Below are 282,499 nucleotides of genomic sequence, written 5' to 3'. Positions count from 1 at the left end.
ACTCAATTACCGATATACATCATGATATAATTTAAATAAACTAACAGATATAAAAAAATAATTGTTCAAATTCAATTAATATCATTAAAAGTTTATTAATAATACAACTGAAGAAAAACCTTTGTGTGAGACGATCTCACGAATCGTATTTTGTGAGACGGATCTCTTATTTGGGTCATGCACAAAAAAATATTATTTTTTATGCTAAAAATATTAATTTTTATTGTGAATATCGGTAGGGTTGACCCGTCTCACAGATAAAGATCCGTGAGACCGTCTCATAAGAGATCTACTCACAACTGAATTCATCAAATCAAGATCGGATGCTAATTAAATCTACAGAAAAAAAAAGATTTACGAAATTGCACCCGAATGATGGATTCGATATTATATTCTTTCACGTCGAAGGTTTTTGAAAAACTCCAAATAACTTTGAGAATATGTTGTCCAAACAAGAAACTTGTAGTACGTTGCAGAGACCGAACGAGGAATGCATAGTAATATGAGCAAAATTTTTAGTTAATTATTCATATTAGTTTCCACGGATGCAACATCAAGATATCAAATTAAAATTAAAAAGATTCTTGGAGCGAGGAGTTTGCTATAATTGAATGTTAAATCGGAGATCTCATCTCAAAATTCGGACCATAGTGTTAGACGAGCTATAAGTCGTCACAAAATTAAAATTTTTTTGAAAAAAATAAATAAATTAGGAAACATTTACTAAATCAGTGGGAAAGTTATTTATCCTAATTGGTATGCACAAAAATTCTTATGAGATTGTCTACCAATTTTATGAGACCTGATCCATTAAAAATATTATTTTTATGCGAAAAATAGTGTTTTTCATTATAAATATGGCTTGAGTCAATATATCTCATATTTATAGATCCACGAGACTTAATAGACGAGGCTTACTCATTGATATGTTGCGCCAGCACTTATATATGATGGTTTAAAGTTTAAACTAATTAAATATCTATAATATACAATAAATCTTAACTAAATCAAGTATTTGAAATTTTTTTCCCAATTTGCCTCAGCCTCATATTTGATATGCAGATTTCATTTCATAGACTTAGTAGCAATTTCAATATTTTTCACTATTTCTTTCTCACTTTTTTTTTAAATCAACTATCTCCATCATTTTAGATTCAATAAATCTTAAATAAATCAAGAATTTAAATTCTTTGTTTTTTTTTTTTAAAAATAAAAAACTAAATCAGTTATTCAACTAATAAAAATATATTATAAATAAACTTCAATCGGGGGCACGATTACATGACTGATCTTGCTACAAAGTACACCACTTACAGGTTAATTGGGATTCTCCCTAGCGAGGTTTACACTTCCGAGCCGGTTAATGTCGAGTATATACTCAAAACCAACTTCGAAAATTATGGCAAGGGATACATGCACTTGATACTGGCGATTTTTCCAACTTTTAGTTAATGTGAACGAATCGAGAAGGTTCGCGAACTTTTCGAGCCGTTTCGATAAATATTTGATTCGTATTTGAATTTATCGAACTAAAATATGTTTGAAGTTTTTTCGAACCGAACTCGAGCAAAAAAATAAAAAAATTCGAGCTTCGAATCGAACTCAAACTCGAATATACTTAATTCGAACATTAAATTTTTATTAATATTCGACCTGATTCGGTTCGTTTACACCTCTAGACCATATACACCAACTGTTTAAATTTTAAAATACTAATATATGTCCCATGATGTTTAAATCTAAACATATACCTGATTAAAACTCGCGTCGGAAATAAACGAGTCAGGATTGTTGTACCTGTTGGATCCATCAAAAAATTTAATTTATTAACATCTCTAATTTTTAACTAATAACTTTATACCAAAACCAAATAAAATAAGTTAAACAACATAGTTCAAGTATGGGTAGTGGAATAAAGTTTAGAAATTAGGGATGCACAAACTTTTCCCAGCACTTATCCATTAATTCAACCAAAAATTAAGAATCAATATAGAACTGATTATATATGGGTTGTGTTGGACAAATTCCACCGCTTCAGTTTCAAATCCCGATCATCCCAATAACAATTTATTCCAATTTTCTAGCCCTTAATTATTGTTGATTCTTATTTATGTACCATTTTGCCTTGTATCTCAGGGCAAAATAGATAATTGAGAGTCATTTAAGTTCAAAATCGAAAAAGGAAGTTATCTTAATTTTATTATTTTGTCCATAAAAATAAAAACTTAAACTAATCAAAATAAAAACTCGAACTCAAACTCAAATTCAATTCAGGCATAAAACTCCACCTCAAGCTCCAACCCCAAAACTCCATCCCAAACTCCACCCTAAATGTGTAAAACTCGATCCAAATATAAAATATTGACCCAAATTTGAAAACTTGATCCAAATATGAACGAATCGACCAGATATGAAAAACTCTATACAAGTGTGAAAAATTCGACCCAAATATGAAAATTTGACCCAAATATGAAAAGTAGACCCAAATATGAAAAATTCGACTCATGCTCGATCCTAATGTGAAAAACTCGACGTAAATGTGAAAACTTCGTCTTAAATAAGAAAAACTTGACCCAAGGTGGAAAACTTGACCTAATATAATATGTATATAATTATTTACGTAAATATTCAATTGAACATGACATGATGTAGTGGTAAAGTACTGTGTTGTGCAAAAACACATGATTTGAATCTGAATTGAATCAAAATGTGATATTTTTTTTATTTTATTTTAAAAAACATGTGTAAAGATCATCTTGCACTTTAAGTTACTCTCTTTGACCAAATTTATTGAGTCTAATTAAAATAAACTGGTGAAGAGTCATATATATTTTAATAGAGTAGGTCTTTTGTGAGACGATCTCACGAATCTTTATCTGTGAGACGGGTCAATCCTACGGATATTCACAATAAATAATAATATTTTTAGCATAAAAATTAATACTTTTTCATGGATGACCCAAATAAGAGATCCGTCTCACAAAATACGACCCGTGAGACCGTCTTACTTTTAGCTAGAATTGTGTGAGATATGGTGGCTTATCAACCTTATGCAATGGGAAGGATGAAATTTATATGGGGTGATGATGCTAACGAATTTAAACCCGAAAGATGGCTTGATGAGAACGGCTGCTTCAGACAGGAGAGTCCCTTCAAATTCACTGCCTTCCAGGTTACTTATTCATATTCTGGTTGTGCATTCCATATAGCTTCTCCCGGTGAACTGCATTTTTTTTCATGCCATCATCATGCTCCAAATGACTACCTATATCGTCGGTTCATAATCCTTCTTGTAAATCCAGAGTTTTTCTAATTTAACCTCTACCAGAAAATGAATCTTCACTCATGCACTTGGATTCATTTCCCTGATAGCAGCCACACTTTTCGTTTACGTTAGTTGTGCGTCGGTGGAGTATCAGTGTTTGGTTTGACATGAATTTCTTCTATCCAATGTTTTCTGTTTAAGTCAGTGGTGGAGTAATAAAATGAACAAAGGGGAGAGTCGATATTGCTTTGCAGTATTACCGGAAGAAAACGTACGCGCAGTACAGATATAAAAGAAATTGGGGTTTAATCTCCGTTTCTTGATCAGTATTTGAATTTATTGTTAGTATCAAAGTGCTTGCTTCCTCACCAGTTTCTGAAATAAGCGACATGGAACATGCCCAGACCATCATCTTAAATTGACTAGAAACTATTTTGAGAGTCATAATTATATATTCTTCATATAAAAGAATTGGATGCAAATTTGTGCTCAAACAGGGTGGACCAAGAGTCTGTTTTGGCAAGGAATTCGCCTACAGACAGATGAAAATCTTCGCAGCTGTTTCGTTAAGATATTTCGTCTTCGAATTAAGCGACGAGAGAAAGGAAGTAAAATACAGAACAATGATCGATCTTCACATCGATGGAGGACTTAATATTCGTGCCTTCCACAGAACATTATGTAATATGTAAACAAGAAACCATGCATCCTTCCTAACTTGTCATAATTCCTATAATTTGTCTATTTTCATGCTCAATGTAATGTGATGATGTGTACCTTTCTCATAATAAAATATATAAAACGAAATTGTAGCATTTGAAAAATTATATGTGATTTCCATTGTAGAACAAGTAGAATCAGAGCCATTGTCGAGATCGAGCCATGTGGGTGTAATCCTCGAATACTTAAACGAAGGAGGTGATAGCTCCCAGTAAATATGCGACGAGATCGAGGCGCAGGCGATGCTCGAAGTATTTCACATAAGCGTGTTCTCCAAACACAGTGGAGAAAAGTGACCTCGAGGAAGAACACATGTGATTTAGTGGATGCCTGGACCATGAGAAGAATGATGATATTTTGTTTGAAAGGAAGATTGTTGATGATTCAACCAAAGTCTCATATTGAAAATATATATAAAAAAAGATTTCAGCACAGTGCAGAGGAGTGACCTCAAGGACGGACAAATATGAAAAAGATTTCAACGCAGTAGAGAGGAGTGACCTCGAGGACGAACGAATGTGATTGAGTGGATGCTCGAACCATGAGAAGAATAATGGTCTTTCGTTTTAGATGAAGATTATTAAGAATTCACCAAAGTCTCACATTGAAAATATATGAAAAATAACGTGTTAATATGATAACAATATATATTCATTTATGAGGCATTTTGGGTAAATTTCAAAAACAAATCCATGAGAGTTTATGCTCATAGTGAAAAATATCATATCATTATAGATATATTTGACTTCAATTATTCACCACCTATCCCATTCGTGAAAAATTGGATGTTCCGTTTGCCAACTTTAGAACATTACAATTGTCGTAATTTTTAAATGAAAAAATAAATATAGCAGAAGAATACATTGAACTTGAAGATCAAATCCCAGATTTGGGTTGACTTTGTATTAAAGAAATGAGCTAGTATTCAGCTATTTTCTGATGAAATGCCTAACTTTAATGGAAGTCCGTATAACTTATGCTCATCAGACTTAATGAAACCATAATTTGAAGGCTTCGCTTAATGAGCCACCCTCCCTACCTTGGAGACCTTGTATTCAATCCATTTTAATGTATTTGTATTTTATTTTCATAAGATGAACGATTCAGTTTGTTAACCATTCATTTGTGGAAATGGGTTGTTTTGATTAATTTTACACAAATATGAGAGTTGGCCCAAAGCTATATTCTAAGTACAAGTCCCTTGCCACAACTCTTAATAGTAAAAAAAATTAAGATAGACATTCTAACTAGAGATGTAAATGAACCAAACAATTCGTCAGTTATTCAGAGCTCGACTCGATAAAAAATTCGTTTGTTAATCATATCAAACCAAGCTCGAGCTCGATATCGAGCTCGAAAATTTAATAAAACAAAGCTCAAGCCTAAGGATATTCGGCTCTTAAGCTCTCAAACATGTTTTTTAATAGGTTCGCGAGCTAGAGCTTGGTTTGTTTAAGTGGCTCGTAAGCTCGAACTTTTCTTATTTGTTGAGTTGACAAATAAAAATATTAGTAGTAATCCCAATGGAAGGAATTGAACATAGATATATTTAATTTTTAACAAACTCGAATCGAGCTCAATTCGAGCTCGAGCCTCTATTTATCTTAAACAAACCAAACTTAAACCTGATATTATTTGACTTGGTTTGGATCGTGTACATTTTAGATTCCAACATGCACGCCCTCTCTTTTATTTACGGGTAACAAGTCATCAATTAATGGTGGACTCGCTACAAGTGTGAGTGGTACGTACGTCATATCGATATTGAACAAATACTTTGGTATAATCGGAACAAATTGCATAATTAGAGTGAAATGGCCTATGAAGAGTCGCCATCGTAGCCAAACCATGTGGGGCTACTTTTTAAAGAAAGTGGGCTAAGTGAGCGGTTCACAAGCCATTTGGTGTGGGACCATGCACAACATTGATGCGTAGGGTAAAATCTAGGGAGCTGCCTGTAACACTCTCTTATTGGTCCTTATTTGGATAAAATATTCAGATAATCGAGATTTATCATTCTAAAACAAATCAAAAAATAATCTGCATCGAATGTTATTATAAGTAACAGTGTTCCATTGAAATACATTTTGAAAAATCCTATGGATAATCACATAATACCACATCACCTCTTTTCTTCTCTTCAAACCAAAATCATGGCTTCGACAAAGAATCAAGAATTGGGAGGAGAACAAGTGAATCCCAACATTGGATCCACCAATTCCACTCCCCAGCCGCCGCCCACGTTTCATTTCTCTCTTAAAGAAGAGGAACCTGAGGAGAAACCAGCTCCACCCCCGGGGATAAAATCTTCGAGAAAGGACCGACACACAAAAGTGGAAGGCCGTGGCAGGAGGATCCGAATGCCGGCCACGTGTGCCGCCAGGGTTTTCCAACTAACCCGGGAACTTGGCCATAAGTCCGACGGAGAAACCATACGTTGGCTCTTAGAACAAGCCGAGCCGGCCATCATCAATGCCACCGGCACTGGTACCGTCCCCGCCATAGCCATGTCAGTCAACGGCACCTTAAAAATCCCAACCACCGCTCCAGTAGCCTCCGCCTCCTCCACCGAAGACATGCCGAACCGCAAAAGAAAGCACATCGACGTAAACACGACCACAACTAGTAACCATTTTTCCTCTACGAATGCTAACAGTTCTGCAATCATTTCAAGCAATAACGCTTCGATTTCAGCTCCGTTAATGTCCATAGTACAATTCCCCACCATGTGGGCTATACCAACAGTCATCACAAACAACGCGAATTCATCTCCAACTTTCTTCGTACTTCCACCAAATCAAAGCCCACAAGTTGTAGCATTTCAGCCCTCTGCTGCACTCAATCTTGTGAATATTTCGGCCGCTGCCAGGCCTGTTTTCGCGTCCATCGCCGCCACACAACCAGTTGTCGTTACTGCCGAAGGTGTTAATTATCTTCAGGATCCCAGCGCTCCAATTAGCAGCAGCAGTAGAATGGGAGCCCCGGTGGAGAAACAGAGTTTTCCGAGTTCGAGTCATGGCTCTGGATCGATCAGGACACAGATGCTGAGGGATTTTTCTTGGGAAATTCGAGAGAAAAAGGAGTTCACTTTTGTTCCCACTCGTTCGGCAGAGCGCTGAGGATCGATTTCTTGGGCCGAAGTGAAAAGTTGGTAGCAAAAATCGCTTTCTTTGTCCTCTGATCTATGAAATCTATAATCTTACCCACTTCCTTTGATCTATAGCATATTTGATCTATGAAGTTTAGCAAATCTGATAAATTTCATATTTTCTTTTTTGAAATCCAATATTTTAGCAACCTTTCAAATTTTCTACACATATAGTTTGTCCATGAATTTGGCCATCTAGAAAAGTACTGATCTTATACAGATTCAATCACCTTCCCTCTAACATAAAAACTATAGCTCGAATCAAAATGTATGTAAATATTGAAATAATAACAGATGATTATTAGTCATAATTCAATCGTAAAATGATTGATATGTTAGGAGTGTCGTAGTAATTTTTAGGAATTGTGATCCGAAGAAAGATGGTTCCCTTCTTGGTAAAAGGAGCAATTCGCACGTGCTAATCGAATTAAGTTTCCGTGGGGCCCACAGACATTTGTTTACCTTTTAAACATTGAGCAGGACCCACATTTCATTAACGTATTAAAATTCATGTGAGACGATCTCATGGATCGTATTTTGTGAGACGGATATCTTATTTGTATCATCCATGAAAAATTATTAATTTTTATGCTAAGAGTATTATTTTTTATTATCAATATCGATATGGTTGACCCGTTTCACAGATAAAGATTTGTGATATCGTCTCACAAGAGACCTACTCAATTTTATTTATTTTTTTAAAATTGATGTTTGAATTTGTCGATATACTATTTCTTTAAATAACTTTTTTTATTAAAAAAAATACTTAAAAAATTCAATAAATAAGAAAAGAGAAAATTCAGGAAAATATAACAGACAACTAAAAGTTAAATACAAAAATATGATGTTTCCAACTTTCTCCTATATTCACAATCATTTTTTATATTTAAAAATTGTTTTTCCAAAATTCAAGTAAATGTTTTACCCATTTCCCAGAAACGACAACAACATCAATAATTATTTTTATTTTTTTTTATAAAATTTATATCACGAGTCCCTTTTCTAATAAAATAATAATTGTTGTATAAAATCTAAAAATAGAAAAGTTGCGATGAGGGAGGAGTGTGCAACGGTCGGTTTGGTTCAATTTTAATAAACTTCAGTTCGGTTTTTTGGTTTACGGTTTTTCGAATGCCTAATCCTAAACCAAACCATTTTAATTCGGTCCGGTTTGGTTTTTTTGTATTACGGTTTGGTTATTACGGTCTGTTATTACGGTTTGTTTAATAAATTTAGTTATAACTGAAATTGTACGTTATAAATTTTTAAAAAAATATAATAAAAAACCACAATCAAATTGGTTTTGACTATCTTACAAAAATCAAAATAAAGTAATCAAAAACAGGCACACCTATAATTTTTGTAACCAATTTGTTAAGTATCTCACAAACATCAAAATAAAATAATAAAAAATATAGCTATGACAATTGTAAGCAATTTGAAATTTGGATATGTTGATAGTGAAAAGTTTAGAAGAAATGCAAGGCGGTAAAATTTTAAACCTAATGAAATTACTTATATTAATTATTTATTAAATTATTTTATTATTTATTATATTTTAAATGGTCGGTTCGGTTTTTTCGGTTTTAAATTTTCAAAAACCGTTAACCGAACCGAAAAACCGAAAGTACAAAAAATCAAAATCATAACCGATCGAAAAACCGTTTAAACCGAACAAAAAAAACCGAAATCTATGATTCGGTCGGTTTTTTCGGTGTAAACCATTTTATGAACACCCCTAAGCGAGGGGAGATCTGCCATGGCACCGGCAAGGTGGTCCCGCATCCCGGGCCTATATGTTATCCACTGATAACTGGACCCCTACACACGAAGTTTGTGGGCTTAAATGGCATGGGCCGCTATTAACGATCTTCTCATAGTTCAGGGGTGTATTTGTCCTTTTCATGCTATTTTATTAAAATATTAATACTGGGCCATTTCTTATTATTGTTGCACAACTAAGGTTATGCTTGCAACATACTATGTGTAAACTGGGGCCACCAAATTGTTGTGATAGAGTTCATTTTATAAGATGAATCTTCAATCAGATCTCGATTCATGAAAAATATTACATGTTATGTTAAAAGTTTTAAGTATCATTTTAAATATGAATCATATTGACCCGTATAACGGAAATAGATCCGTGAGATCCTTTTTATGTATACTATCATATATAATAATTTTCCTCCTTGATATTTATTTATTTTTCTCTACTAACATATATTGTAGAATTCTCAAAAAATCGATGCTGAAAGTGACGTATATTTCAAACATACAACCTTAATTTTGTCTTCAACACAAGGAAACCACCTCTCGCATAAAAATTAATATGTGGGCCTTATTTATAGTGTAGAATTTGGCCCGCGATGGTATGGACTATTGGCCCATTACTGAGTGGAGATTGGTCCACATTTGAACAATATTAAAAGTGGGCTACACAGCAAACTACCAATGACAGGGGCACGAACTTAAATGCTCATTTACCTCACAGCCCAATCAGGCATCTTTCTTTAAAGTTCAAATTTGTAATATATACACACGCACACGCACAGAGTAGGCTATCTAAACCGGGTTTAACGAAGCCTTGAACTACAAATTTACTACTTCAAATGGTGTATGTGAAACAAGTACATATGCGTTTGTAGGGATATGCCGACCCGGAATAGGGCGATGTCCCGAGATAGAACTGCGCACGCACCACGCACCTGCGCCACATTCTGCGCGACGAGGCGTGCAGGAACCGAATTGCAAAATATGTCGCACTTATGAAAAGACCGAAACCCTAGGTAATGGAGAAGGGAAAAACGAAAGAAAAAAGACACATAAAAAAAGTGGAGAGAATAGGAGAGCTCAAAGCGTGAAGCAAGATACGTGTAGAAACTCAAAGACTAAGACTGTGTCATCCGAGAACGGAGTCGCATATTTGGATACAATACGAGTGTTCCTTTCTGTTATTTTCATAGTCTCTTAGTATTAACGATGTCGAAAAACATAAATTCGTTTGGCCGTTTTGCTGTCATGAACTAACCTATTTAATCTAGAGGACGACGTAGTTTGGTCGAATTTATATTTATGAATTGTTGATTTATATGTGCAAATTTTTTCTTGATTAATTTTTTTTTTCTGGATTTTATTGCATTCGATTACTTGATAAATAATTGGACTATCATATTTATTTGAGATCTATCACTCAGGAGATAGGATTCAAATAGGATCATAGGAAAATATATCGTTTGTGTTTATAGAGTTCGGAAGGCCTATAATTCTATTGAACCCAATTAAAAGAATAATTTTTCTATTGAACTTATTTACTATTTGATTTTTATAGGGATATTGAAATCGACATTAGATAATTAATTCCTACATTTCACTTGGTAAAGAGAGAGTGAATATTTGAGGATAAAAACTTGTGTAAGACGGTCTCACGGGTCGTATTTTGTGAGACGGGTCTCTTATTTGGGTCATCCATGAAAAAGTATTACTTTTTATTGTGAATATCGGTAGGGTTGACCCGTCTCACAGATAAAGATTCGTGAGACCTACTCATATTTGAAAAGTCTTGGGTAATAAACGAGTTTAATTTATGAATAAATGTCAATGTTAATTTAATATAATGAAGACCAAATGAAATCTCACATCTAGATGATTCCTATTCTCGTTAATTTTAATTTGTTTGTGTTCTACAATTAATTTCACTTCATAATTAATCATCAACATTCAATTTAACTTTCTAAATAAAGTTGGACTATTCTAATTATAGTAATTAATATATTGTTAAATTACACTCTATGTAGGAAAGTGCTTAATCGAGTGCTAAAACTTGATATCGTACACTTGCGGTTAACAAAATATTGCAACAATATTCTTTGAAAAACCCGATATACTATACCAAACCAGACCTATATGTGACGTTACTAATAATGAAGATGCCACGATACACATACACAAAGAATAACATATTAATTAAGCCTAGATTTCAAGCACCATAACTTATATTATCGGAATTCAACTTTAGTCTTTTATCTTCGTTTTTTTCCTCAATTTTTTTTTCTTATTATGTCCAATATCACGAAAAAACTTCTTAAAATAAAAAACAAAATTGTCAAAAAAAATTAATATACGTAACTAAACTATGTTCTACTCGCAAATACATGCAATTAGTATTTAGCAGTAGGGGTGTCAATTCGGGTGGGTCGGGTCGGGTCGGGTTGAACAATAATACTATTAAAAAATTGTTCAACCCAAACCCCAGCCAACCTGAAAACTCTCAATCCGAATCTGAACCCGAATCAACCTGTATAACCCGTATAACCCGATTTTGAATTTTTTTAAAATTTTTTAAAGAAAATTAAATAAAATTCAAAAAAAATAATATTTTAAACACATAATAACAAAATATCCCTCATATATATGATTTAAATTTGAAGTTTAATTGTAGAAAAATAAAGTATACTTACTAAATCAAATAAACAATTATTTAAAAAATAAAAATATTCAAAATAAATATTAAATTATGAAAATTTATTATATAAAATATATAATAAATATTTTTTCAGTAATAAAATATATAAAAATGTAGGTAATATTTATTAATTATATATTTTTTAAAAAAAAAACTAAAATTTTCGGGTCAACTCAGATTGACCTGAACCCAATTCAGCCCGATCGTTTTTTTGGATTAGCTATCAAGGTCCAACCTGATCTGATCCGAACCCAAAACCCTCAAACTTAAACTTGATTTTTTTTGGATTGAATCATATCGTATTGATGAATCATGTTTAATTTTGATATTTTGACATCTCTGTTTAGCAGGGCCACGGGTGAAGGTGAAATGAGCGCTGTCTAAGTCGCATCAACATTATCAAGGATGATGACGGCCGATGCGTTTTCGATCTCTCATTGGCTACTTTTTATACGGGATGCGGACCGTTATTTGTAACCTTGTACTCCTTTTAACTGAAAATAATGTAAAAGAATCGAAGATCTGCAATTGGGGGATTGGAGTGTTTGTTTTAGGTAAAATGATTTCATTATTTATTTATTTTTTAAAGATAAAAAACAATAATAAAAAAATCAATTTGACGGAAAAAATTTGATATTTTTATTTATATTTTTATCAGAAATGATATAAGCATTTTTTATAATAATTTTTAAATTTAAATATATTCATTACATAATATCAATAATTTCAAGTGATGTTTGACATTTTTATATTGAGTAGGTCTTTTGTGATACGGTCTCGAGAACCTTTATCTGTGAGACAGATCAATCCTACCGATATTCACAATAAAAAGTAATACTCTTAGCGTAAAAAATAATATTTTTCATGGATGACCCAAATAAGAGATTCGTCTCACAAATACGACCCGTGATACCGTATCACAGAAGTTTTTGTCTTTCATATTTTATTAGTTTTAATAATTAATTGTATAAAATAATTGAAAGGTGAGATACTACTACTAAATCTCTACTACTGATCAAAATTCGTGTGGGACCATTGTATTTTTCATTTGTCTTTCTCAATTTTGCCCCTTTTTACACTCAACGCTGTACTCCTCCAGACACACCTGATTTACTTCTTCCATATCTAGTCCTATATTCTCTTAGTTTTTTTCCAAATTTGTCGCCGACTCTTTTCACCAATCTCATCGATCTTACCTTCTTTTCATTCAAAACTTGCAAAAAAAAAAAGGTACGTACAAATCAAGAAACCCAACGAAAATTTCAGTGGACTTGCCAGAAACAACATAAAATCTTTAAGATTTTTCTTGGATTTTGAAGGTGTAGGTGAATTAAAATGGTGAGAGGCAAGACCCAACTCAAACGAATAGAGGACACGACGAGCCGGCAAGTCACCTTCTCCAAGAGAAGAAAGGGACTGCTCAAAAAGGCTTTTGAACTCTCGGTTCTGTGTGATGCTGAGGTTGCTCTCATCATCTTCTCTCCCAGAGGCAAGCTCAATCAATATGCAAGTTCAAGGTCTGCCATTTTATAAATTAATTTGCTTAAATAATTGTCTTATATCAAGGTGAATTGTGTGAAGCTTCTGATCAAATTTATATATATGTAAATCATTGAGATATAAGTACTTTTCATCCACTGTTCTTGAAATAGGGTAAATTACATATAGATCGTTGTGTTATGCCGAAGAAAGTAAATTAAAAAAAAACATACGAAACAGCTTCTCTGTATTTATTTTTTTGGTAGTTGCAATTACTCTGCGGCCTCTTTTTTCATGGTACGGCTGACTTTTTTCCCATTGTGAAAAGTAGATTTCTCAAAGTCAAAAATAACATGCAAAATTTGATAAGAAACATATATGGTCATTTTTCTTATGGTAATTTCATGTATTGGTTTATTAGAAGAATGTGCAGCAAAAATATTGTCGGAAAAAGAATAAGTTTTTGATAAGTGACTTCTCACAGAGATTTCAGGTCATTAATATAATTATAGTGTAAATTAATAAGTCAGAAATTGATTTGAGTTTATTTTCTTTTAGTTATTTAACAACGAAAATAAATTCTGAATCTGATATTTCAAATAACTCAATCTAAATGCAATCTTATGCAATGCTCTCGATTTGCCTCTTTATATGTTTCATTCTTAGAAATTCTCTTTATATGTATCATTCTTAGAAATTGATTGCCATGAATCCTTAAACAAGGATAGTTTTTTTTTAACACGTAATTATCCTACATTTGATTCACTAATTACTTATTCAATTTTATCTTTTATCATATAAAATCAAATGATTTGTCATCCAATAGATACTCATTCATCATCGTATCAATCGAATCAAACTGTGCTTAAAGATTTATTTATATATACGGCTAGCGGAATTCAACAAAAAAGAAACGATATTATAATTATCTTTCGGACATGCTTAAGAAGAAAAATAAAAAAAAATGGGTTTGTATGATAATGATGATCATGTCACGTAGAACCCGAATTTTTTTTATGTTCTATCTTTTTTTTATTGACATACGAATTTTTTAGCATGGAAGAGACCATAGAACGCTACAAAAGGCATGTTAAGAACACTCAGGATTCCACGAGCCCACTTGTGAACCAGAACGCACAGGTTGAAATCATTTCATTCAATTCTGTATATGCTGATTCTTGAATATTTCTTATCCATGTTTGGATAGATATATGTTGGAGTCTTTCCAACAACTGTTAAATGCCCTACGTCGGCTGGATTAAGTATTTGAGAGTTATATATATGAACTTGAATAATCATTCAATTGAGTAAGTATTTGGGGTTGAGTTAGATCAACGTCTAAATTTTAACATGCTATCAGATATCAAACCCGTGGTTATGTGTTAGACTACCTATGGGTCATCTGACAATGCCTTTTAAATTTCACACTCCAGTTGTTTATTATTGAGTGTGAGAGAGGTGTGTTAAATGTCTCACGTAGGCTGAATTAAGCCCTTAGGAGTTGTATATATTGACTTGGACAATCTCATCTCTTGAGCTAACTTTTAAGATTGATTAGGTAAAAGTCTCAATTTTAACAGCTACAGACATTGTAATTATTTAAATAAAAAGTTCCAGCCAATAAAACATGAGGCGCGAAGAATGTCGAAGAAGATAGAGCAACTTGAAACTTCAAAAAGGTTTGAACAAACACTGATACAAAACCTTTCCTTATCAATTTCTTACATCTTTCCATATATATATATTTTCTTATTTCTCATTAACATTTTTGAATTAAATTTTATTTGCACACACAAAAACACAATTCAGGAAACTCCTAGGGGAAGGTTTGGGGACATGCAGCATTCGAGAATTGCAAAAATTAGAGAGACAGTTGGATCGTAGCATCAGTTTCATCCGAGCTCGAAAGGTATATTATAACCAACTAATATACCAACTCAAAAGTTTCGATGACAACGTATATTGTATTTCACGAGGAGTTGAAACTTGTATTATTATTATTATTATTATTATTATTATTATTATTATTATTATTATTATTATTATGTTGCCCCTCTCTAGCTGGCTCCTGTGCCATTAATATATTTCATCGATGAAGATTCATTCATGCGATAATCGCTTGATTTAATGTTTCCATGTATATATTCAGATGAGCTTATACAGGAAACAGATTGAGCAACTGAAAGAAAAGGTAATTAAGCACTTAGTAGAAGTACGTAGCTAAATTCTGTTTTATGTTCCACTGTGATTAATGCCATCAAGCTTCTTATATTCTTCCATATTGGCACATTTAATTTCCAGGAGAGAACTCTGGTTGCTGAAAACGCCGTGCTGCGTGAGAAGGTAATTAAAACAATTCGATATATAATATCAGAATATGGTTTGGTTGAAATTACTATAAAAATATAAATTTATAGCACGGTCAAAGTAATATATATATGTAGTATAATTTTTTTTAATTAAAAAAAACATGTATATATGTATTGGGTTAAGCATGTATAGGTGAGAGTAGTACTTGGATGAGTGACATAAGCTCTCGTATATCAAGCTACTGATGTTACGCCGTTTGATCTTGTTAACTAAGTGGACCATAAAAGAGGGACACTATATCTTAAAGGGTAACAATGTCTTTGTTGAGGATAAAAGTGATGGTAGGGAAAGGATAATGTAGAACCAAATACTTGTTGCTTTACTGAAAGCTATAGCTGACCGTTACTGTACTAATCAAATCTTTTTAAACTGTACAACATTGCAGTCATTGCAATCATGTGAATCGAACACATGACCTTGACTCTGATACCAATTGTAGGATCGTACACTTACCGTTTTATTAAAGAGATATGAGACAATACTAACAATAAGGTACGCCCCTTCCTGAACTCATGACTTAACAACCCGACTCATCGACACCCAAGTAAGTGCAACCCTTCACGTTCACTCCTCGCTTAGTATGGGGCTATATAATGCCACTAGTAGAGGAAAATAAAATTGCGTCTTGGCTAATAGCTATAACTTTTTACTTAGTAGTAATCACTTGATATGTTGGTTCAATAAAAGAGATTTAATTTTTTAGGACAGGAAAAAATAAAAATGCATGGAAATGAATTACGTCACACAAATTAGTTAAACTCAGATACTAAGCTAAAAATATCATTCATTGCCACTCTGCAAGTTTCATGCAATTATTGCTAACAATTTTTTCCTTCGCCGTTGCTTGCCGGTCGTGGTAATAATACTAGGCAGTGAATCTATAATTGTTACAGCTTAGACTCTATCAGCATCAAATATCAAATGAGGATAACGCAGCGGTTTAATTCTATTGTGGAGACTGCGTTGTCTATCGGCTTGCCTGAGATTCGAAATTATACGCTCTTCCTCCAACAATGATTCGTGATCCTGCTAGTGATTAAAATATTTATGGCTGATATGCAGTTCTCTGTGTCCATTTCGCGACCGGACCTATTGGTTCTCGCTTCCATTAAGCCAATGTTTAATTATACTCGATTTAAGATACATTTTCTGCCAAATGTTTTTTGCGTTTTTTGGCCCCAACTTGATGTGGTGCGATATCAGGTTGAGTTATCGTTCATATGTTTTCTGCAAATTGTTGTTGTTATTTTACTGTTAATGTTGGAAATAACGAAAGTTGAGTCGACTATTATTTTACACCTGAAGTGAACTTATATCAATCTTACATATATGAAAAATTACCTTCTCTCCAAGTATACAGACTGACAAGCCAAGAAAAAATCAATACTAAATTATTCAAATGGTGAAAGTCAAGTCCCTGCAGAGAAACAAATTAAATGAATGCAAATCTTTCAAAAAAATAGGCTTTAATTAAAATTTTCTGGAAGAAAGTTGTTCTGGTTGATAATGGTGATTCTCAATATTAGTAATTAAAATATTAACTTTTTCTTTAAAAAAAATTATTTGTGACACATTCAATTTTGACGTGCTATTACATTTTCGCCCATAAAAATATAACACCCAATAATATAAGATGATAATATACAATCTAATATATTATAAAATCACTAATTAATATAACATCAAATAACACACGTTAGTTAGATAGGCCAGTCAATTAATAGCTATTAGATTAACATTAATATGATTTTGTTAATTGTAATTTTTTTTAAATCAAAATACGTTATTTAACTCATTTGACTACAAAAACCAAATGTACGTCTTCAAATCATAGTTACTCTTAGGATATAATGTTTATCATTAGACAAAAACTACAATAATTAGCAGATAAAGAACTTTTTTTTTTTTTTTTTTTTTATATTTGTGTCAGCGTAGAATCTCATACTAAGTGACAAAAGAACATGAGGGTTTACACCTACTTGGATGCCAATTGGTAGTGTTGTTGGTCTCATGAGCCCAAAGAAGTACGTGTCTCACGGCGGTGGCTCTACTAGAGATCGGTCTTACCTATTAAGGTTTGACATTCCTCTTTTATGTCTCACCCAACCAACCAAATCATACAGCAACATCAACAACTTGACACGTGAAAGCTTCCAAAAAGGTCGCTCATCCCTATACTTCTTTCACTTAAGAACACTTAACCAACAATTATCTCATAATTATATATCTACTAATATTTATTTAAGTTAAAGTTATAAATTCAAACTATGTATCATTTAAATCTGAACTATTATTATTTTTAAAATTTTGAGTTGTCAATGAATTTAAGTAAATTATTATTTTAATGCAATAAAGTATTTATATATTAAAGTAAATAAATCGTAAATAACAATTTTTAGTAAGAAAATTGAACTCCAATATCTTAAGAAAATAGCATGTTTTGTTTTCCTCTATTTTTATGCAGCCAACAATCTGATAGCACGTCGACCACATTGGCTAAGAACTTCAACAATGACTTCAACATTGTTTTGTTTGATAAACTCTCTTATACATACATAAATCTTAATCATTAAATCATTAGACTTTAATTAGGTAAATTTTAACCAACGTAACCCTTTTGGTAATTATTTTGACTCAAAAGAATTTTAAAAGAAAAGTATCAATCATGAAATCAAATTGAATTTCCTCATTGTTTTGATATTCCACTACAAAAAAAACGGATTAGCGACGGCTTTTAATAAATCGTCGCAAATTAGCGACGTTGTTAAACCGTTGCTAAATTAGCGACGGTTTTGTATTAACTGTCACCAATTTTCGACAGTTTAATAAAAGCCGTCGCTAATTTAGCGACCGATAATATATTCCGTCGCTCAATTAGCGACAGTTTACAGTAAACCGTCGCTAACTTGATCGGCGACGGTATCGTAAAGCGTCGCTCAATAGCGACAGTTTTGTACACCGTCGCAATATAGCGACAGTCTTTCGCCTTGTCGCTAAATAGCGACGGTTAATATAAAACCGTCGCTATTAACGACGGATCAGTCAACAACCGTCGCGCAATGCCTTTATATTCGACCCCACCAAGCTCATTTCTCACTACGATTTCTTGTCTCGAGTTTGTGTCTTATCCCACCGATAGAGGTTTGTCAAACGCGAAATTTCATATTTTGAATTTTATTATATATTCTTAAAATTACTATTTTTTTGAATCTTATTTAAATTGTTTTACAAATTTGATATATATTAGATAAATAGAGGAGGTTATTTATAAAATGTGTACAAATAATACTTTTTTTTATATAAATTAAATTTTTTTTAAAAAAATTAAAGAATTAGCGACGGTTTAAGTATTTATTAACCGTTGCTAAATCTCGATGATTCTTTTTTTAGTTTCGCTTGATATTTTATACAAACAATATTTTTATCATTTTACTTTCAAATTATTAATAATTTGGGTCATATAGTTATTCAACTACTATTGAAAACTTTATCTAACAACAATTTACTTATAAACAATATATTAGTTAAGCCACATTCATGCATCTTTTCCATGTTAAAAAAAAATTACATTCATGAGTGACTTTAATTAAATGCAAGGGATAAATTCGAATACTGGTGTGTACATGTAAATATGGTTAAACGATTCATGGATTGAACCACTCATCCTCTACCAATGCGCTTCCCTTGCTTTTGTTCCAAATATCTCCAATCTGCAGCTCTGAATCCATCCTGTTCCCCACCGCGGTTCAAGACTTTTGAGATATTTGATACACTCTAGATATGGTAAATTTATTTAAAATAGTTTATTTCCTAATGAAACTATTATTTTCATATCTTGTAAGATTCTACTCAAGGAATAAACTCTATGACAAAGAAAACTTATAAACAATCAAATACTGATGCTGAGATCAATCGATGAAGCATAGATTTTAAGATGCAACAGGAGATCAAGCACGCATATCGGTAGTTTAATAAAGAGTTACGTTAGAGCTAAGGGGTATTGAAGTGTTGTCGTGGAGTGTTGAAGACATTTATGCATAACACCTAATCACTATTGATTAGAGTAGTGTTAATCAAAGAGGATTTTAGCTTTACAAACGTTGCATCCGTAGTTTTGGTTATTTGGTTTGATAAGTATCTTGAATGCACTTTGCTCCCTGACTTTGTTAAGGAAGTTAGCTTTTCTTTATTAACTAATATTGGTTTTGTAAAATGACAAGTGTTTCTAGTGAATCTTTTATCCTGAGGCAACACACAAGTGTGCACACTTGAGCATGATTAATTATGTTTTATTTTATTCATGAAAGATTAATTGTGTGATAAATAATATTATTCCGCTGCATGTTGTATTAAGGTGTTAAAACACTAGACACAACATCTATATATGATTTACACAATTTTCATCTATTTAATACTTTTATGTCAAACAACTCTTTCAATTGGTATCAAGAGCGAGAATTGATGTTTACTAAGTGAGATTCTGGTTAATTTTGTTTGAACAGGAAAAAGTAATATGGACGTGTCAGTTGTTAACATAGCCGCACTTCGACCAACAATTTTAGATGGATCAAACTACTCTTTTTGGAAAGTCAAAATGAAGGTCTACATAAAATTTATTGAAGAAAGAGCATGACAATGTGTTTAGATGGTTGGACTCCACTAAAGACTGTTGATGAATATGGTGACAATTTGATTAAATTAGAAAGTGCATGGACGATTGGTGAAGTCCATATTTCGAACTAAACTCAAAGGCACTCAATGTCATATTCACGTCAGTTCACTAATTGTATCTCTGCCAAAGATGCATAAGAAATCCTTCAAAAACAATGTGAAAGATCTGAAGTGTGCGAAGAACCCAACTGAGAATTCTAACAACCAAATTTTAAAATTTGAAAATGGAAGAAACATAGTCTATTACTGCTCATGATCGTCGACTGCGTGATATTGTAAATGAAGCCTTCAGTCTTGGTAATCCGATTTTTAATGAAAGACTAGCCAGTAAGGTATTAAGATAACTTCCAAAACGATTTAACATCAAGATATGTGCAATCGACGAAGCCGAAGACGCTACCAAGCTTGGTGTAGATGATCTGAAAAGTTCTCTCAGAACCTTTCAGAACCTTTGAGTTAAATTTGGATTTACAGAAGAAAGGCAAAAGAAAACCATTGCATTCCAAGTCTCAAATGATTCTTACCATGATCTATTTCAACTATCTCGAGAAGTCAACAAGTCTGGTCTGTGTGAAGAGTCTATCTCACTGATTACAAAGAAATTTAGAGATTACATAAAGAAATATCAGAGACAAGAAAAAATCGGGCCAGCAGCTTAAAATTCCTAGCATAACTGCTCCTGAGAAAATTCAAAGGATTGCACCTACTCAAGGACAATTTCGGCAAGGAATGATGGAAAGATTCATTCAGAAATGTCAAAATACTAGACTCGGTTCAATTCAGAAAGTGTTCAGGCTTCAGACATTATGATAATGAATGTCCCAACATACTTCGCAAAAACAAATGATTAAATGTATCCCTAAGTGATGAAGATTCTGACGAAGAACAGGGATCCAGTGAAGGGGAGAATCACAATTCTCTATTTGCGTTGTTACAAGTAAAACGCTCAACGCAAGTTAATCCACTGGATATTGCCTCTGATGTTGCAACACCTTGTAGGAACACCTCTCCAAATTCATCAGGTTCTATCTGCCTCAGTGTGACAATCTCTACTGATTCAAGTGATATGGAAACTCATGATGTAGATGAAGAAGAAGTCACTTCTCAAAACGTATAGAAGCTTCCGAACTATATGCTGATTGGATCAAAAGGAACAAAGTGAACTCGACTATCTCGAAAAAGAATATAGAGTCGAAAGGTTGTGTGCCCTCACTTGAGGTTTGACTACAAAATTTCTGGACCATACTAAACGACTATCTGCTGCGAATCTGATTTTATTCTACTCCGTTCTACATAAGATTATGATCTGGAACATGACTCCCTCCACAAATACTACAGTGGTTATCAGATCACATGCCATTGTCCTTTTTCTCAATTGGTACTGGGAGTACTACATTTAATTTTGGTAGTTTGGTGTTCAAAATCGTGGTGCAGTATGCAGATGGTATGGTGAATTAAAATCAACAAAGTTGTCTTTTTTCTCATTGATCTATGGGATTCTAGAATCACAGAGCTTTGTATGTGACATGAGTGAAGAACTTTCGGATGTCAGTGACTTGCTGAAGGTTTAACATGCATACTTCAATGGGAATCGAAAACTTGATTTGTCATGATTTGGGCCTGGTGTTGCCCCGATGGTTGGCAACATGGCCTCTTCATCTTGTGCGAAACCTTATGAGTATGTCATGCTATCTACCTTTTTTCTCTTAGCCCATATCGATTTTGGACTTCAAAAATTCAGAATGCCAAAGAGTTTATTGCGCATTATTATACTCAGGTGGCGGATTATCGATTGCTTCTTGATGTGACAGTCCATTATAGCCAAAAAAATGGAGATGATGTTGGAGTAAAATTTGTTGAAGCCACTGCAAAAATGTCTGATTCTGCTGGTTCTGACCATGGTGAAGCATGAGATACCGATGAACTAATTGATGGAGATGCTCTTTAGTTTGTTGAAGATGTTTGCTTAGTTTGTTTAGTTGGTTTTTATTATCGTTTTGTTATCCCTGGTTAATTCGCCTATATTGTTTGTGTGTTGCTAAATATCATTTAATGAATTGCTCAGTATTATGGTTTCCTGTGATGCAACACTTCTAACAATACTGCTCTAACAACACGTGAAAAAGTATTCTGGGAGAAACGTGTCTCTAACTCAAAGTGAGATGCGTGCTAACTCAAGGAAGTTCCGCTGATTAATAATTTTGCGTGTTTTATCCAGATACGCAAACAGTGAGAGATTGAAATGAATATAATTTATTCCTTAATTTTATATATATATTTGAGAATATTTTGCATATTAAATTATAGAGTTTTGTCTTTCTATACTATTGAGATATTTGATAAACTATAGATATGATATATTTATTTAAAAGAGTTTATTTCCTAATGAAACTCTTGTTTCTATATCTTGTAGGATTATTTTCAAAGGAATAAACTCTAGGATAAATGAAGATTATAAAAAATCAAAGATAGATACTGAGATCGATCGATGAAGCAGAGATTTTAAGACACTACATGAGATCAAACACGTACATCGGTAATTTAATAAAGAGCTTAGAGCTATGGCCTATTGAAGTATTGTCATGGAGTGTTGAAGACATTCATGCACAACACTTAATCATTGTATTGATTAGAGTGATGCTTATCAAAGAAGAGTTTGGCTTCCCAAACGTTACATCCGTAGTTTTGGTTATTTGGTTTGATAAGTGTCTTAGATGCACTTTGTTCTCTTAATTTGTTAAAAGAGTTAGTTTTTCTTTATTTATCAGTTTTGGTTTTATAAACTGACAAGTTTTTCTAATAAATATTTTGCCATAAGACAACATATAAGTGTGTATTTGTGCATGATGGATTCTGTTTTATTTTATTAATAAATTAATTGTGTGATAAATTATATTATTCCGCTGCATGTTGTGTTAATGTGTTACAATATTGGACACAAAACCTATATCTAATTCACACCATCTTCATCTATTAGTACTCTTGTATCAAATAATTCATTCAGAGGTGACATGTCATTAGGATGGTCATACTTTTAACTTCAGATCATATGAAATTGCTTTTAGAAAATAATTATTTTATAACCAAAAAATGCAACTTCTGGTCACACTTTTAACTTAAGTTTTTCTTTATAAACTTTTTTTTTTCAAAAATGGTATCTTTTAGATCCCACATCATCTCAATCATGAAGTGGCAAAATCCTTCCCCATGGTTTTTCAAACCTGAGTGAATGCCTCCCTTTGAGATCGAGAAGATAATACGAGGTTCCCACTGAAAATATATTTTGATAGGTATACTCACGGCCTATGTAGGTTGGATAAATTAGGGATTCCCTATTTTCAGTCCTATGATGTCTTGTTTTCGCTGAGGACCAATTCGTTAACACACCGCGGAGCCATTTGTATTAACAACACTATAGCCTGGCCGGGTCTTTATTGAAGTCGATGCTTCTAAATAAGCTGCCTTAAAACCGCTTTTCTCGAAAATTTTATTATTCATATACGCTTTATTCACAATGTGATCTCAAAACAATTCATAAATACATCATCATATAACTCATGCATGCAATTATCCTTACATTTAAAAAGCACGTAGAGATTCAAATATCCCCAAAATACAAGTTTTAAATAGTCAAATTAATGGGGTCGATAGATATAAACAAACGAAGATTAGAGTGTCCACCCTTGGATAAAATTACTTTCGACACCCATGCTTCTTGGAACAGATGATCCTTCTCCAAGATTGTAGTGATGATACCTATGAAAATATTCCAGTTGTCTGATAGGTAACGATGACATATGTGGCATTTAAAAACTGATAGAACGAGGTTCCTCTTCAATTAATAGATTAGGAAAAAAACTAAGAAACTTGAGCTAATGTAGTAATATTGAAACATACCCTATTTCCAGCACGGGTTCTTGTTCCATGTCCATCGGTTGGGAAGCCTGTTGGACAAGATAGTTATTGGTTCCAGCCAATGTACCAGCATTCCAAGGGAAAGGAAGGGTTCTTAGGCTAGTTTGTCTTTCTGCTCCATACTGCAAATTGCAAAGGTAAGCATATTTGGATTGGCTAGTTGTGGGTATTTACACAAATCTGAGTCTTGTAGAAACAAAATACCGATGACATTTTTAATGAAACCTTGATCTTTAGTTGTTTGTTCATGTCTCCGAGCTGCCGTTCCTGGCAAAAATAGAACGATGTTTTTGCAGTTATCTTTACTTCACACTAGCTGTATTTTATATTTTCTGTTTTATGTAACACTTGAATAAGTGGAATACATATTTAAAAGCCTTTCGAAAAGCATACGATCATATATTCACTACTTATTTATATATGGATCTTGAAAGTCTTTTAAACAAGAAAAAAGATAATTTTTTCCACTAAATTTAGGTTATAATGTTATAGTATGAGGCATGAACCAACACGAGAGCCCGATTCATGATAGTCCATTTAATGTTTCATCCAATTTTGGCAACATTAACTAACCATGCACTAAGAAAGATCTTAGGGAAGAAAGAGGATATACCTTTCTGCGAAGCTCTTCCATTTGCTCCATCATAATCTGTGTCTGTAATGGTCACGAAAACAGGAGAAAGATATCCATCATAAATTTGACCCATTGTCTTATTGAGAACAACATAAGAAAGATGCATTTAGAAGTGATGTGAATGCAACCAAAGTTTCTCATTAGAATATCAAAGTAAGATCAAGTGTTAATATAAGTTGAAAGATATCTCCATTAATATGAGAAAACATGGGAAATGTAGTACCTTCCTTTGCCTGGCTTGAGAAAGAGCCCCTTCAAGTTGCTTTTCAAGATTCTGCAATTCTTTCATACTCAGAGGTCCAAGATCTTCTCCAAGCAAATGCCTATAATTATTTATCTCGAAATTTAAACATTCATGAATCACCAGTCCAAATTATTTCCATCTAGCTATTCAATAAATACTTATAAGCTAGGATTATTAACTTCAACTTTAGTTGGCTACACTCAAGTGTCAAATTTTTTTTATTGACTACACATAGAAAGAGCAAAGGTTATCGCTATCTTTGAATCTCTATCTTTTGAAACCATGGTGAAACTCATTATAATTTGGAGAATATTGGCAATGACCTTTGAGTCCGTTGAAGAGATTCATACTTGGCCTTTAATTTTTCGACTTCTTGATACCAGCTCTGAGTAGACACCAAAAATAAGTAGATAAGAAGTTTGAACTTTATGGATTAAGTTACAACATATATCAAAACGGACTTATAAAACTAAAATTATTTCACATCACAAAGTTGTTCTAAATCAAATTAACCTGTGCTTCATTTTGATCAGCACTGTTGTCATGAGGATTATAGCAGCAACGCTGGTAGCGCTCGAGGGTCGTAGTCATACTGCCCAAAAAAAAAAAATACAGATCAAGAAGTGAATAAGAAGGAGAAATTAGGTAAAATTGAAATGACAAAGTTGATGTAATAAGATTAAGGTCAATGAGTGCTGCACAAGAACATATCGAAATAAGACATATGAAGATTATATCAAGGTTGTGTAAGATGGTTTGCACATTTTTAACGAAGATAGTTAATTAGATCATATCTTAACTAGTGGTGATACATTATATTAGAATCAAATAATAATAATATAAAACGACCAACATAATTAAGAAATTAATTAACTATATATGATAATAGACCTAAGAATGATAAAGTCAATGAATTTATTTTCTTGATTTGTTTGGAACTTATAATGCTAATTTCAAATTAGACTTGTAGGAGAAAGAGAGTGAGTTTTAGTCGAAATGGATTTTTAGGGATGAGGTTAAGTCGCAAATACTTAATGACCCAAATTGTTAATTTTTTAGCGAATGTACCATGATTTGTACACTTGACGAAGGAGGTAAGTATCAATACAAAAATCTCTAACATAAAATTTTAATTTCCGTTGAAAAAATGTAATAAAAGCTAGGAAAAAGGGAGGTAAGTACATCATTTTCAGTAAGAAATCAGGTTTCAGAGACATAATGCCAGTAACATAAATCATTATTAATTTTCTTGGATCTAAAATCTGACAAATATTTTCTTGAACTCTGGATGACGTAAAAATGATTATATCTTGAACGAAGGAAAAGAACAAGTGAAATATTTCATTTAGCAAAAATAAAAAGAATTATTTTCTAAAATTTAAGTGTCCTTTTCTTTTAAAAGGCTTAATTAATTTTATATTTTATTACAAGATCAAGAAATATAATGACTTTATTATGTGGTTAAACAATATTTATCACCGTGAAACAAAAAATTTGGAAACTACAGATTTTTCTAGTCTAAATAATCTAACTTTAAAGATGATAAAAAATTTCACCAAAATTCGCAGAAAGAAATCTAGGAAAATAAAGAAAAGAAAAGGAGATAATCTTGGTGGACAGCAGTTAATGAAGAATTTCCCCACACAGTCCCCAAAAATTTCTTTTTACTAAAATGCATAGTCAACACAAATTCATGCTTCAAATCCTAAAATCATAGAACCCAAAAGAATAGTACCTTCTTTTCCACAATAAAGAATTTCACCAAAGTATGCATCATGGCCTTCCCCAAAACACATAAGCCTCACATATTTCAGTCTTTTCTTGAAATATGCGTCTCTTTTGTAAACACAGTATTTTTTCTTCATGAATCATAAAGATTCTCATGTTGCCAGAAAATCTTTGTGTGTGTGTGTGTATATATATAAATATCATGATTGAAGGGGTGAAACCAGTGAAGAAATTAACCACTGATATAAGGATGCAAAGAAGAAAAAGACAAAATCTGAAGCTTTTTCTCCAAAGGGTGTAAACTACAGTGCAAAAGACAAAATCTGAAGCTTTTTCTCCAAAGGGTGTAAACTACGGTGCTTCATATATTTCTTGGGTACTCTTTCCCACTAAAATTCTGAAGCATTCAATTTAAGAGAAGGCAAAAAAAAAAAGTGAAAAGAGAGAGAAAGAGAGCACGGAAAGGAGAGTGCAACCCTAGATCTTGCACAGAGGTCCGAGAAGAAGTATGTAATTGATCAACAGTAAAACTAAACGACCACCTTACAATTCACAACAAACCTCGTCACTATGATCTTTTGCTCTCAGTAAAGCAGCCAAACGTGTCGATCCCTCATTGGGAGATTTGCAGAAAAAACATCAATCTTGAGTCCATAAAAAATTATATATATACCGGAAGAAATAGTTTAATGCAAACACAGGATAAAAAAATAATTAAATCAATCCCGAAACTTAAAACCATAGGCTTAACAGAATTCCAGTGTCATGTGAATCTTGATGTTCTTGGGAGCCACAAAACCAAAGGGATCTATCGAAAAAAACTAATCACGAATTTTTATTCTACTTTCTTTATCCTTCTTCATCGTGTCCATATAAATTCGAAGAAGTTTCTGCGAAAAATTTGCTACCTTTTGGTTTTTAGGTAGGTTTCAGAAACACCATATGACAAAAAATCCCAAAAAACACATATACATCAGACATAAAAATATGAAATGGATATTTAAGTACACATGGAATCATGAGTACTTAAGTGAGATGTGTCTGTTTTCATAGATGTATGCTCATATATGTTTTGTACGTATGTGTGTATGTATACCTTGTGCTGCTAAATTCATAGAGCTTTCCCCTGCTAGAGAAGATGATAAGGGAAACCTCGGCATCACAAAGCACAGAGAGTTCATAAGCTTTCTTCAACAGTCCATTTCTTCTCTTAGAAAATGTAACCTGTCTGTTGATCTTGTTCTCTATTCTCTTCAGCTCCACTCTCCCTCTCCCCATTTTTTCCCAAACAGTGCTAGGTGTAGTGTGAGTGTAAACGTCTTTCTGTGCATATATATGTGTGTGTGGTGGAAGGAATTTGAGGGAAATTAATGGAGGTGGGGTGAGTATATAATAAAGTAAAGGTCACTGAAATTCCTTCTCTTTGTGTGAATGTAGAACGCTTAGTTCTTGGATTTTTCTCTTGCAAGAAAATGGTAATCTAATAATTCTTCTCTTTCTTCTCCCCCTTTTTTATATTTTCCTTTTAGCAATATGTGCTGATTATGTAAGCTGAAAACTTACCTCTGCACAACACTATCTTTTCCTTTCATCAGTAAAAAACTAAAACTAAATCCTTCCAAAAATATAAAATTAAAGACTCGCTCTTTCTAGTGTGACAGTAATTTTTTGGGCATGGGAAGATCAAAGCTTCGAGGAATCAGTCGTCTCTGTGCACCCGTATTGTCATTCTTTTATTCGAAATACTATGCTTTAAGATTAAAACCCTAATTCTAAATACAGAATTATACCCCAAATTACAAAAAGAATACACACCGCAAAGATTATACAAGCACTACTTAATGAAGGCCAATCTGTGTCAGGATAATAATTAAGCCTCACAAATAATTAAAAAAATCATGTTCATTGTGTTGAAAATTTGAACCATATACAACACTTGAACCAAGAGAAATGAATTAAGGTCTTAATTTTCATTAGTCTTCTGATTTCTGAGTATAGAATTTTGAGGCCAAAATTAATAGAAATCTAACTATATCGTAACAGTCACCACATATTTCGTTTAATCGCGTCTTGGTGACAATGTATAAAGAATTCTTTGAAAATTCAATTATTTGCTTGGAAAAGTTGTTGATACAAGGCACACATGTAATCTTTGAAGGAGTAGTACTAGATCTCCAATATTTTGTTTAATGATTAATCTATCATTCTCTTTTAAACTCTATACCTCCTTGGTGTGTATTCCGAAAGTGGCGATCTCTTATTCCTTGTATCCATATCTAATCAATTCCGTTCGGGTAATATTTATGTATCCCGTGGGTTGTTACTAAGTGGAGAGCAATTCTAGCTTTGTTATCTATCTTTCATCCTTTTAAACCAACAAGTATCATTATAGATTGTGGACTATAAGTTTAGTTTCAACATTATTGTGTGAGCTATATTATATTGCATATAGAAAAGTTTAAATTAAATTTCTTTACTTTTAAATATGTTCTTGGGTAATGACTGATGCACGTACGCATTCAATAAAATTTGGTGTCCAAAGGCAAATAAGATTTAAAATAAGACCAAGACTGTCGTTTCCTTACTCCGGCCTGAGTAGTAAATTAGCTGCAGTGATTGAAGAATAGAATTCGTAGTACATGTGACTGAGTCAAACTAGAAAAAGAAAGGGGCAGTTTAAGAATTATACGAGAACTGGCCTGCGCCCCATGTGAAAATGGGCTTAAATTGTGAATGCTTACATCCATTTGGATAAGAAACAAGAATGTTTGATGATTTCAGCTTCACAAATACTTGGCTGTTTTAGTATGTTTTGTTAATTGCATTAATCATTCATTAAACTTATGTATATATATGTGTTTTAGTATGTTTTGTTAATTGCATTAATCATTCATTAAACTTANGTGAAGTTCAATCAAGAAGGATTGTACATGATGTTTCTTTTCGAAATTTAGCTCGATTATGGGTAAAATTGTTATAATTAAAGTACCTCCACAAGTCCTCGTCTCTAATCGGTCCATGTTGTTACTGATTCACGAAAATATCCTTATTTAACTGGAGAAATTGCAATTTTGGTTTTACATGTTTATTTATTTGTGATTTTGGTAATCTATATAATTAAATTTCAGTTTTAGTCATATTTTTTTAAAATTTTGACAAATAGTCATTTTTCATCTGGAGTAGTGATGAATTTGAGTTACATCAACGTCACGTCGGAAAAAAACCAAAATTATAACGAAAAAACAAACAAACAAATTAGATACCGGGCTCAGGTCGAAATTAGACGATAGAAAGTATCAAAATCGCAAAGAGGCCAATATACATAACAAAAATTGCAATTTCTCTTATTTAACTTTTCTATACTTCAAATTAATATCTTCCCAATTTTGCAAGCAAATACAATGGAAAAATTACAAGATTCCTCCTACAAATTGGCTTACTTTTGTTTTTAGTCCTATAACTCTGTAAAAGTTTGGTCTTGTTATAATAATTTGGTTTTTTTTCCCACTTAATCATTTTTTACATGTGTGTTGACATTATGTCGGGTATTGGTGATGTGATTATATTTTTATGACATGGGTTGAATATTGCTGATCTGTCTGCAATCAGCACGTCAATACTCCGGTGAAAATGAAAAAAATCAACGTATTGAATTGATAGTTAACACTTAACATTGACAAATTTTAGAACTTAAAGTGAAAATATGACAAGGACAAAATTTGTAATATTCCTGAAATGAAATTTAATCCCTAAGATCATTCATGGAGGTTGTGTAATAAACATGCACAACAGTAAAAAAAAATACAAGCTAAAAACTGCAAGGTAACAAAAAATTAAATTAAACAGATATGTTTGTCAATTTGTCTTGTTTGGGAAAAAATAGTAAGATATATAACGTTTTTATTAACTTGAAAAGCTGTAAGCAAGTGTAAATTGTTTTGTTTTCAGACACGTATTTTTGGATCAACAACAAATGGAATTAAGTTTACTATAATACTTTTAAGTAATATAAAGTAAAATTAATTGTTTAAATAAATTAAATTAATTATTCAAATTCATTGAATTAAATATATAAACTTATTTAAACATATTTAATATGTAAAAAAATATTTATAAATTTATGAATAGATATTTAATTAATGGAATAAAAAGTAGTTTAGAGTACTAAAGTTTGACGCAGATTATTAGTTGGAGCTGACTAACTTGTGTTCAATACACACATATTGTACTATTTTGATTAAAATACTCCTCTAAACCATCGCATTTTTTCATTAAATCAAATCTAAACATCATAAATAAAGTCAGGATTAATGTCATAAAAAATATAAGGACTATCATAAAAATTGACCGTTCTAACCAGTATATGAGCAATCATATTCGTATGTCTTCCAGTAAAATGAACGTTGTATGTAGGCAGGGGAAAGTCAGGATTCATAAGTATTCGGGGTTGTCTCCATCATGTGTTAGACTGTAATAGGTTTGGTTAAAATCGAATTAACTAAACTTTTTTCGACAAACCGAACCGACCAAAATTTACTACGAAAACCTACCAAACCAAACCGAAAAAATCGGTTATTTCAGTCAATAACACAATTAACCGAAATTTTAGATTTTTTTGAAACAATCGAGTTGTAAATAAAAAATGCAATATAAAAATTGGATTGAATAAATTTAAATTTATTTATTAAAAAAATATTTTTTAAGTATAGTTCTATTGTCCAATAAATTTTTTAGAAATTTGTAATATTTATATCCCTATAAACTTTATTAGAAAATTTAATATTATTAATTTTATTTATAAAAGTTTAGTTTGTTAGGTTAACCGAAGTTTTTATATTAAAAACTGAAATCGAACCGAGCTAATGTATATTTTAAAAAATTTAAATCGAATTTCCTAATAAACCGAATGTAGGACCGAGCGCTTCCTGTTTTACCAAAAGCTATAATTAGTGGTAATGATGCAATTCAAATATTTTAAATCGCACAGCAGCCCAAGCGTCATGGTTCGTTCGCTCTACCCAGTAGGAACAGTTATTGCACCTCAACACCGAACCGATTTTTCAAATTAATTCAGTTTTTTTTTGTTATTTTGGTTGAAATCGATATTTTGTTCACTTATATACTGTAATTGATGTTTGCCCGTTATTTGTTAATATATGCTCTTTTGGTTTAAAAATAAATTGATAGTTTTTCTTTTCTTCATTCCCTGAGTTACCTAACTTGAAAAATTCAATAATCCCAAAAATTTACAACAAAGAATTATTTTTCAAATTTCATAATTATTCAATCTTCGGTTATTATAAATAGAAAAATCACAATACAAGCTCAATAATAATTGCACATCATGCATGTTTGTAAGTTCTTAAGAAAGAAGGGAGCAATATGCAGCAACAATCAATCTAAATTCTCTATGATCTATCGACTTCGAAGATACAACATCTACCACCGATTTAGAGTCAGTTTCAAAGATAATATGTTGCAGCCCCAAAGAGACAACCCTATGGATGGCGTCGAGCAGCGATATTGTTTCGGATTCACGGACCTTTATTAGCCCAGGATAATTTTAAAGATGGCTGCATCAATATTGTGTTACATAAATCCCAAAGGCATCTAATGGTTTTAGGAGACGCCACTGTCGATGTATGTGGGTGGAATCGGAGGCCAAAGAGATATTGACGCTTGTTGTTCTATTAACGTTATGTACTATTAATTAAAGTTAAACCTTCAAGTTACAAACTTTTGGTATGTTGGTAAAAAAATTTATAACTCCAAAAATACTCTTTACCCACATAACTTCACATTCCACATTTATATTTTTTCTCATACCATTTCAAAACTTGATAACTTTCGTTTTAAAATGATAATAAAAAAACACTTCCTTCTCTATTTTTTTCGGAACATACATATTGTGTGTGTCACCACCCGCTAATATTAATAAATAGGTAGGTATCTATCCTTGTGTGACGGGTCAACTCGGTCCGTACATGCAGTGAAAAGTAATATTTTTAACATAAAAATAATATTTTCAGGGGTTGAACTAAGTTGAAAATTCATCTCATAAAATTGAATTGTGAGAACATCTCGTAAGAGTTTTTTAGTTAATGAATTATCACTCATTTATAAAGTATCAATACCCATTTGTTAAGATAATGCACATTGTACTTATTCTAAAGTACAACGAATAATTTCCCATAACTTAGAGGGTACGTAAAACGTGTTGTGAACTGAAAATTAAGGTATTAATGGTCCTAGGTGGATAACAACCAAGAATTCGTACAACTTGTAACTAGGAATTTATTACACATTTAATTATAATAGATTTCATGATTAAAAAAAATATTTGGTTAATGTTTGATTGTATATCCAATATTTTGATAATACTCCCAAAATAGGCAAATACATTTTTAGTCTTATATCTTTATTTTTTTTTAATTTTGGTCATCTATGTTGTCAAATATCAATATTATTGATCATGTTTTCATGAAATATTGGTGATAATAAATATTAATATATCATATATAACAAAAAAATGCTTGCTTCGCATGAAGAAATTTTCATTAATTGAATACTACGTTAGGATCATTAATGTGTTTAGAGAGAGGTGAATAAACACTTTATAAAATTTTTACGATCGGTCTTGAAAGTGTTAGCTATGCAACACCTGCTTTTCTCAACTCTAAGGAAATGTCTGGACTAAAAATATCGGACAAAAACAGTCTGATGATTTCTTTGATTATTATATACTCAAATATATAATATCAACAAGATAAATAAATAAGTAGAGTAAATGACATAGAATACATGGAAGTTCAAAGGCAAAACCCTTATGTGCCTCTTATTATTCCACTTAGTAAGGAATTCACTAGAAGACTATTTTTACAAATTTTTTGTAACAATCCATTTCAATCTTAGGTGTTATCTATTAACTAAGTTGAAACTCTCGGTATCTTTTACAACGGTTGAGACCCTCACTCAAACAACCAAAGCACCACATATATATCAAATCATGAATCCTAATATTCAAAATGTTTACAACTCCTCGAACTTTCTTTGATAGAAAACGGTCGAGTAGTTGTTTTTCAAGATCTGAATGATCTTTGTAGATCTGATAATATTTTGAAAAAATGGATGTTGAGCAAAGTAGAATATATGATAAGTGTGCTCGGAAATCTTTGAGTATGCAAGTTTTTTTGAATTTTTTACTTCGAGTGAATCTCTTTCTCTTCTCTTGCTTGACTTAGAATTCTTGCTTGTATTATCTATATATAGTACTGGATTCTTTTTCCTCGTTCAACGATACTTTGTAATGTAGCCCGACAATATGGACATATCAATGTCAAATACTGCAGGTTTCATTAAATGCTCTTTAGTGTATTTCTTGCTTTTGCGCTTTTAAAAAGTTCACTTTTTACAAAAGCTGTCAGATAACGGACCGATAAATATACCTTATGTAAGATAAGAGTTAGTAAAATATGTGAAATCTTTATATTTTAAGCTATCGACTGATCTACTGACTTTCACAAATATCATTAACTATTTTCAGGCGAGCGCTGATTTAGTACATCACTGAGTGATCAGATCGGGTGACACATTAGTCTAGTGCTACTGTTGAATAATCAAAGAAGTGGTGAGTAACTTTACCAGTAGAGAGACTAAGTAACTTGTGACCGTTTACCGAGCTCTTGACACCAATAGCATGTTGATCTTTGTCTTTGGAAGAACGGTAAAGTACCTGTGAATATATGAAAAATGGCAGCTTGTTATAATACAATAAATTATTGTTTGTTATCATCGAAACTAAGGGATCTAACATACTATCACTCATCAATTTCAAATATGTTAATTAAATATTCATCATATTAAGAGAACGTACGTATCGAACATATATCTAACTAGAGGTGGGAAGAATACAAATTTTGGATATATCGAGGTTATTGTACAAAAAAAATAATGAATTTATCGAAATTTTTGGTAGGGGTGTCAAAATCAGACACGAACCACCAACCCGACACGTTTCAACCCGAAAAAAATCAGGTTTGTGTTTGAGATTTTCGAGTTCGGGTCAGATCGGGTTAGACTCGATAGCTGACCCTAAAAAAATGATCGGGTTGGGTTGGGTTGGGTTCCGGGTTGACCCGAATTGACCCGAAAATTTTAATTTTTTTAAAAATATATATAATTAATAAATATTGCCTATATTTTTATATATTGTATGTCTGAAAAAATATTTATTGTATATTTATATCATAAATTTTCATAATTTAATATTTATTTTGAACATTTTTTATTTTTTTAACAATTTTTTATTTGAATTAGTAAATATATTTTATTTTTCTACAATTAGACTTTCAAATTTAAATCATATATATGATAGAGATTTTGTTATTATGTGTTTAAATTAAAATATTATTATTATTATTCTGAAATTTGTTTAATTTTTTTTAAAAAAAAATTAAAAAAAATTCAAAATCGGGTTGATCGGGTTGATTCGGGTTCAGGTTTGGGTTGAGAGTTTTTAGGTTGTCTCGGGTTCAGGTCGAGCAATTTTTGAACAGTACTATTGCTCAACCTGACCCAACTCACTCGAATTGACACCCTTAATTTTTGGTAATTTCGGTACGGTATGGTATCGATACCGAAATTTTTGATACAGTAACGATATGAAATTTGAAAATTATTTATATACTCTGAAATACTAAAATAATATATAATATATTTAAATAATGAAGTTAAATTTTTTTAAAAAAATATAAAGTATTTTTTCGATATAAAACAATATATTTACCGATACCGTACCGAAATCTCGATATACCACAATATTTTGGTATAACATGTATCGTAATTATACATACGAAAAATTTCTTTATTGACTCGATATATCTGTATGATATTAATATAAATATTTTTAATGTCGTAATTTTCGGTATAATATAGATATACATTTTTCAGCATGGTACGATATGATACGGTGTATCACCCCTATATCTAACATTCAGAAACAATTCATCATATTAAACGATCGTACTACATACATATATATATATATATATACAACAAAATCGAAGATGACGTGAAAAAAATGTGTCTGAGAAAAATAGAAATTTAAACCTATATTAATATTTTAAAATAAAATAAAAACACATAAATATCTTTGAAAATTGGAGAAAGAAGCGATAGAATCGGCCACGCACATATGTCACCTCTCCCTCCACCTAGGCCAGCACAATAACGCTCCTATTCATCCTCCATTTTTCTTTTCTTTGAAACGACCACACCTTTCGTATAATCACGTAAATCAACTAATGTTTATATATATATATATATATATACACACAAATTAAATTATAAAACCCATAAAATATTATTGGACCCTGCGCCTGACACGATTGATATATTAAATTCTTAAGATGATTTTTAAAATTTATCCAGTTCATATTATATAAAATATAACCAAAAAAATTAAAAAATACATTAAATAATATTTACATTTTCAATATCCAACCCACCCTATTTTAAAATCTTAGCTACGCCCCTGTAAGCTCCCAAACGATAAGAGCTTGCTAGACCTCCACACTTTTTAATTTATCAAGCTCTCAACAACTGCTTACTGATTGTTGAGTTCTCGACTGATTAATATTTCGGGCTGCTAATTTTCTACTTCAGTTAAATTAATTATCAGACATCGATCACATTTTTATCGTTTGTTGATATCCTAGACGCTCTGTGAGATCGATAGAAATTTATGTTTTTTATAAGGGGAAGTTGGTGAAAAATCTTCAATCAAAACATTTCTTTGGGTTCACTCCCTACCCACAAAATTGTGGTTCTATGTCATACAAATTGTGGTACACTTCATGTGGAAATGTGGTATACTTCATGTGGAAATGTGGTACTAAAAAAGTATCGAGGGACTGAACAAAAAAAAAACGACGGCTGAGAACTGAAGGCCAATTTACCGTTTTTATAACTAACTTGAACCTTGCTCGAGTTTGATATATCAGGCTTATCTTGACGAGAATATTAAAGAACGAAACATCTAAATCAATGTGATGAAAACTGGAAAGAGAATACAAGAAATCAATGACGACCGAGGGAACCTTTTTTTACCAAACTTACCATGGTATATATCTCACATATGAATAGAACACTTTTCAATAAAGGTACAAAAAAGAAAAAAAATGACACCACATGCAACTTCACCTGCACACATTTATTCTGTCCAACGTCCCAAAAGCAATAACTATAGCCTTGCCAAATTTATTTGGGCTACATTTTAGAGTACAATCACATGCTCCATAGAATAATGGTGAATATATCACTAACTTAGTAATTTGTATGATACTTAAACCACCTCTCGTACCATGTTATGTAAGTATACATATGCATATGTGTAGTATTGTATAATTTGTATTTTTTAAATATAGGTGCCTAAGGATATACTGTCAATCGTATATTATATCGTCGTTAGAGTATTTTTTCGAAATTCTTAATACTGATATAATTAAGACGAATGAAATTCTTTATAGAAGTTTCATACAAAATTTACCACGAAGAGGTGCAAATAGGAAAATAGCAAAGAGTAGACCTGGCCACGGGATGGTCTAGGTCAGACACGCCGGGTTAGACGGTTATGGTCTGGGTTGTAAACCCGGCACTCCGGGTTCGGTTACGGGTCAACCCGTATTTTTTTAAAATAAAAAACATTGTTATTTGATAATAAATATTTAAACTTAAAAAATAAAAATATATTAATTTAAAAAAGACGTTCACTTATGTAGTTATAACAATATAGTATAATTATATAAGTTGCTTATGTATTATCTTTTGATGTGGGTGAATCTAAGTCTACGTTATTCGCTTACTTTTATATAGTTACCTTTAGGATTGACGTTGTTCAATCACTCACATTTCATTCCGTCGTTTGTTCGGATCCCTTAATTTCGTCTTGATCATCTTCATCACTTTTAATATCTTGTATATGAATAGCGACTTTTGACCAATAATTGAACAAGCAAAGAGCTTCCAAATTTTTTGGTCTCATGGTAGACCGTCTCTCAGCTAATGTATTTCCTCCTATACTAAAAGTTTGATCCACTGCTACACGTGATCGTGGATATACAATTTTTTCCTTAAAAAATTCAGAAAACAGTCAACCCATCGAGTTCGATCCTTCCGACCTAATACATTGACTGTTTTTAAATGCAAAAACCATAACCTTCGCCTTACGGTCATGGATCCAACCCGAACCATTGTCATGTCTAGTAAATAGTCAACAAAAATTATTTGGCATTAAAAAGTTGCACATTGTAATTATATATATATCAATCTTTTTTTATATATATGAATATTTTTTAAATAAATAAATGTACTATAATAGGGTCACAAACATTAAAGGGTGATAAGCCCTAGTAGTGACTGTAGTGTACTGAATATTGAATAATGTATTGTGGGGCATTGCTAGGCTGTGGTGATGGTCAAAACCTTCTATATAAAGGATGTTTTTGTGGCCAATTGGGAATTTTAATTGCCCTTTCTTCTATTTTTCACCAAACCTTCCTTATCGCCTGAGCTTTCACCATTTCTTCAACTATCGAGAAATCCCCTTATGGTACCACTCGTGAATTTTTTTCCCCCTTAAAAAAAATTCAATTTTGCTTCCTTCTTAATTTTTTATTAGAGGGGACCAAACCAAGAAAATTAGAATCAAGATTTATAACTTTTTCTATAGTGCTACCACTACAGAAAAACGGTGAGATTACGACGGTTGTAGGAAAAACCGTCGCAATTATAGCGACGGGTTTAGAAATACCGTCGCTACAGTAGCGACAGTTTTTAATAAAACCGTCGCTTACAAAAATAAGCGACGGTTTATCAGAACCCGTTGCTATTGTAGCGACAGTTTATCATTCCCGTCGCTATTTCAGCGACGGGTTATGTCAAACCGTTGCTAATATTGCGACGGCTTGAACCAACCCGTCGCCATATTAGGCGACGGGTTTTATGACCGTCGCCTTTGGCGACGTTTATATTTAAGCCCGTCGCCATATTAGGCGACGGTTTTTTTACCCGTCGCAATATACGGCGACGGGTCTTGTTCACCGTCGCTAGTAGCGACGGGTATAAAAACCCGTCGCTACTAGCGATGGCTTGCATAAACCGTCGCCGATCTAGATCGGCGACGGTGTATCAAAACTCGTCGCAATGAGCGACGGTTTAAATTAAAACTGTCGCTAATGGCGACGGTTTATGAAAAAAACCGTCGCTATGGTTCTTTATATACCGAGGTTCGCGAACATTTTCTTCATCGATTTTCGTCTTTCTTCTCTGGTATTAGCGAGACTATATAATTTCGTAGATTCGCTCGTCGGTGTGTGATCTTCCAACGTTACGTGGATCTGCAAATCTTCGCGCACATCAGGTTTTTAAAGCGTTTTCTTTACAAGATATGAAATTTTAATTTTCACGTAGTAGTTTATTTATGAATTTTAACGTAGTATTTGATTTATGAAATTTAGCGTAATAGATTATTTATTTTGTTAATAATGCATGATTTTTTTCATATTTAAAAACTTGTAGGCTTCAATGGATAACACAGATAGAAGTTGGATGTATCGTAGGTTGGAAAATGGGTTCTTGAGTAGTGAATTTTGTGTTGGTGTTGAGACATTTGTGTCATTTGCACTAAGTCATCCTGAGTGTTTATTGGATGGGAAATTACGATGTCCATGCAACCGTAAGAAGTGTCGAAACAAATGTTTTGAGGAAGCCGAGACTGTAAAGTTTCATTTAGGTAGATATGGTTTCGTACCGAACTATTATTGTTGGCAGTTTCATGGTGATCAGTACGTCCCTCCTATGTTTCCAAACTTCAATATGGAAGCTCCTTCTTCATCTACTTGTTTCGTAAACAGATCAACTCAACAAGAATTCATTGACCCGATTCAATCTGATCAATACTTTTGTAATACTGAACATGGAAACACATACTTCGATGACACAAATCAAAATGAAACGAATGAATTTGCCGAAGAAAATCCCCATACAGACTCTGGCAATGATGATCCTCAAAGTCCAAACAGTCCTGTAAAATCTCTGTACGAAATGATTAAATCTGCTGAGAAAGAAATTTGGGATGGAAATCCACACGGTCATTCTTTGTTGTCTGTGTTAGCTCGATTATTGAAGATGAAACAAGAGCATAACATGTCTGAGCGAAACTATAATGATATGTGTCAATTAATGTCTGAGCTATGTCCTTCCGATAACTCAGTGCCTGAGAGTTTTTATGCGACAAAGAAACTTATTAAAGATCTTGGACTTCCAGTCGAGAAAATAGATGTATGTCAAAATAACTGCATGATATATTGGGGGGAAGACGACTCATTGACAGAGTGTAAGATTTGTCAACATCCTCGGTACAGGCGTAGCAGACGTCGATCTACTAATCGTAAAACACAAACTCCGTACAAAAAGATGTATTACTTTCCAATCACTCAACGTTTGCAACGATTATATGCGTCAACAGCTACAGCCTCACATATGCGTTGGCACAAGGAACATCATTTCGATGGTGAAACAATGACACATCCTTCAGATTCTCCAGCGTGGCGTCATTTCGACGCGATGCATCCATCATTTGCATCTGAGATTCGAAATGTGAGGTTAGGAATGTCAACCGATGGATTTCAACCTTTTGGTCAAAGTGGTCAGCAATATTCATCATGGCCTGTTATTGTCACGCCATACAACTTACCCCCTTGGATGTGCATGAAAGAAGAATACATGTTCTTGACGGTGATTGTACCTGGGCCACATAACCCGAAAGACAAACTCGACGTATTTCTTCAGCCGTTAATTGCAGAACTCCAATCACTGTGGTGTTCTGGTGTGCAGACATACGACATGCATTCGAAACAAAACTTTAATCTAAGAGTTGCTTTGCTCTGGACCATAAGTGATTTTCCAGCCTACGCAATGTTATCCGGGTGGAGCACTGCAGGGAAGCAGGCTTGTCCTCATTGNAGATGAACTTTACGAGAGGATGCAGGCAACAGAGGCGGAGAACGCCATGCTGAGAGATCGCATGGTGTCACTAGAAGAGCAGGTCCGAGTCTTAGTTGCAGGCATGTCACAGGGAGCTACTGCGCATACATCAGGCCGCACGCTGCTTGGACCAGGCACTTCTCACAGGGGTCGATCACGTGGCGCATCAGTTGCTTCTTCATCTCGTACCCACAGATTATCACAAAGTTATGTTCCTCCGACGCAGGGGTACGAGGATGGAGATGACGACGATGACGAGACCCAGTCACCTGAGGATAGTTTTTTTTGATTTTTTTTACGACATTTGTACCAAACACTTTCATTAACCTTTGTGGATTAGTAATATGATTACATTTCTCAAATTTTGTTATTTTTTTTTCAATTGTACTGGACACAATATATTTTTATACATATTTAAGGGAAATTTTAAAAAAAAATAATAGAAAAAGGCGACGGTTTTTCTAAAACCGTCGCTTAATATAGCGACGGTTGTATATTACACCGTCGCTTAATATAGCGACGGCTACGTCAAATTCCGTCGCTAGAGCGACGGTTTTTATATAACCGTCGCTTAGTATAGCGACGGTATTGTGATAAACACCGTCGCTAATATAAGCGACGGTTAAACTAAACCGTCGTTATATTAGCGACTGTTTAACAAACCGTTGCTAACATAGCGACGGTGTTGTTCGACAAAACCGTCGCTACATTGTAACGGTTATTGAGAAACCGTCGCTGAGAGAAGGCGACGCGACCTCCGGTTACGGATCACTAAACCGTCGCTACAACCGTCGCCTAACCCTTTAAGCGACGGTTTTAGCGACGGTTAAAACCGTCGCTCGCCGGTTTTTTTTTTTGTAGTGTACGATAAAATGGATCCTTATCTCTCTTTATATTACAAAAAAGAAAGGCGTTAACTAGGGGTTTGTTTTATCAAAATATTTCAATTTTATTTTTATGTTAACAAAATATGGTTTTTTGAGTTGTTTATCAAATTATTGCAAATAAAAATTGAAAATTTAAAAAAAAAATTGATAGTTGTTACCTCGCCAGTGGAAGAGTTGGAAAAGAAAAACTTCCCATCCCCCGCCCTTGCATGAGGCCGGGGAGTGGGGGTTTAAGTACTATTCCACTCCCCCGCCCTTGCAAGAGAATGTAATCAAAATATTTACGTGAAAATAAGTTTTTCAAAGATATGTCAAAATATTACTTTTATCATAACTATGAATCCCGCAAATTTGGTTATCTGAATGATTTTTTTATATGTGGATAGAAGACGTAAATATTTTTTTAAAATACATACAACTTTATGCATTCAGTGTTGTTGGTTATTTATATGAAAATATCTCTTAATGTAGATGAAAAATCCATGAATTGTTTTTCTTCGTTAAATTTGAGGAAAAATTGGTCATCAGTAAAGAAACATCCATGAGTTCTCGAGATATATCTCATACTTTCTGAAATTTAATAGTATGGATTATTTTTAAAAAAGTACATGCAACTCATGAAAAATATTTTTCATATAATTTATGGATAATTTTTTTCGTCATGAATTGATTTTATGAGAAATTGAAGATTTGATCACACATGTATGGGTCTCCGTCGCCATCTTTCATGAATGAGAGCTGTGATCAAATAATTATCATATTTGGAAAAATCCACAATGAATAATTCCATAGAGTCCCATATGAAAAATGTATATACTAAAAAATGACATTGCATTATAAATTTAACAAGTTATATACTAAAAAAATACATTTGAAAAATGTATGTTCACGTAAATATAACACAATGACAAATAATGATAATATAATAAAAATTGAGAAAATAATTATTACCTAAAATTATGATTTGAAGATACTAAAAATAAATAAGAAATCATACGATTATAATTATAACAAAATTTTAAAATATTGGTTACCTTGAAATAGAAGTAGATATAATGAGATTATAACATAATTTAAAAATAATTGTTACCTTGATATAGAAGTAAACACAATGAGATCTCGAGATCCTGCAAGATTATAAAAAAAATTCTTAGAATGATCAAATATGATAAAAAAAAAAAAAAAAAAAAAAAAAAANGCGAGGAACAAAATGCATGAAGAGGGTAATATTGTGTAGGAGAAAAAATTACTTTTTTCGACGTGAACGAAAGAGTAAGCGAGATAGAAAATGGATGGAGATCGAGGACAATATCAAATAACAACTCAATTTAAAAATTTCACTCCCCCACCTTGATAAGGGCAAGGGAGTGGAAGTTTTAGCCGCCCCGCCTTTTGCATTGGCGAGGCAGCTGGAAGATTTTTTTTATTTTCGATTTTTTTTATTTAATTTGATAAAGTTTTACGAAACTCGATATTTGATAAAAGAAAAAAAAACATATTCTGATAAAAAAAAAAGCCGTTAACTTGTTAAAATTAGAAATTGGACCTAACTCAACTCCAAAAGTTATCTCAAGGGGGAGGATTATCCAAACTCATATATGCAACTCTCACGTATTTTATCCAACCGATGTGGGACAACTAACACACCCTCTTCACGCCCAAGAATGAACATATGGAGCGTGAAGTTTACAAATGACTCAACTATAGGCAGAACGAGTAGCCGAATTATAGACAGTTCAACACATAACGATGTAACCTGAGCTCTAATAATATGTTAAGATTGGAACTTGTACCTAACTAAATCCCAAAAGCTAGCTCAAGGGAGAATTATCCAAACTCATATATGCAATTCCCAGGTATTTTATCCAATCGACGTGGACCACTAACATAACTTTACATCTTCTCCAATTCGTTAAGAAGATCAAATACCAGTACTAATTAAGATACTGATATATATATATACACGCACACACACACATCCATTTATTAATGTAATACTGAGAGTTTTTAGCAAAGAAAGCAAAGCCGAAAGCATTTCTTGGTACTGACGGCCTTTTTAACTGCTCGCATGTATAATTTGGCGACTTCCGTACAAAAAGACTGATCGAATCTACCGTTCCAATGCATCAGATTTAAATTGTAATCGTGATCTGTGAAGTGCGACTTTCGACGATTCTTGTTAGTGCTAAAAGAGAAGGGTCCCCCGGTATTCTTGACATCTTTGAGTTACTTTAATTAGTGTTCCTTCAGTAAATGCAATTCCCATGCGCAAAACATTATTGTCTAATCACTTTTATTTATTTTCTTTTTTATAAAAACAACATTTTTTTTTTCTTTTTGTGATTTTTGTCATATATATTATCAATTCCAATATGATAATTTTAGTCTTTCTTTCTGACTTGGTAAAATTAAAAACATTTTTGTGTAAGCTTTCACTATCGGCCCATTCGACTAATTCGCGTATTCAATTATCTTCGATGATTAAAATTTAATATTCTAATTGCTTGTAACTTATATAGTGTAATCAGCGACATTTTACTGCTCAAGATGCAATTATATTGTTAAAAAGTGAATTTTTGTATATATGATTAAGAAATAAACTTTTTACTTGTTTAAAACACGAAATATACATTTATCTAAAAAAACAAAAACAAAAACAAAAACAAAAACAAAAACAAAACATGCACAACCAAGGACCCATGTTTGGGACGAAGTCTTGGATTCGATATCCAATTGTGACAAACTCGTGTTTTTTGGCTCCGATTTTTGGTTAATTGAATTGAATTTGGAGAGGTCATAAAATTAAAATCATTCTTTGAATTATATATTTATCAATCCCGTCCATCATTATAAACTAGATAATCTTAATGGGTCGGTCATCCAATTGTTATGAGTTCCTACTTCTTAATGTGGGCCTAAATTCCAAGGGAAAATGCCCAATTCTATCGGGCTAAGCCCGCCAAATAAATGGTCGTACAAGCAAAATAAAATATAGTACACACCTTTTTATGTATATAATTTGATATGTTGCTTATCTACCGACTACCACGCACACTTATGAGCATTGATGAAGTGACACTCATTTATTGGATGTGATGAAATATAAAAAAATTGTACATTCAATAAGCGAGTATCAGTATGTGATTGACGCCTCATTGATGTTTCACGTAAATGTGTACAATAGGTGTGGAACATATCAAAACTACGGCTAACACACACTTTGAGTTCTTTATGTGTTCTTCTCTCCCATGCACTAATTAACATATATGAGTGAATTATATCTTAACTGTGATCTCAAGTTCGACGAAGGATTCCCATTTATGGATGCAAAATATTATGTTAATCATATTTGGGAAAGTTTGAATCACCCGACACGCACTCTATGCATTATTATCCTCTTGTTGGTAGTTATATAATCCTTGAGTAGGTCTCTTGTGAGACGGTCTCACGAATCTTTATCTGTGAGACTGGTCAACCCTACCGATATTTACAATAAAAAGTAATACTCTTAGCATAAAAAATAATACTTTTTCATGGATGACCCAAATAAGAGACTCGTCGCACAAAATACGACCCGTAAGACCGTCTCACACAAGTTTTTGCCACAATCCTTTGGGGGAGAAATTATAGATTCAACAAATTTAATAATATTTAAATATAATTTTTAATTTGACTAATATTATAAATAATTTAATTATTATTGATCATATTTTTATTATTATTATATTATTTTTAACCGTAATATTATAATTGTTATTAACCATTATTTAATATTCAAATTTGTATTACTATTTTAATTATCACAATAAATGCATAATTATCCCTTGGTTAGGTCTAAACACAATTCTAGATTAATCATTTTCATTTTCTAAATATTTTTGTTATATAATGATAATAGAAAACTGATTATCCCACTAAAACTAAATAAATGGGGTTAAAAATGACAGATCAAAACTTCAACACAAATCACAACAAACATTTCCAGAGGTAAATTCAAACTGCAGAATTCAGTATTCAGAATGGAGTCAAAAAGATTGGATTCATAAGTTTTCAGTTTATAAATTTTAAAAAGTGCACTATTTTTAGAATTTTTAATTTTTTTTCTTAAAAAGCTGATTTTACGATCTTATCTTTAAATAATATTAGGTATATGATATGATCGTGTATGAACAAATGGGAAATTTTTTGTATAAAACAAATGGATATTTAATAAAACCAAAATTCACCCACTAATTACCATCTTCGTAAATTAATCATGAATAAATCATTTATTTAATATAATCAAATTGGCATGTTTCATTCCTCAGTTTCACCTCTTGCTTATTTTAATATTTATTAAACATAATGCACGTCTAATCAATCAACAAAACACAAAATTACGATATCCTAAGAATCGAGCTCCTAAAAGAGAATTTTTTTAAAAGAAAAACCTTTTTTTTTGGTGACTTTTGACTCCTTTGTTATTTTTCATTTGTCACTTCCTTTTCTTTTTATATTCAAGATCATAATATTTTCATCCCAGAACGTCATTGGAAGTATCCGTTTCCACCATGACTAAGTCACTCAAAAAGAGATGCGCCTTTAAGACCCCCATGAACTGCCAGCAACTCCGCCATGTGAACCATAAAAACACCATGTAATCTAGTGGCACGGGCCGTAAGCAGAACCCGTGATTATCTCGCACAACAATTCCACGCACCGATATAACGACATCCTTGATGAACCGCAACATCCACATTAATCTCACTGTTCCATATGTGGGAGTGAGTTTGGGAGGAAGAAAATCCAATCCGCAGCCTCATCTTTTGACCAAGCAAATACACAGGTTGCCAGTCCGAGAGACGATATCCTTGGCCGACAACACCTTTCCTTCAAAGATGAATTGATTTCTAGATACCCAAATACTCCAAGAGATCATAAGCAAAGGTTTCAAATTCATCTCTAGTACAATTGATAACAATCCATTTGCCAAAGGAACATAAATGAATGACACCTCCTTTTGACATTATGACATATAAATTATTTTATTTATATAGAAAAGAAGTTGAAATAAATGATGAAACACGGGGGTTGGGTGAATAACATTCTCATCAGAATTGAACAATTTGACGAACCTTTACATTGCTATGATTTAACAAACAACGACACACAATTTCATCCCTCCATCCAAGGTTTCACAATGCAGATGCATCTATAACACTGAGGGATCGTGAAATTTTTAGACCAGAGACCGTGAACAGATAAAAGGCCACCTAATCACACACACACTGATTTCACAAAAAAAATATTAATAATAAAAATAAAAAACACCTTTAACTCACAGAAGGTCTCTACAAAGGCTTAGCACCGCCATTTTCTTGGACAGAGTTCACGGGTGTGGAAGATCCACTCCTCCTAGATGCACCAGATTGCCCTGTAATTGTCCTGCCCATGAACTTTCCTGCTTTACTCAGACCGCTGCCCACAGCTCCGAGGCCACTCCCTACTATGCCCACACCAGCACCTAAACCAGTTCCCACTAAACCGACACCAGAACCGACTATTGAGGCAGCACCATCGAGGGCATCCATGGTGCTCCCGATTACTCCAGCTTCTTTAAGTTTCTTTCTTTCTTCTAAGATCCTCTTCTCTTCTTCAAGGGCAGCCAACTGCTCTTCCTTGTTAAATTCGTGATATAACACCTGAATAACCAGGTCAAAGCTCACTAAGAATATGGATAACAAAATGCTACAACTTCACACCACTAAGAATTATCACATAATCTAAGCAATTTCCAATTTTTCAGGGTGAAACAGAGATAAATCGTAATCATAAGCTGTGTACCTGAACTGTAATGGTTCCTCTGTCCTTCTTATCTATAATTTTAAGCATATCAAGTGCTGGTAGCAACCTCAATTCAATTTCTTTAGCTGCGTCGGCTACCAGCTCGATCAGAGGCAACTTGGCAACGCCCAGCCGCTTGTCTTGCCCAATGTCTTGATCAAACACCTTTCGTGGAAATAAGGATCCATAACTACGATAGTTTCACATGGGAAGAGCCCAAAGATGACTCCACATATACACAAAACAGACAGAATATTCTGGAATAACATAAACTCATTTGTTTGGTATGGGTTTTCGTAGATATGCAACAGCAGATAAATAAAATACTGTTGCGTTCAAGTAGGAGAAAAATATCACAGTTTATAGATGTGGTTCATATAACACCATTATCTGATTACCCCACATTTCGTTACAAATTCTTGCCTCCATGTATGGCACATAGATTGATTTGGGTTGCCGATGCAACATAAAGCCATGAGGATGAAAGCAACCAAAGACTACATGACACTTTGATAAGTTCCACTGCATCCATCATTCATTATGATTTAACTTTCTTAGAACAAGACCGAGGAGTTCTCCTTGCTAATCCTACACATATAACTGTTGAACATTATTCTTTTTTTTAGTACTTATGGGGCTACGGTGTGAGGAGCTACTTGAGCACGATCAGCAGGAAACATAAATGTTAAAATTATTAAGTGCTTAAAAAAGGGAAATGAAAAACATGACGTAACAAAAACCAGACAATAACACAAATTGATGGAGCAGGAATGCTCATTTTAAGGTAAGTGAGAGACGTCATTGAGGTATTCCGGAGGGAAGCAACAAAAAAAACCTCAAGAATGAGAGACTGGGTCTCCTTGTCTTCTATGATTAACTCAAATGTCTGATTCCACACAGGATTCAGGTTGTTGTCCACAACCTTCGTTTTGACTTTAACCAATGGACGGATGTACACAACAACGTACGGATCAGATTTTCCAATCAACTCCTTATTTTTCAGTTCATTTGCCCTTACGACAGTTACAGTAAGCTTTCCCACTGGCTTAAGCTCCAACTCACTGCAATGATATTGTTTAGATTTAGTCAATCCAAATACATAAAAGAATGTAAAATATTTTAGCTGTCAAGAGTTTTTCATTTTCATATTTATGAAAGGGGTAGTCAAAATCGATTCATTAATAAAATAGTTAATAAATTGGATTTCATGAAACAAAATTATTATAATGATTGGACATGTGAAACATAAGATTTCACCATCCATAACCTTTAAGATTTCACTGTTCAATGATAACTAACTTATACAGAGTCACCAAAAAAATGTATTTAACAATGATGACTTCCTAATATAGAGGGATTAACAACAAAATTCTAATAATCACACAAAACAATCTTAACTCAAATAATGGGAAATAAAGAAAAAATATAGCAGCACATTACAACAAGAATATATTTATACCGAAACAATATGATGCATTCTCCGCTATGCTAAAACAATATATTATTTAATTACAAGGAAACACTTGGATGAATAATTTGCCAGGATTTTACTTTCTGTAATAAGTTTTTAGTTTTTCTCATAAGGTTATAAATAACATTTGGAGGTAAGAGATGAAAATGAATTTATTCTTTTAATAAAAGGTTGATATGAATATTACAAAAAAATTAAACAAGTTTTTGGAATTTTGCCATAAGAGTGAGATTGACAAAATAGAAAACATAGCGATGAATTTGAGTTGGAATCATGTGACGCAGGTCAAAGAAAGCAACCTTAAATCTACAGGAATGCCACCAATAGGAACAACAATTCTGTGGGGCCACTGCAGCATATCTGTTACGATGGAATTAACAGTATCCTAACAGAAATAAACATTGAAATCGTTGGTCAGTCCAAATAAAAAGAATAACATCTGAGGAAAAATATGCAAGCTTACATCTATCATATCAGAAAGCCCAGGAATTGCTGTTAAACTTCCACCAATAGCTTTCAGAGTGTAATCGATCCGTGGTTTTGGCTGAGTAACATGGAGAAGCACAAATCACCACATTAATTCAATTACACAATTTTACCAAACAACCTTTATGTAATATTGCCCAAAACTTTTACCCTTGAACAATGATACCAAGAAATTATGTCGCACACAAACAACATACAAAGGCAAAGCACAGAAAAAATGATTAAGTAGTCATTCAACTGTAACTCCACTTAATATTTAAAAAATAAAATTTCACATCAAACTTAGAAAAGACGTAAAACAAACTATAAAAAGTATTGTCAAAGCTGTAATACATGTATTTTCTTTTTTTTTTTGTCTCATCCACACATAATTAAAGTCCACGAGAAATGAGTCCAAAAACAAAAACATTTACATCATAAACTTGAAAGCATAATCTTAACAGAGCATACACAGTCCACCTAGAATGACCTCTTATATCTCGTATTTAATTTATTCATGTTGAAAATTCACTTATTTATTTTGATGCATTGAAAACTGAATCACAGAGGACCAATAAACTAAAAGGCACACGAAGAGATTAAAAAATTAGCGCAGGTATATGAGGCTCAAAAATGGAAGAACGTAAAATTTCCCTTGATCTTTCAAATAAAATAGCCATCGGCATAGAGGCCAACCTATTCCTGTTCCTCCATATAGACCCAAAATATGGGGAGAGAATTTCCAAGATTCAGATATTTCAATCTGCAATACATATACCTTCCAGATACCATATTTTGACACAACCATTCATAACCTTTGAGGGTCTCTCGGATAAAGGGAGAATCATCCAGAAGGTGCGAGGATTTGATAATAAGCAATTGGCTTGAGCATTATATATTTACATCTAGTAATATTTTCCATACCCTAGCCCTTCCGCTCAAAAACCTTAAGTTTATTTGAAAGGCAGTTGTACATTAATGATAGGTATTCTGAAGGTGTACCTCTGCAAGCAGAGCAACGACAACTGCGGAGATGCAAGGAATTTCATCTGCAAGTTGGAATATAGCACGAACTATTGTAAAAACTTGAAGATCCTTCAACTGAAATTGACATAGAAGAGAAAATTTCAGGTACTAAGTTTTACCATAATACAACAGCATATGACAAGGAAAAAACGAATGCAAGTCATAGAAGAAAAAAGAATTGCAAAAACAGCATTTCATAGCAACTATGCCGGTTGGGCAGGATAGGCAGTTTGTGCACCAACCTGGATGGGAATGGAAGCAACAAGAGCAGCTTCAACAGCTAGAATAATGCTTGGATCACCACCCCACCGAAGGTCAATATCCATCGTGATTTGACCTTCCTTAAGGCTCTGAACACGAATCCCTGCAATAATCATGTAATCACGCAGGTAAAGAGGCAGAAGCACTTACACATGAAATAATCCATTGCAAAAACAAGTAAGAAACATAAATGCCAAACCCATTACATAAGGAAACAATACTGAAAACCCCAAACCTACATTAATTTTCTGTCCATAATAAGAATGCACTCATATTGTAAAAATCTCAATTCAAAAAGAAACTTATATAAGTAATCTCTAAGAATTATGCACTTTTCAAATTATTATTATTTGGGAACCCCTTCAGCAGAGTCTTCAGCACAAAATAAAAAACTGTCAGTCACGTTAACATAAAACTAGTCGAAAGCCTCAGCAGCAAAAAAAACATTCATTTAACTCAAAAGAAATCATGATGATCAATTCACAACATCAAGGGATTCAAGCAGGACTGGAACTTTGATACAAGACAATCATCAAAAAACACTTGAAACAATTTGTCTGATTTAAACCATTGGAGATATACAACAACATAGGGCATAAGCTAGAGAAATATCCTTGTTATTACCTTCTATTTTAGGAGCCACAGTTCCAAGAGACAGTTTATTGAATTTCAAAGAAGTGATCCCCGTTGGTCGATATTGTTCCAACAATGGCTCCACAGATTCTTTAATAACAGCTTCTGCAGCCTGAGGAAGTAGTCAATCGTGAAAATCAGTAATGCCAATTCATAATGATCTAACACAAGAAAAAACAAAACTAATCTGCCAAAGAAAAGAGAAGGCAAATGCCACATTATCATAAAAGATTCCATGTATGAAACTCGAAGAACTGTAGTATTTGTACTCATAAAGACATGAAATCTATTGCCCGAAATTGGAGTAAACAATATACCAACTGTGTGTCACATAAAAAGTCAACAAATAACACGTACTCTACCAGGAAATCAAAGTTAGCATGCACATCACTGTATCAGAAAGCTAATATCAGTAATCATTCATACAAAAGTAAGACTTATAATATGATAAACGAGAGAGCTTACATCAGCAACAAATGGCCACAGTTTGCCCAGTTGTTTGTTTAGCCATTTCACCTAACACAGTAAGCAGAGCAAGATAAAATATAACAGATTCCCCATATAAAAGTGGGGGAAACGTTGCATGTTTATGCACACTAATTATCAAGTGAAATTTAAAACTAGAGTGGCAAAAATATAGATGTTAAGCATCCTTCAAATATTTATAGCTGTTATTGACTCAAAGCATAGAAGAGTGTATGAACTTAATATCTAAAAAATTTCCTATTTCCCATTGTCATTTCTAAAAGACTCCCAATTTATCAAATGCATCATTAGCAACCATGTTTGGTACAAATTCATTTATTGATCATGCCTCCTCAATAAAGGATGTGTTCAACGACCGAAAAATACTGATGATATAAACTTTTGAACAGCATACATGGCATTCGGGGACAGTAAAGAACTATGGTAAATAATCAACAGTCCATCACCCCACTTTGAAAGCGCAGCAGATCACAGAAATTCAATTTATTTCTAGCTTCATCAAATAAATTCAATGTTATATTAACAATGCATTTCACTATACAAGTTCTCCAATGTCCAGTCCTATCCATTTTATCAATCTAACAGATGCTCCAGACAACAAAACCTCACTCACACCACCCCATGCTGAATCTGGAACACATTACTTCCATGTTTCATGACCCATATGTAAAAAGAAAAAAAGATTCTAACTTGCTCAAAAACAGGGAAAGATATCCATTCTGGAAAGTTGTCACCGCAAATTTTCTTCAGATCATCCCTGTCAAGCGAGCTAAGCAATTTAATATCAACTGCCTGTCAACACAAAAAGAAAATACACTAAAACACTAACAATCTAACCTTTAAATCGCAGGAATGGACAACAGCCTATAACAAATGCACTCAATGGAAAATTAACAAGTAAAATCCAAATAATCAGAAACTATTCATCTTCAACTCATAACTTCCGAAATAAAGGCATAAAAAGAATGCCACAGAAATCATAGATGAATAAAATCATCACCATTAAACACTAAAAAGCATGTAAATTTAGCAAAGAAATCACTTCAAAAAAAAATTTAAAACCAAGAAATGCAAAGAACCTTCGCAATACGCTTGTCGCTACGGTAGCGTATCATGTACTGCCAACCCGCCATCAACGCGATCCCGGACAGGATCCCCATAAACATTCCCGATATTAAACCCATCGAACTCTCACGTTTGCTTCTTCTTCCCCGAAAACCCAACCCCTAAAATCTTCAAAACTACCCTTAAATACACAAAAGAAACGGAAGTATCAAGCACTCTCTCGAAAGTTACATAAACCCGCAGTTGAAATATAATTACTTTCACGAAGGAACCTGCTATGACTGTCGAATCATCTCATGCGTTGTTATCAAACATGAAATTTATAAAGATTGCATCCACAAGTTTCGAATTTACCGTCAAATGAACATAGAGCGGTTGGGTGGAATTATAAAAATGAACGCTGTAACCAAACTCCGAAGTTCGGATATTTATTGTATTATTATTATTATATTATTATTATTATTATTATTTAATATCTATGAAATTAAATAACAATTACTTTTTTTTAAAAATAGTTATACAACAGAATATACTATTTTATTATCCATGTCAACAGGACACATGTCAACAGGACAAGGTACTTCGGTATTATAACTTTTAAATAAGTAAAAATAAATAAATAAAGTGCAGTCCATTATCATCATTATTATTATTATTGTATCATATGCCAAAATGTTTACTTCGATTTAGTTATGTATTAAGCAAAAATTTTTGTGAGATGGTTTAACGGATCGTATTTTGTGATACAGATTTATTATTTGGGTCATCAATGAAAAAATATTATTTTTTATGCTAAGAGTATTACTTTTTATTGTGAATATCGGTAGGATTGACCCGTCTCAAAGATAAAGACTTGTGAGACCGTCTCATAAGAGACCTATTTATTAATATGTTCGATAGACATAATAACTTGCAAATTATATAAATCATATTAAATAAACTTTGTGCAACAATTTGAGAAAATATTGATAGAACAAATCGAACTGATTATTAGTATTCAAACATCTATTCTATCAACTCGATGGTTTGTAATTTAGTTGAAGTTAGGGAGATATTTAGCATGCGAACTGACAAATGTCACATTGTCGACACCCAAATTATATCATATCATATTATATTATATTATATTATATTATATTACATTAAAATCATTAGTTTTGCCTCCTATATTTATGACTCAGCCTAGCTTACACATTTTAAACGGGCCACTCTTGGGCTCATTTAGAATTGGGCTTTACGGGCCGGTTTAAACAAGCTTTTAGCCGGATCAAGACCGGTCAGATTGATCAAGTCGTTAATAATAAAATTCTATATATTATATATGTGATCTTGTCACAATATGAAAGCTTCTAAACTACGACTAAATACTCTCCTATTCAAAAAATTTCGAGTTTCGTTAGTTTGTTTTTGGATGAAATGATTAGAATGGATTTGATTTAAATTCCACGTATCAAATACAACATTGTATCCATCTATCTATCTTAAAATTGGAATGCAGAATTTGAATTAAGTAAAATTATTGGAAAAAACTTGTGTGAGACAGTCTCATAGGTCGTATTTTGTGAGACCGGTCTCTTATTTGGGTCATCCATGAAAAAATATTAATTTTTATGTTAAGAATATTATTTTTTATTGTGAATATCGGTACGATTGATCCGTCTCACAGATAAAAATTCGTGAGACCGTCTCACCATATACCTACTCATAATTCTTTTGTTTTAATTTCAAGTTCATTCTTCAATCTAGTCATTATTCTCTCATAAATCCAAAACCTTCAATCCAAACATAACATATCGGTAAAGTTCCACTCGAGCAAAGATGTAATTATTCAAATTAAATTAATTTCGTATTTGGAAATATATATTTTTCTATGAAATCTTAATTTAATTTACGTTCTAAATAAACATAGTTAATTCTCTTCACCTTCCTCGAAACTTTTCGAATTTGCTTTCTTTCAAGGTTTGACACATTGTTCCCACTTACAAAACTTGAGAAGGGAATTATGTCCCTCTCTTTCCAAAAGTATTAGAGAATTAGATGCACCATCTCATTTCAACATCAAATCAAATACTTTCATTGCATGCATCGTCAATATGTTGCACATATTATTTATGATTGGATTCTAATATTGAATGACCATTTTTTATAATTATATGCTCATTTTATACATATGCTATTCCTATAATAATTAATTATTCAAATAAATATGGGCAACTAGAGTTGCTAGAATTATAGGTAATTAGATTAATACAACAAGGTTTAATTTTAATTATTATCTTGTTAATACCTTTTTTATTCAAAGAAAGATAATTATTTTGTTATAGTAAATGACTAGTAAGTCAATTTGTAGTTTGTGTTTTATTTACTCTTATATGTAAACAATATATATTTTAATAATATTTTATTGTTTTATCCAATTGTGACGTTTATTTTATCTATATACATATGCAAGCTGTATAGATAAAGCATTTGAATATATTATAAGTACCATGAGGTCCAGAGGTCACGTATTCATTCTTATTAGATTCAGTCACCTAAATGAAGGATAAAATCGCTCGAACTCGTGACTAGTATCAATGATTTTAACGTCACGTTTCATTGGTATGGACATGGAGATATCTAATCATACAGATGAGTGATCATGTGATGATTATACTGAACAACCTTCTTCTAGAATTTCTAAGTGATTATTTCTTATCGAGTTGATTAGTTTGTGATTTTGGTTGTACATTATTAGTCTTCTGATTCGAGACAACATGGAGATTCTACGTACTAGCATTGCACTTTGATTCGTTTACCGACTTCATGAGGGTTATCAAAAGGAAAGGTCGGGTATAGTTTTGACATATGTAGGAGCCAATGCATTGTAGTCAGGGATTCATTGCTCACCTACGTGTGTGGATATCCTTTGTAATATGATGAGTTAATAGTGCAAGGAATCTCCGGCTAGAATAATACATGTACATTATGGAAATGTGTTTCTTTAGTTACACATATGATGTCATTATGATTATTCAAAAATACATCACATTATTATCGAATTCATTGGCAACTTCTGATATACTAATGGTTGCAGATTCAAACGGTATGTATGTGTTCAAGGGACCGTAATATACACTAACCGTAACATATTGGTTCTTCATGAATATACAATCAGTGATACCTAGGAGATCATGGGGTGACACTATTATATGCTCTTATCTTAAACTGATGGGTGCAATCAGACTTGAGTTTTGATGTTCTTAATCAAGAATGCTGATGAAAATAATATGGTTAATTAGGATAAACCCGAATAAGGACAAATGATTGTAATGAATCACTCTTAATTGAATATTAATTAAGTATTTTTTACTAATAGGTGAAATTATCATAGAATAGTCTAGAATTAATTTATTAATTAATAGTTATTTAATTATATCATGTATTGTCAAAAGTTGAAAATACTACATGAGATCATGACTCTACGTGAGTTATTTGAATAATTGGATTGGATTGGAGAATAATAATACAACTTTAACTAGCAGGAGTCCAAGTAAGATTCAAATTTAAGAGTCTTATTAAGATTCTAATTTATAGTCCTAGCAGAATTCTAATTTAATCAATGGAAATTATAAAAATGACAATACAATTCATATTAAGATGGTAGATTTTCTCTCTCTCCTCGGAAACATAACACTCGATTAGCCCTTGTTCTTTGAGAACAACACATGGCCGAGCTTCTCCACAAGTATCGTCGAACGCTGCCTCTTCCCGCCGTGGTTCTGCCAACTTCCAACAACCAATTCTCAACACAAAACTTCGTCTAAATTTCTAGTGTGAATTAGACGAAGAATCTAATCTTCGACTGTGGACCTCATTAGAAGATCGAAGAACGATGGGACTTCCAATTGATCTGAAGAGATTTACAAAAAAGATTATTTCCACTTAAAATACATAATAATTTGGTGTCCAACGTCTTAGATAACAAAAATAAATAATAATAAACATCATATTCATGGATTTGATAATTCATACGATGCACAAGATTATTTTGATTGTCAAAAAGAAATTTCTTTGTAAATTTTAAACTTCTGTTGAGTTTTTGGTGTGAGAAAATGATACTGCAACATAATTAGTTGTTCAAACTTTGCAATATAAATCACCAATAAAGTTTTAGTTATCTTATCAATATTTCACTTGTGCAATGTACGAAATGTTATTTTATATTATTAACATTAAAAATTAGTTAGTATGAGCATTCGATAATTAAAATATAATAGCTACTTGGATTACAGATTGTACAATTAGAAAACAAACAAATTATCCTACAAATTTTTTGAAAAAATTCCTTAAACAATGTTTTTCGTTGTATTTTTCTAGTTGTTGTCACTATCACATATAAAAAATTTTGGACCCCTAGGATTAATAGCTCTAGATACATCGACATACAGCCAACCATGATCAAAAAAAAAAATCATACATGAGCTAATGATTGACCCTGACTTTTGTTGATTGTCATTGTATATGGTACAATCAAAAGATACTGTCTTTGTTGGAATTTAAAAAGAAATTTTGGATCAGAAGAGGTCAATGACATTCTTGAAATAAGCACTTTATATATGACCCGCATTACTTCCGGTCAGAATTCGAACTTCCAAAACACGGTTTCCGAGCCTCGTTACGATCAATCTATTGTCATTGCATAATCCAAAAGAATGATCGATGTTCCACATCAACATACCCAGAGTTCCAACCTTCAAATTTAACTCATGATTAGGTACTCCAGAACATCTTATTTCATTTAAGAATTTAGAAGTACGCACATCATGTGCAATGTCATTTTAGTCCCGTTTTTTTCAGAAAATCTTAATTTCATCTGATTAATTAACATGTCATTTGTGTCCGGTATCATGTCAAGATTTCAGTAAATATCGGACTTAATGTGCCATAATAGGTGTAGTATTCGCCTCGAATATAATATATGTCTTTCGTACTTGCCATAGTTACATCTGCTTATGAAGTCATTGAATAATGACCTTTGTGGAAGCATATATGCATTTTCCATACGTGAAATCTATATAATATTCCACGATATGCAATTCCAAGTTGCATTGATTAGTGTTAACTGCTCGTTAACAACAGTGAGAACATAAACTCCACTATAAATATTGTTAGTGGAACATTTATACGAACACAAAATAATACTGAAAAAAACAATTTTGGTAAAATGAATTGCATTGAAAGCTGGAAGCCTGTGGCTGCAATGGTAGCTGTTGAATTTGCTTTGGCAATTCTAAACATACTGTTCAAGAAGGCAATGGATGGAGGGATGAACCACGGGATCATAGTCGTTTACAGGCAATCCATATCTACTATTTTTTTGACCCCATTTGCCTATATCTGGGAAAGGTATTGCAGTACTTGGAATTAATTATAATTGGCTTTAACAATTTTTCACTAGTAAATTCGGGGAGTCGATTCGAGTGCCAATACTATAAACTCAAGTACTGCATTAATGCAGGAGTAGCTGGAGTAAGCTGAATATTTGGCTGTTGGGTCAGATTTTTTTGTGTGCATTGTTCGGGTGAGTGTAAATTGTGAAGTAAATATTCTTGAGTACGTTAAGTGTAGTGGCTCGATGTGATTTTCATACATAATATATAGATAGATATGAGATTCTTGTTTATTTCCTAAGTTTAAATTTTTGGAATGTTCATGTTGTAGGATGACGTTAACGCAGTACCTGTTCTTGGTTGGGCTTGATTATACCTCGGCAACATTCATGTGTGCTTTCATAAATATGGTGCCAGTGTTTACGTTTGTGCTTGCATTGCCCTTAGGGTAAGTCCATTTAAATCAAGTAGACCAGCAATATTAGATCGTTTGCTAGCTATTACTAATTATAAATATGATAGTGTGTATGTATATATATATTTAGCTGTTGATCAATGCCTGGCGCAGGATGGAGAGTGTGAAAATGAACAGCAAGAGTGGGAAAGCTAAGTTTTTTGGCACACTAACCTGCATCGTTGGAGTTTTGATACTCGCACTCTACAGAGGGATGCCATTAATATACTCCGCATCGAATGCGGCTAAAAAACTTGAAAAACCAAGAAACTGGGGCGTGGGTTCGGTGTTTCTATGTGCAGGAGGCCTGGCTTGGTCTTCGTGGTTTCTAATCCAGGCCAGGATTGGACAGAATTACTCTCATCGATATTCCAGCACCTCCATTATGTCCTTTTTCAGTGCTGTCCAGTCTGTTGTTTTGTGCTTCTTCACAATCGACAGAAAGAACATTATTTCTGTTTGGATTCTTAGAGGAGAATTACAGATTCTAAGTGTCGTGTACGCTGTGAGTATTCGTCATTCTTTCATGGAATTGGCTTCCAAGTTGAGCATTATACATATAGAGCCGCGCTTGTTTAGGGTTTTCGGCTTGGTTTCCAATCGCCCAAGTTTACGGTTTTCATTTTAGCCATATTAGTAGTGGTCTTAATATATTAAGCAGTACTTTTTTCTTACAATTTTACTTATGTTTTATTGGAGTCAATAATATATGTCAATCATGTTATCATTTTTTGGTATCATGTCACTACTTTAATAAAAAATGACTAAAATAAAAAATGGTTGTGTTGTATGTATAATGAAGTTTGCACACATCGTTGCATCTTACTTTTGAAATTACAAAACTACATGCCTTTAAATTAAAGTACATTTGGGTAGTTTTGTATTTTCAAAACTAACGTGTAACCTTCATCGTACATATAACATTTCTCAAATTAAAAAATGCAAACTAGTGTACTAAAATCGTAAATTGACTGATAACATTACAAAAAAAATAGAAAAACGCAAATTATAGGGCAAATAACGTCATTTTCCGTGTTTCCTAATTAATGTTAGTTCCCTCTCCTATTTTAGTTCACTAAATTTTTTATATGCCATGCACATTCAATTGTTCCTCGAATTTGGTCATCCTTAACTATACATTTGATAGCAGTAACAGTTTTCTCACATCATTCTTTGGATTTATATCCACACAGGGCGTAGTGGCTTCGGGCGTATGCTATGTGGTCATGTCATGTTGTGTTAAACAAAAGGGACCTGTTTTTACCTCAGCTTTTACTCCTTTGATTCAAATTTTTGCTGCCATTTTCGATGTTGCGGTATTGCATGAAGACATTTACCTCGGAAGGTAAGCCTTTACGCTTGTGTGCATGTGTATGTATATATTAAACCAAAATGTGTTATATATATATATCTACTTTGGTCAGCATTGTAGGATCCCTTGTAGTCGTTGTGGGCATGTATGGTCTTCTTTGGGGCAAAAGCAGAGATCAAGAGACTCCAAGTACAGATAAAAATGATTCCGGCCAAGAACCAAGAAATTAAAATATGAATGTAGCCTTCTATAAAAACATTTATTTGGATATTTGTGGTGTTACCTTTTATTAATTCTCTCTTTTAGACAATTCAAGCAATCGTGTATTTTCATAGTTAGCTTAATTAGGTTTTTATTCAAAAGTTGACGGTTTAGTTGTTTCATTTGAGTTCGATCCATCGAACTAAATTGATCGCTTTGGTAGTTAAAGTCAAACTAGTTCTAATTAATTTTTTCCCTAAGTAAATGAACCAACAAAATCATGTACAAAAACCGAACTACTATATACGGGGAAAGATAATCAAACTAGCTGAACAAAGATACAAAAAAGCAATAACAAAACTATGTACAAAACATGATGTAATCTCCATACGGCAGCACCTTAAATCCTGTTGCTCTAGATCGAAACAAGTGCAAATGTAGAAGAATATGTAAAACTAGTCGAGGAAATTGTGCTATTATCTCAATCTTGAATCGCCACCAATTCCTGACTCGAGCTGCGATGGAAATGGAATCTTCATGTCTTTGACTGTCTTCAATTACCCTCAGCACGTGAATTAAACGATTGAGTCGTGGACAAATGTAGCTGTTCCAAGATGTTTTGTTTCGAACGAGTCTTGTACTGAGAGACGACATATAGGACATGGAGTCTGTTTTCTGAGCCATGTATCGATGCAAGATAGATGAAAACTACGCCCACAGTTTGGCATGATTCTTAGTACTTCCTTTTCTTGATACTCTGCTAAACATATTGTACACCTGCAATTCAGTTTTTTAAAATATTTTGTTGAAAGAAACTTCTTGATTTATTATATCTTGGATCACCGCGCCAAAAGATTATTAAGTTTGATGAAGAATGAATCGTTAGTAAACTGAGGCTCTGAAAATATTAAGATGGCTAGCTAGCTAGACTCACTGTGCATCTTCAACCGAACTGAATGCTTCACTATTGAAGTTCATCGCGGGAATTGCAGCAATGACAACCGGTTCAAGGCCATTAATCCTGTGTTCTGGCTGCCAGAAAATAACCTCTCAAGTAACAGGTATCCACAAAAATGATGCACGCAGAATCGTTTTTAGTTCTTGAACAAGAGAGGTTATAAGGAGGAAAAAGTAGATTTCATGCACGTGAAAAATACATCTATAATTAAGTGTGTAAAACAGCATCAATAGTAGTACATGCATTCTTACTTCTATCTCATTTCTGCTCATGTTTTTTCCCGAAAACAGATGATGTCTCAATCGAGTAAGTCAATAGCTCGCCAAAAATTAAATAAATCAAAGCTATATGCATTGTTATCTTTTAGCAAAGACTCAATAATCCATAACCAGAACAAATGTTCACAGGGTAAGGTCAAAACGGGCCGACATGAAATCAAAATACTATGTCTTCGTGAATACACACAAAAGTCGGGGAGGATGTGGAATATGTCTTAAGTTTTCGCCCTACATGCAAAAACCTAGAGCAGAGAAAGCATCATTTTAAGAACACGGACAAAATAAAGAAGCTCTAGATGCTAAAATGAAGCAAGCTAATTTCAATAAACAAGCAGATTTCAATACTTGCATCACAGTACTCTACACTCAACTAATGAAAACCAGGCATCATTTGATGATTTAAAGATTATCAAGTGATCAAATAATCATTCATTTAACTTCCAAAAACATTATCCGGGCCATTCAGCTCTAAAAGCACATCAAATCGTCTCTGTCATTGAACAACATTCAAGAATGCAGCGGTATGAAATATATTAAATGAATCGAACCAGATCCAGATCGATCCCCGTGTCAATCTCGAGCATTTGCCGTTCCTCCATGCGGCGGAGCCTCCCATAAATCAGACTAGTGCAAACAAACACGATAAAAGTAGCACTCATGCCAAAACCAATAATTGTTGTGATTAAATTCATTCATGAACCGAATATGTCACCACAAACCTCCTACTGCTTCAACTCTCAATCCCAAAAGGGATAAAGAAAACGAAGTCAAAACGTAAATGAAGAAAATAAGCAAAAGGATCTACTAAACTGCCAGATCCAGATTCGTGAGGAAATTGACAAATCATCAGCTGGTAGAATGAAAGTCAACCATCATATATACAAGAAATTTAAATGCCAGTTCAAGAAAACATCAAACAACCACGGTATTCATCCCCAGAAATTAAAATCAAGCGGAAAAGAAAAAAGGAAATATCCAATATCAAGAATTTCCAAGGGAGGGGATAAATCGTGTAAATTTTGTGGAACCAATGACGGGACAATTCAAATCTCTAAATACAAACAAAAAGAAGAAGCCAGATAAGTAAAAGAACAACGACAATAATAATTACGATAATAATTAATTACATTATCCCACTAAAAAAATTACAAAAAAATAAAAAAGGAGGGAAAGAATATGTCTCAAATGAGGACAAGGATCGAGAGAGTTTTGGGATTTAGAAACTAATTAAGAACCGAAAATGATGAACAAACATCAAACTCAAGTAAAACTAATGTCTCCAAAAATACTTCATAATCCGTTTATGTGAACTCAAAGTCAAGAAAGAAAGAATTTTAAAGGAAAATGGGGTCTTTGGCATTTTCACTCGGGTCCACTTTAGCTTCAGAGTTGGATTCTGGTAAAGACATTCTTGTACTTTCAGATCAATCAAGCCTTAAAATTTGGGTCCGTATTATTTTCCCATACTTGACATGCATATTGAAGTACATGTTACCCGAACTGATTTATCTTTACCGGTATATCATTTAATTTTTATTTTTTTTTAGTTTGGGGAGATTATTGATATAATTGAGTTTCAGGCTCGATATCTCGTCTTAAACTTGAGATTTTGATTGACAATATCATTTAACCTTTAAAATAACCTCACCCAACATAACCAAGAGTTCCAAATTAGTAGGGATAAGCTTATAAGGACATATATGTATATAAATTTTAAAAACTTTAATAATTTATTACTACGTAGCAAAATAAAAATGTTATCCGAAGAAAGGTGACAACTGAATCCGAGCGAGCAACTATCACTCCGCGAACTCAAAGTGCTACTTTAGTTTATCATTGTGTACGTATAACGGACAAATGTCATATGCGTTGAGGATTAACTGATGAAAAAACTCCTTCACTCAAGTCAGTTATTACCCCAAAAATGATTTCATAAAAACTTCATATTTATTATTTAATTAAATATGATCGGGCCGATTTGGGTTCCCTATCAACAGAACTGAAAAACCGAATTTTATAAATTTTAAAACTGTAATCGACCGGAAAACCGACAATTTTTATATGTGGTCAGTTTTTTTTGTTTTAACCGAACTATGCTCATCCGTACTCAAGATAATAAAATCGATTCCTCGGTCGGCCCTGATATGTGACGGTCAATTTCTTTTAACCATGAAATTATCGAAGTTCAGAAGAATTTGCATGCAACCTAACATTAATTAAAGACAAAATTCTACGTTTCAATTAAGCACAACTTACCAAATAACTTAGAGTGGATTAATAGCCACATTACGGACAACCCTCTTTAAACGCGATTCTAATTGTACGATCATCTATCTAAAATTTTGGACAGAATATGATTTAATGTATTTTATGGCTAAGTCTATGTTACATCGGAAGGGTCCATATGTATTTTCATATGAGATGATCGCGTGATAATCTTCTACAATCTTGCACAAAAGTAGACACAGAATAACACTTTGGTATAACATAAAACAAACCATATTTTATTTTATAGATAAAAACTCATATTTTCACAAAATTTTATAACTAATTTAACTGATTTTTACGACTCAACAATATTATTTTCTGCTAAGCTAACTGATTGTTTTCCTTAAATTTTTAAATTTTCGCTAACAATCTTTTCACACGCATGTACTAAAAAAAATATCAAATGCAAAGCAAACAAATTAAATCTGCCTGCTCAATTATTATAGGAATCCAAGGCTACAATTTATATGAGCAGAGTCATGCATGATCAAATACTATTTAATTTAGTTGGAGAAACATGACAAAATTCTTTTTCAATCGCTATTTAAAATTTTAATAAATCCCATATTTTAAATATTAAACGTACGATTAATTACTAATTAGGAAACAAACACCACAAAGAACAAGTTACGCTGGTTTGGAGCCCACATATCATTCCATCTCCATTAGCAAAAAACCATGTATTTTGAGTTACCCCACAATCATTATATATATTAATCTTGAAAAATTCTTGAATTGAGATCTAATATCAAAAGCTTGAAAAATTCTTGAATTGAGATCTAATATCAAAAGTTTCGTTCTAAATTTGTTATCAGGTCAATATTATTTGCACTCCACTTTATGCGTATTTACGATATATATTAATTATGGATCGGAGTGTAAATAATATAACTCCTTTAAATATAAAAATCTACTGATAGATATTGCATGAACTAATTACATTGTTTACATATAAATGGATTGTCTTTGAGGCGAAATTAAAAAATAAATTAAGTTCATTTTGTTTCCTTACGGCAATCATCATAAGTAGACGCTTTTATACATATATACGTGTGTGTGCACGCTTGTTTGGTGAAATGAATAATTTGTTTATAATTTATTTGTTTCCGTCGTTGGTAGCAAATAAAGTATTTTATTGGGAGTTTTCGTTAGCCACGCATTTGAAGATCAAGCCAAAGTGATAAGAATTTGGGATTAAATTAATCAATCACAAAGTAAAGGGTTAATCAAGATATGAACAAAAATAAATAGTATAGAGGAGAACTGATTACAATAATTTAGCCCTTTTTTAATATTTTCTTTATTTAGGCTAAAAAATATACTTTACTTGGATCAAAATGCAATTTACACGACATTCTTGAAATGGTTTAGTATAAATACAGACACGGATTGGCACAATATCTCTTTCATGCATGTATATATATATATTCGCTAATTAAACTTCACAAACAAAGCCCTTATATATAACATAACAAATTTTGTGTGTCTCATGGCTGAATGTGAAGCTACAACATCCGTCGTAGCCACGAGCCACACGAACAAGCCGCAACGAACAAAATCGACGACACAGCAACGTAGATTTGTGGGTGTAAGGCAAAGGCCATCCGGCAGATGGGTAGCCGAGATCAAAGACTCCTCTCAAAAAGTACGCTTGTGGCTCGGAACCTACGATACACCTGAAGAGGCTGCTCATGCCTATGATGAGGCGGCTCGTGCCCTCCGTGGAGAAAACGCGCGTACGAACTTCGCTGCAACGAATCTCAAGACAGACAATCCAGAATCCAATAACTCGAAAACGGGCTCAAGCACTGATCACGTAGATACCAAACATGGGCTTAGTTTTTCATCTTTAAAAGCCAAGTTAAGCAAGAATCTGCAGTCCATCATGGCTAGAAAATCCGAGAACAAGCCGAGTAAGAGCAGGGTAAGCGACCACTTTGCTTTTGCAAATCTTTTTCACTTCAAGGGGTACAATCAATACAACCAAAACCCTTATCCTGATGATATTATGAAAATTGATCCAAAAATAGTGCAACCAAGTGTCATTGTGCCACCTCTTTGTAAGGAACAATCTTCTTGGGAGAGCTCGAGCATGTCGGATTGCAGCAATGAATGGGGCAGTTTCAGACACCAGGGTTTGGATAATTCGGATGGATCGGATACAGGAGAGCTTTACGGCATAAATGAACTAGGTTTCTGGGGGGATCAGATGATGTCCGGATGCAGGATTAGTAGCCCGGATCCAGTGATGATTTCTGGGATCGAGGATGAGTTTTCGAGGAGTAAAAGGTTCAAAGTTTTTTCTTCTGTTGTTGTTCCTCCAACATTCGTTGAATCTCCATCCTACGGATCAAACGATGTCCTCGGAGCTAGAAATCTTACGTAATTCGCCGAATCAACCACTAAAAATATGTAAGGGTTCGATGAAATCACGTTTCTTAACCTCAGGCTACACATATGATAACCTATAAAAAAAACCATATACAAATCTACTGAAAAATGTGATTTTTCTTCTTTATTTCTGGAAAAAGTTTTACTTCCAATAAGTTTTGGCTCTGCCAGTTGCTGCGCCGTACTCTATCTGTCTTCTCGTACTTACTCTTTCATGAATATTGTAATATGATGTAGATATAATAAATCAGAAGTCTCACACAAATGAAAATTATACGTACGTGTAATTGTATATATAATATCCCTTCAAGAAGCAATATTATTATAAGTTCTGCCATATGTCGGTTATCTAGGTTTTTTATTATATCCTAATTAGCCGTCCTATTGGAAGTTTACCACGCTGCGAACTTAGTCCTCAATGATATCAAATTTTAGTTTTAGTTATATATATATATATATTTTTTTTGTAAATTTTAGTTTTTTTTCCCATTGAGAGTACTAATCTAGCAATATACACATCAGCGTCACATTAACAGTGCATTAGTGTCACACTAGTGTCAAGTCAGAAAAAGACCAAAATTGTTAAAAAAAAATTTAAAATAACACATTAAAACATAAATTTTGACAACATAGATGACCAAAATTGCAAAGAGACAAAAATACAAGAAAAAAACAAATTTTCTTCTGTGTATTTATCTTTTTGTGATATTGATTGAAATGATAGCGAGACGAATCTGAAGCGGGTTTAATACTGGTTTGGGTTTAGACTCGGCCCATTTTTATCCCTAATTTTGATCATCTATATTGTCAAAATTTGGTGTTAGTCAATTATCTTTGTTTTTTTTTTTTTTACAATTTTTGTACTTAATTAGAGAGCTGGTGATAATATGACGTTGATATAGCACTTACGTGGTGCTGATATGTGTCACGCCAACACTTTCATTGTAAAATGACCAAAACTTCCAAAAAAATAAATAATACACAACTAAAACTGGAATATGATATCGTATATTAAAAAAATCGCAAAAAAAAACACACACACACACAAAATATAAAAATTAATTTAATGCTTTCCATATGGCGTTGAAAACAACTACAGTGATTAGTTAAACAAAGAACTCAAGCCAGACCAACAATTCTGTAGCCCAAATCATGTGCACTAACATTATAAGATATTTTCTTTCCACATATAAACTGAGTTAAATTATATTAGAAAAAATACATTTGTAAAATATATTGGTAGCCATATATATGTGGAAATTTTTAGGTTGCGCTTGGATTGTTGGATGATTTGGAGGGAGATATTTAATTTGATTAATGATCCAAAGGATGGATTTCAAAAATTAAAGAAAGAAAAACAGAAGAATCGATTCTTGATATAAATAACTCTATCGACGAAAATTGTTGGTTTATGCTCGTTCAAGGGAAGCTGGCAATATCTGTTCGGAGGGCTATTCATAACCCTAAAACATTTAGACCTATTACAATAGATTTTTTGGAGTTTCCTTGTATTAGATATTAACACAAAACAAATATCCAAGTTCAACTACTTTACTTGATTCCTATTCGTTTTCATCTTCATCAAAATCATCAAGAAATCTGGGCAAAAAAGCCTGCAGCCGAGGTGAGTTCATTGTTTCATCCTCTGGTTGATGTTCTGTTTGCACTTTATCGACAAAAGGGTTTCGCAGAAATGATTCGAGGGTGTTAGGACTGTACTTAAGCACGAGATTTCCAGATGTGTCCATCTTGAGCAAAAACACAGGAGGCAGTGGATCACCGAGAACTCTAATGTAACCCAAACTGAAACATGGCAAAGATTAATGAAAAGCTAGAGCAGAATGGTATGATTACTATTGCCAGTAAAAGAAAGGACTGTAAGATCCCTTGAGCCTAATTGCACTCAACTTTTAAGAATTTATGGGATTTTCTCAAAAGCCAGGGCTTCGGGAAGTGTCTCAAGTCTTAACGATAAGTTTATACTTTAATGCATCATTTACATGGGATGTTAGTAGAGTATTAGGTAACAAAGGTCACTAATTAACCATTCAATACCAACTCATTGAAATGTGATGCGGATTGCGTTGGCAAGAATCAAGCCAATTTTGTCAAAAGTTTTTAACTCAAATTTTATTTTTATATTTTAGCAGTTAATGTTTTATTAGGACAAAAAAAATACGGTTTATTTTACTAATTGTCATCTCTATGGCATACCAAAACGGCTAAGAAATAATGTATATTTAGAGGAGAAAGAAAAGGACAAGTCGACATGACTCACCGTATATAGAATAACCCATCAGTTTCTTGCCTCTTAGTCCGACCAAATAGTTCGATCAGCAGATAACCACCCACGCATACAGCAGGTTGTGGGAACTCAAATACTTGAATGCAAGATTCCTTCTCACAGATGAAAATCATAAGAAAAGGATGGTTGAAGAGAAAAACAAAGGGAAAGTAGCATACGCAGCCATATAATACCTGTGTCATAGCAAACTTGGGTGAAGTATATGTCCATATATAATCGTCCGCATTAAACTGAAATGGATGAAGACAATTGCCAAATTCCAATTGTGCTATGGACCTAGGATGGCCCATGCGGAATCGCACAGAGTCGGCTGAATACACGGGACTTCCAGGTTCCCATGACACTGAATGACAGCACGCAAGAAAGAAATGATTAGCATCATCTATGTTTCATTTGTCAAAACAAATTTGTTTCGTTCCAGCTCATTCAATACAGGAAACAGTGGCGGTAGCGGTGCTGGCAGGGGCATCACCCCACTCCTTATTTTCAATATACTAAATCGCTAATGTGTTTTTTGTATTATACATAAACAAAAATTTGATATAACAATAAACAAAAATATGATATAACCCCCTAAAGTTTTTTAGTTTTAGTTTCGTTCTATCCACGTTAAATGACTGTGACACTAAAAGGAAATGATGGGAAAAAAATAAGCAGCCTTACAGAACTTACCTTTAAATGGTCGTATGCCAATCTCACTAACAACACAAACATCGGCATTTAACTTGAATAAAATAGACTCAGGCATGTTAGGATCAGTCTGTCCTTTACTTGACCAGTAGGAATGACCCCAGTCATATCTGTCAGTGGGTGACAGAACATTAACAATATTTTGCACCGTTGTAGTATCTGTGCTAGAAGCACCAACTACATATGATACACATTCCTTTCGAGCAATCACAGGTTTCGCCAGAGCCTGAAGGAGAGTAGAATATATGTTGTGCTCCATCTCAAGAATCTCCCAGTTGATGGGATTCATCGGCATTACATACATGCATATATTCCGTCCTCTCTTTTCTTCAACCACATGGTCAACATAGTAAAATGAAGGAACCTTTTTGAGCCATAGATTTTTGCAAATGCTATTTGCAATCACTGCCATAGATAACAATAATCACATTGGTATCCCATTATGTACTGTTCAATTACCTTTTTTAGAGTATAAAAAGGAAAAGAACTGAATCTTACGTAGAATAAATAAAAGTACAAACCAAACAATTCAACGGCATAAAACCAACCAGGACGGTCCCGAAGATTACTGTACTGAAATATAACAGAGTGTGATGAAATGATTTGCTTGAGTAAATGCTATCACAAGTCATGTTACAACAACGGAATGTATCTCACATGATTTAACTTAGATGTAACCAACAATAGGATAAGCATGTGCCACACTACTCCAGATTAATATATATAACAGCCGATGTTGGATATCACACGCATGATAAATTCAAACAGGAAGCTTGTTGCACAGTTTTGATTGATGATTGATCAGTAACAATTTCAACGTAAATGGAGTGATAGTCTGAGTAATTGAAGCTGTTTTTAATCCAATGGTAAGGACATCTTACGATGTATATATACCTAGGATAGAGAGACAGAACGGTCAATGTTCTGGACTGATTATTGAGCAGGAGAAAACTAACGCATCGTAAATATATCGGATATTTAAGAGCGCTGCCATCAAGAAACTGGTTAATATCTTCGAGTTGAAAAATCTTAAAACTCGAGAACCGTATAAAGCTATTAAGTGCAACAAAAGAGATGAAGAAAATTCATAATTTTTTGGCCTTGATAGACAACAAAAAACATATGGAGAAAGAAAAAAGTCTGAAATACAAAAATAGGCATATTCTAACCAGGAAATGTCCACGTATTTTATATCCGTTGTATACAGAGTAACTAATTAAAGCATTCATGAAAAAATAATACAAAAGTAGTATGTACAATAGCAAAAAAACAAAACAAAAGCATAGAAAAACTTCAAATTTTGATGGCCCACAAGATTGTCGACAAATGAGAAGAGTAGATGAGATAACGAAAAACCAAATCTAGTGAAAACCAGCGTCATGAGATATGATTAATGATCACATTCCTGAAAAGGAAAGAATCGTTTTAGTACAATGAATATAGCTAACCAAAATGATGCCAAGAGCGTGAGACTGAAGTAGCACGAATGATGTCGGATGGATCATCCAAGAATTTCAGGATACTCAAAACCACATCAGTTTCCAAGCACTCCACAAAATTTATCCGGTTCTCCATCTAGAGTTATACACTCTGCCAGGCTAATAAAGTTCAGAATCATCATTCTATTCGAAAAATATAGATTTATATTACAACGCCACTATAGCAATCAAATAAAATTAGATGTTATTCAAAGATGGCTGATAAAAAAAATAGGAGGAATGGCATGAAATGGGCTCCGATCTTATAATTTACACAATGCATTAGCATAAACTTCTGCTAAAAATTCTGAAAGCGTGAAAGAAAAAAGAACATTCAATAATCCCCAGAAAAACTTCGAAACTTTCAAATCTTTACTCTTGTATTAAAAATCTTTATTCTTATGCCCATATCAAGAATCAATAACAATTAATCCAGTCAACATTCAGCAAACAAGGAACAAGAATTTCAATGCATCGGTTAAAAGTAACATTTTTTTCCGTAAAGTTTCAACCTTCTGCACAAAACTTTAGCACTTCAAAAATTAAACTCGCAGAATTTACGAAATAAAACAGGAGAAAAAGCTAGGAACATATTCTTGAATTATTTTCTTCTAACATGGGCTAAATTAGACAACAATTTTACAACTCCAGTTTAGAATACGTACGAAGCGAGCTCTAAAACTGGGAAACGTCGGGGGAAAAAATGAGAAAGAAAACTTACTGTCGTCTCAGGTTAGAAGGGCCCTGCAGTAGAAATGAGTGTGAATGTGAGAAAACGGTATGAAGTGGTGGCCGAGTTTGGTCCAGTTTTCTGTCGTTTGATTCTGTTCAATTCGTTTTCTTTTCTTTCCTTTTCTTTTCTTCTTTGTTTTCATTTTTTGCAACATACATTTAGTTTTTTTGCTTTTTGAAAACAATAAAAAAAAGACACATTTATTTGTGAAATAATATAAATATAAACAAGAAAAATACACCTCTACGAGAATCTCAACGGCCCGTATCATCGAAAATTTCATTAGATTTGCACTCGAAGTTATTATTAGGGGTGTTCATTAAACGGTTTACACGGAAAAAATCGACCGGACCATAAATTTCGATTTTTTTGGTTCGGTTTAAACGGTTTTTCGGTCGGTTATGGTTTTGAGTTTTTGTATTTTCGGTTTTTCGGTTCGGTTATCGGTTTTTGAAATTTTAAAATCGCAAAAAACCGAACAGACTATTTAAAATATAATAAATAATAAAATAATTAATATAAGTAATTTCATTATGTTTACTATTTTACTGTCTTATTGATATATAGTTGTGATTTGCAATCAGGTTTGTTAAGTTGATCTACTTTATATGAACTTATTATTTTCATAATAGGTTGACATTTTCATTTCCCTACATACGAGGATTTTTTTGTAGGAGTTGATGGATCCAATGCTGGAATTATTCAATATCAACATATCCAAATTCCAAATTGCTTACAATTGTCGTAGCTATATTTTTTATTATTTTATTTTGATGTTTGTGAGATACTCAACAAATTGTTTAGAAGAATTATAACTATGTCTGTTTTTTATTACTTTATTTTAATTTTTGTAAGATAATCAAAACCAATTTGATTGTGATTTTTTATTATATTTTTTTAAAATTTATAATGTACAACTTTATTTATAACTAAATTTATTAAACAAACCGTAATAACCTACCGTAATAACCAAACCGTAATACAAAAAAACCAAACCGGACCGAATTAAAATGGTTTGGTTTAGGATTAAGCAATCGAAAAACCGTAAACCGAAAAACCGAACCGAAGTTTATTAAAACCGAACCAAACCGACCTTTGCACACCCCTAGTTATTATTAATTATTAGAAGAAATCAATAATAAATTATTTTATCTTTAAAGTCTTGATGATTTGATTTGATTAAACTAATAGGATTGATTAACAAGCATAATCTTAAGATCACGAAAATTAATAAGATCAATTTTGTATGATACATCTTCAATCAAACTTGACCCATAAAAAATATAATTTTTATATTAAAACTTTTATTTTTCTCTACAAATATAAATTGGATCGACAAAACCTACTCATCTTCGATTAGCCATGTGATATAGAAAAACTAATTGTGAAAAATATGATATTAAAAAACTCAAAATTAAATCATGGGTTTCGATAATTAAAAAAACAGCACTCTTCGGGGTATTTGGATAGCGCATTATATTTTGAGTAGGCCTAGTATGAAACAATCTCACGAATCTTTATTTGTGAAACAGATCAACCCTATAGATATTCACAATAAAAAAATAATACTCTCAACATAAAAAATAATACTTTTTCATGGATGACCTAAATAAAAAATTCAATCACGAAATTGATCCGTGAGATCGTCTCACAAAAGTTTTTGTGTTATATTTTTTCTGAAATTGTGGTTAAACTTCACTTTTGTCACAAAATCGGTAATTAGTACAAATTTCTCAAATGATTTGAATCTCTATTAGTTAAATTTCCTCCGAAGTGAATATATCTAATCAACTATTTTCAAGACAGCCATAATAGAACCTCGTAAAACCGCGCTTGAACACCATATACAGGCTCTAATTCACAAGAAAAATAGCACCACAAAAAAATGTAAATCATAAAACTTAGGGTGAAGCTTGCCAAAGTCAGATCGATTCTTGATTCGAGGGATGTAAAACAAGAAAATACCCATTAACTGGATTACAAAATAAGACCGTTTATATCATCTTCATCTTCTTCCCAAAGGAAGGGATTATTCGGGCCTTGTTGAATACCACGTAGTAGATTCTCCAGTAGACCTATTCGCTCCCACAGCATCTCTTCTTCAAAGCGTCGCATATTAGGGATTTCGTCGCTTGGTGAGGCTTGCAGAACCGAGCTAAGATTTTCGGGGTAATGCTTCAATAAGAACTTCCTGTCTGGTTCAACAAGCTCTATGTCGAATGCAGGAAAAAGGGGGCGGCCCAGAACTCGTACATAACATATGCTGCAAACATGCAAATGATTTGAGAGTGAGCTGCAAAAATAAGGTGTAGGTTGGATACAAAAGTATTAACTTAGGAAAGGCATGAACACTATATTAAGAGCGACTTTTTTACAAAACAGAAACAAATTCATTTTTGGATATAATAATAGTGACAATATAGTGTTACTCATATTTTAAAACGAAAAAAGTTGAAATGCAAGGCCTAAAAGCGACAATTTCCAACTTCTCGATTTCCATTTTTCTAAGTAATAACTAATAACTCGACCGAGCATCGCTTTTTTCTTAAAAATAAATTTCTAAAATTAGATTATTTTAAACAACTAATCAATCTAAACAAATTCAAAACAGATGTGCTTGTCTCATACTATACTGATAAACTTACCATATATAGAATAATCCATCCATTTCTTGTGTTTGAACCCTACCCAATAGCTCGATCTGTAAATATCCACCGATACAAAGAACAGGTTCTGGTAGCTTAAATGGTTGCAAGCTATTTTCCTGTTCAGGTAGAAGTGAAACACGTCGTGAATCTTGATAGAACCACTTTTTACTGAAGTGAGAAGGAACGGGTCATAGATAAGACGAACAATTTGGAGGCTGGTCTTCGGATTAGCCACGAAAATCATGATTTTACTCATAAAGGACATTAAAGATGTAACCAAAGACTTAAAAAATCGAACATGTGAAAAACTTCAACCTGCATCATTGGAAACCGTGGAGAAGTGTAACTCCACAAAAACTTGTCATCAGCACATTTGTGGGAGGCATCCTTTTCAATCTCATTTGGGTTTTTAGAATAACCGATGCGAAATCTAACAAATTTCGCAGAGTATATAGGTTTTCCAGCCTGGAAAAAAGCTGAAGATCCAACAAAATATTGTACATGCAATTGAATTAGAAATATCAAACAAGTTAGAATTGAACAAAGAAACAAATACGAGAAAGTTAAGCTTAATTACCTTCAAAAGGTTGGATATCAATTTCAGTAATAACCCAAATACCGTCCCGCAGTTTATATATTAATGACTCCGGGGCAGCAGGATTACTTTGTCCTTTACTTGACCAGTATGACGCTCGCCGGATAAATCTGTCCCTCGGATTCAAAGTATTAACAACACTTTCATCGGGATAATTATCAGTGCTGGACGCGCTAATAGCATTTGATATGCAATCTTTAGGAGAAACATTTGATTTTGTGAGAGCCTGGTGTAGAGAAGCATAAGCCTGGTGATCACGTTCAAGAATCTTCCATTCCATGGCATCATTCATCTCTTCCTCAACCGAATCTATTGATTCTCCACTCTCTTTAATGATACCAACAATGTTGGCGAGTTGTGGGAAATATTTCAAGCATAATTTTTTCGCAAGTCCATTTGTAATTACTGGAAAAACAAAGTCATTGTGAAAAATGAGGACGCCACATGCTAAACAAGTTATTGAAATGGTATTAACTGAAAGGAAAAAATTAATTAACATTACTAAAAGATTTATACATAATTCCTCATTAAAAATGAGTGATTCTTTTATTTGTATTCTCACGAGATGAATCGAAGGCTGCAGAGTCCAAATATTTGTGTTAACTTCTTGTAAAACAATATGGGTTCTTCACGCTTTCAATTTCACCCAATTCATTTTATTACTTGGAGACCTTAAACCGTTACTGGTTCCTTGGATCCATGGCCACTAAAGCGGAAGAATGGTGTTTGTAGTCAGAGATACCACCTAGAGAAGTAGGTGGTGGTTTTATTCAAAACAAGAGACAATGATTTGGCTCTCAGACATTTTGTATACGGAAGTATGATTCATGATCGAACCATGTAAATCATGTCCAAAGATCATTTCTCTCTTCCCTATTCATACAATCCAGCATTTAACATTTGTCATGATATGAAACATTAATATCAGCTGCGAAAATGAGACAGAAAGATATCTTGTTTAAAGACATAATGCTCATTCGTAAACATGCATGTGTGTTTTGTAACCGTATGGGTGCATTCGGTACGCCATCAAAACAATCAGTGAGACATCGTGCATCATACTCATATTATAAGCAAGGACTGTAACCACAAGAAAAGAAACACATACAAAGCCAACCATTATAACAGAAATTCAGATTATTAACTTGTACTGCTCACCGAAATGGCGCCAAAAGTGTGAGGTAGCACTTGCACGAACTATATCCACAGGATCATCCAAGAAGCTCATGATATGTAAGGACATGTCGGTCTCAAGGCATTGCAAGAAATCAATTTTAATCTCCACCTTTTCACGATCCATCACTTTACTGAAATTTTGAAAAGCTGAATCATCAACTCCGCGTAACATTTTCATATGTTAGAAAATCGACAAAACCAGAGTAATAGAGAGAGTGAGAACAGTCCATCCAAAGTATCATAAATCTGTTTAATCCCATTTTTTCTTCAAATGTAAATCATACGTGAATAATCAGCGAAGCATTACAAATTGTAGACTAATTTTCCCGCCGCCTAAAAAGAAAAAAACCCCAAGTTATATGGTTACTCTGGCTCCAATAAAAACCAATCAAGCTAGAGTCATCACACCAGGGCTTCAATGATTGAACAAAATTTCCAAAGAAATCAAGAAATTTTCCATTTCGCCCGCAAAGCTTCAATCTTTTCGCATAAAAAGAAGCCAAATCCAATGATGAACTGATCCAGAGTCAAGAGTAACACAATTTTAATTTTTTTTTAAAAAAATCGATCGAATTCGTCGAATCGCCCAACAAGAACAAAGACCCACAAATCCAAAGAAGCCAAACACGAATTTAAAGATTCATACACATACAGCAACCCCGATACAATTATTCAAAATTCATTCCAATAATCACAACGCCGGTCGACACCCAAATAAACCCCGAAAAGCGCATAAAAGATAAGGGGAAAAACACCTTCTCTAGATAACTCGTGGGCTAAAGTACAAAATCATACGCTTATCGACGGAGAGAAAAGGGGGATTGAGTAAAGATGGAACTCGAGCGTTTTGGGTCCAATAAATTATTGCATTAGGTTTACAAGTTCAATCGGGACATTTGAAGGCAAATATGATGATTCTCTTTCGCTTGGTTGGAGGCCAGATTCCATGTTATCTAATTATTCATATCCATTTTCATAATATAATTTAAATTACTATATTTTTTTGGTCGCAGTCGCTGCTCATCGCCCCTCGGATGGATGTATATTGATCATACCCACGCGTTTAGCAAATCAGCCAATCGAATTAATCATATTATACAAACTTTATACGACATACTCAATCGAAAAAATGTTAGATTAAAAAATTAAACTGATATTTTTATAATATATTTATCTAATCGACCAACTAAGACGTCGATGAGATTAATTATTTGTAATTGCTTAATTACTTAATTTCCTATTATAGATATATTTAAATTTCTTTCATGTTACAAAATTATTGAATACACAGATATGTGTTTCAGTCCGGACTTTCCGCTTCTTGGCTTCCTATATGTTATTTATTTTCTCACGTCATCATGGAAGTTTAATCACATTTCGACCATTTAGAATAATAATGTAGAAAAATATTGTTGCATTGAATTAGGGATGTTATCGAACTGAATCGAGCTCGTTCCAGGGGAATAATAGAAACAAAACAATCATGTAAAATATTGGATTTGATATATCAGATCAGTGAACCCAATTATAACATATTGAGATCCATATTTTAATATTTTGCTCGACTCTACAACAAATCGTTTGCGGGATTAGCAATCTGAATATTGCAATGCTCAAAAGGGAGGCAAGAGATATCATTTTGTCTTTGAGATGAATTTTCTCTGCACTTGATACTTACGGGGATATATGACAATCGTCACCCAAGATATAATGACTTCTAATTTGTGAGAGTAAAATTACAAATCACGAGTTCCATAATAATGAAATAATATAAACTCTCTCTTTTCTAGACGAAAGAAGAATAAGACTCTCAGTATGAATATAAATGTTTTTACATAGTACTCTTCCAACAAATAGATTCAAATGATCTAAGTATCTCTCTTTAATGTTATTATTCGGAAGGGAGATGTTTTTTTCATTCATATGAGTGTCTCTTAGTCCATAAGACATTAATAGGATGAATAGATTTCTGAAAAATTCAAACTGAAAAATTCAAAACTGAACATTCGTATTCGTGAACCAATATGCCTAGTGCTGGGGCGGCTTTTTTTACCATCCCAACGTGCACCTTTTTGCTTGGAAAATTCCAAGCATACTTAGGGACGCTAGGAAGCTTAAATGGCCGCCCCAACGTGCCTCTTACTTCTTGGAATTTTCTAGGCAGCTCTTGGGGAGTTGGGGAACCCTTTTTGGTCCTCCAGCGTCTCTAATGCATGTTCGGAGCTCTATTTTTCCTCTGCTACTATCGCTTCGAGTTTTTCTTCATTTTCTTGCTTAATTTTCATTCATTAAGACAACTAAATTCCAACAATCTCCCACATAAATGAAATTAATGTATGATGAACGTGATGTAGAAAATAGAGTGTACAAGAAAAATTATCGCATCGGGAGATGTAGCTTTTGGCTTTGAAACTTCTTTAGTAAAATACTATCGGATTTACTAAACCACGAAGTGAACACGATGTCTTGAATTTATTTGCAATTTTCGTAAAATCGGGCAAGAGTACCTACACAATAACTTCTCTATCATTTTATTTTGGTATTCTGGTTGTGTCCGTTTTGGTCATCAAACACATCTTGGTTTCATAAGTATTTCATTGAAACGGGTCGTCCTCACACTTGCATAAATAACATCCTTTTAAGAATATCCTACAAATTCTGTCTTTTAGCAGCAAAAAACCATTAAAAGTACAACTTATCCTCACTACATTTGTAAGAAGCAACATTTTCCGTCCTAGGAATGAGAAGAGAGTAATTCCCAAGTACTAGCAAAAGTTCTCAAATTTAGTTGTCTCAATGAACCAAGATCTTGAGATTTCCAATTAACAAGGTTTGGTTGTTATTATGAAATTTATTATATAGATTTTAAGCTCATTCTTCTTGACAAGCTATATACTTTATCTCCATCTAAAGCTTTTTGCAATGGATCCGTTAAGTTATTTTATTATTTCACTTAATAAAAAAATAATAATAGGACTGAAGATCAAGTTTAACATGGTAGCATATATTCGACGTATATGTCCAGACTTATCATTATCTATTCAATTTCTTGTTGTATTTTATCTCTCGTCTAGAAGAAAGAAGAAGACAATCAATATCAAATATTTTTGTAGAATTCTCTTCTAAAAATTAGATACAAATTATCTAATTATCTCTATTTAATGTTATTATTCTGAAAGGGGTTGTTTTTTCATTCATATGAGTGTCTTTTGGTCCATAATAAAAACACAGAGGAAGCATCATAAGACACCATTAGGATGAATGGATGCATAAAAACTTGGAGCTGAACATCCAAGTTCGTGAACCAGTACGTTGTCGTTGGGGCGGCCAAGTAGACGGCCATTTTTGGTCGCTCCAGCGCGCACCTTTCTGCTTTGAATTTTTCAGGCAAACTTAGGGGCGCTAGGGTGGTCTTGAATGGCAGCCCCAGCGCCCAGCGCGCCCGCTGTTGCTGGAATTTTTCAGGCTGCTCTTGGGGCTCCCTTTTTTGGACTCTCCAGCTTCTCTTATGCACGTTTGGTACTTGATTTTTCTTCTAATACTATCGTTTCGAGTTTTCCTTAAATTTTTTTCCTTAGTTTTCATTCATTAAGCCAATTAAATTCCAACATCATATACATTAAGAAGTTATTTAAAAAATAAATTAATAAAAAAATATTTTTGAATCGTATTCAATTCAGCCGGAAGGAATTAAATTGGTCAATCCTCAAGTTTTTGTTCTTGATAATGGGCTAAGCTGCTTATAGCCCAAAGTTTCTAAATCTAATTTAATTTATCAATGAATTGTATTGTGGACGTAGTTTTATTTTGAAGCAACGACAAGGATTTGATAATCTCAAAGAATAGGGTGAGACGGTCTCACGAATCTTTATTTGTGAGACGGGTCAATGCTTATTCACAATAAAAAGTAATACTATTAGTATAAAAAATAATATTTTTTCATGGATGACCGAAATAATAGATCTGTATCACAAAATACGACCCCGTGAGACCGTCTCACACAAGTTTTTGCCAATCTTCAAATACTGTACTCAGATGTTTTATGTAATTCTTTTTTCTATAAAACTGACTCAAAATCAATGCAAAATATTACTGGATGATAATTGGAACTTTTCTTGATTTATTATTAAAGAAGCCATTTGGATTATATTGAGCTTTAGAGATGAAGTTAAGCTTCCTTTGTTTTATTTCATTTTTTGCTGGTTTATTTTAAACGGGAAATTAGCTTACTAAACGAGGTGAGATAATTAGCAATTTGCAAATATGTCAAAAATTAAATAAATCTCTCCTCATTCTCAGTGAAAAAGAAAATTAAACTTTTTTGAATACATTTATATTTATATTAAAAAAGAAGTGTTTACAGGGAAAAAGAAAAAGAAAAAAAAAGAAAGAAAGAAACTAAATTTACCCTATGAAGCTGTTTGTTTTGCTTCTTTATCAGTTGCAGGAGCTGTCCAGTATTGTTTAGTAGCAATCAAAAGCTTCTCCCTAACATGAGGACCACCTTCGTGATCAGTCATTCTGCTGTCCCATTGGAGTCCATCTACTACACTCTTAACATTCACTAGAACATCGACATCGTCCCGTATGATCACGCTACCTTGTGGCCGTAAAATCCTATCCATTTCCAATAGAATATCTTCCATTTCGCATCTAAAAAACAAAAGGGTCGATCTGCAATCACTTTGTGTTTACTCGTCATGTGCAACATTTTATGTACGAGGACTTGGATTTTAGTTTTACCTATCCTTGTATAGTGTGAATATTGAATCGGCATGGATGAAGTCGTATGTTCTTGGATAAGTTGACATAGCTTCACACCTGCAAATGTTATAGGTTAGCTTTGTTAGAGGCGTCTCAAACGCGATGGAGTAGTTGAGACTTGAGCCTGATAATGAGACAAATGATAACTATACTAATACAACTCTGTTGAAGGGTGGGTGGCATGTTTAAAATTTCACTCTTGGCTGTTATCCGACAACCAGTGGCGGATCGAGTGGAGAGGCTTCGGAGTCACCAGGGATTTTATTTCTTTTCCTACTTTTTAGCTCTTTGTGCCTTACAAAATGTTCGTGCATAGTGTGACAAAGGGGAGAGAAGCGCACGCACCAGTTCTGATAAGTTCCTATCAATCCACGTTCGTAGATAACTCCGAGGGTATTCACATCAACCTCGACAGGGACAACATTCATAACCCATGCGGGATCATCGACCAATGCTGCTGCAAAGCCTCCTAAATATGCATTCATATCAAGCAAGTTTCTGTACCTTCCTGGCTCTGCCAACTGAAGGTCTACAGCCTTGTAATGAGACACTCTCTTCTTCCAAAGTTCAGTGTCTTTGCCAAAAATTTCTCCCGTGACACCCTTTATGCTCCCGCTTAGGATTCTTGGTGGGACAGCGGTTAATCTTTCCGGCCAATTAGCTAGTTGTCCACCGGATGTTTCCGTGATGTCGGATACGTCGGCCAAGGGAGTCAAACAGGATTCCATCTTAGTGTACCTGCACTCGTACGAATCTAAATCCAGAAAATGAACTAAAGAATCTCGAACATGCCACTGAGTGTATTCTAGATAGGAAAACTAAGCCTAAAAATGAAACTAGTGACCGATGAATTATTGACCAATTTTCCAAGAGCCCAAGCTTTTGGGATCACAAGCATTTCAACAATTTCAAGATCTGGACCTGTATAAGATAAGTATATAATATGTTTTATTGTACTTACCAAGCTTTATCTGGATCTTGATCCTGGCAAAAGGGAGGCTTCCTAAAGACTTTCCTATTCAATTTACAATGCATATGATTAGTAGCCTTCTGCCAAATAGCAAGATCATTTTTCTGCACCAATTTCTTCCAACAAAGGCTTCTTGCCACATTCTCAATCCCATTTTGCTCTTCATTCAGGCTTTCTCTAGTTCTGTTCCACCCCTTCCAATGATTCTCCCAGTTAACCGGAGGGCCGGAGAGGATCCAATACCCACCCGGACGTAAAATCCGGTCTACTTCAATCAAGTATAGTCCATCTAATCCAATAGTTCGTTAATGTTAAGAACCAACAAACTTTCATAAAATGATGAATGTTAAGAGTTTTTCTTAGTCAAGAAAAGATTATATACCATATTGGCTCCACGGGATTAGGCATCGGGAGCAATGTGCTATGTCGAAAGCTCGAGAAGGATAGGGGAGCCTCTCGGTGGCCAAAATTCCAATGAGAGCTGGAACTCCACGTTCGAGGGCGAATTGAACTTGTGCTTCATGCGTATCTTTTGGTGCAAAAGAGATGGGTAGAATGTTTCTAGAGAGCAAATAAGCACCCCAACTAGCAACCTAGAAAAGTGTTAAAGGCAAAATTTACAAAAGGATATTTGTAGGTAAAATTATTATACATGGCATGAATAACCTTAATTATATTCTATTTGATGCGTCCATCTAACTAGTTTCGGACTGAGAATTGTAAGATAAAGATGATCTAAAGGACTACTCATATGGTTTCAAAACATTAATATATATATTCAGCCACGACCCAATAACCCTATAAAAGACTATGTTTCGAGTTCGAGGTCCCAGATTGTAATCTCCTCTCCAACATATATACGAAAAAAACATCAATAATCATCCAACAAGCCTGATTTTGTCGTCGATAATTTAGTGTCATTAGGGTATTACAACAATTGCGGTGATATTTGCCTCCCTAGTCCCTATAAGTAGCTGATAATTAATTAGGTAGAACATATATTTGTCTCCACAGACCTAATCAGAATTGGACCATGCAGACAAGTGCAATCACTCAATAGACTCAACCTGAATTCGGCACATAACAAAAAAGTTTCCAGACTACCAAAATTCAAGATCAAGTCATTCCCAACTGCCATTCAAATTGCTTCAATCGGAAAAATTCATGACAATACAAATAAAACTTTAGATAGAAATTAAATGAATGATAAAGAGAAGGAAAAGAAACACTTTGATTGAGTCGCTTATTCGTTTTCTCTCGCAGTTTTTTCTTTTTTTTTTTCCCCCCAATAAAATTACATTCTTGGAGTATAAATCAAGAAAATGTAAACCTTTACTCAATTGATTTAACTTCTCATCATGTGTTCAAAACTTTTAATTAATCAACCACTTAAAATATAGAGCAAAAACCACTTATATAATGGACAAAAAAAATAATAACTAAGGATAAATGAACTCAGATAATTTTTCACTCTCTCCGTCCTTCACACACCAATACTCATTTTCTAACAAAAGCATAGCTAATTTCATGGGCTAATTTTGCGTGACACAACAATATTGATCTTGATTGAAATCCATTCATATATGATCAAATGTTATAGTTAAAAAATAGACTCCATTGATTTATAAATGTGATATGAGAAAATCAGATTCAAGGATATATAATTGAAAAAACGTCTTAATCTCCATTTTCATACCATGTGAACTAAAAAACGCCTTCATTCCGAACTTCCAGCCTCATCGGTCCCGACCATAAAATTGTGCATATATGGATCGTAGTAGAGTCATATTTTATGTTTGGGTTCGATTTGAGTTTGTAACTCAAATATTTTAAAACATAGATCGAATTCATTGTTGATGAACAATGAATCAACCAAACTATATTCGACAACATTTGCTTATTTCTTATCAAGAAAGAAAATGTGGAAAAATTACATACGCAAAACATTATTATATAAATTGTAAGAAAATGAACAAGTTGGAGGATTATAAACGTAACGTACCCCACAGCCAGTATCAATCGCCGTCCTGATAGAGCCATCCTTTAGATTAATCAGCTTGGCGATGTCATCGATGTAAGCATCGGCGCCACGTGGAAACATAGTCCCGCCACCGGGGAATCTGAACCGATCTCCTTCGAATCGGACCCAATTCTGTCCCGCTTTCTCCACCGTCAGATGCTTATGCGGAACGTTGGCATACCACACCGTGTCCCTGCTCTCCGGCCACCGGGACGGCGTCGTGTACCCGTGCGGCGCCGGGATTCTACACTTGAGCAGCTCTTTCTTCTCGGGGCAATGCCTTTCTCTGTAAACAAGCATCTCCCTCTCGAACTTCAATGACCTCCCAGAATCCTGGCACGGCGTGTACTCGGACAATTCAGCTTTGCATGGAGGGATGTGGATGGCACGCGCCTCCGGAGAAAGCGGGACGAGGAGCTCCGCCGTGTGGTGGGCGGTGAAGTCGAGAGTGATTATATTGGTTTCAATCGGGTTCTTGTTGAATTGGTCATTTGTGCATGGAAGGCTAGGGAGGAGGGTGGTGTAGGTGATTCCCCCGCGGCTGTTTTTCCAGATTCCGACGAGATAGGAGACGGAGCAAAGAACGACGATTAAAGCCATACAATAGAGATTAGTTTTCTTCGTTTTGGTAGAAAGGTAGTGGGTTAAGTTGCCACAAATCGCCATTTTTCTCACCAACAGGTTCCGACCCACCCGTGTCTTGGAATATGAAATTTGAAGAGAAGATCTAGCAGAAGGTGAAGTCAAAGTGTATATATAGGTGTGTGTATATATAATATGTAAGGTAGAGGGAAGGTTTGGGGTGCGGAACACGCGCCTCGTGAAAGAACAGGCTCCTATGTACAAGGTAAGAATATTGAGGAATGCCGGATTAACAGCGTTATGCCTTAAATGTTTCCTTTGTCGGGTATTATTCCGGGTTGAAAATTTTGAATTCTTTATTGAGCATGTTTTTTGAGACGGTCTTACGAATTTTTATCTGTGAGACGGATCAATCCTACCGATATTCAGTTATTCACAATAAAAAATAATACTCTTAGCATAAAAAGTGATAGTTTTTTATGAATGACCCAAATAAAAGATCCGTCAATACGACCGTGAGACCGTATCACACAAGTTTTTATCTTTCTTTGTTACTATCTTTGCATTAGATTTTAAGGTAGGGGATGTAAAAGTAAAATGGGTTTTATATTTTATGTATTGTATTATGTTGACCAAAATTTTTTTGAGGTAAAAATGCTCCGACGAAAAATCTAATTTCCAGTGTCTCGAATTTAGTACCTGAGTTTGTGAAAGAGAAATTTTACATTTTGTCCAGTAATTTACACGTTTTTCCCAAAATTAGAAAATATGCAAATTATTATATTAAAACTGTAAATTGATTAAAATTGGAAAAAAAATGTAAGTTAAGACACTAGCTTGCAGGATTGTTTTATACATATGGTCAGATCTGATTGGCTGAAGGGTAACATCGTTTCTTTTATACCTCTTGTTCGTTCTTAGCAATCAAATACATGGAGGGACCCAAGACTGAGTTCGTTTAAACAATGTTTGTTTTATCAAAGTATAACACGATTATGAGCATCAAGCATAGCATATGATTTCGTTCTCAAGCATAATGCATGAGAGTTCACAGTGAATGAGATACACATATTTCGTGAATTGATGACAGATGTGAATCAAATTTTTCACTAATGAAAAATAACTATAAAATTACGTATAACTAATCATATTATTGTTTAGTCTCATTTAGTCATTTTTGTTGATATATAGACTGTGACATTTACCGATCTGATACACATCTGACATAAATTAACTCTAAGACCTCCGTTTGTGAAGTAGATTACTTCGTTACTAGTCAGTTATATGTTCGGTTTGGAGAAAGTGAAGACAGAGTAAATTGGAGTTAACATAGATAAAATATGCTATAATAGATGTCTGAGTTGATGGAGTAGGTAAGTGTTTGATCAATGATCGAGCGTTCGATTTTCCATACAAATACTTTCTCGGGTGAGCCGAGCCAGTTGCACAGGGTTTGCACATAGCGGTTTACCCACTTAACATAGTTTGTAAGTTAATGTGTTAGCTCAAGAGACTTTCTCAATGTACATAGACAGATAACGACTGTATTTAAGGTTGATGTAAACATGATCTCGACCCACCGACAGGTTGGTGTGTTCGTTGTAAGCTGGAACATGCAGGAGTAGAGGTGGTCAGTACGATATACCGTACCAAAATTTTGGATACCATATACCGTACCGAAAATATCGATATGAGAAAAATGATACAGTTACCATACCGACTTTTCGGTACCGAAAGTAGGTATACCGAAAAGTTGGTACGGTATCGGTAAAATATCGTCATACCGAAAATATATATAAAAAAATTCATTTTCTTGTAATTCCAAGCCCAATGATTATAAATACAAAACAAATATCTCAAAACAGTCAAAGAGACCAGGAAATATATATACAAAACAAAAACATAAATACATTAAACACCAACCGCAACATGTGTTTGGAGATCCAAGACATCAATGAACACCAATAAACTTCAACCGCAACATGTGCGACTTCTTCATCCACTATCTTTGCAACAATGTCTGAGGTTCTGTGATTTCTGAACCCTGTCAGCTTTTCAGCAAGTCGAGACTCAGCATCCGGTCCTCTAGCTAGCTGTAAGGTTAAGCTACAGAGATAAGACTTCTCAACAGTTTAAATTCTCTACTATGAGTCGAGTTGCTTCACTGAACTTTGATTTGTACTATTCCAATATGATGAGTCCAAACAGAAGTTAAATTCTTTATTTTAATACGGTATCGATATATATCGTTTTATACCCAAAAAAAATATTTTTTAATTTATATATATTATTTCGGTATATACCGAAAATTTCAAATTTCATATCGAAAATTTCGGTATCGGTACAATACCGTACCGAAAATTTCGATATACCAAAAATTTCGATAAATTCGGTATTTTTTTCCACCCCTATGCAGGAGCATCTAGTTAAATTTAATTTGTGCACAAAAAGTTTTTTTCTAATTTATACTAAAATTATTGATTTGTGAAATAATTTTGAAGTGGATCCTAAAAATAAACATTATCACACATTAAAATCACATTCACCTAAAACTTGCCCATCAGAGTCGGCAACATCAAACAAAACGTTGCTATCCCAAAACTAGCTAACCACTTAGCCTCTACATAGTCGCCACTTAGCTAGCTTAAAGTCGTTAATTGTTGTAATCGTAGACTGAAAGCGTTAGTGTGGGCCTATAAAACAGCGATGCGCGATTGAGTATATGCCATGACATCGTCGTTACAATTGTTAATGGCTAAGAATGTAATTTACATTTAAATTTAACTCGATCCAACCTAATCAATCTTAAAACTCTTAATCAAATATTTAATGATTATATGTTTTTGATTTGAGACGAGACGATGAGACGATGTATAATATATGGATGATAAATCAATATATATAGATAATATAACGTTGTATGACTTTAATCATATGTAGCATTTGACCTAAATGTATCATCGTTTGTGGTACATTTGGATTAAGTCATTTGAAATTCATGATTTTAAATCATTATTTAGATTACTTAAACAAAAGTAAATAAGTAGTTGATGTATTTGAATTTTTTTTTGTTTAAGTTATATAAACAACAATGTTCTAAAAAACGGTAGGTGGGCGGTGCTTAAGCGGTTTTTTAGGGAAACCTAACAAATCATATTTTTTGTTAGGCTTTTATCATGGATCTATAAAAGAATTATATATATTTTTTATTGGATTTTTAATTTAAATTAAAATATCAAAAAACTTTTTTAAAATCACAAAAAATAAAATAAAAGCCCTAACCACTTAGGACCGCCTAAAACCGCCAAGGAGTCTCTTCGCCTAGGCTGGCCGTCTAGATCTTTTTCTAGGCGGTCATCCGCACCTAGCGCCTAAGACGATTTTTAGAACAGTGATAACTGATGAACAATAAAATGAATTCGAAATCACAAATTTCATTTGACTCAATACATATACACCTGATGCTCCGGATAAATATGATTCAATATTCCGGATAACGACAAATGAACTGGATTTGATTTGATGAACCAAATACCCAAACTAACAGGTTTGGATAACATGTTCTCCTAAAACCAAAGATTTAACATTAGAAAGGAGTCGAAGGTGTGATCTGGCGTCTCTTCTCCAATGCCCAAGTCAAATGCTAAAATATATATATTGAAAGATGAATACAAAACACATTAGTTCAAACCATAAACCTGATATTTATACGAGAGACAATATAATATTTTTGGTAAAATCTTGAGATCAACACCTTAGATATGGGGTTGCCCCCTACAAATTTGAATAAATCCAATATCCTAAAGATACTCCCACCAAAACAATGATGTTTGTTTTGTCCTCTGTTGGGAGATTGCTCTTTCGGGAACTCCGCCTCGTGGCCAACCTCAATACCTTAAGATATGTCACTTCCAAGGACCATTAGCTACTTGTGGCAAAGATTAATAGATAATTGAAGGGTTTATTCACATGTTAAAAACAAACTACATTATCACAGATACATAAGTCTTACTTATCTTAGAATTGTAGCTCGCTTAGCTCCTTAATCTTCCCTTCTACCTTCGACTCTATGGGTTTCCATATCTTGGCTCCTTAGGCCCAAACCTATCGGGAATTTTGGCTTTACCGACCTCTCCAGAATCAACACTCTTGTTATCTTATCCTTCACATCAATTAACGGTACTACGCAGGGAAACTTAGGCAATGGATAAAACATATCACGATTCAATGTCCTCCATGTGAGGACCTATGCATATAAAGCTTTTTAAACCTATCACATGCAATCGATCCACAAGCCCATCCAAGTTTGCTCCCATTTTTTAAAAAAATTCATTAAAAAAATTAATATATATATATATATATATGTATATATATATATATGCATGCAACATTGGAATCCTATATTAATTTTTTGCAATTTTATTTATTTTTCCGACATTGCGCCGACATACCCAAACCCAACCTTTCTTTTGCTCTTCTTTGGGTTTGCTTTGACACATCAATACACTGGATAAAATGAACTAAGTTGCCAAAAAATGAAAAATGTAGTAATATCGAAATTTGACAACACTGGTTTAGAATCAAAATCTAACTATTAATTTAAATCATTTTCACTACCCCTAAAACCATTTTTCTTAATGTTAAGAACCTATGAACGTTAATTACACTAGTATATGCATCGTTCTCGATCCAATTCATGAGTTTTTCATTCTCAGAATTTTCATTTTCATCCCAAATAAAAAAAAATAAAATAAAAATTTGACCCAATTTATCAATTCTTCGTGTGCCCATCGGAACGAGCAATCAGCTCTATATATACATATGGGATCCAGACAATAACTTAATTAAATAATTGTATACAAATTTAATTGCGATCGTCGAAAGCCATATTCTCACTTAAACATTCTTATGATATAAATCAAAAAAAAAAAAAAAAATAGAGCAAGCAAATTAATTAAGGACCCCAACTTACTAAGTAAGAGAATTAAATTCTTAACAATTTTTTTTTATAATTTTTGCATCACATTATATATATATATATATATAATGGAAAGTGAAGTGTGCAAAGAAGTGGCCCCTCTTAATTTCTTGTCAAGGGTTGATTAATTGCAATATTGTTTTAATTAAAGTATCCAAGATAAAATAATTAAAATTGACGTGGTGTATATACCCAACCATGATAGTATATTTTCTCAAAGTCAAAAGTCAATGATATATATCTAAAAAAGTTGAACCAAAAATTTTAAACTATTAACATGGAAAATCATTGCTTTATTTACGTTAAACATTTATATATATATATATATATATATATATATATATACAACTACACACACTAGGTAAATTATTGGATTAACACGATAACGTGTAAACTATATTAGTCACATAAACCACACTTGACAAATTATGTGTAACAAACTCGCCCAAAAAAATATCAATATGAAAAATCGAACTTCTAATAATTTATCAAATTTTTACATATTTTATCTACTTAACTTTGACTGCGTTGCAATTGGTTGATGAAATCCAAGTAGAATTTGGCCTGAAAGTGGAAAGATGATTCTTAGGTCCATGACGCCTACCTGCTCGTACCCAACACCATGTGCTTCCATTTTAATTTAATAAAACTAAAAATTATTTCATAATTTCTTCAAAATGTAGGATTCATTTAATTTTTTACATGAAATAAATATGTGATAAATATTTCTCAATAACGACGTTTTTTCTTTTGACGAGTGTTCTCCATACTCGAATGTTTTATCAAATACGACAATTTATTTTTAAAATCGACCATATTTTATTTTTGGAGATATGGATGTATTTATGCTGTTAAAACATATCAAGATTTTTTTATATTTTGAGTATAAAATCGAAACTTAGAATAATTTTCACACAAGGAGGATTTATTTGTAACATTTGTTGACAATAAAATTAGAGAAAGAGGGAAAACATTTTTATTTTGTAGGGTATTAAAAATTTTGGGGCAAAAATGATTTATTTATTCTCTGGAAAAACAGTTTTTATGACAAAAAAAATGTTCTTAGATGAGTTTGTTTTGAAGAATAAAAATATTTTAAAGTTAGAAGCCAAAAAATACATTTTTGGGTTTTCGTTGCTCTTTTGAAATTAGGGGGAAAAACCTTTTCCACTATAATCTCCCAATTTTATTTGAAGGATGCATGTTATTTACAACATGCATGACATATATATATTTTAAAAAAAAAAATCATACAGACATTTATAAGTAAGAGCTAGGAGTGGGAAAAAATACCGACCATTTTGGTAAATCGTATCTACCGTACCACAAAAATCACACATAAAGAATTTAACGGTATGCCGTACATCTCGGTATGGTATGATACCGTACCGAACTTATCGGTAGCGATTTTGAAAATTTCATATATTTTATTAAAGAATAATTGATGCACCAAAAAGAAACGAGACGAGCGAGATACGGGAGAAAAAAGAAAATTTTCTGCCGAATTTCGGCCGTTTTGGTTATTTTTATTATTGATATTTAAGATGCAATTTACTTTACTGACTTGTTAAGAAAGATAGTTTTTCGTTTTTCACTAGTATTGGTTTTGTAAATTCAATTTCTTTTCTAGTGATTATTTTGTCACGAGACATCGCACAAGTGTGTTCACTTGTACATAATTATCCTCGTGTTACCTTTAATTAAAGTTATTTATTTGTGTGTTATATCATTCCGATATATGTTTTCACAAGGTGCTACAACATCCGAGACAACACTAATATCTGATACATACAATCCTTACTACTATGTTAAATGAAATGGTTTCAAAAGACATTTATATGTGCCATAATTTTATGTTAACAGTGAAATAGTTGGAAGCCATGTATACTTATTTATACCAACACTTGCAAAAGCAGAATTTATAATGACACTAAAAAATGTAAGTAATATAGTAATTTTTAAGAACGGCTCTTGATATGGGATGTGGGCTGGTGCGAGAATGATATTTTAAAACTTTCAGTAGTCTTGATTTTTATTGCAGGTTGCTAGTTTCGGCAGATACATGCTTAATGAAAACATTTTGACACTTTCTTTTGCTCCAAAAGATTCACACAAAGCTCAGATGATCAGTTTGCTCTTGAAAGACGAGTACCAGCATTTATTGCAATGTTAGGAACTGGCAGACTGCCTTTCCTGGTTTCTCATTTGATTTCGTGCATTGTTCAAGATGTCTAATTCCTTACACTGCCTACAGTAAGTTATTGTAGTCTTGTAAAGAAACTATCTCTTGTATCCAAAAATTATAACTGAAAAAAATTAGGAAAAATTTGAAACCTATGGATATAAATACTGACAGTTCATGTCCTCTGAATAAAAATAAATTTGGAATCGACATGTGCAACATATCTGATAACCCTAATCTTGCATGGTATATGTGTTGCATGTAAGTAATATGACACATGAAGTATCGTGTAGGAATTGGCGACGGCCATTGCCTACATATTTTGACGAAACTTGTGTACGCAACCTCAACTTTAGAAAATTGAGATGCGTACATGTTTCTTCTTTTAACATTCAGACTCCCGATTTTCTCGTTGATGGTATGAGATGCCTATAAATAGAGACGATTGAGGTCCCTAAGCACACACACCTCATAAGAAAAATTTACACCATCTATTGAGAGGGTGGAGTGCTTAGAAGGCATCAACCGAGAAGAAAATCAGAGAAATCAAAATTTTCAATGGCCGGAGGTAACAATTGATTTAAGCTTCCGCATATTGTTTTTCAAGTTCATGTATACGTAAAAAACATGATTTTGAGAAAAATTTCTAACATTTGGTATCAGAGCAGTGATACCTCTACCTTGAAAATATTTGTTTTCATATCAAGAAGTTTAAGAAATTTTTAGAAGTTTTACGTAAGAAATTTGAAAATTTTCTGTCTGAAAGTTTACGTAAAAAAATGGAAGTTTGGATATATTAAGAAACTTACCTGAAAATTTGTTCTTGATTGCACGCCGGAGTCTTGAAGATCATAATATTTATTTTTTGGATTTCTCAAAATAAATTTTGATATAAGAAGAAAGTTTCTGAAAACTTTTATTTTGAACGAGAGAATAAAGAAGAAGAGTTCGAAAGATTGTAATTTGTGGCAATTGAATTCGGAAGTTAGAATACAATTATTCAGACAAAGCATTTAATATTTTAAATGATAGACGACCCACACGTCTTGATTCAATTCTCCAACTTCAACTTATATCGGTCAAATATGATGAATGATTAAATTTTTTTTAATTAAAAAAAATTTAATTAATATGGGACCCACAATTAATGTTGCGGGACCCACAACTTTTAACAATTGAAAAATTGTCAATTTTCGTAATTTTTTTTAATTATTATTATTATTTTAATAATAATAAATAAATAATGATTAATATGTTATTAAGTTATATGTATAATTTGGTATACATATAACATTTGGTTAAATAATTTGTACACATTAAAATAATTCCAAGTTTGACGTAATTTTTAATACATGTTTAGAAATTATTTTTGCATGTTAGCTATAATGTCAAATATTATGGATAAGTGTTTGATTTGTACATGCAAATTTAATATTATGATTGCATTTAATTTTGAAATTTAAAATGCAAATAATATTGAAAAATAATTGGTACATCAATATTCACATTATGTTCATATTAAATTATATTAAGTTGTTTATAATTTGAAATGAACATATTAAGTAAGATGTGAATATAATATTAAAATTAAAATATTACAGATATTCACAAATGAACAAAGAATTCTCACTTTATCACTACTCTGATAAAAGAGAAAAACTGATGAGGAACCCACATATAAATGTGATCCTCACTTTATCACTACTCTGATTGAAGAGAAAAACTGATGGAAAAAGTATTTGTTCATATTAAGTAAAAATGTGAATATAAAGATATTAAACGAAAAAGTTTGGCTTATAAAGATTCACATAAATGTGGATAATTAAAGTTAATAATAATTATAAGGTGACATGAGAAAATATGATCTGGGGGAGTTCTTCATAGATTGGTTTAAATTGCCTTGACTAGCCACTGGTCTCTCTGAGGAACGTTGCTCTGACTAGGAGTTAGGTATTTAAAGGGCCTTAGCACTACCTATCTTTCCTGGGAGCACTTCTGGAAAATGTTGATTATGTTACTAAATAATTATTATATAAAGTATTAAAGTAAAGCCAAAATTTTGTCCGGTGAACCGTATAATTTTAAATAATTGAGGAATAGCCACAGCATCCTTAATTATGAAAAATTATGCATTAAGTGGATTTGGATCACATAATGGACAACAATTGTAATTAATTATATAAACATAATAAATTTTACCTCACAGGGATTTTTATTATATTTATATAACTAATTAGGTTAAAATATCAAATTATATTTTTTAATTTACCCACAGGAGTTGAGGAAAATACAATTTGATAGTTTTATCATAAAGTTACAGAAAAATCTTATTGAATTAAAATTTTAGCCCACAGGAAAATTTTATGTCACTAGATTTTTTAAAAACATGAATTACATTGGTAAAACATGATATTGTCTCGAAATTTTAAGCATATGATATTTTGTGCAGTTATGCAACCTGCGAGTTTTTCTGATATGAAATGTGACATTCCCGAACTAAAGGGCGACAACTATAAAATATGGAAAGAAAGAATTCTTCTTCAATTAGGGTGGATGGATATTGATTATGCTATAAGGAAAGACGAACCATCTGCTATTACTGAAAACAACATTCCGGATGATGTTGATCTTTATGAAAAATGGGAGCGATCTAATCGACTCTGCGTAATGTTCATAAAGACCAAAATCTCTGCTGGCATGCGTGGTTCTGTCGACCAGCATAATAATGTCAAAGAATTACTGAAGGCTATTGATGAACAATTTCAGTCTTCAGATAAGGCACTAGCAAGCACCCTAATTATGGAATTCTCTTCATTAAGGCTCACCAGTGTGAGAGGTGTGCGATAGCACATAATGAAAATGCGGGACATAGCGGCTCGGCTCAAGATACTTGAAGTGGAAATGTCTGAAACTTTTCTTGTGCACTACATTTTATGCACTCTTCCACAACAATATGGACCCTTCAAAATTTCCTACAATACACATAAGGATAAATGGTCAATCAATGAATTAATGACCATGTGTGTTCAAGAGGAAGGAAGGCTGTTGATGGAAACAAGTGATAATGTCTTTATGATTACACAAGGAAAGTATAAGAAACAAGCCAAAGTCAAGGGAAAAGGAAAAGAAAAAGGAATAATTCCACCTCAACCTGACATTAAGAAAGAATCCAAGTGTTTCTTCTGTAAAAAGACGGGACACATGAAGAAGGATTGCAATAAATTTAAGGATTGGCTTGAAAAGAAAGGTATTCCTACTTCATTTGTCTTTTATGAATCTAATATGGTTAATATGATTTATAACACATGGTGGATTGATTCTGGTTCTACAATCCATGTTACAAATACCTTGCAGGGTATGCAAAACCTAAGGAAGCCAATAGAAAATGAGCGGAGCATCTATTCAGGAAACAAGATGTCTTCGCATGTGGAGGCTATTGGGACTTGCTGCCTAGTGTTGAATAGTGGTTATATTTTAAATTTGGAAAAGACATTTTATGTTCCTAGTTTTTCTAGGAATTTAATTTCGGTTTCAAAACTTGTACCCCTTGGTTATTCATTTCAGTTTTTGGATAAATCAATAAATTTGTTTTATAAATCAAATCTTATTGGAAATGGTACAATGGTTGATGGTCTTTTCTCTATTTATTTACAAAATAATAACACCACTATGCATGTTCAAGGAGGTATTAAAAGATGTGTTATAAATGAAGATTCCTCTATATTATGGCATCGGAGATTGGGACACATCTCCATAGAGAGGATTAAAAGATTAGTAAATGATGGAGTACTCAGTACTTTAGATTTTACTGATTTTGAGACTTGTGTGGATTGCATTAAGGGAAAGCAGACTAATAAGTCTAAAAAGGGTGCCAAGAGGAGTACAGAAATATTAGAAATCATACATTCAGATATTTGTTGTCCAGATATGGACATGCAAAGTCCGAAATACTTCATCTCTTTCATTGATGATTACTCACGATACATGTATATCTACATGCTTCATAATAAAAACGAAGCACTTGAAGCCTTTAAGGTTTTTAAGGCTGAAGTGGAGAAGCAATGTGGAAAATATATTAAGATCGTGAGAACTGATAGAGGTGGAGAATATTACGGTAGATACACTGAGAATGGACAAGCACCTGGTCCGTTTGCGAAGTTTCTTCAAGAACATGGGATTGTTGCCCAATATACTATGCCTGGTTCTCCGGACCAAAATGGCGTAGCTGAGAGGAGAAACCGAACATTATTGGACATGGTGAGGAGCATGTTTCTTAGCTCTAAACTTCATAAATCTTTGTGGACTGAAGCTCTTAAGACAGCTGTGTATATATTAAACCGAGTTCCAACCAAGGCTGTCCCAAAGACGCCATTTGAGTTATTTAAAGGTTGGAAACCGAGTTTACAACATATACGCGTTTGGGGTTGTCCTTCTGAAATAAGAGTTTACAACCCACATGAAAAGAAACTGGACCCAAGAACTATAAGTGGATATTTCATTGGGTATGCCGAAAAATCCAAAGGGTACAGATTCTATTGTCCATCTCACAACACTAGAATTGTGGAATCATGAAATGCAAAATTTCTTGAAAACGACTTGATTAGTGGGAGTGATCATGACATAGTCTTTGAGAATGATCACATTAATGCACAACCCTCTTATTCAAATGACAGATTGGTCGTTATTCACACCCCTCAAGACCAAATGGGTGCTAGGCAACCAATTACTGATGTTCCACAAATCGCTGATAAAATCCAGTAGATCAAGTTGTTAATGAAGAACAACAAGAAATTGTTGATCAATCAAACAACCTTAGGAGATCTACTAGAATAAGAAGATCAGCAATATCTAGTGATTATGTTGTGTATTTACAAGAATCGGATTTTAATATTGGAGCCGAAAATGATCCTGAAACATTTTCACAAGCCATGAATTGTAATGAGTCAAAACTATGGTTTAATGCTATGAAAGAAGAGATGAATTCTATGGCAGTTAATGGAGTCTGGGATCTTGTTCAGTTGCCTGATGGTGTAAAAGCCATTGGATGTAAATGGGTCTTCAAAACAAAGAAAGACTCATTAGGCAACATTGAAAGGTATAAAGCAAGACTCGTTGCTAAAGGATTCACTCAACAGGAAGGAATCGATTATAAGGAGACTTTTTCTCCTGTATCTAAAAAAGATTCTCTTCGTATCATTCTAGCATTAGTTGCACATTTTGACTTAGATTTGCAACAAATGGATGTGAAAACAGCTTTTCTCAATGGAGAACTAGAGGAAGAGGTTTATATGAAACAACCTGAAGGATTCTTCTCTAGTAATGGTGAGCAATTGGTTTGTAAGCTTAAGAAATCTATATATGGATTGAAACAAGCTTCCCGTCAATGGTATTTAAAATTTCATGATGTTATCTCTTCATTCGGATTCGTTGAGAACCTCATGGATCAATGTATATACCAGAAGGTCAGTGGGAGCAAGATTTGTTTCCTTATTCTATATGTGGATGATATATTACTTGCAACCAATGATAAGGGTTTGTTATATGAGGTGAAACAATTTCTCTCTAAAAATTTTGATATGAAGGATATGGGTGATGCATCTTATGTCATTGGCATTAAGATACATAGAGATAGAATTCGAGGTATTATAGGTCTGTCTCAAGAAACCTATATCAACAAAGTTTTAGAGAGATATCGGATGAAAGATTGTTCACCAAGTATAGCTCCTGTTGTGAAAGGCGATAAATTCAATTTGAGCCAATGCCCAAAGAATGATCTAGAGCGGGAACAAATGAAAAACATTCCTTATGCTTCTGCTGTCGGAAGCTTGATGTATGCTCAGGTTTGCACTAGACCTGACATTGCATTTGTTGTTGGGATGTTGGGAAGATATCAGAGTAATCCAGGTTTAGACCATTGGAAAGCTGCAAAGAAAGTAATGAGGTACCTTCAAGGGACCAAAGATTATATGCTTATGTTCAGACGAACTGAGAATTTGGAAGTAATTGGCTACTCTGATTCAGACTACGCTGGCTGCATTGATTCAAGAAAATCCACTTCAGGATATATTTTTATGCTAGCTGGTGGAGCTGTATCTTGGAGAAGTGCAAAGCAGACATTGACTGCTACTTCCACTATGGAAGCTGAGTTCGTATCTTGTTTTGAGGCAACCTCACATGGTGTATGGTTGAAGAGTTTCATTTCAGGGCTTAGAATTATGGATTCAATATCTAGGCCATTAAGAATATATTGTGACAATTCAGCTGCTGTTTTTATGGCTAAAAATAACAAAAGTGGTAGTCGAAGCAAGCACATCGACATTAAATATTTAGCCATACGAGAACGTGTTAAAGATAAGAAATTACTTATCGAGCACATTAGCACTGAATTGATGATTGCGGATCCTTTGACTAAGGGCATGCCACCATTGAAATTTAAGGATCATACAGAAAGAATGAGACTTAGTTCCTTTATGTAATTTTGTTGTAAGAACAAATTTAATGAAACTATGATGTGATATTTTCTCATATTTGTTATGTACACATTCATTGATTTGAGAAATATCAATAAAGTTGGACCTCGAATAAACATAAGGTTTATTCATTAAGTTATACAGTTTGAGATACATAATGCATTGTAATACATGGAAGATAATATTCGTTTTAAGATGACCTATCGCCATGATTCATGTATTTTGTTTTCTCCTATGGTAAATGAAGATATATGTGTCAAGTGGGAGAATGTAAGTAATATGACACATGAAGTATCGTGTAGGAATTGGCGACGGCCATTGCCTACATATTTTAACGAAACTTGTGTACGCAACCTCAACTTTAGAAAATTTAGATGCGTACACGTTTCTTCTTTTAACATTCAGACTCTCGATTTTCTCGTTGATGGTATGAGATGCCTATAAATAGAGACGATTGAGGTCCCTAAGCACACACACCTCATAAGAAAATTTTACACCATCTATTGAGAGGGTGGAGTGCTTAGAAGGCATCAACCGAGAAGAAAATCAGAGAAATCAAAATTTTCAATGGCCGGAGGTAACAATTGATTTAAGCTTCCGCATATTATTTTTCAAGTTCATGTATACGTAAAAAAACATGATTTTGAGAAAAATTTCTAACATTGCAATTCATTATTCTTGAAAATCATTAAATAAGCATATACAATCACTTTATATTGGAAGGACATAATTTAGGTTTACCTATATGAAATTTCAGGTATTTTAAAATTGAAGAAATGTGTGAGCAGGATATATCTTTGTCAAGTGGAGACTATTCTATTGGGATGATTCCGAAATAGCCAGAAAGATTGAAGAAAGCACCTTCCAAGGCGAAAGCTGTGAAAAATGGGCTCAATTTGGTTGAAGCCGACAGCCAAAAATGGGAAAGAGAGTTAATTACTACAAGAATTCACTAAATCTAAAACTCAGCACTCCATCAATTAGAAATATCATGGATAGATATGAATGCGTCCTAGGAGGTTTTGATGCCGCGATATTATCCGATCCTATGTCTTGGTGATGAATGTTATCCCAGCTCATAAGACTACAACTCTTGATGTTATATATGATCAAGGACTTAGTGATGAATGTTATCCCAACTCATAAGACTACAACTCTTGATGTTATATATGATCAAGGACTAATTGGAATTTATCATGATCGATGGGTGGACGACATAGCCCGCGGGTTTTCATTTTCGACGTCTCTCTAGTGCTCATTCATTCTCATATTCATCAAATATATGATATTATGTGCTTCTTGCTGACATATATTGTTGGCAAAGTAGTAAAAGTTCTTTCTTTGAAATAATAATCTTTTTGGATTATGATATGTGTTCTAAGGGCATCGGCAATGGTAGATTGTTATAATACCCACCAACTCATCAAAAATCGTGGAGTCCATTGCCACATACTTATTATAACAACATATCTCTTTCACCAACATTCTTTTTAACATTAATACTCATTATTTATGGGTCTCACAGTCCACTTAATCATCTTAAAATTTTTCATATTAAATACAAATGTTTTACAATATTTAAATCATTTTCTAGATGTTCCAACGGCTACTTTGCAACGGTTAGTTTTTAACGACTATTTTACAATGACAATTTTGCAAAAATGATAATAATTCAAAATCACATTAATCGAAATGAAAAATACAATAATTAAAAATTACAATTACTCGGAAATACAAAAAAAATATTAAAAAAAGTAAAAAAAATTTAAACAAAATAATAAAAAATAAAATAAAAAAGTATTAAAAAAGTAAAAAAAATAATAAAAAACAAAAAAAAATTAATAAAAAAATGGGAAGAGGAATGAACGCCTCTCTCTCCTGTGTAATGCCCACTCACAATAGAGAGAATGTGTTAAATGGGCATTATAGTATCCATTTAACACCCCAATGTGGGTGTTCTAATAGCAATAGCTTCACATTGTATCACATATTTTAAATTGCTGAAACTTGTTTGTGGTTGTTGCTCTCAGGTCGATCCTCGTAATTTTCGCAGTAATAACATTGTTCGTTGTCAACAAAATAAATTATGAAAAAATACTCTAACAGAACAAATATGCTGATTTACACTCTTTTTTTTATTTTTCATGTAAAACTTGATCGCACCACTTGGGACCATTGTACGATGTGATGGTCAATGTTCCATAATAGTTTCAACGTGCTGTTTGCGCTACTGCACTATCACTAACGTCTATAGTTTTTGTATAGTAGGAGACATGTTGTTTGACCATTGGTATTGGAGTCATGGTCCCATGTCCAATTCCAATTACTAAAAACACGAGCAAACAGTTGGCCTAGGTATTCAAAACTTAACATAGTAATTTAATTATGACTAGTTTCACATTGCGTGATTTGTTTTGGTAATAACAGATTTTGTGGGAAGTTTGAATTAATTATTGATTGCTGACTTGATGGGTTAATATATTTTTATTGGATTAACATGTGGTTAAACTATTTAATGAGTTTTTTCTCTTTGAATTTTAGATTAACTTGTGTACGGAAAATAAAATAATGAGGAAATCTATACTTACTATTAATTAAAAGTTAAATCTCCTAAAGTAACTAATTTTTGTTTTTCATCATATTTTCTCTCATAGCTTTTTTATTTAAAAAATTGATCATTTCATTTTAAAATTTAAAAAACTAGTACATTCTCAAAAAATATTTCAAGACACCACGGTCTCCTAAATTACCAAACATGCTACAAAGTTCTTCCTAATAATCCTTAAATCACTAATTAAAAAGCTTTAGGATTATATCTGCGTCAGTTGATCATTGTCCTTCGGATTACTGGTTTACGCAAATTTAATTATATCTCAAAAAAATAATTAGATTATAAAAGGAAAAACCAAATAATATATACAACACAGAAAAAGAAAAAAGAATTCAGGGGAAGCTCAGCAGCGCCGGATTTCATCCGCGAGCAGATGTTGCGACAGACCCAACCGTCAGCAATCGGCGTAGCTATCATCATCGCAAGCCCGTTTGCACCAGCCGGGAATCGAACCCGGGTCTGTACCGTGGCAGGGTACTATTCTACCACTAGACCACTGGTGCTTGTTTAATCTTTATGCTATAGACAATTTATATATAGTTTAAAATTACTTTCTAAAAATGGTTATTTAAAGAATTAGATTTCAAGATTTTTTAAGTATCTACTATTCTACTGGTTAGATTTTAATATATGTTTATATAATATTACATGATGATTAATATATTAATAAAAGAATGTCATATAAAATAAATATATTCATCTCGTGGTAAATATTATTTAATATATATTTCTAAAATATCCTTTTATATTAATAACTACTTTTTATATTAATAGTATATGTATATTCACTATTTAAAATTAATAAATTATATAATATGAAGAATTTATATAATTGATACATTTCAAAAACTCAGTCTCATTGTGAGACAATTTTATTGATCAATTTTTGAGATAGATATCGTATTTAGATTATCCATGAAAAAATATTATCATTTATGTCAAAATTATTAATTTTTATTATAAATATGGGCATTATTGACATCTCATGGATAAAGATTTATGAAACCGTTTTATTTAAAAAAATATGTAAGTTAAGTTGATTGTCACCATGATGAATCCTTGATATAGCAAAAGATAAAATTTTAAATTTTATGTTTTTGATTGAATTGTTATATAGAATATAATCCTATATAGAAGTGATTCCGCTGATAAAAATTCAATGAAACACAGCATGACAGATAAAAGTTGAGTCCGATTATGGAAAAGCTCAAATAATTTTTCGAATATTATCTCGAATGTGTATATATAACTCTTTAAAATATAATGCATCCGAATATATATATAAGCATGATTCCTAATCCAACTAAGACAATTGACTCTTAGATCGGATCAGTAAGTCAGTTTATAGCATAAAAATCTGCGTGAATCTCGACAAATTATTTGAAATCTGATGAAAATTTGATGATGAAAAAAAATAATTGTAACTATTATCGAAAATAATATGAAGAAAAGATATCGTAATTAATCGAGATAATTTGGAAAATAGCTTTTGCTCAAACTCTTAGTTCGATCGAAGTTATTTTTCTGTATTGTGATATATTACTAACTCGCAATCTACCAATACGAAACAGGAATTCCAGTTACAATCCCGTTCGCTACCTCGTAATCTGTCGGAGCCCTTATCCAGGGCCGCGAACAACTGGCTGTGCAGCCACTTTTTTCGCCTCCGGCCTTCACCTTCACAGACAGATTGATAATCCCATTCTTCTCCCCGTTGGTGTCCCTCAGCCTGTAACTCAGGAAACTCAAATAATTCTCCGGCAGGTACCCACCATCGAAATCCGTTACCGGGATATCAGCGGATCCTATGACCTTGCTGCCCGAGTGCGCCTCCACCGTGATGAAACGGACATGAGCGGGAAGCTCCATCTCCAGCTTCTGATTCCACGAAGGGTAACTCCCACCTTCCGAATCCACACCCGTTGATACGGTCTTCAGGGGGTCGGATTTCACAACGACAAACGCGTTTTTCTTCAAGGGTTTTCGTCGATTCTCGAGCAAACCTTCGGCAGATATGACGGTAACCTCGATGGCTTTTGACGTTCGTGGTTCCATGAGGATGTATGTTTCCAAGTTTTTAATCGAGAATTAGCGTTTTGTGTGTGATAAATTTGGTCATCAAATCTAAATAATAATGAACGGAGGATTATGGGTGTTTTTATATAGAGATTTTGAAGGAAGGCAACAGGAAAAAAGGTGGAAGGTGGCGGCGCGTGATAGATAAATAAAGATACGGGGGAACTTCTTCCATAAAAAAGAAATAATTTTGATAATCTCTACAAAAATATTAAACCTAAACTCCGAGTAACAGACTAAGAGTGGAGTAGATCTTCTGTGAGACAGATCGACTCGTTATATATATAATAAAAAATAATATTTTTTATATAAAAAATAATATTTTCATGAGTTGAGTTGAGTTAGAGATTCGTCTTATAAAATTAATTCGTAAGACAATATCACAAAAAATTTTGTGCTAAAGAGTGTACATCGAAAGTTTGATTTAGTTTATAATTGTCATCATAATTGTCAATATTTATCTATATATCTTCTTCTTCTATTATAATCTATATTATTAAAGTTAGTCTCTTTTATTAATCTATTTTCAATTGACGAAGTTTTATTTGATTTTATGGAAACACAAAAAATTCTTATGAAACTGCATTATAAGTTTTAAATTTGTGAGACGAATATGCTATCCGACTTATAAAAAATATCATTATTATGTCAAAATTATTATTTTTAACTCTAAGTATGAACCGAGTCGACCCGTCTTAAAGATATAAATATGTGAGATCGTATCTCATGAGACCTGCTAATGAAAATACATTTAAATTCTCATTTTCTTTTAAAAATCTCTCAAATTTATCTCTGATAATATCTTATCATTTTTTCATGACGGTTTATAAACTACATACATTTAATCAATATCATCTTATTTCTTGAATTTAAAAAAAAAATCAGAAATATTCCCCCTATTAGTTACCTACGGTTCAGATATCGCAATCGTCGGAGACAAATGACGATTTGTTAAACAAATATGAGAATTCAATGTTGGCGTGTTATTGGTGCATGCATCATTAAATTTTGCTGAGTCTTTTTGACCTAGTTTCCCTGATTTTTATATATTCATCAAACAATGGACATTGAATGCAGAATATTTCTTTCTATGTAACCTCGATGGATTCTCTCCCCCTTCTCAAAATTGATTTAACTCTTTTATAACACAGTCTCACCAATTTTTTTCATAAAACAAATTAAATTAACTCATATTTAAAATGAAAAGTAACACTTTTAGCATAATAAATAATGGTTTTTGCATTAAGCGAATCGAGTTAGAGATCCATCTCACAAAATTGATTCATAAGACCATCTCACGAGAGTTTTTATGCTAAAAATTAAATATCTATTTTTTCGGGAGGAAAAAACATCTTTATGAATTGGTATACCTAACCAAGAATCTTCCCTATTCCAAATTAAATATATATACCATAACATATATTGTCCAAACTAGGGATGGCAATGAGTAGGATATGGGTCGGATTTCATACATCCATCCTCATACCCATTTATTAAATTCATCCCCATATCCATCCCCATACCCATCGGGTATTGAATTTCATCCTCATCCCCATACCCATCGGATTATCGGATACTCATACCCTACCCAAATACCCAATNTTTTTTTAAAAAATTCGATAATTAGCGACGGATTTTCAAAAACCGTCGCTGAACGCGGGCCCCACACACGTGATGAATATTGATTTAAATTTCAAATTTGCATGTTTTAAAAAAAATTCGAATATAAAGAAACACTATATATTTAAAGTTTGTGAATATATAGTGACGGTTTGTGAATATATTTAATTTAAAGTAAGAGTAAGATGAATGAGTGGACAGCGGGACCTACAAATAATGAGTGTGAATGTTAAAATGAATGTGAGAGAATAGATGTGTTAATGTAATGTATATGTGGCATGTGGACCCTACGGTTTTTGATGAGGTGGTGGGTGGATGCTCTTATATACATATATATAATGAAGTTTTATATATTTTCATCGTTTTCTTTAATTTTCAAATTTATGATTATATGTATTGAAAACTCCGAAAATCAGTGGATTGATTGGCGAATCTTTAATATAAATAAATATATATATATAATTACTATATATATACATATATATATATATATATATATATATAAATTTAAACGGGTATTCGGGTCGGGTGTGGGTCGGATTATATCAAACCTGCCTCCATACCCGAACCCGAAAATCCCCATACCCGATTACCCAATTATTTAATTGGGTCTAAAAATCTCTCCATACCCTCTTCTATTCGGGTCGGGTATCGGATCCTACAACGAGTTCGGAGGAAATTGTCATCCCTAGTCCAAACCCGAATGAAAACATAATTGACTAGAAAAGCCAAAGGTAAGCTAAGGTATGTTGTGAAATTGGAAGGCAAAGTCTAGGGAAGCGACAATGGCAATGCCAAGTCCTAGAGTTTGAATGTGCATGTACAAGAAAATTGAGAACTTTACGTTTGGTTTTACATCTATTAAATAATATTTTATACATTTCTAACAGAACCTCGAAAATTTGGCTCATATATTATATATAATTTATATGTATATATATCGAAATTGAGGGCAAGTAATCAATTTGACTGCGCTACATGGAACTCAGGTAACCAAAGGAAAATTAAGTTTAAATGAGCTCCATTATTATATAAGATTTAGGTGTCATGATCGTATAAGAATTTTTTTTATTTTTTTATGGTGTATTATATGTAATATTGATTAAAAGACAACCTGAGTAAATTTATTTTAAACAAATTATAAATGAGTAGGTCTCTTGTGAGACGGTCTCAAAAATCTTCATCTGTGAGACGGGTCAACCCTATCAATATTTACAATAAAAAGTAATACTCTTAGCATAAAAAGTAATATTTTTTATGGATAACTCAAATAAGAGATCTGTCTCACAAACTACGACCCGTAAGACCGTCTCACACAAATTTTTGTCATTATAAATTTGTATGTCAAGTCAAGTCAAGTTGTTTAAAGAATTATAAGTAAATAAGAAGTTTAAATATTTGGATAAAATAAGTATTTTATGATTTGTGTCATTCGATCTGATTTATAATTATAATAAAAAATAAAATTTTATAATAAAAAAATTATAAATATAATTGTAACGACGACGTTTAACGTTTTCTGATCATTCCATCCATTGCAGCTCCTCCCCGCCCGCACTCCACCACCTTCCTACAAAATGGCTTCTTCACCGCCTTCTCATCTTCGCCCAGTGGCAGAGCCACATTATATGAAGTTCGGTGGTCTAATTCTTTTTTACAAAATTTATATAAATTTTGAATTAATTTGATATTAACGCGAATAGATCTAGAACCATATTTCCGGTTCTACCGCTGTCTTGCCTCGGCCACCCTCCTCCACATTCATTCAGCCGGAACCATACCCGTACTTCCCGGTTCAAGTGTGCATCTGGGCAAACTGGGTTCTTCACAAAACTTGGGCGGTTGATACAAGAGAAAGCTAAGAGTGACGTGGAGAAAACGAGGGATAATTTGGCTGTCATCGACGAGCTTTTGCTTTACTGGAAGCTATCTGATACTGACCGGTTTCTGGCTGAGCTGGAAGAGGTTCGATCTTTCCATTTTCTGTTGTAATTTTGTTGCCAAATAATGCGTGAAGCTTTCTTGCTCGGATTCACGTCTTTAATTTCTTGCTTTGGCATTAAAGAATTGTCTGTTTACCTGGGACTGTTCGATGCTGATAATTTCACCAACTACAATTCTTCTGTATGCGGAGTTCGGATACTCATTTTATTATGCGATTGATACTGATTTAGAACTATTGATGATATGAATTCAAGTTGCTTGTAGTTGTATATTTTTGGATCAGTTTTATATTTCTTTTTCCATTTACTGTTAGGCATTGTTAGTGGCTGATTTCGGTCCAAGGATTACCATAAAGATCGTGGAGAGCTTGAGGGATGATACATACGCAGGAAATCTCAAATCTGGGAGTGAAATTAAAGTAATTATTCTGATGCTTATCTCATGTAATAGCTTTGTTTTAGCAAGATTCTCTTCATATACTTCAAGTATTATCTGACAGTTCAAGTATTTAATTATAGGATGCTTTAAAGAGGAGTATATTTAATTTGTTAACTGCAAAGAAACTTAAAACCGAGCTCCGGCTTGGTTTCAGGTCAGAACTGGTTCAATGAAACATTGTCTGTTGGCTTGTTTTGGCGTTCCATATGGGTCACTGACTAAACTTTAATCACTAGAAAACCGGCTGTGATCATGGTGGTTGGTATCAATGGAGGTGGGAAGACTGCATCTCTAGGTAATCCTATCAAATTGATACTGGAATATATTTTTAAAGTTTTAACATCTTTGGGACGTTAAGGATGAATGGATGATGGCTTTTTTGCTTGCTTTTGGAAAAAGTTTTATTTGTACTTTTCACGTCCATGAAGTGAAGTTATTATAAGCAGAATCTTTATTCTATAATCTTCTTGTTAGTTGAATTGGTCTGTAACTCATGGTTCAATCTTGTTCGAAACAAAAAATATTTTCATGAAACAGAGTTAAAATTAGTAAAAATTGAATTATGATGTATCTTTGGTACCATTGGTATGATTATATTGTCATTTAGAAAGCTGTAATTACATGAAATATTTCCTAACAAAGTTGTTCTAAGATTATTTCATTGTGTTGCAATTGTATTCTAAATTAAGAGAGATTAGTAGGAGTTTTTAATATTCTCGCATTGTGTATTAGATATAGGACTTATGATCGAATCAATTAAATACTATCTATATGTTTTTTTTAAAAAAATAAATTAAATACTATATTTTGTTGCATGCTATCTTCACTATATCTTCAATAATTTTTAAAATCCAACAGATGTTAGCGTGCCAGAATAATTTTAATAGAACATCAAAATGCAATTATCGCATTTGTTTTTTAGATTTCCTGGATTTATAGATTTTTTTTTAAGTCGTAAGATTGAAAAATATGTGGTGCACTGTGCAGGAAATTTTCCCAACAGATTGAAGAAAGAAGGGACCAAGGTGAGGTGTCTTTCCATCCCGTCCTGTCTTGTTTTTTTGGGGGGTTAAATTAGTGTTTCAAGATTAATCTTAATGAAACAGGGTTGGACTTTCATTTAGTTTAAGCTTTCAGAGAATGTAGTCCAGATGCTTTTATTTCACTTTTCATCACTTTACTTGTGGGTACCGGGGAGTTGTTCCTGCTCCCGCGGAAGAACACAAATTCATTAGCACTCTTACTCCATGGAAATTAGACGTTTATTCTGTCATATACCCAACCCTGGCCTAAAAGTAAGTTGTTTCTCATTTCTATCTGGCATACTTTTAAAATTTTGCTAGGTGTTTTTGGCAGCGAAGATACGTTTAGAGCGGCTGAAACTGATCAACTGGAGATATGGGCAGAAAGAACGGGTTGTGAGATTGTTGTTGCTGAAAAAGAAAATGTAAAGGCGTCATCAGGTAGAATATGTGGCTTCCGTTGTTACACAAGTGTTAAAAATGTCGTAAACATTTCCCAACTTGTGATTTTGAAGTTTTTCCCATGTAGTGTTCTCTCACAAGCCGTAAAAAAGGGGAGAGAGCAAGGTTTTGATGTTGTTCTGTGCGACACATCTGGACGTAAGTTTGATACAGTCATGTTTTGGCTTTATGTTTTACAATTTTGTTGCTAATTAACAATTTTTCCTTCCCGCATTCTTATCATAATACAGGTTTGCACGCTAACTATGGCCTTATGGAAGAATTGGTAGCTTGCAAGAAAGCTGTTGGGAAAGCTGTCTCTGGCGCGCCCAATGTCAGTATTCTCGAATTTCTGCTGATTTTTATTGTATGGCTCGATGGCTGGTGGTGGGATGTTGAACTTCTAGCCAATATTTATGTAAATTATTTCACAATTTGCAGGAAATTCTGCATGCTTCCGCAAGAAAGAGAATTCAATGATGTAATATATCCTATCCATGGTTGTCAACACTGTTTCGACATTTTAATTTTAAATGACCCCCTTTACCCCAAAGTATTTTAAATGTAAATTATTTCACAATGTATACGGGACACCATATCTATATTCTACCTGCAGGTTAGTGTAGTTGATGAGCTGGGAATTCCTGTGAAGTTTGTTGGTGTCGGCGAAAAATTAGACGATCTCCAACCCTTTGATCTAGAGGTGTTCGTTAATGCAATCTTTCCTTGAAATGGTAAGTTCTACATCATATCTGTACACAACACGAGGATGCGTTGCTCGTAACTTTGTTCTTTGATCCAGTCAACTTCTGTGTTATCTGCCAGAACCTCGTTGTAGTTATTTTTCGTGCTGCCAAAGGATGGATTATTGATTGATATTCATGACTGAGGGATGGACAAGGAACTCTGAGGAGTTTTCTTCACTCGGGAAGGTGGATTTGATCTATCCACTCTCAGTGCGACTAGGCTCGACACACGTTTTCCTTGATGCCTGATTTCACACAAATGTCAGAAAGTTTACTTCTTCGAAATAAACTCAAGAGTATTTTATGGGGTGATCGGATTACCAAGATTGTGATCGGTTGAATGTATTTCCGGTAGCCTGAAATTTGTCGTGTACTGTATTTGATAGAAATAGTAAGAATTGCTTTATGCTTCTGCCTCTGGAAAATCATTTTATAAGAAGCATATATTAGAAAGCTACAAAATTCTGATTAGAATACATATAAAGGTGTTCGATATTTGGAAGAAGACGTGTTTTATTACACTCAAAATGATTAAAATTGGGCCGATGTCTCAACGATCTTGACATCTTAGGTTTAAGATTATCTCAATACTTAATTGTAATAAAATTCTCTGGCCTAAAAAAATAACTTAAACTGATTAATAAATAATAATAATAAGTATCTAAATGAGCCGGGGAATTAGGAGTATATGCGCAATATTTAATAAATGAATTGGGTGAAAAGTCAAAATAGAAGGAGAAAAATATGGATTGTATGATAAAAAAAGGCAATTCGTGTGTGATTTCTTCAACAATCGTTACCCCTTGCGTTATGATGTACGAGTAGCTTATATAAGAAACTAAAAAGACTCGTCATCCTGAAATTCTATGTGAAATCAATCGTTACAAATTCAGGTTCTTTGCAATTTAGACTTCAAATTTCTTCAGGGCACGTGAGCATTCTGAAACTGAGATGTTTGTTTTTGCAAATATCAACCGCACATATATCACTTTGTTATAACTCATAAACTTGAAACGGGTGTGTTATAAAATGTAGCACGAGTCATGAACGCCAGACGTCCGGATTCCTTCAGCCGGAAGTTAACTGCTACCACAGTCAGGTTCCTCCCACTCCTCACCACAGATCCATCAACCGCTACTTCGGCCTGTGATGAAAATCCCGGGTCAAAAAATTCTTAAGGGACTAAGGGCTGCAACAAATGGCAGGTAAACTGAGGGATAACATGAAGTTTAAACCGAGTGTTGTAAAAATTTCAGTATGATCAACGGGATACATCAAGTAGAAAAAATAGTCTGATGGTAAATTTTCCAAAAATTTTGAAGATCATAGTAAGCGAGTTTTTACTGATTTCTACGACTGATAGTACGATAATGTGGAGACTACTTCCTTTTTCCTAAATGTCAGATGAATGTGAAATAATGTGCCTAAGGTAAAAGAACCATGGCATTGCAATATCAGGATGGATTTCCTATAACAAATTATCGGGTATATTTTATGACCGAATGCATGTCAAATACAATAAATACTATAGTCTTCAGTAGTTTTGCAACTCACATGTTTCCAAATGCTTAGCAGCTCAAATGCCCACATGGGACAGTGGGGGTAACATTACTTTATATACACTACAACATTTAAACAAATGTGATGCATTTGCATACTCTAATCATGAAAACGAAGCGGTCAGGACAGTTGCAACAACATGAGGTAGTAGAATCTTAAGGTGGTGCTACGAACTGTAATTTGAGTATGATTCAACAAATCCATGTTTATTATTCTCTTACATCATTTTCCTAAAATGTACTTATTGTCAGCCACAAATTTGGCATAGGATTATTAATTAATCCGTTAGTGAATAAAATAAATTTTCAGAGAAAGAACAAAGACTCACATTGCGTGGAGCAGCATAGAGATAAGAAATACTAAGTTCTCCAAGGAATATATCTTTATCTTTTCCAACAACTGTTCTAGCACAAGCAATTGCAACTCTCTCAGCCACAGCTCCAACTGCTCCTCCATGCATTCCGCCATAAGCATTCTGTACTTCAAATAAACCAAACAATCCATCATTAGCTGCAGCAAAAAAAATGGTTGCCCCATTGTAGAATCTATGCTATATGTTAAGCAAGAACATCTTAGAAATGCCTATTTAATGAGTCAGAAATTAAATGTGAACTTACTAAAATAATCCAACTTTTTCTCAAGAAACTGTTCAAATTCTGATTTATCAGATCAGGTTATCAATAGAATTGGCAATGATGGAGGCTGAATCAAACATCTGGCGGCACAAATACAATGTGTGCTATGAACCTGGTTACAAAAATAACTGAAGCAATGGAGGCTGAATCAAACATCTGGTAGCACAAATACAATGTGTGCCATGAACCTGGTTACAAAAATAAATGAAGCAAGAGAAGAAACTAAGATCAAATTATCTGGAAACAGTTACTCTATGTCCAAGAGCAGTTGGTCTGTCATCCTTAGAGGCTTAGACGATAGAATATAAATGTTTCAAATTCTTGTTGTTTTTTGTAAATGAAAGTCTTGGTTTCTCAAACACAGGTAGTACTTAGTAGTCTCAGCTTCGAGTTTCTTCGCAATCAATATTTATGAACATGAGACCATAGAATTTCTGCATAACATGAGAGCCATGCTTTCTGCAAAATTTCTCGCCTACACGTTTATCATCTTGATCAGCATATAATTACAAGAAACACAAAAAACTATGTCTGGATAAATAAAATAAAATATGATCATTAATCAATCAAGAAAATGTTATTTGCGTCTGATGCATAATAATACCATAAAACATATATGTATACTATCTGATAAACCAGCATTTAGCATTCCTCCGTAATTCTCCAACTCATTCTATTGAATGTCCTAAAAACCCACAAAATTCCCACCACAAATTTCAGATAGTTTTCCTATACTCAAGCGAAAAGCTAAGCAACCATTTCAAACCCCAGCTAAAATTTCAAGATTCCATCAAAAAAATTCAGCGAAAAATCCACAATCAACAAAGAAAGCAGCAAATGGGTACCAAGATCGCAGGTTTGACAGTAAACAAACAAGATAATTTGCCACGTTCGACGGAGACGACTTTAAGAGCCCCTCCTACAAGGTTGGAGAACGAATCCTTCACGTCGTGTTCTGGTTTAATGGTCGTACCTACTCCCACTTTGCTGAGAAAATCAAGGGTTATTTCACGACGTTCTGGAGTGATTTCTTCGCAAATCGGGTCAACACTAGGCGCGTCGGGGCTCAGGGTGGGAGCTTCTTTAGTGATTGCCATGGTTACTACTACTCTTCCCCCTCAGTCAGCTGTCAGCCAGGCAGAAGGTCCAACCAAAGGAGAGAGATTTTAATTGATTCAACGGCCATAAATTTGTTTCAATCAAAATCCAGTACCAGCAATATTTTTTGTGAATTGGTAATTGATAAACCGTAGCTTTTTATTGTTTGGTATCCAAAGTTTTTTGATTAAAATATTGTTTTTTTAAGTTGGATTTTAAAAGTGTTTTTTTAAGTAAAAATTGTGTTAATATTGTGTTTGGATGAATAGATAAAAAGTACTTTTTAAATTAATAAATGTGTTTGGATACATATCATTAAAGTGCTTTTTTAACTCATTAATTTTGATATATATTTTATAACGGATTTCTAAACAAGTGTGATGTATAAATATAAATAATTAAATCCATACCAAAACAATAAAATATTGAAATCTTAAAAACCATAAAAACAATTGTTAATAACAATGGTTAATGTTTATATTATAATTTAATTTATTTAAATAAAAACTAATAGTTCAATGTCGACCTTGTATTGGCAGTGAATTTCTTATGTCATCTCTCAATTCTTTCATTTCCGTAATATTTTCTTGTGTTGGCTCTTGCCATCTCGTACATCTGTCATGGACATAAACATTTTCACCATCTTGCTCGATTTCTTGTAAATCATCAATATTTTCGAGTTGTTCAACAATATCTCCGGCCGCATCGTATCGCCTTATGAAATTGTGTAAAGCAAAACATGCCACTATAATTTTAAATTGAGTATCTAGACAAAATGTGGGCATATTTTGTAATACCTTCCATCGTGCTTTGCACACTCCAAATGTTCTTTCAATAACCGTCCTTAAACTGGAATGATGATAATTAAATACTTCATTTTTTGATCTGAACTTTGGAGCCAATCGAAATCGAGGTAAATGATATCTAGTATCTTTATACGGTCCCATAAAGCCTTTGAAAGTAGGATAACCTGCATCAACTAAATTAGATTTACCTGCAAAAAATAAGAGTTAAAGTGTAAATATTTATCTAACAATTATTTAAAAAAAACATATAAGATATATTAATAGAATCTCATTTATTTTTGAATTGTTTTTTATTCAAAGAAAGTCCCGTTCTCTCATGAAATTTTGAAACTAAATTTGTGTACCCTGTTTTGTTTAAATGTTTGGTAGGCTTATTGCCGGATTCAATTTCTTCCTCAGAAATTTTTAAAAATATTTCGGTATTCTGATCAGTCCAATCCGCCTTATTATTCCCATCAGCAACAAACCCAGGTTCAACAGTCTCAATCGTATATCTAGGTAACTAACTTGGATTTGATAATCCTCGTTTAGGAGCTAACTTCGAATACATTCTATATTCAAAAAATAAAACATAAAAAAAACAATAGATTATCTAATTCACAATATCATAAATGAAAAAGTAATACAAACAAGGAGTAAATAATATTACAGTAATATTATGGTATATAACATATTTTAATTAATATAATATTATATACGTAATACACAAGAATTGATTAATATTATATACGTAGTTGCAAAAAAAATAGAATAAGCAAATACTTTCCCCTTCCTGACTTCCTGGATTTATCGGATCATTGACCGAATTGTAACATAATTATCTAATTCACAATACTTAATACAGACGTAAATGAATAGAGAGTGTAGATTCCGCAGCAAAAAGAAAGCAGAAAAAAATGAACGAACAAAAACCTCGACGGAAAAAAAAAATTGTACCTTGTAGAAGAATGTAGAAAAGATTGAGAACAGGCTACATGTGGATGTTGTTTTTTAAGTTATTAAAAAAACTAGTGAAAAAAGCTCTAAAATAGGGCTTTTAAAAAAGTTCTCATTTCAACTTAAATAAGTGCTTTTTTAAGCACTAGAAGCCCAACCAAACAAGTTAAAAATTAAAAAAGCACTTTTTTAATTGTAGCTTCTTATACCAGGCTCATAGTCAACATTTGTGTTCTTGTATTATTTAGATACAAATATTTAATATAAATTTCAACAATCAAATAATTAAATCAGACCCAATTAATTTATGACCCCTTCTCAATGCTCAAATTCACCGATCTATTACTCTTTCGAGGAACTCTGTTTTCCTCGTATCTTCTTTTTATCGGATAAAAAAATAAGTCCAATGAGCAGGTGGAAGTAAGTTTTCAGTTTTAGCCTAATTTTCCTAGAATGTTCGCTTGTAATTTCTACAGCAACTGGCCTATATTGGCATGGTGTGGCATTATTGCAAACTCTTGAGCCTTTATGAAAATTCTAACTGGAGTAATTTCTAGCTGTCCATTTTATAGTTTATCATATTATCTGATGGGAAAATATCCCACAAAGAACAGAACTAGGCAGTACTAAATAACATAGAAAAAGGTTGATTTGAAGAAAGATTACTGGACAGATGTGCTCTTGTTTATTGCTTGTTTGGTGGGGGAAAAGTGCATGCAGTTAAAAGCTCTATCTAAACAAAAGCTGAATCTTTTGAACATTGAAAAACAATTTAGAGCTTGAAACTAGAAGTAATTGTTTGGTTAATTATCACAAATTTGTATCCTTTTTAACATCATCGATTTGCAGGTTGCCTACAATCAATGTATGGATTGCATACATTTAGAATTGAAAGCATTGCACATGGCAAAGCTGCACCCGTTGATGAATTACGGGCTCAGGGAGTTCATAACCCTGGACTTCTGAGGAAGGTATCTAAAATCCGACTTTTCCCTCATATTCTTGTGTTGAATTATGAACATTATCGGTATTTTTTTATAATATCGGTTTACTATTTTTTTGGGTATTATTTTGAGTTTGAAGGTGTAGTCGTTAAATGATATGCAGGTGATCGTAACACAAGCTTCAAAGAGTATAAGAGATGGCAGAGCCTGGAATCCCAACCTTCAAATTACTGGAGGTGAAAGCATGTTTCGACTGGAATCTTTGACCTTGGGTCCAGCTGTATTGAATTCGCCATCGAAAGGATGGAAGGTATCTCATAAATTGTGTACTTTGTTCTAGAGTGCGCATCACTTGGTGACTTGGATGGTTGGTCAAGTTAATAAACTTTCTACATGATTCTCTTTTTCCTGTCAATGTTGTTTCATAGCAAGAGGCCTTAGATTCCCAATCACTAGTTTTTATAGAAACACCTATCAATCTCCATTCATCATTCTTTTTCAAAAAATTTACAACGCACGTCATTCCAAATTTTAAATTCAAATCAACTATTTAAAATGAGAACATCACAATCGTTTTTTCACTAGACTTTTATTTTTATGAATCATTATTCGACTTTACATTTTCTCAAAAATCATAGCAACGACATCTCTTTGTACTCATTATATGTAACGATCATGGGTCATTAGGCTGAACCAACATGGGCCATGCACCACTACTGGTCATGGGTAATTAGGATGGTCCAGCATGAGCCCTAGCATATACCCATGCACCGCTACTGTCTCCTTAGTTCATGTAACCTGTCTTCTTACAGCACTTGGGCTGATTATTTTGCAGACAATGAATTCTCCTCGTCATGTCTCAGTGGAACGTACCCCGAGGTGTAATAACATCTGATTTGATGCTTCACAAGCTTGACGAAGTTAGTAAGTCAGTGAGGGTAAAGATCTCTCTCTTTATATCGAACGGCTCCTTCAAAATTGAAGTATATAGCTTCAATTAATATAATATCAAAGCTAAAGCTACAAAAATTTATTTCTGAATGAGTCAATCGTGATACGTTCTTATTGGCCCTCATGTTTACTAGTCTATTATTTGCTTCTATATTTGACTTGCTTTCAGAAACCGGAGATTCTTGTTGAGAAAAACCAAGTCCAGCTGCCTACCAATTCCTGTCTTCAAAATGTCTGAGAAGTTCTCTTTCCCAGAATCACAATTCTCAATTTGTTTGATGTTTCATCTGGTTGCAGCAATTACATACTTCTTTGTGGTACATAAAGAGATTAGATTAGTGGATTTCTTACAAGAATGTATAAAGAGATTAGAATAGTTTCATTTTCTTCCAAGAATTTTGACGAGCCGTTAAAACTAAAATTTATGTTCTATCTGGAATAGTCTCGTGTGTACTGTATACATACTCTTTATGTATAGTTTGTTCACTCACGCTTTATGAAATTTTAAATTTTTATACAAATTAATGTACTAACATGTTTGACTAAAAATACCGAATTTTCGGTATACCGATGTTACCGTATCGAAAAATATCGAATTTATCGAAATTTTTGGTATACCGAAATTTTCGGTACGGTATAGTACCGATACCAAAATATTCGATACGATAACGATATGAAATTTGAAATTTTCGGTATATACTGAAATACCGAAATAATATATATAAAATAAAAAATATATAATATTTTTAAATAATAAAGTTAAATTTTTAAAAAATATAAGATATTTTTTTGGTATAAAACGATATATATCGATACCATACCAAAATAAAGAATTTAATTTCTGTTTAGACTCATAATGTTGTAATAGCCCAAATCAAAGTTCAGTGAAGCATCTCGACTCATAGTTGAGAATTTAAACTGTTGAGAATTCTTATATCTGTAGCCTAACTTTACAGCTAGTTGGAGGACTGGATGTTGAGCTTCGACTTGTTGAAAAGCTAACAGACTTCAGAATTCACAGGAGCTCAGACATTTTTTGCAAAAATAGCAGATGAAGAAGTCGCACGTGTTACGATTGAAATTTATTGGTGTTCATTGATGTCTTGGATATCCAGATACATGTTGTGATTGATGTTTATTGTCTTGATAGATTTGTTTTGTATATATTTTTCCTGATCTTTTTGACTATCTTGAAAGATTTGTTTAGTATTGGTAATCACTGACATTGGAATTACAAGATAATGGATTTTTTTACATATATGTTCGATATGACATTATTTTACCGAACCGTACCAACTTATAGTGAAAATTCGGTACGATAACGATATAATTTTTCTCATATCGGTATATTTAGTACGATATACGATATCCGAAATTTCGATACGGTATACCGTATCAACCACCTCTAAGGAGGGTTGGGGGATCGACATTATGGATAAAAAATAAAAAAATAAAAAAAATTGGGCTTTTTTTGGAAAGAAAACATAGTAGGCAAACAAATTCATCCTTGATCTAAATTGTGTTCAGAAAATTTTACTACCATAATGTCAAATCAGATCCGATAGTGAATTAACCAATTATTGTTACAAGCATTGATTTTACTACTATAGAAATAATGCATGACTATGACATTATTCATTGCATGCGTTTCATCAAACAAAGTCAATACCGAATTATTGTAAAAATTAATGAGATATTTATATAATTATTATTATTATGTATGATATGTATGCAATATATATTTTAAACTTATTTTTATATAATTTATTTTTAATATTAAAAAACAAAGACCAAAGCATTATATTTTTTATCACAATTTAGATCAATAATTAAAAACAATGTTCATTTAAAAAATTATTTAGCTACGTTGTATTATCAGGTACATTAAAACTTCTATAATTAGTACTCGATGAATTAATAATATCTTTAAAAAATTATTTTTTCTTAGTCCTGACTTGTGACAATATGCTAAATTAATACTTTCGATAAATTAATGAGATAATAATTTTTTGAAAGACACTTGTAAAACTATGATCCCTCAATATAATTAGTTAATAATTCTCTAAAACTATAAAAATAACTAGGATTTTTTTGTAAAATATGATTATGTTGTGAATTGTTTTTCGTAAAATTTAATTCTTTTGTTGTTTTATTTAAACGATAATTTTTATTTCATTAATCAATAAAAGAATATCACATATTTAATTTTTAAAATAATTTTTATATATTAATACATATATTGATAAAATATAATGATTTTTTGTAGACTTAAGTTTATGTTTACCCAATGAAAAAATATTTATTTTAAATAATAAAATTTTAATTTATCAATGAATTAATATTTCTTTCAATTAATAAAATTTTATATCCCAAACATTATTCGTATATATATAGATTTTATCTGTATTTAAGTCAATATACTGACCCTATAAAGAAGCAAAGATAATCCAAATTATATCTCACAAAAATGCCAGTATTTGCTGTGTATTGTTAAGAGAGGGTGAAGGATGAGCTTGAAGCGGGTGCTTGTCGTCGGAGGCACGGGCTACTTAGGACAGCACCTTCAGCAATCACTAGCCATCTCTTACGAAGCCCATCCTCCATTTTCGCTTGCTTTCTTTTTACCAAGAGGAACCATTGAATTAGCATTGATTGAGGTTCGGGGTTCCATTTATTATTCTTTATTCCATACCGACACGAATTTTCCTGTTCATCTTAGAAAAACCTTACTTCTGTAGTGAATGAAAGATGAACCAAGGTTTACATTTATTCATTGACTAATGTTAGCTTATATATGTCCTTAAAAAAAAATTCAAGCTAAGCTATAGAAACCAAATGTCTGAAAAGTTCAAGCTATTGGGGTTTGTTGCCGAAGATGTACTTTCTCTTCATCTTTGGGATGTTAGTCGAGATAACTTGTGTTCAAAGACGAGGATTAGGGACACTTGGACTACCTTTTTTATATGATCTTGTGAATAGGCAAAGGTTGCTTCTTTCAAGATATCTATTGTGCAACAACTTTTCATGTTCCGAATTGTTGTGCCTAAGTTGGTTGCTGCTCCTTATTCTCCATAGTCTGTTTCGACACAATCTTATAACTCATTATGCTTTAGCAGAGCGTAAGGTCCAGATCGGATTTCACTGAGTACAAATGGCCAAGGCTGTTGCAAACATCAGAGGCTATAATACCTCATTGATTAATCAAGTATCTGCATCCTTGGGATGTTTCTCAAAAGACGATATTCATGCTTCGTCTTAAATACATTCACCATCGTGTTAATATGACCTTTAGTCCCAACTAGTTGTAATCAGCTACATGGACGTGCTCTGCTTGTAAGTCTTGGTTAAACTAAATCACTTAAACCGTGGTTCATTATTCCGTTGCAGCACTGAGCCAGAGAATGTTTTAACCTTGTGGTATTTACTTTGTCATGTCTTCCATTTGTTTAAAGAACTCTAAACAAGTGATATATTGAATAAAAAACACGAGGCCTGACATAACCTGCAGACATCGTTAGGATCATGCATCAACTTCATTTATCTAAGCCAAACTTAGATCTTGAGAAACCAAATGATCGAGCCAATTAGTTAGACGTGAATCTTAGTCTCTGCCTAATTTGTCTCACATTACATATTCGCGTTGTCACTTGTGACAAGTTCTTTCGAAATCATATATCTTAGGTTGATCGCGGCGTCAAGTCCCCAGCCGATATTTCCATGCATGGATGTAACTAAGCTGATCATTCGGACTCTGGGGTGTCAACTCCAACTTCATACACTGAAGTAGTAACTTTAACCTTATATGCTATTCCTTGGTCGCAGCATTGCCCATAATTTTTGGGTTTACGAGGAAGATCTTTATTGTATTTTTTGTGTGTATGAATATTTCATTTCTATTTCTGAAAATAAACATTCTTTTAAATAGAACTAGAAAATACGTTATTGTTCGAAAATCTGCTCAAAAAAAGTTTTGTTTTTTTAGAAATGATCAATAGGGATATTATTGAGTAAGTTGGATTAATAATATGTATTATAATTTCAGTCAAGTAGAATCAGTAATTTTATTATAAATGATATCGTTAATAGAAACAGAATCAAACAGTACGTTAAAATAATAAAGTTAACAATAAAATGATAGCTTTTATTATTATAGTAGTATAATGAAAAATAAAGTTCTAAAATTATTATTATAAATAATATTATTAAAATTATTTATGATGTATTTTTGTTATATATATAGAATCAATTAGTCGTGAGTTCACAACTAATGTGATTTGAGATAACATTTATCTTTTATACGAGTTTACGTTAGTAATCTCATTCTCTGCATCAATCCATTGATCACAAGAACGTCAGAATTCAAGTTTGATTGCACATATCGGATCATGACAAGAGCATCTAACAGCATCGTCTCATGCTCCACTATGTATCAGTGATAGTGCATGCAAAAACTAATAGATTATGATTATCGTATAATACAGTCTCTTTAACTTATATATTTCGATCGAATATGCAAACATTGATATATCAAGAGTTGAGATTCGATAAAGATGACATATGTTTAAGTAATAATAATGGCACTGTGTGTGCAATTAACATTTTTTCTTAAAGCACAATTCATACTCTGGCTAGAATATGCCTTGCACTATTAACTCATCAGATCGCATGATATCCACACCATATGTGAGCGGTGAATCCCTGACTACAATGCATGGACTCCTATATATGTCGAAATTACACCCAATCTCGACACTTGGTGACCTACATGGAGTCGATAAACGAATCAAAGTACAGTGCTAGTACCTAGAGCCTTCATATTGTCCCGAATCAAAGAACTAATGGTGTACGATCATAAACACGGATTTAGCAACTCGACAAGTGATAACCGCTTGAAAAGTCCAATAGAAGGTTGTTCAATGATTCATCATATTATCACTCATCTCTATATTTTGACATCTCCATGTCTACTAATGAAACGTGGTACACCACATCACTGATAAAAGTTTCAAATCCGAGCGATATTTATCCTTATTTTAGACAGTTGAATCAACTAGAAAGACATTTAGAATATACAGTAACTTATAAGTGAATTTCATGATCATCATATGTACAACCTCATAGTACCATAGTATATTCAAGGTCTTTATCTATGCAGTTTGTATAAATATACAGATAATAAAACTAAGATTACACTAATTTTCAACATTAGCTAGATATCAGAAAAATAATTTCTAGAAGAACGGTAAAAAAATAATTTTTTTTATGTCAAAGAATGGTCATTATTTGCATCCGATTTGGCATATATCGCATGTATGGACAAAAGTGTCGGTACGTTTCACTTTATCATCATGTCATAAGCACCACAAACTTTCGAATGATATATGTGAACCCCCCCCCCCCCCCCCCCCCCCCCCNTCAATGACATCTTCTCTCTGCTTCTTCATGAAGAATAGTCATACACGCAGTTGTACATGCCGAGAATATCAAAGAAATAATTCGTCAAGGATCGTGTTGTTTTGAAGAGTACAGATATCGCGTGTTGCCTTGAATGTTGGGAACATCTGCAGACAACATCTGTGAAGAAGTTGGCTGAAGATTGTTTTCGTGGATTCTCCTTTTGGCATCACGTTTTGGCTTTCTTGTTTTAGTTTTATTTTGATAAATTGTTTTTAGAAAGCGTTTGTTTTCTCAACTTGTTGAGAAAATTGATTTTTGTTATAATCACTAGTGATAGGTTTTTGTGTAAACATTGTGGTTTTCTAGTGATTAATTTTTACTATAAAGCACCGCAGAAGTATAAAGTATTTATACTTGTGCATATTTAGTCTTGTCCGTTTATTTATTTAAAATCGATTTGTGTTAGAAAAGTTAATATTCCGCTGCATGTTGTCCAAGATGTTGTAATATCTGGCACAACACCTAATTCTGATAAAACACAAATTTGCTATTTTAATTGCCGTTTACGTATTTATTCATAACTGTCAAACAACATATTCCTTACAAGTGGTATCAGAGCCTATTCTTGATATACTAAGTGCTGATTCTGATTTTTGTATTTGTTTGACAGAAATATATTCAAATGGACACATCACTTGCCAATGCAGTACTTCGACCACCAGTCCTCGATGGAACTAACTACAGCTTATGGAAGGTAAAAATAAGGTACTACATAAAATCCATAGATGAACGAGCATGGCAATGTGTCATCAATGGATGGACTCCACCCAAGAAGGAAGACGAAGACGGAGACAGCCTGACAAAACCAGAAAGTGACTGGACTGCTGATGAAACACAAAGTTCGAATCACAACTCAAAAGCATTGAATGCGATCTTCTCTTCTGTGGACATGAACATGTTCACCTTGATGCAACACCCACGGGTTCCAACTTACAAATCATCCCCGCTGCTCTTACGTCGGAGCCCCTGGAGATTATTGCACCAGGTGAGCCTGGAAATGAACTGGACATTGATAACCCACCTATCATCAGGGTTTTCGATCCACCCTCTCCTCCAAAAAGACGCTCAAAAAGGCAGGCCGGATATAACCCTGATCTCACACCAGGCAAATGATTTCGCTATAAGGGACAACCCTCCACTCGCCCTTCACTCATTGATCCGGCAGAGACGTTGGGAGATGATTCAAATGACGAAGACTACGAGTTAGTTGCTCGCAAAAAGCCCGCACCACGGGTTGCCACCAAGCCTTCCTCGTCATCCAGAAGACTCGTACCCCCCTGTTCATGCCACACAGGATGCACCTAAGGAACAGTCCTCGTCTGATGAGGATGAAGTATCTTTGGCCCAGGTGTTGGCTGATTTGAAAAAGGCCAAAAAGATTGCCCCTGCCTCTCCTGCACATGTCTCTCCAATCCAGCATGTGTCTGAGAAGAAGACTGAAGCTACCACCACCCTATCTGACAGTGAAGACTCTGGTACACACTCTCATCACTCAGCGGGAGCCCCTGATGAGGACATCACCTCTGATGCTACAAGAGCTGAAGATGCACCTGCTGCTACAAATGTTGTGTTGGATTTTGAGGACACCTCAGACGACACTGACCTCAGTGACTATGATCTAGACAGCAGCTTCAATACCAAGTTTTATACTGAGACATCATTCTCCAACTGGGATCTTTACACCAACCGGGGATTTATTGAAGAACGCAGTGCTGATATGGAAGCCTTCTCTCGAAACAATCTGATAGATTTTCTCCAGTCTCGCAGACTGTTCTCCACCATCTCCTCTGTACAGCCTTATTGCCCCAAAAGTTGTGCTTGAATTCTATGGCAACCTCTCGTCGGGTGTTGGTAATGCGAGCTCGGCGAAGTTTGGTCAAGTGTTTGTACGCAACAGGATGTATAATTTCGACCCTCATGTCATCAATACTTATTCCAGTACACCTGAAATTGTTGTAGGTCCACAACCGGATCTTGATGAGGTAATCTATGTCCTAACTGGTGGCGTGCTTAGCAAATTCCCTGCTCATCCACATAAGGTCTCCGTTTCAAATCTCACGTCCCTATACTCAGTGCTGCACAAGATTGCCATCCGAAACTGGACACCAACCACCAACGCTACGGTGGTCACTAAGTCCCAGGCACTGACTCTGTTTGCCATTGGCAACTGCACTTTGGACCTTGGGCGTCTCATCTTTTATACTGTCATACAGTATGCGAATGGAGGATTGAAGTCATCCAAGTTACCGTTTCCCAGTTTGATCTATGAGATACTGGTATCCCAGGGATTTGTTCGAGATGTGAGTGAGGGACTGTCTGAATCCAGTGAAACAATCAAAATTGCCCCTGCCTTCTTCAAAGGAAACCGCAAGATTGACCTTCCTTGGATAGACCCTACCACAACACCTCCTGCTTCTGGACCTTCTCAAGGTTCCACCTCTCATACACCAACTGCTGATTTTGTGAAGATTCCTGTAGCTGGAATTCAGGCTCATCTCGACCATACTATTAAAAAGATATCCCAGCTTAAGGCAGACTTGGCATATTATGAGGATTTGGCTGCTGACCTCGGGTTTCTCTTGGAAGTAAGTGTCTTTCCCGGACAAAAAAGGGGAGATGCTCAAACGGGTGCTGGTCCGTCAGGGACTAAGGATGATGATGAGGAAGAGGACAGTAGTGATGAAGATGATGATGTGTAGATTTTTTGGTTGTTTCTGTTTGTGTTCTTATTTTTCTAATATCTCGGTCTAGGTTGTTATCTCTCCTCAGATGTAGTCGTCTTATAAACTGTTAATGAAACTGTTGCAGGTGTTGTCTCGAATGTTGTCAACATTACTAACAACACTCTTACTAACAGCATTTTATTTAGGGGGAGAAAAGTTTACTAACTCAGGGGGAGTGTATTTGAGCGAAATCAAGGATAAAAGGGTTTGATCTCATTTTTGTCCAAGAAAAGCAAAAAAGAGGAGATTGAAGGGAAATAATATTCTCGACTTTAATTATTATAATTCCCTAGATCTTTATTTTTTCTCTAAAATTATTTTTCCTTGTTGATTTGATTGAGTAGATTATTTTATGTGATTTTGTCTTTCTTAGATAAGGAGATAATCATTCAAAAGTAGTCTAGATATGTTATTTATTAGAATGATTTATAGAGATATGATATCAACGGTTAAATAGAGTTTATTTCTAATAAAACTCTTACTTTCCTTATGTTATAGGTTTCTTTGTGGAGATAAAGTTTACATCTATAAATAAGAGATCAAATACATCTTCTCTCGGCTTCTTCATGAAGAATAGTCATACACGCACTTGTGCATGCCGAGAATATCAAAGAAATAATTCGTCAAGGATCGTATTGTTTTGAAGAGTGCAGATATCGCGTGTTGCCTTGAATGTTGGGAACATCTGCAGACAACATCTGTGAAGAAGTTGGCTGAAGATTGTTTTCGTGGTTTCTCCTTTTGGCATCACGTTTTGGCTTTCTTGTTTTAGTTTTTATTTTGATTACTTGTTTTTAGTAAGCATTTGTTTTCTCAACTTGTTGAGAAAATTGATTTTTGTTATAATCACTAGTGATAGGTTTTTGTGTAAACATTGTGGTTTTCTAGTGATTAATTTTTGCCATAAGGCACCGCACAAGTATTTATACCTGTGCATATTTAATCTTGTCTGTTTATTTATTTAAAGTCGATTTGTGTTAGAAAAGTTAATATTCCGCTGCATGTTGTCCAAGATGTTGTAACATCTGACACAACACTTAATTCTGATAAAACACAAATTTGCTATTTTAATTGCCGTTTACATATTTATTCATAACTGTCAAACAACATATTCCTTACAATGCTGTTAATTTTGGAAAGTCTGGAATTTTTTTTAGTAACAATGTGTCCGATGATGAAAAGACAAAGCTTTACAGTATTCTTGGAGTTTCTCAAACGACTTCTAGTTGATGCTTAATATATGGAATAGTTGGAGCCAAATATTAAACGCTAAAAGTAACATTCGATAAACACTTTACGAACGGATGTAGAACCATACGACACCCAAACAATATTTTGAATATCGAAAATTTAAATTTTAAACTTTCGCTACGAATTGAGTGCGATAAAACGATACACCACCATCTTCAACTGAAAAGCTTATTCTTTTCCACGGAACTCCGTTGAAAAGAGTAGCCGAAAGTAGATCTAGATCAGGAGCGGATCCAAGAACTCAAAAAGAATATGCAAGCACAGAACTAGAGGGCAGCTTGATGAATTTGAATTCATCATCACATCTCCCAACATGACAAGATTTTTTTTCAAATGTTCATCTCTCCCAAAAATTACCACATCTTCCAACATGACAAGTACTTTTAATTCAAATATATATTTATTAAAACTTGTGCATTTTTTTGTTAGTCTCCACAGTTCGAACCTCTGGCCTCAACCAGAATGGGAAGAGGATCATGCCTATGGATTAAGAGACTCATAGCATCATCAAATAATATTGTATTTTGAATAAAGAAAAAGAAAAAAAGGAAGAGAAAAAGGGAAAAAAAAGAAGCAAATATCTTTTACAATTTTCATTATCCACATAATATTAAAAAAATCAATATCAGTAAAAAAGACTCAAACAAAATGCTCGAGAAAATAATTTTTTTTTACTCTACAATCAAAACCAATCATATATTTCAATATTTTTTCAAAAAAAAAAACATTTTCTCAAAAGAAATATCCGAACAATGGATTAAACACACCCTTAATTATTTATCCTGGAACTTTAGCAATGAGCCAGTGAAGATTGCAAAAGATGGTAACATACTCAAAATTCTTTAACTCTTCTGTTGCTCGAATATTTGACTTAACAAAAAGATATTTACAAAAAAACAAAAGTGCATACACAAGGCAAGAAGAGGAAGGAGAATCTTTGCCAAAGAGCCATTAAAGCTTGCAGAAAAAGAGAAAGGATTATTCCATACAATGCAAGAAAATAGACAAAACTCACATGGCAAATGGGACAAAAAGGGACAAAATTTGGCTACTAATTTCATGAATTTCGATGTTACAAACTAGAAACCAACCATAGTTTCAATATTCTTTGTCTCAAGATGCAAGCTTTTTGATCATTTCTCATCGTCACGACTTGAAGATATAACGGAGACTGGATTTTGAGGTACGGGTATTCGACACCAGAGCAACTTAGATTGAGAAGGGGATAAATAACAAGAGTTTCTAGTCCATAACTTTTCTTTGATGCCCACAAAATCTCTTGCCATCTCATATAGAAAATATGAGAGATTCCAGCAGAAAAAAAAACTATAAAAACCTAAAAAAATGACTTCAATTTTCAATTGATTTCAAGAATCTTACACTCAAGAAACCTTGAATCCACCACTTTATCATAATGGAAAATTTGTCCTCGATAGAGATAATTCGCTTTCGATATGCATTTCCTGCCGTTAATAATCTGTATGAGATGAAATTAAATTACCAACATGGAAAATTTTCACCTTGATAGAGACAATTCGCTTTCGATATCCATTTCTTGCCGTTAGTAATCTGTATGAGATGAAATTAAATTACAAACATGGAAAGAACATGAAAAACAAAAGAGAAAATAAGCAAAGGAATTCAAAGAGCAACAAATTGTGTCTTTACTAACCATCTTTTTTCTTCAATAAACCTCTTGCAAACAGCATGAAAATGACCAAGAACCCGACTCCTGCTGCCCCTCCTACTATTATAGCCACCGTCTTTCCGGTATTGGACTCTTTACCTTACCATGTGATAACCAAATACAACTTGCATTAAAATACTTTCAATACAATTAATAATTACAAATCTAAAGATAAGTCCCACAAATCTTAGGCTTAACTAAACAGACACTTATTCTAAGTTGGAAAATTCTTAATTATATTTACATAAACATCCCGCACACCTGAATATAATTGAGCAGAATAGCACACTCGAGGATAATATATGATATGCAGCTTAGTAACCATGATACTTATAAATCCGACAGCCGTTATGGTATTAATTATAATTTGAGAACAGATACTTGGTAATGTGCCCATCTTATCCCTCGTATTTTTCAACAAAGATCATCTTTGAACACATTTATTCAGGATAATAAGACATTTCTCTTTAAATCCAAGGGGCACTCAAGAAGCTCATCGAAGCAACGACTTATATATAATATTAAGCAGGAGCAACAACTAGCATTTCAAAAGATTAAGCACCAAATTTGAAATTTTTCTCATTGACCACACATTAAATTTGATTTTTTTTTTTATCGAACAAAGACCACCTCCACTTACCCTAAGCTTCGTACATCCAACGGAAAAGTCTCACAGATGAAAGACAGACAAAACACCTCACCTTTATTTTTATCTTTAAGAATTGCTAGTGTTATTCAATCATCTAATCCAACAACTGTAACTTAATTAATTTAAATAATCATTCATCAATGAACATGGAAGAGTGAAGACCAAATATCAAGCAAAGTATAGAACAAAAAAATGAAAAGTAACCAGTGAGCAAAGTAAAGCAAAACCTGATGAAGAAGGAGAGGTATCTGAAGCAGATGATGGTGTTCTAGGGACACCATTGGGATAATAACTATAACTAATATAACACTTGTGGAGATAAATTTGAGCAGAAATAGAGCTTCCACACTCAACCTGAGCTCTCTGAACTGCTTGTTTCACACACTCCACACAGTCAGAGTTTCCCACATCACCTTCACACTGCCCCATCGCAAAAACAGACTCATAAGTTGTTGTATAAAACCCATTCCCACTACCCATCCCATTTTCCAGCGTATTCAAAGCAGTGTCTCTCCTCTCTTCAAAACCTGCCCCACCAACATTTGTCCCACCACAGCTTTTGTACAGCATTTCCATCCCAGAGATTTGGGTGAACCCCGAAACCTCATAGTGCATGTAGCAGCCAAAAAGATGGATTCTTGCAGCAATTGGCTTGCCGCATAGCTTGTCTATGAGAGTAGGAAGCCTGCTGACACAGTTGTAGCAATCAACATTTGATAAATCACCTCTGCATTGGAAAAGGCCCATGATTGTGGTCTGGCCACTGCCTGCTGTATTCTTGTAAAACTTCGATTTCGAGGATTGGGCAATGAGGGTCCCAAAGAGAGATGAAAGGGCTTGTGAGTACACACCTGTTGGATCTTGTAGAGGTTGCTTTGCACAGCCTTTGTACACAAGGGTGGTGTAGTCTGTGGCAGAGTTGGACGGTGGGGTGAGTTCAAGAATGGTCAAAATCGACAGGAAAAGAGATAAACTTGAGAAAGGATTTCTGGGAAAACCCATTCGTGTAGTCTTTGATGAATCAAGTCCTGGCCATTTTGGTATATTTATTGTTGATTTTGAATAGAGGTTCGAAAAATTAGACTTTTCTGGGGTTCTTTCGAGATGGGTTTTGGTAATAATGCGGAAATTTTGAAGGGTGTGGAAGATTTCTCTGTTTTGCTCAAAGGTCCAAAAAATAAAAAGGAGTCTTGCTTGAATCTGTTCAAGAGAGATGCATCTTTTTCCCCTGTACACAAAGTTGTAGCACTGTCCGTTCCGTTTGCTGTAAGAGTTTCAGGTGTTCAATTTGATTTTTGGCCGTTGAACTTCTTATTAATGTGTACTTTACTCCAAAAATGAATTGTATCATTTTGTCTTGTAACGTTTGCCTATATGCTTGACCATTGCTGTAAAGTGAATATTCCGGTCCGGAGAGGAACCATTAGTCTCGGTTTCGATATAAGGCGGAATCGAATCGAATCGAATCGTTTCGATATTGTTCCAGTTCTAGTTTTTCGACGACTGTGATTTTGATTCGATTATGACTTAGAACTTCAATTTATTCTTTTGAAGTTTCAAGTTCCAACTGGTAAGGAAGAAGAAAACTTGTGAGACTTTGTCTTTAGATTCATTATGAATATTTAATACTTTTCAGATTTTTTTAAAAAATAGGTTAAATTAGTTTATATAAACTAAGTAAATTATCCCTTTTTAAATTTTTTTATAAATATCCTTCGTATATTTAAGGCAAAATATAATAATGTTACAATCGATGTAACGACTATTAATTATACTTGGTCAAGATACAATAATGTTAACGACTGCGACTTTTTATGTCATAAAAAAATATAACAACACAATATAAAATACACTCCAACTTCCTTTTTTTTATTACAAACTTTAGCTTTTGATTATCATCAATATTTGGAAGGGAAAAAACTATGTAGGGGGCCACCTTAGTTTATATGAAAATAACGCAAACTTGGGAAATTTGTAGGTTTGTCCATTCTGATGGATTGGGTGTCTTGAACATTAGTACTATTCAAAAATTGCTCAATCCGAATCCAATCAGAACCCGAACTCAAATTAATCCGATCAACTCGATTTTGAATTTTTTAATTTTTTTAAAGAAAATTAAATTTATAATTTAAACACATAATAACAAAATATCACTCGTATATATATAATTTAAATTTGAAAATCTCATTGTAGAAAAATAAAGTATATTTATTAAATCAAATAAACAATTGTNGTGTTCAATGTCTTCCGTGCAATCAAACAAAGAATGAAATCGAATTTTCCTTTTGAACAGCGATGAGGTTAATTGATGGAGAACATAAAATAATAAAAGCAAAGGTTTCAACTTTTTCAAATAACTGTTGTTGGACTAAATATTCCTCCGCGGCCACCCCTAATTCCTCGAATTTTACCTACGGATGTTTATATATCATATCGGATCGATCCAAAATTAGTTCAGTTTGAGCTGGAACCGATTATCTGAACTGAATTCGACATTAATGTTTAATCGGATTGAGTTTCTTGAAAACTGATACAAAAATATTGTAATCCGATTCAAAGTAGTTTATTTGTGTGTGTATTGGTTGTAAAAAAGTGAAAATTGATTTCGAATAAGTTGTAATATGATTCAATTTAATTTGGTTTCGAATTATATTTTACTCTTGATCAAATAAATCCAATCCAGAATTCAATAGGATTCGCACAGGTCCATTTATCCGAAATCCAAAAACGTGGAACCGGTCTAATCCGACAGGGCAATATCTCCAATTTTAGATCCGACACAATTTGTTATAAACAACAATAAATAAATAATTATATTTAAAATAACTAAATCTGAAAAGGTAAAAGAAATCACATATGCCATTCCCAGACTCCAGCTATTCAGTTTCATTGCAACCTTTCTTTTTCGTTTCAGTGCAACCTTTCAGAAAAGTGAAAAGACTATAAAATTTTAAACTAATAAATTTATTGATAAACATATCATTAATATAAATAATAATATATGATCTTTTATAATAGTCGATCTCACATAATCCTAACAATATATATAAGCCTTTTTTTTTTTTGAACCATATATAAGCCTATATTCAATTATGAAAAACTTTCATGATTTTTTTAAAATAATTGTATCCAATATTTTACACAAATCTTTACAAACATTAAAAAAAAATTGATGAAAAATCTACCAAAAGAGTGAATTTTACAACACAAATATATTTACAATTACAAATACCATTATGTTGAATACTAGCAATACAAAATAACACAAACAACCTAAGAAAACTAGACCAGATTTTAATCGTAAATCACATATTTATATTTGTTAGACAAGTCGATCTGGTCTATACCAATAATCAAAAATAATATTTTTTTATAATAAAATCGAAAATCTATCACACAAAATTTCTCCCAAAAGTTTTCATAGCAATTTTTGTGTTGATCCTAAATCTCATGCATGCAATCCAAAGTCTTTAGTCCATAAAAAATCAACGGCGTTTGACCCAAGCCCAATGGGAGATACCAATTTTGCCCTTGCTAGTTGCTGCCATCCTGCCCCATTTATTACGGGAAGCTGTAGTCGTTTTCGCGTCTTCACTGTCAGCTTATTAGTATCGAGTTCCATTTCAACTTTCAAAGACTAAGTCGTCAGATAAAAAGTTAAATTCTGTCTACGAATTCATCGAATCTAATGTGAACTTGTATGTATATATATATATATATACATACTCGGGTTTCGTTGAGTTATAGGAGGGGAATGATGTGGAAGGCTGCGAGATCTGCGGCGTCGAGTCTCCGCCAATCGCGGCGGTGGATGTCGACTGCGATTCCTGGACCGTGTATTGTGTACAAGCGTGGTGCCGACATTCTCCACGATCCCTGGTTTAACAAGGTTTGTCTGTTAGCTATCAGTTTAGTTGATTTGACTAGATCAATCTTTAGATTGTTGAGTGACGCTTTGTTTTTGCATTTCGAGATCTATAAATGTTTTGTTCGACTCCAAGTTACTTCCGTTGTGTTTCTTTTCCATTTCCGTTCGTCTGAAATGCGTGAAAGAGAGGAAGCATGATATATCTCTGCGCGATTCGAATTTTCTGTCTATTGTTGAATGAACAAAGAGGCTGTGGATGTTGACTAAAATAGAAGTAACTTTGTGTGCTTATTGGTTATGCATTGGCGTGATTTATTTCCGTAGGCTAAGAAAGTGTACTGATGCATAGAATAGTATCAAGCGATTGTATATTTATTTGGGGTAAGAAGCCATCTGAGCATTTCTGAAGACGTGCTTTGAAATTTTCTGACTGATTCAGTTCAAAAGAGCAGGATACAGGTTTCCCTTTGACGGAAAGAGATCGTCTGGGGTTACGTGGGCTCCTTCCACCTCGCGTGATATCATTTGAACACCAGTATGCTCGTTTCAGTGAGTTAGATCATCCGTACACTCGATTTTTGAATCTTTTAGTTCTTCGCTCTTTGATACTCATTGTTCTTCTAAATTATTTATTGGATCAACATATTGATTGGTATTTTCATGGTCTCTCAAAAAATGCAATAATCAGAATCTTGTCAATCCCTGTGTTGCTCTGTTTTATTAAATCCACTGTCTTCTGGATGACGTTTACCTGATATCTTCTCTGTACTATAAATAACGAGTCTCTCATCTCTTTAAGTGCAGAATCCTCCTGAATTAAAATTGCTTTTATAAGATTTTATAGTGCTTGTCGGGGTCATTTGTTTAAATTCGTTTCTGTACTATCAATAATGAGTCCCTCATTTCTTGAAGTGCAAAATCGTCCTCGGTTCTAATTGCTTTTATAAGATTTTATAGAGCTTGTCGTGGTCATTTGTTTAAATTTGTTTATGATCAACAAACTGGATAAAAATTATCACAAAGGAGATAGGTGTTGTACGCACAAGAGAGAAGATGATTTGACTTGTGGTTTTTCAATTTTTATCATTTGATTAAGAAATACGAATGGATTTAATTATATATGGAATCATAGATGTATATGTTTGCCAAGCAAAGGATGCAATTTATGTATTTTTTTTGTTGTCGTAAATTATTCAAGGGTTATTCTGTTATTTTAACACATCTTCATTTATGTCTTCAAGAGTACAGAAATCAACCTAGCAGTTAGTTTATACATCTATCTGGTGCATTATTTTATAATGGCCAGAGCTTGTAGCTTATAAAGTTAATCCTTCTTCTGTTTCAGTGGAGTCATATTTGTCATTGGAAAAAAATACTCAAGGTCAGCCCAGTAATATTGTATCCCTTGCAAAATGGAGAATTTTGAATAGATTGCATGACAGGAATGAGACATTATACTACCGAGTAAGTTTTTTTGTTACATGGCTTCTATGGAGTTATACCTTTTTAAAATCGGTATTAGCCTAAGTGATCTTTGCTTTCTCTTGCAGGTTCTCATTGATAACATAAAGAATTTTGCTCCAATAATATATACTCCAACAGTAGGATTGGTGTGCCAAAATTATTCAGGGTTATTTAGACGTCCACGTGGGATGTATTTCAGTGCCAAAGATAAGGGGGAAATGATGTCTATGATCTACAACTGGCCTGGTCGTCAGGTATTGTGTGGAACTTGGATGTCATCTTCATTGTTACCTTCTTGGCAGTTAAATAATTTCTCTCTTCAAACTTGATATATTTTATTTCTGTGATATTCAATTTGGAAAATGTTAAGAAGCAATTCTCAGGACCAAAGACCTGTGAGCCTGAGCATAATTAGTCATCCTAATTTTCATTATTTATAATTTTATTTGTACCTTTCACTCTTCTGCACATCAGCCTGTGATTTCCTAAGAAATTCTTATATGCTATTATTACCTTTGGTGCTGTATAATTTTCTTAGAGGTAACACAGCAATACCATTATTCTTCTGTCGTTGGTGACCATTTTCCTATGGAGCAGGGTCAAGTTTTATTTGTTGTATGAAGCTGATTGTACGTCAAGCTGCCCATCGATGCACTTAAGATGACTATAGGCAATCTGAGCTTTTGCATCATTTCTGTGGAAAATAGTCATGTGATATTTACCTTTGTCACCTTTACCGTTGGCTCTTTAGAAGCAGCTGTATTAATTCACTGTTTTAAGATTATATTTCATACATGCCATGAGCTCCTTCTGTGTCCTCTTTAACTTTAATTTGACTCTTTGAAAAATTGCCACCCATTTGTCTACCTTTAATGTCAGAAAATTGATATTCTCACAATCAAGCCAATGAAATTTTTCTCTGACAAAGTCAAATTTGAAAAAATTATAGTACCTGGAGAAGGTCTAGGATCCTATGGGAAAGTGTTCCTTGCAACTGATTCCACATTAACATATATATCATATATATTTTAACAAATTATTATTGCATAAACCTTCTCTTCTGACCATGTTTTCTTATTGATTGGTATTAAACCATGTGATTTTTTCCATACATTGATCATGAGAAAAAGAAAGTATATTGAGTATACCTTCTCGCACAAGTGTGGATTATGTATGTGATTTTCCTTTTTGTGAAGCTATTAAGTTTGATATGAAATTATATCTTGATTGCATTTTTTTTAATCTTATGCAGTTTTAAAGCCCTGAAATGATATTTTACCAGCTACCATGATTAGCGTTACATGCCAAACCATTTCTTGTTGCAGGTTGATATGATTGTGCTGACAGATGGCAGCCGTATCCTNATTTTTATTTTTAAAACAATTGTTTATTTGATTTAATAAATATACTTTATTTTTCTACNAAGTGTTCCTTGCAACTGATTCCACATTAACATATATATCATATATATTTTAACAAATTATTATTGCATAAACCTTCTCTTCTGACCATGTTTTCTTATTGATTGGTATTAAACCATGTGATTTTTTCCATACATTGATCATGAGAAAAAGAAAGTATATTGAGTATACCTTCTCGCACAAGTGTGGATTATGTATGTGATTTTCCTTTTTGTGAAGCTATTAAGTTTGATATGAAATTATATCTTGATTGCATTTTTTTTAATCTTATGCAGTTTTAAAGCCCTGAAATGATATTTTACCAGCTACCATGATTAGCGTTACATGCCAAACCATTTCTTGTTGCAGGTTGATATGATTGTGCTGACAGATGGCAGCCGTATCCTTGGTCTGGGTGATCTTGGTGTTCAGGGAATAGGCATCCCAATAGGGAAACTTGACATGTATGTGGCAGCTGCTGGCATCAACCCACAAAGAGTACGTTCTACTGGTCCCTCTCTGAGAATTTGTATAGATGACAACCTAGTGAAGTTACATCTTCGCGTTTTTGTGCCCTAGCCGAATAGTTTGGATGTGGAATGATTTTTTATAATTTTATTGGTTAGACATTTCAATCACACTATAAAAACACATAAGCATGAATATATGCAAGCATCTACAAAATGTATTTATGCATGTTGGTAACTAGCCAACCTTTTGTGGTTGACCAAATTTAGGGTGATCTCAAGATATAATGAGACAGAGATCTGGACTTTGAAAACAAAGCTAGATAATTTTAAAGATATTGAGTGTATACCAGTCTTGCAAGTATTTTTCTTATTTGTTTTTGGTTTTATGTTCCTTCTTTTTGGCGCACGGAATTAAATCGCCCATGTTTCCAGATACTTCCAGTTATGCTTGATGTTGGCACAAACAATCCAAAGCTTCTTGAAGATCCCCTTTGTGAGTGAACATGATTAAGCTTATTCATGTCTTGGTTTACTTATTATGCCTTTTACCTTCTATTCCTTCTCTGATTCTATATCAGGCTTTTTGTTTCTTGTTCTTACTTTAGACATCATTGTCTCCCCTGAAGTCATATCATGTCTTCAAGGTAGTTGGGTTGAGATACTGTTTAGCTAAATGCTTTGTGTTCTGTTCAAGAAACAAAGAGTTGTGAAGCTCTTTGATTATTACTCTACATGCTCGCTTACATCTTTAACATTGGAAACTCATAGATGTGCTATTTTCTGCTCCAATTTTGTTATATATTAAGGCACCATTTGGTTCGGTTGATATAATGATGAGTGATTATTTATTGAACGATCATGTGTACCAAAATATGCCTAAAAGATTATCTCAATCTTATTTCTTGGTTAGGGCATCTGTATTTTAGATGTAGTAAAATCCTTTAAGCTTTTTGCTGATAGGTGACTCCTGTAAGTGTTGTTTTTCACATGATTGTATACAGATTTAGGATTGAGACAATCAAGGCTGGAAGGAGATGAATATTTAGCAGTTGTTGATGAATTCATTGAAGCAGTTCATGCACGTTGGCCTAAGGCTGTTGTGCAGGTATATTTGTATTGAAAACAAATTTTGCTAATGAGTAATGACGCACTTGCTAACAATTTGGTTGTTGAGACAATGTTCCCAGTTTGAGGATTTCCAAATGAAGTGGGCTTTTGAGACACTAGATCGTTATCGTAAAAGGTTTTGCATGTTCAACGACGACATACAGGTAAACTTGAATCAGGCCCTTCCTTCTATCCCTCTAATACTAGTAAAAACTGTGAAACTTAGATGTTCTGGCGGTAGTTTTATGCATCTGTGCACTAGTGTTCTTATGCTTATTTTCTGTCTTGTTATGTAGGGAACAGCTGGTGTTGCTTTGGCTGGGCTCCTTGGTGCAGTTAGGGCACAGGGGCGGCCTTTGACTGATTTTGCGAACCAAAAGATAGTTGTGGTTGGAGCTGGAAGGTTGTGTAGTATTGGTTTTTACATATCTTTACATGATTGAAGTGTGTCATGATAAATCCACATGGGGACACTTTGGTCTATTTTCTCACTTCACTGTGTCGATTGCAGCGCTGGACTTGGTGTTCTTAAGATGGCCTTACAAGCTGTTTCCAGAATGACAGAATCAACTGCAGATTCTCACTTTTTCCTGCTTGACAAAGATGTATTGGTTTACCTCTTTCAAGCAATATTAATTTATGTTTGCCAATGCCAAATCTATGTTATTCTCACCACAAATTTTTTTTATTTTCAAGTATCTTAATTCAATTTTTCTTCTTCATTTTTTTCCTCTTCTTTGATTATTTTTAATATGTATGACTGCAGGGTCTGATAACAAAAGAAAGAAAAGGTATTGATCCTGCAGCTGCTCCATTTGCTAAATCCCATAGTGAAATTGAAGGACTTGGACTTGGTGAAGGATCCAGTCTCCTTGAAGTGGTAAGTCTTTTCTTTAAAACCAGTTAAAGTGTTGTCATGAGATTAAATTTCCTGGAAAGCGTTGAATCATGTTTAATATTGATATCATTACTCTCAAGGTTACTCGGTCTTTGGAATTATTTATGTTTTCCTTCTTTTAGTTACTATAGCTTTACTTTGAAATTTAAATTTTTGACTCTTTGATGCAGGTGAAAAAGGTTAAGCCACATGTGCTTCTTGGTTTGTCTGGAGTTGGCGGTGTCTTTAATGAGCAGGTGTGCAACCATTTTGTTGAACTTTCTTCTGGTACCTGTGTTGTGAACCTTGATTTTTATTTTTCCCAGTGATTTGACTTTAATATTTTATCCAACATAATGATTTCTCATTCACCTTAATTAGCGTCATGATAAGAATCTCTGCCATATTTTACATGTTTCCTGGCTTCCTTTATGGCCCTGTGACTTCCTTCCACCCATCATTTGCATAATTTCACTCCAACATAGTTTTTTATGCAAACTTTTTTTTTTTGAGAAAAGCATGTTTTTCTCTCTCTCATCTTTGTTGGTTTTAATCTTGTAATCCAGCATTCTAAAATCAATTGACTTTTTACTTTTCGAATTCTCATTTCAGTGGTCTTTGCAATGTCTAACATTGCATGCAACATAATCAATTTGTTACTCAAGGATTTAGGTTATTTTTGTGGGAAGAGAAGATACTGACCTGTATGCTTCCTCGCATCAAATGTATTACTTCACATGATAATTTTTATTAAGTTCTAAATGTTATGTGGCCAGGTGCTTAGGGCCATGCGAGAGTCAGACTCCACTAAACCGTCTATTTTTGCGATGTCAAATCCCACAGCAAACGGTTTATTCTGGGCATTCTTTTTCTACCAAATGTTTTGTTTATCATACGGCATTTGAACTTTTTTGTGCTAACTCCCTGTCAAACAGCTGAATGTTCCGCTGCTGATGCTTTCAAATNTACTCAAAAATCTCAGCATAAACCAGCAGCAAAATCGTGACCCTTCAACAAGAAAACAAGAAAGAAAAAGAACTCCGTCTCTGCCGCGCCGTGTTCGTCGTATAGTTTGTTTTATTTCTTAAACAAATTTAAGGCATGTATATGTTATTCTTTTCTCTTCAATCAAGTCCTATACANAAAATGTTGATCTTGGTACCCCTTCAAATTTGTCTATGATTTTCGATGACTAATAATTATGACATTTTATAATTGAGTTGAATACTCTTCCTCTATGAAAGTAAAGAGTATCTTACACTTCAAGTTTCTCCTGCACTTTCTCTCTGGGGGAACAAGTAGAAAGAAGTGTAGGCAATAACATAGCAGTTGCATACTCTCAAAATTTTAAGTCGAATAACAATTTCATACAATTTGTTGCAGGGAATGGAAAAACAGGTCACGTGAATCAAGCAAATAACATGTACCTGTTTCCAGGGTTAGTAATGACTGTTTCTAACTAAACTGGAACTTAGTGCTATTAGTATTGAACAATTATTAAAAATTATGGTTCTGGTCATTAAGGATTGGCTTGGGAAGTCTCGTCTCCGGTGCTCGCATCATAACGGATAAAATGCTGCAAGCTGCTGCGGAGTGGTATGGAATATCATCTTTTACATTATGACTTAATGAATAAATATGCATGAGATATAAAGGTTTTTAAATTTGAAAAGGGGTTAGATTACTGTTCTTTAATGAATGCTCTAATCTAAGATGGAGTTCAGTGCTTCTTGTGTTTGTTTTCAGAAAAGTGCATTGTTGATGATAAAATAGCTACCTTTCACTAATTTGTCTTGTTCTCTTCCTTTTACTTTTTTCAGCCTTGCTTCTTATATAACAGATGAAGAAATTCAAAATGGTATCCTTTATCCTTCTATTGACAGGTAACATCTCCAATTTCTAGAGTGATGTTGCATCATTTTGTTCCCTTTTTTGGCTAATGCTATGCCCTTTTTTTATTTTCTTTCATTGATTCCCAAGTTTGATTAATATTTGAAAGAAAGGTGACAAGATTATGCGTGAATTTGTGCCTATGTTAAAAGCGTGAAATTTGTCTCCCAAATTTAAATGACTTTTCANAATTTTTCGGCTTGCACTTGTGCCTCACGGTTTTGAGTTGTTTTTGTGATTTCAGGGGTTGGCTCGATTCCAGGCACTCAAGGCTGCATCTAGACATGTACTAGGGTGTGTTAGGATCATGTTGGTCCATTAGTTCAAGCCCTACACGCTGGACGAAGACTTGACAGCAACTTCCCCTTAGTTGCAAGTTTGAGTCTTGATTTTTTTTGTTTTGGTTGTCTAAGTTGAAGGTTCGGATCATGGTTGGTCTAAGGCCTGTAACCATGGCTAGAACCCTTTCTTGGCATGTCTAGGACGTGACCAAGAGAGTCTTTCAAGGCTTGGTGCACGAATCCATCAAGATTTTTAAACAATAAGACAACTGCCCCACAGTTTCATTTTCTGTTTTTTTTATGGAATGGTTTCGGCTTTGGGGGTGTTGGGTTGATCTTGGTTGGCTTCTAGCCCTTAGCCCTGGTTCACACAATACCTCATGATGTATAGATCAAGCCATGGTTGATCATATGGCCACTGGAATGATATATGAAAGCAAGATGAAGCAACACCCCCCACGGTACAACACATGGTGTTCTCGGGTGAAGCTTTGGATTGTCGTAGGTGTTTGCTTGGATTATGGTTGGATTTTAGACCTTAGCCATGGTTCAAGCCACACCTTGGGACGTTGGTAAGAGACTCTGGTCGGTGGTTCAATCCCCAATGGCCATTGGTCTCATAAACGAAGCAAAGCAAGCGCAGCTGCTGTCATGCATATTGACAACAGCAAGGTTTCGGTGCAGGGGTCTCGTTCGAGTTCTTGGTTGGCTTTTAGCCTATGACCTTGGACTGTACATTACCTCAATGAGTTAGGAAGGTCATGTTTTTGGCCGTTTGTGNAAGCAGAGGGATGAGCGGTGTATTCGTCCCATCTGATATCCATTCTTAAAATTGATATCACGTGATTAAGTGCATCTCTTCTTATTTTTCACCCCTAATCCATGATGTAAAAACTGATAGAGCAGAACATATTTTAAATTTTTGATGGGGAAAGACATAGTGCATTTATGGTTGCAAATCATAACTTTTTTGGGAGAAATCACTCATGATCCGTGGGATATATATATACTGACTGACACAAACAACTGAAGAACTTTGATGATAGTTGACTTATCACTTTGGAAGGAAAGCGTATCTTTAGAAAAAAATTGCAAATGATCATATTAACATACAGTCAATACTCAATATGGTTTGGCTACTTCTAATTTTTTTTATGTTTTGTTGTGATCAGTATTCGGGATATAACGGCGGAGGTCGGAGCTGCTGTTCTTAGAGAAGCCGTTGCTGAAGAAGTCGCCGAAGGGCATGGTGATGTTGGGCTCAAAGAACTGTCACACATGTCTATGGTATAGTCTGTTTATTTCCAAAAATAAAATGTCGTTTCATGTTTGTTAAGTTGTAGTTTTTCCAACAAGAGATTTAGTGTGCGTCTAACTTGCCCACTTTTAGTATATTAATTTATCACTTCGGATGCAGGAAGAGACCGTTCAACATGTGAGAAACAACATGTGGTTTCCTATTTACAGCCCTCTTGTTCATGAGAAGTGAAGAAGCTTTTACTCTATATTAAAGGCAATTTTTTTTCTGCAGAATGCTTAAAAATTCCGCAGCACATTGTGTGTGTTCGTTATGCCTAATTAATAAAAAAAATTGGGGATTGATTTATGAAACTTAGATATAGAAGGTGGTGGCCTAATATTTATTTGTTCTAAATTAGGCTCTTTTTCCTAAACTGTAATTGATGTAACAAATTCTGTGGACTTTAATGATAGAATTTCATTTCTAATGACATGCTTTTTATTGATTTGTGAGCCGATTGCAGCTAATTTAGGACCAACTTTTGTGCATGTCAATGGATTGTGTCGAATTGTGGCAATTTTAAGAGAATACGGATTGATCTGGCAACTTATTGAATAAAAATATTATGAATTATTTACTGTAATACTGGTTCAAATATAGTGTTAAATGTACAAAATTAATGTTGATGACAACATATTTGCGTAAACTCCTGCATAAACTCGAGTTTTTATCTAATGCAATTTTTATTAGGTCTCAGATGATATCGACTTTTTTCTTTAACTTTTGAAATGAAACGATTCAATTATCAATTTTATAACTTATCAACAATTTATTATGACAAAAATGTAGTCTTAAACTCTTTAATATCAAAGTAATCGAATTTTTTTACCAATTGAACCGATAGATATTCATTTTTGGAACCGAACAAACAAATCGGACAANACAATGTGCCAAAGCGACTCTCGAAAGAGCATTTCACGATTTTGGCCTTCATTCACATTTTTCGTGTATTACAGCCCTAGGGATACATTTTCCATCATTTTAGGTGTATTTTAATCATGGCTAAATGATGGTTCAATGTTGGTTCGGGTTGGTACGAAGCCATGGTTGAATACTAAGTTTGTTGGGCGTAGTTGTCTCGTTTTTTATTCGGTTATGAAGTCCTTGTCAAGTCAAGATCATTTGCATGTTTCTCATGTTAGAATTAGGTCGCAGAAAGCCTAGGAACGATCCAAATCATCCGGTAAAATAGGGTTATAATTATATTACGTGCATAAAATATAAAATATTTATTTTTGAGATATATGTGATATGTTTTGTGGCCACCTTACACTTATGGGATTGCTTCACCCGGTGACTTACGACCGGTTTACGATTATGTATGGGCACGAATATCCAGTCCAAGGGCTGTGATGATCTCAACCGCCCAGTATACTGTTGTTTAGTTTGATCAGACGTGCATGTTATGTTATGGGCCACTTGTGTTGAAACATTATCTCTACCAGAAAAATTACGATATGATATTTTATGACAGGACTCTATCGAGCAAATCTTTTACGTACGATTTTCAGATATGCACGTATTTATAATTACTCATGACACGATTTTCACCTTACGCTTTACGATACGTTATTTTTACGTTGCATGTGATTTTATGATATATTTACTTGTTATTCACGATATATGCATGTTGAGTCTTTAGACTCACTAGACTTGATTGTTGTAGGTACTGATGAGGTCAGGACTGAGGGCGGGGACCAGTGAGCTAGCTTGGGTCGGCAGTAGTAGGAACCCGAGGACTTTATGTTTCAGTTTATTCGCATTTTCATGTTCAAACTCATCTTTTTATATGTTGGATATTTATTTTTAAGTTGTTGTTTTGAACAAAATAATTACTTCCGCTATTATTTTTAAAGTTAAACTATTTTATCAATTTATTTTATGAATGATGCATGTTATTTATTTAAAGAGAAAAATTTTAAATATTTCCGCAAAAATTATGAATACGAAATACGGGTCTCTACATAAAATATACACAGAAAGACTCAGATCAGATAAGTNTTCTATCGATTTTTCGATTAAACCGAAATTTTAATCACCCCTAATCCGCCATCCCCCAACTATCTCTTTCATTCAAGAATTACATCAACATAAATTTATCCCATAATAATCATGAGTTGATGACCGATTTGGCTAGTTCTCGGATTATACCATGTTTAATAACAACTATCATAATATTTTTACAACTGACTTCCAAAAAAAAGTATTTTTTTCATATATAAATCTCTATACTTCTCAATATAACTATCACTTTTTATTTTATTTTGATCCTCTTCTGAAAAAAAATACTCGATTATTAAATTATTTTCTGACCACATACTACATTTTAAAATTTTTTATCCATATTCATCTTCAACGTAGACATCAAATTAAATATAATTAATTAATAATGAAATAAAATTTATCAAAAAAAAATCTTAAATGATTCGATGTACACCATAAACATATTTTTTCCCTAATAATACATCAAACATATCTTTCTATTTTACAAATTAATTTATCAAAATATTTACACAAAATAAAATTTCAAATATTTTAAAATTAAACTGTCACCTTTTCTTTTAAAAAAAATCTTGTTGTAATTTGGGGATGGTTGTTTTCAATTCAAGGACAATAAAGTCAATTCCCCTACAGGGGTAGAAAAAAGAAATGACGATAATACAGTGGCCAGATTGAAATTCACTCGTTACTATAAATATAAATCTCTACTATCTCTACTATTTTATTAAATCTGAGAGGCTCATAAAAACTACCCTGCGGACACCAATTTTTCTTCCCCTTTTGCCCTTTTGCTTCAACACAATAATACTTGCACGATTCTCTCATACTCCACGATTCTCTCTGCATCATCTTCATAAATTAACCTTCCCTCACACCGACTCTGCACAATTCTCTCAGATATTGTTGTTTCACCTTCATAGAATCCGCTTTCCTCTGCACTATCTCGTCCAACATATCCATTGTTTTCCTGTCTGCCGGTTCAAAATCAATTTTTCGGCCAAGAAATCATAAGTTTCCTCTGGTAAATTCGCAAATATCTTCCTCCCTTCAGCCTGTTCAGATTATAAGGTGTAACCATGTATGTCTTTATCCTAGGTTTTGCTTTGTTGTCTTTGTTAGTTTTTAGGTTATTATTTCTCTGATTTTGGTTTTTTGGTGTTTTGTTATTTGGTTTTTGATATCTGTAATTGAATTCAATTTCTTCGAATTTTTAAATCATATATTGGACTTGCTATCTGATCGATTTTGACCATCTCTTTAGCCTGTGTAGATTAATCGACGTACCCGTGTATATAATTATCATAGGTTTTGCCTTTTGTTTTTATTAGTTTTTTAATTTATTATTTCTCTGATTTAGGTTTTTTTTATAGATTGTTATTTGGTTTTTGATCTATTATTATTTTGTTGCATTTCGGCCTTCTCATTATATCAAATTTCATTTAATGTCGGGTTGAAACGCCACGTTCAAATTAAACCAAATTGGTTGTTGTGGCTGCTAGAATTAAAACAAATTGGTTGTTGTGGCTGCTAAACATACATTTGTTTCAAACAAAATATCTGTACACATCAGTTTTGAAGAATGCACTGCGAAAATATAGTTTTCTATTGGTTTCAGATATAAACAAATATAGCTATTTGATGATGATCAACGCCTTCACCAAACATCTTGCCTTTCAGTGCTTTAAAAATTTTTCCATGTGGTTTGTGCAAAATTCTCACATGACAGCTATAACAAGGTTTTACCTAAAAAACATGCATACTTTTTTGATGCTATGATCACGTTTGATATTTTCAAGATTATAAAAGTTAAGCGTGTTAAATTATCCTCTGATGTAATTGTATTGTTTTTCTCCAAATGTTATCTCTCAAATATTTTTTTCGAAGAAAAAGAAGTGGTGATGATTCAAATTCTTAATCTTCTTCATTCAAGTTGTTTTATATGCTTTAATAAATTTCTCAATTTGTAAAAAAAGTTTGAATATCTGTTTAGTACCTTTATGTATGCATTGACAATCACCATCATCATGTTGTGTTAGGACCAGTTGCTAAAATGGCTATGACCTATACTAAAAGCTGGCCTTAGGAGATCTATCATGTTAATGTTATTCCATGTTATGACAAAAAACGTGAGGCATCTCATGATGATTTGTGTTCCAGTTGGACTCCGACGGTGAAATAATTGCAGAAGTTGATTCTGTATTGAATACCGTGTAAGTTCTATATTTAATTAAGGTTTGCTTTTGGTTGTTACATTCTGATTTCTTTATTATATCTACTCCTTTTTTTAATCTGATCACATTATAAAAACTGGCATGTAAGACACCAAATTATTTATATCACTTTTTGCCCCTCATTAACCTACAGAATCCGAAATATAAGCCAACACCTTTCAGCCCATAATCTATAACCCGACCCAACTCAGTTCTACAAAATTTCTCTCCCAACTCCTTTAGCGAGAGAATAGAAGGCGCAATCGGACGCACCTTTTAGATTGAACTGCTCATCCGGCAGGGCGACATTCCAGGTAAGAATCGGCTATACATATTTGATTTTCTTTGTGATTCCTTTAGCGAGATAATATAAGGAGCAATCGGACTCACCATCGATCGAATTGCTCATCTGCAGGTCGACATTCCAGGTAAGAAACGGCTATACATGTTAGATTTTGTTTGTGATGATTTCTCTGTGCGTGATTTGTGTTTTCTTGGTTGACTTCAAAGCAGCTAATTATATTCACTATTGGGTTTTCTATATTTCAAAATAATAGTTATTTTGCTCTTTCAGAAAGTAGAAAACTTTCTGGTTGTGAGTGTTTCCTCCACGGGTTGTGGGTCAAAATTCTTGATTTCGGAACACTCCGTATATTATTAAGGTCAAACATTTGGCTTCCCAAAAAAAAAAACAATAATTTGTTTAAATTAAAAAAAAAACATAAAAAATAAAAGAACATTGAATGTTTGAACACAATCCAATAATTGAATTTTTTAATAATAAAAAATTACATATACTTTCTGTGTTGAATTTTGTTAAATTTGTTGATGTTTGAACCCAATCCAATAATTGAATAATTTGAATAATAAAAAAAAATTAAACTTTATGTGTTTAATTTTGCTAAATTTTTTATGGGTGGGTTTTATTGCAGAGTATAATCCAACGACTCAACAATCTTAGAAAAATGTTCGTTAATGAAACCAAATATAAAAGATAAAAGTGCGTAATGAAACCATTTAAAATCTGTTCTTCAACGATGAACTCTGATACCCGATACACATTCATCTACCCAACAAATAACACAACATTGACATCGAAAATAATTAACCAAAAAGCATACCCAATCTTTTTATTTCCTGGAAAAAAGTCGTGCTCATGCAATACCCAAGTGATCTCCCTAAACATAGAAAAAATTTGAATTTGAGTATCAGCCAGGAGAAGTGTCTGCTTAACAATATTAACATTTCAGTGCCACAAAAATAATAATAACATTATAAAATCGAGATAAGATTTCGTTGGTTGAACATGCGAATCTTTTTAATTTTCATCAATTATATCCCAACTATCTTCCTACCATCGAAGGATGTGAATAATCACCCAAAATTCTTGGCTTTGATTAAAATTCTTACAAAATGAAAATTTGCTAAGATATCAAATAGCGTGCGAAAACTTTAAAATTCTATAATCAATTACGGATAGCCGTACACGATACCTTCTCCAATCATCTGTGTTCACCATGTATGAAATTTACAAAATGTTTTGGTGTGATGATGACTATGTGTCGTGAATGTTTTATATATTATCTCCATATATTCATGACACACGCAACGCGTGTGCCTCGGTGGCTAGTGTCCCACTAAGTAACAGCCTTCTAGTCTGTATACACTGTAACCCACATAGTTTTAATTTTTTAATTTTAAACCTAAACTAAACTTACGAAATTTTTATTAAAGATTTATAATTTTTATTAAAGATTTGTAATCTTATTTATTATATATTACATTGCGATATATTTAAATATGACATGTTGATATTTTTCTATTTATAATAGTTAGTTTAGAAATTTTAATTTATGTTTAAAAACAATTAAAAATCCGTAGTTGATCACCTCTATCTGGCACCCAAGATTCACCGAGACTTAGTTTATATCCATGTAATTAATCGTCAATAATTTCGAACACCATTTTAGTGAATAATAAAATATTAGAAATCGTTGTTAATTGGGTTTTTTTTTTTTTTTTTTTTTTTTTTTTTTTTTTTTTTNAATCGCACGAGCGCCGCACGTGAATGCTATTGGTTTTCGACAAATTTAATTTGTTAGTTGGATGTTGGCATTTTATGGGGTGGAGGGTAATTGGTAATGAACACGTTTTTTTTAAGCAACGACTTTGAAATATGCATTCAGACGAATAATTGTAATTCAAGGATCTCTTCATCGAGTTATTTCTCTCATCTTATAGCATTTGTAATTTTAATTTTATAATATTTGTGAGGTGTTTTGTTCTCTTATATTAAGGGAGCGTGTGTTTTTTTTTGAAATACAGTGAGTTGTTGTACACTATAAAATATTATAATAGAATTTTTTTCATCTTGTTCGTAGTTTTTACCTAAATAATTTTTAGAAGTTTTTCACGTAAATCTCGGTGTTCAATTTATTCTTTATTTTCATATTTATTATCTAAAGTTGTCGTACTTATGACCAACACTGTGATGGATATCTATTAGAAATTTACATGGTGATTGGATTCATTTGATCAATTTAGGAAGTAATAGTTTTGTTAACCTCAAATTTTGAGGTGTTTTTCCAAGTTTGTTATGCAGCATATGATTTTTTTTTATTAATAAATGAAAGATATTTTTTTCTGTTTGTATAAGGATTTTATTAACATATGAGAACTTTTTCAGGAGGTTATTGGATATTTGATATTGATTTTGTTAATGGATTTATTAATCTGTTAAGCCTAATTTTTTTAGTATTTTAGAGTATTAACAATTATGTGATAATTGAACAATCGATGAGAATATTTAAAGTAAATATTACTAAAAGATGTTTGAGGATTTCTTTACTTCATATTTAAGAGCTTAGGTGATATATTTATTAGCCTTGCCACTTTATTTTTTGAAGATATGAAAATATAGAATTTTATTGAATTTGTAGAACCACCGATAACAACAGTGTAACAAAAGGCTAATTAAAAAAAACTAAAAGATATAAATAGAATTATCTCTTGATGATGAACAAAAGATATAGCTAATAAAGAAAGTGAAAATATGTTAAAATAATTAATTAACTTTGAAGCAATAAATAAGGTAAGTAGATATCTATAAATGGCAAAAGAGGTGGTTTTTTTAGATGAGTCATTAACATCTATTGATACATGTTGGATTAAAAGCTACTATTTTCAATAAAAAAAAAAAAAAAAAGAAAGAAAGACAGATCGCTGGGCAGAAAACAGAGCGGACGAAAGGTGCAAGAGTCGAAGCGAAAGATGCAAGAGTCGAAGTGAAGGGAACGAGAATGACGAGAATGACAAACAAGCGGAAGAATTCAATTGTACAAACCGGACACTCAAGTTATAGACATGTTATATCCCTGTGGAGATGGTTGTCGGTGTATATGTGAAGAGGTACATGTGACCCACATATAATTGGAGCAACCGGCAACTTACCACAAACTGGACAAAAACACATTATTCTCTCTTATAGATATGTAGATTAGCAAAAAGCACGAACATGACACGTGAATGCTCGTTAGTTAATGATTGTCGATTATATAAATCATTTTCAACAATTGATGGCCATTCCTCCCTAGCATTGATCAATTGTATTTGATTTAGAACTGTACAATTGAAAAGAACACGTGTATATATATTTCACGTGAACGAGATAGGGTATTGTCTTGTTTCCATACATATATATATATATATGTATATATATATATTTCACGTGAACGAGATAGGGTATTGTCTTGTTTCCATACAGTACCACTTTGATGGAAATCGGGATGCTTATTAATTGGATTCATTTGATCAATTTAAGGAGTACTAAGCAAAACGCACTAGCGTCGCACGTGAATAATTGTTATGGTTTTATGATTGGTTGATTACATTACATAATAACTTTTACAGTATTTTTTTTGGATTTGGATCCTCTGCTGTAAACTCATGCAAAACGCAAAACACATGATGACTTGGAGGTGTTACGTACGGTATATCGTACCGAAATCTCGGATATCATATATCGTACCGAAAATACCGGTATGAAAAAAATGATACTGTTACCGTACTGACTTTTCGGTGCTGAAGTTTTTCGATATACCGAAAAGTCGGTACGGTATAAAATACCGTCATATTGAAAGTATATATAAAAAAATTCATTCTCTTTTAATTCCAAGGCCAATGATATACAAAACAAATCCATCAAGACAATAAACACCAACCACAACATGTGTCTGGAGATGAAGACATTAATGAACACCAATAAACTTCAACCGCAATATATGCGACTTCTTCATCTGCTATCTTTGCAACAATGTCTGAGGTCATGTGATTTCTGAAGCCTGTCAGCCTTTTAACAAATTGAGGTCCAGCATCCAGTCCTCTAGCTAGCTGTAAGGTTATGCGACAGAGATAAGACTTCTCAACAGTTTAAATTTTCAACTATGAGTCAAGTTGCTTCACTGAACTTTGATTTGGACTATTCCAACATAATGAATCCAAACAGAAGTTAAATGTTTTATTTTGATACGCTATCGATATATATCGTTTTATACCCAAAAAAATACCTTATATTTTTTAAAAATATGTAAAAATTTTACACAACCTTAGAATTCATGTGAAATTAAAATGGAAATACCAAAAGACATCGAATATCACTCGTACTATTTTTTTAGTACAATAAGTTTTTTTCTTGTACATCTAGCGACATATTTTAAAATTTTATAAATAAATTTATCATGAAGTCCAGGTTGAATAAAAAAAAATTACATTGAGCCTAGAAAAAAAATACATTTTTATGATACGTAGGGAAAAATACTTCGAATAATAAACTTATTTTGGATCAATTTATGCTATTATATAATAGATTTTAAAAAAAAATTATTATGGGAGAAACTAAGGCGTTGTTTGGTTGAGTTGGGAGTGTTATTATCTATTAGTAAGCCAACAAATATGTAAATATATATATTTTTCTAACCAAAAACATTTTTTGGTATTTCAAATCAACAATGAAACCATAGTTTTTTAAAATTGGATCAGACCGCCTAGTAAACGAGATGCCACTAGGGGTGGGTACGGTACGGTATCATACAGTACCGAAATTTTCGGTATATCGATTTTTTCGGTAATTTCGGTATTTTTTCGGTACGGTATTTCGGTATTTCGATATTTCGGTATATTTTCTCAACCCTAGATGCCACTATGGTTTGATTGATTGAGTCGTTTAATAAACCGGATTTTAATTGACCCACAAAATATCAAAAAATCGATTGGATTTGTTTAAACCAGTGATTCAATTACCAAAATCCCACAAGTTATTTCTTATTTGGATGGAATTATTATTTTCTGACAAACACTTTTTTTTTTTTAATCATTGAGACCTATTAAAAAACACAAAGAACTGTCTTTTGTATTTCTTTGTTGAACACATGTTTTATAAATGAATATATATTGTAGAAAATATTAATGTAACAATATATTTTTTAGGATGCATGATGTGGCATTTCTTGGTTTTTTTTTACATGATATGTCAATTATTCTGATTATTTTCTTATGCAATAAAGTGTTTAATTTTGTATTTAACAAGAATTGACCCACTAATTCAACCTTCGATTAATTGGTAGAACAAATGACCCACGGCTCTTTAAAAACTAGGTAAAAACTTGTGTGACACGGTCTCACGGGTCATATTTTGTGAGACAAATCTCTTATTTAGATCATCCATGAAAAAATATTATTTTTTATTCTAAAAGTATTATTTTTTTATTGTGAATATCGATAAGGTTGACCCGTCTGACATATAAATATTCGTGAGACCGTCTCACAAGACACATACTCCAAAAACTATGAATGAAACATGATCATGATCTGATCACTCCTCTTCTGCTCTGTCTTTTCCATCTATCATTATATTGTTTTTTGAATTTTTTGTATATACTTATTATAATGTCCCATCTGTTTAGGTCATCTTCAACCCATAAATCTATTTTGAGTGCAGTTTCTGCACCAAATATAACATTCATCTCCAATCCATTTACTTCAAATCTTACACTAAAAAGTATATTCCTAGAATATTCTTTTTGTTTACTATTTATTTATAAATTTAACAATATAATTATAATTAATGTTAATATTAGTATTATAATTATAATTATAATTTTATTTTTATTAATAGTTAATTTTATTTATTTGATTCTTATATATATTAACTCTAATATTTATAATACGAATTAATACAAATGTTTCATTATTAAAATTGACATAATTTTAATACAGATAATTTATTTTTAGAACTTAATATGAATCCAAATTAAAACATCTGAACAACTATATTCCTCCCACAAATGATCAATTAAAGCATTTCGTAGTGCATAGTGAGCATCTTTGTCNTGGAGCTCCATTGGAGATGAACCCTACGCCAAAATAACGTAAAAACGCTATTTTGGCGTAGGGTTGGAGATGGCTTACAGATTGAAATAAATAAATAAATGAAAAAACCACACCAAATTACGACTATAGTTTTCCAATTCGGCAGGGGATTCTTCAGATAGAACAACCACTTGGTCTATTTGATTCTTTTTTTTGTATATATAACTAATTTACCTAAATTACCTCTCATAAACCTGACTTGTTTAACTACAATCATTTTAGTGACATCCGACAGCTACCTCAGCATGTATATCAATGTATTTTTATATAATATTTCATATAAAAAGAAATTATATAATTAACTAAACAATTTATTTTTATCATCAAATGTTTATTCCAAACTCAATCCAGTAACTTTCTTCATTTTATTTTACCTCAAGACATGTTTACCCAAAAGACGATCATGTTAAGAATTAATTTTATCTTAAACATGATGTTGGCCTAGCTAACTTAAGAACCCGAAATCAAACGTCGAAACAAACTAATTCTGGAACGTAATTCCTGGTTGTCAAATGCCAAGAGTTGTATACCAAAATTTACGGGAAGGAAAGAAGTCTTAGTTTTACCATTCTTTCCATCATCTTTTTTCAGTGTCTCCTGCAACCACTGATACTATGTCTGTACAAATGTTCAACTCTAGGGTAAAATGCTGTACAATTTCCATATCTTTTCCTTCATTTCAGTCTCAGGTTGACTATACCTTTTGGTTTTTTTTCCTCCCGTACTAAAGCATAATGCGGGGAGAATCATATTGCTAGCGTTCCTTCAAGTAGTTGGTTCTCGTCCGAAGAATCAGAATGCTGAGATTTAGGTTTACTCATCGTTCCGGAAAACCCGTAACCAAGTGAGCTTCCACTCGTTTCAGAAAGCTGTGTAAGAAGAAAGGAAGGTACTTTTAATGCATATATTAAATCAATGGACACACACATAAACGTATATATGTTAGGTTGTGAAACCTCAACTAAAATACTGCATGTATTAGTGCTATTTGATACCTCTGTGAGCTCGGAGAGATGGCGGGTTCTGAATTCATTGATTGTAGCTGCTATCTCTGATGTTGGTAATTTGGCCTGAAAAAAAGGTTCTTTCATTAGTTTACACTCGTATAATAAGGCAACAATGTCATACGATTAAAACTAAGGTCGTCACAAGAGCAGGTCATGCCTTTCAAATGACAACAATATGCGACATGCTAACTGCCAAACACCACCTAAAATTATCGGTCTCGAACCTGGATAGACCAGTGTTGCAACACGATGACAAGCAGTGTTAAAGTACAATCACTTCTACTATCAAAATGTTGTTGGGGCATCTTCAACAAGCGTCGTGTCAGACCAAACTATGATCGTGAAATTGTCTACATGAGTGTTGGACTGTATGCAGATCTGGAAGTAGTACTTAAGCTTGGAATCCTACCGAAATCTAGTCACGCCAAGTGAAATTTTCTAGTTTTTAAATTTGGGTCTATTTATCAGAGTTTTCTTTTTTAAAAAAAATAGACAATAAATCTCATTAGTAAGCGTGGAACAAAAAATAAGAACTGGGATCCGAGAACAGTACGTAACAAGTGATTAAAAAGTAGTGCCGTCTCTCTTCCCTGAGTGAAACCCGAAAGAAAAGAAAAAGGCCAGAAATTAGTCCAAGGTGGGAACAAAATACTCAAAGAACATGCTTTGTTGAAATATTAACGAAACAATAAATGTAAGAAAATTCATCTTCATTTCAAACACGGGTGAAGTTAAATAAATTACGTGAATGTCGATCTACTTACTTGTGCAAGGACAGCAGCTGCCAATTGCAAACTAGGTTCCAAAGTCTCGGGAACAACCTGTTAAAAATAGTTAGCAACTCTTAATACGCAAACTTTACTCAAAAGAGCATAACAAGAAGGAAAATGATTCCAAATCATTAACCCTAAAACTTATCTAGTAGTTAAAACAAGAAGAAAAGATAAACCACAGGAAAAGAAGTCACAGAAACATACTGCAGTTGCCCCAGCTTTCTCTAAATTTAGGCCATGATCAACATCGTGAGCACGGACAAATGTTTTCACGTTTGGAAAATACTTGCTTAAAGCCCAGACAGCTCTATAATTTGCGCCAGGACTATCTAAAGTTACTGCAGCAGCACATGCTCTTTCAGCACCAATTTTGTGGAGGACCTGACATCCAAAAATGAGAGGAAGTAACAAAATGCCTTTTCACCCCTCAATAACCTGATCAGATTAATCTTATTTAAGTGCTGCAGAACATGCTCTCAGTCACCTCTCGACTACCCGCATCACCAAAGTATACAGGAAGGTCAAGTGCACGTCCAACAGAAACTCGATCACTGGAATGTTGAAAGTTAAAGATAAGTATCTACAAGATACATTAGCTAGCCTACTTATCCAACTTGACTAGTGCTTTTGGTTAAAAGAGAAATTCAAATATTTAACCAACGAAATATCCACGCTTTGTTTGAAAATTGTTAAAAACTGTCCATGGAAATAGAAAACTAAATGCAAATTATAAATCATAATGAGCGAACTCCGAATGCATAAAAAAAATTAATGGTGAACTATGGAATTTTCCTAATCAACACATTAGCAGATAATTCCATGTAGGAAAAGGTCATACCTTCTTACGTCAAGAGCAACAAAAGGAATCAGTCGCTCTGAAAGAAGCTGGGCAATAATCTGTAAGATTAAAGACAAAAAAACATCTACTTACGTGACAGAAACTTAATATTTGGATCACATTCTAGGTAGGTGATACTGTCCATAGTATGAAAGCATTTTACCATGCATGGATTTTAAGTTTATAATACCTGACCAACACGTCCAAAGCCACATATAATTATATGGTCTTGTAGATCATCTGTCTGAAAATATCAGAAAGAAAAAAACAGAGCATTTCATACTACACATTAACATGCATCTGCTGACATAAAGAAAATAATGGCATGCAAATAATCTCATAGAACCACCAAAAGCAGGAATATTTCATTCACTTAACTGTGTGAAAACCAAGTCACGTAGCATATTATACACAAGAGGACAAATGAAAAAGAAGTTCAATTGCCTTGTTCATGCAGTTCTTCATCTACGGAAATTACATGAAGAGTATATTGTGGAACCACAAGGTTTAGATTAAAAACAATGAATCTCATGCATGTTACCAATCAGCAATAAAAAATCAAACCACAGTCGGTGTAATTATACCAGACGTTACTCAATAAAAACTTCATAAAAACTATCACTTAACTGCAGCCTCGACAATCTGCAATAACTAAATTATCAAATATACACAATTGTTCATGTATAAGGATTGAACTCACATGTTTGAGGATACCGCTTCACCACATTCAATTGAAGTAAGACAAGAAAATAGAAGGAAAATAAAAGATATTAAATCTTGCTTTTGATCTGAATAGACTAATTGAGGGGTACATTGGCTGAGAATGAAAAAAGATCATTCAAAGGAATCTAGGCACTAAGACATACTGAATAGAGTTCCTAGGATAGTTAACAACATCATCTTCTACACGAGTGCACAAAGAAACAAAAAGGTTTTCACAGTTTACCTCATTTTCATCAGGTAATAGACTTCGAACATCCTGCAGTTCAAAGCGAGAAGCTATCAATTGGCCTCCAGCAGCTAACCATGGTGTGAGAGCCATTGAAATTCCAACCACGAGAAACAGCAATGATGACAACTGGGAAGACATTATACCCTGCCAATAAGGCCAAATAAAAAAACAATCAGTTTAAAATTTAGATAAATGGTAACGATCTGCACTGATTTTCATATCTCATCTGACTTGGCAGCAACATGTCCCTATTAATTAGACTCTAGTAACAAATTGCAAATAATATATTAAAAAAGCACTATATCTACACTGGTTCACATCAAAAGTAAGAACAGTAACAATTCAACCAGGACAAAAAAGGAGGACAGAAGCCCACACACACACACTGCCATCCAAAACCAAAAGAGGAGCGAGAGTGACAATTTTATTTTATTATTCACTATGGTCTGCTTATGTTCTCAACGGTACTGGCTTCAAAGTACAGTTTAAATTAGGATTCACAAAACAGTCAAGGGTTACGTAATGCAGAGTACTTCTCAATTAGTAAGCAGTACTCCGCTGAAACTATTTTCTAGCAAAATAAAGATTTAATGACATTGGTGTGAATATTTGATTTAGCCAAGACATCAGATCTGAGCAACATAATAACAGCCACAGGTGTAAATTATAAGGAAAACCTGGTTAACAGCTTCACCAAATGCTACAAATGCAAATTCTCCACCAGGTGCAAGTAGAAGGCCAACTCTTATCGCAGATACCATTGAAATACCAAATATTCTGCCAACAAGTGCAACCAAGATGGTCTTCCCAGCAATTAAAAGCCCCAATGATCCGGCAATAACTGGGAAGTTTGAAACTAGAAGTTTTGGATCAATGGACATTCCAACCTGTAAATACACACAACTTTCTAAAAGTGATAAAAAAAAAATAAAGAAATTGTTCAAGCACTCACTTTACTTTAGAAATCTCGAATTAATTATAAGCAATAGAATCATTTTCATGACAAAACATAACCAAATGCAATAAAAGATGCAAGTGCACAATATCAGATAACAATCATTTTTTTAAGTATCTAACAAAAATCTCCAATATCTGATGGAAAATGAATTGCTAATGGACTTTACAGCAAATCAATATGAGAAGGTGAAAGCATACCGTCATAAAGAATAGACCCAATAGGAGACCACGGTACGGTGCAATATCGGATTCAACCTGTAATGAGAATTCGGTTTCCGCCAAAAGCAAGCCAGCCAAAAATGCTCCTAAAGCCATTGAAAGGCCAGCCTGTTTGCAAATAAAGAATGACATTGATAACATATTTAGGACAAATATGCAACCATGATAACTAATAAAAAAAGAAACAGCTAATAAAAATAAAAGGAGTTTCCCACCCTGGCAGTTAGCAGACTGGTTGCCAGGATGACTAGAAGTGTATTCGCAGAAAATATTTCTGCATTTTGATTCTCAGCGATTTGCTTGTAAACTGGGCGAAGCAGCTGCACAACGGAAGAAAGATGGAATGCGTTTAATTTAGAATAGTATAAAATCGAAGGTTCCGTAAACCGCAAAACAGGCACAAAATTATGTCCAACGTAAAGATTTGGCAAAATTTCCTTGAAAATAACTCTGGTTGAAAGCATATATTCCACAATCTGGAGTAACTCTTTGTCAGCATCTACAAGAACTACGATACTTACCAATCGTCCTCCAGCAATTATGGCTGAGATGGCAACTACTGCCTTCACAGCAGCCAATCCAAGAGCTTCAGCAATGGCTTGGAAACCAACCTAAAAAACCATAGGGATATTGCTTATCAAGCATCATCAATTGAAGTGCAATAACAGATGTTTCTGGTCATTACAACTGAATAAGCAACCATACAATATGCGTGATGCCAAATAAAGCGTGCCAATAACATTCTTGAACTATAGGACAACGGCATAGGATGAAAATTAAAAGTCATGTCATTGATTTCTCTTCAGCTGAGTGAAAAATAACAGTGATAGAAAATTATTACCCCTCCCTTGGATGAACTCGGTGAAATAAGTGGTATTAGTATAAGCAAAACCACCACTGCCAAATCCTGAAATAAATAAAATTGCATAAAAGGACGGCTTAACAAATATCAGAAGAACTAGAAGGAGATCCATAAATAAAAGGCAAAAAATAAACATAGGCATAGTAAGAAAGAGATAAGAGAGATGAGGATGTATACTCTACAAGATTGGTACACAAATACCTGGAAGAGTAACACAGAAAACGTAGCTCTCCCATGCCGTGATGTACTCTCTCCACGTTCTTGAAGTACCTATAAATATCCCAGAGATACATTTGATATGCCTCATGGCACTAAGAGTTGCTCTTACAGCTTATTTTAAATGAAAAAAAAAATCATTAAGAGTAAAAGCATGATATCTAAAATGAATAACGAGAAGCAGCATAAACTGTCCCAAATTTTCAACAAACTAAATGTTGTAATTGAGAAAAAACATCAACAAGACTGAAAAAGCACAAACATCTAAAATGCAAAACAGGGAAAAAAAATCAGCACATACTGCGATGTTTACCTGTAGCACAACCGCGGTTGAAGATAATGCAATGCCATTCCCTATGACAATTGCAGCAGGACCAGGCAGCCCAGACACATATCGAGCAACCACCCCAACAACCACAGCTGTGACCAAGACCTGCATTTGTTAATGTGAGCAAAGTCATGAAAAGGGGACTCATGTTATGTTATAAAGACAGTCCTAAAATTAAATTTACAATATTATGGAGTTTATAATCACCTGAGCAGAGCCCAATCCAAAAACATATTTCTTCATTGAACTTAGTCTTTCAACAGAGAGCTGCAAGAAACAATAAGGTGAAGGTCATCTCCTATTCCCATATGGCTGTAACGTGTGGAAAGTGAATGCTTTAACAAAATTTGAATTTGAAAAATTCATTGGATCTACCTCAAGGCCAATATTGAATAGCAAGAAGACAACTCCAAACTCAGCTATTGCCTTAGTTGCATGTACATTGCGAATAATAGAGAGACCATAGGGACCAATTAAGATCCCAGCGACTAGATATCCAAGGACAGGACTGCCTGAATTGCAACAGAAAAAAGATTTGCCAGCAGTAGCAACTATTGGATCTAAAATTCACGGTGGAATATGGACATCATAAAAATGATCTACTGTTTTTTAAGCACATTTGAGAGCCTGAAAAGAGCCAAGGAAAACACAGAAACAGGCTTCTGTATGATGCATGAACCATACTATTATCATACTGCCCTTTCCATATTCGCTAGGCCCACTGGAATTCGGAGAAAACATACTCAAATTCCACATACCTCCAGGGATTTTCTGGAATGTGGGAACAAATATAACACTCGCAAGTAGTAACCATAACACATCAAGCAATGAGGCTTCCTCCTCATTTATCTGAAAAAAGAATAGATGCAGTCCATATTAAGAAACCAAATAGTGCAAAATCATATACAGACAATTTGAATGTCAAGTTTTTAATCTAAATTATACAAATGCAAGTCAACTGAAGTCATGCCTCTTGATGAGGAAGCATGTCCATTAGTTTCTTCATTTTCTGAGGAAGATTTCTCAATTTCCTGACCAGAGGCTTTGCTGTAGTTGACACTTCATCAATGCTAGTGGTCATTATGTCTGGTTGCTTAAATAGCTGGGAGATCTTTTCACCTCGATTGATGTATAAGGTAATTCTGTAATTAAAATAGAAGCATATGTAATTTGAGCATTTTTTCCACCATATACACATAGCAGAAGCAGCACCATGTCCATCAGAGCAAACTATTATTAAATAACTGACAAATTCAAGCATGTATTTTAGTAACTAATTTTATTTTTACAAAATAGTGAAAATCTCCAACAGATACCAAGCATACCCTGCTCCAACAATCAGTGACCCAACGACCAACTTGGACAAGTGCTTACGAGCAGACTCCACTACACCGTGAAAAACTGAAGCTGGGGTAAACTCTTCCCCATCCGCAGCAAAAGAGAAATATGATGCAGAAAAGAATCGGGATGATTTCTTCAATAATGCTTTGGGAGTGCTTAAAGGAGAACTCTCCCTAGTTGATTCCTTCTGCATTTCCTGTATCTTATTCTGAATAGTTTTTAACTTCTCCGTATCTGCTTCAATGTCCTCTGATAAGCCTGCATTTAACTCTTCACTCTCTTTTTCACTCTCATCCAATAAAATATGTTCCTTCAGCTCAAGTATCTCCACTAATTCGGTTTGCACCTCTCTATCTTTCTCAACAGCATCATCTGTAGGACTTTCTAAAGATACCAGATCAGTGACAGTTTGCTCAAAATCCACTGCAGCGAGACTCAAAAGATCAATGTTCTTCTCTGCCCTCTGTAGTGCAATATATGCTTCATCGACACGTTGTGCAGCCTCAAGTTCAAGAGCAACAGCTTGCTCTGCTAAAAGCATTATGTTTGCCACATCTTCCTCTGCTTTAGAAACTTTGATTTGTGATTGCTCTGCAACCGTGTTCAACCTGTCCACTTCCTTCTGCAACTCTTCTTTCCTGCTTTGAACCTTTCTGAGTTCGGCCTCACAATTTACCAATTGTTCTCGACACTTTGTTATGTCATGCTGTGCAGCCAAGAGTGCTTCCTCTTCACTTGATTCTTCCCCTTCAATTTCAAACTCGGAATCATTTTCTTCAGAATATTTAGGAAAACCAATTTTTTCAGTTGCAATTTTCTGTGAATTCATAAGATCTTGGAGTTTAGCCTCAGCCACAGAAAGGGCAGTTGTTGCCTTCTGGACACCTTCTTTAGCAGAAGCCTCTTCATTTAAAATTTCTTGTACATTACTAAGGGCATCATGTACATCACCCCATGCTTTTGCAGCCTCATCCTTCAACAATATAGAAGCTTCTGATATTTGCTGAGCCTTTTCCTCAAAAATTGCGCTGTTATTGCGTGTAACTTCCAACTCTTTTACAGCTTTCTCCAACAGGTCCCTCAGTTCATCCAAATCTGCAGCCTCCACTCCTTCCCCTGATATTTCCATGGAGGCGATAGATTCGAAGCCTGCCTCAGCATTTCCAGTCTCACCCACTTTTACATCACTTCCATTTCCATATATATAAGCTACCGATTCATTTCCCTGACACTGTGACAAACCGACAGGCCTTGGAGTTTTAAAAATATTTCCACATCTATAAAAAGAAGAGCCAACAGATCTATGACACCACAACCAAAAAGTGTCTTCATCGAGAAAACGTGGACTAGCAGCACGAGGACAATATCTAATGTTTTTCTTCAGCTTCTTTCCTGAATGTGCTTTTAACAGAAGCCTTGAATCTCCAAAAAATTTACAGCGACCGTACTTCAAATTTGTTGTCAAATTCAAGTGTTCTGATTCCCTGAAATCTACAGCTTCAACTCCGTAAATCACATTTGATCTAGATACACTACACGCGATGTCCATCACTCCTATGTTGGAAAGAGTAGATATTCATCAAGGAAATTCACATCAATAATACAATAATCTCAAGCTTGAGATCAACCTGACAAAAACAACAAACATAATATCTCCATGGAAAATGGCAAATTATAAAAATCAAACTAAGCTATATAACAATTCATTACCCCAAAGCAAACATTTCTTTCATATTTTCCTTTGTAACCAACAAAAGAAAAAAAATGTCCCGGTATACCAAACTCAGCAGCAAATCATAAAGAAAGAAAAAATCTCGCCTGAAAACAAAGAGCCAGTTTAATGTACTTGCGAATAAAACTTCCATTTCTCTAAAAATTACGCTAGAACTTTGTTAGCCGCACTCCTTGGGTCTGCCCGGGGGTACCCATGCCTAAATAGGATTAAGTGTAATTGCTTCTCTCAGCACACGCTTCAGCAGATGAATAGTCACGTTTACCTATACTCGTTCACGCATGAAGCACAGATACTGATCACATGCAAACACATATCAAAATCATGTAAGCAAATATATCAACTGAATCACGTGTAAACTTCTAGAGATCACAAACACAACAATCGACGATCTATTTCCAAGTCGCACTAAGCATTAACCTCTCACCGACCTCGTAACAAACACTTGGCAGCACAAATCAACTCCACTAAATTCACAACATAAACACCGGAATCAAATCGAACCTAAGCATTTCATAATTTCCCCACAGAAGAGATTGAAAAAAAACGCTGAATGCGTGCGCGCGAGCTAAAATGAAGAGTAGAAATTGCAACTTACCGATGAAGAGATGGTGCCGAGGAGAAAATGGAGGCGGAACTAACCAAGGGGAAGAAATGGACAGAGGAAAGAGACGGACGTTATAACGGAAGAAACTTTGAGCTTCGAAATTTGTCTTTTCTGAATCGCGAATCTAATGGCAGGTGAATGGCCGTCTGCGCCTCTCCGTTTGGGGAGGCAAAAGACTAAAAACTCAGAATTTTTTTTATATAAATTAATTAATTTTTTGGAAAGGAAAAAATAAATAGAAGGCGTGAGCGTGACCTGTCCGTGCATTTTTAGCTTTTGACCATGTCGAACGGTACTTTGCAGGTGAGGATATAAATATTCAAATCACTACATTAAATTGATATTTTATTTTATTTTTTGTTTAATTAGAATGTTGTCACATATACATCAATTTTTATATTCATCTCCGAGATAACCAAAATATTCTGTAAAAATGAAATAATCACCTATAAAAAGCAAAACATTAAAGACGAAAATATCAATTTTCCCATAACAAAAATGCTAGTCACAAAACCCTAACTAAAAAAATTAGGTTAAAATTAATGATTATGTTAATCTAATCTACGTGGAACTAAATTTATCATTTGAGATGACAATGTTGATGTCCCTAAATTTGGTATGTCTGGACGAATCCGAGCTCATATCAAAACAATCCCTAGCCCATATTCCCTAACCCACATCAATATGGACCCCTAGCCCTATCAGGGATCCGAGCCCATATCAAAACAATCCTTAACCCACACTCTCTAACACTATTAGGAGTCCAAGCCCACATTCCCTAGCACTCTCCGGAGTCCAAGCCCACAACCTTGGCACTGTCAGGAATCTGAGCCCACCAAGAGGCAGGGAAATTCGAGCCCACCAAAGGGTCGGGAATTTCGAGCCCTGACGCGATTGGAGTATATGAAGATATTCTCATTAACAGATAAGGGTCTCGATAAATGCGGGATTCGGGTGAATCTAATCAAGATAAGGCAAATGTCCTAGCCGCCGTTGAGGTAAAGTCCTAGTGTTTGAAGTCTCATATCTCAGGTAGGACTCTATCTCAGCAGGAGTCCTACTCTAACAAGGTAACTAATNACGAATTCAGATAATTTGGATTCATATTAAGTTCTAAAAATAAATTATCTGTATTAAAATTATGTCAATTTTAATAATGAAGCATTTGTATTAATTCGTATTATAAATATTAGANGCATGTATATCAATGTATTTTTATATAATATTTCATATAAAAAGAAATTATATAATTAACTAAACAATTTATTTTTATCATCAAATGTTTATTCCAAACTCAATCCAGTAACTTTCTTCATTTTATTTTACCTCAAGACATGTTTACCCAAAAGACGATCATGTTAAGAATTAATTTTATCTTAAACATGATGTTGGCCTAGCTAACTTAAGAACCCGAAATCAAACGTCGAAACAAACTAATTCTGGAACGTAATTCCTGGTTGTCAAATGCCAAGAGTTGTATACCAAAATTTACGGGAAGGAAAGAAGTCTTAGTTTTACCATTCTTTCCATCATCTTTTTTCAGTGTCTCCTGCAACCACTGATACTATGTCTGTACAAATGTTCAACTCTAGGGTAAAATGCTGTACAATTTCCATATCTTTTCCTTCATTTCAGTCTCAGGTTGACTATACCTTTTGGTTTTTTTTCCTCCCGTACTAAAGCATAATGCGGGGAGAATCATATTGCTAGCGTTCCTTCAAGTAGTTGGTTCTCGTCCGAAGAATCAGAATGCTGAGATTTAGGTTTACTCATCGTTCCGGAAAACCCGTAACCAAGTGAGCTTCCACTCGTTTCAGAAAGCTGTGTAAGAAGAAAGGAAGGTACTTTTAATGCATATATTAAATCAATGGACACACACATAAACGTATATATGTTAGGTTGTGAAACCTCAACTAAAATACTGCATGTATTAGTGCTATTTGATACCTCTGTGAGCTCGGAGAGATGGCGGGTTCTGAATTCATTGATTGTAGCTGCTATCTCTGATGTTGGTAATTTGGCCTGAAAAAAAGGTTCTTTCATTAGTTTACACTCGTATAATAAGGCAACAATGTCATACGATTAAAACTAAGGTCGTCACAAGAGCAGGTCATGCCTTTCAAATGACAACAATATGCGACATGCTAACTGCCAAACACCACCTAAAATTATCGGTCTCGAACCTGGATAGACCAGTGTTGCAACACGATGACAAGCAGTGTTAAAGTACAATCACTTCTACTATCAAAATGTTGTTGGGGCATCTTCAACAAGCGTCGTGTCAGACCAAACTATGATCGTGAAATTGTCTACATGAGTGTTGGACTGTATGCAGATCTGGAAGTAGTACTTAAGCTTGGAATCCTACCGAAATCTAGTCACGCCAAGTGAAATTTTCTAGTTTTTAAATTTGGGTCTATTTATCAGAGTTTTCTTTTTTAAAAAAAATAGACAATAAATCTCATTAGTAAGCGTGGAACAAAAAATAAGAACTGGGATCCGAGAACAGTACGTAACAAGTGATTAAAAAGTAGTGCCGTCTCTCTTCCCTGAGTGAAACCCGAAAGAAAAGAAAAAGGCCAGAAATTAGTCCAAGGTGGGAACAAAATACTCAAAGAACATGCTTTGTTGAAATATTAACGAAACAATAAATGTAAGAAAATTCATCTTCATTTCAAACACGGGTGAAGTTAAATAAATTACGTGAATGTCGATCTACTTACTTGTGCAAGGACAGCAGCTGCCAATTGCAAACTAGGTTCCAAAGTCTCGGGAACAACCTGTTAAAAATAGTTAGCAACTCTTAATACGCAAACTTTACTCAAAAGAGCATAACAAGAAGGAAAATGATTCCAAATCATTAACCCTAAAACTTATCTAGTAGTTAAAACAAGAAGAAAAGATAAACCACAGGAAAAGAAGTCACAGAAACATACTGCAGTTGCCCCAGCTTTCTCTAAATTTAGGCCATGATCAACATCGTGAGCACGGACAAATGTTTTCACGTTTGGAAAATACTTGCTTAAAGCCCAGACAGCTCTATAATTTGCGCCAGGACTATCTAAAGTTACTGCAGCAGCACATGCTCTTTCAGCACCAATTTTGTGGAGGACCTGACATCCAAAAATGAGAGGAAGTAACAAAATGCCTTTTCACCCCTCAATAACCTGATCAGATTAATCTTATTTAAGTGCTGCAGAACATGCTCTCAGTCACCTCTCGACTACCCGCATCACCAAAGTATACAGGAAGGTCAAGTGCACGTCCAACAGAAACTCGATCACTGGAATGTTGAAAGTTAAAGATAAGTATCTACAAGATACATTAGCTAGCCTACTTATCCAACTTGACTAGTGCTTTTGGTTAAAAGAGAAATTCAAATATTTAACCAACGAAATATCCACGCTTTGTTTGAAAATTGTTAAAAACTGTCCATGGAAATAGAAAACTAAATGCAAATTATAAATCATAATGAGCGAACTCCGAATGCATAAAAAAAATTAATGGTGAACTATGGAATTTTCCTAATCAACACATTAGCAGATAATTCCATGTAGGAAAAGGTCATACCTTCTTACGTCAAGAGCAACAAAAGGAATCAGTCGCTCTGAAAGAAGCTGGGCAATAATCTGTAAGATTAAAGACAAAAAAACATCTACTTACGTGACAGAAACTTAATATTTGGATCACATTCTAGGTAGGTGATACTGTCCATAGTATGAAAGCATTTTACCATGCATGGATTTTAAGTTTATAATACCTGACCAACACGTCCAAAGCCACATATAATTATATGGTCTTGTAGATCATCTGTCTGAAAATATCAGAAAGAAAAAAACAGAGCATTTCATACTACACATTAACATGCATCTGCTGACATAAAGAAAATAATGGCATGCAAATAATCTCATAGAACCACCAAAAGCAGGAATATTTCATTCACTTAACTGTGTGAAAACCAAGTCACGTAGCATATTATACACAAGAGGACAAATGAAAAAGAAGTTCAATTGCCTTGTTCATGCAGTTCTTCATCTACGGAAATTACATGAAGAGTATATTGTGGAACCACAAGGTTTAGATTAAAAACAATGAATCTCATGCATGTTACCAATCAGCAATAAAAAATCAAACCACAGTCGGTGTAATTATACCAGACGTTACTCAATAAAAACTTCATAAAAACTATCACTTAACTGCAGCCTCGACAATCTGCAATAACTAAATTATCAAATATACACAATTGTTCATGTATAAGGATTGAACTCACATGTTTGAGGATACCGCTTCACCACATTCAATTGAAGTAAGACAAGAAAATAGAAGGAAAATAAAAGATATTAAATCTTGCTTTTGATCTGAATAGACTAATTGAGGGGTACATTGGCTGAGAATGAAAAAAGATCATTCAAAGGAATCTAGGCACTAAGACATACTGAATAGAGTTCCTAGGATAGTTAACAACATCATCTTCTACACGAGTGCACAAAGAAACAAAAAGGTTTTCACAGTTTACCTCATTTTCATCAGGTAATAGACTTCGAACATCCTGCAGTTCAAAGCGAGAAGCTATCAATTGGCCTCCAGCAGCTAACCATGGTGTGAGAGCCATTGAAATTCCAACCACGAGAAACAGCAATGATGACAACTGGGAAGACATTATACCCTGCCAATAAGGCCAAATAAAAAAACAATCAGTTTAAAATTTAGATAAATGGTAACGATCTGCACTGATTTTCATATCTCATCTGACTTGGCAGCAACATGTCCCTATTAATTAGACTCTAGTAACAAATTGCAAATAATATATTAAAAAAGCACTATATCTACACTGGTTCACATCAAAAGTAAGAACAGTAACAATTCAACCAGGACAAAAAAGGAGGACAGAAGCCCACACACACACACTGCCATCCAAAACCAAAAGAGGAGCGAGAGTGACAATTTTATTTTATTATTCACTATGGTCTGCTTATGTTCTCAACGGTACTGGCTTCAAAGTACAGTTTAAATTAGGATTCACAAAACAGTCAAGGGTTACGTAATGCAGAGTACTTCTCAATTAGTAAGCAGTACTCCGCTGAAACTATTTTCTAGCAAAATAAAGATTTAATGACATTGGTGTGAATATTTGATTTAGCCAAGACATCAGATCTGAGCAACATAATAACAGCCACAGGTGTAAATTATAAGGAAAACCTGGTTAACAGCTTCACCAAATGCTACAAATGCAAATTCTCCACCAGGTGCAAGTAGAAGGCCAACTCTTATCGCAGATACCATTGAAATACCAAATATTCTGCCAACAAGTGCAACCAAGATGGTCTTCCCAGCAATTAAAAGCCCCAATGATCCGGCAATAACTGGGAAGTTTGAAACTAGAAGTTTTGGATCAATGGACATTCCAACCTGTAAATACACACAACTTTCTAAAAGTGATAAAAAAAAAATAAAGAAATTGTTCAAGCACTCACTTTACTTTAGAAATCTCGAATTAATTATAAGCAATAGAATCATTTTCATGACAAAACATAACCAAATGCAATAAAAGATGCAAGTGCACAATATCAGATAACAATCATTTTTTTAAGTATCTAACAAAAATCTCCAATATCTGATGGAAAATGAATTGCTAATGGACTTTACAGCAAATCAATATGAGAAGGTGAAAGCATACCGTCATAAAGAATAGACCCAATAGGAGACCACGGTACGGTGCAATATCGGATTCAACCTGTAATGAGAATTCGGTTTCCGCCAAAAGCAAGCCAGCCAAAAATGCTCCTAAAGCCATTGAAAGGCCAGCCTGTTTGCAAATAAAGAATGACATTGATAACATATTTAGGACAAATATGCAACCATGATAACTAATAAAAAAAGAAACAGCTAATAAAAATAAAAGGAGTTTCCCACCCTGGCAGTTAGCAGACTGGTTGCCAGGATGACTAGAAGTGTATTCGCAGAAAATATTTCTGCATTTTGATTCTCAGCGATTTGCTTGTAAACTGGGCGAAGCAGCTGCACAACGGAAGAAAGATGGAATGCGTTTAATTTAGAATAGTATAAAATCGAAGGTTCCGTAAACCGCAAAACAGGCACAAAATTATGTCCAACGTAAAGATTTGGCAAAATTTCCTTGAAAATAACTCTGGTTGAAAGCATATATTCCACAATCTGGAGTAACTCTTTGTCAGCATCTACAAGAACTACGATACTTACCAATCGTCCTCCAGCAATTATGGCTGAGATGGCAACTACTGCCTTCACAGCAGCCAATCCAAGAGCTTCAGCAATGGCTTGGAAACCAACCTAAAAAACCATAGGGATATTGCTTATCAAGCATCATCAATTGAAGTGCAATAACAGATGTTTCTGGTCATTACAACTGAATAAGCAACCATACAATATGCGTGATGCCAAATAAAGCGTGCCAATAACATTCTTGAACTATAGGACAACGGCATAGGATGAAAATTAAAAGTCATGTCATTGATTTCTCTTCAGCTGAGTGAAAAATAACAGTGATAGAAAATTATTACCCCTCCCTTGGATGAACTCGGTGAAATAAGTGGTATTAGTATAAGCAAAACCACCACTGCCAAATCCTGAAATAAATAAAATTGCATAAAAGGACGGCTTAACAAATATCAGAAGAACTAGAAGGAGATCCATAAATAAAAGGCAAAAAATAAACATAGGCATAGTAAGAAAGAGATAAGAGAGATGAGGATGTATACTCTACAAGATTGGTACACAAATACCTGGAAGAGTAACACAGAAAACGTAGCTCTCCCATGCCGTGATGTACTCTCTCCACGTTCTTGAAGTACCTATAAATATCCCAGAGATACATTTGATATGCCTCATGGCACTAAGAGTTGCTCTTACAGCTTATTTTAAATGAAAAAAAAAATCATTAAGAGTAAAAGCATGATATCTAAAATGAATAACGAGAAGCAGCATAAACTGTCCCAAATTTTCAACAAACTAAATGTTGTAATTGAGAAAAAACATCAACAAGACTGAAAAAGCACAAACATCTAAAATGCAAAACAGGGAAAAAAAATCAGCACATACTGCGATGTTTACCTGTAGCACAACCGCGGTTGAAGATAATGCAATGCCATTCCCTATGACAATTGCAGCAGGACCAGGCAGCCCAGACACATATCGAGCAACCACCCCAACAACCACAGCTGTGACCAAGACCTGCATTTGTTAATGTGAGCAAAGTCATGAAAAGGGGACTCATGTTATGTTATAAAGACAGTCCTAAAATTAAATTTACAATATTATGGAGTTTATAATCACCTGAGCAGAGCCCAATCCAAAAACATATTTCTTCATTGAACTTAGTCTTTCAACAGAGAGCTGCAAGAAACAATAAGGTGAAGGTCATCTCCTATTCCCATATGGCTGTAACGTGTGGAAAGTGAATGCTTTAACAAAATTTGAATTTGAAAAATTCATTGGATCTACCTCAAGGCCAATATTGAATAGCAAGAAGACAACTCCAAACTCAGCTATTGCCTTAGTTGCATGTACATTGCGAATAATAGAGAGACCATAGGGACCAATTAAGATCCCAGCGACTAGATATCCAAGGACAGGACTGCCTGAATTGCAACAGAAAAAAGATTTGCCAGCAGTAGCAACTATTGGATCTAAAATTCACGGTGGAATATGGACATCATAAAAATGATCTACTGTTTTTTAAGCACATTTGAGAGCCTGAAAAGAGCCAAGGAAAACACAGAAACAGGCTTCTGTATGATGCATGAACCATACTATTATCATACTGCCCTTTCCATATTCGCTAGGCCCACTGGAATTCGGAGAAAACATACTCAAATTCCACATACCTCCAGGGATTTTCTGGAATGTGGGAACAAATATAACACTCGCAAGTAGTAACCATAACACATCAAGCAATGAGGCTTCCTCCTCATTTATCTGAAAAAAGAATAGATGCAGTCCATATTAAGAAACCAAATAGTGCAAAATCATATACAGACAATTTGAATGTCAAGTTTTTAATCTAAATTATACAAATGCAAGTCAACTGAAGTCATGCCTCTTGATGAGGAAGCATGTCCATTAGTTTCTTCATTTTCTGAGGAAGATTTCTCAATTTCCTGACCAGAGGCTTTGCTGTAGTTGACACTTCATCAATGCTAGTGGTCATTATGTCTGGTTGCTTAAATAGCTGGGAGATCTTTTCACCTCGATTGATGTATAAGGTAATTCTGTAATTAAAATAGAAGCATATGTAATTTGAGCATTTTTTCCACCATATACACATAGCAGAAGCAGCACCATGTCCATCAGAGCAAACTATTATTAAATAACTGACAAATTCAAGCATGTATTTTAGTAACTAATTTTATTTTTACAAAATAGTGAAAATCTCCAACAGATACCAAGCATACCCTGCTCCAACAATCAGTGACCCAACGACCAACTTGGACAAGTGCTTACGAGCAGACTCCACTACACCGTGAAAAACTGAAGCTGGGGTAAACTCTTCCCCATCCGCAGCAAAAGAGAAATATGATGCAGAAAAGAATCGGGATGATTTCTTCAATAATGCTTTGGGAGTGCTTAAAGGAGAACTCTCCCTAGTTGATTCCTTCTGCATTTCCTGTATCTTATTCTGAATAGTTTTTAACTTCTCCGTATCTGCTTCAATGTCCTCTGATAAGCCTGCATTTAACTCTTCACTCTCTTTTTCACTCTCATCCAATAAAATATGTTCCTTCAGCTCAAGTATCTCCACTAATTCGGTTTGCACCTCTCTATCTTTCTCAACAGCATCATCTGTAGGACTTTCTAAAGATACCAGATCAGTGACAGTTTGCTCAAAATCCACTGCAGCGAGACTCAAAAGATCAATGTTCTTCTCTGCCCTCTGTAGTGCAATATATGCTTCATCGACACGTTGTGCAGCCTCAAGTTCAAGAGCAACAGCTTGCTCTGCTAAAAGCATTATGTTTGCCACATCTTCCTCTGCTTTAGAAACTTTGATTTGTGATTGCTCTGCAACCGTGTTCAACCTGTCCACTTCCTTCTGCAACTCTTCTTTCCTGCTTTGAACCTTTCTGAGTTCGGCCTCACAATTTACCAATTGTTCTCGACACTTTGTTATGTCATGCTGTGCAGCCAAGAGTGCTTCCTCTTCACTTGATTCTTCCCCTTCAATTTCAAACTCGGAATCATTTTCTTCAGAATATTTAGGAAAACCAATTTTTTCAGTTGCAATTTTCTGTGAATTCATAAGATCTTGGAGTTTAGCCTCAGCCACAGAAAGGGCAGTTGTTGCCTTCTGGACACCTTCTTTAGCAGAAGCCTCTTCATTTAAAATTTCTTGTACATTACTAAGGGCATCATGTACATCACCCCATGCTTTTGCAGCCTCATCCTTCAACAATATAGAAGCTTCTGATATTTGCTGAGCCTTTTCCTCAAAAATTGCGCTGTTATTGCGTGTAACTTCCAACTCTTTTACAGCTTTCTCCAACAGGTCCCTCAGTTCATCCAAATCTGCAGCCTCCACTCCTTCCCCTGATATTTCCATGGAGGCGATAGATTCGAAGCCTGCCTCAGCATTTCCAGTCTCACCCACTTTTACATCACTTCCATTTCCATATATATAAGCTACCGATTCATTTCCCTGACACTGTGACAAACCGACAGGCCTTGGAGTTTTAAAAATATTTCCACATCTATAAAAAGAAGAGCCAACAGATCTATGACACCACAACCAAAAAGTGTCTTCATCGAGAAAACGTGGACTAGCAGCACGAGGACAATATCTAATGTTTTTCTTCAGCTTCTTTCCTGAATGTGCTTTTAACAGAAGCCTTGAATCTCCAAAAAATTTACAGCGACCGTACTTCAAATTTGTTGTCAAATTCAAGTGTTCTGATTCCCTGAAATCTACAGCTTCAACTCCGTAAATCACATTTGATCTAGATACACTACACGCGATGTCCATCACTCCTATGTTGGAAAGAGTAGATATTCATCAAGGAAATTCACATCAATAATACAATAATCTCAAGCTTGAGATCAACCTGACAAAAACAACAAACATAATATCTCCATGGAAAATGGCAAATTATAAAAATCAAACTAAGCTATATAACAATTCATTACCCCAAAGCAAACATTTCTTTCATATTTTCCTTTGTAACCAACAAAAGAAAAAAAATGTCCCGGTATACCAAACTCAGCAGCAAATCATAAAGAAAGAAAAAATCTCGCCTGAAAACAAAGAGCCAGTTTAATGTACTTGCGAATAAAACTTCCATTTCTCTAAAAATTACGCTAGAACTTTGTTAGCCGCACTCCTTGGGTCTGCCCGGGGGTACCCATGCCTAAATAGGATTAAGTGTAATTGCTTCTCTCAGCACACGCTTCAGCAGATGAATAGTCACGTTTACCTATACTCGTTCACGCATGAAGCACAGATACTGATCACATGCAAACACATATCAAAATCATGTAAGCAAATATATCAACTGAATCACGTGTAAACTTCTAGAGATCACAAACACAACAATCGACGATCTATTTCCAAGTCGCACTAAGCATTAACCTCTCACCGACCTCGTAACAAACACTTGGCAGCACAAATCAACTCCACTAAATTCACAACATAAACACCGGAATCAAATCGAACCTAAGCATTTCATAATTTCCCCACAGAAGAGATTGAAAAAAAACGCTGAATGCGTGCGCGCGAGCTAAAATGAAGAGTAGAAATTGCAACTTACCGATGAAGAGATGGTGCCGAGGAGAAAATGGAGGCGGAACTAACCAAGGGGAAGAAATGGACAGAGGAAAGAGACGGACGTTATAACGGAAGAAACTTTGAGCTTCGAAATTTGTCTTTTCTGAATCGCGAATCTAATGGCAGGTGAATGGCCGTCTGCGCCTCTCCGTTTGGGGAGGCAAAAGACTAAAAACTCAGAATTTTTTTTATATAAATTAATTAATTTTTTGGAAAGGAAAAAATAAATAGAAGGCGTGAGCGTGACCTGTCCGTGCATTTTTAGCTTTTGACCATGTCGAACGGTACTTTGCAGGTGAGGATATAAATATTCAAATCACTACATTAAATTGATATTTTATTTTATTTTTTGTTTAATTAGAATGTTGTCACATATACATCAATTTTTATATTCATCTCCGAGATAACCAAAATATTCTGTAAAAATGAAATAATCACCTATAAAAAGCAAAACATTAAAGACGAAAATATCAATTTTCCCATAACAAAAATGCTAGTCACAAAACCCTAACTAAAAAAATTAGGTTAAAATTAATGATTATGTTAATCTAATCTACGTGGAACTAAATTTATCATTTGAGATGACAATGTTGATGTCCCTAAATTTGGTATGTCTGGACGAATCCGAGCTCATATCAAAACAATCCCTAGCCCATATTCCCTAACCCACATCAATATGGACCCCTAGCCCTATCAGGGATCCGAGCCCATATCAAAACAATCCTTAACCCACACTCTCTAACACTATTAGGAGTCCAAGCCCACATTCCCTAGCACTCTCCGGAGTCCAAGCCCACAACCTTGGCACTGTCAGGAATCTGAGCCCACCAAGAGGCAGGGAAATTCGAGCCCACCAAAGGGTCGGGAATTTCGAGCCCTGACGCGATTGGAGTATATGAAGATATTCTCATTAACAGATAAGGGTCTCGATAAATGCGGGATTCGGGTGAATCTAATCAAGATAAGGCAAATGTCCTAGCCGCCGTTGAGGTAAAGTCCTAGTGTTTGAAGTCTCATATCTCAGGTAGGACTCTATCTCAGCAGGAGTCCTACTCTAACAAGGTAACTAATCATTTCCCTCTATAAATATCAGGTATGTGCTACGGTTTTACTGTCTCACATTCTCTTGCATACTTCAGATTAATATGTCTCTTCTCCTTAAGTTTGCTCACCGGACTTACTTAATCATCGGAGGGGTCACGCCGGAAAACTCCGGCGCCCCCTAACCGTATTTCTGTCTGTGCAGAGCCCAAAATTCTGACTGATCCAATCAGCTGTGAAGATTAGAAGATCCGCTCTCCAGACCGAACCCGAGGTAAATTTTGATATCATTAAATGTATTTCTATATATGATGTGAAATATAAAATGTTTCTAAAATCATAAATTGTGTAAAAGCATTTTTTCAGTTATAATACATAAAATTATGATTTAGTTGATCACAAATCAAAAATAGAAAAAAATAAAAAACAAGAAGATAGAAAACCTTCATGATTCATAAATGACTAAAAAAATATTAAAAAAAATTTCAGCTTTGTTCTTGTGCCTTCTCAGATTCCGATTCGAGATCAGATTTTGATTGACCACCATCATTCTCCTCTGACTGCTCGAGATTGGCTGGCTCGACTTTGGTCTCCATGTACTCTACCAGTTCTACACCACTCTTCTTGTTAGTGGCAGCATCAAGGACATGTTGGTAATTTCCCTTCTCCATGAATAATTGTTGAAAATGGACCTTGCAGTACAAGATCCCATCCAATGCAGCATAAGATGAGTGTGTAAGAGGACATCCTCCATGAGCACATTTGAAGCATGATTTGTGAAATGATTCTCCCTCCATTGTCATCTATGTTTAGAACTTGTAATTATTACTCAAAAGGTATATGAAATAGTTATTTGATATACAAAATCTAAAGGGACAAAATTATATATAATCTTGTAAAATAATTTATAAACAATATCGCAAAACATGTTTATATTTAGATACCTTTTCAAGAGGGTAAACGGTTTTCTTACAAGCAGGACATTTGTCCAAAGTTCCAGAGAACATGGCTGAAACTTTACTAGGTGTCCTTGTCTGCATATATGAGAACATAAAAAAATATTGTTCCGTAAATCATCATATGCATTGATTCATTTAGACCAATATATTACATTTCACTGGTGTTTTCAGGAATTAAAAACGAAAAACACAAACAATGTACCATAGAATTTTCCCTCTCGGATTTCGCAGCTGAAACATTTACAAATATTCAAAGAATAATACACATGGTTAGTAAGACAATATGAATTTATTAAGCTTTATCATAATCAAAAATATTATAAAGGATGAATAAATCGTAATTGAAATAAAATAAAATAAAAAAATGTTACAAGTTTGAAAATTCTTGCTGAAATTCCCAGATTCCTTGAAAAGTTGTTCAAAATGAGGCTTGCAGTACAGAACTCCATCCATGGAAGAGTAGTTGCTCATCTACAAAACAACATTGCAAAATTTAATCTGTATGCGAATGAATCGCTTGAATCCTCGAGAATCGTTGGGCTAAAACCGAAGATTACATACCACAAGAGTTCCTTTACAATGACTGCATTTGAAGCAAGACTTGTGATAATTCATCCCATCTGCAGATAACAAATCAACAAAATATACAATCTTATCACAAGCCTTGCATTTATCCAAAGTTCCCGTGAATGCCGATGCCATTTCTTTGCGTCTTCCCCTCTCGTGAAATATCTACAACTTCTACACAGTTTTTGATCTCTTCCCACGTACACAAAAGCGAAAGACTGAGGGAATCGAAGGAAAAAGCCAAAAAAAAAAAAAATTGGGTTAACCGAAAATAGAAGTCAATTTTATCTCAGCCCAATAATATAATTTCGTTTTCTGATTGGAGATTCCATTGGTTGTGAAGCCATTGAGGATTGATAATGCCTTGGAAAATGTGTCGGAATCCGATTAAAGTGGAGGAAAAATAGCTGAGATTCTTCACTTCTTCCATTAAAAGAATGTGAGGCGGGTGGAAATTTTATAGAGGGGAGAGTATTTTCTTTTTGCATTATGTGGTAGTTATGTTTGTTAGATTTTGTTTCATATTGTGTTTTTTTTTCTGTTTTAATCGTAGTTAATTTATTTGGTGTTTGACGACACGTGTACAAAGATCATTTGATGAAAATCGTATCGAATGAATTATAAGATTTGTGTTTGGATATAAAGATTTGAATCTTGAAGAGATTTCAAATCAAAGAATTTGAATATATTGGACGGTTCATTAGAAATATAAAAAAAAAATCTTGAACATCAAAAAAAAAAAAAATTGAATTTGAATTTGAATTTGTGTTTGGTAGTGCCGTCAATGGCAAGCTGTCAAAATTTACTTGCTTGTTTAATTTGATGTGCTCCACTCTAATCCCTTGTAACTTCTATATCACCTTTGACATATCAAGAAAATAAGGGGGGCATGTACTTCTTAACATTTTACTTTTATAATATACACAAATATAATTTGAAATTGACTGTATAAATCTCTTTGGGTTGGTTTAAAAAATGTTTGATCAACTATGTATTTTGGAAAATAGGCATCTCCAGTGTAAATTACATGATTGATCGGGCTTAAATGCCACTTATCTTTCATTTCACTCGGTTCGCTTAGACCGTGCTTTAATTGATAAATTTGATTTGAATGGATGAATTTCAAACGATATTCATTTTCAGTGTAATTGAAATTCACTACAATAATAATTGAAATTACTTAATTTGATAAATGCATCTAAGCAAGTCAATAAATTTAAAACAAATATATTTGAAATACATATATAATCTCAATTCCATCGATTCTAACATTAAACTCTATTTGAACGGAGAAATTACTCACGAATCCCTCCAAAATCAAACCCATTCAAGAAGTCAAGCTCTAATTATGCCTTCAATCGGTACAATCCATTTCCATAATCTAATAATCTCTGCTTCGATTCATTTTTGTGTTCAAACTGAATGCTAGACAAGCACTATTGTTAAGTATTCCAAAAGCATATTCAGGGCTTCAATCAAACAAAAAACATTACATAGGAAATGCAACGGCATAGAGTGATAAAATATTCCTGATTAAACTCAATCATGCAGAAAATTCACTAGAAAAGACAATCAACAGAGATGATACTCACATTGATCATGTAAACATGATCTTAATTAGTTGATTAGCTATTATTTTAGTACAATCTGTCCCCACAGCGAGCATATACAGCACATACAAACACACACTAACACAGTTCAACAACACCTATAAAACAAGAGCTTTCTTTAAGTTACTATTATCTTTGAATATTTAGACCAAAGGCATGGATGAAAATTATATGAAGACGAGGAGTTTTCGCTATGAAGACTATAACACTAGAAGGGTTTTCTTGAGGAGTTATCCTCTTCACTGGGGGTCGGAATCGGAAGGCGGAGAAAGCAAAGAAGCAGTAGAGGAAAGAAACGGCACAGCTAAAGGCAGCAAAGAAGAACCTGCTACAAGGAAAGTGATAACCAACACAAACGAGAAGAAACCGATTAAGAAGATAATTCTCGCAGTTTTTCAATGGGGAGAGGAGAGAATCCTGATTTTCAGAAGGTTCCAGCATAAGATAACAATATATGTTGTTAATTGTGTGACTGCTAATTTGAAAGCTCCTGCCGCCTTTATTTCAGTTCATTAAATTTCTTCTGTATTTAAACACGCACACACGCCAAGCCTCAGGTGTAAACGTGATAACAGAGTACTGATTCTGTTGATGGCTATGAAAGAACATGTGTACTAGTTCCCTTGCGGACCAACTCCACTGATCAATTGTTCACAAGGAAAAAAGTAAATTTGAATCAGAGAACAACGCCATTCAGATAAACACACACATCATATATGGAACTATTTCGTATTAGGAATCTATGGATCTCCTGATGTGAAATTTATGAAAGAGAAAGCACGATATATGAGGGGCACACACATTTTCAGAGATGGATAATGTACGACACACCATAATTTGTGATGGTTGCACACATTCCGGAGATATAAGACACAATGATAGCCACTTTATGAACAAAACAAAACGTAGCTCTAAATCTTTTGAAACAAACATGAATCGGAATTCTTCTCTGTCCAGACCATACAAGTAGTACATCTTTACTTCTGGTGGGAAATCCAAGCAAATAATGAAACTAGAAATTAGTAATGGGGAATATAAACCTCCAAAATTTTCCTCACTGAACAATTTTAACCTTCTTGTCACACTTCATCCTGATTGAATTCTCTAATTTCAGTTTAGGATGTTAAAACTATGCTTAATTTTTATTAAAATTTCAACCTAAACAATAATACATTTAAAAAATCAAATATAGCAAAACCACTCAAAATGAGGGCACACACGTGAATTGCATGCATTTATCACTACTATTAATGAAGAAAGTAAGTTTTACAGGGACACCAAGAAACTGCAACTTTGCTCCGAACTTCAGAATAATGCCAACAAAAAAATGATGATTCATGAAACTAGTATCAACTGGACAAAAGACATCATTAAATATGGTGTTTTTATCATCCAAACAAATTCTTAGCATAAATTTTTACTACACAACACAACAGAGTAATTAACAAATGAAAAATCAATCTGGTCATCGGAGCTTACTTCTGAATTACAGAGATCCTATTCAAAAAAAGATTATTGACACCCCCATATGAAAAATCAATCTGGTCATCGGAGCTTACTTCTGAAGTACATAGATCCTATTCAAAAAAAGATTATTGACACCCCCATAGTGAAGCATCCTACAGCCACCCAAGGACTCAATCTTTCACCTGTTGCAGGGAGCAGAATCTAGTTTGAATTGGTGTAGAAAAATTTGAAAGTTTATGAAAAGACAAGCACCAAATATTCATGAGAAAAGCTCACTAAACATCTCTCTTACTTTAACGTTTTACAATTCATAGAGCACATATATAATATCAAAAGAAAAATAAAAACAAACAAACAAGTGATCCTCTTTTCTTTTGCTACACCTCATAGTTATCATTACTCGCTCCCACATAGAAGCAAATAATGATTAAGCAACTGAGAACCATCCTGGCAAAGATGGCTGGACTACTCAAGAATAAAGATTATTTGATGTGGTTCTAAACTCAAGGCATTGACTATAGGTCTAAAATCAGATGTTCCAGAAAATTGAAGGGCTGAGCTATTGTAAACACAATGGCCATACGTGCTTATGATACATTTGAAGTTTGTTCACATAAATCAAATAATTCCGTCTCTGCAAGAAAAGCATTGCACATTATAATATTTAGCTGACGTACCTATTCTAGCAGCCTTCCAGAAGACACCTCGAAATCTGCCATACTAAAACTGTGTGAGGAAGAAGTGTTTACTAAAGAAAACACACCCAATAAAAATATTAAAGATCGTAAATATATTGTAGTCCGCAGAATAAATAAAGGCATAGCAAATATATATAAACTGCAACAGGACATATATTGCCATTCAACTACAGCAAAATGATGTCAACATATAGGAGAATTCCTGAACTGATAAATTGGAGCTCCATAATCACATATAAGCCACCATTATCATAAATAATATCCAGAACTACATCAATGGGCACCAAAGGACAGAAAATAACAAAGTATCATATCGATTTTAGAATTTGAGTTTTGTGTGGGCGGACCGTTTAGCGAATTCATGAACTGTGATAAACTTTGAATTGCTCAAATTTATTTGCAGATAGGGTATCACTTACGAAACTTAAGTCCTCAAAGCGAAAATACTACAATGATCTAATGGTTAGTACTCTGAGTCGAGATAAAAGCGAAGAAAGGATTTTGGTAGAATCATTGCTAAGGGCGATTGATAGGGACCAAAACAAGGCATAAGGAAGAATGTTTGTGAACAAGTACGGTAAAATTACCACAGACAATTTCAAACTATTTCCTATTGGAAGCTGTAAATGACACGACGATTAGATTAGTGAAGCAATAGCTATCCATTAGCTCATTACACAGAAGAAGTTACTCATTGGTTAGCCATCATCCAGTCATTCTACTCCATCACCAGGTTCAACCAATATTTAAATCATGATTGTTTGCCTAATCTTTGTTAGAGAATTAGTATCTTTTAAAATATAGAAATCATTAACACAAGGGAGCATTCAGGCTCGAAAAAGGAACTTGAAATAATACATAAAAAAACACTTCAGCAAATGCAACCGACTGGAAAAATTCTTTATCAAATTATCATCCGTACTAATGACACTCGAATCTTAGCTCAACTATGCAAGTGAATCAAGGGGCTCAACATCGCTATAGCTTATAGGAGTTGAGCTTTTGCTGATTGGCATTACCTTTATTCTACAAATCGCCCAATTTTATCCACATAAAATGTTACATGGAAGATAAGAAACCCAAATATTGTAAAGATCACATAACATAGAAATGATTTGCAAAAAATTGAACCCGCAAAATCAACAACAAGCAGGCTCACCCAGTTCTCTGCTCAAGAAGTGCCGGGAATTGAATCTTTACATACGTGCAGGCACAGATGCCTAACAATACTACTGTTAGGAAAGAATGGAAATTGAAGAGCGCCGACTGGTAATACACAAGCAAACAAAATCAGCTCTTGTAAACCATGAAACGGACAAAAATCTTAAAAGCGTATAAAAAGAAATCTAGAGATTATCTTACCATTTTATATTATCCTCGTCGAGAATCTCTTGGATCCTCGTATTTCTACAAATACGAGAAGCACGCGTAAGTCATCAACACGTAGATTTCACAAATGACAACATGTGTTGTGAATTACACAGTTCAAAATTCAATAACTAGTTAGTATTACAGGAAATAATGAGAGATTGCTGTCGCGGGAGCGGAGCGATCGGACCTTTCCTCCGAGCTAGGAAATGGTTTCGTTTTACAGGGGCTGAGAACGGAAAGTGGGGTCCAGTACTGGATCCAGCAAATCCTGTTTGCCACGTCACCGATTGCTTATTATATGAGATGCAGGGAATTTTAACCCGATTGACTAAGCCTCTACGGGATCGTGTTGTAATATGTACGAGGGATATCAGATCGAAAATGTAGGTCCCAAATCTTACCCGTTTCATCGGGATCCATTGGCCGGACCCGATACCATACAGAAATGGACATTTTGGAACGCATGATTTTTTTAAAAAAAGAAATTCCTCCTTTCGTGAGCCATGGGTCGGGTCCGTCGAGTTGGGCCATCTCATTAAATAATTTAAATGAGACCAATTTATTTAAAAATGAGCTTAAACAACCTGTCCACACGGATCGCGAGTCTAGACAGGTTGACACGTGATGGGCTCTTGCTCATGGGTTGAGAAGAAAAAAACAAAAAAATAGATATATATGTACTTTTTTTAGTGAAAGTTATAAATATTTTGTGCTAATTACTTGTGGTTAATGTGAAATTGAATTTTATTAAGATTTTTTTTATAAAAATTTTGTTATGAAATGATAAATTCAATGAATTATATATTTTTCATTTTTTATAGGTTGACCTGTGTTACATAGTCCACGTAACCCGCAACATACATTCAATTGAATATTTCTTTCGAAAATAAGTGGCGGAGTCGATCTGCGACTTCGAGGTTACTTTTCCTTTGTTCAGTTGTACTCGTACGCGTTGAACCTGTGCTGTTTGTTTTTTTTTTTTGCGTGAATTCGGGTCTAGTATTTCTATTTGGTGGGTTTTTGTGATGAGTTCGAGAGCGAGATATCCGCCGCCGGGAATGGGCGGCGGCCGAGGTGGCGGAATGAATTTTAATGCTGGAGCAAACCCTAGTTTTCAACCCAGAAACCCTACTCCACAATACGTACAGAGGAATCCGGCTCCGAATAATCAAAACCATCAATTGTCGCAGAACCCTCAGCCACAGCAGTGGCTGCGAAGAACTCAGCTTCCGCACGCTGATTTAGCCGTTGAAGAAGTTGAAAAAACTGTGCAATCAGAGGCTGTTGCTTCCAGGTTAGTATTTTCTGTTTCTATCTCGATTGTGGTTAGTTTAGCTGCTCACCCTAGATGCCAGTTGATTTTTTTAATGATTTTTTAAGCACTGCATTTTGGGGGTAAATTGCTTTTTAATGGGCCAAAACAAAGGGTTTAAGCTGATTTGATTTTTCACATCGGTTTTAACCCATTTCTCGCCGTTTTTCCCGAGTCTTGATGTACAACTTCCCCAAATGCCTCTTCTTTCTTGACAAGAAATAACATGTTGGAACTTATTATTATTCGTGTGTCTCAGTGTTTCTGTTAAGGGTGGTAATATGGACAATCTTTGACGTGCTGGAGTTTAGGCGTTTGTATTTAGACAAAAATATTCATGTGATTTATGATCATCGGACTTACAGGAAACGATAGGCGTACTATTGATTTAAAACAAATTCTATATGCTTTAAAATTTTGTCAAGCCGGATAATTTATCCAAATGAGATGATTATCCAACAAACTGTAGGTACCGTGGCAGTGGATGTTCTGGTGGGTCCAAAAGGCAAATGGGATGGTTTATAATTTTAATGAAATCACTTCAATTTTTGTGTCCACGAATGGGCATGAAATTTGTCCCTCTGTCAGAAATGTGGTTGCATGGTTCCAGTTTGTTACCGGCGAGACCTTTCTTGTTTAGTAGTATAGAGTTTGTTTTCAAGTTTTTTCCCCCTTTTTGATAGTCCTATAAGATAACCTTAACTTGGGCTTGGGCATGAAGAGATGATCCATTTTATTCATGATATTACCTCAGTGTTTTTTTTTTTAATTCAGTTATATTATCCATGAATCATTAGAATTAAGTGTGAAATCTTACAGAGACCTACTCTATCATAACTAAATGTATGGTACAGTAAATTTTTTACCTACTCCAGGGGATGTGAAAATGCCTCATCTGAAACTGCATTTATATTTTGCTGCTATTTTATGGATGGGCTTTGTGAAAGTTTTTGGATCCATCCCCCTTTTCCTCCACAACTTGTACTGTTATTCAAGATTCTTAATATACATTTAAATATTGGTCAGTTTTGCTTTTCTTCTTGACCAGTTCACAAGATTGGAAGGCCCAGTTGAAGATACCACCACAGGACACACGCTTCAAAACCGAGGTTAGATTTCCATCATGCATATGAACTGGCCTGTTAAAATTACTTTAATTGTTTTGTTTATTAAACTTTGTTTGATTTTTCCTGATACCTAAGGTCCCAAGTTCGCTGTGATAGTAATTGTTGTCTTGTTTGAATGTTCTAGGAAAACCTGATATGTTTCAGCTGAATAATATCTAAGTTCTCAAGGCATTGGCTAGTTAGGACTAGAGGGAATATCGGAATATTAATTGCATGAGATGTTCAATTCATTCACCTCCTCGCCATACTCTTTTTAGACGCCATGTTTTCTAAAACAATTTTACATGCTACTATAAAGCGCCGTAATGTATTCAATCAGTAAGTGGATCAAACATCATTCATTAAGGTGTAACTTGTTAAGCTATTATTAGGGTATGTATTTATTACCTTTGACAGTTGAATTGATTGTCATTTGAATTTGGATGATCTGGCTTCTTTACATGGTTGTGGAGGTTGTAATGTCATTTGATATATCGGATTCTGGTGGCTTGCAGCACTCATAACCTTGAGCAAATGCTGCAAAAGAAATCGAAGGAAAATCCATGTTTGCAACCAACACAAGCTTGCCAGAAAACTTAGCCAGGCATATTGTTCTTAATTTCTAATATACTACCAAATAAGTTGTCCTCTGAATCTAATTTGTCATTGATGAGAATGACTGGCACCTTATTACCTTTTATTTGTTGCTGGGACTCGAACAGGATTGCCATGGTGTCTTTGCGACTATTAAAAAGGAAAATAATAGAAAAGAATAGGAAAAAAAGTTTGTAGGTCATAAATGGCTAGCTTGCCACTGAAAATTACTTGAATTTACTGTCTTCCTTGTTCAACCTTCCACTTCAGCTGGATAATCTGTAATCTGCGGTTCAAAGCTCTGAATCTTGGATGTTCTTACAAGTAGATACAACTCTACCACTTACGGTACCATCCTGAAATCTGTAATGTGCTGTTCAAAAGTTCTATCATCGTTTCTTGTTATTTTATGCTTTAGTAGCAATATTTTGTGCAAACTCATTCGTTTCATGTTCATCTATAGTATTTTCCTGCATGCATCTATATGTGTGTACTTTTATGTGTGTGTATAATTTGCTCCTGAATGCTATTTTACTTTTCTTTCAGGATGTAACGGCTACGAAAGGAAATGAATTCGAAGACTACTTTTTAAAGCGTGAGCTTCTCATGGGAATATATGAGAAGGGCTTTGAGAGGCCATCTCCCATTCAGGAGGAGAGTATTCCAATTGCTCTCACTGGAAGCGATATATTGGCGAGGGCCAAAAATGGAACCGGGAAAACTGCTGCCTTCTGCATTCCTGCTTTGGAAAAAATTGATCAAGATAAAAATGCTATTCAAGGTTTTTGATAATTATCCATTTAATGGACCAAGAAAATTTGCATCTTCAAACTTTCTCTATATTCTAGTTTATATCAGGACGTTTGTTAGCTATGTAACACGGATACTCCTAAATTTTTTTCCTGAAGTATCGGACACGGATACGACACGCCACGTCACGCCGATAGGCATGTCGGATACGGTAAAATTCGCGTCGTTGACTTTTTATAGGTTTGACCACTCGGATACGTTTTGGACACGGCTAGGATATGTCATGGGCACGGCGGAGATACGTTTTGGCAAAAAAATAATTGATTTTTTTTGTTTTTCTTCTTAAATCACTCATCGGAAGTTGTACATTATATATATATATATATTAATCATTGTCGTAACCTAACTATATCGTTTCTTATATTTTCAAAATGTGTCTTATCGGTATCGTATTCGATACGATTCCATGCAACATAGTTGTTAGGTTCATATGAGCTAAAACTGATATTTTGTGAGAACCGAATCTGGGTATTTGAGGTAAAGACAAACATGTAGTTGTAGCAGTAATTAATTATTTTTTCCTTCTGATAACTAGTCTACTACCTTTTATCATTATTTTACTGCATTTAGTAATGATTTATTAAAGGTGTTAGGACGATTATTTTTAGTATGATATTTGTGTGATTGCTTGAGTCATGCTCCATCATTTAAGCTTAGGGAACACATTCTCTAAATTAATTTGGTATTGTACTATTCTCGAATATCTGCTTGAGTTCTTCTCTGCGCATTACTCAAATTTTACCTTTCTTGTCTATCTTACTTTGTATTTCGATGCAGTTGTTATTCTTGTGCCTACTAGAGAACTTGCTCTCCAAACATCCCAAGTTTGCAAAGAACTTGGGAAGCACTTAAAAATTGAAGTCATGGTTACCACTGGTGGAACAAGCTTGAAAGATGACATAATGCGACTTTATCAGCCAGTTCATTTACTTGTTGGGACACCTGGAAGAGTTCTTGATCTTGCAAAAAAGGGTATTTGCGTATTGAAAGATTGCTCTATGCTTGCAATGGATGAGGTATGTATAATCTATTGATGTTGACCACATGTTTTTTATGATGTTACTTGATAATTGAGGAACACAAAAGATGTGGAATAATCATGATATGCTGATATCATTCTCACCCTGGATGTTGCGACAATCCCTCCTAATTTCTAAATCCTAATTGTTTGTAAAATATATTTATGTTGCTATGTGATATTGTATTAAAATTCACCTCGTGCATGTAGATTATAAAAATATCATGTTTGGCATGTTTTGCTTCGATAAAGCGCACATCTTGCCTTGCGCCTAAGGCTCCAGGATACTTGTACGTCTTGTACCCTAAATAACAATGATACCAACTCAAAAAAACCTCCATCAGAACAATCGCATGATCGTCTTTTCTTCATCAACTTTTCTTATCGTTCCTAAAGCACTTGTGATTGGTGTAGTGACTAGTGAGACCAACTGTCTACCTGATTTTTCATAACTTCTCTTCATTTATGGTGGGAGGATTTAACCTGAGTTTGTTGGCATTTCTTTGGTCATGATATCTCGCATCATATATATATATTAATTTTGATATTTGTTCTTCCTTATTTGAATTCTGGAAATAAGTGTATATAATACATGACATATTAGAAAGTGGGCTAATCTTGTCCTCTTCATGTCAATAATTTCAGGCCGATAAGCTTTTGTCACCGGAGTTTCAACCTTCAGTTCAGCAACTAATTCACTTTTTACCTGCAAATCGTCAGATTCTTATGTTTTCTGCAACATTTCCTGTTACAGTAAAAGATTTCAAAGATAGGTACCTGAAAAAGCCCTACGTCATCAACCTGATGGATGAACTTACCCTCAAGGGTATAACTCAGTATTATGCTTTTGTGGAAGAAAGACAAAAAGTTCACTGCCTCAATACATTATTTTCAAAGGTTCGAATTCCTGTTAGCATGTACTTTAGTGATAATATATTGCATTTGTATTGCCATCTGTTATGAATTTGTTCTGGCTGTCAAATCTGTTGTCTTTGTGATGCAGCTTCAAATAAACCAGTCTATCATTTTCTGCAATTCCGTGAATCGAGTAGAACTTCTTGCCAAGAAAATTACAGAACTTGGTTTTTCTTGTTTCTATATTCACGCTAAGATGCTTCAGGATCATCGCAACAGAGTATTTCACGATTTCCGCAATGGTGCCTGTAGAAACCTTGTATGCACCGGTACGTTCTGTAGTGGGATCCCTTGAATCCATTTTATATTGTAGTATGACTTAACTCCGTTCTAGGGAAAACATGGCACTGTATATGAATTCGTACTAACAGTAGGGAAAAAGTGCAACTTATGCTGCAAGCTTCTGATTCTAATCTCATCGATTCTGTTTGGTCACTCCTGTTAGTTACTCTATCTGACGTCCTCTGTGTGTGTGTGTGTGTGTGTGTGTCTAATATTACTTTCTTTTCTTTTTTCTTCTATGTATCAAATTGCAGATTTATTCACAAGAGGGATCGATATTCAAGCGGTCAATGTTGTTATCAATTTTGATTTCCCCAAAAACTCAGAGACATATTTACACAGGGTATGGTGCATGGGTTGTTGGCCAGTGTGACTTTCATACTTGTCGAACTGTTTTGTCGTAAATTGTTTATGTTACATGTAGGTTGGTCGATCTGGAAGGTTTGGACACCTTGGGTTAGCTGTCAATCTGATTACCTTCGAGGATCGCTTCAATTTGTAAGACTTTACGGCTAACTTTTGTTTACTGATGGTGACTTATTTGGAATAGAGTTATTGGGTTGTGAATTTCTTGAGATTTCTCTTTTATTTCTCTCTGCCTCTCATCTTTCAGGTATAGGATGGAGCAAGAACTAGGGACGGAGATTAAGCAGATCCCACCACATATAGATCAAGCTATATATTGCCAATGATCTGTGGTGGCTGCTATTTACCCATTGATCCAAAACACCGGTGGGTGATAGATCGCATGGATATTGTATTTTTGGTATCTACATAATTTTACAATTGTGCATCCCTCGTGCCTCGTGGACCGTCTATTTACCATCTACATCATCTTTTTGATGGCAGAAACCAGTAGCCTGTCATGATGGTTAATGATGTAATGCCAAGGTCACAAGGAAATTAAATGCTTTTGGTCATGAAACACTTTCTATTCGATTTGTGAGGCAGACAGATACAAAATTTTCAAGATATCGGACATCTCACAACCATTCAACCCATAATGATTCGGAATGGTGGATATTTAAGGTCAAAATGTTGCACTCCTGTGAATCGAGGCCTTTTCTTTGTTTAGGCTTGGTCATGGTTAAACTCAGCCTATCAGCAGGATTACTCACCGTCCAAGTTCTTGGTTATTGCCATCAGTTGCTCATTTAATTTCAAGTGCACGTTCCCATCAATGATGAAAAACAGATTTCCCTCTCCTTTATCTGGTGTTAGTTATGGCGTAGCACAAAATAGTCACTTGAAGATTCTATAATTGCTAAAAGAAACAATGGTGTTCTGCATATTTGGTACCGTAGAAACGTTCTTTACCTTATCATGTTGGTTAGGCGGTCGTAACTTGTGCCAGAGTCCGGATTAAAACTTTATTTTCTCATAGAAGTTAAATGGTTATTTGTGTTTGTGTTATGATACATTTTGAAGTTGTCATCATCTAATGCAAGGTGTTTTACTAGGTGCCATATTGATTTCTCCTTGAAATTCACTTTGGTTTTCAGGGATGTTTAACAACCGGAAAATAGGCAACTGGAGGAGGTAGGCTAGTGTGTCGATTACGCAGAGTTCTAATCAATTTAATGGTTATTATATTGCATGATCTGGCATAACATTTTGAACTTGTTTATGAACCCATTATAATGAATCTCAAATTCTCTCAAATCAAATAATAAATAATTTGAAAGTCGTTGATCGAATCTCTACGTCAAATCCGAATCAGTTTATTCGAGCTCGAGTTCTAGATTGTTTCATTTTCATGGATCATTATTTGAATCGACTGAAAAAAATCTGATTTTCATTTGAGAAGTTTCTCAAATTTGATTTAGTTGGTTCGATTGATGATATGTATATCACTAGTAAAGATTAAGTAATCTATATTTACGTATTTCATGTGTTTGCAGTCGCTAGGAGTATGTTAAAATGAAGTCCACTTACCTGTTCATATCATATTGTTTCAAAATTAAAGCCCGCAAAACAACAGGAGATCTTGCTCAGAGAATGTTTATGTAGAACCTTTGTTGTAGGGTCCGATAAGATACATAAATGTCAACAAACTAGCAGATATATATTTACAAAAATATCCTTAAAAGTTTATATTCTTCAAGTAAAATACAATTATGTAGTCATTTTAATGGTTCGGGATCTACTCGAATGAAAACAAATTAAAGTTGAACTAGACTTGAGTTAAGTCAAATCAAGCTCGAGTCGAATTTGGACCGAGTTGGCTCACTTGTAACAAACTAAACATATGCTATTCATCCAATGTAAGTAATACCATAAATATTTTTTTTTACCCCATTTTTCATGTGATGAGTAGGAATTTTTTGACTGCATTTAATTCATTTGATTGGACATCGCCCATCTTGCTGACCCCCTTAGGTGTTTGCCAGCCTCTCATATGTTAGGCCCCCACTAAAGTCATTGCTCTCTTTGACTCCTTGCATTGGAGGTGATCACAAATTGCGTTTTGTAATTTTACTTGAGAAGATATTGACTCATAATTTATGTTGATTAAGAATTATATATAAAATTAATATATTTTTATTTGGAACAAGATAAAACGGCCTTGCAATTTTTAAATTTCGATCCTTAAAACACATACCGAAGGTATAAGCCATCAAGTATATGTAAATTTTTAGTTATATTTTCTTGATTTGTCATGATATATATCGTACTATTTATTGGTTTTCTTTACGCCAAAGTATAGGAAGTGAATTAAGGAACAAGTCACATAAGCAAACAGCTATGGTACCGTAAGTAGAGTGTTCAGACTCCAAAGTTTGAAAGAACGAAAGAAATTGAAGTCAAAATAAGGGAGTGCCTTTATTGCCCGTCTTGTCTCTTGCTTCATCAACCTCTGCTCCTCCATTAAATGCAAGCTTCGGATGCCATGATCGATATACTTGTGTATAAGCCTTACATAATAGTATATAAATATTTATTTTTTTGTCGACAAAGAAAACTCAATCGAACAAAAACTTTTAAATATGTCTCTTACAAATTGTGAGAAAATTTTCCGATAAATAAGGGAGGTTCTGAGATGTTTGTAAATAGATGCATCGGCACTTCGGACGTGCTGAGGCGCTTGTAAAGAGGCGCCTTACCACTTCTCTTGTTGCCCTGGAAATCCCAGGGCAGAGGGGGAGGCGTCTATGCACCCGTTAAGCGGCGCATGGAAGCCCTGCTTGTTAAGAGCTATGAGTTTTCATGGATCATTGTCGCCAAAAAATGTCTTTTGGTCATATTTTCGAGATTTGTGACTTATATATCAATCTATCTGAATGAATTAAACTAATGAGAGACAATATATCATCAACTTTGAGAAGATCAAACAAAGGAAGAGCATTTTGCATTCATTTTAAACTTCTTCTTCTAAAAAAATAGTTTGCTTCATTTCAAGGTTATGACAATTGTGATTAGTAGTGCTACTATTATAAGTTAGAAGTCTTTATATCCTGAGAGACGATTTCCATATCCCGTGAACACCACATGCATGACAAATTCGTCTTGAAAACAAAGAATTTTTTCTTACTTCTACTTCAAATTTGCTAACATATATTCATGACTGATCCTCATGTTGTAGATTAAATGAAGGTGATAAGGAGAATCTCCACCGACAGACCCAAAATACATGATTACCCGGACCACCCAACTCGTGCCCATCTCAAGAAGATCAATACATTGTGCTTACCTTACCTACATTATAGGAGCACGTTACGAATTGGAAGCTCGAGTATAATTCGATATCCATTTTCGTTTTGCTTCACAATACTATGGTCTAGTTTACTATACTTTGATAAAACTATTCAATGTAATGTAATGTAATGTAATATACATATATCATGTATTTTATGATACATCCACACAAAACTCATGAAATTAGGCATTGATGACCCCACAAACATGTGTGCATGCAAGTGTAAAAAAAGAAAGAGTGAAATTCATTGAATGCACAGAGTGTGTCCTTTCACCATTGAAGAAAGCTCCATTAAATGCCATCATCCTCACATGCATTATCTCTCTCTTTCACATTTGGATTTTTCTTTGCATTTACTCCTCACGATACCACACACAGTGTGCGACAGTACTCTTTGCTAGCACAAATTTTGAAATATTCATTTGCCATTTTGCTATCTTAATTAATATTTCCCAGAATTTCAATCACTTTATACTCTGATGTTATATTATTACCAATTTACAGTGCTTTTATTTATGTGGCATTAATTATAGCTGAAAAAAGAATGTGTTATTCAAGTCCAAGTAAATGATCATTCATGTTCTATGCATTATTATTATCACTATAAATGTAGTCGGTCGGCTCAGTTCACAATTATAGTAGGTCGTGTTTGGATGAAAAATTTGAATTTGTAGGAAGATTTCAAATCTTAAAAACCCGGACTAGTTTGGAGGTAGGATTTGAAATTCAAAGAATATATTTTTCTAGTTTTGAGCATAACAGATACGATGGATTTAACGTGTAGATTTGAAGTGTAACTCAAAAAATCATAAATTTCATCCAAAATCAATATAAGTTCATTATCTAATTATCTTTAACTTATCTACATCAAGTTGCCAGAGCTCATTTTTTTTTTTTAATACAACGAGAGCTGGGATTTCCAAGCTGTTGCACAACCTAGACAACTAGAATTTGAACCAAAGATCTCATGTCTTAGTGTGGAGGTTGTTAGAGTAGATGTCCGACAAGTCAACTTGTGGTTTGGACTTTTATTAATTCTAATGTAAAATAATCTTTATTTTAATAATATTTTACGATTTTATTCGATTATGACATTATACTTTATCTGTATACCCATACAAGCTGCATAGATAAAGTTCTTGAATATAAAATAGGTATTATGATGTATGCGTCACAACGTAAGATCATGAAACTCATTAGGAAGTGTACCGTATATTTTAAAGAGGTTCTTAGTCGAATCAACCGCCTAAAAGAAAGATAAAGGTCGCTCGAGCTCGAGCCTACATGTAATGTAAACGTCATGTTTCATTGACAATGACATGGAGATATCCATTCACACAGATAGATGATCACATGATATGCACTGAACAACCCTCCCTCTGACTGTCCGAGTGATTTTCACTTATCGAGTGGAATAGTCCGCAGTTATGGTTATAGACCATTAGTCATTTGACCCGAGAAAATGGAAGGGACTATACGTACTAGCATGCACTTTGATCCGTTTACCTACTCCATAGAGGGTCATCAGGTGGCGAGGTTGGGTGTAGTTTCGAAATTCGTATGAGTAAATGCATTGTAGTTGGGGATTCACCGTTCGCCTACAGATGAAGATGTGATCTGATGAGTTAATAGTGCAAGGAGTCTTTGGCCATAGCAATAAATGTGCTTTAGAGAAATGTGTTTTCTTAGTTGCACATTGCATGCCACTATTAGTTCTCAAAGATAAATCGTGTCATTATCGAATGCATATGCAACTCTCGATATACCAATAGTTGTAGATTCGATCGGGATATATATGCTAAAGGGACCGTACTGTACGCTAACCGTGACTAAAGGTTCTTGCAGGCACTATCAGTTATACCTAGGAGATCATGAGACGATACTACTAGACGCTCTTACCAAGACCCGATAGATGCATTCAGAAATGAGTTCAACATTCTTGATAAAAATGTTGATGAAAAGAATGAGACTAACAAGGGTAAGCCGAATAAGAATAAATTTTATTCTGAATCACATGGAGATGTGAACCAACGGCTAGCTGTAACTCTGAACCATTGAGGATCACATAAGTATCGGACTATGTGTTCCTGTTGAGATAGTCAAATTTAATGGAGTTGGAATTTGGCGACTATATTTTGATGGAGATCAAACAGGAGGCTTATAAAAGAGTTTATGAGCTGATTCTATATGATGAAAGAAATGTAAGTTTGTATGATTGCTAATTGAAGAAGGAGAGTGCAACTGAATGTCTTGTGAAGGAGTTCACTAAAACTAGCAACCGTCCAATATGGTAAGTGAAAATTTTGATATTTGAAATTTTCGATTTTTATCATATGAATGAGACTTGTATCATTGATACATCGACGCTCTCGAATCGTCGATTGATGTTATAATGAGTTCGGAATCATTTATTTAGTGAATTGATAATTTATTAATTAAATGATTGTGCTAGTAGTAATGACTAATAACATGCACAAATTCTCATAAATATTATAGAAGAATCTATAATTAAATTAACAAATGAATTATTTTTATAAATTAAATAATTGTTATTTAATTTAATTTAATGAATACATTATATATTAATTATACGGGAGTTTTAATATATGATATACGTAGAGTCTTTCTGTGAGAAGGACTCCTAATTAGTTTAGGAGTCGACCTCTATATATACATCATATGAGATCAAAAATTAAAAACAAGTTTTGCACACAATATTGCATACAAAAATCCACAATAATCCTTCCATTCCCTTGAACAATGTCTCGGCCACCATAAGGAAATTGGAAGAAATTTTGGCAACAAAGAGCAAATTAGATTTGCTTAATAATAATTATGGATTTCTATAATATTTTTTAAGAATTGATTAAGAATAAATTAAGCAAAAATCCATGTTTATGAGTCATGGAACTCACGACCTCTTTACAATTAATTTGTGAAATTTTCGGCCATCTCCTTCTTGAACAGCTGCTCCACTTCGTCTCTAGTTTTTTGAAATTTGGAGGCTACAGTCTCAACATACAAATCACCTACAATTTCTAGTACAGTCCAAGTGAGGAACAAAATTTTCGATCGTGGACTCAATTAGACGATCGAAGGAACAAACCGTTCCTATGTATTTACAAGAAGGACTATCTCCACGTAAAAACCGGAACAGTTTAGAGTCCGTCGTTCTAAACGCAAAAGTAGGATTCTAAAACATCCTATAAATGGTTTTACACACACAACGTCCAAACAAAAATTTTTAAACTTTCGGTGCGTCTTAGATACCGATGTCCCAATAGAGGTTTCATCTTTACTACTAGATCGGTCGACTTGCAAGCACCTAAATGCCAGAAATAAATTAACGTGAAATCTGAGAGTTAAGGAAACTTATAAACGGGGACACAATAAATACAAGAATTTTTCTTCGTCCAATAAATTCAGCCATTATATCCTCTTTCATGTTATTGAAAATTATTGCGCGACATATTCAGTCGATAAGAGAAATAAATGCTCCTATCTAGAATCTGAATAAATCTCCATATTAATGCAAGTGTGAGCATTCAATGCGTAGCCGGCCGATGTGTCGCCGGTGTGATCTGTAAAGTTCTCTGTTATGTCTTTTCACGTTATCTTTGATCAAGATTTCAAAAGGGTTTTCAATTTTTACTTTTTACACTTCACTTCTATCCTGAATGTAATTTAGTTCCGAGTATCTTTGAGATTCGAGGGTTGTATTTTCTTGGTTTCTTGTACATTTTGTAATGTTGTTTGAAAGGAAAAGGTAATATTTTTGAAGAATCATTAGACTGTTTGTGTGTGTGTGTGTGTTTTTGTTAATGGGGAGAGCACCATGTTGTGACAAAAAAGGGTTAAAGAAAGGACCCTGGACTTCTGAGGAAGATGAGAAATTGGTTGACTATATCAGCAAAAACGGCCATGGGAGCTGGCGATCTCTCCCCAAACTTGCAGGTTTTTTCCCTTTTTTTCTTACTTTCAAGAATATATGATTCGGCATGTCAAATCTTCGAATTTATAACTGTCATGTTACACTGACGGTAGGTATTAGTTATGATAGAATGAATGAATATATACCACGAGCTTTATACACCGATTCAAAAAGGACCTGAAGCAGAGAATAATATATAGCGGCAAATTAAGTAAGTTTTGAAATGGAATTATGGGAATTCTTATTAAATGTGTGTGGATATGGTTTTGAGCTGAGCTGAGCTGAGCGAGGATCAGCAGGTGGTTGACAAGTCTTCGTGTCTCGCTCTTGAATTTGTATCTCTAGGAGTTCGATGCACCGCACCTTGGAAGATGTCAGTTTGTTTAGTTATCGTGATTCTTTCTACAGGTCTTCTTCGTTGTGGGAAGAGTTGCAGGCTACGATGGACAAATTATCTAAGGCCAGACATCAAACGAGGACCATTCACACCTGATGAAGAAAAGCTTGTCATTCAGTTGCATGCCATCCTTGGAAACAGGTTATGGTTACGATAGATTGATTGTCGGACATATTATTTTCAGTTGTAATGTGAGATCGCCTGTGATAATTCAATCTTGCATCACCATGAATTGATGCGTGACACAGCTTCGAATTGAGTTGCAAGTTTGATCTTGCATCACCACTGGCAATAATAAGTTTCGAAAACTCTGGTTACAGAGGCTCACAGGCCCTTGTTGTTGGGATCTGTATTTTTTTTAAGAAAATGATGAACGGAGTTGTTAATTGCTCTTTTCTAAAAGATTTTTCGCATTGCTCATGCAATCCGATGTGGAACTACGTGCATCATGAAAGGCAGATACACCAGGCCGATAAAATGTTTCAGTAACTGTCCATGTTCATTATAATCTTTCTTTCACTAATATTGGATGTTTATTTTCTTCAGATGGGCCGCCATTGCTTCCCAATTACAGGGCAGAACAGACAATGAAATCAAGAATTTGTGGAACACTCATCTGAAGAAGCGTCTGCTGCAGATGGGAATCGACCCGCAGACACACGAGCATGCATCGGTATCTGATGCATCATTATCAAATCGACTTCCCTCGTCTCCTTCAATGCGCCACATGGCACAATGGGAGAGCGCCAGGCTCGAAGCCGAAGCCCGACTTTCCAAGGAATCCCTACTCTTGAACCCAACGACGCTACAAAAATCAGACACCGATTACTTCTTACGTCTGTGGAATTCTGAGGTTGGAGAGACGTTTCGTAGACTGAAAAATGAGGAGAAAACAGAGAAACTGTATTGTCAAAGTCCCATCTCATCATCACTAACAAAGTGTGGTTCGATATCAGGAATGACAACCGAATTTGGTCTGGGTCAAGTAGGTTCCTTGGACGCAGGGAACATGAAAGACCACGATCCTGAGCTCAAGATCATCAAATCTTGCACAGACAATGTTCAACCTGGATTGGATTCAGCGAATTCAAATGAATTGGAGGATTCATCTGAATCTGCATTGCAGCTGCTTTTTGATTTTCCAAGCAATAATGACATGAGCTTCTTGGGACATCATGATTTCTGTAGCTTATGGTAGTTTATACACAAAAAGCTGAAGTTTGCATCTTTCTCCACTTCAAGCTTTTGGCTGAATTTCGCTTGTTGCTTCAGTGCTACCGAAATTCGGTTCGTTTGTTTTTCATCACCTTCAGCTTTTGGAAATATTGAAGATCCTACTGTTTCTGGTTATCACCATCTCAGGAAGAATATATTGCAAAAACTCGTTGGGGCTTTCTACAAACCAATTTGCCTAGAGGTTTCCAGTCAGACCCGAGTGCGTGCGGAAAAAAAATGCAAAACATTACACCCCTCTCACCTATCTCTTTTTATGCAATCTTGCATATAATTGAAGAAGACTTTGTTGTACTGGATGACACAAGTATTGGCTTCAGATTGTAACCTCTCAATGGGGAACTTGGTTAGTTCTGTTAAATGCCATTTTCTTACTCTACTAGAGAAGTAATTTCACCAATATGGGCTTTCATGCATCCTCCTTTTGTTTAAAATTCATTTAGATCTGTAAATATCTCATGTTTGTTATTGAAGAAGGCGGATTTGAACGTTAGATTCTCATGATTGACAAATCAGTTTTAAGATGTAAAATTGGGACATGGATCCTCCATGCTATAACCATTGGTTTAAGTGCACCAATAAACTTGGGACATAGATTCTCTGAAGTGCGCAGCATTTATTGGGACATGGATCCTCTATAGCGCGCAGCATGGTGTTGTGCACGCTATAACCATTGGATCAAGTGGACCTTCTATAAAGTTGGCCAATAGAGTTCGAACGAAAAGGCTTCTGCATTGGGCGAGACAAATGCTTTAATTCTGCTTACCGGTCGACAACGTCACATGGAATTCAACATGCTCTGAGCAATGATTTGTAGTTGCATGTTATGAACACCAAAGCTGTTTTCATAACCGAAAAGTACTCGAACTATACATAAACAGACGAGGAAAAATAACAAGATCAACACCCATGATTTCTTGAACACAGAAAAAAACCATATCAAGCAACAAAATTTACGAGGGAATCTTGAAACTTGAGGGTCGTTCTTTGCTAAACTTAAGATACTTCACCTTAAAAGCATCCAAAAGATTTCGTAGGAATCTGCTTGGTTGCACGGTATGTATTAGCCGCCTCTACTGTATTGAATATCTCATCTTTACGTGCAGCTTCAACCATGGCTCTCTTCTCTTCTGCCTGCTTGTGGATTAGTGCCACCTTGTTTTTCACACTTTCTGCATAATATGCCTTCTTCTTCTCTAGTTTTTCCTGCAGAGATACAAGTCTAGCTCAACATTTCATATCTATTAACTTTCAAACTTTGTTCGGGATTTCATGGAAACTGAAATGGTGATCATGAATAGCTTAATTGGACATGAGAATTTGAAGATGTAAATGAGCAATCGAACTTGAGTGTTTTTACCTCAAGTTTTCGTAGTTGGGCGTCAAGAGATGCCTTCTTGGTGTTTTCCCATGAAGCTATATCTGCGACCTCCTTTTGAGCCCTGTCCCATCATATAAATTGTGATAACAATCAACCAGCAGGTTCTTAAAGCATAAAATGGAAACTTCCAAGAAACAAGGAGATATTTTCTTGATTGCAGACAAATTTACAAGTAGATCTATGAATAAACCAACGATGAAGTCAGATTCCGATGGCGTTCATTTTCACCGATGCCTGTTCCTCTTTATCTGAAGCAAGTTCACAATCTCAAACAGTTCCAAGTTCATACGAAAAATGTTCATAACTCTTTAAGGATCAAGAATTAGCCCCCATCGTAATCGATTATTCCCCACATTTCATAGTTGCAACATGATTTCTTACAATCGTTTACAAGACTTTAGAAGTGATCACTTGGGAGAATTCAGAGCCTTACTTGTTCTCCACTTTGCTTTTTTCGTTTTCCTCCCACGCCTTGATGTACGACGACTTCTTGTCACCTTCAAGTTTCGCAAGAGCAATATCTGTAAAATATTTTAGACACGAGTCATTCCCATTTGCATCCACACAAACTTTACTTGTTCTTTCAATAATTTATCCTCCCTCCATCAAACTTGAATAAATCGAATCATATACGGTAAAACACCTCTATCAAGGGATCCTTTTGAGCTTTTCTTTGCAACAGGTTCTGGAGCATCTGCACGAAAATTTGGACACAATGTCTCACATTAAGTCTAAACACAATCCTTAAACTTCATGTGTAACTTTTCAAATGATTTGGGTCAGACTCTAATAAACCAAATCCAACTTCACCAAAATTTGCCAAATCAACCCTTTTTTTTTGGTTTTCCCAGCTTAGATGAAATGTGATACGTAACAGAACAAGATTCATAACAAGAAACGGTCCATTAACCATATCCAACATACTGTAACTCAATCTGCCATCTTACAAGATCTTCTGCGCACATCCTAGGAGCATAGCAAGTGAATTAATTTGTCGAGACGCCTGATGCTACAGAATCGTACTCCACGAATATTTAAACAAAAAAACAGGGTTTTATTCAATCAACGTTACTTGTAACAGGTTTAGCGGCCTCGGCTGGAGGTGGCGCGACTACAGGCTTATCTTCAACAACGTGGCACGGCTTCTCAACCACCGACGCAAGCGGTGGCTCAGCCGCTTCAGGATTCTTCGTAACAACTTCTGCGTGAGGTGGCTCGAAGGCAGGCTTATCTTGAACAGCTCGGTTCGGCTTCTCAACGACCGGCCCAAGTTCAACCGATGGCTCCGCCGCTTCAGGATTCTTCGTGACAACTTCCTCAGCCACTGCGGTTGTCATTCTTATTTATAAAAATTAATAACAATAATAATATAGAGAACGGAGGTGGGTGAGACCTCTTACAATGGAGAATCAAGGTAGAAGAAATGAACTCATGTTACAAGAAAATCTCCGACGGTAAATATTAATGGAAGAATATAACATGCAGAAAGGAGAGAAAATTGCTATTAAAAGATAGTTAAGAAATGATAATAAATATTAATTATTGAATTTTTATTTTTTATTTTGGAAAACTTTTTAAAAATAGTTAAAGTAAATAAAATGATTAATCTTTCCCTTTGATGACTATTTTCACCATTAACAATAAAGATGGAAGGTGAAAAGGTTTAGCAGCAAATTTGTTTCAATTTAAATAAATTTTTTTAAATAATTGAGTTTAAATCCGAGATCTCGTTCAAAATATTATTATCAGATTTATCATAAATCATCGTCATGTGTTATATAACCAAGGGTTGGAATATATTTATACATTATTATATTTGATAAAAAAGATATCAAAGAGTTTATTTTTGTATATTATATGGATGATCTTCTCAAGGAAAAAAAAAGATTTATAAGTAGTTGTTAATGGATTTGAAGTTAACAAATTCTGAGCAGTCGGTACCAATTTATGCCGAATTGCTCCACATATAGTTCCAAAATTGGTGTAAATTTGAGTTTTCTCTTATATATAATATATAATAATATACATTATTTGGATTGACACAGCCGAAAAAATCTCCATAATATTCCATTACAACACATAGAGGAGTAGATCTCTTGTGAGATGGTCTCACGAATCTTTATCTGTAAGACGGGTCAACCCTACCGATATTCACAATAAAAAGTAATACTCTTAGCATAAAAAGTAATATTTTTTCATGGATGACCCAAATAAGAGATCTGTCTCATAAAATACGACCCGTGAGACCGTCTCACACAAGTTTTTGCTCACATAGAGATGCTTCCAACTTGTTAAGAGTGTGAGTCACGTGGTGGATTTCCAGATAAGAATCAGAATATAAGATGGAGACTGATCTACCAGATTCTTTAGTAGTAATTTTCCAAAAATAGTCTTTTTTAGTGAAAATGAAATTTGGATAATGATGTGATATCGTAGACACGAATCAGGTCGACTTTTTAAAATTTCCATCCCAATAAAAAATATGTATTTGCGATTGCATTGATATGATTTCGGTGACAATTTCAGTTTCAAGTTACTAAAATAAAATTTTTTTTTAGGAATATTAAAATCAATTGTGAGCCTAATCTGTTAGCCAACAACTCAATTTTCACTGATATCCGAGAGGTCCACGTGTTCGTTTCTCACCCGTGGAAATTTTTTTTAAAATTATTGAATATAAATGAATAATACAAAGTTTATTTTATTCGATTATTTGAGTATAATAAACCCAAGGGCCCTCCCTCAACTTTTAGTTTCTATTATTATTGCTACTCTTTTCTTTTAAAAAAAGAAAAGAAAAGCGTAATGGACCTAATTTTGCATAAGAGGTCATTATTTTCCATCTTTTGAAGAACAATAATTCAAGAGAGTCGCACTGGCCAGTTTTCACCAATTAATCTCTGGGGTAAGGGCCGTGCCCAAATTGTTATCCTTACAATCTATTTTGTGTTATTTTTACTTGATTGAGTACAAATAATAAGAAATAGAGTGTAAATATCGACTGTTTATTTTTTAATACAAATGTCCGGGTATCAAATTCTCTACCTCAATCTATATTTAAAAATTATGCCATTTTCTTATTCTGTATTTGCCATTTTTAGTAGTCATTCTCAGCTACAATTTGTTCGATGCAAATTATATTCATAATAATAAACAAAGTATTGGAAAGAAAACTCTTTTGTAATACGGATATTATTAATTTTGAAACACTTAAAATAAATATTATTAACTAGCGGCAGGTCCGCTAGTTAATATTGTCATCTTTTTTATCTTGTTTTTTTGCAATGAGATTGGGCCTAAATAAGTTTAAGGAAACAGTTTAGATTTATTGGGCCACTGTCCACTGGACGAATGAAGGTCGGTCTTTTCATGGGCCCAAGAATGAACTCGAAAGCTCAGTCGTTAAATGAACAAAATTCAGTTTCCTCAACCCCCATGGATTCCCGCTCTGGAAATATTCTTCCACCGGCGCCTGAAACGACGACGTGCTTACCTGAGGAAAAGACATGGGGGGAGAGGGTCTCAGAAGTAGTATTGTCGTTTTACAATTCTCTTCCCAAAAAGGGGAAGCCTCAAGGACGCGAAGTCACTGTTTTGGCGGCGTTTCTTCTCTCCACCGCAACTCAAGGTTTTTATCAGAATCCTAATATCTGATTCCTTTTGCTGTTTTTGATCCAAGTGATTTGAATTTTGTGTTTATTTATGTAAACGTTGTTAGAATTACAAGTGGTTGCGTTGGGAACTGGGACGAAATGCGTAGGGCACAAGCGGCGGAGTTTGAATGGCGACGTTGTCAATGATTCTCATGCTGAAGTCATTGCTAGAAGATCTCTTCTCAGGTAGGATTTCAGTTTCTCAAATTGTTCTTTTACTTTGGCTAAATTTTTTTGCATGAAAAGGGCGTGCTTTGTATAAAGACTACGATTTTAGATGCACGAACTGAATGAAATTTAAAATTTTAATTATTTTAACTTGAGATGGTGACTAGTTGGTTTTCCCTGGTTTTGGTCAGTCACTCTGTACAAGTGACTAATGCGGCTAGTTCAGCTATGCAGCGAAGATGAGATATCTGAAGGTATCAGGTCATCTAATTGGTTGCATATATTTAACCAGATTCTTCTATTCAGAGATTCATCGCCTCACGAAAATTTACAGTAATTATGAGCATAATAACCGAGGCACAGAGTTGCAGAATGAAGATATTACCAACTCAGTTTTCCATCTTAATTCAGATGTCCTTGGTCGAGGAAAGTTTAAATTGAAACCATGCTGGAAGTTGCATTTATATGTATCACAATTGCCATGTAGGTAGTGGATGTCTAAAATTTTTTGTAGTATTTTCTGGACATGACTTTTATTCTACCTCCAATAAGTTATGTTTCTCTGATACTGGTACAGGTGGGGATGCCTCACTTAATTCTCAGTTGTTCACTTGTTTAAATAATGGTTCATCAAATGTATCAGAGGTGCAATGCATCGCTTCGGAATGTTCTGACAGCACAATGGTATTACTGATGAATCTTTCCTTGCTAGTTTCCTTTAAATGTCTTCTGGACCGAATTATCGTACTCTTTTACATGTAGCTTTCTTGTTTTCCTTTCTTTGGCATGGGTTTTTGTAACTATAATTTGCAATGTTTTTAATAATAATAATTTATTTTCAAGATCAGTCTTCAGGTCACTGTTCTCAGGTTGCTGGTACTGTTCACAGGAAGCCTGGTCGAGGAGATACAACTTTGTCAGTAAGTTGCTCTGACAAGATTGCACGGTGGAATGTTGTTGGAGTTCAAGGTTCCTTACTTTTAGATCATGATAAATTCTTGGATGTTTCACTAATGTACTAAGCTAGGTGAATTAATGCCACACTCATGTCTTATAGATTCACCTTCAGAAAGTGATGGTTTGTCTCATCCTGAATATCATGCATCTCATGGAAACTTATGAGGAGACATCACAACACCATCTGTAGTTACTTGAAGCTTTGACTATTTATTTAAGTAGCAAATAGCAAGCGAAAAGGTTAATAGTACCCTAAAATTTGACTAATTTGGTGGATTCGCGAATAATAATCCCATTGTGTTCCTTTGATGTTCTTAATGACATGCACCCATTTCGTATTTGAACGGTATGCATCAATAACGTGAATCTTCTACTATTTTTTGAGTGGGAGAGGCGTGAGAAGCAATAACTGAGAGATTGAGCTATTGTACGGTATAAAACATATGAATTGCAACACCATTACTAGTTATAGTTTGGTAAAGTATCAAGCATTTTATCTTGCAATTGATATCGATGTCAAGGTCAGACGTTTGGTTCCATGAATTGCAAGTTGGTTTAGTTATTTAAGTGAGAAATTATGAGGAAAAAATAATTGTCTCTGTTGATAATATGGGCTAAATGTGTCATTAGGTGTACCACGTGGTTAAAAAGATTTGAGTTGTATCAGTTGTGGTTTTTGGTAAAATGATCATTTGATCCCACAAATAGATAGATATTTTTTAATTGTCCGTGCTCAATTTGCAAATGGAAATATGCTTTGGAAAATTGTAATAAGCTATGATAAATATCTTCATGTGCAAATTGGTTATTAGTTATGCACTCTCATTGAATTTTTATTTGGATACAGGAGCCCTTCTTTCTTATTTCCTGGAACCTATTTATATTTCCTCCATAACAGTTGGTATATCCCATTTTGATTCTGAAAATGTTCTTGTGGTCAATCACCTGAGAAGATCTCTGCATGAGCGAATTGTTCCATTGACTAACAAACTGATGAGTCCCTTTCAAGTCAATGAGGTCATAGTTCGCTGTTTCCCTCCATTTTGGCTATGTAGCTTGACACTGAAGATGAGCAAATGGATCTCATCAAACTCAATTTTCTTTGTAATTGACAGCCACTCCTCTGGGTTGCTCCTGGGCCGCCTGAGGAGTTTCAACATTCTGAGACTGCTCTAGAAACTTTAACTTGCGGGTGGGCTTTTGTGTTAATTATCATTGCTTCACGAGAACTATTGGTTGTTTTCAGTTACTTTATCTGATGTTGCGTTCTCCTCCGTTTGCAGTTATTCAGTATGTTGGAATAAATGTGGCTTGCATGAAGTCCTTCTCGGAACCACTGGTAGAAAGCAGGGTACTTCTGTAAAAGGAGCTTTATATCCTTCCACCGAGTCATCTTTATGCAAGTAAGTTGCTATAATTTACAATTAGTACACCAACAGCTATTTTACTCGATTGCTCGAAGCTAAAATTCGTTTCTCATACTTGTCAGAGCCATGATTGATTTGCTTCCCTGGTTCACTGTTTTCATTTAGTGAAATTCAGTTTGAAACTCTCTTACTTTGATTGATGTATAATGAAGTGTTTTAGTGTTGGTTCTCTGTCCTCATTTTTTTTTTGTTTTCCATGAGTCAACCCCCTTAATCTATGTATATGAACGATGAAGACAACCCCTTTTGTAACATGAACAGAGATATACCCAAAACCTTACTCCTCTCCAAATCAAATTCTTGGTCACACCAGACCCCAATGATTGGATCTGATGTAGTCCGCTGGGCTTATCTGTATCAGCGCACCTTATTTTTTGCAACATTGGTCGATCATATTATTCAACTACGAAATCTTTACATTCTTGTCTTTTATAAAAGCACTGAAAAGTCTAGAATAGCTTTTTTTATTTGTACATTCCACATTGAATTTTTAATGTTCTTAGGAAGCGTTTGTTGGAGTTATTTGTATCACTTGAGCGTGAGATTATGTCAGATTGCATCATCAGCGAGGTTACTTATCATGAACTCAAGGTGAGTGGCTTGGTTGTCCCCTTTGTTGATTTCTATTTTTTAATTTACAGCCACGTGGGTAAATGACATTTTCGATACAGCGCAACGCTGTTAGCTTTTGAAAAGGTTCATATTGGAAGAACTGGCTTTATAGTATTTGATCCTGTTTTGCAGGAAAGGGTTGGAGAATACCAAGCAACTTCGAAGGCTTTCAAAGGAAGCCCACATTTTAGAAACTGGATTTTGAAACCCAAAGACTCTGAGGCCTTTTCGTATGAGGGGCATAAAAGTGAGGTGCACGATGACTCTACTAAATCATAATGACCTTACAAACTAGTTGTAATAGGCATCTTTAGGGAAGAAAACAGAAAGTTTTTGATTGTCTATAGTAGCAGTTGCAAGTCATTACAAGAAACACATGTTTGAAATGCGGGTTTATTAATTCGAAAAATGGTCAATTTGTTAAATCTCATTGTTGATTCGCTATTATACGATTGGAATTTGGACATGTCCCGTCCCGTTCGATTACTTCCAGTTGATTCTGCCAACACATTATTCGTGCCTTCTGGGAAAAGCAATTTCTTGCCTTCGATGTGTAAGCCCACTTGATTTCTTTGCTATCTCACGATGCTGAAATGTAAAATTAAATTCATATAATGAGTAGTTGGCACATGTAGAAACCATTTTATGGCATTGATTAATTGCTTTGTGTCGGATATATAAACGTTGAAAATAATATGTACGAGTAGTTTATTAAAGTTTACCAATTTTGTGACATAGAAGTACTACTCGAGATTAGCTTACCATTAATATACAAAAGAATATTTAATTTTTATAAGATTCTTCTCATCGGAATTCGATATATTTCACCTGTTTATTTACAAATAACAATTAACAAAAAAGCTTGATTAGATCTACTTCTTGTCCTCGGAGTTGACAGATTCAACTCTCGGAAAATCACACCACATGTCAAGTTAGTCATGATTTCTGATTGGATAACACAAAGTCAAAACCAAAATCCCTTTTTTTCCTGTTTAGCGAATATGATTAGCCAGAATAGGACACGAAAGGCTCGAACAACAGCAGCCTTCTTTCTTGGAATCTTGATCTTCGTTGCCTTCATCACTCAGTGGATCGATGTTGTAAGTAATTTTTTGGGTCCGAGTTCACTTCATGATTTGATATTTCATGATTTTTAACAATCCCATTTCAATATTTATCTAGTCGATAATCAAAAGATCATTACAAAAGAAATTTCTCCAAGACTCATCACCACACGTATATCAGACAGAATTCGACTGTTCTCTCAAATGTTCAGAAATTTCGGTACCTGTGGCGGAGAATATAAGCACTTCATCAACAGAATCGTGCCCCGAATACTTCAGATGGATTCATGAAGATTTAAGACCATGGAAAGTTACCGGAATTACAGAAAAAATGGTAGAAAAAGCTAAAGAAGTGGCGCATATTAGGATAATCATACTGAATGGGAGGGTTTACATGGAGAAGTATAAAGAAGTTTTTCAGACAAGAGATGTTATTACAATTTGGGGGATTTTGCAGCTTCTTAGGCTGTATCCCGGAAGGCTACCGGACTTGGATTTGATGTTCGAATGTAATGATAGGCCGGTGATTAAAAAACGCAACTACATAAAAAGACCAAATGCTTTCATCCCTCCATTGTTCCATTATTGTAGCGATGATCTGAGCTTTGATATCGTTTTTCCAGATTGGTCCTTTTGGGGTTGGTAAAAAAATTTCTTTGCACATTCTTTTAGCTTGAATTTTGCATGAGAATAGTTAAAGGAAAAAATGAATGCCTTTGTGTATATACTTTTGCAGGCCAGAGGTTAATATCAGGCCTTGGGAAATATTGAAAGAGGATCTGAAAGTTGGCAACAAAAATATCGAGTGGATGGATAGAGAACCATATGCTTATTGGAAAGGAAACATAAGGTTGGGTGCAGCAAGGCGAGATTTGTTAAAATGCAATGCTACCGATGAACAGGATTGGAAAGCTCGAATCTTCAACTTGGTATGCTCAACAATAATATACATATATATATATATATATATATATATATATTTGAATAGAGAAATGTTTTTGGAGAAATATTTTTTATTCAAATTTTTCTGAAGAACGTAACAGTAAAAAAATATATCTAAAAATGTCAATAACAAACAAGTTGAAAGAAATGCATCTTTAGGACTTCTGATAGAAATATAAAATATTTTATACATGTTTTGTCTATTCTTGAAAGATTACATATGGTTCATTCAAGATTAGATTAGGGGGTAGTTTGTTAGACTTTATTTCTTGAAAATGAAGTGCCACCTACTCAATAGTTGAATTTGAATGATTTTACATGAGACTTGGAGAAACTAATTATATTACATAGTAATTAATGTTGCTTAATTTACAGGAATGGGGACAAGAGAAGAAACAAAAGTTCAGCGGTGCAGATTTAGCAAGCCAATGCACTTACAGGCATACATCAGTTTCATTTTATCAGATTGAATTATTCAAATGATTATAATTTCTTTCATGTTCTATTTCCAACATATTTGTTATATAAATTTCGATTCGGACGATGCAGATACAAGATTTACGTCGAAGGAGTTTCGTGGTCGGTCAGCGAAAAGTATATATTAGCATGTGATTCCATGAGTTTGATCATTAGTCCACAGTATTACGACTTCTTCACAAGAAGTCTGCTTCCCACAGTTCATTACTGGCCTATTAACAAAAATAACAAGTGTGGATCCATTAAATTTGCAGTAGAATGGGGCAACAAGTACACAGACAAGGTAATATAATATATATTTTATTGCCTTAATTATGAGGATTGATATTTTTAATCATTTGTGTATGTTATTAATATTTAGTCCTAAAGCAATTTCACAAAATAAATTAAAACTTCTTATAATTTAATATTTAATTTATTATTTTATAGTCAATATAACATCATATATAATATATATACACAGACACACTCACACACACTATAATTTTTAAGGCAAAAACTTGTGTGAGACAGTCTCACGAGTCGTATTTTGTGAGACGTATATCTTATTTGGATCATCCATGAAAATTATTACTTTTTATGCTAAGAGTATTACTTTTTATTGTGAATATCGGTAGGGTTGACCCGTCTCACAGATAAAGATTCGTGAGATCGTCTCACAAGAGATCTACTCTAATTTTAATCTTTTAATTAACTGCATGTATTCGATAATTAATTTCTGTCATTTCTATATATAAAAATTTGTTGAATTGGGAGAAATTGGTAAAAGAAATAGAACATTTACGTGGAAATATTAAAATTGAATAATTGAAAATCATTACTTGACTAAAATTAGTAATCGCATAAATTGAAAATTTAAATTATCTAGCTACTAAAAATCACATTTTCCCATCTAGAAACAAATTTTCCAATATACAAAATCTTGAGAAATCCCGAAGATTTAATTTCAGGTTTATAGAATGTTAATTCTTTTCTTTATCTACCATTTATATATTGCTATATCAGGCACAAGAGATTGGGAAATCAGGGAGTGATTATGTTCAAGAAAATCTGAAAATGAAGTATGTTTATGACTACATTTTCCATCTCTTGAATGAATACTCAAAGCTTATGAAATATAAGCCTTCTGTCCCCGAAGGAGCCGTCGAAGTATGCTCGGAAACATTTTTTTGTTCCGTCCGAGGATTGAGAAGGAGATTTAGGAAAGAGTCAATGGTCACAAGTGCTGCAGACTCACGCCCATGCACATTGCCTCCTTCCTTTGATCCTACGGAGCTTCGAGCACTTCGTGATCGAAAAGGAAATTTAGAAAAGCAAGCTGTGCTGTTGGAACAAAATGAAAGGAGCGGAATTATTTGAAGATTTTGTTTCCTTTTGCTTGGTTGGACCGTGGTTAAATTTTTTATTATTACTGAATGGGATTTCTGCTGTGAAAATACAGTGAAATTTGAACTCCCATGCTAGGGAATATATATTGCTTTTTATACCATTTTTTCTTCATCAAGTTATTNCATTTCAGAAAAATAGGAATAAAAACCATAAACAACAAAGTTACATCACTAAAATTCAACTGTGAAAAAGATAGAAGACAATAATAGAAAGAGTGTTTCTCTGTTACGATCTAACGAATCTATATTCGTGAGACTAATCAACTTGTTTCATACATGCAATTAAAAGAAATACTTTTGACAAAAAATAATATTTTTCATAGGTCAGATTATAGATCTGTCTCACAAAATTGACATATGAGACGATATTACGTAAATTTTTGTGAAATATAAAAAATGACAATTTAGAAGACCAAAGTTTCAATTTTTTTTGCAAAAAAATATTATGTTTGAACTATGAAGTATGAAAATTATCTGTTCACCGTGGCAAAGTAATGCATAACAAGCTAAGAAAAGTCTCTGGAGCTATGTATTCTATGGTTTTAAAATTAGTGTTGAAAATTTGCTACCAATTGTAAGTTTTATATAAAAATAATCCTTCTTCCTAAAAAATAGAAATAATGATACGAAGATCTTTAATTTATGAGTTGGTTTCTTGTGAGACGGTCTCACGAATCTTTATCTGTGAGACGGATCAACCCTACCGATACTCACAATAAAAAATAATACTCTTAGCATGAAAAATAATTTTTTTCATGGATAACCCAAATAAGAGATCCGTCTCACAAAATACGACCCGTGAGACCGTCTCACACAAGTTTTTGCCTTAATTTATAGGGAAGAAAATCATATAGAGCGACGATATTTGTAAAATTAATAAAAAAAAGAAGTTAAATTAAACAATAAATATATATTTTTTGCATAAATTTATATATTTCACTTATCATATGGTAGATAAAATTATAATAGAGTTAATTACGTTGACTTCCCTTTTGGTTTATCACAATAACAAAAATCCCGAAATAAATGCGAAAATAACAACAATCTCTTTACATTTTTACATACTTGTTGCCACCGACAATTAAAAATTTAATAAAAAAGTTTTATGATTTAAAAATATCTAAAAACATTCCAAATTTACCTTTTGGTAATATTACTTAAACAAATTATAGTTTATAATGTTTTCATAATTATTTTCTTGGGAAGTTTTGGTATTTTTAATATTCCAAAATTTTTTATTTAATAAAAAAAATGTATTTAATCCAAAAACTCTAAAACATTAAAAATATACACTTTTATTAATATTTCTTTACAAATTGTAATATTTAATATTTTCAAATTTATTTTTTCTTCAACTTATGTATTTTTATTCATGTAATATTTTATTTTAAAATATGAAAATGTAATGGTTTTTTCGTTATTTTTTGTCAAAGGTTTTTTTTATAATTTTAATTTGATTATATACCTAATCATAATTATAAAATACTAAATTGAATTTTTAAATATTTTACAAATTTGATTTAAAATTGCTATCAAATTTACTTTAATTTTAATTAATTTTATTTTAGTAATATTTTTATTTTTAATTTTAAATTTAAATGGTTTCTTATTATTTAATTTATTGTATATATAATTTAATTGACACTATGATCACACGGATAAAAATAATTAAGGTGTAATCAAATTTGCTAGCAATTAATTTGAAAGCCAATTTGTCGACTACTAAATTTTTTATTAAATCTTATAAAAAAAGTATGAAAATTTCTTAAGAAATTGTAGAATTTTTGAATTTTTAATTTTTTTTTAAATGAAGGGAGTAATATATGTGTTGTATATGCTGGCTGTTTGTATACATTAAGGTACAAGCAGAACTCAACAAACAATATAAAAGAATCACAGAAAAAAGCAATTAACATATGAATATCCTTCAAAAAAACCTCAAATTCAAACAGAATATTGCTTAAAAATTCATTCTTTTTTCCAGGAAAAAAAAAAGAGAGAAAACAAGGAAGAATGGGTGATGTATGGAAGAGCTAGGGCTTAGTAAGCTCTTTCTTTGAAGATATCCAAGCTCATTTCACTGGGATCGGTCGCCTGTAACTCGACCTGAATACCGTCTAATTCTCTCTTGAATCTGTCTTTTGAACTTGCATACAACATCTTTGTTCTCACCCTAGCTATATCTGGAGACCTGCATTATATTATATTGTAGCCACAAAAATTTTAATTTCAACAACCTTATCCACCAGATTTATTCAACACATTGATCATCTATATATATTATGCGTTTATATGGTCTAGAACGTGCTGATCTAAAATTTGGGGTTCATATGCTTGATATTGGATTTGAATTGTGGGAAAAAGTTGAGCAATTTAATTTATAGGTAAAAAATACATTCGAAAATATCTTGATGAATAAACGTAGATCAGAAAATATCAAATGTGTGTGTATTATGTATGAGCACTGACCATGCAACGAAAAAAATCTTGCTTTTATGAATATTTTCATCGGTAGTGAAATCGTAGTCGAATACAGCATATCGGCACTCATCGGCGGGCAAGCTTTCGGTGAAATCTTGGTGTGTTTCATCATGGCTACCGATCTTTTCTAGGGTGACCTGTTGGACAGTGTCATCAATCTTGAACACTAAGTATCTGTGGTTTCTTTTCGCTTTTAGTTCCAAGAATCTGAGCTTGCACTCATCATTCACAGCAATTCCAGATGCTGCGTTTGCCTGCCCGGCCAGAAAATTGCATGGATTGGCTTAAAATATTAGGGGGCAAAGAATTAAAGTAGTAAAAAAGAATCCCATATGTAATATATCATCCAACAAAAAAAAAATTGTTTTCCAAGTTAAATTTTAGGCATTTTTTCTCGAAATCTATAGATCGTCGTCTATCTCCTGCCATGCAAATTCTACGCATCAAGAATGTTAGATCAAGGAGAAGAATATATAAATCCCACCTTATCAAAGTTTACATGTAAAACACAAACAAGACTTTAGGATCTAAATAATTGTGAGGTCGCTTTCAAATACACATATTTATTAATTAAAATCAACATACCATTTTGTGAAAACTAAGCTTGATCAGAACGATGAAAATGGACAACGGGAATGGAGAAGAAGAAATAAAAAGAAGAGAAAACAATAACAATAAAAAAGAAGGATCCTTGATTTTTGGTATAGTTTATGGAGGAGTGGGAGAAAATTTCAAAGGGTTGAGAGATTTTTCAGGGTGCTTTTAGGAACAATTAAAGGAAACATTTCCCGTTTGAGGCTGATTATTAATCGCATGCAATAAAGTGTTTACTCTAAAAAAGTTCATTAATTTCCCTAGAAAAATTCATTAATTAGAATTTTAAAAGGAAAATTAAAATTTTGATCATTTATATTTGTCTATTTATGATTTTGTTTATCTATATTATCAAATTTCAATACTAATAAGCTAACTCTTTTTATTTCTACAATTTTTTTCGTAATTTTTCTATACGATGCTAATGTTTCTAGTGTTGAATTAATACTTTCATGAAAAAACCAAAATTTCAAAATAAAGAACCAACATCGCAATATATATAAATATATATAGGACCGAGTACTTATCGCTTTACAAAAACTATAGCTGGTGGTAATTGTGCAACTCAAATCTTTTAAACCGCACACCAGCTCAAGCACCACGGTTCGATCGCTCTACCAAGCAGGGACAATTATTGCATCCAACAATATCCCTTCCAATAATTGCACTCCTTGCAATTAATAGGAATCAAACTCGTGACCTTGGCTCTGATGTCAATTGTCAGGATCAAACGCTTACCACTAGGCCAAAAGCTATAGCTGTTAACCAATGCGTAAATTTATTTCCTAATACTTGTGGCAGCACATAGTGCACCTACTTGGGTGCTAATTGATCGGGCTGTTAGGCCCATGAGTCCGATGAGGTGCGTGTTTATCTGTCGGTACTTTCTCATATCCCTTAGAGATCAGTTTTACCATTTCCCTACCGTCGGCCCTGTATCCATCAGAGACAGTATTACTCGTTAAGATCTTATGTCACTCTTTTACGGCCTACTTAACCAACCAGATCAAGCGATACAATGTCAGCAGCTTGACGCATTAGAACTTCATAAGAGGTCACTCATCCTAGTACTACTCTCAATCATGCACGCTGAACCCAACATTTTCCAGGTGGATTTAAATAAATTAGACTTAAGAAATTTCATATTTAAAATATAATAAATATTTAGATAATGATATTTATACTCCACTATTTTATAAATACATTTGTTCTTTTTTTTTTTTTTTGTATAAGTTGATAATATTAACATTATGTTGTATCTAGGTAATTTTGTTAACGACTCTTAGTTCGATTGCCAGAAACTACTAAAAAAGTATCATTAAATTTGTTAATATTCATAAACATAAAATAAAAACAAATAAAAATTCAAACTATTATAAACTGAATTGATTACTACTTTTATTTCAACTTAATATACGTGTTATTTCTAAATTTTTTCAAATCAAAAGATGCTTCATTATTTTTTTTAATAATAACGTCCAATAAAAAAATTATGGATATCAAATAATAATAATGTACAAAAAAATATGAATATTAATAATCTCAGTATCTTAAAATAAAATTTTATTTATGAAATTTATCATTTAAATATTTTAAAATTAGTCATTTTAAAAGGAACTTACATTACTTGATTTTAATATCTAGTGTATATCAACATAAAAAAATAGAGTGAAAAACTATATCTTAATTATATAAAAAAAATGAATTTAATCACTAGAGGGTATATTATATATTTCGTAGAAATAATATAAAATAACATAAGACTTTAATTTTAATTTCAAATTTTATTTAATTTTAGCATTTCCCTGACTATCGCTCTTTTTAAATTAAAATTTCAAAACGTGACCGACATATATCTTATTGGTTGTACGTAGTTACAGCTATAGGGCTAGCTATTCATCTATTTATTCAATTGTTCATCGATTATTTTTCCTCAGAAGTATCTCCCGGATCATAACAAATTTGATTCATTTGGCTGGAAAATATTATTAAATGACACCATTAATAATTTTTCCTTTAGGTTTGATTCTTCCTTCTTTGTTAAGGCGAAATCTTACCCAAAAATCAAGTTAGTTTAGGAATTATCAGAATTTACCATCCTTAAAATTGTGTTTTTTTCTCAGCCATATATTTATTTTAATTTTTAGTCTCGTCTCAAAGGAGTTCAGGTTTGTAGTTAAGAATTATCCAGCAAGTTGGGGTCACGATTTAGGAAGGCTGATTTTACATCTAGCTGGAATATTTTCCACCCATTTTGAGCTGTTATAGCTAAGACCAATCGTATAGTGTCTAATCATGCAACCGGGACAAATGTATCGGGGTAATCGACTCCAAAAATTTGAGCGTATCCCTTGACAAACAGCCTAGCTTTGTGCTTATTGATAGACCCATATGCATTGAACTTGGTTCTAAACACCCATTTTACTCCAATTATTTTTCTAACCTTTGGCCTATCAACTAGCACCCAAGTCTTGTTCTTTTTTACAATCCATAGCTCCTCGTTCATTACTTTTTTCCACTTTTGGTCTTTAATGGCTTCTTCATAACCTGAAGGTTCACAAATGGCTACATTGCATCTTTGTTAAATATCATGGAGTGATCTTGTTCCAAGAATTGGTGGATCATCTTCCCTTTCCTCTTGCCACTGTTGATTCGCTTCAATTTCTGAAGTTTCGATTGGCAAACTTGATTTTAGCGTGCTTGTAGATGCGTCTTTTGTTTGTTCTCAGTTCCACTTATCTTCCTCAAGGAAGAACACGTCTCTACTAATAATTAACTTCCTTGTTTGAGGTCGATACACCTTGTAGGCTTTAGAGGCAAAACTATAACCAACAAAGATGTCGGGTTCATACCTTTTGTCTAGTTTATCACACTTGACCTGTGGATGTGAGAAACAATTACAACAAAATACTCTTAGAAATTTGAGTGAAGGTTGAAAACCGTATGCATATCATGCCTAGAATGAAGTTTTATCCTTCAAAGCCCTGGAGGGCAATATGCTTTGCAAAAAAGAAGTTGTACATGCTGCTTCAACCCAAAAAGTTTTTGGTAACTCCTTGTCATGAAGCATATATCTGGTCATCTCCATTATATATTGGTTTTGCCTTTCACTAACTCCATTATGTTGCGGAGTATATGGAGCGGTTAATTGGTGTTCTATGCTTGCTTTCTTGCCGAACAAATTGAATTCTTGTGAAGTGTATTCTTTTCCATTATCAGATCTTACCGCTTGAATCTTATAGCCACTCTGATTCTCCGTTCTTGAATTTCTAAAATACTCCACCAACTTATGATTTGAATTTTAAGAAGAAAAGCCAGCAAAATCTTGTAAAATCATTTATCAAATTGATGTAATACCGAGTACCTGTTAATGATGGTGTTCTTTGAGACCCAAATACATCTGTGTGAATAAGTTGAAGCTTTTGAGTGACTTTCCAAGTTAACTTTGGAAATGGTCTCTTTTTGTGTTTACCATATTGACAAGCATAACAATTTAGCAAGTGATATCCAAAGTTTGGTAAGCCAATTGTCATCTCTTTTGCCTGCATGAGCTGCATTCTTTCCAAGGGAAAATGACCGAGCCTCTTGTGCCATATTACTGTGTTGCTGATTTCAGTGGAATATGCAACAAGTTCTCCTTTCATGGGATCAATAGAAAAACTTTTACCCTTCATTCTATCCTTAATTGAGAGTTTCCCGACTCATGACATCAAGAATGCGACAAAAACCATCTTCAAATGTAAGTTAGTGTTTTTTATTTTGATTCTGTTTTGGTGGAGTGCTAATGTTGGCTAGATAATGGATACATCCGCATATCCTGGTTCCATATAAACATTTTAACATCAATACTTTCCGATATCATTTTAGCAGTACTTTGCCAAAAAAAGACAAAAGATCATAAGCTAACTAATTAATTATTGGAACCTAGATGTAAATAATTACAAGACCAAAACACAAAATAAACAAACTAGAAGGATCATTTTGACTATTTTCCAAAACAAATATTATATCTGATGTCCATTCACGTGAAAAATTAATATATTTTGGAGATAAGCAAAAAATAATAAAAAAAAGATCAACAAAAATCACATATGAAATCCACGTTACATGAATTAAGAATCACAAAAGAAACAAGAAAAAACTTTAAATATAATATGCCAGCTGTGAAGACCTAGAAAATCAACATGGTTTAGTGGCATAAAATGTGGCTTAGTGGATGAATAATCATGAGATCATGTCTTAAGGGACATGGGTTCATGGAGTTGTGGCTTAGTGGATGAACAAACATGGGATCAAGGCATGTGGTGGGGTAATTTACCACCCTATAAATAGTGGACAAATGCTAGAGAAATAACACCATAAAACTAGCTACTCCAAGTTGCTATCAATTTTCGAGTACCAAAATTCTGCCCAAATTCAAAAAAATTTCTCATCGTTTCTCCACCGTTCAGAATACACTTACACGTGTTTTGAACAACATATACAAATTTCAGATCGATCCAACGGTTCAATAAGGTGCAAACATTTTTCAAGGTGACTGGTTTTTGGTGTCAAATTTCAAATTGTTCATTTCAAGATTTTCAGAACAATTTCTCAGGTAAGTGGGTTTTTGCTATACTTTTATGTGCATTTGCATTTAATAAGTGTACTATTTGCTATATATAAAATGATATGCTTGTTCTTCATAAGTGTGTCCATGTTTGTACAAAAAGAAGTATGTATGTTTTGAAATTCGATCGACATATGTTATTCCTTTGATTTGTTAAATGATATTTGAAAGCATGTTTGAGGAAAATATTTTTGAAGGCACTATTATGATTCATATTTTAAATGGTCGGGAAATTTCGATGTTTGCTTTGATTTGATATGGCCCTGATGCAGTGGGATATAATAACCGATACTATAACATCGCCCCCTTAGAGGATATAACTTAGGGAACTGATCAGTTAACTATGTAAAATAAGATGATTATTAGTGCCATTTGTTTGAATTGACATAATATGATATGATTTGAACATGCTATTTGTCTTCGAATGATATACACATTTGTTTGAGGAAGAAAAACAAGAATAATTTTGGAGATGGTGATGAAGACAAATCACTCCAAGACCAGTCTTGTTATTCTGTCTTTTAGTTATATTATCATGTTTTTGCTTTCGCGTTTCGTTTTAATCGTATTGTAAAGACGATTATTTAATTATGAAATAGACTGGTTATTTTTATTACTACGAGGCTTGTTGTTTATAAATTGTGTGATTTTGAAACAACGCCGGTGTCGACTAACTCCGATCTCGGGGCATGACACCAGCTTTAGGACCAGATCACTAAGATGTGAAAATCACTAGGCAATTGTTCATTATATGTATATAATCATTGAAAATTTTTTGGACAGAAAGTTAATGCAATATTTAATCTTTCCTCTTTAAAATGAATTAATTTGTCCCGCTTACAATACTTATTGAATATGATAATTGTTTCCGACATGATAATTATCAAAAATACTTATTGAATATGAAAATTGTTTCCATCTTGGTTATTATCAACTAATCATATGATAATTACTTATTGAATTCTTATCAATTTGTAAAATAGTAGTAATACAAATGCTAATTACAAAATGATCTTTTCTCGTATAAGATAGCTTGATAATTTGGTCATTAATGCTTTGAAATTTGGTCATCAAGCCTTCTTACAATAATTATATTATATATCTGATTTCATTCATAAAATTTTGATGATCCATGCAGAGATTCAACACAGAGATGAATTATCAAACTATAAAATCCAAACCATTATTTTCAACTCACAAATTCAAAGTAGCAAGATCACTGAGTTGTGACACAATGCTGCATCGATCAGAATCACTTCTTCCCATTTTAAAAACCTTTACCCTTATTTTCAAGAGCGATCAGACCAGTGAATTTCCATCTCACCCCAATCCTATTTAGGCACCCCCAAAGCAATCCACACAGCCCTGGAAGCATCAACAATGTTATTCGCGCACGGAGGTTGATAATCGTGATCGTGATCGCAACCCTTCATGGAATCACACTTGTCAATCACCATAGCCTTCACACTCCTCCCATTACCGTGGATGATGATGTTCTTGAAGTACCTCCTCATCTTATTGAACCAACCTATGGAGAGAGCGACTATCGGTATGTCGTCCGAGTGGTAGTTGTTGTCGCACTCAGACCTCCCTCCACCATCTGTCCCCGGGCCAAAGCCGTTGATCGTTAAAACGGCTTTAGTATGGGTTGAAATGGGGGGCGAGCATTTGTAGACATCATAGTGTTTGCCTTCTTCACAGCACTGGGAATCGTTCTCCGTGTTGCATCCGTGTTTTGGGTGATTCTTGCCCTTGATCTTGCCACTAGGCTTGCATGATATTGACCCCCCTTTCAACACTAAATATTGAGGTCGTTATAATTAGAGTGCAGAAAAGGAGAATCGTGAATGAAATTGATGTTAATTCAGCTTTTTTTTTTTTAATATAACACAAGGATTATGCATGTTTTTATTTTTTGACAGAGGATAACCAACTATTTTTGAAAAGGAGGTTGCATGAAATTTACCTAAAAAACGAGATTTAAAGTGAATATGTTTTGCAATCTTTAACTGGCCGGCTGCTGATACACAACATGTATATTAGCGAACAAATATTTAGTAGTTTATTGTTAAATAAATAAGTATATTTTTATAATAATACATATTTCTGTCACATATAGTTGATGTAATATCTTATGCTAAATATATAGATGTAATTCTGTGAAAGAAAATTTATAAATAGTACCAATATTGTAAATTGCTTAATTTGTTTGAGTGATCACACGTAAACATCTAAATATCGATCAAAACAAGGTAAAAGGATAAAACCAAATCAATGAAAGATCACAATCCATCAGAAAAGTAACAACATACGACTATAAAAGTTTTATTCCACTCTTCTGAACCTTGAAGGAAAATGATGGAGTCCCAAATCTTTGCAGCAGAAAACCATTTCCATCGTCTTCCACCGGAGCTAATCATCTCTGTTTTTGACAAAATCTCATATGCCAAATGGTTGTGCATTTGTTGTTCGGTCTCCAAGCATTTCGCCGCACTTATTCTTCGAACCTGCTTCGTTTCTGTGCAAATTCCGACCGCCGTTCTCCCATTTGCTGGGGTTCCAATGTTATCTGCTTATCATGTTTGGCCACCAGGAGTTGCTAGCTTTATGAATAAACTTAATTGCGTTGAATCTGTAACCATTCTATTTTCATTCTGTAAATCCAATATTGACTGGATGAGAAAGCATATATCTCCACCTTTACTTAAGTGGAAACCGGATTCATCTAGCTTCATCTTTGTTTTAGTCAGGAATTGCGCAGCTTCATCTGATGATGGTAGTACATGCACGGAGGCCACAAGTTTATGCATAATAAAGCAATTTTTTCGCCAGATTTTAAATCACCTGCAGGATGCCACTTTGAGGTTTTCTTATATAAAAGAGGAAACGTTGCAACATTGTTGGGGAATTCAGATGATATTATTTGGAAAGTCTTAACAGTGACCTCTTGGAGCAGAAATCTAGTTATCGTATGCACCAGTGACCACCATATACGAATTATCGAAGGCACAGTGTTGTGGATGGGTGAATCAGTCTTATCCACCACAGAAATTTGGAATTTTCTCTCAGCGGTTCTCTTTTCTTGGACAAATACTTTGTCTAATAGGTCTTCCATCGTCACCGTTTTCAAATTAGGAATTATGTTGATTACATCACTCACGTGACGCAGATATAACTTGGCATAGTGGATAGAACCTCTAAAGATAGCATGAATTTCATATGAGAAATATTTTCATCAACAGAAACTTAAAAATCTTTAAAAAAACAACTTATTGTCGAGAAGTGATATCCTATGGGACAGGTTCGGCCCACTCTCGATAACCCAGATGAATTTGGGCCAAATATTTAGAGAATCCTGGAAGATCATCTTAATGGTAAGATCCCGTCAGGGCTTAGGGTTTAGAGAACTGTCCGAGATCGCAGAACACGAAAAGAGAGCTAAGATTGCAAGGTAAATGCAAATTTTGCCTCTGAACAAGCGAAAAGAAAAGCTGAGATTACAAGTTCGACAAAATCAATTACCAGCAGCAGGGGGTTCAAATTGATATTCCCGAAATAAACGGCCTAAAAGTTCAACGTATTTCACCTTCTTCACAACATCACGTAGTATTTTTCAATTCTCTTCTGGCAATGACGGAAGCGTTGCAACACTGTTGGGGAATTCATATGATATTATTGAGAGGTCATAACAGTGATTTCCTGGAGGAAAAATCCAGGCATGATAAGCACCGGTGACCACCATATACGAACAATCGAAGGCACATTGTTGTGGATGGGTGAATCAGTCTCATCCACCATAGGAATTTGGAAATTTTCCTCTGCGGTTCTCTTTTCTTGGACAAATACTCTGCCTACAAGGTCTTTCACCGTCATCATTTTCAAATTAAGAATTACGTTGATTACATCACTCATGTAACGCAGATATAACTTGGCATAGTAGACAAAACATTAAAAGATATCATGAATTTCATATGAGAAATCTTTTCATCCACAGAAACTGAGAAATCTTTAAAAACTGATTTACTGTCGAGAAGTGATACCCTAGGGGATATGCTCGGCCCACTCTCGACAGTCCAAATGAATTCGGGCCCAATATTTAGAGAATCCCAAAGGTCATCTTAATGTCCAGAGCTCGTCAGGGTTTAGGATTTAGAAACTGTCCGAGATCGTAGAACATGGAAAGGAGAGTTGAGCTTGCAAGGTAAATTCAAATTTTGCTTCTGAACAAGCGAAAAGGAAAGATGAGATTACAAGTTCGACAAAATCAATTACCAGCATCATGGGATTCAAATTTATATTCCCGAAATAAACGGCCTGCAAGTTCAACGTATTTGACCTTCTTCACAACAGCACACAGTATTTTTCAAATCTCTTCTGACAACAACGGAAGCGTTGCAACACTGTTGGGGAATTCAGATGATATTATTGGGAGGTCATAACAGTGATCTCTTGGAGGAAAAATCCAGGCACGGTAAGCACCGGTGACCACCATAAACGAACAATCGAAGGCACAATGTTGTGGATGGGTGAATCAGTCTCATCCACCACAAGAATTTGTAATATTTCCTCTGCGGTTCTCTTTTCTTGGACAAATAATCTGCTTACAGGGTCTTTCACCGTCGTCGTTTTCAAATTATGAATTATGTTGATTTCATCACTCACGTAACACAAATATTACTTGGCATAGTAGACATAACTTTTAAAGATAGCGTGAATTTAGATGAGAAATCTTTTCATCAATAGAAACTGAAAAATCTTTAAAAACCAACTTATTGTCGAGAAGTGATACACTAGGGGATAGGCTCGGCCCACTCTCGACATTCCAGATGAATACGGGCCAAATATTTAGAGAATTCCAGATGTCATCTTAATGTCCAGAGCCCGTCAGGGTTTAGGGTTCAGAGAACTGTCCGAGATCGCAGAACAAGCGAAAATGAGAGCTGAGATTGCTAGGTAAATGCTAATTTTTCTTCTGAACAAGCAAAAAGGAGAGCTGAGATTACAAGTTCGACAAAATCAATTACCGGCAGCAGGGGGTTCAAATTGATATTCCCGAAATAAACGGCCTGCAAGTTTAGCATATTTTTCCTTCGTCACAACATCACAGAGTATTTTCGAAATCTCTTCTGGCAACGACGGAAGTGTTGCAACACTGTTGGGGAATTCAGATGATATTATTTGGGAGGTCATAACAGTGATCTCCTGGAGTAGAAATCCAGGCACTTTAAGCACCGGTGACCACCATATACGAGCAATCGAAGGCACAGTGTTGTGGATGGGTGCATCAGTCTCATCAACCACAGGAATTTGTAATTTTGCCTCAGCAATTGTTTTTTCTTGGACAAATACTTTGCCTTCAGGGTCTTCCACCGTCACCGTTTTAAAATTAGGAATTATGATGATTACATCACTCACGTAAGACAGATATAACTTGGCATAGTGGACAGAACCTTTAAAGATAGCGTGAATTTTAGATGAGAAATCTTTTCATCACCAGAAACTGAAAAATTTTTTAAAAACAACTTATTGTCGAGAACTGATACCTTAGGGGATAAGCTCAACCCACTCTCGTTAGTCCAGATGAATTCGGGCCCAATATTCAGGGAATCCCGGAAGGTCATATTAATGGTAAGAGCTCGTCAGGGTTTAGGGTTTAGAGAACTGTCCGACACCACAGAATAAGCGAAAAAGAGAGCTGAGATTGCATGGTAAATGCAAATTTTGCTTCTGAAGAAGCGAAAAAGAGACATGAGATTACAAGTTCGATAAAATCAATTGCCAGCAGCAGGGGTTCAAATTGATATTCTCGAAATAAACGGCCTGCAAGTTCCGCGTTTTTTTCCTTCGTCACAACATCACCTAGTATTTTCCAAATCTCCTCTGGCTACGGGGGAAGTATTGCAACACTGTTGGGGAATTCAGATGATATTATTTGGGAGGTCTTAACATTGACCTCATGGAGCAGAAATCCAGGCATCGTAAGCACCGGTGACCACCATATACGAACAATCGAAGGCACAATGCTGTGGATGGGGGAATCAGTCTCATCCATTTGAGGAATTTGGAATTTTTCCTCAGCGATTCTCTTTTCTTGGACAAATATTTTGCCTACTAGGTTTACCACGGTCATCGTTTTCAAATTAGGAATTATGTTGATTACATCACTCACGTAACGCAGATATAACTTGGCATATTGGACGAAACCTTAAAAGATAGCGTGAATTTCAGATGAGAAATCTTTTCATCAGCAGAAATGTAAAAATCAACTTATTGTCAAGAAGTGATACCCTAGGAGATATGCTCGGCCTACTCTCGATAGCCCATATGAATTCGGGCCCAATATTCAAAGAATCTCGAAAGGTCATCTTAATGACCAGAACCCGTCAAGGTTTAGTGTCACGCCCCAGAACGGGGTTTGGTTGACACCGGGGTTGCTCTCAAATTTACATTCGAAAACAACGAGCCTCAGAAGTACATAATTTTCAGAAACCAGTCTTTTATTCACAATACTGAATATTCATTGTCTGATACAACTCAAATAATAATGTTTTACAGCGGAAATGTAAAACCAAATATAACATCGTCTTAACAAATACAGCGGACTACACATAAATTAGAACTGATAACAACGGTCTCCTTCACCAGTCCCAGAATTGAATCTGCTCTTCTTCTTCTAGCTTTTCTTCCTCGTTCTTATCTGAGATGGGTTTGGTGGGTGAGTGATATGGTTGTCACTCAGTAAGCAGGGGCGAGAATAACTCCCAGTTTTCAAATACCATTTTTACAGAAACAGAAATACAATAATATACAGAAAACTCTTGTTTCCAGAATAGGAATCAGAATTCAGAAATCACAGTATTCAGACAGAAATCAGAATTAGTAAGCACTGAGCACGTTAGTGAATTTCATGGCTAAACTGATATCAGTCCCCTATATGTTCTCTCCTCTAAGGGGTGAGGCCAGAATCAAAATCAGAATTCAGAAATGTTCAGAATATATATTCCTGCCATTAGTTCACTAGGGAGTTTCAGTGCTTCAAAATCATATATCATATTTCAGAAATCAAACATTCAGAAACTGTACTTTAAAACCGGAATTATCAAAATGATTTCAAGATATTTATACATAAGCCCACTTACTGTAATTTGCTAGAAATTGTGGTTGAATTCTGTAATCTGCTGATGTCGCTACTGGTTTCTACACCTTCAAAAAATGCACTCTCTTAGCTCTAATTTCAAGGTTTGTGTAACCCATTTCAGAGACTTGAGGGTGATATTTATAGGCCAAATTCTGACTGTTGGACTCTCTATTAATGGCCATAATCTGTCATGATGCGACATTAACAATCTTTATTCCATTTTAAATGCTTCAGTTACAAGTTTTAATATGAATCAGTAGCTTATCTGCTGAAATCTCGCTATTGAACTTCTTCTGCTGCTGGATTCTATCTGCTGGAATTTTGTTTGCTGGAAAATAACATCTTCTGAAATATTGGCTGCTACTGAAATTGTTAGCTTCTGCTGGAATTTTCCATTGCTACTGAATATTGCTAGCTACTGCAAAAAAAAATGCTAGCTGCCGGAAATTCGGGTTCTCACATCCCTCCTTCCTTATGAGAAGTTTCGTCCTCGAAACTTGGCTATACATAATTCTCAAAGAGATAAGGGTATTGTGCTCGCATCTTTTCTTCCGACTCCCAAGTAGCTTCTCTTTCGGTGTGATTGGACCATTGCACTTTGACATATGGAATAGTTCGTCGTCTCAGCACTTGGTCCTTGTCATCCACAACTCGAATCAGGATTTCTTCATATTTCAGCTCTTCATTTAAATTTCCCTCAACCAACAGGGGTCCAGCTTCCAGAATATGATTTGGATCAGAAATATATCTCCTCAGCTGCGAGACGTGGAATACATTGTGAATTCTTGACATGTCGGGTGGGAGTGCTAATCTATAAGCAAGTGTTCCCACTTTCTCAAGAATTTTAAATGGTCCGACGTATCTGGGATTCAGTTTCCCAGCCTTATTGAATCGGACTACACCCTTCATGGGTGACACTTTCACATACGCCTTTTCTCCAACTTCAAATTCCACCGGTCTCCTTTTCAGGTCAGCCCAGCTTTTCTGTCGATCTCGTGCAGCTTTTAGTCGCCATCATAGCAATTTTATCCACTGTTTCTTGGATCAGTTCGGGTCCAACGATGGCTTTTTCCCCTACTTCATCCCAATATAGTGGTGATCGACATTTTCGTCTATATAGAGCTTCGTATGGTGCCATTCCAATGCTGCTGTGGTAATTATTATTGTATGCGAACTTGATTAAGGGCAGATGTTCGCTCCAATTACCATTGAAGTCCAGAGCACAAGCTCTCAACATATTCTCAAGAGTTTGAATTGTCCTCTCTGTTTGGCCGTCGGTTTGAGGATGATAAGCCGTACTAAGCGTAACCTTAGTCCCCATAGCTTGTTGAAAGCTCTTCCAAAATCGAGATGTGAATCTAAGATCTCTGTCTGATAGTATGCTAGCTGGTACTCCATGTAATCGCATGATCTCATTCATGTACAAGGTGTCTAGCTTGTCTAAATTATAGTTCATGAGGACAGGAAAGAAATGTGCAGATTTTGTGAGTCTATCTACGATTACCCATATTCCGTCATGACCTTGTCTCGACTTTGGTAAACCAACTACAAAATCCATGGAAATATGTTCTCATTTCCATTCCGGGATTTCTAATGGTTGAAGAAGTCCACCAGGTCTCTGGTGTTCTGCCTTGACTTGCTGGCACACGTGACACTTAGAAACAAACATTGCCACGTCTTTCTTCATTCCACTCCACCAAAAATTTTTCTTCAAATCTCTGTACATCTTGGTACTGCCAGGATGGACTGAAAATTTTGACTTATGTGCTTCGAACATTACTTCTTGTCGAATGTTATCGATGTCTGGTACGCACAATCGTCCTTTCATCCACAAGATTTCTTTGTTATCCGTCTCGAAATCTGGTGATTTCCCTTCTTTGGATTGCTCTTTCAATTTCACCAAAACGGAATCTCTATCTTGACTTATCTTGATTGTCTCTTGAAGACATGGTTGTGCTGAAAGTGATGCTAGGATCACCTTACTCATATCTTTTCTACTTAAAGCATCTGCTACCTTGTTGGCTTTGCCTGGGTGGTAGTTTATCGTCAAGTCGTAATCCTTCATGAGTTCAATCCACCGTCTTTGTCTCATATTTAGTTCTTTTTGAGTGAACAAATATTTGAGACTTTGTTGATCAGTAAAAATCTCGCACTTGGCTCCATAAAGATAATGTCTCCAAATTTTTAGCGCGAACACCACTGCAGCTAGTTCGAGGTCATGTGTTTGGTAATTCTGTTCATACGGCTTCAACTGCCTTGACGCGTATGCAATCACCCTTTCCTCTTGCATGAGTACACATCCTAAGCCTCCTTTATATGCATCACTGCAGATGGTGAAGTCTTTGGCGTCAGTTGGCAATACCAACACCGGAGTGGAGGTAAGCTTCTTCTTCAAAGTCTCGAACCTTTGCTCACATTTTTCACTCCATTGAAATTTAGAGTTCTTCTGTGTGAGCTTGGTGAGGGGTATGGCTATTGAAGAGAATCCCTCAACAAATTTTCGATAATAGCCTGCTAATCTCAAGAAGCTTCGAATTTCTGTCACATTCTTTGGTCTAGGCCAATCTGAGATTGCTTCAACTTTTTTAGGGTCCACAGATACTCCTACTACTGATATTATGTGTCCCAAGAATGTGACGCTCTCTAACCAGAATTCGAATTTCTTGAACTTGGTGAACAGCTCCTTTTCTTTAAGCGTCTGGAGGGTGAGGCGAAGATGTTCCTCATGATCTTCCTTACTTTGTGAATACACAAGGATGTCGTCTATGAATACAACCACAAACCTATCAAGGTAAGGTTTGAAGACTCTATTCATGAGGTCCATGAATGCTGCGGGGGCATTCGTCAGTCCAAACGGCATTACCGTAAATTCGTAATGGTCGTATCTCGTCCTGAAGGCTGTTTAGGAATATCTTCTGCTTTGACATTCAGTTGGTAATAGCTTGACCTTAAGTCGAGCTTGGAAAAGACTGTAGCTACTTTGAGTTGGTCAAACAGATCATCTATTCTTGGAAGTGGGTACTTATTCTTGATTGTGATCTTATTCAGTTCTCTGTAATCGATACATAATCTCATGCTTCCGTCCTTCTTCTTTACGAACAGGACAGGAGCTCCACACGGGGATGCGCTTGGTCGGATTTGCTTCTTATCCAACAATTCTTGAAGTTGCTCTTTGAGTTCTTTTAATTCCGCTGGGCCATTCTATATGGTGCTTTTGAGATCGGTGCAGCCCCAGGAATCAAGTTGATCTCAAACTCCACTCCACGATCGGGGATTGTGCCCAGGAGTTCTTCAGGAAAGACATCCGGAAACTCTTGTACTACCGGAATCTCTTCTAGAGCAAGTGCAGTTTCTTGTTTTACCTTGCTTAACATGGCTAGGTAAACTTCTTCTCCACTTTTCATGGCTTTCCAAGTTTGAGAAGCAGGAAGAAGAGTCTTTCGTTCTTTGGTCTTGCCATGAAATAAAATTTTCTCTTGGTGTGGAACTTGGATGGTTACTGTCTTTCCATGACAATTTACTAAAGCATGATTATTGGCTAACCAATCCATCCCAAGAATTACATCGAATTCCACCATGTTTAATCGAATCAGGTTTGCCTTGAAACTCTGATTATCTATGAGAACACCAATATCCCGATATAGAGTGCGAGTTTCTGAAATTCGATTTGCAGGAGTTGCTACTCTATATGGTTTTTCTAAGTTATCAGGCTTAGCTCTTAACTTCTTGGCAAATCTCTTAGACATGAATGAATGCGTAGCACCACAATCAAATAACACATAAGCAGGTATATTATTGATTAAAATGGTACCAGCTACGACATCATTGGAGTTGTCAGCCTCTTCTTGAGTGATAGCATAGACTCGAGCATTTGGTTTGTTCTCTTTAGGCTTGTTTGGTGTTGTTCCACCTGCTGGACCATTCCTTGGATCTGGAAGAGGGCATTGAGCAATGCGATGGTCCATCTTTCCACAACGGAAACAAGCTCCAGAATTCCTACGGCATTCACCAGTGTGAGTGAATCCACAAGTTTGGCACTTGACTCACTCTTTGCTTGATTGAGAAGGAGTGGTTCCTTTAGATGGAGAACTGGTGAATTGGTTACTTGAAAATCTAGGCTTCTTGAATTGTTGGCCCGGTTGTTACTGGCTTGACTGAGGACGTTTGAGTTTGTTCTCACCTTCACACCTTTTAATGTCATTCTCAGCCCTGATGGCGGCTCCCATCAATTCATCAAAACTATTGGGCTCGATAACTGCAAGGGCAGATTGAATACGGCTGTTCAATCCCTTCTTGAAGCGATGTATCTTCACGGCCTCGTCTCCCATGATGGTTGGGGAGTAAGTTCCCAATGAATGGAACTTGGATGAATACTCCACCACTGTCATGTTTGGTTCTTGAACCAAGCTTTCAAATTCTGACAGCTTCTGCACTCGAATTGCTGTCGGAAAGTACTGTCTCAGAAATGCCTATCGGAACCTTTGCCAGGTGATAGGTCCTGTCCCTAACATAGCTGGTGAGACTCCTTCCCACCATTTGGCTGCTCTATCCACACGAAAAGGTGTAATCACATCTACCTTGATCTCTTGTGGAACCTCAAGGAGTCGAAGATGATTCTCCACCTCCTTCATCCAATTTTGTCCGACCTCAGGATCGGAGCTTCCATCGAAGTTTGGGACTCTTGCTCTTCGGAGAGCCTCATAGTGCTGATTCGTCCCATTCTGAGCTGGAAGTGGTGGCGGCGGCTGATTAACATTAGGGTAGACAAACTCTTGTAACGTGGTTGCCACAATAGTGGCTATAGCCATCAAATCCACTTGGCTGAGGCCAACTGCTGGTGGTGGTTGTTGTTGTGCATCTTCGTCATCGCTGTTGTTGTTGCGATTTCCATAACGAGGGTTACGATTATTTCTTACTGGTCTTCCGTCCATTTCCTACACATATGGAAGTTCTAAGGTTTTGGCAGAATGTAGACTAAACAAAGGAAGCACAATGATTGAGTAATTGCTCAAAAGTTAAATATGAAACCAATGAATAGAAAGAACTTTTATTGATTTCCCAAGAAAGTGCAATTACAATAGAACTTCGAAAATGAAAACAGAAATGCAAATGGAACAAGTGGTATTACAAAACTACTACTGATGGTCTAATCTATCACTTCTCCCAAATCCAAATCAATAGGATCCTCTTCTACTTCTTCTTCTTCTTCTGGATCCTCTCCAGGTTCATCTTGGTTGTCTATTACTGCTTGTAGATGTTCAATATGACCATGCAGAACTGCATTCTGGTCACTAAGTACTTCAACCGTGCTCTGCAACTCATGAATCTGAGCATTAGTCTGCTCACTATACTGGTTATGCTGGTGCACAAGTTGGTGATTTTGATCCTTGAGCACTTGGATCTTCTCAATCAAGTTATCAAGTAACTCGATGAACTCTGCAACGGTCTCTTGAGAGGTTTCAAACTCTTCTTGAGCTTTCCTATTCCTCTCTTCTGTCTCATGCAGATGATGAGCATAACGTTGAACATCATGTCTTAAGTGTTCTTCTCTACGCTGTAATTCATCCTTGTCCAGCTCTAAGCAATAGTTATGCCACTTGAGCTTCTCTATCTTCTTCTCTAAGCTCTTAATGTATCTACTCTGACCAGTCATATCCTACATCCAAAACATAAGAGTAAAGGTTCAGAAGTGATATCAAGAATATAGGTCGAGTTATAGACAAATACTGGAATGAACAGATTCAGTACTGCCTATACAATTAACAGAAGAAATAGCTCAAAATTCTTCGGTCTCAGAATGACGTGAAAAATTTACTAAAAATCCTTCACATCAAGAACATGAATGGTACCAAATTTGGTAGAAAATTACTAAGCGGTTTGGAAATGAAAATTCCTCAAAGTTTCGAAAAATTGGAAAATTTTATGGAAAGGACGATATCACCATCTAAACGAAAGAATTTGGGGTTCGTCACGGTGCTAGAATGATAAAAATGGTTCTAGGTTAGATTCTTCTCGTCGAGAGCTTTCCAACACATACTTTTAATAGTAAAAATTCCTCCTTGATCAAAAGTTATGGCCGTTTGAAGTTTGCGCGAAAAACACCTCAACTTCCATGCCACTTTGCGAGGTCTACTGCATGCGCTTGCTGGAATTTACTATCTACTGCATTTCTGATGCTACTGCAATCAGTCTGCTGCTTTCCAACACTGTTAGAACCAGTCTGCTGCATTCCATGTCTATTGACCCAGTCTTCTGCATACAGATCTACCGATTTCCACCTACTGGTTCTGGTTTCGGCTACTGGTTTTGGGTCTACTGATTTTTTTTTTCTACTCATTTCAGACATGCTGCTGAAACACTCAGAGCTCTACTGTATTCTGATTTGTTTTCCTTACTGATTTTCCTATCTGTACATAGTTAGTCTATCATTTCAGTAGTCTATTACAGTAGCTTATTTTCAGTAGTCTATTACAGTAGTTTATCATAACTTATTTTCAGAAGTCTATCAGAATTTATTATTTCTAGTTCTTCCTCCCCATATTATGAAACCTGGTTCTGCTCTGATACCACTTCAATGTCACGCCCCAGAACGGGGGTTGGTTGACACCGGCGTTGCTCTCAAATTTACATTCGAAAACAACGAGCCTCAGAAGTACAGAATTTTCAGAAACCAGTTTTTTATTCACAATACTGAATATTCATTGTCTGATACAACTCAAATAATAATATTTTACAGCGGAAATGTAAAACCAAATATAACATCGTCTTAACAAATGCAGCGGACTACACATAAATTAGAACTGATAACAACAGTCTCCTTCACCAGCCCTAGAATTGAATCTGCTCTTCTTCTTCTAGCTTTTCTTCCTCGTTCTTATCTGAGATGGGTTTGGTGGGTGAGTGATATGGTTGTCACTCAGTAAGCAGGGGCGGGAATAACTCCCAGTTTTCAAACACCATTTTTACAAAAACAGAAATACAATAATATACAGAAAACTCTTGTTTCCAGAACAGGAATCAGAATTCAGAAATCACAATATTCAGACAGAAATCAGAATTAGTAAACACTGAGCACGTTAGTGAATTTCATGGCTAAACTGATATCAATCCCCTATATGTTCTCTCCTCTAAGGGGTGAGGCCAGAATCAGAATCAGAATTCAGAAATGTTCAGAATATATATTCCTACCATTAGTTCACTATGGAGTTTCAGTGCTTCAAAATCATATATCATATATCAGAAATCAAACATTCAGAAACTGTACTTTAAAACCGGAATTATCAAACTGATTTCAAGATATTTATACATAAGCCCACTTACTGTAATTTGCTAGAAATTTTGGTTGAATTCTGTAATCTGCTGATGTCGCTACTGGTTTCTACAGCTTCAAAAAATGCAATCTCTTAGCTCTAATTTCAAGTGATAATTTCAAGGTTTGTGTAACCCATTTCAGAGACTTGAGGGTGATATTTATAGGCCAAATTCTGACTGTTGGACTCTCTATTAATGGCCATAATCTGTCATGATGCGCCATTAACAATCTTTATTCCGTTTTAAATGCTTCAGTTACAAGTTCTAATCTGAATCAGTAGCTTATCTGCTGAAATCTCGCTACTGAACTTCTTCTGCTGCTGGATTCTATCTGTTGGAATTTTGTTTGCTGGAAAATAACATTTTCTGAAATATTGGCTGCTACTGAAATTGTTAGCTTCTGATGGAATTTTCCATTGCTACTGAATATTGCTAGCTACTGCAAAAAAATGCTAGCTGCCGGAAATTCGGGTTCTCACATTTAGGGTTTGGAGAACTATCCGTGATCGCAGAACAAGCAAAAAGGAGAGCTAAAGTTGCAAGGTAAATGCAAATTTTGCTTCTCAACAAGCGAAAAAGAGATCTTAGATTACAAGTTCGACACCTGCAAGTTTATCATATTTTTCCTTCATCACAACATCACAGAGTATTTTCCAAATCTCCTCTTGCAACGAGGTAAGCCTTGCGACACTGTTGGTGAATTCAGATGATATTATATGGGAGGTCATAACGGTGATCTCATGGAGTAGAAATCCAGGCACGGTAAGCACCGGAGACCACCATATACAAACAATCAAAGGCACAATGTTGTGGATGGGTGAATCAGTCTCATCAACCACAGGAATTTGTAATTTTCCCTCAGCGACTATCTTTTCTTGGACAAATACTCTGCCTTCAGGGTCTTCCACCGTCACCGTTTTCAAATTAGGAATTATGATGATTACATCACTCACGTAACACAGATATAACTTGGCATAGCGGACAGAACCTTTAAAGATAGCGTGAATTTTAGATGAGAAATCTTTTTATCAACAGAAACTGAAAAATCTTTTGAAACCAACTTATTGTCGAGAAGTGATACCCTAGGGGATAGGCTCAACCCACTATCGTTAGTCCATATGAATTCGGGCCCAATATTCAGGGAATATCGGAAGGCCATCTTAATGGCAAGAGCCTGTCAGGGATTAGGGTTTAGAGAACTATCCGAGACTGCAGAACAAGCGAAAATGAGAGCTGAGATTGCAGGGTAAATGCAAATTTTGCTTTTGAATAAACGAAAAGGAGAGCAGAAATTTCAAGTTCGACAAAATCAATTACCAGCAGCAGGGGTTCAAATTGATATTCACGAAATAAACGGCCTGCAAGTTTAGTATATTTTCCTTAGTCACAACATCACACAGTATTTTCCAAATCTCTTCTGGCAACGAGGGAAGCGTTGCATCACTGTTGGGAAATTCATATGATATTATTAAGAGGTCATAACAGTGATCTCCTGGATTAGAAATCCAGGCACGGTAAGCGTCGGTGACCACCATATACGAACAATCAAAGACACAGTCTTGTGGATGAGTGAATCAGTCTCATCAACAACAGGAATTTGTAATTTTCCCTCAGCGATTGTCTTTTCTTGGACAAATACTCTGCCTACAAGGTCTTCAACCGTCACCGTTTTCAAATTAGGAATTATGATGATTACATCAATCACGTAACACAGATATAACTTGGCATAGTAGACAGAACCTTTAAAGATAACGTGAATTTAGATGAGAAATCTTTTCATCAACAGAAACTGAAAAATCTTTTAGGGTATAGGCTCGACCCACTCTCGATAGCCCTGATGAATTCAGGCCCAATATTCAGGGAATATCGGAAGGTCATCTTAATGGTCAGAGCCTGTCAGGGATTAGGGTTTAGAGAACTGTCCGAGACTGCAGAACAAACGAAAATGAGAGCTGAGATTGCAGGGTAAATGCAAATTTTGCTTTTGAATAAACGAAAAGGAGAGCAGAAATTTCAAGTTCGACAAAATCAATTACCAGCAGCAGGGGGTTCAAATTGATATTCACGAAATAAACGGCCTGCAAGTTTAGTATATTTTTCCTTCGTCACAACATCACACAGTATTTTCCAAATCTCTTCTGGCAACGAGGGAAGCGTTGCATCACTGTTGGGAAATTCATATGATATTATTAAGAGGTCATAACAGTGATCTCCTGGATTAGAAATCCAGGCACGGTAAGCGCCGGTGACCACCATATACGAACAATCAAAGACACAGTCTTGTGGATGAGTGAATCAGTCTCATCAACCACAGGAATTTGTAATTTTCCCTCAGCGATTGTCTTTTCTTGGACAAATACTCTGCCTACAAGGTCTTCCACCGTCACCGTTTTCAAATTAGGAATTATGATGATTACATCACTCACGTAACACAGATATAACTTGGCATAGTAGACAGAACCTTTAAAGATAACGTGAATTTTAGATGAGAAATATTTTCACCAACAGAAACTGAAAAATCTTTTAGGGTATAGGCTCGACCCACTCTCGATAGCCCTGATGAATTCAGGCCCAATATTCAGGGAATATCGGAAGGTCATCTTAATGGTCAGAGCCTGTCAGAGATTAGGGTTTAGAGAACTGTCCGAGACTACAGAACAAGCGAAAATGAGAGCTGAGATTGCAGGGTAAATAAAAATTTTGCTTCTGAACAAACGAAAAGGAGAGCTGAGATTGCAAGTTCGACAAAATCAATTACCAGCAGCATGGGATTCAAATTGATGTTCACGAAATAAACGGCCTGCAAGTTGAACTTATTTATCCTTCTTCACAACATCACATAGTATTTTCCAAATCTTCTCTGGCAACAAAGGAAACATTGCGACACTGTTGGGGAATTCATATGATATTATTTTGGAGTTCTCAACAGTGACTTGCTGGAGCAAAAATCCAAGCACCGTAAGCACCAGTGACCACCATAGACGAACAATCGAAGGCACATTGTTGTGGATAGGCAAATCAGTCTTATCCACCACAGGAATTTTGAATTTTACCTCAGCGATGGTCTTTTCTTGGACAAAAACTCTGCCTACAGGGTCTTCCACCATCACCGTTTTCAAATTAGGAATTATGTTGATCATGTCACTCATGTAACGCAGATGTAACATGGCATAGTTGACGGAACCTTACAAGATATCGTGAATTTCATATGAGAAATCTTTTCATAAACAGAAACTGAAAATCTTTAAAAACCAACTTATTGTCGAGAAGTGATATTTTAGGGGACATGCTCGGCCCAGTCTCGATAGCCCAGTTGAATTCGGGCCCAATATTCGGAGAATCTCGGAAGATCATCTTAATGTCCAGAGCCCGTCAGGGTTTAGGGTTTAGAGAACTGTCTGATATCATAGAACAAGCGAAAATGAGAGCTGAGATTGCAAGGTAAATACAAATTTTGCTTCTGAACAAACGAAAAGGACAGCTGAGATTACAAGTTCGACAAAATCAATTACCAGCAACAGGGGGTTCAAATTGATATTCCCGAAATAAACTGCCTACAAGTTTAGCATATTTTTCCTTCGTCACAACATCACACATTATTTTCCAAATCTCTTCTGGCAACGAGGGAAGCGTTGCAACACAGTTGGGGAATTCATATGATATTATTAAGAGGTCAAAAAAGTGACCTCCTCGAGCAGAAATGCAGGCATGGTAAACACCGGTGACTACCATATACGAACAATCGAAGGCATAGTCTTGTGGATGGGTGAATCAGTCTCATCAACCTCAGGAATTTGTAATTTTCCCTCAACGATTGTCTTTTCTTTGACAAATACTTTGCCTGCAGGGTCTTCCACTGTCACCATTTTCAAATTAGGAATTATGATGATTACATCAATCACGTAACACAGATATAACTTGGCATAATGGACAGAACCTTTAAAGATAGCATGAATTTTAGATGAGAAATATTTTCATCAATAGAGACAGAAAAATCTTTTAAAACCAACTTATTGTCGAGAAGTGATACCCTAGGGGATATGCTCGACCCACTCTCGATAGCCCTGATTAATTCAGGCCCAATATTCAGGGAATACCGGAAGGTCATCTTAATGGCCAGAGCCTGTCAAGGATTAGGGTTTAGAGAACTGTTCGAGACTACAGAACAAGCGAAAATGAGATCTGAGATTGCAGGGTAAATGCAAATTTTGCTTATGAACAAATGAAAAGGAAAGCTGAGATTGCAAGTTCGACAAAATCAATTACCAGCAGCAGGGGGGTTCAAATTGATATTCACGAAATAAACGGCCTACAAGTTGAACTTATTTATCCTTCTTCACAACATCACACATTATTTTCCAAATCTCCTCTGGCAACAAAGGAAACGTTGCGACACTGTTGGGGAATTCAGATGAAATTATTTGAGAGTTCTCAACAGTGACTTGCTGGAGCAAAAATCCAAGAACCGTAAGCACCAGTGACCACCATATACGAACAATCGAAGGCACAATGTTGTGGATAGGTGAATCAGTCTCATCCACCACATGAATTTTGAATTTTCCCTCAGCGATGGTCTTTTCTCTGACAAATACTCTGCCTACAGGGTCTTCCACCATCACTGTTTTCAAATTAGGAATTATGTTGATTACGTCACTCATGTAACGCAGATGTAACATGGCATAGTCGATAGAACCTTAAAATATAGCGTGAATTTCAAATGAGAAATTTTTTCATCAACAGAAACTGAAAAATCTTTGAAAACCAACTTATTGTCGAGAAGTGATATTTTAGGGGACAGACTCGGCCCAGTCTCGATAGCCCAGATGAATTCAGACTCAATATTCAGAGAATCTCGGAAGGTCATCTTAATGTCCAAAGCCCGTCAGGGTTTAGGGTTTAGATAACTGTCCGAGATCACAGAACAAGCGAAAATGAGAGCTGAGATTGCAAGGTAAATGCAAATTTTGCTTCTGAACAAGAGAAAAAGAGAGTTGAGATTACAAGTTCAACAAAATCAATTACCATCAATAGGGGGTTCAAATTGATATTCCTGAAATAAATTACCTGCAAGTTCAACATATTTTTCCTGAAATAAACGGCCTACCATAGTTTTTCCGAAATAAACGGCCTACCATATTACCAGCAACATGGGGTTCAAATTGATATTCCCAGCAGTGGGTTCAAATTGATATTCCCGAAAATCAATTACCAGCAACAGGGGGTTCAAATTGATATTCCCGAAAATCAATTACCAGCTTAGATTACAAGTTCGACAAAATCAATTACCAGCAACAGGGGGTTCAAATTTATATTCCCGAAATAAACGGCCTACCATATTTTTCCTTCGTCACAACATCACACAGTATTTTCCAAATATCTTCTGGCAACGAGGGAAGCGTTGCAACACTGTTGGGGAATTCATATGATATTATTAAAAGGTCATAAAAGTGACCTCCTGGAGCAGAAATGCAGGCACGGTAAGCACTGGTAACCACCATATCCGAACAATCGAAGGCACAGTCTTTTCGATGGGTGGATCAGTCTCATCAACCACAGGAATTTGTAATTTTCCCTCAGCGATTGTCTTTTCTTGGACAAATACTCTTCCTACAGGGTCTTCAACCGTCACCATTTTCAAATTAGGAATTATGATGATTACATCACTCACGTAACACAGATATAACTTGGAATAGTAGATTGAACCTTAAAAGATAGCGTGAATTTCAGATGAGAAATCTTTTCATCATCAGAAACTGAAAAATTTTTAAAAACCAGTTTATTGTCGAGAAGTGATACCCTAGGGGGTAGGCTAGGCCCACTCTCGATAGCCCAGATGAATTCGGGCCCATTATTCAGAGAATCACGGAGGTCTTCTTAATGACCAGAGCCTGTCAGGGTTTAGGGTTTAGATAATTATCCGAGATCGTAAAATAAAGCGAAAATGAGAATTGATTGCAAGATAAATGCAAATTTTGCTTCTGAACAAGCGAAAAAGGAGAGCTGAGATTACAAGTTCGACAAAATCAATTTCCAGCAGCAGGGGGTTCAAATTGATATTCACGAAATAAACGCCCTGCAAGTTCAACGTATTTGTCCTTCTTCACAACGTCACACAGTATTTTCCAAATCTCCTCTGCCAAACAAGGGAAGCGTTGCAACACTGTTGGGGAATTCATATGATATTATTTGAGAGGTCTTAACAATGACCTCCTGGAGCATAAATCCAGGCACGGTAAGCACTGGTGACCACCATATACAAACAATCGAAGGCACATTGTTGTGGATGGGTGAATCAGTCTCATCAACCTCATGAATTTGGAATTTTCCATCAGCGATTGTTTTTTCTTGGACAAATACTTTGCCTACAGGGTCTTCCACCATCACTGTTTTCAAATTAGGAATTATGATGATTACATCACTTACGTAACACAGATATAACTTGGAATAGTAGACGGAACCTTGAAAAATAGCGTGAATTTCAGATGAGAAATCTTTTCATCAACAGAAACTAAAAATCTTTAAAAACCAATTTAGTTTCGAGAAGTTATACCCTAGGAGATAGGCTTGCCCCACTCTCGATAGCCCATATGAATTTGGGCTCACTGTTCAGAGAATCCCTGAAGGTCATCTTAATAGCCAGAACAGGTCAGATTTTAGGGTTTCGAAAACTATTCGAGATCGCAGAACAAGCTAATAGAATAGCTGAGATTGCAATGTTAATGCAAATTTTGCTTCTGAGCAAACGAAAAGAAGAACTGAGATTACAAGTTCGATGAAATCAATTACCAACAGCAGGGGGTTCAAATTGATGTTCCCGAAATAAACGGCTGCAAGTTCAGCGTATTTTTCCTTCATCAAAACGTCACAAATTATTTTCCAAATCTCCTCTGGTAACGAGGGAAGCGTTGCAACACTATTGGGGAATTCAGATTATAATATTTTAGATGTCTTAACATTGACCTCATAGAGCAGAAATCCAGGCACCGTAAGCACAAATGACCATCATATACAAACAATCGAAGGCATGGTATTGTGGATGGGTAAATCAGTCTCATCCACGTCTCATCCACCACAAGAATTTGGAATTTTCCCTCAGCGATTGTCTTTTTTTGGACAAATACTCTGCATACAAGGTCTTCCACCGTTACCGTTTTCAAATTATGAATTATGATGATTACATCACTCACGTAATGCAGATATAACTTGGAATAGTATACATAACTTAAAAAGATAGCGTGAATTTCAGATGAGAAATCTTTTCATCAACAAAAACTGAAAAATATTTAAAAACCAACTTATTGTCGATAAGTGATACCCTAGGGGATATTCTCGGCTCATTCTCAATAGCCCAGATGAATTCGGACCCAATATTCAGAGAATCTTGGAAGAACGTCTTAATGGTCAGGGCCCATCAGGGTTTAGGGTTTAGAGAACTGTCTGAGACCGCAGAACAAGCGAAAAGGAGAGCTGAGATTGCAAGGTAAATGCAAATTTTGCTTCTGAACAAACGAAAAAGAGAGTTGAGATTACAAGTTCAACAAAATCAATTACCATCAATAGAGGGTTCAAATTGATATTCCTGAAATAAATTACCTGCAAGTTAAACATATTTTTCCTTCATCACAACATCACACAGTATTTTCCAAATCTTTTCTTGCAATGAGGGAAGCCTTGCAGCAATGTTGAGGAATTCAAATGATACTATGTTAGAATTCTTAACCGTGACTTCCTGGAGCAGAAATCCAGGCACCGTAAGCACCGGTGACCACCATATACGAACAATCGAAAGGACAATGATGTGGATGGGTGAATCAATTTCATCCACCACATGAATTTGGAATTTTCCCTTAACTATTGTCTTTTCTCGGACAAATAATATCAGTCGCATAAGGACTCTTCTCCTATGAATAACATGTTTCGTTCATTGTTTATTCATTCACTCATTCTAAACACACACAATATTCTCCCTGTTTTTTATTCTCTTATTTGAACGTCTGAGAGGCAACGTCGGAACAATCTTCTGGCCCCTTTTTAACGTTCTTGTTTGTATTTCTAGATTTCAAAGGTCCAATCCTAACCTCCAAAGCGAGATCCGATCTCTCAGATACCCTCGTAATTTCATCAACATCATTCAGCGTCGTATAAGGGAAATACTGAGCAATGACGTAGACATGTGAGGACAAAGAGGAAGAAAAAGAAGAAGAACTAGTTCTAGAGGTGATCAAGGAAGAGGTGTAGCGAATTTTAGTCTGGATCAGCTAACCCAGTTGATTAATAGGTCTGTGGAAGAGGCTCTCTGTCGAAATCAAGTTTCACCCCCACCTCCCCCTGAACATCTAGAAGCAATGTGAGAAGAAATCAAGAGGTTGGGCAGAAAAGTTGGAGGCCGACCTCCACCGCTGGACAGGGAGAGCTTAGTGGTCCAACCATGTCTAACCAATTGAATTTTACAAAAATGCCCATTCAATTTATAAAGTAATCTTTCTCATTAAATATAAAATATCATAGAAAAAATTATATTATTTATTCATAATACCACATCCCTTACATTTTTCAAATTTTAAATTTTAAAAACTATCACATTATCTGTAAACAAATATATCTAATATAATTGGTTCATTAATTTTTCTAGAAAATTTAACCCATTTCACTAGCATATATATACATGAAAACTCAAGAATTTGACTTAGATCGACAAGATTTTATTAATATCCAGTGTTATTGTTACGTTCTTGTTTGTATATCTAGATTTCAAAGGTCCAATCCGAGCCTCCAAAGTGAGATCCGATCTCCCAGCTACCCTCGCAATTTCATCAACATCATTCAGCGTCGTCTACAGGAAATACTGAGCAATGACATAGACATGTGAGGACAAAGAGGAAGAAGAGGGAGAAGAACAAGTTCTAGAGGTGATCAAGGAAGAGGTGTAGCGAATTTTAGTCTGGATCAGCTAACCCAGTTGATTAATAGGTCTGTGGAAGAGGCCCTCCGTCGAAATCAAGTTTCACCCCCACCTCCCCCCGAACATCTAGAAGCAGTGTGAGAAGAAATCAAGAGATTGGGTAGAAAAGTTGGAGGCCGACCTCCACCGCTGGACAGGGAGAGCCTTAGTGGTCCAACCATGTCTCATCAATTGAATTTTACAAAAATGTCCATTCAATTTAAAAAGTAATCTTTCTGATTAAATATAAAATATCATAGGAAAAATTATATTATTTATTCATAATACCACATCCCTTACATTTTTCAAAATTTAAAATTTAAAAACTATCACATTATCTGTAAACAAATATATCTAATATAATTGGTTCATTAATTTTTCTAGAAAATTTAACCCATTTCACTAGCATATCTATACATGAAAACTCAAGAATTTGACTTAGATCGACAAGATTTTATTAATATCCAGTGTTATTGTTACGTTCTACACGCAACACGTGTGTCGCTAGTGTGTGTGTATACCCTAATTACTCAAACCTCATTAAAATATCTAAAAATATCAAACATTTTATTATTAAATAAAATATATAACTCAAAACAAATATAACAACCACGTTCAAATTTTAAAAAAAAACAATAAATAAGTATTGTTGTGATTGTTGTATCTATTTAAATCTTTTGTAGAGATATTATAGCAACACAATCAATCAATTATTTGAAGAAAAATGTAAAGATGCATTATCTTATTTAAATTTTTTAGTAGTGGAACTGAAAGTATCAAATCTTAAAATCATATCTGTCAAAGAAAATTTAAATCGAACAAAATCAACCAAAACTTACAGTTCGGTTGGGTTTTCGGTTTCAACCTGTAACGCCCCGAAATATGTTTTAATTAACTGTTTTAAATTCTTTGTGTATTTCAATTAATTGCATAAATTAATTATGTGTGCATATTGACATGTTTAAAATATATTTTCCTACATGGTTGCATTAAAATATATTTTTAAAGGTTATTCGAGTTGCGATCGAGAAACGGAGAACGAGGGTTGAAAAATAGAAAATGTTTTTATTAAATAATTGTTTTTTAATTATTTAAAATATGAATGATGTTTTTTCTTATTTTTGAAAATAATGAGTTTTGAGGTGATTTTATACGCCGAGACGTAAATTTTATCGGTGTTGGTTTTTCAACAAAAATACGAACGTATTGGCAACCCGGCTAATAAATTCACAAACTTTTCTAAACAAAATATTTTAATTAAACACTAATGTCTTAAATGAGCCTAATTGACTTGATTAATAGGCCTAAGCTAGTAATTAGAATTTGATTAGGATTTTAAGCAATATTTAAAACTAAAAACCTACCCTAAACCCCATTAAACCCACGCCCCACTTCCCTATACTTTCAAAATTCTCTCAACACAAACATACGCACACACAAGGAGAATTGAAGGGAAAAGCATCAAGTTCTTCATTGTTCTTCAAGCCAAGGTCCCCCTCGTCGTCGTTCTTCAATCGTCAACGGATATTCGTGCGTAAATTACGCAAAGGCACGCCATATTCTTCCTTTACTTATCATCACACCATATTATGTAATTGTTTATGAATTTGCATGAAAACAAGTCACACAGCCTTTTATTTTCGTAACATTGCATATACATGTTCTAAACTCTTGCTTTTTGGTTCCAAAAAAATGTTTTTATGTGTTAGAAGGGGCTGCCATGATTAGGACATGATCAAGGATGGTCTTAGACGAAATATAGGGGCCTAGAACACACCAAAAACGTTACACAACCTGAATAACAGAAGCTGGAACCCATCGTGTGCTGGTTGATCATGGGGGCTCGGTTTTTGGGTATGTTGCTTGACTTGGGTCACGGCTGGGACCATGACTAGCTAGGGTCCATGAGAGGTCAAGGGAAGAGTCTTAGCCACGCTAGGACTCGAACACCAGGGCTGGGAAGGAGCGCAGAGAAGAGATGGCTCGGTCAGGGGGGTTTCGGCTGGGCTAGGTTAGGTCCTTAGGGTCCTAGGAGGGTGCTTTATGGGCCGGTCCAAGGTTTGGCTCGATGGTTGGGGCCTTAGTAGCAAAAACGTGGAGTCCTAGCATGAGAGGAGTCTTGGCCATGGCTTGGTCTGAAAGTGTGGCTTCGGTTTTAAGCTTAGGGGCAGGTCCAATGGGTTCTAAGCGTCCAGGAGAGTGCCTAGAGGGGCTGTCAGGGATCGGCTGGGGGTGGCTCGATAAAAAAAATGGAGATGGCTCGAGGTTAACATGTAGAGGTCAAGTTAGGGTTTTCAATGAACAAATAATTCGAAACATGGCTCATGAGGGTCTAGACAATGGCTCACGGGGGTCGAGACATAGTTCACAAGGGTCAAATAATTATTAAAAGTCTAAGTTTTAAATATAAGAATTTTATATTAAAGTTTGTTTTAATTCGGGATTAAAACGCATTAATACGTTATATTTAAATATTAATTTAAAAGTCCTCGATTGAAGCTAAATAAAAATACGAGAAAATTCTTGTAAGCTTAAATAATTATTTGGAACATGTTTGAGTCAATGAATTAAGAAAATGTCAAAAACGTGAAATTTTACGTCTAGGGGTAAAACGGTAATTTTACACCCGAAAATTAGTAAACGTCGTGGCAGTGTCCTGAATGCTGTTTTATATGCTAATATGATTATTTTAAATATTTATGAATTTTTTATGCTAAAATATGTATTTTAATCGTTTATGGATTTAATATGTTAAAATATTTATGTTTATGGATTTTATGATTTAATATGTTAAAATGTTTATTTTTAAATGTTTGGATCTTTATATGTTAAAACATTTATTTTAAAATGTTTATGGATCTTTATATGTTAAAATATTTATTTTTAACGTTTATAGATCTTTATATGTTAAAATATTTATTTTTAACGTTTATAGATTTTTATGATGTTAAAACGTTTATTTTAAAAGTTTATGGATTTTTACGATGAAACGATAACGTTAAAAGATATGTTGCATGCTTGGTTTAAAAGAAAAACGTTATATTGATGTTTAATTTTTATTAAGTGATGAGAATTTGAAACGTTGAATGAAATGAAGTAATTGTGACTAATACGATGATATGTTGGAGATATCGTGAGGGTGAAGATCCCAGTGAGAGTCCGACGATCGTATTTCCATTGATACGAATACGATGATATGTTAATACGTAAGGCCAAGGCTCAGTTGACGAATACGAGATGGATCCATCGCCTAATACGTAGACGGATACGAAAGTCACAATTAACGATCTGAATTCAACGAAAGGAAAAAGGAATACGTATAGTTGATGATAATATGAATATAAATATGTTTATGATAATATGAAAATGTTTATGAAAAGTTTATGGAAATGTTTATGTTTAAAGTTTATGCATCATGAAAATGTTTACGAAAATGCTCATGTTTGAAGTTTATGCATCTTCATGAAAACGATATTTTAAGTACAAGTATTTTCAATGTTGTATGTGATCTATATATGTAGTACTTGTTATCAAGATTATGGTGTGTTGAGTTTTTAGACTCTTTAGGTGTGATTGATGCAGATGATTATGATAATAATGATTAATGAAGGTCTTGATGGTTGACCTTGCTGCACTGAAGGTGCACATAACCTGAGGACCGACGCTTGTTTTTCGCACTAGTTTATGATTTATGTTAAAAGATTTTACGACTATTTATTTATGTTTTGAGTGATTTTTGAGAGGTTTTAGTATAGACTATACTTTTCGAATTATTGCTTTTTAGGTTTGGTTTTATGTTTCAAATATGTCCTTGATTTTTAAAATATTAGTTGGTTGTTTTATTTTAAGAAAAAGGTGTCAAAAATATGTTTTATTTCCATGTATGTATTCGGCTGAAATATACGAGAAGTTTTTTTTAAAAAAAAATTTCTGATACTTTTTAAGTAAAACGAATAGCAGACGTTTCACAATCATTTAATGAGCACCCTAGTCGAATCTCACCTAAATGGTGCAGTTGGTCCTTGATGGATCGTTTAGCTATTTAAAATATGTTTCGACTTTCAAAATCGTGAGGGTTCATCGGTGCTGTAGACCCGATTTGGATAGCATATTCATGAAGTCAATACAAAAATAAAAATAATAAAAAATTAAATGAAGTGTTATTTGATACCCCAACTTTCTTTAAAATTTGTAAAGCTTCACTATTTTGTGGGATTTGGTGTCACAAAATGAGCTAACGGACGAGTGGAAGATTTAGATTTTGTAGATGAAAGACTTGGTTGACACGTGATGCTCATGTCATTGACGACATTTAATATAACTCCAATATTAATAACTTTCATCTTAATTTTTTTTTAATTAAAAAAAAGAATCTTAGATGATAATAATTTGGATTGGATCAATAATTAACAGTTAATGAAATTGTAAATCTTAAAATGATAATGAATTAATAGTATATTATTCAAAGAGATAATGAACAACATTTATCAAACTCAAATCTTTCAAATTAAACAAACACCAAATCAATGAAAGATTACAATCCATTAAAACTAGGTGGAGAAATTACACCAAACGAGTATGTGATCCTTTTGTCAATGAGAAAACTGATGGTTTCATGGAGATTGAGAATTTGTTTGAAGAGAAAGAATTCTGCGAACTCGTCATGATCCCAATGAAGGAATAAGTGCCATTAATAGTGTAAGGAAAAAAAATGTGTGGAGACCTGGACGCTAATCATGTTCTTAATCCTCATTGGGACTAATTAATCAATTATAATCAACAGGGTCTAACATTTTTTTTTAAATATAATATCAAATGCGGAACATAATGGAATCACTCTACTATACATATCAGTATAAAAATAAAGTACAAGTCTTGTACTATATACAATCATTTACAAACTATGGTTCAACTACTAAATATCAAGTGTTCAACCCTATCTCAGATCAACTCCGTAATCTCCACTCTAATCACGATCTCTCTCTTCATCTCCTCGACCCTGAACCTGTCTCACCTGTTGTCATGCACACATACAAACACGACAACAGTCGGATAACTCCGGTGAGAATAAATCCCAGTATAAATCAACGAAACATGCAATCATATAATTAATATAAAGCATGAAGCAGATACCATATATATATCAAAATCTGAAACATAATTAATATCAAATTATCAATCATACTCGTGACTTCACGACTTAGACTAGACTCAATCCTAATCTAGGGATCCCGGTTTCCAGACGTTGGTATTCTTATATCGACCAACAGTAATAGAAGAAACTCCGATTCTATCCACGTCGATATAACCAAACATCCAGTGTCTTGACCTATCCGTCACAGACTGTGGCACTATCGCCAATACACTATCTTGTGACATCGTGCAATGTGCCCGTCAACCCGACACGACCCAACACGAAAAAAATCAGGTTCGGGTTGGGTTCGGGTTGGGTGGATTCGGGTTAGTGCCATGTTAGGCGGGTTTCGGGTTGGGTCGCGGGTTGACCCGCGAACTTTTTTTTTTGAAAATATTACCTATTTTTTTATATATTGTATGTTTGAACAAAATTTATTGTATATTTATATGATAAATTTTCATAATTTAATATTTATTTTGCATATTTTTATTTTTTTAACAATTTTTTTATTTGATTTAGTAAATATACTTTTAATTTTCTACGATTAAACTTTCAAATTTAAATCGAAAATTTTGTTATTATGTGTTAAATTAAAATATTATTATTATTTTTTATTTTTTTGAATTTTTTTCATTAATTTTTTTAAAAAAATTTAAAATAAATAAATAAAATTCGGGTTACGCGGGTTAGACGGGTTGAGTCGGGTTATACGGGTTCGTGTTCGGGTTGGGGGTTTTCGGGTTGCTTCGGGTTCGGGTTGAAAAAAAAAAATTCACGGGTTGACCCGAAACCCGATCCAACCCACCCGATTGACATCCCTATACTAATAATATTATTATATTATTAATACTAATAATATTATTATTTTATTATTGATATTATTTTCGAGACGAGTTTAGGGATTTCGAGGATGATGATAATAATCTTATACCCGTCTCGAACTACATCGGTGATTTAAAAAAATTACCGAACCAGAACGCAAACTCGAAAAAATCGGGAATCTACATCCCCGTTTCGGATTTTCCCCGTGAGATCCCAAACCCGTAGGAAAAGTTTCCATCCCTAAGTTGATGTAATATCTTATGCTAAATATATAGAAATGACGTACTAAAGAGGCTAGTGTAAAGATCAAATAGTTCCATTTTTTTTATTAAAAAATATGTAAAATATAATATTTAAAAAGTAGCTACATCTCTGGAGACTAAAATGTCAAAAAAGAAGCAAGAAAAAAAGTAAGGGCCCAACCGGGTTCGAACCGGTGACCTATTGATCTGCAGTCAATTGCTCTACCACTGAGCTATGGACCCTTTGCATTTTTTTTTTAAAATTTTTATTTAAAACAAAGTAAAGAGATTTGAATTCTTTTCATTCCACACTTGGCCGGAACACAATGCGGCAACATGACGATGAGAAAATAATAATATCATACAACTGAGCTAATTTATTGACTTCTATTAAGTTATTTATATACGGAATATATCGATTTAATTATAATTGATATTAAACTCGAGAACTCGTCTTAAACTTCAATCACGTGAATACATTAGGATCGGAAGTGTGAGATCTATAAACCATGTAATGTGACCCATTGTCGCTATCTGAAACTAGCCCAATAAACCTGGTTCACACGCCCAATTGCCCCGACCACCACCTATCCAAATGTCTTCCTCAGCTTAAAACCTCCAATCTTTCACGCACCAAAAACACACACTACATGCAATGTCAAATTCCACTGAATTCTCCAAAAGCTAATCAATGGCAGCCCCAATCCCTCCATCTCCATGTTCTTCCCAACTTACCCTCAACACCCTCATCAAATTCCACCTCAATCCTCTCCAATTCCCCTCCAAGAATCACGACAAACTGGCCAAACTACTCTGCAATTCATGCCAGCCCACGAAAAACACAAGCTCACATCCAAATGATCAAGAACCAACACTCTTCTCCATTCTACGACTGATCCCCGATTGGGCAGACGCCGTAAAAGAGCGAGGCATGAAGCAGAAAAGATACTTATACGACCACGAAAACTGGGTTCAGCACAGAAGCTCTTTCAGGCATGTGAGGCATTTCTTGTCAAGCTTAAGTTCACGCGTTATTCTGTCATTGATACCACCGGTGATTGTGTTCACGTCTGTTGCAGCGATTGTTGTAGGCTATAATACGGCGGTTTCAATGCATTGGCTTCCGGAGTTTTTGCCTGTTCTGAGTGCCTCATCTTTGCCTTATCAGTTGACTGCTCCTGCTTTGGCTTTGCTTCTCGTGTTTAGGACCGAGGCTTCGTATTCGAGGTTTGAGGAAGGGAAGAAGGCTTGGACTAAGGTGATTGCGGGGATTAATGACTTTGCAACGCTGGTGATTGCTAGTGTAAAGAGCCCAAGTGATGCTGCTCTTAAAGATGCTATTTTGCGGTATATAATTGCATTCCCAGTTGCTCTCGAGGTTTGGATCACTAGAAATTTGAATTTGACTTGAGTAAATTGGTTATTAACACTGTCCAGTTTGAATATTATGTCACAAAAATCAGGTTGAATATAATATTGTGAATTGTGATATCCGGATTCTATGTCGACTCTGGTTGTTGGAGAACTAAACCAACTAAAAGTGAGACTTGAGGACATTAACGAAATTGTTTAATTTCTTGGAAATTGATTACATATCAGTGGGGCTTTTTTCCTGTAACTACCGTGTTCGTTTTGGTGTCTATTGTGCGTTAATATCTGTGAGGATTCTATAAACAAATACGATGGATTTGAACTTTGAAATAGAGGGTTGTTGGTTGTTTTCAAAACTAGAACTTGATCACCATTCACGATACACTAATTATTTATGCTTGATCAATATTCATCAAGATACACTAATTATTTATGCAGTGTCATATTCTATATGACTCTGATATTGCAAAAGATCTTCAAAATGTGCTTGAGGTGGATGATCTAGCCGTGGTTCTCAGTTCAGAACATCATCCCAATTGCATCCTGGAGTTTATCTCTCAAAGCCTTCAGCTGCTAGATATGGAGGACACAAAGCGCCATCTCTTGGTATAATTCATTTCTCACATTGCAACACATATCGTCAAACACTATGAGCTACGTACTGGATTTCAAAACATCTAAACCTTAGTCCAAACTATTTTGTACCGGCTGTGGAACTTAAGTAAGAGTCGTTTAACAAACAATACTTTATACTTTAAACGTTACTATCATAGTAGGGGTTTTGAAACCTCAGCTGCAGGCACAGCCAGCTTTACACTTCATTAAATTGGCCTTACATGCGATTTAGACAAAGAATTCAGAGCCATTATATTAACAATATTTAAGTATAAAACTATCATCAGTCCACTTCTCCTTAGCCTGTAGTTTTAGAAGTGGTTTTTAACAGTAACTTAGTGTCAAATTAACTCTGCTTGCATTATCTTTTTCTTGAAGTTTAGTCAATACATTACATGATATATAGCTTAAAAACTATATAATATATTTTTAATAATTTGATGTTGATGTCCAAATTTTATTTCAGGTGTCAAAACTTGCTTGTTTTCATGAAGAAATTGGGGTGTGTGAACAATTAATGGGAATACCTATTCCCTTGTCATACACCCAATTAACTTCAAGATTTCTAGTCCTGTGGCATTTTACTCTCCCCATTATACTTTGGGATGATTGCCATTGGATTGTGGTGCCTGCAACTTTTATAAGTGCTGCTTCTTTATTCTGCATTGAAGAGGTAATTTCTTTTACCCTTGTACCCTTCATATTCTTGTAAGGATTTCTAGGACAGTTTCGACGCCTCCTAAAGACTGATCAGTACCGAAATTCAAACTCGAGCTCTAATCTAAGGCAAAATGAAGCACAAACAGTGTAGTTGTCAAACTTTGAGCCATCTTGATAAAATTCGAACTCAAACTAGAGTATGAAAATACAAGTAGCATTTCGTCGCGCCCATCCATGCTTCTCTTATTTTGTTTGAAGCTGTGAAGCTTCAGCCTTAATATTCCCATAAATCCGAATGTTTAACTAGTTAAATTTTTTTTTTGTGCAGGTGGGAGTTCTGATTGAAGAACCTTTCTCAATGCTTGCACTTGATGAATTATGCTATATGGTTCAGAGAAACATCGAAGATGCTATGGTAAACGAGGCTTTAATTCAAGCTCAAGTAAAGACCAAAACAAAGAGAACTCATGCTGAAAATGGTTGGCCTGCCTCTTTGGAACACACAAAAACCAGTTGAAAAAGGGATGTGTGTGTGTGTGTTCACAAGGATTTCTTCTAGTTTTTGTGCATATAACGTATACATTATGAAAAGAAAGATTATCACATATATACATATGCTAGATCGGAGCCCATATAAATTCAGATCAAGAACATAAAAGTGAATCTCGCCCTAAAAATTACTTATTTTGAACAGAAAATGTTATTTTGTCAAGAGAAATCGAGTCAATTTTTAATGATTAAAAATAATTTGTTTAGTTTACATCTCCTTAAAAACTTTCAACTCTTTCCTTTCTTTTCAACATGGGATTAATTTCATATAGGCGTTATGATCTATCTCTAACAACTAATATATCAGTCATGGAACCTATGCTTATCCCAAAATCCATTGATAAAAAATTTCTTGAATAGCAACCACTCGTATGAATACACGCATATACATATGTATAGATAGCATATATACATGTATATGTTTGACAAATTCCAACTTGTCTCAAACGGCAGAATTTTCCCAATCATTGTATTTCTTCCAACCCCTATATATATTCATATACGTACCCTTATGTTTCAATCTCCTGATCAGGAGTATCAACTTAGGACCATTTCCCCCCTCCTATGTTCTTGAACAAGAAGACCTGACCCGAACACCCACCAAACCATCCATACCCGCCACACTGGTACTGGAACTCCTGCCCGTGATCAGGTTCACGGCGGTGGCCCGCCGGAAAGCTTTCCGGTGTGCTTGTGGTGCATGAGTTCATGGGTAAGGAAGAAATCATAATATATTACAGTATGATATCTTTTACAATTTTTTGTTACATATGTGATATAAAAAATTATCTATCAGACAAATACTCACACTTTTTGATTGCTACAATAAACTCTATTCATTAAAAAAAATCCAAACACTTCCATACAATAGACCAAAAAAATGAAGTTACGGAAAATGATAGTGACCACGAATTCTTACGTCATATAAAAAATTATGAAAGAGTCATACGAAAGCCACTTGATGAGTACTTTGATCCGTTTTCATGAATCAATTTCTCCCATATTAATTAACATATATTTAATATATCAAAAATATTATCCAATAATATTTCTTGAAAACATAAAAACCAAAACTAAACAGTAGTGTGGTGCATAGATTCTTGTAGAAGTTTTGACTATGTTTATTCGTGTAAGAAATATTAAGATAAAAAGGAAAGAATTGAGAACAAGTGATTCTATATTAAATACGTTGTTTGATATTATACGCAACCACAAGCTTCAGTAAACTAACGTAACTTTTACTATTTTTAAGTGCATTTTTAAATTATTATCGGAAAACCATTAATATTTAGAATCGCTTTAAATTATATGTATTTATGATACGGTGAATTTGGTTTAATTTACGTACAAACTACCATGTGATTTGAATGGTTGTTATATTAATTCCAGTGTTTTAATAGGCGGTACTTAAGCGACGATCGTTCACTTCCTCTGTTTTAAAAAATCGTCTAAGTGGTCGCCTAATGTTATATATAGAAAAATATTATTTTTATTTTTAAATTTTAAAAATTAAAGATTGTTTGACATATTTGTTTTGAATAAAAAAATATATATCATTGAATTTGAGTTTGAATCTGAAATAAATGAATTATTGAAAAAATACGGAAATAAACAAAAAAAATCATATATTTAGATTTTAAAAAAAAAATCACCTAGCCGCCGCCTGTGTACCTAGGTGGTTGGTGGATGACCGTCCACTACATATATTTGGAGCACTTCATTAATAAACGATATTATTTATTTAAAATGGTTGAAAATTAATATTTTAATATTAAATATTTGAATATTGAATGTTGAATATTTGAATGTTTAAAATAAGAGTTGTAAAAATTAGAAATTTGTGTGTGATAATGTAGGTAATGATGTATTTTATTTTTTGGATTATTACCAAAGAAATTTTATAAATAAATCTCTCATTTGTGAAGAAAAACACAATTGAATTGAGAGAAAAATATTATAAAGTGTGTAGTGTGATAATTTTGAGAGTTTGAGATTATTACTTTTTACCTTAAATTTTTACTTTTTCACAACAAAAATCGTAATACTCATAATACTTGTCTATCGAAAAATCTTATTATTATTATTCACCCGATTGTTGTGTATATATAAATAATTATCAATATGTCAGCACATCAATAAAGTGAACGTTTTCTATAATTGTAAATTTTTCCACAAAACTTGTGCATGACAAACCACACTAATGCGAAAATTAAAATATCCATTATTATTTTTTCCAAAAAAAAAAAGATTAATTATTTTACTATTTAAATCGGAACGTAGATTTTATAATGATGTACAATTAAGTCAATGATTACGTAACAAAGTACTAAAACTACAAAAAAATATTTTAAAAAAATTATTACATTATTAATTTATTATTATAGCCCGACTATAATAATAATATAATCATGTGTGTGTATTATGTAATAAAGGATTTATGTACAAATGCAAAGATTTGAGTCATTAAAATATGCGCGTGACCTTTACGCTCCTTTTCGTTCTTGTTCAAGTACATAAACATCAGTCAACCCAGTCAGGACCGAAAATCCAGAAAATAACATAGAAAATTCGCCAGATTCTGATCCCCGGATTGTCATAAGTTTATTCATCACCAAAACACCCTATTTATTTATATATATAAATACACAAACATATTCATATATTTGTTATTTTCAAGGCATTTTATTTAATTTTTAATTAGTTAATTGTTCAGATTATATTTGTACCTTCGTGAATCTTTGATTGTTTAAAGTGGAAACAGAATAAAATTGTCGAAGATGGTAAATTGGATCCTGGGTCAATCTTTTCTGAATATATGTCTGGCATTTATTGGATGTTTGCATATGTGCAATTCTCAAGAAAGTGGTCAGGTCAATACTTACACTATTTCGAGCTTTGCATATGCACAAACTTTCCTCAAACCATATGATTGGCGTTATTTAAGAGGTAAATTTACTTCAATTTTGCTTTTCTTGTTTCTTTTTTCCCTTTTTTGATGATTCTTTGTGAATTATGAATGATCTTGAGCAAAATTTAAACTTGTGTTCTTGGTGTTCTTTTAATATATATATACATGTCTGAGTGTGTTTTTTGATGGTTTAAATTCTTGATCGTTTGGGTTTAATTAGCTCTTCTGTATGGTTTTAGTATTTTGAAGAATTTTTAGTTGTGATACTTGGTGTGTTATATAGTTGTATTGAATTCTTTTAATGTTTTTTTGGGGGAATGCATCTGATTTGTATTGGTCAATTGAGCTATAATCTAGATAGATTATTGCTCTATAATTTTTTTTAATTGTTCTCACGAGTTCATGTATTTCCAGAGCTTAAAAGTTGTTAGCTTGTGGGTCAAGTTCAAAATACTAAAAAAAAAATTTGTTGATGTTCGATGTTGAGTTCGACTCCGATATTTTATTACCGGAATGTTGGTCTCATTGCTCCTTTTTCAATACCTTGTTGTTCATGAGCATTTTGGATTGTCATGTTCGGTGGTGGGGACTAAAAAAAGTTACAGTTTGAAGATGGTATTCCGGATAATCTAAATCTTGGCCTTGCGGAACTTAATTAAATCCTTTTGATTTTTAAAAGAATATTTTTTTTTGTTTATAAGCATTAACATAAGTGTTTAGATAGTGTGACGTTTATTCATGCGATAACTTAGAGTTTCGATGTCCGTGTGCCTCATTGCAGTTGAATTGCCACCGCGGTTCTCTTCAATGTCTCTGGCTTTGGAATCAGATGTAGACCTTGTAAGTCTTTGTACAGGCGTGCTGATTACTTATAAGTGCACCTATAGAATAAAAAATATTTTCAATCTTCATGTCCTTTTTCTTGATACTTAATTGTTCTACTTAATATTTACACAAGTCATCGTGCGATATTTAATACACTTTCACATTTTTAATGAGGATGTGTGGTTTTAACAGGATCTCAGTGAAATAAAAAATGCGACCGCAAGCTCTCTGCCCATGTTATGCTTTCGTGAAGGGAGCCCTCCTCTTCCTGATGTTTATAATACAACTCTAACCAGCCTAGGTAAACTGTTTGGTGGTAATTTTATCATAAACAAAGATTAGATAAACACCATGTCGACCAAATTTTGTTCTCTCTGTGATGAAAATTTTTAGTATATTACTTAAAGAAGTTATTTATATTGTAGTTATAGATTACATCTCAAATAATTCTTTTGTTGGGAATCAAAGCCTTCAAAATTTTGAGAAGTGCTATCCAATGCAGAAGAATATACAGTTGATAGTGACAAATGAGCAGGTTTGTTTGGCAACCTTTTATGCAGCAGATGCCTAGAGTAGACAATTCCGAACATGAACTAAGTTTCTGTACAGATTTCTTCAGGAACGTGGTATTTCGGGCTATTTAACGGCATAGGACCAGTGAGGACACAGTCTAAAATGGTACTTTCTCTAATTGGTTCTCAACAATGTTATTTGTAAATTGGAGAATTTGTTTACTAATTATGTTGAAGGAGTAACACATACCCCTTCTATCATGTGTGGCTGCCTATGTGGCACTATGATAGAAAACGTGTTGCTTGAGCTACTACATAGTATAAATAATTAAAAATTGTATCATGATAACTGGAGTATAGTGGCGAATGCGACCTTACATATAATTTCTTGAAATCATAATTATAGAAGAGCTCGTTAATGCTAAACACTTCGAAATTCCATATGCGCTAATTTTGACATAACTCACTTACAATGCTCTCTTATCTTCTACCGTTAATTCTATATTTAACAGATTAATAGAGGTTCAGGATACTCCTTCAGAGCCAATATTACTGTGGAAGGATGCACAGCTTCAATGGTGGTTGGCCAGTTCTGCAACCAAACCATTAATTCACTTTCTTGTGAAGAAAACTATAATACAACCAGCAGTTTAACGTTTGGTGGGATAGCCAAAAATGTTATTTCCTGCAGAAATCCCAATGGTGTAGTTTGTCATGAAGATGATGGATCGAAAGTCTATTCCCTGGATTTGGTAGGATTCACCGAGGAGCTAATTATTACAGCATCAAATGTCACCGATAGCAGTGGTTTGATGTGTTATGTTAGACTCAACTCAATGCCGCTCAAAACTGCTTTTGATTTTTCGAGTGACATCAGTAAATCCCCTTTGGTAATAAGCCGTCCAAAAGCTGGCAGTTGGTACATTATCATTCAACCCATAGACGTCTCAAATAAAAGTGAGGGAATGCAGAAAAATAGCTTGAAATTGTGCTATTTAATGGATTTGCAAGTTTTTCAATGTCCTGAAAACAAGGCTGGATTGAACTGCACATTTGATAGATATGTTCTTCAGGTAGAATTTCAAGTTTCTGTTACTCAGTGAAGTTCTTTATGATCAACATTGAGTAGTCTGTTCATTGTATAGGATATATTAATAACTGAGATTCAGCACATCAATCCTCCAAGATTTACGCCCTTAAACTTAATGGACAAGTGAGATTTGGTCTTTGAACTCAGTTCCTTCAAGTTTATTGTTGGATCTAAACTTTGGGCTTATGGGACGGGGATTTTTTCCTTTTGATATTCATAACTTATTCTAGTGCATGTTATAATCTTTGAAAGTAGTCTACGTAGTCTAGCTTCGACATCAGGTTCATTTATCTTTGAGAAATTTGAGTTTTTATTAGCTTGCTGAGAATCATTTTTCTGCAGGCGGTACTTCGGAAAAATCCATCTATCCCTTTTGAATCCTATTATGTGCCATTAAATCAAAAAGTGTCACCAGATTCTACTAATTTTCCTCTTGAACCTCTCTTGGGCAACTTTTCTAATGGCGAAGGTACCAACAATTTTTGGACCTTTTTCCTCCTGGATATTCCATCTGCTGCTGCTGGAGGAAGTATCCACGTGCACATTGCATCTGATGTGAAGATAAGTTATGAGATATACGCAAGATATGGAGGGTTGCCGTCTCTGAAGGATTGGGATTACTTCTATGCAAACTCCACAAACAACAGCAATGGTTCAATGTTTTTCAAATTGTATGACTCGGATGACGATAAAATTAGTTTTTACCTATTATTTGTCAGAGGCGGAACCTGGAGTTTTGGGTTGAGGCGACTGAGTTCTCCTTATGGTTCCACATGTCAAACTATGATATCCTTATCATTAGAGAGGTGTCCTCGGAAGTGCTCTTCTCATGGAACGTGTCAATCTGTTTTAGATACTAGTGGGCTGACTCTTTACAGGTTTGAATGTGTTATCTTCTGAAATTTATTGAGTTGAATAAAAATAGCTAAACTTTCTCTAATTTGTTTATCTTCTGTTTTTGTGCCTTGGAATCAGCTATTGTGCTTGTGATCGGAACCACGGAGGCTTTGACTGTAGTATAGAACTTGTATCTCATCAAGGTTGGTTTATTTGCTTATATAAATCTTAAAAAATGCTTCTTCATTTTTTTTGCTTCTAGTCACCTATTTCCTTGTTTTACATGGGCCAAAATTATAGCCTGCTAATAAATACAAGAACCACACTTGCATAACGAAAGGAGGGTAGCATTTTTAGGGTAGGACTCCTTTAATGGACTTCTGGAAGCAAAATTTCTAATTTTAGAAAAATTATACATTAAATTCAAAAGTTTTCTAGTCCGAGAGGGCGATTGCTCCCCTTATTCGCACCTAAATCCACCTCTACTTGTGGGCTACAACCATCCTCTGGAATTGTCATTGTTTTAGTCTTGTGCTTTTGAGTGTTACCATGAAATCTTGTGTAGGTCACATTCGACAATCAATTTTCCTAATAGCATCCAATGCTGCTGCTATGCTCCCAGCCTATTGGTCCCTCCGAAATAAGGTATTCAGCCTTAAAAATCCGTTAAGGATCAAAGACCAAGAAATATTAGCCCTCGCTTTATCTGCATTTCAAAGTCGATTTTCTCTAGGCATTTGCAGAATGGGTTCTTTTCATGTCAAGTGGAATCTCAAGTGCTCTGTATCATGCATGTGATGTAGGGACATGGTGCGTGCTATCTTTCCACGTCTTGCAGGTATTAAATTATTATAGGTCTCGAGTTTGATCAGGTTTCCTCATCTATGGCTTGACCTTGGTTGTATGCTTCTTCCAGTTCTTGGACTTCTGGCTTTCTTTCATGGCTGTTGTTAGTACGTTTGTGTACTTATCCACCATCAGTGAAGTTTCGAAAAGGACAATACACACAGTCGTTGCAATTCTAACAGCTCTCATGGCTGAAACTGGTCCAACGAGGTAATTTTTGTCCGTCAATACAACATGCGTATACTATATGTAGTATCTGGTTTGTTCGTTCAACAGAATTGCATCATCTCATTTGATTGGAAAGTGGGTTTTATTCAGATCTTCAAACATAGCTCTTGTAATAGCCATTGGAGCGCTTGGTCTTCTTGTTGGGTTGCTAATCGAGCTCTGCACTCGTTATCGGTCACTATTCTCCTCAACAGAGTTTAATATAAATCTTCTTCACGGGTATGTAAATCATCTTACTGCAAAAAATTTTATGGTAGGTGCGTTAAAACTGTGAGATCATTGTCAACCACCTCCCATCTGCTGGATCTTTCATTAAAAGTCTGATACATACTATATGATTAATGCGAGTACAACTACCAATATTAACGATCATCATGTAATAAATTTATCCTTATCTGATAATTTAAATACAGATGGGAAACTGTAAAGAGTTGGATCCGTAACATCATCAAGACGATTATAAAACGCTTTCGCTGGGGATTCATTCTTGCTGGTTTCGCTGCATTAGCAATGGCTGGGATAAGCTGGAAAATGGAGAGCACAGAAAGTTACTGGATTTGGCACAGGTATACAATACATATTCCAAACAAAAATATTTCTTTTCTTTCTCTTTTCGAATATCTCAAGTTTGGTTCAAATCGTCATGCAGCCTGTGGCATATATCCATCTATACGTCTTCGTTCCTTTTCCTCTGTTCGAAAGCATCTGTTATGAACTGTGAGAACGAAAGATCGTCTGGTGGGAGCTACGGATTAGCTCGACAAGATTCAATCACCGGAGTCGAGCAAATACGTGGAAGTTAGATACCGTTTGCAACTCTATAGTAGTCGTATATCAGGTTTACATGCGCCGAGTATGAATTTCATTTTCCGTAGCTACACAAGGTGAGGTTATACAACAATAAACATGAGAAGGATAGGTGTATATTGTTATATGAAACTCAGAAAATGTTTCAATAGGGTGAAAATTTGTGAATTTTGAAAGTATTGTGCTCACATTTGATCTTACCAAAAATCGCTTCTTGATATATAAATTTTGGATTTGAGTAAACGGCTATGCGAGCGTGCATTGTGTTTAGAGCATCTGCATTGGTCTGTCAAAACTGTGTTATAACACAAATTTTGTTGTTTAAACAAATGCACAATTGGGTTATAACTGACATCTAGACAAGAGAGAAGACAATTGTGATCCACTCCCATAGATGCATGACCTTTTTGTTTACAATTTATACATATATTATATTATTTAGTTTTAATCTATATTTTTAAATAATTCAACTAATGAGTAATTAATTTTTAAAATTAAAAAAAGTAATGATTGTTTTTATTAAAAAAAATTAAAAAATTGTTTTAACGATTATTTTAAGGTTAATTAACGTCTATTTAATAAAAAAAAATCGAATATTCATGTATAAATATTCACACATTACACAAATTATTTTAAATATCAAAACACATTATTCTACATCTCCAAAAACCTTCTCTTCTGTTTCATCATCTCAATTTTTTTTAAATTTTTTTCTTAAATCATGTTTCGAAATAGATGAAATTACCGAAGTTTTTTCGTGTAAATAATTTGAAATTGAATTTATTTAATGTAAAATAAGAATAAGATTAATGAATGGACAGAGTGACCTAAAAATAATTAGTGTTAATATTAAAATGAATGTGAGAGAATATATATGCTAATATAATGTGTATGTGGCATGTGAACCATGATATTTTTTATGAGATGATGAATGATATAACGGGAACGAATACGGATACTCTTAGAGAAAACAATCTTGCATCCAAAGTTTTGTCTAATTTTACAATGATTCTAGTCAATTTTACTTATTTATTTTTAAGTTTTCGTTTTAAGTTTACTTAGTTTCAAATTTAAAATATTTGTTTTAGACGGAAAAATATCAATTTCCTTGAACTATGAATCCAACTTTATTTTAAATTTAATGAGCTACAATACACAACTGGGACAGTGGGAACAAGGAGTACACCTATTGACAATTATATATATTTTATTTATTATAAAGAGAAGAGATAGATACAACAAAGAATATTTGTTTCCTAAAAAAAAATTGGAAATATTTCATGTTAAACCCAAATCGAATTTTACCATGTTTCTTGACACGTAGGTTTCTTGTTAATAATTTTTTCATTATTCTATTATTTTGCTGTCTGAATAAAATCTGAATAAAATACAAATCTGTATATTATCATAAAAGAAAATGTTAACCACCACCCAAAAATGCTTTACGTGCCAATCTATTCACCATTTTTGACTTCTTGAAACTTCTGTTCATTCCCACGTAAGCCCTCGCTTGCTGTTACTGGCAAATATTTCCTCAATCTTGACGAGAATTTAAAAGGCGGGGGCTCATTGGATTGATGGGATAAAAACCCTTTAATTTTCCTCGAGCTAGAGCTACTGTTCACAATTTATTTTACCAGAATTCTCTGGTAAAACTCCTTGCTCGTGGGTGGGTATCTATGATTGTAAAAAAATGTGCGTTTTTCTGCAGTTTTGTTTTGATGGGATGCTTAATTTCTGTGGAAATGATATTTTCTTTTCCTGTTGTTTTTATTTTTGAGCTTTTTTTTCCCCAGTATTTGGTTTTGCGTGGTACTGTACTGAATTATTGAGTGCTTTTGGATAAGATTAATTATCTGGTGTTGTTTCTTCCGTGTGTTGACTAGCTTTTGCATTTGTGGCACTTATTTGAGTAAAGATTTTGTTTTTTTCCGCTTTTAAGTAAGCGGAGATGATGTGCTTGGATTTGACATTGGAATCGAGAAAAGATTGAATCGGTGTATATTGAATCATCATAGTTCTGTTGTTGAGGCGACGTCATAATGTATTTCATTGCTTTAAAACTTACATTTTTTGAAAATTTACACTTTCACTTGACTTTTTCAGTCTGTCGCGGGGTAGGCCACTCCTTGTGTCCCCTTTCCCATGGAATTCTGCTTGTCTTGTGAAGTTTGAGAATTTGGATGCGTAGGTACTGATTTCATCGGTGACAGAGCCAAAAGTTTGGTGAACACGGGAAAATGGATCTCAATACTGGCTCTGCACTGGAGTTCATGTTAATGTGTTTTCTGCAATTCGCGTGCTGCTTTAGTCCTTATTTAGTATCATCTTCAGTATTCATTCATGACTCGTAGTTAAGCCAAGCATGTTGCTCTTCACAGTAACACAATTGTATCATTATTAAAGATAAGGTGAGCATGGTGGAGGAAAAGAGGGTCACCTCGAGATTTGAAGTAGTTTAACATGTTCCATAAGCTTCTCTCTTAATGTGGTTACTATTGCTTTCCTGTCGTTTTGGGAACACTCGTGATCACAAACATTATTCACTTTGTTAGATGTTTCACATCGACTCAATTAAATTCTTGAGAATTGTATAAATGGACTTGGGCAATCTCTCTCTTGAGTAACATTCGTATTTATTTTCTTGTTTTGTTCTTTAATAACAGATTCTTGTGATGTAATCATGAGCATCCTTTGGATTTTATAGCTTTTGGGAACAAAAGGAGTTGAAAAGCGTTACAAGGTCTGAGCTTTTAAGTAAGAAACTTGGTGGAATGGGAGGTTGCTGTTGTTCTTCCAGGAAGCATCAGTTTCACGGAACACCAGTGTATTATTATGTGAGTCATCTTATTTATCAATCTTACCAACCCTATTTTGAATTTTTTTTTGCTAATAACCCTCTGGTGATTTTAGAATATCCTTGTATGTGTTTCTTTATTAGTATTTCTAATACTCACGGACATTTGGTATCTGGTAATATTTAGTTTCCTCTTGTTAAAGTATGAGAACTTTTTTTGGTTATTTGAAATTCGTAGAAATGTAGCATTGGAGTATAGAGTAGAAAGCAATCTCAATACATTTGGTTTGAACTCCATTGAAGTATAGTGTTGATGTAGATTAGCTTTGAAGACGAACGTCTTTCAGAATGGACCCAAGATGATTGGAGGCATTTATTACATTTAGCTTTGTAGTCATCCCATGAATTTAGTCCCATATATTTTAGAAAATGGTATTTCCTTTCCCAATTTTTTATAATCAATTCTAATATGTGAACTCCATTCCACAGTATCCACGAGGTTCAGAAGAGCATGATTCCCTAACATCTCATGATGGCATGGCTACCGTACGAGCTTCTGCATTGTTAATCGACGTTAACCTAAATATGTCAACTCCCGACACTTATCGACCCCCTCCCGCTCCTCTTCCATATGATTTAGTTTTTGGGCGCCCAGAATCTACGGATCCCGAGTCTGGAGAAGTGACTATAAGTGCACACACGCTGGAGAAGCCTAGCTGCATAGTTCTTAAAGAAGCAAATTGCTTGAAAGAATCAGAAATTCTTTCCGTTTCTCCGAAGAAAGTTGATCTTGAATTTTTGAAGTCGGAACCGCTTACAGTTTCAACGGACGAAGATGATACATGTCCCACCTGTCTTGAAGGTGAGTACTGTTGGATATCTTGCCCCCAGAAGTATGCTACATTTGTTCTTTACATTTTCACCGCCACTGTGCGATTAGTTATTATGATTTCGATTGGCTACTTTTGATACCAAGTCTGAAGTTTCTTGGCTCAACTGCAGTTGACTCATCCTTATTTATGAAGCTAAACATAATATCCTAGAGTCTATAACTTTAATGCTTATAATATTTGGTATATTATCTTGTTAACGTTAAAAGATTAATAAATTCTTCGAAGAAACTTCACTTGTTGGAGACGAGGCACTGATTTCATACTAGACTTTCAGCGAATAGCCTTGCACTGTACTGGAGGATCGCTTTCTTACACGTTCTTTCATTTTCGTCAACTTATTTAATGGTTCAATATTTGTTCTAATTCACAATTTTAATCTTTCTATCCTTCACAATTTTGTCTGCAGAGTATGATAAGGAGAACCCTAAAATCTTGACCGAGTGCAGCCATCACTTTCACCTTTCATGCATACTCGAATGGAAGGAAAGAAGCAATATGTGCCCCATCTGCGATCAGGTTCGTCAATACTACACGTTCTCTATCACGAAACTTGGATATGTAACTCTGCAAAATTGAGGTTGTTAACTTTCTGGAAATTATCAATAAAAGACTTGACTAGATTCTTGTGATCTTTACAAATGGACATTTTAATTCTTGAACATGCAGGAAATGATTTATGAACGTGTATGAAACTTCCAAGATGCATACTTCTTTGGTTTTTCGATTTGTAGCTTGCCGATGTATAAACCAGCAGAACCACGCCATTCTTTACTCGTATATTGGATTCAAAGACCATCTAAATACAGTTAGAGATCCCGAATTCAATAAAAGTAGTAAATTTATCCATGTATATATATGTCAAACTACTCGAATCTCCCCAAGGCATACCGGTGTCTTATTCGACGCTAAGAAATTTCTCCATATACATAATTAGCGATTTCTTGTAACTAGGGAGCCAACTGCAGTGCAAAAGAGCTCATCATATTCAATGTTGTAAGTTGTGAAGATTTAAAGAATGTATAGATATGTGGACGCTTCTTATTTATTTTCCAGTAGCTTCTTTGTGCTCAAATTGTGTGTGTTTTTGTACATTACTCGATTCAATTCAATGATACTGGTAGCTGGGTTTTATTCAAATTTGTGCATAAATTCCACTTAGCATGAGTGTATATCGAGTTAGTGATTTTACTTCAAAGGGTTTTAATTTTTGTTGGTATGCGTTATTTTTAAATTTTTGAAATATAGTATCGAATTATATAATAATTTTATTATAGAGTATTTCAAGATAGTAGTGAGAAATTAAACTTAGAAGAAAATTTATTTTAGGAAACATGTTTAAAGAGAGGAAAATGGTCTAGTGTTTTGGTATTATTTTCTTTTCTTAGAATATCTATAAATCTATTCAATAGATAAATCAATCTTAGTTACATTAATCAACCATTAAAAAAAACAAAAAAGATCTTTCAACCCACATTACAGGTGAATGATTAGATAAGGCAGTGCGTTCTATTTGTTTGCATTTCTACTGACGTGACAAAAACTATCAAATTTATCATGTGTCAGAGATCTTAAATATTTAAAACAGAGTTGCTTTCAGGTTTAGATTTTTCGAAGTTGAAGTCACTGCTTGGACAACTAAGAAAGAATCCGACCAAATTCGAACCAGATTACACTCACCTAGAAGAGCAAGCAACATTCAGTGATGCATAACACTAAGTTCTGCAGCTACAATTGATCATGGAAAACGAATACCTCTTGTTGAAGCAGCACAAACCGAGCTAAGATAATCATGAATCATAGCACCCACATTAAAGCAACCACTTAGCTCATTATACCCGGCATCCACATCAAGTCTAAAACATCCACTGGAGGTTTCATCCACTTTTTCTCTCTGAGTTGATGATTATCCAGATCTATAACCACACTTGCATTCGTAGTTTTCCAGAATTCATCCAAATAAGACTGCACTCAATCAAACAAAAATCGAAAATTGTTGCTTATGATGATAATGTTTAAATCGGCATAGCTTTTACCAAATAGCTCATGCATACATTACATAAAACTCAAACTCGGTCTTTGACATTATATCTACCAAGGGACATAAAATTAAACAATGACTCATAGATGCTTCTTGCGCTCCACAAAGCATATAACATTCGCTCACTGGAAGATGTCTCTGCAAATTCAATTCGGCAGGAATAAACTCATGAAGTGCACGCCAAAAAAATATTTGAACAATATAGGGAATATGAAGTTTCCAAATTTATAACATATTTTTTTAAAAAAAAAAAACATAAATTTCAAAAAAATTTGTTGACCATATCACATGAAAAAAATCAACCATTGTCGAGGTGTTCGAGTTGATGGATCTTCGTGATATACAAGAGCAATGTTCTAAATTTTAATAGATTCGGAAGTAATGATGTATTCTGTAATTTTTTTATGATAAATATTGATGTATTATTTTATGCAAATATAATATATTTAAATTTTATTGTTATATATAATAAATATTTGATCTTTATCGTGTTTGTTATTATCCCCTAATATCTATTCTTCACTCTGCCTCTACTTTTCGGACAAACCTGTCATATAAAACTTATCCAATGCAGTTTTAAAAAAATATATATCGTTTTCGGATTAGAGTAACTTAATTGTTTAAAAAATATGAACAAGAATACAGTATTAGAAAATCCTACACTGTTGAATTACTAATTCCTAGTTGTACAAAAGGATTGAAATCAGTTAGCTATAATATATGCATTATTTATATATATGTTTAATAATTTATCACATAATTTCTTACTTTTTGATAAGATAGAAAACCGTTTATTTCAATTACTCATAATATTCATTTAAAATATTATATAAAGATTAACAATCTTAGCATCTTAAAATAAAATATTATTATCAAATTTATCGTTTATATATTTTTATAAAATTATTCATTTAATACATTAATTAATTTTTTATATGTAGTATATATCAACATAAAATAAATACTGTTAAAATATTAAATTTAATATATATTATATATTTTGTATAAATAATATAAAATAATATAAGACCTCAATTTTAATTTATTTCACGTTTTATTCTCAACTTATTCAATTAAAATTTTTGATTCCCCACAATTATTAGATATTTTGAATTAAAAAAATAACCAAATTTTTTATATCTCTATAGTCTCGGGGGTAGTTTAGTTATTTATATTATAATATAAAAAAATGATGATTAACTTTTAAAATATGATTTTTTTTCCGACCTACAAATATCTTAAAATTTAATTTATTTTTTTAGATCAAAATTTTATAATAAAGGAAAGTAATAGATATATGAATCAAGAAAAAAAAGAAAGTAATTGATTAGGGTAATATTATGAAAAAATAAATAAATAAGTCAAAGATTGTGTAAATATCATTAGTCCGCGTAGAAGATCCATTTTCAGAGGCGGCGAAATTATTTTGGGCCTAGTCAGTGGGCTCTTTTAAGGAAATGTGAAACAATCATAAAATTAATGGCCCAAAATAAAGCTAACAGCCAACAGCCCAAAACAATTTGGAAACTGTGTACTAGCCACCATTGGAGCTGCAAGATTCACGGGGAACTCCTGGTAGAAATCAGCGGATTTTTGGAGAGGATTCTGAACTCTAGAGTATGTTCAAACTAAGTTTTCTAGTTTTATTACAAAAAAAGTTTCCTTCGTCGAATCCTTGTGAATTTGCTCCAGTCTGGACCTACTAATTAATTTACTGTTAGTGATTCTTTGTTTAAATTCACGGGAACGCGTGCTTGTTATGGGAATGGTTAGAACTCGGAAAGGAATAAAAGGTCGTTTGTTTCCAGAGAACTATAAAACGCGAATTGCTAGGATTCTTGGACTTTTGGTAGTGTGTTTGATGTACTGGTTGAAAAGAATCCTGAATAATTTAAAAGTTTTCCCTTTGACTTATTAACGTCACTTCTATGTTGTGATTGGGTTTGAAGGATTGGGTTGAGGTTGGGCATTTGGAAGTTCTCAATTTTTGAATTCACCACTATGGTCAACGGATGCTAACATTGTTTTTCGAGAAAATAAAAAGGAAGGTTTTTTAGGGTCCCATCAGAGGTTTAAGCTCATCCCATCAGAGGTTTAAGCTCATCCTTTACATGTAAGTAGAGCATTTGATGATGAATTATGGATTTAGAATTCATAGCGGAATATTTTCAAAGCTAACACCACTCTTTTGTTTGATTACTATATTTTCAACTGTGGCCTCGGACAGTTTGATTTCAATGACGATGAACCAAACGATCGCTAGATGCATGCTAATAGTCATTGTTTGTTCAGTTTTCAAGTCATTTTGCCTTTCTTTCTTTTAGTTAGTTCAATTGCATTTAATTGTGCATAAAATTCTATTACGGTGTGCACACATAACAAAAATGCCAGAGAGCTAGCTCTATAAAACTTGTGGCAAGCACTAACTACTACTCTCACGGGCCACGATATACAGGTCAGAGCTTAATCTATCGCACTATTAAAGGTATATTCTCACTTGTACATATTGGTGCACACCACTCGTTATTTTATTTTTTTGGTAATTCTTTCTCATCTTGTCTTTGTCAGTGGGAAGTGAATAATCATACATGGGCGTGATTGATTTATTCTGCAACACTTCAAATATTTGCATTGACACACGAAAGCCCACTCGCAGTTCTCGTTCATTTAGACGGAGTAAAATTAGGTTTATGTCCTCCTCTGTGTTACCTGATTCTATAAAAGTAGATGGTCAAAAGGATTGTGGCTTCTCATCGACTGGGGATTCTTTTATTAGACCCCACCTCCGTAAATTGTCCCCTTATCAACCAATTCTTCCATTTGAGGTAGGTGAAATCTCTCCATTTTTTCCAGTTAAATGTATTGCATGGTTTCATAAATTTGTGTTCTCCTGTTTTGCCTGTTCTTTTGGTTAATTTTATTTGAAGCTCTCATCTTTGGAGTAACAGCGAAGTCACAATATTATTGCACTATAGTTGATTATGATGACTATGGTAAAGATGGGTGTATCCTACGCATTTTTATATTGTTTGCCGGCAATATCGGTTGGTTTTGATTTTTATTTCACTTTTTTAATAATAACTAATTTCCTTTGATGGCACCTGATTTAATAGTGTAGTCAAAATGAACTATGAGTACTTAATTTCACCATTCTCAAATGGTATAACGTGTGAGATAAATATAATCCCAGTATATCCCATTCTCATACATCTTTGATGCAATAGACTTGTTAAATCTGATTGATTCTAGGCAGTTGAATGTTTGTTAGTTGATTTTCTTTCCTAGAGAACTTATTTGCCATTTGATTTAATGATGTGTTTCGTGTGTTGTTTGGATTAAAAAGGAATTGTATTTGTGCCAGGTTTTGTCCCTTCGTCTTGGTAGGAAGCCTGAAGACATTGTAAAACTAGATGCGAATGAAAACCCTTACGGTCCTCCGCCGGAGGTATGGCTAATGCTGCATAAAGTCTTTGTTTTATGCATCTGTGGATTTGGATATGTATCTTTATAAGTTTATCCCCTCGTGCATGCATCTTTTTTGGATTTTTTTACAAATTACCAGTTTCTTGTAGGTTTTTGAAGTGTTGGGATCAATGAGATTCCCTTATATATACCCCGATCCGCAAAGTCGTCGATTACGAGCAGCACTTGCTGAAGATTCTGGTATTGAGGCTGAATATATCCTCGCTGGATGTGGTGCAGATGAATTAATTGATTTGATAATGAGGTTTGTGGCATGGTCCTTTGTAAAGGTTATTTTATATTTATGTTGTCTTTTATGGCTTGATATATTTCTCTAAGCATTGATTGATGCTGCAGATGTGTGTTAGACCCTGGTGAAAAAATAGTGGATTGCCCACCGACGTTTACAATGTATGAGTTTGATGCATCTGTTAATGATGCAATTGTTATCAAGGGTAGGTATTTTTTAATCTCGCTCGGAGTCTGAAATTGGGGAGTCAACTTCCCTCCATCTTATGTGGATCCTTGTGTACTTCATCTAAGTCTCTCTCCCAGCTATTCGAAATATTCTCCTTTGATGAGTTTATGATAAATGGCCTGCATATGTTGGTGAACCAACGCAAAATTATGTTTGTAAATAGAAATTGATGATAGATATATGTTATGGTAGATTGGTATTCATATTTTTCGAATTATACTGTTTACTTGATTAAGTATTTGACAATCTTATATATTCAATCATGTATTTTATGTTTTTCTCCCATGATCTTTATGTTTTCTCCCATGATCTTTATGGGCTAATTCTAGCCTTTTCCTGTTTTGCAGTACCCAGGAAGTCAGACTTCAGCTTGGATGTTAAGCGGATTGCTGAAGTTGTTGAGCAAGAGAAGCCAAAGTGTATATTCCTGACCTCGCCTAATAATCCAGATGGAAGGTACTTTTGTGTTGAATTTACTGTTTTCTGCCTTTTTTGCTTCTTTGGGGCTTGAACTTTTCCTGTGACGATAATTTGTCTCGTGTAAATATTTGTTTCTTGTTGGATTTTTTCGATAATTCATTCATTGAATCAGTGCCCACTTTAAGCATATTCTCTCTTGTTAAATTATTTGTGTGCAGTAACATCCCATGACTTTTGTTTTAACTTTTTCTCTCCATGTTTTGCGCCAATGGCAAAGCAATCAAATGCATTTTCTTTCTTGGTGAACTTTGAATGAGCTCTATTTGCAGAAATTTTCCTCAATATAATATCAATTTGAAAGGTGGAAACTAGAAGACCTTAAGGCTCTGTTTCCACATCTCATGTTTGGTGTGTCTTTTGGCTACACCAAAGTTAGTGACCAAGTACTATGTGTATGTGATGTGGCAACCCTTGGCAGAGGTGGTTATTGTCACGCCCCGAGCCCGTGCCCGCGAATGCGTGACTGCACAATGAGCCCCTATAGCAACTATTTCGTTTTCGTCATCGCTTTACGAAAATGATTAACCCAAGTTGTTATAGAAGTCAATTGTAACCTATTATAAACTCATTTTAAATATTTAATTTTTAAGATGTGGAACAAGAGGTATCACAATCACCCCTCTTTCAGAACGCGAAGTCCTCGTCGCGGCCTGACCACTCGATCCACTAGTGCCGAGAATCTAGAGGTGGCTCCTACAGGTTCAAGAGGTGGCTCCCGTCATGTAGTACTTTGGCCCGCAGGTTCAAGAGGTGACTCCCATGCATGTAACACTTTGTCCCGCATAACACTTATTTCTCGGTGTTCCATGCCGGTGATCGGCTCTGATACCATTCTGTCACGCCCCGAGCCCGGGCCCGTGCCTGCGTGACTGCACAATGGGTCTCTATAACAACTACTTTGTATTCGTCCTCGCTTTACTCAAGTAGCTATAGAAGTCAATTGTAGTCTATTATAAACTCATTTTAAATCTTTATTTATCTATTTTATACAGTATTCATAACATTGGTACACAATTTACATTTATGCTCTTATATCACTGTCATTCATCCTCCTTGCTTAAAAGCCATAATGTGCTTCCAAAAAAAAAAACACAAAATCATAATTGGCCATTGTCACAGTTCATCATTTTGCATAGCTAGGGTTTATGCAGCTGCTTTTCCTCATTGTCGCTGCCTTGACTCATCTCCAACGGCCAAGGAGGTTGATATTGTTCGAGAAAACCGACTAAGAAGATGGATCGCAAGTACACGCTAATTCTGAAGGAATTATGCGGTGAAGGCTGAAGATCGAGGAAGACAGTCGGCATTTTGGAATGACAAGGGGCAAATCTAAACAAAATTGAATCAATTAAACAAAAAAAATCTAAAGCCCAGAACATAATTGGGAAGAAACCAGAGTAGTAGCAACAAAATCAAGTACTCTACAATGAAAAGTTACAAGTTGCAAAAACCTGTAACAAAAATTCGTTTAATCGGAGGTCAATTAACCAAAAAACAAAGAAGAGATGCAGGAAATAGATAGTGTATTACACAGATTGTGAGAGAATTCTATTTATCTATCCTACTTTTATCCCATCATACAAACCAAGTGGTACCTAAGCATATAAGTAAATTAAAAGACAAAAGATAAAAGTAGGATAGGAAGATATATCTACTTTTTTTATGGAAGTGAGAACTGAGTAATAGATTACTGCTTTTATGGTATTGTAAAGCGTTTTTTGGTGGTTAACATATGGGTTCATTGGTGGATTGCTGAAATTCATCGGTATCCTATTCAAGTTTTTAGTGGAGCAAGTATTAGAATTATGTCGTGCTTAACTACTGCAACGTATTCGTTTGATATGCTACACTATACGCTGTTATGGGTCCTTGTGGACTAAGTTTTAACCATCTTTTCATGTATACTATATCATAACGTATCTTTTGTCTGACAGCATAATTGATGATGAAACTCTTAAAAAAATACTTAATTTGCCAATATTGGTTGTGCTGGATGAGGCGTACATTGAATTCTCAGGACTTGAGTCTAGGATGGGATGGGTCAAGAAGTATGAGAATCTAATCGTGCTTCGAACATTTAGCAAACGAGCTGGTATTTTTTCTCCTTTAAAGAGTTTCGTGTTGTACTAAAACAAGTTATTCCCAACTTAACTTGCATTATAAAAATCCAAATTTGAGCTGATAATCACAATTGACATCTTGGTGATGCAGCTTTAGCAGGACTTCGAGTTGGATATGGAGCATTTCCCTTGAGCATTATAGAATATTTATGGAGGGCTAAGCAACCATATAACGTGTCCGTTGCTGCTGAAATTGCGGCATGTGCAGCGTTACAGAATCCTGCCTATCTTGAGGTATTGGGAACCAACAAAAGACAGGGATTAACCTTTACCTATATCTTATAATAGGATCTTTATATAATTCAATGCCGTTAATGTGTGCCAGAATGTGAAAGTGGCTTTGGTGCAAGAACGGGATAGGCTATTCAAACTTTTGAAAGAAGTGCCGTTTCTCAATCCATATCCAAGCCACTCTAATTTCATTCTTTGTGAGGTCAAGTCTGATATGGATGCCAAGAAGTTGAAGGTACGAAACCTTGACTTGTGTTTAATGCCAGTGGTTACGTTATGTCTTTGTCTCTTAAAGGCTCTTAACTTGCACAAGCTTTCTGTTGCTAGACAAGAATTCTGTCATGAGAGCTCCTAATATATGATAATGATTGGTAAAGTAGATTTGATTTGGAACTCTATTTTCTCTTTGATTCATTTTATACGAACTTAATCATCGAGTCCAATTAAGCAAAGGCTGATTCGAGCTTGTGAGACCATATAATTTTTAAAATATTTATGAAAATATCAATGATGTATTAAAGTTCGCAAAAGACTTACGAATAATCAAATAAAATAATATGGGATTCAGTTCGACTATATTCTAACATTTCAAGCTTCGCTTTTGTTGGATAATTTCGATTCAAATTCAAGCCAACTCAAAGAAGTTGCATTATAGTTCGATCTGTTTGCACGACTAGTCTCATCAATTTAGTATAAATATAAAGCCATCATGAATACCAGGAAATGGAGCTTTAATTGATTCTGCTAATATGCGGTCATAAGAAAGTCAAAAATGTTAAAAGTCATATGTTTTTAAGTTGCTCCTGCTATCATGCTTACATGAGAGTGTTGAGACGACCCTAAACTTCAATTTTCTTGGCTAAATAAACATTTATAGAAATGTTAGTGATTCAATTGTGCATCTATTATGGAACAATTAGACTTTATTTTACGTCGTCCCCAGCACAAATGGTATGAGCACTAAGTTCACTTCTTTGATTGCTACATCACGAGTTGGAGCAATTGTCTCATGTGAACTATCGTCGAGATTGTCTCATGTGATTGTGTATGTTGCATAACGATTGGCACTTTGTTGGCACAAATTGAAATATTTGAGTAGTATAGTTTCTACCAGTTACAAAGATGGTTGACCCAATAAATGAATTGTAAGCAATCATGTTTCTTCCTTGTAGGAAGACCTCGCGAAAATGGGAGTGATGATTCGTCACTACAGCAACAAAGAGTTGGCTGGTTATGTCCGTGTTTCTGTCGGCAAACCGGAGCATACAGATGTTTTAATGGAGTGTCTCAAACGCCTCTATTGATCGGACCTATTTACACCTTTTGGATAAAGTTTTCTACATTTCAATGTTACTGTTGTTTAGCTGCACTAGAAATGTCTGTGGCAAATGTGCATTTTGATTTATTTCCCCTTGGAAAATAAAGAAACTCTTACTCGAATATTTCGAATGAAATTTGTGGTGATTTTCGAGTTCGAATGAAATTTGTGGTGCATGATTATCTAAAAGCATTCATATAGTTAATTATATAACGTAGAGTATTAAACTGTGTGGCGGCCGCCTATGCTATAGGTTGGTTCATGCACCCAACTCATTGTAAATGGTTCCGAGTAAACTGACATTGATTGAGTAAACTTTTCCTTTGTGTGTGGTTTTTCGTTTATGTTTACGTTTGGACCAAAAAATATTGTTTATTCTACCAGCGACACAAAATGTAACATCATGCACTCAGCAAATGGAGGATTAAGAGCAGATATACTTGGGTCGACATGATTCATATCAGTCGTAAAAAGTAATATTTTTCATTCAAATTATTGTATATTGTATAATACATTTTTTACATATGTAAAAAAATATTTTTGATTTACGTAATGTTTTTTCATAACATAAATAACAAAAATGATATTTTTATAGTGAAAAATATTTTGAAAATAGAAACTAATATTTTTCGTGGATTAGGTAAAAAAATTTGTAACAAAAAATTGGTTTATGAAAGGATTTCACTTAAATTTTTGTGTCTGGATTTATCAGATCATTCATATGTTTTGAACCACTAAAATATAATATATTTGGTGTTATTTTCTATTTATATGAGAGAATCCGGTAACTTCGTGCTCACCAAAGGTTGTGGGCGGCGCTGCCAAACTTGAATTGACGCAGTTTTCTTTAAATAATTTTTGCCAAAGAACAAGGAAGGAATTGCTTTTACTTGAAAAACTTCTCTTGCATTGCCCAAACAACATATATAATTATTATAACTCTAACAATTTTTTTCTTAGAGTGAGTCTCATGTGAGACCGTCTCACGGATATTAATCTGTGAGACGGGTCAACCCTACCCATATTCACAATAAAAAGTAATACTCTTAGCATAAAAAGTAATACTTTTTCATGGATGACCCAAATAAAAGATCCGTCTCACAAATACGACCCGTGAGATCGTCTCACACAAGTTTTTGCCTTTTTCTTAATAATTGATCTCTTTGTAATCAATACTAATCGAAATTATGACATTAACTATGATACTGATTGTGAAACCGAACGCTTGAAATTTTACTAAAATTTATAGTTAGTTGTAATAGTGCAACTCCAATATTTTTAAATCGCACTACAGTTCAAAAATCATGTTTTGATAACTCTACTCAATTTTGATATGATGTCCACTAATCATGTTCGTCTATCACTCTATGGGATAGATACACATGCACATATAATATAAAATAAATATAAAAATTTATACAACTGATTGGTTGGGCTATCCATTCAACTGACTACAGTCACGTCTGCATTAATATATTTATTAATTTATATACAACACAAATTTTCCGATCTTTCTCGTTCATTTGCCACCAAAATTTAAATTTTAAACTAGGTCTTAAATTTGAAACTCTAATTATAACAAATAGCTCTTCATAATCAAATAAACATATTTAATTTTGAATAAATATTGGGGCCCATATATTGTATGCTATGGGCGAGGAGTCATTATTTTATTATTACAGAATTGAAAATCTATTTTAATAAGTTTGATTGAGGCTTAAGATTAGGATGATAATTTTTCTTAAGGGTTCGAAGTTTTATGAGAAAAATCCGAATCGAAGAAGGTGATCCTTTATTTTTTCGGATTCAGTTATTTTTTTAATCTCCAAAATAGTTGGAAACATGTATAGAAATATTATTCTCATCACCGAATTCGCTCCGAAAATATAATATAATAATAATATTTTTGAAAATATTAATAATATTGATATTATTAATATTGATATTAATTTTAATTTTTTTGCAAATATTAATACCATTAATAATAATAATAAGTTCGGGTTCAGAGAGTCTCCGCCGTTCCCGTTCTTGCTCCTTTGATATTTTTGAAACGGAGATAAAAATTTGATCTCTGTAATTATGGGCATGGGGATGAAATTTGGAGACGAGGACGAGGATTACAAACCCCGTCCAATCGCATTATCAGACAAGATTTTTTTTTTTCAAGTCTTCTAAATTTAATTAATTTTATATAATTTTTAAATAATGGATTTTCGATGATATGTGACAAGTTCAAGAATAGAAACTTATTAACTGTTATTACATTTTTTTTTTGAAACATGATTTTATTTTAGTTATTATACATTATACACATGTCAGTTCACACGCATATCTTCTGGTGTTCTCCATTTATTCATCAATGCTCTTCTAAAAGTTCCTTGCTTTATACAGTTGAACAAGCAATTCTGCTCTCTATTTCTTTCTCCAGAAAAATCAAGATAATAGAGGCAAGAGTCAGTAGATTAACGATGTCTTCTCCGAGCAAGAGGCGTGAGATGGATTTAATGAAACTGTAATTTCTCATGTTTTTTTTGGCTTTACTTGTAATGCGGAGTTGATTTTTTTTATTTAAATAAAAAAATCATGATTTTGCATTTTTTTCAAGAAAATGATTATTTGCAGGATTTTGTTTTTGTTTGTTTTTTCCTTCTTGAAATAGGATGATGAGTGATTATAAGGTGGAGACTGTGAATGATGGGATGCAGGTGTTTTATGTGCATTTCCATGGACCTAAAGACAGTAAATTTCCTTATCCTTCTCTCTGGTTGTTGATATTTATGTTTTTGAATGAAGATTTTGTGGTGTTTGATTGTTGGGTTTCTTTTATTTCGTTCTTAATCTAAGTTTGTTGACTTTGCAGTTTTTGAAATTTATTGTTCCATGTTTGGGATAGAAAAAAAGAAGGAACGAGAGGAGGACTTTTTGTGTTTTGTGTACTCCATAACAGTATTTAAGTAACTATTCTATTTAGCTTTTAATTCTTAATGTTTAATTGTTACTTAAAATGTTGTTTGCATTCATCTTTGGGATCTATAAATCATTTGTCCGTGACCATGTCTTAAGATTGTGTGGCAATTGAGAAAAAATGGAAAAAGAAAAGAGGGTGGTACTTTTTGGGTTGTTATGTATACTTCAAAATTGATAGCTCTTAAGTAATTCGTAGTTTTTAATATTTATCTTTTAACTATGGTAATAATGTGATTTGTGTGGTTGTGTGGTTGGAAAAATTGCACAAATGTTGAAGTTTTTTTCAACTGACTGACTACCTGGCTCGTATAAGTTGAGATCAGTCTTCTGCCAACGAATCTTCATTTTGTTTCTTGGAATGAATTCGTCTCTGTTAAATGTGTTAGGCCCTTACCTCGGCGGAGTTTGGAAAGTAAGGGTGGAGCTTCCCGATGCTTACCCATACAAATCTCCATCTATAGGATTCATTAACAAGATCTACCACCCAAATGTGGATGAAATGTGAGTAACATATATTTGAAGTTTAGATTATCTCCCATTACTGAGGAGTAAATTTTTATGTGTATATTGAGAGTATTCTTTGTGGATTATGGAAATTCAGGTCAGGATCAGTTTGTTTAGATGTTATTAACCAGACTTGGAGCCCCATGTTCGGTAATTCACTAGTATAGTTTATTTTGCCTATGCAAATTGTAGGTTTTTTAGCTATTGATGTAAATATCAATAGATAAGGATGCTTCTAACTGCCTACATACTCGACAGACCTAGTGAATGTGTTTGAGGTATTTCTGCCGCAACTTCTCTTGTATCCTAATCCGTCGGACCCTTTGAATGGGGAGGCGGCAGCTTTGATGATGCGTGACCGAAGTGCTTATGAACAAAAAGTCAAAGGTACCAAAAGCTTCACTTTTACAAATTAGTAAATGTCTAATGCTTTCTTGTTTCTATACGGTCTACCGAGATCAAAAGTAAGAAATACCCTTGGCTTCTTCTCTGCATACTGTTGCTTGAAGTTCGAAACTACCAAAAAAAGGTTTGAGCGGCTCTGAAGTTTTCAAGTCTATCTGATGTTTATTTTCTGGACAATGCTTGGAATATTCTTTTTATTGTTCCAATACAAAGCAAGGCAAATGATCTCAGAATCATTCTCAACACTTGGAACTCATGTTTAGTTCTATTAATTTTACAAATTTATCTCCGTTCGAGCCTATCGTTTTAGGTATTTGGTCTTCCTGATGATTTCATTCCATGTTTTGAAATGGGAAACGATCCATGTGAGTGGAATTGTTATTCCTGATTTAATCAAGAACTTTTATTGTCTTATCCAGTGACACTTCATGCTTCCCATGCTTTGTTTTTTACAGTTCACTCTAAAATTCGGAAGGACCTGAGAATTTTGTGGATCGATGATGGTAACTTATATATTTTGACCGGTGAAACTTACATTATTAGAATACGTTACACATGAAATTGGATTTTCTTTCATTGAAGGGGATGGCTCCCACTGCTCATCCTCTTGGCTTCGCCGCTGCTCTGAAACATTGTGATGGAGTAGAACATGAAGGTTCCAAATTCCAAAGTCAAGTTCCTCTCATCTTGGAACACAAATAGATCTTCTTTTACGAAAAAGTAACACATATGGGCAAATCTAGGATGTCACAATGGAAATAATTATATATAAATTAAAATTCATGTTAGTTGAGTGATCTCCTCCCTCAATCCCCCACCTGAAATCCCTTTTTCTGTTGAAAGTGGGAAGTTCTTTTCTAACTGTTGCGAGTTCACCCCTAGCAGATCCACCTTTTTTGTTTCTTGCCTCTACCATAACCAGATAATATACCTGGACGTTTTCTTGATATTAGATTCTTACATCAATAACATCTTATGAATGTGACGCCCGTGTGCGAATTTTCCAGAATATTGTCTTAAATATGCCAAGCCAGAAGATATAGGAGCTGCACCAGAAGAAAAGTCTAGCGATGATGAGCTAAGTGAGGAAGAATACGACTCTAGCGACGAGGCAGTAGTCGGGAAAGTGGATCCATAGCTTTCCTAATCATGTTACTATCCACCTGGATTCTGCATATGACGCTCTTGGCTACACCCTCAAGATCAAGATCCTTTGAAATTGCACATAGCAAAATTATTTAGTTGTACCGTTATTCAAACATGTTTGATTTACCTATTTAATCAAATGTATGGACAAACCATGATTGTGTAAATGTATTGTGTTTCATTCAATGAGATTATCTGCTATTTTATAACTGGGTTCAGAAGACCATTTCGAGTCGAATTTTTCATATTCTTTCTCAAGTTTGGCATCATGGTATGACTTTCATATCAGACTTTAGATCGACTCGTTTGGTTTGGACCTAATGAATGAGGTTTAGTCAAACAAGAAGTCGAAATAACTCTATAAATATGTCGAAGCTAGGTGAGTACTGTCGAACAAAATAATTTCAATTCAGAAACTGGTTCGAGTTTTTCTGAATTCGCTTGGAGTTCGTTAAGCAAGGTATACGTTGTGTGATTGAGTCACTGAAGGGAAATATATTTTCTTTATTTAATTGATATGATTTCTTATCTTGAATAATTTCCCTAATATTATTCTTCCTTGTTCATATGATATTTAATATTTAATTATGGTTTTGCTTTTCTAGATAATTATGTTAAGATTTTATTGTGATATAATATCTTTCTTAAATCTAATTTCATTCTTGATAAGATTATGTGGAATATTGAGTTTGTCTTTTCTAGATATTATATTTATGATAAAGATCTTGTATATATGATATTTATTGGAATGATTTAAAGAGATATGATATCAATGTTTAAATAGAGTCTATTTCTAATAAAACTCTTACTTTCTTTATGATATAGGTTTCCTTGTGAAGATAAAAGTCTACATCTATAAATAGGAGATCAAGGACATCATTGAAGCTCTCTCTTCCTAGGTCAATAATTCACACACTTGTGCACGTTCATAATTTCATAGAAAATCCTATTCAAGAGACGTGCTATGTTTGAAGAGTGGGAATAACGTGTTGCCGTGAATGTTGGGAACATCTGCAGACAACATTTGTGAAGAAGTTGGCTGAAGACCGTTTTCGTGGATTCCCTTTTTGGCATCACGTTTTTAGCTTTCTTGTTTTAGTTTTTATTCTGGTTATTTGTTTTTAGAAAGCTTTATTTTCTCAAAGTGTTGAGGAAATTGATTTTCGTGAAAATCACTAGTGATAGGTTTTTTTTGTAAACGATTTGGTTTTCTAGTGATTAATTTTTGCCATAAGGCACCGTACAAGTATTTATACTTGTGCATATTTAAACTTGTCCATCTATTTATTTAACGTAAATTTGTGTTACAAAATATAATATTCCGCTGCATGTTGTCCGAGATGTTGTAACATCTGGCACAACACCTAATTCTGATAAAACACAAATTCGCGATTTTACATCCTAGTCTGATATTTTTACTATTCTGGTATCTGTCGAACAATATAATTCCTAATAAGTGGTATCAGAGCTTACTCTTGATATGCTAAGTGCTGATTCTGGTTTTTGTTTTGTTTGACAGAAATATTTAAATGCACACCTCCTTGACTGCATTATTGACAGGAAGACGCTGGCTGCAGGTGAATCCTTCAGGTGTTGCCACACATGGCCGCAACATCTGCGAAAAATCAATTTGTTTAAAATCCACAGCCTCGGGAAACTCAAGTGCGGATGATGATTTGGAAGCTGATGATGAAGAAATCACTCTTGAGAGTGTACAAAAGCTTTATGAGGAGTTGTTTGAAGATTGGACCGAAAAAAACAAGTTGAACTCAAGTCTCATGAAGGAGAACACTGATCTAAAAGCTGTGGTTGCCATGAGCAAAAAGGACTTAGAACTGGGTAAGACCAAAGAAGAGCTTCAAAAGGCAACTGAAACTTTATCAAAGTTCAATACGAGCACATCCAAGCTTGAGTCCATACTTTTGATGGGAAGAGATGACAAGAAAGGCTTAGGCTTCAAAAACAATGTGTTTGAAATTGGTGAATCTTCCAAGTCGACTATTTTTGTGAAAGGAAAGGCTGATACATCTCCACAACCACAATCCAAGTCATCAATCAAAAGCTCTCCACCGAAAAGACAACCTGCTGCACCTATCCCTACGAAGAGAAAACGCAGGTATGTATGTCATTACTGTTTTAAGCCTGGACATATCAGGCCCTACTGTTTTAAATTCAGGGATGACTGCATGAATCAAAAGTCGAGTCGGATGTTGCCCCGAATGTTGTCCAACATTTCCCGCAACACCTCCCACCATCGACCTACAGTAAGACAAATTTGGGTCCCAAAGGTAAAAACCCACTGTAATGTTGTCTATACTTCATTGAAAACTAACACTTCAGGTCATTGGTATTTTGATAGTGGAAGCTCACGCCACATGACAGGTTCAAGAGAACATCTCATCGATTATGTTGAACAAAATTGTGGTAGAGTGACCTATGGAGGGGGAGCTAAAGGAAAAATTGTTGGAAAGGGTACACTGAATGTTGAAGGACTACCAAAGCTCCACAACGTGCTTCATGTTAAAGGATTAAATTCAAATTTGATAAGCATAAGTCAATTGTGTGATGATAATTTGCTTGTTAAGTTTGATAAACATACTTGTGAAGTTTTCGATAAAACTAATATGTGCATTATGACAGGTACAAGGTCTTCAGATAATTGCTATCAACTAGGGGAAAAATCTTTCATGCAAGCATGTGCAAATCGCCGAACTTGACCTTTGGCATCAAAAACTCAGACATGCAAATTTCAAAACCTTGAAGAACTTGAGTAAGTAAAATGCAGTACGAGGTATGCCTAATCTCTCATCTGGAATACCATATGTGTGCTGAGATTGTCAAAAAGGAAAACAGACTCGCATGTCGCACCCAGTGTTGCCAACATCTGGGACAACATGCTGTCTGGAGTTACTACACATGGATCTTGTGGGTCCTATGGAAGTCGAAAGCTTTGGAGGTAAGAAATATTCTTTTGTATGTGTCGATGACTTTTCACGGTTTTCTTGGATAAGCTTTATTAGGGAAAAGTCAGACACCTTCGGTGTGTTTAAAAAATTGGTCACAAGAATTACGAACTTCCATAATTTAAAGGTGAGAAAGATCAGGACTGATCATGGTAAGGAATTTGAAAACTCTTCATTCTCATCTTTTTGTGACAAGAAAGGAATTTCACATGAATTTTCAGCACAAAAAACCCCACAGCAAAATGGCATTGTCTAACGCAAGAACAGGACGTTGCAAGAAATGGCAAGGGTGATGCTAGCTTCGAAGGGTATTTCAAAGCGTTTTTGAGCAGAGGCCCTGAATACGGCTTGCCATATTTCAAACAGGGTGCATTTGAGAAGTGGTTCAACCATGACTTCTTATGAAATCATCATGGGAAAGAAGCCTAATCTTAAATACTTTCATGTTTTTGGTTGTGTTTGTTACACTTTGAATGACAGGGATCAACTTGCAAAATTTGACTCAAAAAGTGATAAGTGTTTGTTCTTGGGATATGCCATTAATACTCGAGCTTACCGTATGTTTAATTTACGAACTAGGACTATTATGGAATCCATTAATGTTGTTTTTTATGACTGTGCAGATCTGAAAAAGAAAACAGCTGAAGATGATATGGAAGACCTACTGGAAATTCAAATCATACTGGAAAATGCAGATGTTGCCCCAGATGTTGCAACATCTAGCACAACACGTAACACTGAAGTCACTGAATCTGAGAAAGAAACACACAGCGATGATAATGCAGTAGATGATGGACAGAATATTCCAAATAAAATTCAGAAAGACCATCCATCATCTCAAATAATTGGAAGTGTGCATGGAGAAGTCCAAACTCGAAAGAAAGAGAGAGTGGATTATCGCAAGTTGGCTGGACTTATATGCATGAGCTCTACATACTCACAGGTAAGATTTTCATGTTTTATATCCAATTTTGAACCTAAAAATGGTCATGAAGCTTTAAAAGATGAATTTTGGATTAATGCAATGCATGATGAGCTTGAGCAATTTGTTCGAAATAATGTGTGGAACTTGGTTCCACCTTCTGACCGTGGTAACATAATTGGTACAAAATGGATTTTTAAGAATAAAAATGATGAGTCGGGAAACATCATTCGAAACAAAGCAAGGTTGGTTGCTCAAGGGTACACACAGGTTGAGGGGGTTGATTTTGATTAGACCTTTGCTCCTGTGGCCCATATTGAGTCAGTCCGACTTTTGCTAGCTATTGCATGCTACATGAAAATCAAACTTTTTCAAATGGATGTTAAAAATGCATTTTTAAATGGAATTTTGAGTGAGGAAGTGTATGTTAGATAACCTAAGGGTTTTGAGGATCCACACCATTTGGATCATGTTTATAAATTGAAGAAGGCACTTTATGGTTTGAAGCAAGCACCACGTGCATGGTATGAAAGATTGACAGAATATCTACTTGAAATTGGCTTCAAACGAGGTGAGGTAGACAAAACTCTTTTTATTCAAAAGTCCAAAGGTGAGATTCTTATCTGTCAAGTCTATGTTGATGATATAATCTTTGGTTCTTCATCTCAAAAGCATGCTAATGATTTTGTTGAGTGTATGTCATCTACTTTTGAAATGAGCATGGTTGGTGAGTTGAGTTATTTTCTTGGCTTGCAAATTAAACAAATGCATGATGACATCTTTTTGTGTCAAAGTAAGTATGCTAAAAATTTGATTAAGAAATTTGCAAATGAGAACACAAAACACATGAGAACTCCTATCGGCTCGAGTGAAAAATTGTGCAAAGATGATGTTGCCAAAAATGTTGACAACACCTTATATCGTAGCATCATAGGTAGCCTTCTCTATTTGACAGCAAGTCGCCCTGACATCATGTTTAGTGTATGCTTTTGTGCTAGATATAAATCTAATCCTAAAATTTCTCATTTAAAAGCTATGAAACGCATTTTACGTTACATTGCAGGAAAAATTGATTTAGGATTGTGGTATACACACGAAACCAACTCAAATTTAGTAGGGTTTTCAGATGCTGATTGGGCTGGGGATTTAGATGATAGAAAAAGTACTTCTGGGGGATGCTTTTATCTTGGAAATAATTTGATCTCGTGGCATAGTAGGAAACAAAATTGTGTTTCACTTTCAACTGCTGAATCTGAATATGTGGCAGTTGGAAGTTGTTGTACTCAACTTTTATGGATGAACCAAATGGTAAAAGACTATGGGCTTAAGACTGAAACCTTAGTTGTGTACTGTGATAATTCGAGTGCAATTGATATTTCAAAAAATCCAGTACAACACTCTCGAACTAAACACATTAACATTCGACATCACTTTATTAGAGATCTAGTAGAAAAGGTGTTGATTCGAATGGAATTTGTTGGTACAAATAACCAATTGGCAGACAGATTCACTAAAGCATTAGACTTTGAGAGATTCTCCAACCTTAGGAAATCTCTCAGCATGTGTGCAATCTGATCATTCATGGATGTTGTCTCGGATGTTACAACATCTCAGACAACACCCCATCTGCATGTGCATTTATAGGACTTAGGCATACTGCATGTGCATGCATACTGTTATATGATGTGTTTTCACAATGTTGCATAATCTTCTGGTGCATTTACAATTTCATGTTCTATCTAAACGTAACACACTTGGATATGATTAATAATCTGATTAAATCACAATGTAGTTGAAGGATGATCATGTACTCCATGACATTGTCCCATACGAAAAGTGACTTGAAAAGATTGAATAAAAAGACAAATCAATTATGCATATGCTCTGTATCAGAAGAAAAGATGGGAAAAAGTTATCTAAAAGAGTCCAATGAAGACTGTGCTTTTAGTGTGGGAGCTACCTCTTCTGAATTTAATACAGAATTCAAAATAGAAGAAATTAGAAAAAGCTACCTAGAGGAGTCCGAAAGAAGACCGTTCTTCTAGTGTGGGAGCTACCACTTCTATGGTTATAAAGTCAATAAGTCTCTAAGTGTGCATAAAAATCAAAATTTTTGGAATTGGACATGTTGTCAGGAGATGTTGCCAACATTTGCGAAAACACTTCATCTGTAAACATATTTCATACTCGTTTGCATGTTTCTATTTTTGTTTCATTCTGTTATTAGGCATAATTAGGACATGCATTTACACTTCATTGTGAATATTGTTGAGCCAAAAAGGGATTGATTATTTCAACAAAGAAAATTCGGTTAAATTCCAGATTTGACTAGAAATCCAATATTTGTGATTTTTAATGTTTCAGTGGTGTTAAATCGATGTGGGTTTCAATTCTGGAAATTATTTTGAAATGATTTTGGACGCAATTATCTCAGTAAGTTTGGTAAGTGATTACGGACCAAAGCTGATTTAGTCTAGTACGAGAACTTGGTTGTCCATTCTGGACAAAAAGAGGGAGAAGATGCAACTCAAACTCAAACTTAAGCTGATGCTGATGTTGATAATGTTCTGCTCTGTTAGGTTCTCTGATGTTTCTGTTTTCCCTGATGTAATCCTTTTCAATGAACTGTTAATGATATTTTGCAGGTGTTGTCTCAAGTGTTGCCAACAACTCGAATAACACCCGTACTAACTTGATTTTATTCAAGAGGAGAAAAATTCACATATTAAGGGGGATTTAACTGAAGTTTAATTGAGAAATTGAGTTTGATTTGATTTTGTCCAGAAAGACAAAAAGGAGGAGATTGAAGGGAAATATATTTTCTTTGTTTAATTGATATGATTTCTTATCTTAAATAATTTTCCTAATATTATCTTCCTTGTTGATATGATATTTAATATTTAATTATGGTTTTGCTTTTCTAGATAATTATGTTAAGATTTTATTATGATATAATATCTTTCTTAAATCTAATTTCATTCTTGATAAGATTATGTGGAATATTGAGTTTGTCTTTTCTAGATATTATATTTATGATAAAGATCTTGTAGATATGATATTTATTGGAATGATTTAAAGAGATATGATATCAATGTTTAAATAGAGTCTATTTCTAATAAAACTCTTACTTTCCTTATGATATAGGTTTTCTTGTGGAGATAAAAGTCTACATCTATAAATAAGAGATCAAGGACATCATTGAAGCTCTCTCTTCCTAGGTCAATAATTCACACACTTGTGCACGTTCATAATTTCAGAGAAAATCCTATTCAAGAGACGTGCTATGTTTGAAGAGTGGGAATAACGTATTGTCGAACAATATAATTACTAACAGTCACGAATCATGATATAATTAATTTGGTGGAGTATAAAACAGGAAATTTCGTTTGATTCCGCAAAGGCATGAATCATGATTTAAAATTTAATTTTAAAAATTACGGCTACACCTCCCTTCAACTTTGTAGGATTATACAAAATATAACGAAAATAGAAATGTTTATTATATCTTCACAAAAATGATAAATTTTGAAAATATGGTTAGCCTATTATTTGATTTTTGCTATACGTAGGAAAAAATAATTAAAATATGAAAAAATAATTTTAAAATAGTCAAAATTAAGAGGGTATATTTGATTTTTCTGTGTGTAATATTTTAATTTTATTATATAAAATTTTAATAGATTTTTTATTATTTTAATTTGATTGTATATAATTTAATAGACATTATTATCATAGGAGGTAAACTTATTAAAACTAGTACATCGATGCACGCCTCATACAATTTTTTTAATAATTTATTTGATTTATATTTAAATGATAATCAAAATATAATTATAAAAAATAATGACGAATTATACTGCAATTTTGATATATGAATTAAAAAATAAATAAGAAGAAGAAAAGAAAAAAAATCAAAATAAGAATTGATATATGAATTAAAAATAAATAGGAAAAAGAAAGGAAAAAAGACCAAAGTATGAATTGAGCTTATAATTTGATGTTTAGAAAATAAAGATTCTAACGGTTGACACACATGTGACTTCATCAAAATTTTAATACTTTATTAATATATATTTATTAAAACAGACCGGGATACCAAAAGTTAATTACTCTAGGTGTCTCAAACTTAATAATATAGTATAGATACTTTCAATTTTTATAGTAAATTGAAATCAAAATTTCTATTTAATCTAAATAATTATTAAAATTTCAAAAAATAATTATAAAAACATTAAAAATTATAACCAAATGTGTTTTGGCAAGTTGTAATGATTTATGTTAGTGAAAGGGTAAATTCGGAATGTTATAAAAATATTTGACCAATAAAATATTTGATACTACAAGGAGGAAAACGTAATTACCCTTTTATTTGACTTAATAATAATAATAATAATAAAAGTACAACTCCGACCTGCCGGATTCGAACCAGCGACCTAAGGATTTCAGCAACAAACTACAGTCCTCCGCTCTACCAACTGAGCTAAGGTCGGCTTTTATGGGTGTTTGTTAAACAATATATATATTCTAAAATCCATGTTCAAGAGAACATGTTAATTTCTTATAATTATTTTTATAGATTAAGTTTTAGCTGTGAAAATACACTAAATCGCGTTACGAGCCCGTTTGATATAAGAAGCTACAATTAAAAAAATATTTTTTTAATTTTTAACTTGTTTGGGTGGACTTCTAGTGCTTAAAAAAACACTTATTTAAGTTGAAATTAGAGCTTCTTTAAAAGCCCTATTTTAGAGCTTTTTTCACTAGCTTTTTTAATAACCTAAAAAACAACATCCACCAGTAGCCTCCTCTCAATCTTTTCTCCANTTTTACTTAAAAAAGTATTTTTAAAAATCAACTTAAAAAAGCACTTTTTTAATCAAAAAACTTTTGATAACGAACGGGCTCGTAATCTAAGATTTTGGGCCTTATCCTTTTGCTAACTCAATTATTTTGATCTAACTGGTAGTGAAAATCAAACAACTGAATTGATAAAGAAAGCTACAATAAATTTACTACACACACCCATTCACAAGTACAAGTT

The 282,499-nt window shown here is 34.2% G+C and overlaps 31 protein-coding genes, 1 long non-coding RNA gene, 3 other non-coding genes and 1 pseudogene across 65 annotated transcripts in view; 16 read left to right on the top strand and 20 right to left on the bottom strand.

Moving 5' to 3' along the window:
- The first annotated feature begins 6,053 nt into the window (after positions 1–6,053).
- Positions 6,054–7,298, top strand: LOC140984894 (transcription factor TCP9-like). Its single transcript, XM_073452574.1, has one exon. It carries the CDS (start codon positions 6,085–6,087, stop codon positions 7,102–7,104), a length of 1,020 nt encoding a protein of 339 aa, XP_073308675.1. The 5' UTR covers positions 6,054–6,084; the 3' UTR covers positions 7,105–7,298.
- Positions 7,299–12,673: 5,375 nt separating this feature from the next.
- LOC140984191 (MADS-box protein SOC1) lies at positions 12,674–16,748 on the top strand. 2 transcript variants are annotated; one of them, XM_073451437.1, is made up of 8 exons: positions 12,674–12,825; positions 12,915–13,112; positions 14,130–14,214; positions 14,686–14,753; positions 14,884–14,983; positions 15,224–15,265; positions 15,376–15,417; positions 16,338–16,748. In XM_073451437.1, exons 2-8 carry the CDS (start codon positions 12,931–12,933, stop codon positions 16,386–16,388), a joined length of 570 nt encoding a protein of 189 aa, XP_073307538.1. In that variant the 5' UTR covers positions 12,674–12,825; positions 12,915–12,930; the 3' UTR covers positions 16,389–16,748. The 2 variants fall into 2 exon arrangements, with proteins under 2 accessions (XP_073307538.1, XP_073307539.1); XM_073451438.1 differs by having other exon boundaries at positions 12,675–12,819; positions 12,914–13,112; positions 14,692–14,753.
- Positions 16,749–23,600: 6,852 nt separating this feature from the next.
- Positions 23,601–28,287, bottom strand: LOC140985029 (agamous-like MADS-box protein MADS3). 2 transcript variants are annotated; one of them, XM_073452760.1, is made up of 8 exons: positions 27,733–28,287; positions 25,422–25,500; positions 25,232–25,293; positions 24,888–24,987; positions 24,644–24,685; positions 24,256–24,297; positions 24,013–24,152; positions 23,601–23,871 (listed from the first exon to the last, which is right to left on the bottom strand). In XM_073452760.1, the coding sequence occupies exons 1-8, from the start codon at positions 27,912–27,914 to the stop codon at positions 23,784–23,786; spliced, it is 735 nt and encodes a 244-aa protein (XP_073308861.1). In that variant the 5' UTR covers positions 27,915–28,287; the 3' UTR covers positions 23,601–23,783. The 2 variants fall into 2 exon arrangements, with proteins under 2 accessions (XP_073308861.1, XP_073308860.1); XM_073452759.1 differs by having other exon boundaries at positions 24,235–24,297; positions 27,733–28,277.
- A 10,931-nt stretch (positions 28,288–39,218) lies between these two features.
- LOC140983945 (uncharacterized) lies at positions 39,219–40,664 on the top strand. Its single transcript, XM_073451097.1, has one exon. The coding sequence runs from the start codon at positions 39,219–39,221 to the stop codon at positions 40,662–40,664; it is 1,446 nt and encodes a 481-aa protein (XP_073307198.1).
- A 5,952-nt stretch (positions 40,665–46,616) lies between these two features.
- On the bottom strand, positions 46,617–53,193 carry LOC140984538 (calcium-dependent lipid-binding protein-like). Its single transcript, XM_073452032.1, has 12 exons — positions 53,069–53,193; positions 52,811–52,977; positions 52,422–52,523; positions 51,711–51,761; positions 51,237–51,357; positions 50,594–50,715; positions 50,328–50,426; positions 49,324–49,404; positions 49,160–49,245; positions 48,225–48,450; positions 47,390–47,554; positions 46,617–47,247 (listed from the first exon to the last, which is right to left on the bottom strand). The coding sequence occupies exons 2-12, from the start codon at positions 52,913–52,915 to the stop codon at positions 46,897–46,899; spliced, it is 1,509 nt and encodes a 502-aa protein (XP_073308133.1). The 5' UTR covers positions 52,916–52,977; positions 53,069–53,193; the 3' UTR covers positions 46,617–46,896.
- Positions 53,194–57,914: 4,721 nt separating this feature from the next.
- LOC140985349 (WAT1-related protein At4g01440-like) lies at positions 57,915–60,303 on the top strand. 2 transcript variants are annotated; one of them, XM_073453181.1, is made up of 6 exons: positions 57,915–58,184; positions 58,297–58,359; positions 58,500–58,616; positions 58,737–59,127; positions 59,816–59,967; positions 60,055–60,303. In XM_073453181.1, the coding sequence occupies exons 1-6, from the start codon at positions 58,003–58,005 to the stop codon at positions 60,131–60,133; spliced, it is 984 nt and encodes a 327-aa protein (XP_073309282.1). In that variant the 5' UTR covers positions 57,915–58,002; the 3' UTR covers positions 60,134–60,303. The 2 variants fall into 2 exon arrangements, with proteins under 2 accessions (XP_073309282.1, XP_073309281.1); XM_073453180.1 differs by having other exon boundaries at positions 60,047–60,303.
- Positions 60,304–67,382: 7,079 nt separating this feature from the next.
- On the bottom strand, positions 67,383–71,361 carry LOC140984145 (F-box protein At4g00755-like). Of its 5 annotated transcripts, none has more exons than XM_073451376.1 (6): positions 71,225–71,361; positions 70,474–70,615; positions 69,008–69,430; positions 68,509–68,678; positions 68,309–68,427; positions 67,383–67,833 (listed from the first exon to the last, which is right to left on the bottom strand). In XM_073451376.1, exons 2-6 carry the CDS (start codon positions 70,598–70,600, stop codon positions 67,593–67,595), a joined length of 1,080 nt encoding a protein of 359 aa, XP_073307477.1. In that variant the 5' UTR covers positions 70,601–70,615; positions 71,225–71,361; the 3' UTR covers positions 67,383–67,592. The 5 variants fall into 5 exon arrangements, with proteins under 5 accessions (XP_073307477.1, XP_073307476.1, XP_073307478.1 ...); XM_073451375.1 differs by having other exon boundaries at positions 70,474–70,623; positions 71,225–71,360; XM_073451377.1 differs by having other exon boundaries at positions 70,474–70,623; positions 71,169–71,354.
- Positions 71,362–73,048: 1,687 nt separating this feature from the next.
- On the bottom strand, positions 73,049–76,636 carry LOC140985167 (F-box protein At4g00755-like). 5 transcript variants are annotated; one of them, XM_073452931.1, is made up of 6 exons: positions 76,411–76,636; positions 75,638–75,786; positions 74,462–74,884; positions 74,200–74,360; positions 73,882–74,000; positions 73,049–73,499 (listed from the first exon to the last, which is right to left on the bottom strand). In XM_073452931.1, exons 2-6 carry the CDS (start codon positions 75,777–75,779, stop codon positions 73,214–73,216), a joined length of 1,131 nt encoding a protein of 376 aa, XP_073309032.1. In that variant the 5' UTR covers positions 75,780–75,786; positions 76,411–76,636; the 3' UTR covers positions 73,049–73,213. The 5 variants fall into 5 exon arrangements, with proteins under 5 accessions (XP_073309032.1, XP_073309033.1, XP_073309034.1 ...); XM_073452932.1 differs by having other exon boundaries at positions 75,638–75,802; positions 76,411–76,608; XM_073452933.1 differs by having other exon boundaries at positions 76,451–76,606.
- Positions 76,637–79,952: 3,316 nt separating this feature from the next.
- On the bottom strand, positions 79,953–84,243 carry LOC140985422 (probable methyltransferase PMT15). The gene is made up of 6 exons (XM_073453286.1): positions 83,392–84,243; positions 81,772–81,982; positions 81,381–81,678; positions 80,765–81,157; positions 80,399–80,476; positions 79,953–80,308 (listed from the first exon to the last, which is right to left on the bottom strand). The coding sequence occupies exons 1-6, from the start codon at positions 84,073–84,075 to the stop codon at positions 80,065–80,067; spliced, it is 1,908 nt and encodes a 635-aa protein (XP_073309387.1). The 5' UTR covers positions 84,076–84,243; the 3' UTR covers positions 79,953–80,064.
- Positions 84,244–100,664: 16,421 nt separating this feature from the next.
- TRNAG-GCC (transfer RNA glycine (anticodon GCC)) lies at positions 100,665–100,735 on the bottom strand. Its single transcript has one exon. It is a non-coding gene; the product is annotated as a tRNA-Gly (tRNA).
- An 871-nt stretch (positions 100,736–101,606) lies between these two features.
- On the bottom strand, positions 101,607–102,420 carry LOC140985390 (BON1-associated protein 2-like). The gene has a single exon (XM_073453241.1). The coding sequence runs from the start codon at positions 102,285–102,287 to the stop codon at positions 101,787–101,789; it is 501 nt and encodes a 166-aa protein (XP_073309342.1). The 5' UTR covers positions 102,288–102,420; the 3' UTR covers positions 101,607–101,786.
- A 2,486-nt stretch (positions 102,421–104,906) lies between these two features.
- LOC140983943 (cell division protein FtsY homolog, chloroplastic-like) lies at positions 104,907–109,084 on the top strand. The gene is made up of 10 exons (XM_073451096.1): positions 104,907–104,917; positions 105,632–105,893; positions 106,186–106,290; positions 106,391–106,464; positions 106,547–106,605; positions 107,298–107,335; positions 107,654–107,932; positions 108,025–108,107; positions 108,215–108,254; positions 108,390–109,084. The coding sequence occupies exons 1-7, from the start codon at positions 104,907–104,909 to the stop codon at positions 107,759–107,761; spliced, it is 657 nt and encodes a 218-aa protein (XP_073307197.1). The 3' UTR covers positions 107,762–107,932; positions 108,025–108,107; positions 108,215–108,254; positions 108,390–109,084.
- Positions 109,085–109,327: 243 nt separating this feature from the next.
- On the bottom strand, positions 109,328–111,937 carry LOC140983764 (uncharacterized). The gene is made up of 3 exons (XM_073450892.1): positions 111,560–111,937; positions 110,408–110,554; positions 109,328–109,663 (listed from the first exon to the last, which is right to left on the bottom strand). Exons 1-3 carry the CDS (start codon positions 111,809–111,811, stop codon positions 109,520–109,522), a joined length of 543 nt encoding a protein of 180 aa, XP_073306993.1. The 5' UTR covers positions 111,812–111,937; the 3' UTR covers positions 109,328–109,519.
- Positions 111,938–125,619: 13,682 nt separating this feature from the next.
- LOC140984267 (plasmodesmata-located protein 2-like) lies at positions 125,620–128,549 on the bottom strand. 2 transcript variants are annotated; one of them, XM_073451548.1, is made up of 3 exons: positions 127,444–128,549; positions 126,553–126,666; positions 125,620–126,357 (listed from the first exon to the last, which is right to left on the bottom strand). In XM_073451548.1, exons 1-3 carry the CDS (start codon positions 128,216–128,218, stop codon positions 126,350–126,352), a joined length of 897 nt encoding a protein of 298 aa, XP_073307649.1. In that variant the 5' UTR covers positions 128,219–128,549; the 3' UTR covers positions 125,620–126,349. The 2 variants fall into 2 exon arrangements, with proteins under 2 accessions (XP_073307649.1, XP_073307647.1); XM_073451546.1 differs by having other exon boundaries at positions 125,639–126,449; positions 127,444–128,547.
- A 2,259-nt stretch (positions 128,550–130,808) lies between these two features.
- Positions 130,809–140,325, top strand: LOC140984268 (NAD-dependent malic enzyme 59 kDa isoform, mitochondrial-like). The gene is made up of 19 exons (XM_073451549.1): positions 130,809–131,105; positions 131,537–131,633; positions 132,430–132,548; positions 132,635–132,802; positions 134,318–134,446; positions 134,851–134,911; positions 135,420–135,523; positions 135,606–135,689; positions 135,822–135,928; positions 136,037–136,130; positions 136,292–136,405; positions 136,594–136,659; positions 137,179–137,251; positions 137,338–137,383; positions 137,712–137,840; positions 137,927–137,998; positions 138,223–138,285; positions 139,746–139,860; positions 139,991–140,325. The coding sequence occupies exons 1-19, from the start codon at positions 130,917–130,919 to the stop codon at positions 140,060–140,062; spliced, it is 1,902 nt and encodes a 633-aa protein (XP_073307650.1). The 5' UTR covers positions 130,809–130,916; the 3' UTR covers positions 140,063–140,325.
- Positions 140,326–142,593: 2,268 nt separating this feature from the next.
- LOC140984121 (uncharacterized) lies at positions 142,594–147,274 on the top strand. Of its 2 annotated transcripts, none has more exons than XR_012176550.1 (3): positions 142,594–142,895; positions 143,911–144,084; positions 144,239–147,274. It is a non-coding gene; the product is annotated as an uncharacterized lncRNA (long non-coding RNA). The 2 variants fall into 2 exon arrangements; XR_012176549.1 differs by having other exon boundaries at positions 142,594–142,952.
- Positions 147,275–150,987: 3,713 nt separating this feature from the next.
- Positions 150,988–160,549, bottom strand: LOC140984229 (K(+) efflux antiporter 2, chloroplastic-like). 4 transcript variants are annotated; one of them, XM_073451494.1, is made up of 21 exons: positions 160,334–160,549; positions 157,988–159,631; positions 157,633–157,804; positions 157,421–157,511; positions 157,038–157,174; positions 156,870–156,929; positions 156,648–156,767; positions 156,320–156,388; positions 156,098–156,163; positions 155,778–155,867; positions 155,472–155,576; positions 155,236–155,364; positions 154,758–154,967; positions 154,075–154,224; positions 153,319–153,372; positions 153,129–153,187; positions 152,775–152,841; positions 152,495–152,671; positions 152,282–152,338; positions 151,506–151,580; positions 150,988–151,379 (listed from the first exon to the last, which is right to left on the bottom strand). In XM_073451494.1, the coding sequence occupies exons 2-21, from the start codon at positions 159,550–159,552 to the stop codon at positions 151,257–151,259; spliced, it is 3,576 nt and encodes a 1,191-aa protein (XP_073307595.1). In that variant the 5' UTR covers positions 159,553–159,631; positions 160,334–160,549; the 3' UTR covers positions 150,988–151,256. The 4 variants fall into 4 exon arrangements, with proteins under 4 accessions (XP_073307595.1, XP_073307596.1, XP_073307594.1 ...); XM_073451495.1 differs by having other exon boundaries at positions 157,988–159,557; XM_073451493.1 differs by lacking the exon at positions 160,334–160,549 and adding an exon at positions 160,240–160,267 and having other exon boundaries at positions 157,988–159,557.
- A 1,222-nt stretch (positions 160,550–161,771) lies between these two features.
- Positions 161,772–171,333, bottom strand: LOC140984201 (K(+) efflux antiporter 2, chloroplastic-like). 4 transcript variants are annotated; one of them, XM_073451452.1, is made up of 21 exons: positions 171,118–171,333; positions 168,772–170,415; positions 168,417–168,588; positions 168,205–168,295; positions 167,822–167,958; positions 167,654–167,713; positions 167,432–167,551; positions 167,104–167,172; positions 166,882–166,947; positions 166,562–166,651; positions 166,256–166,360; positions 166,020–166,148; positions 165,542–165,751; positions 164,859–165,008; positions 164,103–164,156; positions 163,913–163,971; positions 163,559–163,625; positions 163,279–163,455; positions 163,066–163,122; positions 162,290–162,364; positions 161,772–162,163 (listed from the first exon to the last, which is right to left on the bottom strand). In XM_073451452.1, the coding sequence occupies exons 2-21, from the start codon at positions 170,334–170,336 to the stop codon at positions 162,041–162,043; spliced, it is 3,576 nt and encodes a 1,191-aa protein (XP_073307553.1). In that variant the 5' UTR covers positions 170,337–170,415; positions 171,118–171,333; the 3' UTR covers positions 161,772–162,040. The 4 variants fall into 4 exon arrangements, with proteins under 4 accessions (XP_073307553.1, XP_073307554.1, XP_073307552.1 ...); XM_073451453.1 differs by having other exon boundaries at positions 168,772–170,341; XM_073451451.1 differs by lacking the exon at positions 171,118–171,333 and adding an exon at positions 171,024–171,051 and having other exon boundaries at positions 168,772–170,341.
- A 1,179-nt stretch (positions 171,334–172,512) lies between these two features.
- Positions 172,513–174,174, bottom strand: LOC140985037 (LIM domain-containing protein PLIM2c-like). The gene is made up of 5 exons (XM_073452770.1): positions 173,696–174,174; positions 173,506–173,605; positions 173,337–173,365; positions 173,120–173,209; positions 172,513–172,978 (listed from the first exon to the last, which is right to left on the bottom strand). Exons 1-5 carry the CDS (start codon positions 173,834–173,836, stop codon positions 172,661–172,663), a joined length of 678 nt encoding a protein of 225 aa, XP_073308871.1. The 5' UTR covers positions 173,837–174,174; the 3' UTR covers positions 172,513–172,660.
- A 2,471-nt stretch (positions 174,175–176,645) lies between these two features.
- LOC140984024 (uncharacterized) lies at positions 176,646–179,184 on the bottom strand. Of its 3 annotated transcripts, XM_073451176.1 has the most exons (6): positions 178,990–179,184; positions 178,839–178,883; positions 178,636–178,742; positions 177,456–177,490; positions 176,878–176,960; positions 176,646–176,797 (listed from the first exon to the last, which is right to left on the bottom strand). In XM_073451176.1, exons 2-5 carry the CDS (start codon positions 178,839–178,841, stop codon positions 176,893–176,895), a joined length of 213 nt encoding a protein of 70 aa, XP_073307277.1. In that variant the 5' UTR covers positions 178,842–178,883; positions 178,990–179,184; the 3' UTR covers positions 176,646–176,797; positions 176,878–176,892. The 3 variants fall into 3 exon arrangements, with proteins under 3 accessions (XP_073307277.1, XP_073307275.1, XP_073307278.1); XM_073451174.1 differs by having other exon boundaries at positions 176,646–176,960; XM_073451177.1 differs by having other exon boundaries at positions 176,646–176,960; positions 179,035–179,174.
- A 518-nt stretch (positions 179,185–179,702) lies between these two features.
- Positions 179,703–186,304, top strand: LOC140984504 (DEAD-box ATP-dependent RNA helicase 8-like). Its single transcript, XM_073451967.1, has 10 exons — positions 179,703–180,141; positions 181,208–181,268; positions 182,406–182,640; positions 183,447–183,685; positions 184,333–184,584; positions 184,691–184,871; positions 185,139–185,227; positions 185,309–185,382; positions 185,498–185,616; positions 185,734–186,304. Exons 1-9 carry the CDS (start codon positions 179,873–179,875, stop codon positions 185,574–185,576), a joined length of 1,479 nt encoding a protein of 492 aa, XP_073308068.1. The 5' UTR covers positions 179,703–179,872; the 3' UTR covers positions 185,577–185,616; positions 185,734–186,304.
- A 3,131-nt stretch (positions 186,305–189,435) lies between these two features.
- LOC140984135 (transcription factor MYB17-like) lies at positions 189,436–194,542 on the top strand. The gene is made up of 4 exons (XM_073451366.1): positions 189,436–189,564; positions 191,868–192,535; positions 192,921–193,050; positions 193,456–194,542. Exons 2-4 carry the CDS (start codon positions 192,403–192,405, stop codon positions 194,105–194,107), a joined length of 915 nt encoding a protein of 304 aa, XP_073307467.1. The 5' UTR covers positions 189,436–189,564; positions 191,868–192,402; the 3' UTR covers positions 194,108–194,542.
- Positions 194,543–194,952: 410 nt separating this feature from the next.
- On the bottom strand, positions 194,953–197,027 carry LOC140984136 (remorin-like). Its single transcript, XM_073451367.1, has 5 exons — positions 196,596–197,027; positions 196,167–196,217; positions 195,957–196,044; positions 195,503–195,584; positions 194,953–195,348 (listed from the first exon to the last, which is right to left on the bottom strand). The coding sequence occupies exons 1-5, from the start codon at positions 196,858–196,860 to the stop codon at positions 195,154–195,156; spliced, it is 681 nt and encodes a 226-aa protein (XP_073307468.1). The 5' UTR covers positions 196,861–197,027; the 3' UTR covers positions 194,953–195,153.
- Positions 197,028–198,939: 1,912 nt separating this feature from the next.
- LOC140984134 (tRNA-specific adenosine deaminase TAD1-like) lies at positions 198,940–202,765 on the top strand. Of its 4 annotated transcripts, none has more exons than XM_073451363.1 (10): positions 198,940–199,151; positions 199,242–199,362; positions 199,637–199,827; positions 199,922–200,028; positions 200,193–200,313; positions 201,149–201,318; positions 201,417–201,493; positions 201,585–201,704; positions 202,232–202,319; positions 202,473–202,765. In XM_073451363.1, exons 1-10 carry the CDS (start codon positions 198,959–198,961, stop codon positions 202,617–202,619), a joined length of 1,335 nt encoding a protein of 444 aa, XP_073307464.1. In that variant the 5' UTR covers positions 198,940–198,958; the 3' UTR covers positions 202,620–202,765. The 4 variants fall into 4 exon arrangements, with proteins under 4 accessions (XP_073307464.1, XP_073307463.1, XP_073307462.1 ...); XM_073451362.1 differs by having other exon boundaries at positions 199,571–199,827; positions 200,214–200,313; XM_073451361.1 differs by having other exon boundaries at positions 199,571–199,827.
- Positions 202,766–202,911: 146 nt separating this feature from the next.
- LOC140984137 (uncharacterized) lies at positions 202,912–206,311 on the top strand. Its single transcript, XM_073451368.1, has 6 exons — positions 202,912–203,440; positions 203,523–204,046; positions 204,141–204,333; positions 204,722–204,786; positions 204,896–205,106; positions 205,829–206,311. The coding sequence occupies exons 1-6, from the start codon at positions 203,279–203,281 to the stop codon at positions 206,180–206,182; spliced, it is 1,509 nt and encodes a 502-aa protein (XP_073307469.1). The 5' UTR covers positions 202,912–203,278; the 3' UTR covers positions 206,183–206,311.
- A 1,786-nt stretch (positions 206,312–208,097) lies between these two features.
- Positions 208,098–209,422, bottom strand: LOC140985152 (actin-depolymerizing factor 7-like). The gene is made up of 3 exons (XM_073452918.1): positions 209,278–209,422; positions 208,681–208,946; positions 208,098–208,402 (listed from the first exon to the last, which is right to left on the bottom strand). Exons 1-3 carry the CDS (start codon positions 209,278–209,280, stop codon positions 208,252–208,254), a joined length of 420 nt encoding a protein of 139 aa, XP_073309019.1. The 5' UTR covers positions 209,281–209,422; the 3' UTR covers positions 208,098–208,251.
- A 5,762-nt stretch (positions 209,423–215,184) lies between these two features.
- Positions 215,185–217,010, bottom strand: LOC140983942 (uncharacterized; annotated as a pseudogene).
- Positions 217,011–224,215: 7,205 nt separating this feature from the next.
- LOC140983941 (uncharacterized) lies at positions 224,216–225,421 on the bottom strand. The gene is made up of 2 exons (XM_073451095.1): positions 225,222–225,421; positions 224,216–225,029 (listed from the first exon to the last, which is right to left on the bottom strand). Exons 1-2 carry the CDS (start codon positions 225,419–225,421, stop codon positions 224,216–224,218), a joined length of 1,014 nt encoding a protein of 337 aa, XP_073307196.1.
- Positions 225,422–243,657: 18,236 nt separating this feature from the next.
- On the bottom strand, positions 243,658–243,729 carry TRNAC-GCA (transfer RNA cysteine (anticodon GCA)). Its single transcript has one exon. It is a non-coding gene; the product is annotated as a tRNA-Cys (tRNA).
- Positions 243,730–244,085: 356 nt separating this feature from the next.
- LOC140984032 (voltage-dependent chloride channel 1, chloroplastic-like) lies at positions 244,086–246,750 on the top strand. Its single transcript, XM_073451187.1, has 4 exons — positions 244,086–244,864; positions 245,296–245,463; positions 245,939–246,145; positions 246,461–246,750. The coding sequence occupies exons 1-4, from the start codon at positions 244,178–244,180 to the stop codon at positions 246,647–246,649; spliced, it is 1,251 nt and encodes a 416-aa protein (XP_073307288.1). The 5' UTR covers positions 244,086–244,177; the 3' UTR covers positions 246,650–246,750.
- A 2,392-nt stretch (positions 246,751–249,142) lies between these two features.
- LOC140984716 (uncharacterized) lies at positions 249,143–254,979 on the top strand. Its single transcript, XM_073452281.1, has 14 exons — positions 249,143–249,627; positions 250,371–250,429; positions 250,607–250,715; positions 250,840–250,949; positions 251,024–251,092; positions 251,439–251,999; positions 252,359–252,894; positions 252,992–253,056; positions 253,419–253,498; positions 253,587–253,691; positions 253,770–253,909; positions 254,018–254,146; positions 254,341–254,493; positions 254,577–254,979. Exons 1-14 carry the CDS (start codon positions 249,459–249,461, stop codon positions 254,728–254,730), a joined length of 2,439 nt encoding a protein of 812 aa, XP_073308382.1. The 5' UTR covers positions 249,143–249,458; the 3' UTR covers positions 254,731–254,979.
- A 1,241-nt stretch (positions 254,980–256,220) lies between these two features.
- LOC140985128 (probable E3 ubiquitin-protein ligase RHB1A) lies at positions 256,221–259,469 on the top strand. Of its 2 annotated transcripts, none has more exons than XM_073452882.1 (6): positions 256,221–256,403; positions 256,841–256,925; positions 257,442–257,571; positions 258,021–258,393; positions 258,831–258,940; positions 259,091–259,469. In XM_073452882.1, exons 2-6 carry the CDS (start codon positions 256,918–256,920, stop codon positions 259,112–259,114), a joined length of 645 nt encoding a protein of 214 aa, XP_073308983.1. In that variant the 5' UTR covers positions 256,221–256,403; positions 256,841–256,917; the 3' UTR covers positions 259,115–259,469. The 2 variants fall into 2 exon arrangements, with proteins under 2 accessions (XP_073308983.1, XP_073308984.1); XM_073452883.1 differs by having other exon boundaries at positions 256,240–256,383.
- A 2,481-nt stretch (positions 259,470–261,950) lies between these two features.
- On the top strand, positions 261,951–268,702 carry LOC140984750 (histidinol-phosphate aminotransferase, chloroplastic-like). 3 transcript variants are annotated; one of them, XM_073452359.1, is made up of 11 exons: positions 261,951–262,079; positions 262,918–262,947; positions 263,031–263,287; positions 263,824–263,907; positions 264,035–264,189; positions 264,282–264,379; positions 264,750–264,858; positions 266,817–266,974; positions 267,094–267,236; positions 267,328–267,468; positions 268,406–268,702. In XM_073452359.1, the coding sequence occupies exons 3-11, from the start codon at positions 263,051–263,053 to the stop codon at positions 268,535–268,537; spliced, it is 1,257 nt and encodes a 418-aa protein (XP_073308460.1). In that variant the 5' UTR covers positions 261,951–262,079; positions 262,918–262,947; positions 263,031–263,050; the 3' UTR covers positions 268,538–268,702. The 3 variants fall into 3 exon arrangements, with proteins under 3 accessions (XP_073308460.1, XP_073308458.1, XP_073308459.1); XM_073452357.1 differs by lacking the exon at positions 262,918–262,947 and adding an exon at positions 262,854–262,917 and having other exon boundaries at positions 261,982–262,079; positions 264,732–264,858; XM_073452358.1 differs by lacking the exon at positions 262,918–262,947 and having other exon boundaries at positions 261,995–262,079; positions 264,732–264,858.
- Positions 268,703–270,846: 2,144 nt separating this feature from the next.
- LOC140984817 (ubiquitin-conjugating enzyme E2-23 kDa-like) lies at positions 270,847–273,811 on the top strand. 2 transcript variants are annotated; one of them, XM_073452456.1, is made up of 7 exons: positions 270,847–271,063; positions 271,211–271,290; positions 271,905–272,019; positions 272,120–272,172; positions 272,281–272,409; positions 272,883–272,930; positions 273,435–273,811. In XM_073452456.1, exons 1-7 carry the CDS (start codon positions 270,864–270,866, stop codon positions 273,563–273,565), a joined length of 756 nt encoding a protein of 251 aa, XP_073308557.1. In that variant the 5' UTR covers positions 270,847–270,863; the 3' UTR covers positions 273,566–273,811. The 2 variants fall into 2 exon arrangements, with proteins under 2 accessions (XP_073308557.1, XP_073308558.1); XM_073452457.1 differs by lacking the exon at positions 272,883–272,930 and having other exon boundaries at positions 270,852–271,063.
- An 8,052-nt stretch (positions 273,812–281,863) lies between these two features.
- TRNAY-GUA (transfer RNA tyrosine (anticodon GUA)) lies at positions 281,864–281,948 on the bottom strand. The gene is given in 2 exon segments: positions 281,864–281,899; positions 281,912–281,948. It is a non-coding gene; the product is annotated as a tRNA-Tyr (tRNA).
- A 497-nt stretch (positions 281,949–282,445) lies between these two features.
- Positions 282,446–282,499, bottom strand: part of LOC140985187 (bifunctional L-3-cyanoalanine synthase/cysteine synthase 1, mitochondrial) — a 3,777-nt gene continuing 3,723 nt past the window's right edge. For all 3 annotated transcript variants that reach the window (XM_073452958.1, XM_073452960.1, XM_073452961.1), the window contains exon 10: positions 282,446–282,499. This exon is cut by the window's right edge and continues 119 nt beyond it. The gene's annotated coding sequence lies outside the window, so the exon portion shown is untranslated.

Source organism: Primulina huaijiensis, chromosome 9 (assembly GCF_012295235.1).
Source record: "Primulina huaijiensis isolate GDHJ02 chromosome 9, ASM1229523v2, whole genome shotgun sequence".
NCBI classification, from domain to species: domain Eukaryota; kingdom Viridiplantae; phylum Streptophyta; class Magnoliopsida; order Lamiales; family Gesneriaceae; genus Primulina; species Primulina huaijiensis.
The sequence above is the reverse complement of the archived record's forward strand: the minus strand, read 5'-3'. Positions and strand labels throughout refer to the sequence as shown.

What these genes read in the sequence shown, in the direction of transcription:
- LOC140984894 (XM_073452574.1), top strand. Translation starts at nt 6,085, where the DNA reads ATGGATAATCACATAATACCACATCACCTCTTTTCTTCTCTTCAAACC.
- LOC140984191 (XM_073451437.1), top strand. Translation starts at nt 12,931, where the DNA reads ATGGTGAGAGGCAAGACCCAACTCAAACGAATAGAGGACACGACGAGC. An exon ending in TTGAGCAACTGAAAGAAAAG is followed by an intron (nt 15,266 to 15,375) that starts GTAATTAAGCAC and finishes TTTAATTTCCAG; the next exon opens with GAGAGAACTCTGGTTGCTGA. An exon ending in ACGCCGTGCTGCGTGAGAAG is followed by an intron (nt 15,418 to 16,337) that starts GTAATTAAAACA and finishes TAATTGTTACAG; the next exon opens with CTTAGACTCTATCAGCATCA.
- LOC140985029 (XM_073452759.1), bottom strand. Translation starts at nt 27,914, where the DNA reads ATGGGGAGAGGGAGAGTGGAGCTGAAGAGAATAGAGAACAAGATCAAC. An exon ending in CTGATCAAAATGAAGCACAG is followed by an intron (nt 25,294 to 25,421) that starts GTTAATTTGATT and finishes GTGTCTACTCAG; the next exon opens with AGCTGGTATCAAGAAGTCGA. An exon ending in TCTCTTCAACGGACTCAAAG is followed by an intron (nt 24,988 to 25,231) that starts GTCATTGCCAAT and finishes AAATAATTATAG; the next exon opens with GCATTTGCTTGGAGAAGATC.
- LOC140984538 (XM_073452032.1), bottom strand. Translation starts at nt 52,915, where the DNA reads ATGGGTTTAATATCGGGAATGTTTATGGGGATCCTGTCCGGGATCGCG. An exon ending in GGCTTTCTGATATGATAGAT is followed by an intron (nt 49,246 to 49,323) that starts GTAAGCTTGCAT and finishes TATTTCTGTTAG; the next exon opens with GATACTGTTAATTCCATCGT. An exon ending in CCCAGTCTCTCATTCTTGAG is followed by an intron (nt 47,555 to 48,224) that starts GTTTTTTTTGTT and finishes TTTCCACGAAAG; the next exon opens with GTGTTTGATCAAGACATTGG.
- LOC140985349 (XM_073453180.1), top strand. Translation starts at nt 58,003, where the DNA reads ATGAATTGCATTGAAAGCTGGAAGCCTGTGGCTGCAATGGTAGCTGTT. An exon ending in TTTTTGTGTGCATTGTTCGG is followed by an intron (nt 58,360 to 58,499) that starts GTGAGTGTAAAT and finishes TTCATGTTGTAG; the next exon opens with GATGACGTTAACGCAGTACC. An exon ending in GAAGACATTTACCTCGGAAG is followed by an intron (nt 59,968 to 60,046) that starts GTAAGCCTTTAC and finishes TACTTTGGTCAG; the next exon opens with CATTGTAGGATCCCTTGTAG.
- LOC140984145 (XM_073451376.1), bottom strand. Translation starts at nt 70,600, where the DNA reads ATGGAGAACCGGATAAATTTTGTGGAGTGCTTGGAAACTGATGTGGTT. An exon ending in CCAAGTTTGCTATGACACAG is followed by an intron (nt 68,428 to 68,508) that starts GTATTATATGGC and finishes ATCTGTGAGAAG; the next exon opens with GAATCTTGCATTCAAGTATT. An exon ending in GATGGGTTATTCTATATACG is followed by an intron (nt 67,834 to 68,308) that starts GTGAGTCATGTC and finishes GCCATGTTTCAG; the next exon opens with TTTGGGTTACATTAGAGTTC.
- LOC140985167 (XM_073452931.1), bottom strand. Translation starts at nt 75,779, where the DNA reads ATGGATCGTGAAAAGGTGGAGATTAAAATTGATTTCTTGCAATGCCTT. An exon ending in TGATATCCAACCTTTTGAAG is followed by an intron (nt 74,361 to 74,461) that starts GTAATTAAGCTT and finishes TTGGATCTTCAG; the next exon opens with CTTTTTTCCAGGCTGGAAAA. An exon ending in GATGGATTATTCTATATATG is followed by an intron (nt 73,500 to 73,881) that starts GTAAGTTTATCA and finishes GCATGTTTGCAG; the next exon opens with CATATGTTATGTACGAGTTC.
- LOC140985422 (XM_073453286.1), bottom strand. Translation starts at nt 84,075, where the DNA reads ATGGCGATTTGTGGCAACTTAACCCACTACCTTTCTACCAAAACGAAG. An exon ending in CAAGATCCAGATAAAGCTTG is followed by an intron (nt 81,158 to 81,380) that starts GTAAGTACAATA and finishes GTACGAGTGCAG; the next exon opens with GTACACTAAGATGGAATCCT. An exon ending in TTCACACTATACAAGGATAG is followed by an intron (nt 80,309 to 80,398) that starts GTAAAACTAAAA and finishes TTTGTTTTTTAG; the next exon opens with ATGCGAAATGGAAGATATTC.
- LOC140985390 (XM_073453241.1), bottom strand. Translation starts at nt 102,287, where the DNA reads ATGGAACCACGAACGTCAAAAGCCATCGAGGTTACCGTCATATCTGCC.
- LOC140983943 (XM_073451096.1), top strand. An exon ending in TTCTGGCTGAGCTGGAAGAG is followed by an intron (nt 105,894 to 106,185) that starts GTTCGATCTTTC and finishes ATTTACTGTTAG; the next exon opens with GCATTGTTAGTGGCTGATTT. An exon ending in TGGGAAGACTGCATCTCTAG is followed by an intron (nt 106,606 to 107,297) that starts GTAATCCTATCA and finishes TGCACTGTGCAG; the next exon opens with GAAATTTTCCCAACAGATTG.
- LOC140983764 (XM_073450892.1), bottom strand. Translation starts at nt 111,811, where the DNA reads ATGGCAATCACTAAAGAAGCTCCCACCCTGAGCCCCGACGCGCCTAGT. An exon ending in CTGTCAAACCTGCGATCTTG is followed by an intron (nt 110,555 to 111,559) that starts GTACCCATTTGC and finishes TTTGAAGTACAG; the next exon opens with AATGCTTATGGCGGAATGCA. An exon ending in TCTATGCTGCTCCACGCAAT is followed by an intron (nt 109,664 to 110,407) that starts GTGAGTCTTTGT and finishes TTTTCATCACAG; the next exon opens with GCCGAAGTAGCGGTTGATGG.
- LOC140984267 (XM_073451548.1), bottom strand. Translation starts at nt 128,218, where the DNA reads ATGGGTTTTCCCAGAAATCCTTTCTCAAGTTTATCTCTTTTCCTGTCG. An exon ending in TACCTCTCCTTCTTCATCAG is followed by an intron (nt 126,667 to 127,443) that starts GTTTTGCTTTAC and finishes TCACATGGTAAG; the next exon opens with GTAAAGAGTCCAATACCGGA.
- LOC140984229 (XM_073451493.1), bottom strand. An exon ending in CGAGTTCATCCAAGGGAGGG is followed by an intron (nt 155,868 to 156,097) that starts GTAATAATTTTC and finishes ATGGTTTTTTAG; the next exon opens with GTTGGTTTCCAAGCCATTGC. An exon ending in ATCTCTCCGAGCTCACAGAG is followed by an intron (nt 151,380 to 151,505) that starts GTATCAAATAGC and finishes CTTCTTACACAG; the next exon opens with CTTTCTGAAACGAGTGGAAG.
- LOC140984201 (XM_073451451.1), bottom strand. An exon ending in TAATTGCTGGAGGACGATTG is followed by an intron (nt 166,361 to 166,561) that starts GTAAGTATCGTA and finishes TCCGTTGTGCAG; the next exon opens with CTGCTTCGCCCAGTTTACAA. An exon ending in GCTTTGGACGTGTTGGTCAG is followed by an intron (nt 163,972 to 164,102) that starts GTATTATAAACT and finishes TTAATCTTACAG; the next exon opens with ATTATTGCCCAGCTTCTTTC.
- LOC140985037 (XM_073452770.1), bottom strand. Translation starts at nt 173,836, where the DNA reads ATGGCATCGGCATTCACGGGAACTTTGGATAAATGCAAGGCTTGTGAT. An exon ending in CAGCAAGAATTTTCAAACTT is followed by an intron (nt 173,366 to 173,505) that starts GTAACATTTTTT and finishes TAAATGTTTCAG; the next exon opens with CTGCGAAATCCGAGAGGGAA. An exon ending in CCGAGAGGGAAAATTCTATG is followed by an intron (nt 173,210 to 173,336) that starts GTACATTGTTTG and finishes TCATATATGCAG; the next exon opens with ACAAGGACACCTAGTAAAGT.
- LOC140984024 (XM_073451174.1), bottom strand. An exon ending in CTTCTTGAGCAGAGAACTGG is followed by an intron (nt 177,491 to 178,635) that starts GTGAGCCTGCTT and finishes TTAGTATGGCAG; the next exon opens with ATTTCGAGGTGTCTTCTGGA. An exon ending in CTGGAAGGCTGCTAGAATAG is followed by an intron (nt 176,961 to 177,455) that starts GTACGTCAGCTA and finishes TCCCTGCAACAG; the next exon opens with GTGAAAGATTGAGTCCTTGG.
- LOC140984504 (XM_073451967.1), top strand. Translation starts at nt 179,873, where the DNA reads ATGAGTTCGAGAGCGAGATATCCGCCGCCGGGAATGGGCGGCGGCCGA. An exon ending in ACACACGCTTCAAAACCGAG is followed by an intron (nt 181,269 to 182,405) that starts GTTAGATTTCCA and finishes CTTTTCTTTCAG; the next exon opens with GATGTAACGGCTACGAAAGG. An exon ending in AGATAAAAATGCTATTCAAG is followed by an intron (nt 182,641 to 183,446) that starts GTTTTTGATAAT and finishes ATTTCGATGCAG; the next exon opens with TTGTTATTCTTGTGCCTACT.
- LOC140984135 (XM_073451366.1), top strand. Translation starts at nt 192,403, where the DNA reads ATGGGGAGAGCACCATGTTGTGACAAAAAAGGGTTAAAGAAAGGACCC. An exon ending in ATCTCTCCCCAAACTTGCAG is followed by an intron (nt 192,536 to 192,920) that starts GTTTTTTCCCTT and finishes TTCTTTCTACAG; the next exon opens with GTCTTCTTCGTTGTGGGAAG. An exon ending in CATGCCATCCTTGGAAACAG is followed by an intron (nt 193,051 to 193,455) that starts GTTATGGTTACG and finishes TATTTTCTTCAG; the next exon opens with ATGGGCCGCCATTGCTTCCC.
- LOC140984136 (XM_073451367.1), bottom strand. Translation starts at nt 196,860, where the DNA reads ATGACAACCGCAGTGGCTGAGGAAGTTGTCACGAAGAATCCTGAAGCG. An exon ending in GGCCGCTAAACCTGTTACAA is followed by an intron (nt 196,218 to 196,595) that starts GTAACGTTGATT and finishes ATTTTCGTGCAG; the next exon opens with ATGCTCCAGAACCTGTTGCA. An exon ending in CCCAACTACGAAAACTTGAG is followed by an intron (nt 195,349 to 195,502) that starts GTAAAAACACTC and finishes GTATCTCTGCAG; the next exon opens with GAAAAACTAGAGAAGAAGAA.
- LOC140984134 (XM_073451361.1), top strand. Translation starts at nt 198,959, where the DNA reads ATGGATTCCCGCTCTGGAAATATTCTTCCACCGGCGCCTGAAACGACG. An exon ending in TCTCTCCACCGCAACTCAAG is followed by an intron (nt 199,152 to 199,241) that starts GTTTTTATCAGA and finishes AAACGTTGTTAG; the next exon opens with AATTACAAGTGGTTGCGTTG. An exon ending in ACCGAGTCATCTTTATGCAA is followed by an intron (nt 201,705 to 202,231) that starts GTAAGTTGCTAT and finishes TAATGTTCTTAG; the next exon opens with GAAGCGTTTGTTGGAGTTAT.
- LOC140984137 (XM_073451368.1), top strand. Translation starts at nt 203,279, where the DNA reads ATGATTTCTGATTGGATAACACAAAGTCAAAACCAAAATCCCTTTTTT. An exon ending in TCACTCAGTGGATCGATGTT is followed by an intron (nt 203,441 to 203,522) that starts GTAAGTAATTTT and finishes ATATTTATCTAG; the next exon opens with TCGATAATCAAAAGATCATT. An exon ending in AAGCTCGAATCTTCAACTTG is followed by an intron (nt 204,334 to 204,721) that starts GTATGCTCAACA and finishes CTTAATTTACAG; the next exon opens with GAATGGGGACAAGAGAAGAA.
- LOC140985152 (XM_073452918.1), bottom strand. An exon ending in AAGATTTTTTTCGTTGCATG is followed by an intron (nt 208,403 to 208,680) that starts GTCAGTGCTCAT and finishes AATATAATGCAG; the next exon opens with GTCTCCAGATATAGCTAGGG.
- LOC140983941 (XM_073451095.1), bottom strand. Translation starts at nt 225,421, where the DNA reads ATGACAGTGGTGGAGTATTCATCCAAGTTCCATTCATTGGGAACTTAC. An exon ending in GCTGAGAATGACATTAAAAG is followed by an intron (nt 225,030 to 225,221) that starts GTGTGAAGGTGA and finishes TGAATGCCGTAG; the next exon opens with GAATTCTGGAGCTTGTTTCC.
- LOC140984032 (XM_073451187.1), top strand. Translation starts at nt 244,178, where the DNA reads ATGGCAGCCCCAATCCCTCCATCTCCATGTTCTTCCCAACTTACCCTC. An exon ending in CATTCCCAGTTGCTCTCGAG is followed by an intron (nt 244,865 to 245,295) that starts GTTTGGATCACT and finishes TTATTTATGCAG; the next exon opens with TGTCATATTCTATATGACTC. An exon ending in CTTTATTCTGCATTGAAGAG is followed by an intron (nt 246,146 to 246,460) that starts GTAATTTCTTTT and finishes TTTTTTGTGCAG; the next exon opens with GTGGGAGTTCTGATTGAAGA.
- LOC140984716 (XM_073452281.1), top strand. Translation starts at nt 249,459, where the DNA reads ATGGTAAATTGGATCCTGGGTCAATCTTTTCTGAATATATGTCTGGCA. An exon ending in AATATAAATCTTCTTCACGG is followed by an intron (nt 254,147 to 254,340) that starts GTATGTAAATCA and finishes ATTTAAATACAG; the next exon opens with ATGGGAAACTGTAAAGAGTT. An exon ending in AGTTACTGGATTTGGCACAG is followed by an intron (nt 254,494 to 254,576) that starts GTATACAATACA and finishes ATCGTCATGCAG; the next exon opens with CCTGTGGCATATATCCATCT.
- LOC140985128 (XM_073452882.1), top strand. An exon ending in ATGTCCCACCTGTCTTGAAG is followed by an intron (nt 258,394 to 258,830) that starts GTGAGTACTGTT and finishes TTTTGTCTGCAG; the next exon opens with AGTATGATAAGGAGAACCCT. An exon ending in TGTGCCCCATCTGCGATCAG is followed by an intron (nt 258,941 to 259,090) that starts GTTCGTCAATAC and finishes TTGAACATGCAG; the next exon opens with GAAATGATTTATGAACGTGT.
- LOC140984750 (XM_073452357.1), top strand. Translation starts at nt 263,051, where the DNA reads ATGGGCGTGATTGATTTATTCTGCAACACTTCAAATATTTGCATTGAC. An exon ending in AACCAATTCTTCCATTTGAG is followed by an intron (nt 263,288 to 263,823) that starts GTAGGTGAAATC and finishes TATTTGTGCCAG; the next exon opens with GTTTTGTCCCTTCGTCTTGG. An exon ending in AGAATCCTGCCTATCTTGAG is followed by an intron (nt 267,237 to 267,327) that starts GTATTGGGAACC and finishes AATGTGTGCCAG; the next exon opens with AATGTGAAAGTGGCTTTGGT.
- LOC140984817 (XM_073452456.1), top strand. Translation starts at nt 270,864, where the DNA reads ATGTCAGTTCACACGCATATCTTCTGGTGTTCTCCATTTATTCATCAA. An exon ending in TTTCCATGGACCTAAAGACA is followed by an intron (nt 271,291 to 271,904) that starts GTAAATTTCCTT and finishes TAAATGTGTTAG; the next exon opens with GCCCTTACCTCGGCGGAGTT. An exon ending in AATTTTGTGGATCGATGATG is followed by an intron (nt 272,931 to 273,434) that starts GTAACTTATATA and finishes CGAATTTTCCAG; the next exon opens with AATATTGTCTTAAATATGCC.